Here is a 288,358-nt window from a genome sequence, read left to right on the forward strand (position 1 = left end):
GGTTTCTCAGTGGATAAACAAGATCACTCTCTCCCTCTGCTCCTCGTAAGAAAATGTCTCCCTCAATTTCAGCATAAATGACAAACACAGAATGAAGGCCAGCATTATAGCTATCAGACAGATAAAGCTAGTAAGGCCAGAAGAAGCTACTCTCCAGCAAGCGTGGCTGGAAGACTTGGAATCAGTCGAGATGAATGATCTTAGTCTGGCAGTGCAATTGACAAGAGAGGGCTCTTACAGAAGAGCAGAAAACCATTTACTCTGGATTTCAGCATGGCACAATGAAGATATGATGTTTAAAGGGCTGCCATCTTTGTAGAAATAGCCCACAGCAAGGAAAGGCCCATAGCATAGAAGAGAAGGGCCTAATCTTATATTTTCTCAGTGTAGAAAAATGTCTACTTCAAGAGCAGAGCTGGAGTTAGAGCGAGCTTTTGGCTAAGGAGCCGTGTAATGAATTGTGAGTTATTTTACCTTTTAACCTCAGTTTTCATATTGGCAAGTGGGAGAAAATGTCAACATTTTACAGACTTTCATGAACATTTAATGAAAATAAACAAATAACTGGAGTCAAATATAGTAAGTGGCAGATGGCAGGCACTCAGAAAACAGGAGCTATGATTGTCACTTCACATGGAATCTGATGGGGCCTGTTATCTCCAAGGAGCAAGCTATAACCTATGATCAAGGAAGTGTGGATTTATTCTAACCACATCTATTTTTCTTTGTTATCTCTCACTGTTGAGTAAGATGTGAAAGTTCAGGTTTTCTTTTATTTTTCATAATAAACTTTTATTAGGTTATATTCATTTTATGGGGGGGTTGTAGTGACAATTCCAGTTAGATTTACATTGTACCTGTCACCTTAATCTCCTTTACCCTCCCACCTCCCACTAGCAGCCCCACCCCCACCCCGCACATGCACACTGGAAATCAAGGTCAGGAATCAAGTCCTTGCAATGGGCAGAGCACTGAGGGAGGAGCAGAGGGCCCTGTGGTTGGCAAACCATGGTGGTTGTACTAGTCACAAAAGCACAGAATTATCAAAGAAAATGTTGGGCCTTGGACTCCACGTTCTTTTCTCAGGAAATTGTACTAGAGTTTGAAGGTTGACTCTACACCTTAATATATTACTACATTAAGGATGATGCTTTTTCTGCAATGCCTGTAAGTGTAACATATGAAGAGCACTTCTGAGCAAATAGAGAGTTAACATGACTAAATGCTTACAGGAGCTTGGCTGGTAACAAACATTAAGTGAAGCAGATCAAATATAAAACCAACCTAACAGATAGCAGGGAGTGTCCAGGGCTCTGATATTCAGCACAGGTAGAAAGTACATGCCCTATCCTAAGGGGACCCCCCACAACCACCTGGGAAAGTGACCACAGATTGCCAAAATGTTCAGGCTTTTTCAAGGGAAGACAGATATCAGGACTTGTATGTGAAGTTTGCCAGTTTTTCAATGTTGACCACTAATTAAAAAATTCCATTCAGTTTGTGCAAGCCCTAGGTCTTATATGGGAAGAAAGGTAAGCAGAAAATATCAACACTCTCATAATTTTAGCTATGACTTCTCTTTATTAATACTTCTTAATATTTGATGCACAGAGAATATTTCCATAGTAACCAAAAACTGTGATGTTATAAACAGGGCTCAAGAGAGGACCCTGGTCATGACATGACAATTTGGGACATTTAACAAGACTCGGGTGAATGAACATAAGAAACTCTCAGGCTTCACAGTTAATCATTCGTTTTTGAACTAAGTCACATGCATAATTATGAAAGTGATCATTTGAAATGAAACACTCCATACTGATGCTCTTTACTTCATAAAGACAAAATAAAATCCTTTTTCTTCACCACTTCCAAATCTTTATGGTAAGTCCATCCATCCTTCTACTGTGACTTCCCACTGTCACTATCTTCACATCATGAATGACATCTCTTCTAATTCTAAATCAGAACTTATGATCAAAGGGTGTGAAGAGTTTATTCAATCATTTGACCCAGCTAGGTACATGAACAGTACTCCACAGTACATAGTAGAATGCTGAACCTGGGCGCTACCTTCTTCCACTGAGGAAATAGTAGTGTTGAGAGTTATAAGTCAGTCTCAGGTAGTAAGATTAAAACCAGGAGGAATAGTGTCCAACACAAGATAATAGGCTTAGATGGGTATCCAAGGAAGAATCAAGGTACTTTGAACCTACTGCATCGCGAAGCTACCATCTTGTGAACGTTGGGCTAATTCCAGCTAGGACTAACCCACATCTGTGATTAAATACTGCCGTTGACAGTGAGTCCCTGTTTTTCTCAAGCAGTTTTCAAAATTCTGAAGATCACAGATAAGGCTTGATCTTTGAGAACCAGAGAGAAAGGGTTGTATGACAAAGATTTCTATCTGTTCAGAATGACTATTTGTGTAAAAGCATGAGGATAATCTCACAGGTAATAATGACACTGGTGGAAAATCCATCTACCAGGAGGAATACAGTGCTGAGATCTTCTGGAGGCATAGTGGTCTTGTCACCTTCTCTAAGGCAAATATTGAACCCAGAACAAATGGTTCTAAAGATGCCAAATGTCCTGCTGGTTAGCTAGGTGGAAATCATATAGTCTGTAAGCAAGGGGAAGATTTCCTGTGGAGGCTGGGGAAGCCATGAAAAGCTTTAGTACAACAATGCCAACATCAGTGAGAAGGTCATCGATGTTCTAATGTGGGCATCTGCCACACAAGCCTAGTACTTGTGGATTTGGGAAATTCATTCTCATAACCTACTAATTTATGCTCTCACAAGTTGCCTTTCTTGGGATCCATTTCTCACATCCTGAAAATTTAGCTGAGTTTTTGAATAATGCCATGGCCACAACATAAAAATTAACCTTAAAAGTTATTATGAGGCAGAATACAGTTCATGGGGAGCAAGGGTGTCTCAGAAATGCCACATATAGAAACTAGGAGTGAAGAGCATCAGAGAGCCACAAGCAGAACTCAGTGCCCAATATATAATATTATAGGAGTACAAAAAACACAAAGAAAATGATCAAGGTATCATTAAGATTACTAAGACAGAAATCACTTACTAAAACCAGAGTATTCATGGCACAGCTGTTCTTGGAAACAAGAAAAATGTCTTACACTGCAAACCTAGCAAAAAGGTTTAAGAGACCTTGACTAAGTGAACAATTTATTTTAGGACCTGTCAAAAGTGTAACCTCTGCCCTGGTTCTGGTTTGGGGGCATATGGACCATAAATGTGGGGATTTTCCAACTACTAAAAAAAGACAGGCGCCAGGCATGTTGGCTCATGCCTGTAATCCTAATTACTCAGGAGTGGAGGCAGGAGGATCTGAGCTTGAGGCTAGCCCAAGGATAGTTGGTGAGACCCTATTTCAAAAAGTCACTCAAGTGATAGAGTGCCTGCCTAGCAAGCCTGAGGCCCTGGGTTCAAACTCCAGGAATGCAAAAAAAGAACAAATAAAAAGGTTAGGGAGTTAGTTCAAGTGGTAGAGCACTTGCATGTGCAATGCCCTGGGTTTAATCCCTAGAAGAGAAAAAAGAAAGACAGAGAGAAGGAGAGAGAGAGAGAGAGAGAAATTAAAAAATATTCATTGCTAACCATTAGCTCAAACCTAAGCCACTGGTCATCTTGAAGCTGGAAGGTGAAGAACTCAGCTGCATAGACAACACATACAGCAGTAGAGATTAAAGGACATTGATACAACAACAAAAAATAAGTAAATTATTCAGAAACAGATTCACTTTTCTAATTGGAAGAATTGACTTTTTACATAGGAATAAGAGAAAAAACACTTCATTTTGTGGAAAAAATTCATTTTTTGTTCAATTTGTCAAGAAACTCTAAGAAAATCCTATTCTTTATGAATTCATTAAAAATATTTTTTTAAATATTATTTTTGGGTAAGGGTAGTTAAATAAAAGTAATGAGACATTTAATTTAAGGATAAATTGCTCTTGCTTCTCAGATTTATAAAAGAAGTCTCTATATCAAGTCAAAGATAATGTGAGATCTGAAATCTAACAGTCTGCCCATAGAATATGGCTGAAGAATTTCTTGGGAGCTATTCAAAGCCATTCTGGCCATAAACTGTTCTGAAACCAAAGAAAAATTTCATTGATATTTGTCATTCTTAATTTGTGCTTAAGACTGTCACTCTTTCTAACCAAACAGAAGAAAATGAACATGTTCCTTGGGCCTAGACAAGAAAGACTAATTGAGTTTTCTTTGAGAATAGCAGAAATATTCTGAGATTAAATTTTTTCTATGTTTTATAGTATTTCTACTTCCAATATGGCCTAAAATTTACACACCAAGGACAGAAATCTAAACAGAGTAGAGAATTTTCATAAGAACATCAACTGAGGACCAGAAAATATTTGTATATCAAATTGCAATGCATTTCTTACTTACTCAGAGCTCCTTCCCATATACTTCTATTTATTTATTTATAATTTTGGCAGCACTGGAGTTTTAACTCAGGTTCTCGCACTTGCTAAGCAGGCACTCTACCACTTCAGCCACCCGGCCAGCCTGTCATATATTTCTGTTAAAGCAAACTGAATTGTGAAGTTCAGAAACTGCCGAGGTTGGTTAACAGTACTGCGCAATACAAAAGAAACAATCCAGTCTACCTGAGGTGCCAAGGGACTTAGAGGACAAAAACCTCTGTTTTCACCTCCATTTTCTTGGAATGGGTTGGTCAAAATCATAAATAATATTGCAGATTGAATATGCTCTTATAAAAACCCAAATACTTTGTTTTCATTGGATAAATATATGCTATTATATTTTATAATATATTTAAATGTATCAAAGAAGAAATGGAGAATCAGCAACAGAAATGTAAAAGCAATAAACCAAGTTAAATCGACTATCTATTGAGTGCATGGTGTGTGAATAATAGTGGATACCAAGAGATATAAAACATGGTCCATTCCCTAAAGAAACTGATACCGCAGAGAAACAAAATAATGACATGAAATGTTAGTTTCCCAAGCTTAAAATATGAATACTTTGTAAGGGGAAGTATTGCATTTTAGTCTATGTTTTTAAAGAGAAAAGGAATCTGAGCTCAATTTTGGAGAATGGGTGAAATACATGTGGTTGTAGTGACATATGTTTTACACAGTAGGATGTGTAAAGATTGGGAAATTAATTTATTCAAATCAAATGTGGCCCAAGCCTGTGTGGTTTCTTAAAAGCAGGTGACTACTGCTTTTATGCCAATGTTTGAAAGGAGAATCTTGGTTTATTCCAAAGATCTAGCACCTAAATTCTCCTCTACTTACTGAAATTGGAATTTTTCCCTTTTCACATTTTACCACTCAGGTGTTTCCCAATATTTTTTTTACCAATCTCCTTCTATAACCAACCTTGGTATTAGTTTCCTTAGAAGGTTTAATAGTATCCATCCAAAATCCATTCCCACACAGAACCTCAGAATGCAATTTGGAAATAGGATCATGGCACATGTAATTTATCAAGGATCTCAAGATGAAATCATCCTGAGCCCTAGACTCACTACAATTGTCCTTATAAAAGAAGACACAGAGATATGCAGACAAGAACACCAAATGAAGAAGAAGGCAAAGACTGGAGTGATGTGTCTATTGTAGAGCCAAGGAATGCCTGGGCTATAGTTTTTTTTTATTTTTCTTTTATTATTCATATGTGCATACAAGGCTTGGATCATTTCTCCCCCCTGCCCCCACCCCCTCCCTTACCACCCATTCCGCCCCCTCCTTCTCCACCCCCAATACCCAGCAGAAACTATTTTGCCCTTATCTCTAATTTTGTTGTAGAGAGAGTATACGCAATAATAGGAAGGAACAAGGGGTTTTGCTGGTTGAGATAAGGATAGCTATACAGGGCATTGACTCACATTGATTTCCTGTGCGTGGGTGTTACCTTCTAGGTTAATTCTTTTTGATCTAACCTTTTCTCTAGTACCTGTTCCCCTTTTCCTATTGGCCTCAGTTGCTTTAAGGTATCTGCTTTAGTTTCTCTGCGTTAAGGGCAACAAATGCTAGCTAGTTTTTTAGGTGTCTTACCTATCCTCACCCCTCCCTTGTGTGCTCTCGCTTTTATCATGTGCTCATAGTCCAATCCCCTTGTTGTGTTTGCCCTTGATCTAATGTCCACATATGAGTGAGAACATACGATTTTTGGTCTTTTGGGCCAGGCTAACCTCACTCAGAATGATGTTCTCCAATTCCATCCATTTACCAGCTAATGATAACATTGCGTTCTTCTCATGGCATTCCATTGTGTATAGATACCACATTTTCTTAATCCATTCGTCAGTGGTGGGGCATCTTGGCTGTTTCCATAACTTGGCTATTGTGAATAGTGCCGCAATAAACATGGATGTGCAGGTGCCTCTGGAGTAACCTGTGTCACAGTCTTTTGGGTATATCCCCAAGAGTGGTATTGCTGGATCAAACGGTAGATCGATGTCCAGCTTTTTAAGTAGCCTCCAAATTTTTTTCCAGAGTGGTTGTACTAGTCTACATTCCCACCAACAGTGTAAGAGGGTTCCTTTTTCCCCGCATCCTCGCCAACACCTGTTGGTGGTGGTGTTGCTGATGATGGCTATTCTAACAGGGGTGAGGTGGAATCTTAGCGTGGTTTTAATTCGCATTTCCTTTATTGCTAGAGATGGTGAGCATTTTTTCATGTGTTTTCTGGCCATTTGAATTTCTTCTTTTAAGAAAGTTCTGTTTAGTTCACGTGCCCATTTCTTTATTGGTTCATTAGTTTTGGGAGAATTTAGTTTTTTAAGTTCCCTATAAATTCTGGTTATCAGTCCTTTGTCTGATATATAGTTGGCAAATATTTTCTCCCACTCTGTGGGTGTTCTCTTCAGTTTAGAGACCATTTCTTTTGATGAACAGAAGCTTTTTAGTTTTATGAGGTCCCATTTATTGATGCTATCTCTTAGTTGCTGTGCTGCTGGGGTTTCATTGAGAAAGTTCTTACCTATACCTACTAACTCCAGAGTATTTCCTACTCTTTCTTGTATCAACTTAAGAGTTTGTGGTCTGATATTAAGATCCTTGATCCATTTTGAGTTAATCTTGGTATAGGGTGATATACATGGATCTAGTTTCAGTTTTTTGCAGACTGCTAACCAGTTTTCCCAGCAGTTTTTGTTGAAGAGGCTGCTATTTCTCCATCGTATATTTTTAAATGTCTCTCAAGACCCATGTGTTAAAGTTTTAGTCCCCAACTGGGTGCTACTGGGAGGAGGCAGAACCTTTAAGAAGTGGGGCCTAGTGAGAGTTCTTACAGTCACTGGGGGCATGCCTTTAAAGCGAATGGTAGGAATCTGGCTCCTTCCTCTTTCCTTTTTGTTCCCAGACATGAGGTAAACAGCTTTGCCTCACCTTGTGCTCCCCCCATGATATGCTGCCACAGTTCCAAAGCAGCAGTGCCAAATGGTCACAGAACCTCCAAAACTAGAAGTCAAAATAAACCATTTCTCATTACAAGTTGATTATTTCAGGTATTGGTTATAATAGCTGAAAGCTGACTAATACAGCCTGAGAAACTATTTGGACAAGGGAGAAAAAAATAGACAACAAAATATAAAATTGTATATCAAAAAATTATACTGCCACATGTGGAAAGTATTTGGACAAATGTACAAATTGGAAAGTAAATACAGTAAGCTCACTTTTACTCTTGAATTTATTACATGCAGTTTTGGCCAAGCACAATAACAAAAATACATACATACATAGATAAATAAATGGAAATTTCAAAAAAAAATTTAATTCCCATGTGTGCATTACATAACTTAATTGAGGCAGAGAAGCTCTCAGTTTGTCCGGTACACTCATCAGTTGTTTTTAAATCATTGTGTGACCTGATGAGTGTTTCCCTTCCCTTAATTTTGTGAAAATCTGCTTCCCAAAAAGCATATGGTGCCCAAAATCCAAGGAAAGAATTATGGTAATCCCCCCAAGCCCAAAAGGGCATGTAATGTGTTAAGTGATAAAGGGAATTTTTAGATTTATTGAAAGGTTGGCATGTCTTTAGCAGCAGCTAGGTGTCTTTGGGGGAAAAATGAATGGAGCATCTGCAGCACAGCACTGAGCTCTAGGCATCTTAAGCATGCTTGTTTTTAACTCAACAGCAGACTCCTTGGAACAATATACCCGTGGATACCAAGAGTCTACTATAAACACTTGTATAGTCATATAAATTATTTTGTTGTAAGTAAACACAGATGTGTTTTATAAATATGATGAATGGCATATACATAAATAAATGCAGTATAGAGAACATATTTCTTGATATTGCAGACTTAAGTGATATGCACAATCACATGTATATCTTGACTACAGATTCACTGAAACCTTCCAATGCAGCATTTTTATATAGTCTCTGAGTTTGTATGTTAAATAGGAAATGCAGGGGCTTAATCTATGAACTATAAGAAGGAACTTTCTTTCCATGGATATTTCAATAAACCATCAATAGACTTTAGCTAATTAATCAGTAAAAGCAATACACACTTTAAACATTAAAACATTTCAAAAAAATCTGAAATTTACACGTTTAAAATCTATGAGTGATGCTTTTTTTTAGCTTTTCTTTCAGGATATGTCCATATGGACTTAGATTTATACATGTGATAATATTATGCACAAAATGTTGCATGTCACTTTTTATCTTTTAATCTGATATCACAAACAGTTGAATTATTTTTGTATTATTTACTTAATGACAGAGAAGTATATCAATTGACTATACCTTAATTTAGCTAATCATGATGTTTTAATATTAAATTTATTCTAAAAAAATTTATTCTTAATTTTTTTATTATACTCATTATGCAATAAGCCCTTTATACTCATACATTGTTTTTCAACAAACTTTTTGATAAATTTCCTTGAGGTAAATTCCCACAGGAGATACAGTACAGTGCCAAAGACCATAAACTTTTCTATGGTTTATGATACATAGTGTTAAACTGCTTTCCAAGAGATATATGACTTCATATTAAGTATACCATCCTTATTGGAAAATGGCCTACATTTAGCTGTTACATTTTTAATGTTTATGCAAATTTAAAATTTGTTAAAATTGCCTTGTTACTGTCTAAGTTTGCATAATTTTGAATATTAGTAAGGTCAAAATTTTAACATGGTATTTAATACACTGGCTCAAACAGTTAGATAATCAAATTTTCTTTCCCTAAATAAAAGGAGAAATAAGATATTCTCAGAATGCATCCTAATGCCACAAGAATGCTGAAAAAAAGATAAAGAATTTGATAAAAAATTTCATCAGAAATTCATCCCAACAATGCAATGATGCCAACAAAATCATTCATCCGGAAATCATCCGTTACATGGAATTATTTTCCTAGAGATGACTCCTATAATGAGACATTCTAATACTGTAAATATATATCCAATATATAAATAATATTTGCTGCACAGTATTTTCATTTAGTTCTGAAATAGTGCTGAGTACCTAAATCAAAGAAACCATGCGATTCATTTAAAGTTCCTTTGTATGGCTGTATTTATTCATAGTTATTATTACTTTATTGTTATTATTGGTTGGGTTTTAAATAACTAAGAAACAATGCAAAGAATTGTAATGCAGCTTTAACTTTAGAATTGCAACTAAACACTACAGTCTTAGAGGAGTTTACTAGAGATGAGGTATTTTCATTTGCCTTCAGCATCCCCATAATTTCCATTTTTTTCTTCATGTGCTATTGTGGTATATGGCTCCTAATCTATCTGGTTTATTACAGCTCTGTGTACTAGCTCCCCGATTTCAATATAACCTACTTCTCTAATCTTGACTGCCAGTAATTTAAGAGACATATCCAAAAGGGTGTCATATTAAAGACTATTTGCAGATGTCTCAAAATTATTGTTCTGTACAGTTTGCTCTTAGCAAAATTACTAATAATAGATATGATATGCTTAAGGTAGATGTCATGAAATTGAGTTCCAGAGCTGAAAAATAGTTATCCAAGTGTTAACTTTAGTCGTTTAAATTTATTTCCCTTTTTTTCTTTAAAATAGAGTTTCAACAGTGGATTGGTAATGAAAGGATCTTTATAATACTGAAAAAGGAGGTGAATTTCTGCACTAAGTATATAATTTGCAAAACCTGTTCTTTATTTTTGTTTTACTAGACTTCTATCTATTTTGTCAGATAAAGCTTAACTGTGTTGGAGAGAATTGTCAGGTACAACAAAGCTATGTCTTGCATTGCTGAATATGGTTTGTAGAAAAGTTATATACAGTAAATATTGCATACACATTTTAGAAGGATATTCCAAAAACAGTGTTCAATCAAGGTCCCATTTTATCAACTAATGTAATTTATAGTTAAAGATTGAAAATATTACAATAAAAGAATAATTCATGAAAGTACATAATGAATATTTACTGAAAGAGTAAGGAAAGCAAGAGAGTAGAACAGAAGGGAGGGAGAAGTAAAGGAAAGGGAAAAAAGAGAGAAGGAGGGCTAGATATTTCAATAAATAAGAATTTTTATATAACACAGTAAATTAACACATCAAAATTTAAGATGTAGTGCTACCTCAAATCCTGAGAGGGCTTTTCTGTTGATTAAATATCATAATACTTATAAGAGTGGTGTGGTTCAAGACTAGATATGTTTCAATGAAACAAAATAAATGTTCACACACTCCATTTAACAAATTAGTAGGAAATAAGTGAATTAACCAATAAATAGTATTATAATAATTAAGAATTCAGTATTAAAAATGTAAAGAATGTTTTACCTACACTTACTAATCAAAACTAATTCCAAAACTTAAAGATATAAACATTGAATTTGGAATTATAAAATTCTAGGAGAAAATGGAGGTAAATATCTTCTTTTAAACATAAAAATCAATGGATGCAACCTATAAAGGAAAAAGACATGTGCTTAACCACATAAAGCTTCTATATATCAAAAAAATCCAAAAAAACCTGAAAGACACAAAAACAAAAAGGGTCAGAATCACAGCTAATACCTATAATATGCAAAATTCTTCTGGAAATTGTTAAGAAACTCCTAAATACCAAGAAAAAAACAAAACAAAAGAAATATGAAGACAAGTCAGAATAAACAAATTCTTGTTAATGATAAGTTGTAAAAGTCTTTCTCCATTAATAATCAATAATCAAAGCAATGCAAGTTCAAATAATAGTGAAATTTCACGTTTTACCCATCAATTTTCTAAAGATTTGGTAGCTGTCAAGTAGAAAATAAGAGAAAATCTCAAATTGTTATAAAGAATATCAGCTGGCATGACCTGACTGGAAAGCAAGTTTTAACTATGCATTAACATCTTAAAAATACTCATATGATTTGATGAATTTTCACTTTTAGAAATGCAGCCAAAAGCAAAAATATCAAAGATACCAACAAAGTATGAAAATGCAATTTAATACATTACTTATTATAGTACAATACTGAAAATGCTCAAAATAGTACAGAAATAGTCTGACAGTCCCACTTATATTTGTATGTATGTGCATATTTATGTATATGTAGTTTTGTACATATGTGTGTACATACATAAATATATTCCTTTTCCTATTTCTTTGTATCATATACATACATAAATATATCGAGTAATGCTGATAAAATGTTGGTTAACTTTGATTTCTAATAATTTCTGTAATATATATTGCCTTAATAATTAGAAAATTAAAATGGTTTATTTAGAATGGAAATTTTAATTTGATGCTATTTATTCATCTTACAAGATACTCACTGTTGCATAATGGAACCATCTTTCACCTGTTCTGGACAGTCTAGAATTGATAATTTTCTGGAATATATGAAAATAGTAGATACATAAGCATAGAGACAAAGCCTGTATTGTTATTTTGGATTTGGGAATTTCTTAATTTCCTCTCATTTTTAGATTTTTCTTTTCAGATAAGGATACATAAATTTTTCTATCATGTACTTAAGTAAAATTCAGCAAGTTAATTTCTCTGTTCTTTGGTGTCATCATTAAAAATCAGATGGAATTTGGTTAACAAGCTTATAATCAATCTATCACCTCTTTTCTGCTGGACAAGGAAGTAGAACTGTTATAAAAAGAAAACTGAGTTGACTGATCTGCAAAAAAAATTAGAGATCTTTTTTCTTTTGGTCTTTCAATTACAGAATCAAATTAAAAGGTTTTAAAATGTACTTTAAAATTAAACTTTTAGATTCTAAATAGCCTGACAAATACACTGTTTTATCCCACAAGTGCAATTTTATGTAAAGGTTTCCTTTTTATACAAATATGAATAACTGTGCATTCTTCTAGCAAGGGAGCATATATGACTTAAGTTTTAGAACAAGGAAGGCTTTCAGTATCCAAATTACCTAATTGTCTTTCTCATTTGACCTTTCGGCACATCAGCAGAATCAAACAGGAAAAATCAAAGAACCTCCACAACCCTAAACTTAAAAGCATCCCAGAACAGATTTTATGCAAAATATTTCCCTGAGGCTGAGGGGTGAGATCACACAACCTTTCTTTGGCTTCTTAGAAACTTTTAATTCTTTGTCTTGGCACTTTCTGATAAAACAGAAGGCAGACTATGAATGATGATACCCTATAGAGTGATAGATTAAAGCTAGCTTGTCCATTAAACCACAAAATGGTGTGCATTTATGAAGTTATTGATAAATGTTCCTTCTCTATATTAATGCATTACTTTATTCACCATAATTATTGATCTCTAAAAGCCATTCTTTGTACTAAAGTGCTTTAACCAGAGTGCCTTAATAGAGAGTTCATTAATGACCTCATAAAATGATATACACAAGTGAAAGGAAAATAATTAGTGGAGTTAAGTCACATACAGCAAAAATTCAAATATGACATCCACCATTGGACACCTTTCAATAGAATTCACATATGAGAAAGTAATATAAAGAGGAATCTAAAGCTTGCAGACACTGGGTTGTGTCTAAAATGGAATACAATTAAGATTTCCTACAGGAATACTGCAAAAATCAGTCACATAACAGACGTAAGAAAGTGGAAAAACAGTACTAATTTGTTTAAACTCATTTTTGGTAGATCTTCGATCAAATCATGGAAATCTACACATAATGAATTCAAAGGGAAGAATGTGTCCCTGCAAAGTACAGTCATTCTTTTTACCCCATAAGATATTAGGACACATACAAGAGTACATAAATCATAAATCATTTTGTGTTTGATCCATTTACCACATGTGGCTTCATAAGAGTACTTTGGACATGGTTGATGTCAAGAGAAGAAATATTACAGCAGATACACAAGAAAAGGTTATATTCCTTTGCTAAAGGCACAAAATTCACTTCTACTAATCTATGATCAGGAAAAGTTCCTAATGGCTGTTGGAACTAGAAAAAGTAGACATGATATAAGTAGAAATTTAATACAAATTTATCTCATGCTAGCAAATAATATGGCTTAGTAATCATTGTGAAGCAAACATTTTTCAAATTCTATATGTTCAAAATTTTCCATAAGTAATATTTTCATTAGGTAATTTAGCAGTAGAAACAAATTCAATAATCACTTTCATCAGCAGGTTATGCATTATTTCAATAATTAATAATGTATATGATACTATAGCTTAAATGTCCTACTGCAGCCTCCCTGTGGTCCTTTGTTTTTGTTATTTTACTATACTATATCTTCTTGTCAGAGCATTCTTTGGACATCTATTTTAAACTATTATGAAAAAGATTAGAAGGAAATATATTATAGAATGTATTGCTGAACAATATCATATGTCTAATAAAGAGGACGAATAGATTGAGCCCATTAAAGAGGAGACTTGGAAATATTACCCAAATTGCTGATTTTTCCAATGTTGTCCACTGAAATTACTTGTTTATCAACTTCCAAAACAGGTGCTTAGAGGCAGACACAGGTGACTCACCCCTGTAATCCTAGCTGTTTGGGAGGCTGAGATCTGGAAAACTGAGATTCAAGGACAGTTCAGGCAAATAGTTCATGTGACCCCCATCTCCAAAATAACCAGAGAAAACGGTCTAGAGGCATGACTCAGGTGATGAATTACTTTGCAAGTGTGAAGCCCTGACTCCAAACTCCAGTCCCATCAAAAGAGAAAAGAGAGAGGGAGAGAGAGAGACAAGAAAGGAATATATAAAAGCCAGGCTTGGTGATTTATGCCTGTAATCCCAGCTACTTGGTAGGTGTAGGGAAGTGGACTGTGGTCCAAGAAGGGACAGAGACAGATCCTATCCAAAAAAATATAGCAAAAAGGACTGGGAGTGTTACTCAAGTAGTAGAGCACTTGCCTACCAAGCGTGAGACACTGAATTCAACCCTAGAATCACACACACACAAAAAAACTGCTTTCCATATAACACTATAACAACCCTGAAGCTGTGATTTTTTTAACATTTATTTTAAGTCAAGATTTAAGTAGTAAACACCCTGATATATTCCCAGATATACTTAATGTTCACATTTAAGTTCTTCATTATTTTAGCTACACATTTTAGGAGATGAGAAAAATCATTTCCTCCTGAACTGGAAGCAGTGACGAACACTAAAACCTCAAATCTAAACCAAGATTTGGTTTCCAGATTGAGAAAGTATCATAGTGATAGGTGGAAAGCAAGATTCATAGCCAATGCTTTTTACAAATGGCAGGTCTACATACATGACATTATTTTCAAGAAAAAAATCATTATAATCTTCCTTCCTGTTTTTGCATAAAGGCCTCAGGCTGAATGTTCTGCTTTTACATTTTTCCTATTAATATTATGTTTGATGAAAAACATTAATCTGATCTCTCCAGTGTAATACTCTGGGCATGTGAGATGAAAACCTATTTTGGCATAAGAAGAGAACTCAGTGTGTTTGGTCCCAGGCATCACACACTACCTCAGATAACCGTGCAAAGCACACTTGATTGCAATCAATGTCCTCTTTTCTTCCTCTGCATTAAATTTTTTTCTTACTATAGTTTCTTAATATTCATGCATGATTCATGCTTTTCTCCTACACTTCAGTCAATACCATGGGAGGAGAAAGAAAAGATGTTAGTAAGAAGTAACAATATATTATTTTTTAAATCAAGCTAAAATACTACTTGGTGCAATTTTATGAGAATTGGCTGCCCCTATGGAGCTTGCGGAACTTAGAGGGGAAGGAAGATTCATTCTCACCTCTAATTTTAGTACCTCACTCGATAATTTCACATTATTTTCTTCATCCTTCCTCAAGGCTCTTCAATCACTCTAGTTTTATTTTCAGTGTTTTTTTTCAGCACCAAATTCTTGCTGAAATAAAACCTGTCCATGGAATCATCATAAGATTTGTTGGCAGTGTGCTTGTCCAAACAGCGTGAGCTTTCTATCTCCCTCATCTCTATTATATCCCAGTTCTTTGAAGGGCGTAACACAACACTAATACTATACTTTTATGGGAAGACATGTTTTTCTTTATGTTCTAAAACCAGGAGCAAGGGAAATCACACAACATTAAATTTTTCTGAAATTTAAGATAAAATGTAGCACAGAAAAGTAAAGAAAAGATGGTGCAATATTTATAAAGTTAATCATTAACTGTACTTAAAGATTATAACTTTTCATCTGTAGAGGTAGTAATAATTTAAACAAAAAACTACTATGCCCCAAATTGTGGTACTTAAGAACTGATGAAATCAATAGACATACAGAATAAAAAGATACTTAATATTCTTAAATATTTCATGCTTTCACTTTACAGGTAAGGGGAATTAAGGAAGAATAGGAACGGGGGTTTTCTCCTTTGCAGTGCACAAGAATCACACAAGGTAGCTGGTAAATATGAAGGTTCCCAACATGTCTCCACCAGAGATTCTAATCAAATGTATCTGGGTAGATTTGGGAGGATCTGTATTTTCAAATATTCTCAATGGTTCTGATTCAGAGAGTCTGTTTGAGAAACAAATAAATGAGCAGAATTCCACCCTTGACTCTGAGTTCAATATTGTTTCTGCTACACTACAAGGTCCTTGAACTTTGTGGAATTTGTTAATTCAATTTTAAATGAGATGTCATTAGGTTTCCAACCTAAGTTGAACATATTAAAATTCCCAAGTGCCCACTGACTTTTACCATGACCTTCAGACATTAGTAACTAGACTGTTACCCTTTCTTGCAATACTTGAGTATTTAACTATTACAGAAGTCTCTTTTTCTGTTTCCATATTATTGTGGTTCTGACAACAGAGAGAATTAACTAGGATCTGATTGGTGGATTCTGATTTAAACTGGGCACTCAAAGCATGACCCATGAACTGGAATGAAACCAGTGACTGGTGGTGAGATTTATAAGGACAATGCTTCCTTGAACAAGAGCTGCCCTAGGAACAAATGAGCAGAACCTTTACTTTAAAATCTATTAAATGGCACTGGGATTTTTTTTAAAGTGCCGCATTTCTCTGCAATTGGAAATTATTCTTAAAATGTCAAATCATTGAAATATTTTACCTTGTATAGAAACTTAAATAATAGAATTGTGACAAAATTTAATCTGGAACCATACATAAAATGCATAAAGCAATTTACCTATGCAGAGGAAAGAGTAAATTTCTTTACCTCTCATCAGCTTTGTATTTTACCTCCTAGAGGTAGAGGGACACTACCTTAAAAATCAGAAAAACAGCTATATCTAGAACTGTGTGGAGTGTAAGGAAGTTTCTTTTTTTCAAAGTCAGAAAAAAACCCAGAGCTGTACAATATTAGATAATCAGCCATTTGCAATTTAAATAAACAAAAAGCTTTTGCTCTTTTATTTAATTACCTATCATGGCTTTTAAAATGCCATACTACCAGAAATAAAAGTTCATTTTCACTTATTATCAAAAAACATTGGGCTGGGTGTGGTTGTGCACCCAGGCAATCCCAGCTACTCAGAAGAGAGAGACAGGAGTATAGTCTGAGATCAGCCCACACTCGATTAGCAGGAGACCCTATGTGAAAAACAAACTAAAAGTAAAATGACAGAGGGCATGGCTCAACTGGTAGAGTTCTTGTCTAGCAAGCATGAGGCCTTGAGTTTACCCCCAGTACAATTTTTAAAAAAAGCAAAAACTAACAAATGCTGGTGATGATGCTGAGGAAAAGGACATCATAGAGTACTGATGGAAATGTAAATTAGTTAGTACATCATTATGGAAAACAGTATGAAGTTTCCTTTAAAAACTAAAATAGATCTACCATATAATCCAGCTATCCCACTTTGCAGTTTATATGCAGAGGAAATGAAATCAGCATATTGAAGAGATACCTACACTCCCATACTTACTGCAGCACTATTCACATTAGCTATGATATGGAATCATCCAAGGTGTCATCAGCAGATGGATGAATAAAGAAAATGTGGTATGCACACAATGGAATATTAGTTAAGCCATAAAAAGAATGAAATACTTTCATTTTGACAAAATGGATGGAAATGGAGGATGTTAAGTGAACTGAAATAAGCCAGACATTAAAAGACAAATATTGCATGTTCACACACATATACAGAAGCTAAAAAAAATTACCTCAAAGAAGAGGAGACTATACTAGTGATTGGTAGGATAGCAAGGGTAAAGGGTAGCATAGAGAGAGAGCTTGAATAATGGTTACCAAAATACAGTTATATAGGAGGAGTGGTCTCTCATGTTCTACAGCACAGCAAGGTGACTACAGTTTAGAACAACGTATTATATATGTTATGAAGAACTAGAAAAGAGAAGTCTGAATGGTTAAAGAAATGATAAGGAAGTAAAAATGCCACTCACTCAATTGTGAACATTACATCTTATATACATGAATTATCATACTGTGCCCTGTAAATATCTACAATTACTATCCATCAATTAAAAATGAAAGTTAAGTTAGAAAAGAATTCCTAACTTCAACTGAAAACTAGAACAAGTAGTCACTGGACTCACAGTGAAGACAGAAGACAGAAGGCAGTTCCTCCTCGCATCTCCCTCCAGGGTGGTGCTCTTGACCCCCTGTGCACAGCATGATGAAACTGTAGAACTGATCATCATAATCAAAGAGGATGGATTGATGCTTGGTATCTAAGCCATCCTAATAAACCTAGTGTATTCTTTGTAGGCTCTTTAGTAAGAATATGTCTACATTTTAAGAACATTTTTAAGTTTTAAGTTTCAAAAACAAAGTATTTTGTAAAGCATAGCCACCTTTTAAAACCTCACCTATATTGTAATTTTCTAATGAGAAAATATATTTCAGCTTTTTAAGGTTTCTACTATAATTATGAGAAGTTATCAGGTTTAAGAAAAAGTTATGGCTATTCCATTCAGTGCACTGAAATGTGCATTATAGGCTGCCATCAGCATTCTTTCCAACCTATAATATAAAAATACAGTTAAACATCCTAGGACCATTTCACAAGAGGAACACCTCGATATGATTATCTCTGTCTGTGAAGTACTCTTGAACATGACATCTCTGAGTGTTAATTGACTTTTTACCTTGAATTGGAGAGATTATAAATTATCAACTTTTTAAAAATGTCACATTGTACTCCTCACACCTTTTTATTCTGTTTTCCTCATTTCTACAGGAAAGGCAGCCTGATTACATGGACAGGCCTGCTTCCATCAATGGCAATGCACAGGACATGCAATGACCAGAGCTATCCCATGACATCAGTTCAGAAGATGAGGTTCTTATAGATTTCCAAAATTCAGGTTTATATATCTTCATTTATGTACCCCTTTTTCCCCACATGTGCCATAAACTCATAAAGCTTCACCGAAAACTACTTATTTTATGAAGTAGAAAATATGGTTGTTAATAGTCTTAACCTGTATTTATCAAGTAACTGTCCAACAAAAAATGCTAATAAATCTCTACTCTAGGCAGTCCACTAGAAGGGAGGTGAAAATAAGAAAGTTCCTTTCCTCAAGAAGAAGTAGCAGGTGCTAACACTGAGTAGTGTAAGAGAAATGATCCTTGCCAAGGTGATGGAGAACTCACAAAGGTCTGACTTGTTCTTAGAGAGATTTCACGGAGGCTAGAAATTCAACTGAACTTTCAAGGGAGGTACAGAGTAGGTGAGAGATTGTTGTAAGTAGAACATTGAGTAATGGTGTAAAAGAAGGAATGGACTTATTTGCGGGAGGTCAGTTTGCTTAGAACTAAGAAATGATTTAGGAGATAAGTTTATGAAGATAGATTGTACCATTACAGAAAGGATCATGACTACTAAGAACCTTAGACATGAGGGAAATTTTTTTTAATTTTCAAATTTTTTGAGTGTGCTTGTTGGGTGTACATTGTGGCATTTACAAAAATTCTTACAGTGTATTAAATATTTCTTTTTTGTTGTGCTTGGTGGGGGTACATCATAGCATTTACAAAGGTTCTTACAATGTATCAAATATATCATACTTGAATTCACCCCTTCCACTGCTCTCCTTCATCCATCCTCCCTTGATTCCTGGAACAGTTTCAATATGAATCATTTTTGAATTTACATACATGTGTACATATTATTTGTACCATATTCATCTTCCTACCCCTTTCCCTGCTACCGCCCCCCCAACTAGTGCCAAGCACCTCCCTCCACAGAACCTGTTCCACCCTCCTGTTCTCCAATTTTGTAAAAGAAAAATACATAAAAGATAAAAACAGAAATATGGCGTTTTTACTAGTTTGAGATAAAGATAGCTACACAGGGTGTTTCCTTGTGTTGTTTCCATGAATATGTGTATTACAACTCCAATTGGTTCATCTCTTCCAGTCCTCTTCACTCCTCCCTAGTCCTTGTCCATGGAGGCTTCAGCCAGTTTAACATTTCTATATTCATTCCTGTACAGGGTGCACATCAACCACATTCAAATTTTTGGTTTCCTTCCCTTGTCCTATCCCTCCTGTGCATGGCCTCCCCTTAGTGTGACCCATGTCTAACAATATTACTGCATTTGTTTTAGGTCTATAATCCACATATGAGGGAGAACATGTGACTTTTGGCCTTCTGCAGCTGGCTAACTTCACTTAAGATGTTGTTCTCCAGTTCCATCCATTTACCTGTGAATGACAAAATTTCATTCTTCTTTGTGGCTAAGTAAAATTCCATTGTGTATAAATACCACATTTTCTTAATCCATTTGTCAGTAGTAGGGCATCTTGGCTGTTTCCATAGCTTAGCTATTGTTGACAGTGCTGCAATAAAATGGGTATGCAGGTGCCTTTGTAGTAACCTCATTCACATTCCTTCAGGTATATCCCTAAGAGTGATATTGCCGAATAGTATGGCAGATCTATTTTTAGTTTTTCAAGGAGCATCCATGTTGTTTTCCATAGTGGTTGTACTAGCTTACATTCCCACCAGCAGTGTATGACGGTTCCTTTCTCCCCACATCCTCGCCAACATTTGTTGGTGCTCTTGATGGTAGCTATTCTACAAAAAGTGAGGTGGAATCTTAATGTGGTTTTGAGTTGCATTTCCTTTATGGCCAGGGATGATGAGCATTTTTTCATTTGTTTTTATAGCCATTTTGACTTCTTCCTTTGAAAAAATTCTATTTAATTCAGTTGCCCATTTTCTTTATTGGGTCATTGATTAGTTTTTTGAGCTACTTGTATATTCTGGTCATCAGTCCCATGTCTGATGTATAACTAGCAAAGATTTTCTCCCATTCTCTGGGTGGCCTCTTCAATTTAGAGACAATTTCTTTTGTTGTGTAGAGCTTTTTAATTTGATGTAGTCCCATTTGTCAATCCTATCTCTTAATTGCTGAGCTGCTTAAGTTCTATTGAGGAAGTCCTTGCCTGTGCCTATTGCTTCCAGTGTATTCCCTGCTCTTTCCTGTACTAGCTTCAAGGTTTCAGGTCTAATAATAAGGTCCTTAATCCACTTTGAGTTGACACTTATACATTTGTACTTAAATTCACCCTTCCACCATTCTCCTTCATTCCCCCACTCCCATTCTAGAAATAGTTTCAATAGACAACATTTTTCCATTTACATACATGTGTACACAGTATTTGTACTATATTCACCCTCATTCATCTTTTCTCCACCTCATTCTCCCTCCCACAGCTACCAATCCCCTCAGACAGAACCTGTTCTGCTCTCCTATTCTCCAGATTTTGTATAAGAAAAGAAAAAGAGGAAGAAAAAAATGACATTTTTGTTGTTTAAGATAGATATACAGGGAGTTTCTTTGTGGCACTTCCATGTTTATATGTATGATAGCCAGATTTGGTTCATTTCCTCTATTTTTTCTTTTTTCTACCTTAGTCCCTTTCTTATGGTAGTTTCAATGGATTTAAAAATTCTATATTCATTCTTGTATAGAAAGTACATCAACCATATTCACCTTCTTAATGTCCTTCTTTTACCCCCCCACCCTATATGTGACCTCCCTTAGTGTGATCTGTTTTTCATAATATTACTGCATTTATATTAGGTCTATATTCCACGTATGAGTGAAAACATGATTTTTGGCCTTCTGTAGTTGGCTAACTTCACTTAAGATGAAGTTCTCCAGTTTTATCCATTTGCCTGTGAATGACAAAATTTCATTCTTCCTTGTGGCTGAATAAAATTCTGTTGTATATAAATAACAAATTATCTTGATCCATTCATCAGTAGTGGGCATCTTGGCTGTTTTCATAGCTTAACTGTTGTGAATACATTGCAATAAATATGGGTGTGCAGGTGCCTTTGTTTTAACCTGACTTACATTGCTTTGGATAAGCCTCTAGGAGTGGAATTGCTGGGTCATATGGCAGTTCTATTTTTAGTTTTTTGAGGAGCCTCCATACTGTTTTTCCTAGGGGTTGTATTAATTTACATTTCCACCAGCGGTGTATGGGGGCTCCTTTCCCCCCACATCTTTGCCATCATTTGTTGTTGTGCTCTTGGTGGTAGCCATTCTAACAGGAGTGCACTGGTATCTTTGATTTGCAATTCCTTTATGGTCAGGGATGTTCAGCATTTCTTCATGTGTTTTTTAGCCATTTGGGCTTCTTCCTTTGAAAAAGCTCTGTTCAGTTCTTTTGCCCATTTCTCCACTGGATCATTGATATGAGGGAAATATTTTGAAAGAAACTCTCAGACTAAGATTTAGCAAATTTACAAGTTATAACCACCATAATTAAAACTATGACAAGTTTGAATTTGCACAAAATTTTGACTAGCATATGAAAATTTAGTCAAATTGTTGCTTTTATATGTGCAAATTTTGAAAAAGGTAATAATGATTTGAGATATGTCAGTGAATATGAAAAAATCTAGATAATCTGGGTAGCTAAAATAAATTTCTTCATCGTCAACAGTCAGGGTTTGGAAATCTAACATCTCTCTGTTTAGTTATTGAGGTAAATGGGTGGCCTAAATTGACTTTTTTTAATGCTTAAAGTTAATTTTTTAAAAGGATAGAACATATTTCCCTTTCATACTACATATTCATTTAATAGGATTTTTTCACATTGCAACCAGATATTTTAAGGTAATTTCAACAAACTTTATCATATGGACAGAGAAGCCATGGTATTTAAATGTCACAGATATTTGCTATAAGTCTTCATTTTTCAAAAAGTTAAATCAAAATACTAAAAGGAATATACCAAAATGTTAATAGGGGTGTCTGTAGGTGATATTTCTTCTTTGGTACACGTTATACTTTCCAAATTACTTATATAATTAACATGCATTCTTATTGTAGTAAACAGTAAGATGAAAGAAATTCTAGTCAAAAATACGTAGTGTATTATTTGGAATAATTCAGCCTCAAGTGGTAGAAAATGCAGAATAGCAATGGCTAAAATAAGATAAATGCTTATGCTCTCATCAGGAACCTAGAGTTCTTCCAGCTCAAGACTCCAATCTTTTGAAGGTGTAACCCTTAACTTCTTGGTCCAGTAAAGTTGTAGCTGAGTTCTAGGCCACAAGATGGAAAAAAGAAATGAAAGAAGGAAAAAGAGGGCAAACCATGTGCCAGCTGTCACTGAAAGAGTTATCTAACATGACATAACAAATGATCACAAATTTAGCAACTTAAGCAATGATAATTATTATCTCATGGTTTTAATGGGTCAGGTATATAGACATAGCTTAGTTAGTTCCTCTGCTTAAGACATCACATTAAGCTATTAAGATGTTACCTTGACTGCATTTCCATCTGGGTGCTCAACTGGGGGTAGATCTCTTTCCACACTGACTCAGATTGTTAGCAGAATTCATTTCCGGTGGTGGCAGGACTTGGGGCCCCAGTTTTTTGCTGGCTGTTGGCTGAAGGCTTCCCTGATAACCTAGAAGTCATAGTACCCAGAGGCTGTCCACAAATGTCATAAGGGCTTTTGCAATTGCTAGCCACATAAGCTTCTCCAATGTGGGCACTTACAACATCAAGCTAGAAAGGAGGACCTCACCTGTTAGTCAAGCAAGATGCAGTCTTATGTAGCATAGCACAAGCACATGAGGGACATCCCTTCATCTTTGCCACATTCTATTGGTTATAAATAAGTTACATATCCTACACGAACTCAAGGAGAGGGCATTTTACAAGGACCTGAACACAGGGGGCCAGGACCAAGGAAGTTTCTCTGGTGTGGTGGTGTTCCCCAGAAACAATCACAGTCTTCCCTCTAGTAGTCCAATGCTTAAAGCTGAGCCACCTTCTGTTTATGGATGTCCAGGGTCCTGGAAAAAAAAGGCTATTATTATGGGAAAATGAAAGACTAAATATTGAAACACAACTAAAGGACCATATTCCACTCAGAATTTTGAGCAATTAAATGAGATGAGAACAATGACATCATGTGACTTAGATTAGAAGACAATCAAGTGATTCTCCCTAATTACATTTACTAAGCTTACTACCAGTTGCAGTTTAATAGAATAGAGATAAATTCCCTTAAAATAAGAAAAGTGAATATAAGTCATGTTTGATTCACTTTCACACCAATATTTAAGTCTCAGGTAAATCAATTCTAATGTGATAATTATTTTTTGTTTATATAAACATGATCAATCTGATGACCTCATTTTTTAAAATGCTGTGTATCAAATAACCCTGTGCAAACTTCATAGCATTTTTACACATTTTATTCTCAAATCAACCCTCTGAAGGGATCATTGCTCTCATTTAGTAGGTGAGTGTGTGTGTGTGTGTGTGTGTGTGTGTGTGTGTTGTGTGTATACACATATCCAAGATTGACACCAAGGAGTATTAACACATCACTTACTATAAAAGGTAACACAAATTAAATTGACATGGATATCCTAGCTTCCGTTGGTTTAAGTCCTAGCCTATTATGAAAAGTAGTAGTTTTCTATATTGAGTTAACAGCTAAGATTTTTTTCCACAGGACCAAAAACTATTGCCTCCAAAGTAGTCAGGTTGAAATAAAAAATAATTATGTTACCACTCTGGGCCTTTTAACCTAGTTTAATTTTTTTCTGCTATAAATACAAAGATATCACAAGTTTTATAATTTTTAGTGGCTCTCTGTTAACCATATACCCCTATTTTAATCATCAAGAGACTTAAGTTCTGGATCTATAATTTATATATAATACCAGAGGCACAAACTACTAATAGAATCTTTCAAAGATTAATTCTTAAATATATTTTACCTAAGGACTTAAGGAAAAGAGGATTTTAAGAATTGAATTCATTTGTTCAATCAATATTGTTATGGTTTGAACACAAAATGACCCTCCACAGGCTCAAATGTTGAATATTTGGTCCCCAGCTACTGGTGCTGTTTTGAGAGATGGTAGAAACTTTAAGAAGTAGGGCCCAGATAGAGGTAGTAGGTCACTGGAGGGTGGGCATGCTAGTGAAGGTTCTACCTGTCCCTCTCTCTTACTGCTTCTTGCTTACCATGAAGCGAGCAGCCTCTGTCATACACTCTTGCTGCCATAATGTTCTGACTCACCATGGTCCCACAACCAACAAAGCTAAGGACTATGGATTGCAACCTCTGAAACCATGAACCAAAAAAATCCTTCTTCCTTTAAATTGTTTATGTCAAGTATTTTTTCACAATGACAGTAATATTTATTTCCTTTTTCCAGAAAACTGAGCTATATTCTGTGGAAGGAACATAAAACGATCATACATCCTAATGATTAAAATGAGAATCTGTGTTTGATCATTAGGTCACTTAGGTTTGTATTTGATATCAAGTGAGAGTTATAAGACAAATAAGAGAAGCTACTACCTTTTTTCTCAGAATGCCAGAGATGCTGAGCAATAGTAAAATTTAGAGCTGGATGAATAGGATTCCCATTGCCTATTTCCTCTATGACTATTGAAAGTGCTTGTTCATGTTTGATGGGGAAAAATGTCACATGCATAAATTGTCCCTCTTCCCAATCAAATTTTTATATATTCACTCACACTTCTCTAATGCAAATGTTTGGTGGAGAATTCAGTCAAAATAGCCTCAAGCTTTAGAATATTGGATTTGTCAATCTACAATGTACAGGGCATCTCAATTTTCTCTACTATTTCTCTTCTTTTTCTAACAACCTTTCATGTCACTTTCAAAAACATACTTTCAGAGGAGCAAAATGAAATTAATTCATGTAAATATTCATTGAATAGTTATTATTTTCTTCAACCTCTTGAAATCCAAGGATCAGATATAATGGAGAAACATCATAGTAAAGTGGAACCGAGTATATTCTGGGGTCTTTATGAAGCCTGTTTTCAGACAAATTGAGAGAGAAATCATCCATTTTACTCTCACAATGAATTTCTCTTGTACTGCATGGCAGGAGGCCAGGCTATAAAATGATGTTTTAATGTTGCAAGCTAGATCAAAGAAATACCTTAATGATGTTTGGTCCTGCCTGAATATTAAGAGACAGCTTTGAAGACTCACACATTATGTTCTACAATCTGATGATTGCTTATATTTCTCCTTTAAGATAGAACACAAATTATTTCCATGGTTTATACTAAACCTATAGATATAAGTAGGTTTTTACTACCAAACAGTCAGCAACCAAGGCTTACAATTAACTACACAGCTCATAACATTAAAGCTTAATCTAGTCTCACATAGGGAAAAAAGCTATTTTTGAGGAAATCAATTTAAAAATTGAGAATTATAAACAGTGTATAGATGGCTTTTTAACTACAAAACTTAAAAAAAAAAAGACAATACAATAAGATGATTTCCTTTGGCAGTTAGAATGTAAAAAAATACTAATCAAACCAAGAAAATAATTTCTTTCTCTTCTGCATTGCATATTAAGTGACTGTTAATATAAAAGATCTGTCCCTGGGCAGTGGACAACACAGAATGAACCAGCAATGGAGGAAGCTGTCAACTAGAGAGCAGATCTTTTCCAAATCTTGCTATCTTTTTTATTATGATAAAGGACCTGTATTTTTAAATAAATCATTTGCTTATTTTTGCTTACCCAACTGATGATACGGGAAACAAATTAAAATACTGAATTTGTTGTATATTTATTGTGATTAAGAAAAAATGGAGAATTAGCTTTGAAGACAAAATAGTTTATATAGTAATAAATGCTCATTTATAAACATATATAATGACCCCAATAAAGACGCACTCTGTGTTCTCGACAACTGTCTGATCCAGTGATTCTCAAAGACAAGCAGCTGTATAACCTGGGCACTTATAAAAATGCAAATTCCCATTATCCACTCTGATCTGAATCAGACATTCTGAAGGTGGAGCCCAGGGTGGTTGAATGAGCCCTGCAGGTGATACCGGTGCATTCTGAAGTTACTGTTGCAATCTAGTCTATTGAGCTTTAAATTGGCATTTCATGTAATGAGATGTTCATACCACTAAACTCAACCTTATGTATTTTTCACAGGCAATGTCTGTAAGGTGACTTAGAGTCAGGCAAAATTCATCTTTCTATGGCTTTCAAACAGCCTGATACCCCTTCTGTTTCTTTTCCTCACAGCCAATCATTTTGGTAAGATTTTTAGTTTTGATCTATTTTCACTTTAACATCTCTGGAGAAAATAAAGAAAACTGGGGTACATTTCCTTGGGTTGAGTTAGAAGTTGCTAACTAGAATACGATTTCAATTAAATCTTCACCCCATTACCTTTAGGCAATTGAACAAATGTCATTGATTGACATAAGTCCAAACTGAAGATCTGAACATAAACTGTAATACATATGTTGATCAGCTATTTCATATAAAAATACTCGGATGTCCTCTATAAATATTTGCATTTTTAAACTTGTCAGAATAATATGTGGATTTGATTTTTAGGCATTGAAAAATGGAAGGGAACTCTACAAATTGAAATGAGTTTTCTGAAATCCTTTTACAACCAACACCCTCCACATAGAAGCATTTAGATTAGTGACAAAATTTCATCCAAAGACACAAATAATTTTAACTTATATGAAGCATAAATTATTAAATCTTTATGTCATGATGAGTTGATATTCACTACCTTTATACAAGGATTATTTCAATATGTAAAAGTGCATAGTTTTTTTCTTTTTTCTTCATCTTAATGATTTCTCTAGGTTTGTGATTTACAGATGCTTCCTTTTGTATTTGAAACTGGGTCTCTCATAAAAATATATTTTCTATTGTCTCAAAGCTTCCCAGAGGATGACAGAAACCTGAGCCTCTTCTATTTTTTGAGGTCCTCAGTATTTTTGTAAATAGTAATAACAGAATGTCAAAGGCAGTTATAGAAACTGTGAAACTAAACTCAACTCATTATCACATCAAAAATATTGCACAAGCTCATTTGGAGTTGACTAAATTTGAGGAGTTTCACCAATGTGAGGCCCTTGACCAGATGGCCTTCACCTCCACTTGGGCCCTACCAGAGGTTCTTGGTTGTCTGTAACTAGTATTAGACAAAACTGGAATATCTCTCTAGAGGAAAAATTGTTCCCTGGTGTCGATGTCCCTGCACCAGGGAATGATGATAGAAAAGGAGAGCTAGTGGGGGTGAGGGCTGATGCTCACGTATATTCTCTCCTTGCCTTCCCGATGGGCAAGTAGCCCAGGAATGGGAGAAAATATAGGTAATATATTAAGCTGCTATTACACTCACTTGAATGTCACATGTGCACAGATGGAAACTTCTGTGGAATGGATCTGTAAGATTTCACTACACCATGGGGAAAGATAGCATAACACTAAGCTGCTGAACTTCCAAATGGATGGATGGAAGCAGTCACTCTCCCCAAAGCAATGAGAAAGTTGATTATGCCTCCAGTCCAGTTATGCCTTCAGTACAACCTAAGCAAAGAAAGCCCCAAATACAGTCCTAAATACACTACTTTATTCTGAAAAAGAGATTTTTCTGGGGTTTTGTTTTTGTACAGAGAAGCTAGAAAAAGAAAGAAAAGGAAGACCACTACTAAACCTGCCTATATACACTGGAACCTTCAGAAATGTATGGAGTTATGAATCTTGTCCATTCTCTGAAATCTTGTGGATCAACACATTATATGTGTATATCAATACATTATAAGCAACCGAAGTGAAAGAAATGTTTCTGCTTTTTTTTTTTTGCTTTTTTAATATTATTGTGATTCCATGGCCATCTAGGTCAATAAATTTTTAGATGACTAATATAGTGAATTGATGGCTGCTTGGATGACAGAACAGGCTGTCTGGAGTAAGGCATATAAAAATAATATAGGTTCTTAAAAATCTTTTTTTTTCTAAGGTGGTATTAGGGATTGAACTCAGGGCCTTGTATTTAAGTGCTCTACTACATGAGCCACAGCCCTAATCATTTTGCTTTAGTTTGTTTTTCAAATAGCATCTCTCAACGTTTGTTCTGTCTCCCAAGGACCAAGATCCTCCTACCTCTGCCTTTCCAGTAGCTGGAATTACAAGCCTGAGGCCACCACTACTAGCCCCTGACCCCAGGGTTCTTAAAATTCTTGACAGGCACAAAACTCCCAAGGGAAACTCCAAGTAAAAAAATAAAAGGACAAAAACCAATATAAAACATGTCAACTAAACAAAAAATTCTAGCGTCCTGACATTTTCCTGAAGGTGCAATTGCTTCAGTCACCTCTGTATCCTCTTCTACACCTGAAGCAAGAAAAATACTATATAACTTTTTGGCTTAAAAAAAAATCAGACTAGGACTATAGTTCAGCGGTAAAGCGCTTGCCTAGCTATGTGCAAGGCCCTAGGCTCAATTCCCAACACCTAAAAACAAAACAAGGCAAAGCAAAGCAAAACAAGATAAAACAAAAACCCCAAGGAACTCAAGGACTTTGGGATGTTAACTGAAGGTCTTGCTATATTATCCAAATGTCCTCACAAAGTTAATAAACAACCAAAATGTTCTATGTCTATATCATTTGGGTCTCTTCCAGTTCTAATGAATAGAAAACTTAACCCAGGCTACCTTAAGTAGAAAGTGATTTTATGGATTCACGTAAGAAAATATCCAGAACTGAAACTTGTTTCAGTAATAACTGGGTTCAGGGCGCAATAAATTCTGTGTGGGTTTAGCTCTTCAACAACTACCAGGTCTGCCTACCTAATCACGGGAGTCATTTTCAGACTTCACATGCTGACACCAAAGCGCTATGTTCCTATCTACACTGTGCAAAGTCCAGAAGAAAATAGTCCACTTGCTTCAGGAAGGCCCCGAAAAGGGCCCAGAATGGCGCATCTTTATCTCTGATTGATCAGATCTGGTCACATGCAATCCCAGCTTACAGGAAGACCTAGAGCTCCACAGGCCAGACCTGAGCCCCAGCGTTAGCGCATAGACCAACATCACGTAAGCAAAAGGGCAGCAGCATAGAATGGTGGTTGGATCCTCCAAAATAAAGAGGGGTGCTGTATCCAAAAAAAAAAGTAAGTACTGGAAAGCAAAACTGCAAATGTCCCTTAAAGTAGCCATTAGTAAGATCCCACTAAACCACACTCTCCGGTGTGGTGTCACTGGAGCCCGGTGAGATTTTTCAGTCTTTCCAATTCAGGATCCAAATCACACTAGAGTTTTGGAGCGCATAACCTCCCACCACGAGTGCAGAAGCTCCTTCCCATTGCTTGCCGGCCCTCCACTTGTCTTCAAGGGCCGGAACGCATAGCCTTTTAGAAACTGGCGAACAGAGGAGACACCTGCTCCTGGCCTGGCAGCAGCCCACCGGGCATTGCCCTGTCCAGTGCCAAGGAGCACGATCAGAGCTGACCACGCAGGTGCGCCTAACCTTCCCGGCGCCGCCCCGGGGACCCGCACACTCCACTCATTCTTGACTTCTACCGATCCACTCTGGGGTACGATAGGAACCGGCGCAGACTGGGGTGTGGGGAGACTTCCAAGGTCTCCTTCTCGAGGCTAGAGCCTCCTGATGCGCGGGGGCCGCCCAGGCGGGAGGCCGGCGGATGGAGGAGGCTGCGTCTCCGGCTCCCTCTCGCCTCCTCTTCTTCTTCCGGCGGGCGCGCGCCGGCTGGGAGCTGGGAGGTGGCGTGAGGGCGGCGGCGGCGCGGCCAGGCGGGTCCCGGGGCCGCGGGAGAGAGCGCAGGAGTCCCGGACGTGCCCGCCGCGCTCTGTCGCCAGGCAGCCGCTCCCCGCGCTGCGCCGCCCGCACCGCCTGCCCAGCCCGACCCGCCGCAGGCTCGGCCCCAGGACGCGGGAGGGGACGGTCCGCAGTCATCCCCGCCCCGCCGGAGCTCCGCGCAGCCGGGACCTCACAGTCGCCTCGAGGAACCGCGGAGGCCGAGGACCCGAGAGGAGCAGGATGTCCGCGCACCGCTGCCGCCCGAGGTAATCACCGCGGGTGACCCGGCGGATCCTCGCCGGGAAACCCAACCCGAGCTTGAAATGCTGATCCGACGTGAAATGCGGACTTTAGACGTGGCACCGCGATCAGGACAAGTTTCTTGCCTCTTGACCTGAAGGGGTGTTGAAATTAACACTCGCCTTGTTTATTCAGCCTTTTCTTTCCTATTTGAAATAAGTTTATTTAAACAATGGGAGCAAAAAAAAAAAAAAAAAAAACCGCCTCCAGAGTGACTTGTGGGTTTGTAAACATAATCCTGAAAGTTTTTGCATGGTGTGGTTATTTGCTTATGCATATTTATTAACCTGTTAGCTCTTTGGCTAGTCAGAAAATTGACATTTAAAATAGTCTTTGAGGAACAGTACGAGTTGGCTGTTGCGTTCAGGCATCCTGATATTTATCAGCTTAGTTAGCATCTGTGTTCCCGGAGTGGTACTAAAGCCTGTCCCTCGGTGAAGGTCTCGCATGTGACACTCTTGCCCTCTAGTGCCTCACCAGCTTGGTAGCAGTTTGATGGCTAATATTAATAAGATGTTACATAACACGAGGATACTGGGCCAGAACTGGCATTGTTACCACTTATAAAGCCAAATAGCCTGGGCTGATGGTTGCACATGCTACTGTTTCCATTTCTTTTGTAATTGAAACTTTCTCCGGCATTTTCAAATGTTTGAACTTTAATTCCAGGTAAGTGGATTTGTTTATTTATACTGTATAGTAAAGGTTTACTGGTCAATGTAAGGGGCTTTTAATAAGAGATAACTTTGTTTGCAGTTAATCAAGAATTCCAGTGTTGAAGAAATACCTCATTTCATTACTGATTAAGTGAAATGAAATAATGAACTATCTTATCCTTCTAGGATAATTTTAAACTTCACTTTCATCAGATTAAAGTATTCAAGAGATGAACCCTTGTAGTTGACTAAGATCTCCACTGAACGACTAAAATTATTTTGTCAAGGGGTTGTTAAATAGACTACATTGTCTGTTGCCTTGTTAGAATTTTGTAAGTAACATCTAAGATTTAAGCAATAACTACCTGCTAATCTAGACAGCAATGATTCCCAGTGAAGCTTTGTATTTGATGCAGTTTATTTTATCAATGTTATTTAAGATTGTATGATTAATAAAAATTAAATGTAGCTGGAAAAAAATCAGCCTAAGTATTGATTGACTATAGAAGTTTTAAATTAAATGAAATTAGATATATTTTTTCACTTAATGTAGTCACTTTTGGGGAGGGGTAGGGAAGAACCCAATTGCATTCTTTAAGGGATTTACTCAGATCATTTCAACTAGTTTTTGAATATTTGGGCACTGTTTAAGCCTCAAAGTCATTTAAAATTAAAAATTTATCTAAATTCTTTATAAATATAACAGGATATAGCAACCTATAATCTGGAAAAGTTTTGAGAAAAACACCTCTAAACAATGCAAACAGCTACATTCCCAATATGAAATTCAGATGCAAATAAAATATTGAGTCATGTGTTAAACTGATCCTGAAAACATTCTTTTTTTTCTCCATAGAAAAATATATTATTGTCAACTACTGAGCAATGCTGTTCACCACCAGAGAGCAGAATGATGAAAGGGAAAGTCTGATATTCAGCTGAAGGGAATCATTTTTCTTTTTCTTCAGCCATAGCTCCCTATCAATATTGTGTTTGAGAAGATTTCAAAACTAAATTTGAAAGACATTCTTTTTTAAATACTACTGAACATATCAAGAGGTTTCACTAATAGAAGTTCTTTTCTTTCCTTTCTTCCCAAGTTAACACAGGATCTTTCTTTCTGTGATATTGTTATTCTTGTCTTTATGGTCTTGATAGTAAAACAGAAGGCCTGTTTCTTTGTGTAACTGTTACAGTAAACTGGTTACTTCAGTTAATTTTCTTCATAGTCTTTAGAATGAGGGATTTTCAGGTACCAAAATATTTAGGATAAAATGAAACTTTTATCTCTTTTTGGAGAGATTTCTTGTAGTTTAGTTTGGTTGAGGTATGGAATACCTTGTCTTTCAATAAATTTCCTTCAGAAAAGTATTATTTCTGAAGGTTAAAGCTAATACTAGTTTTTGGTGTAACTGAAAGGTTTTTTGAAAAAAAATAGAGAAGAAAATGAGGCATTTGAGGGTTTTTTTCTGGACCACATCTTCTGCTAAAGAAGTTATTAGGAGTTACAACCTAAATATTTAATAGCTGACTTAGGATTTCAAAAATTAAAAAGTGGAAAGAGATTATACACATTTCTTTTAATTCAGAGAATTATTCAGATGACTCCTTTGAAACCTAGTTGAGTCTCAGCTGTATTTTAGTGATTAGAGTCAATTTCTAAACGTAAATGTTTATCTGTTGAGGTATAAATTATATTCAAAGAAAACTATATTTAAATACTTTGTGATTTATATACAAATAAAAACAGTAAAAGACAATTAAGAATAAACCCACTATTCTCAACTGTATGAGTACCTTATATGTCTAATTGTTCAATAATTTAGACAATGAGGAAAAGCAGCAGAAGTTTACTTTCCCCATGCTGTGGTTATTGGAGATAAGCATTCGCACTGAAAAATTCCTACCCAGGTTAAGGGATACTCCAGGCCACAAAAGTAATGGCATGCATTATAATGATAATTAGTCTGAACAACACTCAAAATTATTTTGTGATTGAAGTTTCTCTTAGATTTGTAACAAAGAATTGGTTTTAGAATTTGTTGGAATGCCTGATTTTAATAAAAGTTATATCCTTAAGCACCTGATATCACAATGAGTGATTCATCCCTTCATGTTATTGTTAACATTTTGCATCAATTTCACATAAGTCATGTAAGTTACATGACTAGGGAAAAAGTATCCCGGTCCTATTAGGATCAATGTGTATAACACATTTCAAAAAATCTTGTAAATTAATGAGGACTGTAACTCTTGAGTACCTCTACTAAATAAGAGCTTAAACATCAAATTTTATAACCCTATCCTAAGGCCTTTAACTAACTCAATGTGGGCATCCATTTTATACACACTTCAATTTTTAATCTTTTTTTGTTTGATTACAATACTTGAAAATATGAAAGTAGACTGGATTCTGAAAGTAGTCTGGATTCTAGACTTCACTTTGCCATGAGAGTCATGTCATTGGAACCCTTCATAGATCTGGGGCTTGGTTTCCTCACTGGGAGAATGGGAATCTCAGAGACTTTTATCCTGTCCTGTTTGTTGTCCAAAATTGTAGAAATTTCTCAGGAGGATAAGACAAATATATATGAAAAAACAGTAGAGAATAACATACAATTTAACTTGTTGATAAATGCTATTGTTTAGATGACTAGTAGAGATGTAAGCTGTCAGAATAATTTACACTCACAAAATGTTTACCTTGTACCAGGCACTGTTCCACAAACTTGACATAAATTTTTAGTGCATGTGGTCTTCACAGAGATTGTCTGAGGAGATACTATTCCTATTTCAAAAATCAGGAAATTGAGGCACTGAGATATTCCTTACTTGCCCAAGATTAATCTGTCAAGTGGTAAAAGTGGTCTTTATCACTACATCACACTCTCACTTAAATTTTTATGCTTGATACACCTCTTGATATGATTTGAACAATCCATGAATCACTCTAACCATTTCAACCACTTCTACCCCTGCATATGAAATAATTCAGGATGTAGTTACTAAACTTCTACTTTTTTTGTCAGGCATAGAGTACTGCCCAGGACAATTATATGTGGCACCTTTCCTAATAAAGCATATATAATCTAGTGTACGTGATTTCTTTCTCTGTACTACGTCAATGGGATTGAATGTCACTTATTCTAAAAGAGTACCAAAGAAACAGGAAATTTTTACTTAACTTCTTCATTGGTGCATCTATAGAACAGAGAATAATAGAACTACCACATCTATAGCCTCTTCAAGACGCCTGTCATATTTCCCCATTCTTTTCTTCTGCTCTTTTTACATCATCTTCTCACTGCAGATTGGTTGACTTTCCTTTTCTGGTTCATGTAATCTGCCCTAAAACATAGCCAAACTTGATTTGCAACTTTGCATCATATGGTCCACACAATATTGTGAGGTTGTTTAACACTCTCTTCCAATTTTCAGATAAAGACAAAGATGATAAGGGGTAGATTAGATCCTCAAAGCTGCATTGGCACTACCTGCTGTTACATGCACATTCTAGCTCAATCTAAGAGAAAATCAGAGGTCATTTTCCCCTTAAGCCATACAACCAGAACCAACAGCAAACAGCCATGGAATAGTTTTCTTTTCTCACATTGCTAGATGGCATAGCACTAAGGGAAGTGCTACAAAAACATGTTTTTTTACCTTCCTAATTTCCAAATGCAAAGAAGGAGAGAATATTACAATAGTCATTTTCCATTTCAATGTACCAAACAATGCTTTTCTATCATTTATCTTTTTTAAAAATCCCAGTTCTTCTGATGAAACCCATTAAAAATTATTTAAGGAGCAGGGAGGGGAGATAAGAACAAGTAATAGAGGGAGTGAATTTGATCAAAGCACATTATATGCATGTATAGAAACATCACAATAAACCCCTTTGTACAATTAATATGCACTAATAAAAAAGAGGTAAAATTTTTAAATTAAGAAAACAAAAATCCCAGCAGAGACAGAGTGTATTATTGGTCATGCTCCATGCATTACTTGTCTACTACAGCAGGGTTCAATTAATATGACACAATTTCATACATTCTTTCCCAAAGAAAAACATACTCTGTCAAATTTTAATACTACTAAATTACTTTGAGCAAATTCAAGATACGTATTTGAAGCCTCCAACTGCATTTTTCAACACTATAAAATATAGCTAAATTAGAGAAAGAAGAATGTTGTCAAAATCTTTTAAATATCTTTCATTTATGTTAGAACCTGAAGTTCTTTGGTTATTAATACTCATTTTCCAGATGGTAATCTTTTTTTCACATTTCTTGCACTGCCAACTTTAACATGATTCGGTTTCATTTAGAAATTGATTTTTACTTTGGAATGGTGGTAGGTGTTAGTGGAAGAGGAAAGATAGGTTACATTGACAAGTAGGTACTTCCTCTTGCAGATATTGCAATATTTTGTAAAATGTATGTTTGTATTCATTCAGTTTGTCACTATCCAAGTGGAATAGCCTGGGATTTCCAAAAGTAATTACACCCTCTGCCTTTTGTTAATGGTACATAATTAGATAATGGCTAATGTTTTCTTGGTGGAGTCTTTAAAAACAGATGCATTGCAAACTCTAGCCACATGAAGCTCTGAAAATTCTCACAATGAGAAAAAATAGATATTTGAGTAAGATTCAATAAAAGGCACATACTGTATGCACCTGATTTATGACTCTGGTCAAAATGGTCACTGCTATTTCTCAGTGTTTATATATAGCCCTGACTGTTTTGGGATTTTCTTTTCTTTTTTTTTTTGTTTGTTTTTTTTCAAGGCCTTCACTTTGAACCACTCCATTAGCCCAATTTTTTTGCAATAGGGTTTTTCAAGATAGGGTCTTACTGGCTTCACACTGCAGTCCTCCTGATCTCTGTCTCCTGAGTAGCTAGGATTATAGGCATAAGTCACCAGAGTCGGGCAGCCCTGACTGTTTGAGGCCAATGTGACTGATAGAAAAAAAATTCATGGAAGATGGTTTTGTTTGATAATTTCCCTAGTTTGTGAATGCAATTGCTATTTATAAATATTAATAGAGGCTTTTCTTCACCCATTCAACAAGTATTCAATGTGATGTTCTTACATTAAACATCCTTAGACATCAAGAACAAAGAAATGAGTAAAACAAGTACTTAATGAGGCTTCCAGTCTACAGAGAAAGATTACACAGAACATAGAATGACTAGTAACTGTAAAGTGAGCTATAGACTAAAGTAGAGAGTGTTTAATGTGAAGGCCTTACAGATTTAGGGGATCAGGAAAGACTTCTGTAAGGAAGGGACATTTATACTTAGAACCATAGGATTTGGGAGGATAAAGTCAGATGAAATGGAAGGAAAAACATTCCAGATGAAGGTAACAACATGTGAGAAGACCCTGAGACAGAACAAGGGTTGCCTCTGGGAGAACTAAAAGCTGACCTATTTCCCCAGAACTTAGATGGAAGTACACCATAAACTCAGGCATGAGAGGTCAGAGTGGGATGCATACCAAAAGGGGCATAATGGACGTGGATAGGAATATGGGTTTTAATCAGCAAGTGAAATAATCAGCCATTGATGAATTCTCAACTGGAAATAAATAAATCAGTTCCACTTTGATGCTGCATTGAGAAAAGTGTGGGGGGGAGCCAGGAACATTTGTGGTGAGATTAGTTGTTATAGCAGTTCAAGTGAGTAATACTACCTGGATAAAGAGAATGTGCACTGGATCCTGTGAGTTTGGAGCAACAGAAATGAGAGGACTTAGGTTTATTTAGATAAGCAGAGCTGAATTAAAAGAAGGTGTCAAGGATGAACCACTAGGTGGTTATGGGGAGATGAAGATAGCTTTAGGGGAAAAACCATAAATCCAGCTTTGGACAGGTTGAGTTTGCTTGTGACATGATTCCAGTGGAGCCAAACTGGCTGGTATATAATAAGAAAGGGCACAGTTAATGGTGACTTCTTGTTGCTCTTTTGTCAAGTTGATAGCTCAATTTGAAGTCCCAGAGCTTAGATGAAGGAAGTCTGAGTAATGAACATTTGGAATTTATTGGAGAGTAGAGGGCAATGAAAACCAGAGAATGTGTGACTCATCTAAGAAAAGGAGGAGGAAGGAGAAGAAACCCAAGGATGGGCTGCTGGTTAAGCTTTGACCTGAGCCTCTTCTTTTGCTTGGAGACCCCCTGATTTTAGATCCCTGAACCAAGAGTGACTTCTCTGCTTTCCACAACTCCACTTAAACTAAAATACTTGTGCCTGCCCTTTATAGATTCATAGTGAACTTTCCTTGACCTATTCATTCTATGTGTCAGTCACCATTCTAAGAGATTTTAATAGTTTATCTCATAATCTTCATTAAAAGTCTATGAAATAGCTATCACAGCATCGCTGCTTCCATCTGAGGAAAGTGCAGCATCTAAAGGCAATAGCTTCCCAATGCCCATTTCCAATCCTAGCGTGGAAGGAAAAGATATGCTGTAGCTGTCTTCCCAAGTGTGTGGGATATTTGATATAGGCTGTCAGAATTCAAATTTCAGTTCAGCCTCTACTAGCTGTGATATCTTGGCAAGTTGTTTACCTTGTAGAATGGCCAACACAGTGTTTGTACATGTTAAGTGTTCATTAATGATGTAGGATGCTACTGTTATTTTACCTTTCTGCATGGTGTTATTTCCTTCAGTGTGACTTACAGGAAACTCTGATAAAGTGATGACATTCATAACTAGTCCATCTCCCTGAACCTGTGCTTATTCAAAATACAAGTCTAAGTGGTTTGCTGGTTTTCTATATTTAATTTACAGTTTCTTGGTCATCCAGCATATTTTCCTCATCATAAGTTGAAGAGGGAGCAGAATTCAACCACAACCATCAGCACTATTCTCCTGATTGTGCAAAAGTCTATAATTTTCCATGTATTTTTGTGAGAGCACTTCAACAACACAGTAATCCTGTACTGAAGTGCTTATCTATTGATCTTGTTGGTTTATAAAAGTGTTTTTATCTTGTTTCGTATTTGAAAAATTATTGGAAACAACAGGAGCCCTGTAACCTTGGAAATTTTAGTCTAACGAGGAAGAGAAACATTAAGCAGATATTCTTGCTAACAATACTTAGCAAGATTTGTGGTAAAGGTTTCAAGGAGATGAGTCTGGCCCAAAGTGGGAAAACAGTGGAGTTGGTGAGGAAAGCTTTTCGGAGTATCCGGGTTTATGTAGCATGTTCAGATGGGTGTGTGACCCATTGATTTCAGAGATTTTCACAAAGCTATTTCACAGAGCATAAATGGTTTTGTTCTTTCACCACATATCACTTAGTTGTTCCATCTGCCTGCATTTGAAATATATGTCACTAGCTCAAACTAATTTCTACCCTAATTTTTATGTTCTTATTACTGGTGCCTTTATATTCTACTCCTCAAGCCTGCTTCCTCCCCCACCATAATTCCTGCTATCCTCCCAAGTGTTTCTTCATCTCCATTCTCCCTGATAATGACCTTATGTCTGGATTCATACCACCTCCCATGGGATCACACCAGCAACCCCTTAGCTGGGCCTTTCTGGATGCTTCCTACTTCTTTGCTATGTACTATGTAGTGTGGACTCTGTCCATTTTACCACTATTTGCTCATGCCAGATGACACTGCTCCACTAATCATCTGAAAATATTTTTATGGTCTCTTTTTGTTCAAATATATCCAATGATATTTCTGAGATAATAACCTTGAATTTCACAGTCACTTCCAAGGACATTCACTAATCCACAGGACTCTTTCAACCAAATATTATTTCCAATTTTATCCCAACACATTGTGTCTTAGAATTAGTTTATTCTCACTCTCAGGTACTCACATTGAAGCCATTTTATTTCTTTAGCCTAGCCAGGGCATTTTGCCTGCTTTACTCTCCCCGTCTTTATATCCAAGCCCTGCCCGTCATCTCACGTACTCTGTAGGTACCATGGATCTTAGGAACTGTCACTGACATTCCTAAGCTTTTTTTAATCTCTCTTTCTCTCTCTTTCTTCTATATCATAAAGTTTTACCACATGAATCATAACTTATTGTATGCAACAAATTGTTAGCTGTTGTTTCACAGTTTCATTCCCCTTGAGAGAGTCATCTTTATAGAGGAAGAATCATTTCTCTTTAAAAATGTTTTTATTAGTATATGATAATTATACAGGGGGTTTCGTTGTGACATTTCCATACATACTTATATTGTAACCTGGTTTGGTTCATCCCCTCCCCCCCATTATTCTTCCTCTTCCCCAACTCCCCTTCTTGAAATGACTTCGACAGGTTTCAATGTTCCATATTCACACATGTATAGGAAGTATCTCAACCATATTCATCCTCCTTTACCCTCCCCCTCCTACAATTACCCTCCCCTTAACATGACCTGTTTTACATTTCTGTCCTTGTCTGTTCATTGTTAGTGATGTTTTGCCTTGGTATTCTACCCATAAATATATTATATTTTAATCAGTCTAACCCCCTCTTTTCTCTTCCTTACCCTTTTCCCCCTACCTTGCATTGTCCAACAGTTTTCAGAGCATTTCATTGTGCCTGTTCCTACATAGCTGTAGTTCAATATTATCCACTGTCTATCATTCTTTTCTTCTTTCCCACCTGCCTTATTCTCCTCTAATCGTCCCATTTTTGGAAACATGTTATATGGAGATATGTGTGTGTGTGTTTAAGTATATATGATAATATTTGTATTTCGATCTGTCTTACACACATAAGAGAAAACATGTGACTTTTGTCTTTCTAAGCCTGGCTTAGAAGGAATCATTCCTAATGTGACCTCTCTGGTACCGTCAGCACTGAGTACAGTGGTACTACTCCCAAAGTAGCTGTTCAATAAATACCTGATGGCTGATTGCAGAATGATTAACTGGTAGGTAATTTTTGTGAGTAAAGATTTGTATCTATCACAAATATTAGATTCATCACATGTTGGGCTGCTGTGATTTTATTTACTTAGTAATCAATAAAATAGACACTAAATCCAGTAAATTTTTGAGTAACTACAACCATATTAATAGTCATGTGTAACCTGAAAAGGTAACTTTACAGCATTAGAATAAAGTAGAATTTTCAAATTAACCTATAAGCATAAATGTGCCAATGCATTCAATAAATTCCAATAGTCATTGATTGCTTACTCCATGCCTGGCACTAGGGGTGCAATGATAGACAAAAGGGCCATCCACTCTACCTTCTTAGCTTTCAGGCCAACAGGAAAGATGATTTTAAGAAAAATTTTAATTATAATTACAGTAATAAGTGCCAAAGAGAGGCACTTTTCACAATGATCATGTGTACCCACTGGTTCTTTCCAAGTTTGAAAAATTAAAGGAATTTTTACAGGGGAATTTGTGGATAAGCTTAATTTTCCACACCCATGTGTCCTACTGATAAACCCACTCAATAAGGGCTCAGAGGTCTGTACCTTTGCCTCTGTCTTCTGCTATAGTGCTATGCCCCCAAGGAAAAGAAGTGAAACATAGCAGAGAATGGGAAGAAGCTATTTATAGATAAGGTTGTGGTATTAACAGAAAATTCTAAGAGTCCACACCACAGATTTAAATTGGCCATGGCCAAGTGTGTTGTGTATTAAAAAGGTCTGCAGAGAAGTTGGTTGTGGTCATTCAAGCCTGTAATCCCAGCAATGGGAAGGCTGAGGCAGGAGAATCTTGAGATTGAGGTCAGCTTGGGCTATTTGGCAAGACCCTGTCTAGGTTTGCAGAGAACAAGAGAATCTTAATGTATCCATTTAAATACGATGTTAGGGCAAACCCTAACCTCAAAGACATTCAGTGGAATTACCTTTGGTATTAGAATAAAACTTGAGGCATCTAATATAAAAGAAATATCCTTTGGCATTTATACCTGCTAACAGAAAAGGTAAATTTGATGGATTCTAATATCTGCTATAAATAGTGAGAGCAAATACTCCTGACCTCTCAGTTCATCACTTCTGACAATTGGAACAAACTGAAATACTGCCAACAGAAATGCAAAGTGTGTTGCTATATTTTATATCCAGTCAAAAAAATTCACAGCTAAAATCAAAACACATACATGGAAAGATGTGATATTTTGTTTCCTGCCATTATCTTGCAGAAGATTATGTTCATAACCATGTATACAACTTTAAAACACAATTACTCACCAAAAGAAAATAACTACAGTTAACAACTCTAAGTTGTCTGTTTAGTTTTTTGTTGGCTTAAATTTCACCTAAACCTGTAACTAGCATGCTTTAATAGCAGAATGTTCTTCTTTATATTCCATTGATTATAGAGCACGTCAGATCACTTGATGGCATTTTCCCTGGCAGAGCGATGCTGTGTGTGCACCTCACATGGCATGTCAACCGAAACGTTCCTCAGACTTATCCCTTCCCTCTGTCCTCCCTTTTCTGTGATCATTAACATTTCAGCATTACATTGTGAGAAATGCATCAACATTGGCTTGCAAGACTCAGCTTTCTGAGACAGCTCTATGTTATCTTCCAGGTTATTCATTAATTCTAACTCTTTACCATACTTTCCGGTAAATCAGAAAGTTTAATGTTTCCCTATTAGCTTTCACAGTCATAAAGTTCTGTGCCATCAAATCTCCCTGTCATCTCTGTAAGCAGTTCCTAGTCAAATTGTTGTTTAATATTCTTCACCATTTCTTTCAGTTTTCATTCATGTCCCTTGCCCAATGTTGTACTCACTGCTATCTCTATAACCTTGTCTAAATCTCACATGTGTGTTTGAATTCCCATCATCCTTTAGGGAACTCCCCAGTCCTATCCTCCCAGAACATTTTACAGATTCCCCACTTGTTACAGTCTTTTTCTTTGTTCATCTCATTACAGTCACGTGTCCTTAATTTATAGCCATAAATGATCACCCTTGTCATTGTCTATGCTTTAAAATTCAAGACCTTTTAAAGAAATTCACCATGCTTAACATGTATATTTTAAACAGAAAAATAGCTACCCCATAAATATTTGAATGAACAACATAGATGCCCTAAAGATGTGAATGAATAAACTATAACATATAATTTACAAAATAAATATCACAAATATCCTGTAGTTATATTACAGAATATATTCTTCACAAAGATAAACATATATTATTCAAAGTATTAATCACTGCTTACTTCATAAGTGAATAGTACAGAATTTTAAATCTAGCATTCGTTAATAGTGGTAATTTATTCCAACATTTTATTTGGAAGGTATGAGTCTAAAATGCTACAATTAAGAAGCAGAGGTGCAACAAACCCTAAACTTATGGTAAACACCAAATACAGTGCTTCCTGCCACTTTTTATCTTGCCAGCTACTTAGCTTGTCCTATGAACAATGGCAAGACATTTCTTAATTTTTTTATGATCTGTGATATTTCTTTGCACAGTGCCAGGGACGTAAGACTCTACTAAACTTTTGTTCTAAGAAACAAATGCCTGTGCTTCTTTCTTACTATTTTTCAAAGTTACTAAATTTCCAATAGTTACTAAGACTTGAAAGGAATTTGGAATTATTACAAAACAAGGCATTTCTTGTGACTTCACAACTATTTTCATTATGCTTTTAAAATGCTTTATAGGATGTTTTCATATGATTACTGAGCTCTTTGTTCAATAGTAGAAATAGAATGTACAGAAAGTGAATCTGTCAGTAAACATTCTGCAATGCACGATGCCTGAATGCATCCATAATACAACAGAGCCAAAGGAGACTGGGGAGTGTTTTATTCCTCATATTCATCTCACCACATGACTGCTCCGAATTTTGAAAAACTTAACTAGGTAAATATTCACTCTAAAATGATCAGTTGGGTTGTGGAACCATATGTGCATTTAAAAGGGTTTTTTCTAATGAAAGTAACTATTATAGGTTGTTTCTCTAATGAATTTGAAATGTATATTGAGTAACAAAATTCCTTGTGTTAACAACTTTCTAGAAAAGAAAAGGACTATCATTTTAATTGTGGAACTTAGTGAAACATACCCAAACTTTTATAAACTTTCAGTACATGTAAGTGAACACACATGTTTGATCATACATTACATGATGCATATCTTGATGACAGAAAACAGCAGTATATGGCTCAGGCAAACTCTCTGTGGTGTCAGAGGTCTGTGATATTATCTACCAAGTTTGATGCAGAGCTCAAAGAGCAAAAGAAAATTCCTGATTAGCTCAATTATTTTTTTCTGTTCAGTGGAGTCACTTTCCTCATCTCATCCCTCTCATGTCCTCAACCACATCTGAAAGAGGTTTTCTAATTTCCTTCAAGCCAGTTCATCTGTCCACTAGTCTGCCACTTATCAGGGTCAATAAGATTTAAAAAAAAAAGCTTGCACATTCTAGTGCTAGGCACTGAATATTTCATATTCTATTCTATTTTTTTCTATTTTTCAGACTCTATTTCCTGTGAGTCCTGATCATGCAATACAGATGTGCTGCAATGGTGACATAAACTATTGCCTGAGGCTGAAAAAATAGCTGAAACACCATCGTTTGTTTTACATTTATGGTGCTTCTCTCAAAAATAGTCAAGGAAAGGATATACAACATGAGTTTTATCATGAAGCTTCACAGACACTTTCAAAGGACAGTTATTCTGCTTGCCACTTTTTGTATGGTGAGCATTGTTATTTCTGCTTACTACCTGTACAGTGGCTACAAACAGGAAAGTGAACTCTCTGAAATGACTTCAGAAGTGGATTGTGGTGACCTCCAACACTTGCCATATAGGCTGATGGACATGAAGTCAGCAAGGCTTTCTGATGCCTCAAGGACAGATCCCATAGTCTTAGTGTTTGTGGAGAGCCAGTACTCACCGCTTGGCCAAGACATCATTATGATTCTAGAGTCAAGTAGATTCCAATATTACATTGAAATTGCTCCTGGAAAAGGAGATCTTCCGGCACTTACAGACAAAACTAAAGGCAAATATATTCTCATTATTTATGAGAATATTTTAAAGTATATAAATATGGACTCCTGGAATCGAAGCCTTTTAGATAAATACTGTGTCGAATATGGTGTGGGTGTCATTGGAAGAAGCTACAGAACTTTCAGATAAAAGGTTTCTCTTTTTCCATATATGGAAACCTTGCAGTAAAAGATTGCTGTATTAATCCTCATTCTCCATTGCTTCGTGTGACCAAATCTTCCAAGCTTGAAAAAGGTTCTTTACCTGGAACTGACTGGACAGTTTTCCAGATTAATCACTCAGCCTACCAACCAGTGATATTTGCCAAAGTAAAGACCCCAGAAAACCTTTCTCCTCCCATATCTAAAGGTGCTTTTTATGCCACTATCATACACGACCTAGGGCTCCATGATGGAATTCAGCGAGTTCTTTTTGGAAGCAACTTGAACTTTTGGCTGCACAAGCTGATCTTCATTGATGCTATCTCCTTCTTGTCAGGAAAGAGGCTGACATTGTCCTTGGACAGGTACACCTTGTGGACATTGATGATATATTTGTGGGAAAGGAAGGAACGCAAATGAACACCAATGACGTTAAGGTAAGACTCTATTATCTCAAGGTTTCAAAGTTTAGTTCATCTTTCAGCAGGGTTAACACCTTCCTGTTTTATACTGGGACAAAGGTGTTTCCTAGAACATGTAACTTCTGTTTTATTGGGAATCTCTAGGACAAGCTGGGATAATTGGCTACCACATCTCTCATCCTAGTAGATAATATATTTCCCTCTGAATAAAGAAAACTGAAGCTTATATTAAGAGTATGGCAAGATCTTGAAATGGTTTCCTGTGTGTATTTATAGCAACAAAGTATAAATCATTTTGTTTAGTTCCTTCTTAGAAACTACCTACTGTAGAAAACTGTTGCTAACCTAAGAAAATCCATTTAAATATGAAATCAAGCGAATTTGTTTTACTGAAAATAAGTGCTCTCACAAATTTTCAGGAATTACAGATCTCATATCAAGTTAGATGTTTTTGAAAATCTAATATGCATCTCATTTTCTCTTATCATATATTTGAAACTCTGCAAAACAGGGAGAGCTGTGACTGTATAAGCATATTTATTCACACACAATGTAAGGGTTTAACTTGATTTCAGTGAACACTTCTGGTACATTCATGAAGCCCATTGTGCTGCATTTAAATTGTATTATATTTCTTAGTGTAAAATTGCTTCCCTTAACCAGGAAGCAATCATTTAAAGACAGCTTGGTATTATTATGAATTGGTTATATTATATAAACAACTAGTTGTTTAATATTAATGAAAGTCAAAATTAAAGTTATCTACATTTATCTGAGTTTCCTATTCAAAATGCTATAGGAATCTATCTCTGTTATACTTCATGTTGATTTCTCATAAAAGTGAGGGGCTTTTGATATACAACTTTTATTCCCTACAGCTTTGACCTTTTGGTGAGCATCTAGAACTAAATTAGATATTTAAAAAATCATCTTAAATACTGCGTCATTTTTCTAGTCACTAAGTATCTGGCAAATAATAGCAATTTTCACTACACTAGTTAAATAAGCTAAAAATATCAGAAGGACCACTTAGCATTACTTACTATGGAGAGTGTGAAGACTAACAAGAAAAAAGAGTTCCACATTCCTGACAAGATTTTAACTCAATAGAAATTAATTAATAAAGGAGCTGTATTTATAACATGTATATAAAATGATAAACCATGGTCTCCTCCCTTTAGAAAAGAGGACAGGAAAGAATACAAACATAGAAATACATATGATGCTTGCATCATATGCTCAGTTCTTGATGTTCATGCCATATGCTGGGCACAGAGGCAGGCACAAGGGAAACAAAGATAAAGTACAGCTCCCTTCATAATGAATTTACTCTTTTGTGACGGAGATAAACAGAAAGATGGCTTGCAACATGGTAAGGTAAAAGTATCTACGTGATCCTATATAAAAACTGCTGTGGGAAACACTGTTACATGGTGAGTACAGTGGCACCATGTAACAGACACTATAAGTAGGCAGGAAAGAGTTTGAAGGCAAGAGTACAGTGGGGTGATGGCTATAATTTAGACTAAACATGGCAAGCTCTGAAACTAGGAAATGTGAGTAAGGTTGGAGGAATAAAGACAATTTAAACATTATTTAGGAGTTAAAACTAAAATGATTTAGTAATTCAGTGGAGGTGAAAGAGAATGTAAGGTCAAAGATGACATTAGGATTTTTGGCAGAGGTGAACCATTAATGATAATACCAATAGCAAAGAGGAGGAGCATAATAGTGGAGATCATTACAGTTTATAATAAAAATTTTAGCTTTATTGAATTGCATATAAGGCACTATAAGAGCTGTTTCATAGGTTGTTGGCTCACAAGAAAAATTTGGGTAACGAGTACAGATTTGAAAGTCATCATCCTATAGGGAGTGGTTAACAACATGGAAGTGTGTGAAATCAGCCAGGAAAAGATTTGTAGAGTAATAAGAAGAAGAGGATCAAGTGTAGAATTTTTAGGGAAATCATCTTTTAGAAAATAAGTAAAGGGAGATAACCCATGTATAAGTGGTTAAAGGAACAGTCAGAAACCAGGAATCTGTGTTGCTGTAGAAGATGGGAATGAAGAGCTTCAGCTAAGTGGCTGGACCAGCAGTCCCAAATCCACCAGCAGAGTACTGGCCAGTCTCCTGAGGGAAATGTTGAAGGTCATTGACAACTCCTGCAAACCTCATGTGTGTGGAGTGATAGAGACAGAAGCCAGTTACAGTACGTTCAGGAATGAACTAAGAGGTCAAGATGAGAAAAAAGAGAGTATAGAGTACTCAGTGGAGAAATTTTGATATGAAAGAGGGAAGAGAAAGTTAGACAGCGCTGGCAGTGGACTAGTGATAAGCTGATTAACCATCCTGGTTTGCCCAGGACTGAGAGTACTTACTACTAAAACACAGAGAATCCCAAGTTAATTAGGAGTGGCCTAATTAAAACAGGGAAAGAAAGATCAAGGATTTGGTCATCAATAGTGCATAATTAATAGAAATATTTTAATCAAGTCCTTTCATTTAACTGTTACCTTTATGAGCAAATATTTTCTCTATTCGAAGTGTTAGGAAAATTGAAAAGAATTTGAGAAAATTGAAAAAAAAAATCTAAAGTGGTATTTTTATTAGTCTAGTCATAGGCAAGCTATAGGAACCAAAGAAGAAAATTGTTTGAACAATTAGAGTATTTTTCCCAAAAAGAGCAGGACTAACTAAATAAAATTAAATGGAAGTCAGAAAGAGTGTGTGTGCATGTATATGCACTTATGTGCTTTCTTGGACTACGGGACTGGTTTTGTGATGTTAAAAAATAAAATAAAATTCCCTGTCCTCTAGGATCTGTCCTCAGACTTTCAAGTCTAAATCTACGGAATGGGTTTTTGGAGAGAAAAAGTGGTACTCCTATCATTAAAACATTTTAGTTTTACAAGAAGGCACAGGATGGTCCAATGCATGCTAATAACCCATAGTCTCTTTCAGAAGTTTTCGCTCACTCTTGCGCTAAAATTCATATAGAACAAATTCATGTAACATTTGTGTCCCAAGACAAAAGAGAAGTGGAATGGGAACATTCTGGAAAAGCTGATCTTGTAGGGTTTTACTGAACTTTCTGCAGTTGAATACTCTCAAAAAATAAAAGAGCATATGTGTCTCCCTCTCTCCCTCCTGTAACTCTCCCTCCATCACTTTCTGTAATACGCACACATTCCCTTTCTAACTTTAACAGCATCAGAACACAAATAACCACAACCAGTCACACCTCACACCTGAGCACAATGAAGAATTATCTGTACCCCTTTCTGGAAGTACTCAGCAGCCCTCCCCCACACTACCCTAAACCTTTCCCACTGTTTACTTACATATCAGCATTCCTTAATGTGCAAGTTTGTGATTAACCCTTTAAAGAAAAAAATATCACATTTTAAAAACAGCTTCATAAGAGAGAGCAAGCAGTTCTTAAATCTTTAATATAATGTCATGAGCAAATTTATCATTATTTTCCTCTCTAACTGAAGATCCCAAAGAGCCTAGGGAAAAGAAAGTGCTAAAAATAGTAGGAAGCCAGAAAGCTGTGAGAAATAGTGGTATCAAGCTCAGAAGATAAACTTGGCTGATTTCTCAGTTTTGGCTTGGGGCTGACCCAGCAGGCTGTAACTGGAGTGTAAAGGTGAGCTCTGTGCTGCTTGACTTCACTTCTCATATGAATATTCACCACCCTAGCTAAGGCAAAGCCAGAGGCTTCATAAAATCAGTGAAAAGGGAACTTAGCATACCAAATGTTTAGGGAAGTGGGGAGTTGCAATCAATTATTCTGTCATAAGTAAAAATAGAAAAGGAAACAAAAATTTCTTCAAATAGCTAATTACGTATATGCTCTGTGTGAATGAATGTCAAGAATTATACACTGTATATAATACCAATCCTTTTCTTTTGTCCTTAATCCATATTTTTCTAATTCCTTCCTATTATCTCTGTGGTTTCTTATCTTTTATTTGTTGGTATCCATTTTAACTGTATAATATTGTGAAACATGTACATGTTTGATATCAATACTTTAAATTATCTACAATGAATTCATAGCTATTTATAACATTACTCATGTACTTGACAAGAGCATATAGTCTCCAGCCAGGATATATCTATCAGCTCAGCTTTTTAAATGTATTTTCAAAGGTTCTACATTCTTTCTGGGTTTTCTTGTGGGGGGGGGTAAGACAGGTAATGAAAAAGAGGTATGTTTAATTCTCCAACTCTGATGATGGATTGTAAATATTTCCTTGTTATTCTATCAGTTATTGCAGTATTTGGAAGCTATTTTTAGCGCATATGCTTTAAATTATATTTCATGTTTTATCATTCTGTGATTATCTTCTTTGTGCATGTGAAGGTAAATCCTCCTGAACAGAACTACATAAATAAGCAAGAAGCTTTGAAGAATTGGCTTTGGCTTCTCAAAGCCAATTGCTGTTGAAATGAACCCTTTGTTCTGCCTTTATTATATTTGCCTTTACATCTGTTTTGACTAATATTTATTTGCTGTATGATCTTCCTTTTGGCTACTATTTGAAAAGCATGACTTAATCTATTTTTATATATTTTCAGCCTCATTCAATCCTGTGTTTTTGCACTATAAATTAGTTTTGAAAACAACCTCTAGATAAGTTTTGCTTTTTGTTTGTTTTGGGGAGGGATTTTTTTGTTTTGTTCCTTTTTTGTGTGTATGGGGGGTTGTTTTTGGTGGTGGTGGTAGATTTTATTTTGGCAGTACTGGGATTTGAACTCAGAGCCTCATACTTGTTTGCTGGGTAGGCAGTCGACCACTTGAGCTACACTCCCAGCCATTTTTTAAAGTTTTGTTTTTTTGTTTTTTTCCAGACATGGTCTTACTTTTTGCCCTTGTCAGCCTTAGACTGTGATCCTTCTACCTATCACTCCTTGATATCTGGGATTACAGGCATGAATCATCACACCCTGCAGAAATTTTGCTTTTTATCTACCATATCAATATGTGTCTTTAATTAGCAAGATAAGTCTACACACAGTTAATTAGACCATCAATGTATAAGGAATTTTTTCAGCTCTCTTATTTGTGCTGTATATTTGTCTTACTGATTCTGTTTCTTCTTGATTCTTTCTCCTACTCCTTCTTTACTTTTATTTGAGTCAGTTTGCTTTTTCTACCCACTACTGGTTTGAAATGCATATGCCTACTTCTATCCTTTTAGTAGTTTGTCCAGAAACTTAAACAAGTATGGTAAGGAAGTGCTAATATTATTCAATGTCTCCAAACAGCAGGCAAAAAGTAAAAGCCCTTTATTTCCAATCATGCCTGCTTTCCTTTGGCTGATGAGCTAGCTGCTCTCATTCGGGACTATCCTCTTGTTGTTTAAACCCAGATATTACCCGTTATTTTTTTTATTAAGACCAAAGTTAGCCAGGTGTCTACTGCTTTCTTTGCTATCCACTCACCCTTGCATGTCAGTTAGGACTTCCTACTTCCATATTCAGCCCCTGTTTTAACAGAGCAGACAAAATGATTCTCTTATCATATAACTGATATCATGCCCATCTTCTGCTCAGAACCCTGTAGTGACTTCCAGTCTCACCCAGACTAACAATCAAAGTTCCTACAATCTGTTTCCCTTTATCTCCCAGATCACACATCCTCCTCCTCCTTTCCCTCATTCTCTCTGCTCTCTGGTGAGAGAGCAATATTTTCTCATGTTTTGTTTACTCTTAAGTGTTTCCAGCTCCTAGAAATGTTCCTGGCTCAGTGCTTATCTGTTAAATGAATGAATCTCATTCTTTATATCCTTTAGAAGTTTCTTTCAAGAGAATCTATTCATGGTAAAGCAGCTCACATTTTATGGATCATAAAGTCTTTATTTACTCTCATCCTTAAGAGATAGCTTTGTTGAGTTTAAATGCTTACTTAATGGTTCCTTCCTGTGGGAACACTGTATGCAGCTCACCTTGGGAGGACTTAGACTCCTTGAGAATCACCTAAGCATTTGTGGTAGTAAAATATGTCCAGTTCCACTGGTCCTAATTGATTTATAATTGTCAAATAGTTAGGCAACTTGTGACTGTTCTTACGAACATAAATGAAATGTTTGCATCTCTCTTCCTCACTCTGTTTGGTGGTATTCTAAACCACTATTCTATACTTGTAAATTTGATATAATGTGATCAGAATAAACAGGAAAATAAATCACTTTCAATGTTATCATCACACTCAAATATCCTCAGTGTTCTAGCTGCTATACAGTTATTGTAAGGGAATACTTTTCAGGAAATCACTTTATAATTTAACAAGGAAAGTAAGAAAATAGTTTTGCAAAGAAAAAAATGACTTCATATCCATACTCTATTTATGTTTAATACATCTTATTAAATTCGTTATTGCATTGTGAGATGGAATGTATCCTCATTACTATTACTATTAAGGAGTCATTTGTTACACAATGGGACATTCTAAAAGAATGAGTTCTAAATCATTTTACAAAGATAAAATGTTGTTGCTGTATGAACACATAGTGTATAAAATATATTTGGTGACTAATTACTTTTTTTTAAGGGTCCCATGCACTGTATTCTGCCCAAACGTGATCAAGACCAGGGCACCAAAGCTCAACTAGGCAATGCTTCACAGTCTGGACTAGCAGATTTCAGGGGGAAAATTCTAAATCAGGATTTAAGGTAGAAAGATATTCAGTTTGCCCACAAACTTACACACATTTACTCTCAAAGTGTGTTAGGGACTTCAAAGTATACACTAATGGATAATGAAGAACATATTTTGATAAAAGGAAGTCAAGAAACAAGGAGAAAATTTTACTCTATGCCCATTGTTGAATTATGTGCATCTCTTGGTTAAGAGTTCTTTCTTCTGGCATTACATGATTGCAAAAAATAAAATATAAAAGAATCTTCTATATTTCTGTGCTGATGTCTTATACTATTAGATCCATAAATTATACAATTGACTCCTCACAAAATAAATAACACGTATTGAATATATATTGTTTTACTTTTATCACAATTTAATTGTTGCAGAAATCCTATAAAACAAAGACTATAACTAGGAAGTGGTACTACCAGGATTCAAAATACAGGTCCGCCTGACGCTAGAATCTGAGCTTTTCCACTTCATAGTTTCACAGTTGTGGACGTAACACAGTACTATACCATACCAATTCTTTCCCACCAAACTCTACTTTATAGAAAATTATATCCTTAAAATTTCTATTATGGTTTCATGATTCATATCTGAGTCTTTACCAAGAATTTACTTGCAAATTCGGAACAAAACATCAGTTATCAATCACATCTTGAAATGCCTTGGACTCAAGGTAAGGTTTATTTTAAGATTTGACTTTGCAAAAGTTGTGCTTCCTAGACATGAATTTTCTTTTTAGACATTTTGCCTGCAATTCTGGTAACTGTTACAGTTGGGGCAAATTAAGGTGATACAGTAGCATACAGTAGGTGCTAGCTCAGTTAAAGAACAGAAATGCTCAGAATTCAGTCAACTTTTTCTTTCTTCATATACTCAAATTTTAAAGTCTATGATGTTTTAAGGTGCCTTAGACAGGCATTCCTAAATTTTTTCAAAAGCACACAAACAAAATAGGAAAAGTCAGAGAAAATTCTGAAGTGTTGTCACTTGGTGAAATACGAATTAATAGCTGAAGCATTTTTTTGTTCTTAACTTTTATAGACAATCATGTATAATGAAACTATAGACTTAAATACAAAGTAGATATTGACTCATAGCAATAATACAAACTCACTATGAAGTCTATCATTTTACAGCTCTAGAGGTCAGAGCTCCAACACTGGTCTCACTGAGCTGAGGACTTTGCTCCTTTGTGAAGGTTCCAGTGAGAATCTATTGCCTCATCTTTTCTTCTACAGTGTGCCCACATTCCCAAACTCACATGCTCGTTCTTCACCTTCAAAGGCAGCAGTGTTTCATCCCTCTATGCCTTCTTTCTTAACTACATCTCTCTCATGTAGTTGTTCTCTCACTAAAATTGGGAAAGTTCCTCTGCTTTTAAGGACACATAATCTAGAATATATCAAGGTCCTTAACTTAGTTTTATTTGCAAAATCTTTTTTGCCACATAAGGTGCATATCCCAGGTACCAGGAATTAAGTGTGGTTGTCTTGGCAGGGATGGTAGGAGAGACACTCTGTGTGCCACATGTCATGCTTTTCAAATAATCATGCTAGCAATTCCTATCGTGGCTCAAACCATCCTCTGCCCCAAAAGACTTCCACTACTTTGCTATTATTCTTCTCACCAGGAAATGCAGTTTTAATAGCATACATATGATCGAATCATTAATTTAGCTGACTCAAGAGTCAGTTGGGGAATTAGGCCAATTAACATACACCTTAACTCTGTAAAGGCCAACATGGGCAAGCAAGTAACCCTCTCTTCACTTAGGTGGTTTAGGGAATTTAGCTCTCCAAAGTCCACTCAGTTGGAACAGGTATGTGATTATCATCAGTTCACTACTTTAGCAGTTTCTACTGTCATTTCTCTAGGAGTGCATCCATTGTGAGAACAATAATGTAATTTTAAACGACAGTTGATTGAGACTAACACAGTTACTTAAACTCTGGTGATCATTTTCATCACACCTCTTCCATTTTATTCTCTTTGACTTTATCTATGTTCCTGCATCCACCTTAGCTTCAGTGAGCTTATTTTATTTATTTCTTTGAAATCTGTATTCTAATTGACCCAATCTAAAAACAACAATAAATTCTCTTCCATCTGCTTATCCCTCCTCCCTTTAGCTCCTTGCTTTGGTTTCCTGGTGTCTGGATTAGTACAATAGTGTTTCTTTTCTTATCCTTCATACTTACATCATTATTTTTAGGTAATTATATGTCTCTGTTTCTTTCTCTGAACTATATATATATATATATATATATATATATAGTTATATATATATACTGAACTATATATATATATAACTATATATATATAGAATCAGCTTTCCGAAGAAAGAAAGGAAAAAAATGTTGCACACAGAAATTAAACCAGCTGCTGGTTAAGACAGTGAACAGTGATCTACCCAAGCTAATAAGAAATATAAATTCTTTGCTATTCTTTATCTTGGATTCAATACTCTGTATACCACCATTACAAGAAATAACTAAGCCATTCCTCCTCTGAGAATAATAAGAAATGAGTATTTGAGTTCAAATAGAAAGAAAGACAACTTATTCTTGCTTGATATGCTGAGGAAATGAACTGAGTGGTTTTGACAGTAAACTGCTCAAAAGTTAAAGTTGCTGGTATCAGAATAAGTAACACCTATATCCTGCAAGTCTTAGATTTCTGATATACTGAAAAATACCTTTAGGAAATTTTCACAAAATTATTTGACAATATTTTCAGGAGCAAAAAGGCATAATGAAAGCCCATTTTAACTTTAGTGTAATTGCTTTGACAAAATAGTTTAATAGTCAAAGGATTTTTGCATAATTTTCTAATCTATTCTAGAAATGCAGTAAAAAGCATTAAAAGAAGTAAAGAGAGAGGAGAAAAAGATGTTCCCAATCTTTGTTATTTCTTTCCTAAAGCAGGATATGTCACTGTTTTAAATGAAGGGTGAATGAACAATGGAAGTGAAAAATTTATTTTTTATTCTAGCTAGAACTAGATCTCCAATGGTACTGTAACTTGTAACTTCACAAGAACTGATCAGTGTTCAATCATCATTCTCAGAGAAGACACAGCTGCTCATTCCACTTGAAAAAGCCACTTTCCCTAAATGGGTTTTGTCTCTAATGGAGGCAGTGACAGGAGGTACATCCTTGGCAGAGGCATGGGAGGACCTGTGTTCAATGCTCTGTACTTAACAATTGACACAATATCAATGCCACATCCTCAAGAGCAAGGAGAGCCTCAGAGAGCAAGCAATTTACCACACATCTTTGTTTTCAGGCCATCAACACATCTCAATCTGGCTCTCTATTATGACTGAAAGCTTTTCAAGAGCAAAATCATTACCGAATTTAAACCAACCTTTCAAGTCACTCACAGATGACATAGTCAACTGTTCATAACTGTATTTTTATTGTTGACAAGCCAAAAACACAGACAAGTGTTAAAATCACCAAGGATGAATCAACTTGTAATTTGTAAATGAACAAAAAGCAGGGTGCTACAGTATATTTAAAGAAACAGTACAAGAATCTGCCACTAGTTTCATCTTAAGCATTCTTTCACTCAGATATTTAGATGTACTTGATCACTTATCAATGTGAGTCTTAGTCAATCTGGAGAGAACCCAGTTTACCTAGATGATTCCAACACAGATGGTAGAAACACACATCTGAAGAAACAGTGGTTTAGATAGACTGAATTTGATATTATTTCAAAATATGAAGACATGGGTCCTACTGTCTTTCTCTGTAGAAAGTATGCTAAAATCATGTTGTATAAAAATATTTAATTACAAATATATATAAATAAGTAAGCAATCACAATAGAATTACTGATTTCAACCTGCTGCTGGAAGACGTGTTGTTTTTACTAATTTTTAATGTTTTAAAAAAACTATAGCATAATTTGGCAAATGCATATTCACGTAAAACTGACTGTGGAGATGGACAAGGTAGATTTTACATAAGAAGCAGAGGATTCGAGACAGTGATTCCATAAATGGGTGGCTTAATATTGCCTAATGAAAGTACATTGGATAATTTTAAAGTAAAGTAGTAAAAAATACATTGCCTCTGTGATCTTGGAGGAACCTATAAATCAGATCAGTTAGAAAAGAAGAGACTCTAGAAGCAGAGAGAGTTATAATAAGAGGTTTAAGAATCAGCATAGAGAAATTTGATTTTTTTAGAGGAAGGAGTGGTGTGTGTGTGTGTGATAGAGAAATTTGATTTTTTTTTAGCAGAAGGACCAATGTGTGTGTGTGTGTGTGTGTGTGTGTGTGCATGTGTATGAGATGGGGGGTTTAATTATTTTTAGTTTTCTTGTCTAATTGAATGTGCTTTGGTATAACGAAATATCAAGGAAATCATGAACTCAAATTGGAGTAAATTATAGGTGAGATATTACTTGGTCACCCCCGTGATGTTTCTTGTCTTGGTTTGTGCACAAAACTTACATGGTCACTGCAGACCTTGTCTTCAGAGCTCTTTTACCCACATTGTCAAGAAATTCTGTCTGATTCTAAACAATAATCTTACTGAAGGAGATGTAGGAATCATAAAAAAGAAGAAAGCAGAGCTTCCACAATTTGATCACCTAGCATCAACCACCATTTATATTTTATTTACTTATTTTGGTTTTTACTGTAATCATTCAAATATAATTGTGAAATCTTAGCTTGGTAGTTTGAAGATTAGGCTTTGAGTCAAGTCAACTGGGATTCTCTCTGAAACACAAAATCTTACTTTTGTTATCTATAAAATGGATATAAAAATAGCATCTCCAATTTATAAATCATGGAGATGAAATTTATAAAGTACTCAGTACAGTTTATGGCACATATAATCCTCAGTAGAAATATGGAACACAATTTCTGTATCTGTAAAAATTGTTTGTAAATAAAATTTTATACAAGATTCCAAGATATGAAAATAAAAAAATAAAAAATTATAGGTGAGATAGAGGTATCATACTGGAGGATTCTTTTTTAAAAAATGTTGGGAGGGTAGTATTTTTTAATGTAAAAAAGAAAATTTACCTTAGGAAACTATAAACAGAGATTCAAACATTTGTCTTAAGTGAAGCTACAGTTAGGATTGTTTGGGTTAGTTGGTTTTTATGTTATTGTCAAAATGCCCAAAATGGAAATGAATTTTGTTTTCAAATATATACTGATACTTAAATTTGCAGTGACAATAATAAATCAATATAGAAAACAAGGAAAAAAGCAAAATAAAAAAATCTCTTAGTTCTACTACACACTAACGTTTCAAACATTAAATTTAGTCAACATTTAATGTTCGAAAATCTGACATGTAAAACTTTTTATTTCATTATTTTTAATTCATTCTATTTAACTGTGACAGGGTTAATACCACATTTATTGTTCATTTATATTTCTCTTTTGAAAATTGTCCTTTGTCCATTATTCCATTAGGGTGTTTATTTTTTGTTACTAGTATGCACGATATTATCTCTTCACAAAGAAAAAGACATGAACCACTTAGAGAAACAACGTTTTGGCCTTTCCCCCCACAACTTTAATTATTTTCACTCATGTGTGTAATTAAAGGGAGAAATTAGTTTCCTTATGTTTTCAGGTCTCTCAGCCAATCATTTTTCCTCTTATTTCATATTTTGTAAATATAGCAGTATATTTCTTAGTTGATTTATACTTTTTTGCATTCATATTCCCTGAAAGCTACATGATGGTTCTTACAAATTAAATAAAAAGGACTTCATGAACATCACAGAAAGTGAAAGCTTATGTAACCACCAGGTCATACAACTAACCAGAAGACACCAGGTCTCAGTGCCTGGCACTCTGCTCCTGCAGCAACCAGCTTAGTGACAGGCAAGCCTGCAGAGCTCATCCCTCCCCCTGCAAATATGGCAGTGAGCATAACCACACCACTTTCTCCATGGGTACATTGCAAGATTGGAGTGAACCTACAGATAATGAGGTTCCAGTCATTATCTCCAGTCATTATCTCTGGATTTGTTCCTTTTTCTGAGATTAGAACATTGAATTTACCAACTCTGAGATCTTTTAGAACATTTGCAAGGAAAGCCCGCACCAAGTGACTTGAATGGAGTAATTAGGTGGGGTGATAGAGTGAGTAGAATACACTCTCTTTTTTTTAAAATCCTGAACAATGATAACATTTTTATTGTACTAAGCACTTCAATATAAGCATGAATTTTACAGCTACAGTAAATGTATAACACACAAAGGAATTAGATATAAAAACAGTGACAATAAAAGTCAAAAACATGATAGAAAGTGGGATAGAACAAGCAAAAGAGAAAACAAACAACTATTCACTGGAAAGGATGGGTGGAAGATGCTTTCTAAAGCTATAACTTAGAATTTTGTATACTGCATTTTTCATGACCATCAGATCTGTCAAATCTGAAACAACATTGAACACATAAAAGCAAGCAAGCATTTCTTGCCTTGTTAGTTGATATGTTGATGTCTTCCCCTATCAAATAATTCTTTCAATTATTTTTATTAATTATTAAAGAAGTAAATAGTTATATCAGGTAGCTTGTTTATCAATTTAAACATGTAGTTCCTTCTCTAGTATTCAGGTAAACAGCTTATTTCAAAATAACACATAAACATTAGGGGAAATGTTACTACAAATATTTGAGTTTCTATTGAATTTTCAATTACAGAATAAAATAAGACTTGAAGCATGTTTCATAGAGGATATGTATCATTTTGTTATAAATAGATACGAATTCAAAATTCAATTTTGAATAAAATGAACGTGATCTGTGGTTGTTTATATTTGATTGGTATTAATACTTGTGAATCATTTTTTTCTTTTTGGACTGTGTGTGGGTACATTTTAGCATTTATAAATGTTCTTACAATGTATCAAATATATCATACCTGAATTCCCCATCTCCTCTGTTCTCCCCCATGCCCCCTCCCCTAATTCCTGGAACAGTTTCAACAGGTATCATTTTTGCATTTACATGCATGTAGAACATGCTCTTCTGAGAATTAGTGGTGTGCAGGCATATCTGACCACTCCAATGAAGGGCATTTTGAGGTATACTCAGCTTCCCCGGCCTCAGCCTCTTCAGGTGAGGCATCTCATCTCAAAACACTCTCCTTTCCCTGAATAACTTATTATTCTTCTATTATATAATGCAGTTAAGATATTTTAACAATATTTGCATAATCACCCTCTACCATTTGTTATTTTAATATGTTTAATAAGCTTGTCTTTATTCTAAAACAAATTTCCCAGCCCCTTGCTCTTACTAAATCTATGATCATTTTGTTCTACCTCCCCAAATTTTCAGGCTACTTAACCATTCTCCTCTTGACTTTCACATTTTGTAAACTGAAAAGCTCTTTGTCATTTCATCTTTCTGTTTATTTATTTTTCGTTACTGGTTACATAGCTGAACATAATATTCCTGCTGAAAAGGAACTTGGGAGTGAAAGTCAGACAGATCACTGTGGGTCCAAACTGCAAGCTGGCCCCTTTTTAGCTGACGTTCCTGGGCAGGTTTCTTACTGCCTTTCATTATCAGTTCACATCTTTAAAGTAAGGACCACTTTGCAGCATGTGTGTCATCTGTGAGAATGACAAGCTAAGTTAAATGCTTAATACCAGTAGGCTGGCTTTCTCTCTCTTTCTCTCTTCTTTCCTTTTTTTTCTATTTTTAGCAGTTGCTGGGGCTTGAACTCTGCTCTTGTGAAGCAAGCATTCTACCACTTGAGTCATGCTTCATGCCTCCAGCCCTTTTTACTCTGTTTATTTTGGTGACTCATGCTTTTTGCCCAGGCCAGCCTGGACCATCAACCCTATATGTTAAGCTTCCTGCTGTTGCTGGAATGAAAGCTATGTGCCACCATGCATTGCTTTTTCCCATTGAGATAGGGTCTTCCAAACTTTTTTTGCCCAGGCTGGCCTGGAACCTTGATCTTCCAGATTGCAGCCTCCTGCATAACTTGGGGTGACAGGCACACTGCACCCGGCTACTGGTTGAAATGGGGTCTCATGAACTGTTTTGCTTGGGCTGGGTTAGAACCATGATCCTCTATCTCAGTTTCCCAATCAGGCAGGATTACAAGCATGAGCCACCAGTGCCCAGATTATCATTTGTTTTCTTTAATGAGCAAATCATTCACTGATAGGGAATATTTGAGCAGCACCTTGGAAGGAATTCTAAAATGAGTAAATGCTTTCTAAATATTTGATAGTTATAAAATCATAATTCTGAAGAAAATGAGATTATTTTTGGTCAATCACTCAAGAAGTATTAATTGGTGTCTACAATACAGAGTAATCTTCTAGAAGCTGGTGATACAGTGACAGCACAAAAACCAAGTTTTATGTTAACATACATATTACCTCTAATGAGAGAAGACAGACAAATGAACATGTGAACAAATTAAATAATCTTAGACAGAGATAAGAGAGCTATGAAGAACATAAAACAGGGTCAGTGAAACAAGAAGATTGGATTGCTGGGGATGGGAGTGGCTGCAAGAATGCTGATTGAAGAAGCTGGGTATGGAAATCTGTTCTGATGTGACATGGAACTGAGACCTGAAAGAGAAAAGACTACAGTAAACACAAACATCTAAAACAAAAGAGATCTATGCAAAGGAAGCAGTCCCTCCTATGGAGCAAGCTTGTAGTGGCCAGAGAGAATGGAAGCGTGACGGATGTGAGAGAGCCTGAGATGAGACACATTCAGAAAGGCAAGCAGGGAACAGATTATGTGGGATCTGGTAAGCCATAGAGAGAGTTCATTGGAGTTCTTTGGAAAGGTAGTGATATGTTCCCATACATATCACTGTACAAGCTGTACTGTACTGGCTGTCAAGTAGAGAATAGACTACAAGTAAAACCCACTCAGGTGGCCATTGCAGTAGACCAGACAAGTGATAATGATAAGAAAAATAGTGAGAAGTTAGTGGGACAGGTTGACATATATTGGAGATGGAGCTGAAAGAACTTGCTAATTCATAGTGTGTGGGGAACATTAAGAAAGAGTGGAATCAAGGGTAATATCTTGGTCAGCCTGACAAAAATGTGTTTCCTGTGCTGGAGAGCACTGAGAGAAGGAGTGTGCTGTGGTGGTTTTGAGACATGCCCTGTGGAATAGACTAAATTTGCACCTCATTTTCATGTCTTAGGAACTTGGCCAAGTTAATTACCCTCTTTACTTTCTGGGTAAAATCAAAATCATAACAGCATCTATTTTAAGTGTGCCTCAAGGTTTAAATGGTTAAATACATGTAAAGTGCTTAGAATAATGCCTGTCTCATAGTGCTAGTTATTAATAAGGGGACAAAGAGTTCTTTTCTATACTTGCTATGGTTGTGACACCTTTTAGACACTTGGGTATTCAAGTCTTGAGTTGAAGAATTCAGGTGGAAATACAGAACTCATTAGCACGTTAGTAGCATTTAAAGTCCTGGCACTGGATGAAATCATCTAGGAAAAGACAAGAGAATAGGGAATAAAGAAGTCCAGTAGGCACCTCATTATTAAGGACATGCCTCAGATATGCCTAGATGTCACAGAAAAGATCTGAGAGTTTGAATGAATTCATTATTTTTAGGAAATGTCGTATTCCTAAATTAATTCATGAACGTCTCACTTGAAGTTCTGGATCACAAGCTGTTCCCCATTTTGCATTTCACATGCATGCTTTCGCATCAAGTGATTGGCCCCTCATGATAAGATTATGTGGCATACTGTTCCTATCACAGAGTGACATGCACAGGCTCGTTCAATAAATGCCTGTTGGGATATTTATTTAAAGAAATCATGATAAATAATCTGTCTTTGCATGGTATCATATGAAGATTTAGCAACTGAGGATATAAATTATTGTGTTCTAGGAAAGAAGATTAACTGAACTTATTTTAATGGGGGAAATATGACTCCTTTGGGAAAACAAAGGTGAATGTAGGCTTATAAATAAACTTATCTTCCTAGAAGTTGTCTTTCTCTACTGCATAGGGAATAAATGAAAAGTGAAAAGATAGGCTTTAAACTTGGGCAAATTTGTGCTCAAAGCTCAGATCCATACAAGTTGTGAGACATGAACAAGTTACTTAACTCATTTCAACTCATCTTCCCATCTTTAAAACCGGGCTGAAAACAATACCTTCTTCATGAAGTTTGAAGAGGTTTTCAGATTTTCCAGTTTGTTCTGTCATAAATGGAGCACTCATATGTTGTTTTCCTTATTTCTCTTATAAAATATACTACATCTTGGCCAGGCTTAGTGGTTCATATGTATAATCCCAGCATTCAGGTGACAGAGGTAAGAGAATAGTAAGTTCAAGGCCAGCCTAAGCTATACAGTGAGTTCCAGGCCAGCCTGGACTACATAACAAGACTCTCTCTAAACAAACAAACATACAAACTTTATCTTTACATAAATTTTTTTGCACTAATTTATGTTATTATCAGTACAAAGACTGTAGTTATGTATAGTCATATGTCAGTTAATGACAGGTATATATTCTAAGAAATGTATTATCATACATACAATTTCATCATTGTGTAGACATCATACAGCACACTTACCTAACATAGGTGGTATAAGTCAATCACTTGAACTGGCTTTTTGATGCAATCAAGAAATGCAGTAAGATGAGGTATACGAGGCTGCTGCATACAGGGCATACATTTTTACAGTAAACATTTTTATAAGTAGAACGAGTATACTCTGTAATAATGACACACAGTAATAGTATAGCAAATACATAAACTAACAACAGTCATGTATTACCATTATCAGTCATTAGGTAACATACATAATTGTATGTACTGTACCTTTATGTGACTGGCAGTGCAGTAAGTTTATTTACACCAGGATCACCATAAACCTATTGGTAGTACATTTTGCTGCAATGTTGTGATAGCTACCACTTCACTAGGCAATTGAGGAATTTTTCAGTTCTAATGTGATATGTAACTGCCATCATATATACAGTCTGTTGTTGACCAAAATGTCATTATTTGGTTCATGTTTGGACATACAAAACTCTGTGATACAAACAGTGTAAGTGGTAGATTGTGTGTGTCTGAGAGAGATTTGTGGATACAAACATACATTTTACTATAAAAATGTACTATTGAATTTTACATAAATTTTTGCTTATTTCTAAATGAAAATGTATATGTGACAAATCTTTCACATGTAATTGTAAGTATTTGTTACAAGGAGGTTATTTGTTGCTTTTGAACAAACAGCAACATCCAGAGTCAAAGACTGTTGTGGGTCTCATTATTTCCTGTCTCCCAAAGTATGAATTGTATTAATTAAGTACATTTAGAGGGGAAAAGTGGCTCTTTGCTATATCCCCATCAAGCTACTGTCTCTTTACTTACTGATGCTTGTTACAATTTATTAACTGTAAATTATGCCTCATAATAAATTAACCCTTCTTTCAATTTTCCAGATGTGAAAGTTGCATAATTCCAAATCAGCCAGTTGGTTTCCTGAAAATATAGATATGTAATAATTTCCTGCAACATTGAGCCTCAGAAGAATTTAACAGCTTTTGTGATCTAGTGCCAATGTTCATTTTTAAGCCAGGAGCAAACATATAAATCATGTTCAGCACAGGGTACCTGTCTTTAGAAAGCTGTTTACAACCGTGTATATTTATTAGGTTTTCATGGTTTCAAGCAATATGTGCTTGTTTGCCCTCTCTTTTTCTTGGCAGACACGTACACATACACATCCCTATCAAAAAGCTTTTCTGATACATCATAAAATACAGCCTTTGGGGAAGATTATTTTTCCCACTTACACTCCTGTGTTGTTGTTTCAGATAATGTCTTAAATAAACTGTTTTTTTTTTTGCTGTCCAACTGTGTTTACAAGTGTCCTTTCCCCACCTGTCAAGAAGTGTAAAGTATCTGAGGTTTCATCTAATAGCTGACAAGCCAGCCTGCCAGGGTTTCATGAATACTGGCAGAAGGCACAACATTCCCAGGTCAGAGAGAAAGGACTGCCTTAGTTGGAGCAATAGCCACAGTACCAGCTTTTGAGCTGATTCTCCAAGTTCCTTTTCCAATATGGTGGCGTGAAAAGGGCTAGGTGATACCTATACATACAGTGAGTTTCATTATAGGAGGAAAATCCTGAGCTTGGGAAGCCCAAATCTTTTTGCTATAAGCTTGAATGGCCTTTGCCTCAGAAGAAAATACTGTCTTTTTTAATACTAGAAAGTAAGCATACTTGCCCTTTGTTCCAAAGGAAGATACTCTTTCTATTTTCCAAGTCTGTTTACAAATATCCTTGGAAAGAGTGCAGAGCAGAAGGGGCCAATGCATCAGCTCACAAGACAGACAGAAATGCAGGAGCCCCAGGAACAGTCTTCCAGCACCACTGAAGCTTTTTTCCATGGATGTGTGTTAAAATTTAATAATGTTTTCTGTCTATGAGCTTTACAGTCAATATGGATTTGGGTGCTATGAAGATATGATCTCATAATCATAGACCGCTTGCAAAAAAAAAAAATCCCAAATTCCTTTTCTTTCGCTAACTGAAACTTCAGTTTTTAGTGTGTGCTCAATTCACTTAACCTCTCTGTATCTCAGTTGCATCTGTGAAGTGAATTAAATAATAATACCTAATTTGATGAGTGTTGAAGAGATTAAATGAGATAGTTCATGTCCACCACTCAATAAATATTAGTTTTAATTAAAATTGGATCAGAGGTATTTAAACACCTCCTTAATTAAACCACCACCACTGGACCCATTTTCAGATGAAGCTTGGGAACCTGTTTGGCTTTTTGTTGGTGCAGAAGCGTTTATCAAGAAGGAAATAAAAAGCATATGATACTTTTAAAGACCTATTATGTATTTTAAGTCAATTATTTGACCTAGTATTTCCATACATAATTTTTCATTATTAACAGCATTTTCATAAAGAATTATTTTAGAGATAAGTAGACTGAGATTCAGACATTACTAAAAGTCACACAGTTTGTAAGTAGAAGAATAAGTGTCAAATTGTCTGATTAAATGTTTTTCTCACTCTTTTTGAAAATATGATTCCTAGTTTAACACTTTTCAAATCCCTCTTAGGAACCTCAATTACAGTGTGTGTGTGGCACCTTTGAGAAATATGAATTTGACTGCTATTCTGTGGTATATTGTCTTTTTACAAGAGGTGTTCCATTAAGCAGAAAATATCAAGTGATAATAAGGCTATAATCATAAGAAAATTCTCATTTGGATAAATTGTAAGAACTCACTATCTTTACTTTGAGAGGCAGACTCTGCTGTTAAACTAAAACAAAAGTAAAAACATTATTTTTTAATTTAGCCCCACAGAAATTTTCTTTCATATCAGCTTCATCTAGAATATTGATTATATATTCTTTAAAGCACTTTTATATGAAAATCAAGCTGGGGAAATAATGATTGCTTCTTAACACTAGAATCATATATGCTATAGATTTGCAGCCAAATTAAAATTCTGTACCTCCTGAAGTCCTCATTAACAGCAGCAGATCATATTAAAAATCTTTTGAAATAATGCTTCTAGCTCTGTCAAAAATTCGCTACATCAAGAAAATTCCAATTAAAAAATAAGTCCAAGAATGAAAAACAGGTTAAAAGACTTTCTTAAACCTATCCAGGAAATAAGAGCCTGAAAAGGTGATTTAAAGTTGTATTGCCATGTGGTCTAAGTTGTGTTATCAGAAATAGGAAAAGTAAAAATATCTTGACAAACACACTTTTTAGGTATGATAATTTATTTAGATGAGTCTTTCACATTTTTTTAAAGAGCACAAAACAACATTTGTCCTAAGTCCTGTTTTTTAAGTATCTTTCCACACAATGTTTTTGTGTTAGCATGGAAAAATGAGGTGTTTTGCCCATATTATATTTACTTCTTAATGCACATTCTCCCTCCAATATACATATAATCGCCCTTAAAATGAACTAAACTTTCATTTTCTACCACAAACAAAAGCATTTAAGATGGAGTTAGTAATACTAGGACAAGAAGCTTATCCAAACTGATGAACGTGTAACATTTATGCGTTCACTCATGTACAGTATAAAATGTAGATTAAGGCATGATGTCCTGAGAGTTAAGGTCCTGAAGTGCTCCATTGTGCATCTCTACAAACCAGAATGACTATTACTTTTGACATTAACAGTTATTTTCTGTCCTTAGGCCAAGCTAGTTGGCAGATTGCTTTTATGTAATTCCTGTAAAGCTGGCAGGAGGTGACTCATCTATAAAAATGCTTCTTTCAATCAAGAAGAGGGTGTCAGAGGGCGAGTGGGTGGTGTCTGAGTGACTAAGTTTTAAGATCTTAGGGGTACTGAAAAAATCTAAGATGAAGGTTTCTCAGGAGATGTACACATGAAAATCTGGATTGTATCAATGAATCAAAGGTAAACTTTGAAGAGATTACTACACTGTTTGTGCTTAGCATTTCTTTCATAGCTCAATAAAAAGGGCAATCTTCAAAACTCATAAAAAATGCTTAGAGTTTCAAAAAAGATGTAGGATGAGACAGCGTTACAAGATATTAAAATTGAAACATTAAGAACATGATATGAAAGGGATAGATACTTCATGAATATGAAACTTATGAGTTTTTCAGAAACAGCCACAAGAAGTAGTATGTCTCTAGAATAAATAAAGAGCCTACTCAGTTTCACATTCAAGTAAAACAACAGAGCTTTCCTACAAATGACAGTAGCATGGAAGAGAATAAAAAAATCTCTATTGAAATCCCTGAGGAGGATTTCAGGTAAATGCAAAGTATCAATATGTCCATGCAGCTAGATAATGATAACTGGTGTTCTCAGTAAATGCACAGTGGAACAGATAAAAGCCACTACAGTAATTGAACTCCTAGAGAGAGCTCACCAGGTTGACAGGGTGAAATTCTTTGCTTAATGGCTTCGTGTTCTGATTTTTCATGAGACCATGATATTATGTCTGTTTTTTTCTTTCTCCTACAAAATTTAAGGGGACAAAGCAAAAACCATAACAAAAGAAAACAATGCAAGGGTCACTAAGATCCAAAAATATATGCATTCCCCTTTCTCTACATATGCAAAACAAAACAACAACAACAATAATAAGTTATAATAATGAAAAGATAATCCAGAATGATTGAGCAACTTGAGCAAGAATAGGTACCTGGATTCAAGAATGTTATCAACGAAGCATTGCAACATCCCCCACATTTTACTGCTCTGTATATTATGTTCATTGGTGGCTTGTCCTATATTTTATAACATTTATTTATTATTTTCAGGAACTGTGTACTCATGAATGAAAATGGAAAAATGAGACCTGTTGAAACTATTCTAAGAATGGGGAGAGGGGGATAAAAGAGAGTGATGGAGAGGTGAATTTAACTAAAATATATTATAAGCACTTTTGTCAATGTAACAATGTACCCCAGTACAACAAAAATATGATAATAAAAAAAAAGTCCAGTGGAAGCATTCAGACAATAGTCTTAGAACAGTCTGAAGATGTTTAGAATTTAAATAGTAATGTTTACATAGGTATGAAGAGAAAAAGGTACTAATAGAAGTTGTTCTGGTTCTGTAATTAATCACACAGTTCCTGAAAATAATAAATAAATGTTTTATTTGAAGTTATCTTTACAAAGAAAAACAATAATTTTCTCAATCAGGAACTGAATTGGTGTCATTCCAGACCCCTCTGGAGCGCTGATCTGGGTCACTGAGAGCAAGTGACTATTTCTTTTGTGGCCTAACAGAAAAAAATAATGAAATCTTTCCCAGTTTTAGAGTCACCTTGCCAAATAGAACTCAAAATGTAAATCAAGCCTACAAACTATTATTAGAAGAAATACTGAGACTAGTCTAAGATTACTAAGTAAATGAATGTGGTCTTAGATATTCTTTTCAATTATTTCAAACATTAAAATACTGAAGTTTATGCTTTAAGTCTCATTTGTGTTTATATGAAACCCCTGCACTAATTACACATCAACTTCTGGTATGCATTTATATTTTTATGTATCAACTCCTCAAATGAGAAACTTATGACAAAACATCTTATACATGGGAACATATTAAGAATGAGAAGTAAAAGACAAACTTTGAGAACAAGGTGGAAGATGAAGTGATAACTAATAAGATACAGTCAAAAAAGAAGCACATGTCATGCTTACTCCATCATGAAGAAAACATGTCACCCCTGATGTTAGGTGACATCTAAGAAGAAAAAAGCCCACCTAAGAAGAAAAGCCACAAAATGTTAGGGTACCCATGGGGAAGGACCACCACCATCTACCACAAATGAAGAAAGCAATTATATATTCACAGCCCACTGAACAGCCTGGCAGAGGACTATCTGATCCTTTGTCTTACATCACCTCTTAGTTCTCCCTTAGGAATGACAAGGCTACACTTATAGTGATACCTATATCTACACCTACATACCTAGTGTAACCCTGCTGATAGGGCTTGAAGGGCATTGAGCAATTCTACATTTGATCTTATTTTTCAAAAGAGGTGATTGTCACATATTTATTTTTAAATAATTATAATTTTTATTAGGATATAGTCATGATATGGGAGGGTTCATAGTGACAATTCCGATTAGACTTATATTGTACATTATTTACATGGCCCCCATCGTCTCTCCCCCTCTCCCCTTCCCCACCCCACTTAAAGCAATTGCAAGAGGTTTTCTAGTTCTGTTTCATATAGGTATATGAAGTCCACCTACCCTATACCATCACCTTAATCTCCTTAGTTCACCCTCCCTCCTCTCCATTTACCCCCCATCTCCTGAGGGGACACACTGTGCCTATTTTATAGTCCTAGTTTTCATAATAAATATGTGAATTGACGTTCAGAGCAGTGTCTCAATGTATGCCCTCTGTGGATGTGCTTTACTTTGGTCTGTTCAATCTCTTAGACTACTCTCCCTTATCTCTTTACTCCCACCCCCCATTTTTCAACAGCTTTCAGTACACATCCATATATCCTCTACCTTCACATCTGTGGTAGACAATACTACTGTTGCTCTACCATTCTCCTTTCCTTTCTCTCTTACCCCAGTTCTATATAGTAGTTACACTGTTACAAATATGTTCTACAACTGAGTTTGTATATGATCATGTTTGTTTTTGTGTATATGTTTATCTTTGAATCTGTCATCCACGAATGAGAAAAAATATGTGTCTTTTGTGTTTTTGATCCTGGCTGACTTCACTTAACATGATGTCCTCCAGTTGCATCCATTTACTGTCAAACTCCATGTCATTATTCCTTGTAGCTGAGTAATAATCCATTGTGTATACATACCACAATTTCATGATCCATTCATCAGTTGTAGGGCATCTGGGTTGTTTCCAGAGTTTATCTATTGTGAATAGTGCTGTGATGAACATCGGTGTACAGGTGTCTCTACTGTATCCTGTTTTGAATTCTTTTGGGTGGATACCCAGAAGTGGTATCACTAGATCATATGGCAGTTCTATCTCTAGTTTTTTGAGGAATCTCCATACTGTTTTCCATAATGGTTATACTAATTTGCATTCCCACCAGCAGTGTATAAGGGTTCCTGTTTTGTCACATCCTTGCCAGCATTTGTTGTTGTTATTACCATTGATTCTGGCCTTTCTAACTGGGGTGTTGTTTTGATCTACATCTCTTTTATAACTAGGGAATCTGAACACTTCTTCATGTATCTACTGGACATTTATACCTCTTCCTTTGAGAATTCCCTGTTTAATTCATGTGCCTATTTCTTCATTGAGATGTTGATTCTTTGGGGCTGAGTTTTTGAGTTCCCTGTAGATTCTGGATAGTAGACCCTTGTTGGATGAGTAGCTGGCAAAGATTTTCTCCCATACTGTGGGCTGTCTCTTGAGTCTGGTGATTCAAAGTTTCAGGACTTTGGTTTCAAAGTGTAAGGTCTTTGATACACTTTGAATTGATTTTGGTACAGGATGAAAGACAGGGATGTAGTTTGCATGTGGATATCTGTTTTTCCCACCTGCATTTATTGAAGAGGCTGTCTTTTCTCCATCGTGTATTTTTGGCTCATTTGTCAAAGATCAGCTGGCTAGATGCATGGGATAATGTATGGATCTTCTATTCCAATCCATTTGTCTTCCTATTTTTTTTGTGACCATAGCATGCTGTTTTTATTGTTATAACTCTGCAGTATAGTTTGAGGTCAGGTATTGTGATGCCTCCAGTATTGGACTTTTTGCTCAGAATTGCTTTGGTTATTTGAGGTCTTTTGTGTTCCCATATGTACTGCATGATTGCTTTTTCTACTTCTGTGAAGAACATTTGATAGGAATTTTGATAGGGATTTGATAGGGATTGCATTGAACATGTAGATTGCTTTTGGTTGTATAGCCATTTTCACAATGTTAATTCTACCAATCCATGAGCATGGAAGGTCTTTCCATCTTCTGAAGTCTTCTTCGATTTCTCTCTTCAGTGGTTTATAGTTTTCATTAAAAAGGTCTTTGGGTTTTTTTAATTAAACTTATTCTGAGGTACTTTATTGTTTTTAAGGCTATTGTAAATGGGATTGTTTCCCTGATTTTTTTCTCAGTCTCTGTGTTGTTGTTATATAGAAAAGCTACTGAATTCTGTATGTTAATTTTGTGTCCTACTACTGTGCCAAAAGAGTTTATAATTTCTAATCATTTTTTGGTGGAGTTTTGGGGGTCTGTAAGGTATAGGATCATGTCATCTGCAAATAGGGATCGTTTGACTTCTTTCGTCCCTATTTGTATGAATCCATTTTATTTCTTGCTCTTGTCTTATTGCTCTGGCTAGGAATTCCAAAACTATATTGAATAGGAGTGGAGAAAGCAGACAGCACTGTCTCGTTCCTGGCTTTAAGGGGAATGGTTTCAGTTCTCCATTTAGTATGACACTGGCTCTAGTTTTGTCATATATAACCTTTATTGTGTTGACAAATGTTCCTCCTATTCCTTCTTTCTTCAGAGCTTTTATCATGAAAGGTTGTTGAAATTTGTCAGAGGATTTTTCTGCATCTATTGAGAGGATCATGTGGGTTTTTTGTCCTTGCATCTGTTTATGTACTATATTACATTTATGGGTTTATGTATGTTGAACCATCCTTGCATCCCTGGAATGAAAGCAACTTGGTCATTGTGTATGATCTTTTGATGTGTTTTTGAATTCTGTTTGCCAGTATTTTGAGAATCTTTACATCTGTATTCATTAAAGATATTGGTCTACAATTCTCTTTTCTGGTTACATCTTTATTTGGTTTCAGAATGAGTGTAATGCTGGCTTCACAGAATCTGTTTGTAGTGTTTCTTCCCTTTCTATTTCCTGGAAAAGTTTGAGGAGTATTGGTATTAGTTCTTCTTTAAAAGTTTGGTAAAATTTGCTGTGAACCCATCAGGTCCTGGGCTCTTCTTTGTAAGGAGACTATCACTGTTTCAATTTCATTGCATGTAATAGGACTATTTAGGTGGTTAATATCTTCTTGGTTCAATTGTGGTTGATTGCATGCATCTAGGAATTTACCATTTTGTCTACATTTCCCAGTTTACTTGAATATAAGTTTTCAAAGTACTCTCTAAGTATTTTCTGGTTATTGATGTCATCATCTATTTGGAACCTGGAACTTTTCAGAATTTTCTTCACTTGAAATGAAAAATTTGGAATCATAGGAGTTACTTTTCCTTAGATAAATTGGTCAGACATAAGTAATTTTCAAGTGTCTCATGAGCTAGTCCAAGTATTTAAAGATATTTCTTTAATTGAGGAAAGATATTTCCAAAAGCACAATCCCAGGCCAAATGCAAGAGATTTTATGATGTGGAAGCATTTTCATGACAGGGTCTGATTTGACCAGTTTTAAAAAGATTAAATTAATTAATATATGTGATTAAAATTATATTTTGCAAATTTAATTAAAATGAGTTTTTTCACTTTGTTTTGCTTTTTTTTGGTTTTATAGCTTAACTGCTGAAGGGCAAAATATGTATTAACATCAAAGTAGATTTTTACAGGATCTGCTAAGATTGTGCATAGAAATCATAAGACCCTATAGACATCCTTTTTTTTTCAGGAATCATGTTAGTCCATAGAGCAAGGTCCCACAAGTATGATGTATAGATAGTAATATGTTCATCCTCTGTTTGCTGCAGCAGTGAGAAAAATACTGAGCTTGGCAATCTGTAAGGTATCTTCCATCTCTAACATTCAGCTCTGCAGTTATCATGTTTAAGATGAATCCTTTGTGAAACCTTAAACAGAGGACTCTCTAGTCAGGTTCTGGTCATCAAACGTTGCCTGCAAACACCTACTAAGGAAACAGAAGACCATCTCTGTGGAAAAACTCCTGGGATCTTTCCCCTCTCCACGGTAGTAATACACAACCCCCACCAGGTGTACTGAAGTACAAACATACAGAGCTAGTGTGAAAGCCCAAAGTATTATTTGGTATTTTTGCATCTGTATTATAATTGACTATTTGTATATCTTTATTGCTTCTCTCCTTTTTTGTAATCAAGTATATGAAATGTCACATTTCTTGTATGAATACCTGTGAAAACATCAAATCTTTTTTTAGAGTTGAGATAAGGGAATAAAATTTTACTGTTACAACTATGTTTCAGCTACTAGACTTTACATAGACTTTACATTATTCAAAACTTAAAAACCAAAGAAATAGATATTGTTACCATTTTTTTCAGAACAAGGAAACTGAGACTCAGAAAAGACATTTGCTAAAGTGAAAAGTTGCTTAGTGTCCTCTGAGCTGGGATGGGAGCCCAGGATTCTCCCTCCAGGAACCATGCTATTAATCATCTTTCAGGAATAGTGTCTCAGTTAGAATTTTGTCAGAAAGTCACAGAAAGTTATTCTGGTAGCTTGGCTTGTCTTGGAGTTTCTGTCAGATGTTACACCATGTCTATTTCTGGTCCTTTCAAATCAGCTGGCCTTTTCTCTTTTCATCTTTAGAGTCACCATCCTTTTTGTTTTTTCCACTATCACTCTAAATGTTCAGTCCAGAGAAGCTGGACTGATCTAAAGAAATATTTTTCCTCAATTTTAGTTCCTTTTTTTGACCCAGAACTGTACTTTAGCTTCAGACGTAACTGCTCTCAATTCCATGTCAGAAGCATTCATCTATTTATTCAACAAATAGTTGTGTCTACTACATGCCCTGGACAGTGTGCAGTGAATGAAACAGGCAAACTCCCTGCTATCTTGTCCCTTACATTCAGTGGGAGCAGGCAATAATGGGCAAGTAAATGTACAGCATAAGACTTGTTAGCAAGTGTGGAGAAAATAATGTAAGGCAGAGAAGATAGGGAAGCATAAGGTGGGGGCATGACTCAAGTGGTAGAGTGCCTGCCTAGCAAGCACAAGGTCCTGAATTCAAACTCCAGTACCACCTTAACTAATTAATTACAGAAGTCTGGGCCTCAGAGGCTAGAGAAATATTGGTGCCAAGTTTTAAAAGAGCATTTTAAATTTTTCAGGAAAAGCCTCCCTGACATAATACTATTTGAGTTTTCTCATAAAAGAAATGTGATTAAAATGTGATAATATGAGGAAGGGATTTAAAGGCAGAGAGAAAGAATAGGAAGAACAGAGGCCTAGAAGCAGGAATGACCTTGCTGTGTTTCTCTAACAAAAAGAAGGCCTGTGGACTGGAGCTAAGTGAAAAGAATGAATTGGTACCAAGAATTACTTCAGTTGTCTATAATTCATTCAAGACTGGCATTTGACTTTAGCAATTTGAACCATTTTCCTGAAAACTTATTTTAAGACTAGACATTTGCTTAGTGCTTTAAAATGTAGAAAGACTTTTCCCAGATATTATCTCATTTTCTCTCAAAATAGCCCATCACTGAGCAATGTGTCTAATCTGATTATTTCAGCAACAAAACACAAGATATGACATATAGAATACACTCAATAAATGTAAGTTGAACTATTAATAAATTGATTTGTTAATTCTGTAGCACAACTTACCTCATCAGCTTTAACATGTTCATTTTTATTGAACAGCAATGATTAAAGTATGATGCAGAGATACTTCAGAGGCTGTAGAGTTGAGGGAGACAGTTGCCACCACTCTAATTTGCATATGTATTTAATTTTGTGGCAATTCACACTTTTTCTGCCTAACTCTTCCATTAGGTTCTTTAGTACCTCTCCTCTCAGTCAGTTTCTACGGACTCCTAATCAATACTTGTTAACTTGATATATTCTTACAAACCAGATCACAAAGCTGTATTAAAACTATATGAAAAATCCTGGCCCTCTCATATTGTTCCATGCCAGAGCAAGCTATGGTTCCAAACCATTGCCTGGCCTCTGCCTGTAGTCTGTTGGCACTGAAGAGGGTTGCACAGTGGGAAAGAAAAGAAAAAAACTATATGAAAAATAAAGTGACTCCAAGTGAGAGCATGAAATCTTTCTTAAAGAATAAATTTGTCTTAGTTCATTTGTGCTACTATAACAAAATATCACACACTGGGCAACTTATAAATAAGAGAATTTTTTTTCCTCCCAGTTTTAGAACCTGGAAAGTCCAAGATCAAGGTCTCTACACATTTGGTGTCAAGTGAGGGCCAATCTCTCTGCTCAAAAATGGAACTTTTATAAGGACCCTAATTCTATCCATGAGATCTCTGCTCTCATGGCTTACTCACCTCCTAAACACCTCACCCCTAGATGTTATGTGCTGAACACTACTCTAGGCAATGCAAATCCAGACAGAAGCCATTGAATTGTGCCATGGGAAGCCAACTGAATTGTGCTAATGAGGAGTGCTAAATGAACAGTATGAACACAGATAATCTCTAACTTATGATGATTTGACTGATGGCTTTGACTTAAAAATGGTGGGAAAGTATACACATGCAACCATTCTTTTTTCACTTTCAGTATAATATTAATAAATTAGATGAGGAATTCAATACTTTATCTCAAGATAGACTTTGTGGTAGATGGTTTTTTCCTAATTGTAAGCTAACATAAATGTTCTTTTTTTTAATGTGAAAAAAATGTAGTGTTGAGAGTATTTCAAGTAACAGGACATGATGTGGGAGATCTATTTTTGATAAATTGATTAAGGGATGCTAATTTGATAAGATGACTCATGAACACTATGTTAGTTTTCTAAGGCTGCCATAACAAAATGCTGCAAACTGGGAGGCATATAATAAACAGAAATTCATTGTCTTGTGGATCTGAAGTATGGAAGTCCAAAGTCACGATTTCAGCCCTGACTTACTTCCTCTGAGACTCTAGGTAGGACCCTTCCCTGACCATCCCAGTCTTCTCAATATAGCTGTCAATCTTTGTCTTGAAGCTGCCTCACTGAATCTCTAATGATGTTATCACATGACTTGTCTTCACGTAAAACCCCATCATAAGTCAAGGAGTACATGTATGTCAATAGTAACAGTAAGAGTAATAAACTAAGAAGAATTAAATAAAGCAGGGAAAAAGATAAAGAGTGATAGGCTGGGCATCTATTTAAAAGAAGATGTTCACAAAAAAAATCAATATCTGAAGTGATAGATATGTTAATTGGCTTGATTCATCTATTTCACAGCATATACATCTTTCAAAACATGACCTTGTACTCTGTGAATATATATAATTTTATTTGCCAATTTATAAAGTTGAGGAAATGTTTCTTTAAAAATGAAAAATAAAAGGAAAAGAATGTGGTCAAGGTAAGCCTTACTGAGATTATGTTTAAGCAAAGACCTAAAAGAGTAAGTGAGTAAACCACATGCATAGCCTTTAAAACTCAGGAAAAAGCAAGGATAGCAATACTCACATTTGTACACTATATTTTTTTTGTTTATTGAGGTGAAATTCATTTACATTAAAAAGAAATCAGTGTCATTTGGCACGTGCATGCAGTGTACAACCACCACCTCTGTCTAGTCCAGACATTCTCATCCCCCCATAAGGAACCCCATATCCATTAAGTATCTGTACCTAATTTTCCCCTGCCTAGGAAAACACCAGTCTATTGTCTGTTTCTATGAATTTACATATTCTGTATATTTCATATAAATGATTCATATAACATGTGACCTCTTATGTGTGGTTTCTTTCACTGAGCATAATGTTTTTGAGATTCATCCATTTGTAACATGTTACGTGTAACGTGTAACCATTTCTTTTTATGGTTGAATACTATCTATTGTATGCATACACCACAATTTGTCTACCTGTTTATCCATCACGTAGACATTTTGATTATTTCCACCTTTGAGTATCATAAATTGTGCTACAATGAACATGTTTGTAGGTATATGTCTGAACCCTCTTTTCAATTCTTTTGGGTATATTCCATAGGATAACTGCTGAGTCATGTGGTAATTCTGATTAACTTTCTGAGGAACCACAGTATTTCTACAGTGGCTAGATCATTTTACAGTCCTATAACATGTGATTCTTAAAGTACCTTTATACTCTATAAGTACTTGCTTCCTCACACCTTATCTTCCCTAGGTTGAAGCTGTTGACTCTAAGTTACCATACTTAACCCAAAGTGATAAACTGATTAGCAGATTGCTGCTACCCATCTACAAGGGACATTCATATTTTCTAAATTAAACTAAAAAATAAACAGAGAAAAAAATAAAGTGAACAAAGATATAAAGTGAAACTTTAGAGGCTAGAATGCTATACTGTATAATTTCTAACTCAAACTACTCCAGCAGTGATAGACACAGGGTTTGGAAAGAGATAGAAGTAGATAACTTCCTATTGGTTCAGTTTTACTGGAAAAGCCCTATTAATACATTCTCCATCACAGTTATGATTGATTGAACAGTCAATAGTATAGATAGATAGATAGATTTAAGGAATTGGCTTATGCGATTATAGAAGCTGAGAAGGCTCAAGATATGCAATCACAAGTTATACACCCAGGAAAACCAACTTTGAAAGCCTGAGAACCAGGCCTACTAGTGTATGTTTCAGTCTAAAGGCCAGAAGGCTTGGTGTACGTTTCAGAGCTGGGCACCTGTGTCTCACAACTGTAAGCCTCACTAATTGGGAAACTGACATTGGGAGGATCATGCTTCTAGGCCAGCCCAGGCAAATAGTTAATGAGAACCAGTCTCCAAAATAACCAGAGCAAAATGGACTGGAGGTGCAGCTCAAGCAGTAGGAGTGACTACTTTGCAAGTGTGAAGCCCTGAGTTCAAGCCCCAGTTCCATCAAAGGAAAAAAAAAGAATTTATGTTTCAGTTTGAATTCAAAGGTAGAAAAATACTGGTGTCCCAACTCAAGGTAGAAGGGGAGGAAGAATTCCTCTTACCTGTGTTTTACTCTGTGCAGTCCTTCAACTGATGCACAAGGCCCACTCACATTATAGAGGGCAACAGGCATTACTCAGTTTATCAGTTCTAATATTACTACTGTTCTATACAAACCCCCCTCAGACACCATGCCTCATCCAAATTAACACATAAAATTAAAAATCACAGAGTACTTTTGAGCAAACACAGTTTCTAGGAGCCCAAATAAAGTCTGATTGATCCTCATGTATTCATTCTTCTATGTGATTTCCAATTTGAGAATTCACAGTACCAACTTCTTATACAGCTCATGAAATCATCTCATGCATGCTGTACAGTAAGAATTATGATAAAAGATTTACTCTAAAGTAAACGGCAAGACTATAAGTAAATTATAAACTATCTTGAATTATTGAATTCAAGGAATAGAATTCTGATTCTTAGAGCATGGCATGAGGTCACTGATATTGATATCTCCCATGATGCTTTGGTCTTGCTTCAGCAACAATGCTCAATATCCTGGGTTGGAATCCAGGGATTTGTATTTTATTTACATAGAAGTTTGAGAGGCACTGAAATAGGTTATGTCTTCACAGAATAATTTGAAATTAAATGTTTTGTGATTTTTTTAATTTCAAATGTTCAAATTTTATCAAGACTCAAAGCATTTTATGAAAATGAAATAGTAAAATAATATTCAAAATAAATAATGTAATCATTTTCAATATTTATGATTTCATCACATGATCAATCAATCAGAAATTCTTTCATGTCCCTATTCAGCAAATACTCACCCTGGTTTGCTCATGACATCAGGCTGGACGGTGGGAACGCAGCAGTGAACAGGATAGACAATTGCGACCTCTTGGAGTTCACAGTGAGGCTCCAAACTCACTTTTCTTTTCACATATCACACAACTCTTTTGGAGGGGATATCTAGGGGTCATTGTCAATGTGTGTGTGCTCACAGGTATTTAGCATTTTATCTTCTTGAGCAGAATAAATATGCTGCTAAAGGGATTTCCAAAATACCTGTGCAAGTACTAAAAGAAATTTGCCCTAGAATAGTAAGTGGATTGAGGTGCCTCTGTCCTGTCTTGTGAAATCCTACACTTCACTTCTTTTTTTGCTTTGCTGCCAAAAAGCAAGTATTTTAAAGTATTAAGATACTAAAATTATTTAAATGATAACATACAAAATCCCTTTTCTGTATAACTAAATGAACGAGACATAGATAATGGTTTCCCAAAGATACTATATTGTAAGGAATTGTGACCTACTTTTTACACTTACTTCTTCTTTTAAAAGTATGTTAGTATTTGGACTATGTAAGCATATCAACCATAATCTAAATAAAATATGCATAACCATTCTCACTTAGTGAGACTAGCACTTAATAATTTTCTGTTTCCTTCTCACATATCATTATCTGCCAATTTTGCTTCAACAAATGTTTTAGGAGAATCATCCCTTACTATGTAATTTAAAGTTTATGCATAATTTATACTGTGGAACATTTAAAGTATGCAATAAAAATAATTTGAGAGTACTATGTAAATCTTTTCTCCTTAGCTTTCACACAAACATTTGTCCTTATTCTGCTGATACAGTTCAAACAGAAATGAATGAACACTGGGTGCAATTTGAATTCCCTACTATCATGTAGAAAGAAATACAAAGCCCATGAAGGTTATATAGATAGCTGATAGATAACATTCCTCTGTAGTGCTGATTAAACAATCCTAAAAGTACTAAGGATCAGTCTGAAATATATAATTTAAAATTTTAGACCTTTGTCTTATTTTTCACATGGGTAACAAATAGGAAGAAATAGGAAATGGAATTTTGTGACAGGATAAAAATTTTTAAGGTTGGTAGAAGAAAGTGAAAAAGGTTTCACTCATAGAGCTACAACTCAGTTTCTACATGTTAGGAAGGGTTTGGGGGCGATAACTGCTTTGTCAGTTGATCATCACACCAGACCTGCTATTCAGAAGGGAACCGTGATCTGGAAAGAGCCAGTAGCTCATCCAAGCTTACACAGCTGTCAAATGGCAAAGTCAGAATCCTAAGCCACTCTTATTCTAAATCTGCTACTCATTCATCGTGCCATGTTGGTGAGGTCATGTTCAAGGACTTGGCCTTCAGCAGATGGTGGCCTTGGCCAGTAGCAACTTGATAGGAAAGACAATCCCTAAAACATCTCTTACAATTAGCAAATTCTGAGGAGAAAGCCCATGGAAGACATAGACAGCATATTCTCACATTTGGTTCTTATATTTTAAGCAGATTTCCCCTTTCAGTGTGTAGGCATTACATAAGAATATGGATAGTTTGGAGCTGAGGGATTGTTTTAACATTAGGAATGTCGTAAGTTAGGTAGAGCAGTGCTGTGTATAGGTTTCCTGACAAGAGTCTAAACGTTATTGCGGAAAGTGACTATTACGTTTCCCAGTAATTATCTTCCCTGCATTTCTTACTGATGTCCATGCTGATGTTATTTGTGTGTGGAGAGGGGAATAGTAGTTGATCCTGGCCTTATTGCTTATGATTTTCCATTTTTCTCTAAAGGTATCATTCCTCCGGCTGTGTGTGATACTCTCTTCTAACATTAAGCCTAGTTAACTGTTTTCAGTGTATTTCAATGTTTTCCTTGCCTAGGAATAAGTCTTTAATATACAGTGTTTTCCCAGTTCTTATGTGATTAGAAAGAGACCAAATGTAGGACCATTAGAGCACTTCATAGTTCTTCAGCATCCTGTGCCCCAACTATACAAATGGTTCACTGAATGAGTGTTCTTTAATCTAGAGGGGTAAACATTTCTAATTTGGTTGATGTGATGGTTAATTTTATGTGTGGACTTGACTGGGCTAAGGGATAGCCACACATATGGTAAACATGACTTCTAGGTATGACTGTGAGGGTGTTTCTGGAAGAAACAAGCTTTTGAAATGGTGAACTGAATAAATTATATGGGCCTCCCCAGTGTGAGGGATACTGCCCAATGCATTGAAGGCCTGAATAGGACAAAAAAATTAGAAAAACAAATTCATTCTCTGCTTGAGCTGAGACATTCATCCTTTCCTATCCTTAGACACAGCACTCCTTATTCTCAAGCTTTTAGCATCAGATCCCAATTCTCAGATCTTCAAACTAGAGGCAAATTATACCACCAGCCTTCATGGTTCTCTAGCATGCCTACATAACCACATTTGCTAATAAAATCTCTTACTGGTCCTGGTTCTCTTGAGAATCTTAAAACCCAGGTATTGTATGACCAACCGATTCCTCCTGTACTTTTAGGTTTTGGAAACTAAAAGTGATAACCAGTTATTGAAAATGAAACTCACAATACAATCCTATGCCCTTCTAAAGGATTATATTACCTTATATTACTGTATATCAGTGGTAACAACACTCAGTGTTAGCATTCTTGTTTTTATGGACAACAGAAGCAGTGACTTTTGAAATCCAAAATCCTTATGTAAATCAGTTCTTCACTATTTAACCAGCTTTGCAACGAAGGAGAAGTCACTTAAATTATTTGAGTCATGTCTGCCATGTCTGAAATGGGAATAATATCAGTTACACTGAATATTGAGTATTCTTGATGCCTGCATGTACACAAGTGTGTGTGTGTATGTGTGTGTAAGAGAGAGAGAAAGGTAGAAAGGTATAGGGGTGTGCTAGTACTTTGCATTGCTGAAATACCTGACAAACGATTGAAGGGAGTTAAGAATTATTGTGGCTGAAGGTTTCAGAGGGTTCAGTCCAGCATGGTGGGGAAAGCCTGGCAAAGCAGAGCAACTCACATCATCGTGGCCAGGAAGCAGAGAAAAGGCAATGCTAGCACTGGACTGGCTTTCTCCATTTTCCTCCTTTAGTCCCAGACCCTGTGATACTACCATTCACATTCAGGGTGGTTTTTTCCTACCTCAGTTAATCCTTTTTGGAAATGTCCTCACAGACACACCCAGAGGTATGCCTGACCCACATCCTAGGTATTTCTAAATCCAATAAAGTTGACAATTAAAACCAACCATTACAATGAGTTTATAATTAACTTCCTGATTGCTTTCATTTACTCTGACAGATATAGATACATATAGTTAGGATATACTAGTAGTATATGATTGATTGGAAAATCTTAACTCTAAAAACTCTGTGCTTAAATATAGTGTTTTTTCTGTTGCTAAAAATCTACACCCAACACTAAAACTTCTCCATCCTTAATTTGATTCACTAACCTAGTTTGTTCATTTACAAATGATAAAAAAGGTCAAAATGCAATCTAGAAAGCATAAATGAGAAACAAAAATTAGCAGATATTCCCCCAAAGAATGTCACACATGTAATGAATACTAACATAGCCATATAAAATTTTTATAATTATGTTTAATTTTACTTTTTGTCTCTAATTTACTCTGTTTGATGTATTCAGTCTATAAAGGAAGTTGGATAACATCCAAAGTTATATAAAAGCTACCATTTTGCTCAATTCATGGAGCTTGATTTCTTTAAATTAGATTTTTGCTTTTAACTAGATTTTTTAATGCTTGCAAATATTCTCGGCTTTTCAGTCTGAGGACTTGAAAACTAAGGTAATAGCTTAGATTCAAATTTGAAAAAAATAATTTTGAAGGTTTTTGTGCTGAGTTACACTCAAAATGCAATTCTCATCTATTTTTATTGGACATTATGCTCCTTATTAATTCCTTGATAAGCATTTTCAGACTTGCAGAAGGTGGTTTTGTTTGTTGAAGAATAAACAAAATTATTTTGTGCCATGTACATGGCTGCCTTATTACTATATATACACTGACACACAAAGCAGTAGGAATATATGCCAAAAAATGTAAACAACTTAAATGTACAACAATAAAATAAAATGGTTAAGTGAGTTATAGTACACCCATCTGAGTAACTGATATTCTGCATCCATTAGAAAATTTAGTTTGGAAGATTAGTATGATAGGCGAAAGGTCATAATATACTGTGAAATGAAAAATTTAAACCTACTTTTAATCCTAATTGGTATACTCTAATTTTTATTTTATGGCTCTAATTTACCTATACCTATGTACATATGCACGCACGTAAGTTTACTTAATTACTGGAAAAATAAGAATGACACTCATAATATTAATATTCTTATGTATATCAACTTAATTATCTTACTTAGAAAATTGTGTTATTTTTAAAATAATCACTGGCACATGAAATTGTAAATATACACTACCATCCTGAATATATACTATATATTGGAACACTTAAAAATAAAATCACCATTTTTCAATAGTTAAATCACTTTTGAAAGTGAGCATCTGTGTCAGGGTTCCTGGGCTGGTGTGTGAGGACACTGCTAACTGGTGACTGTTTAGTGAGACAACGGCTCACTTCCTCCTTGGCCCACAAGTCAGAGGGTTTGGTGGCCCAAAACAATGTTTGAATGAGGTATTACAGGATTGATTTAGTTTACTGTGATTAAAGTTTTAAATATTATCACTTCATTTTAGACATATTGCATATAGAGAATAAAGAATCATTTTATATCATTTTACACTATTTTGGGAACATTATAATGAGTACATTATTTCAACTTAAAATAGAATAAAGCTGAGTGAAATTATTCTGGTAATGAAGAGTTTGGTGGAAAGGATATAAGATGAGACTAATGCTGGATGCTTATGTTTCTTGCAAGGATAGGTCAGTAATAAGCACACTATGTTTTGTCATAGACACTCCCAAAACCTGGCTTATAAAAACAATTTAAATATGAGAAGTATAGCCAGGAGCAGCGTCTCATGCCTGTAATCTTCCAGATATAGGTAAACTGATTCTCAAATTAATAAGAAAATGCAAATGGCCAAGAACAGTCAAACCAATCTTGAAGAAGATAAACAAAATCGGGGGAGTAATTATTGAAGACATGATATTATTAATTGCAAATTACAGCAAAGAAGACATTGTGGTAGACACAAATAAATCCAACAAACAGGAAAGAGAATGCAGCAAGAGTCCACATGGATATGTTCATCTAATTTGTGATGACACCACAGTGCAATGGGAAAGGACAGCCTTTCTAATGCTTGGTGCTAACTGGATATCTTTATGTTAAGGAGAAGATATCTGATACAGACACAAAAAATATTCCAGATGGAACACATACTTATAAATTTTAAGAGAGTAGAAAAATATTTTCATGATCTGTGATATGCAAAGATTTCTTAAGCAAGACACAAAAAGTTGACCATAAGAAAAGAAACAATAAAGTGGGCCACAATCTGAATCTTCCTATCTTCCCTTCCCCTTAGAGCTTATATTTCTTTTTTTCCCATTGTACAAATGAAGGAAAAAGTTCAGATAGGTAACATGTACTGCCCCACATCACTTAAAATAGTAACAGCCACATAGCAGTAGTAGTAGAAGAAGAGCAGCATTTAATAATTGTTGAACACATACTATAACTCGGCGTAAATTCATTATCTCACTGATCCTCACAAGAGAGCTTTGAGGTAATAATTACTATTCTTACTTTACAAATGATAAGGCTGAGGCTTGGAAAGTTTAACAATATGCTCAAAGCTGAATATGGTTAGATCCAGAATTCCAGTTGAGAAATCTGACTCCCACGCCTATCCTGTACTCTAAGTCCAAGAGACCTTACCTGATACACCTTCTACAAGGACATAAAGGGAAATTCTCACACCTTAACACACAGCTAGCACCCCTTCCTGCACTCTGCAAGTTCTATCTTACCACGTAGAAGTCCCCTTCTTCACTTCATTGTGCTCAGCTGGTCAATTCTCCTTTACCTGCCCAATCAATGCCTGAAGGACAAGACCTAACCTGTCTCCACTGGCACTGCCATCCCATCAGTTAATCCTTTTGGTCCTGTAGTTAAGTGTGAAGAACCCAGCAAAAGGCCTGCCTTCCATTTTTTAAGGCCTTCAGGACCCACATATTACATGGGTCAATCATATACACCAAAGAGTTTGCTTATGTAAACAAAAAAGTACTAGAAAAAAAGAAATATATGCCTAAATTTCAAAAATTGACAAATGGTCAGGGGAATTTAAATTTGAGATTCAGGAGTCCTCTTCCTCTGCTTATGCACAAAAGGGAGAATCACTTGCATTCTGATAAGGCAAACAGCCATCAAATGGACACCGAATACAATGCTGTTTATCTCCCCAAAATTTGAGAATGTGAACATGATAACACAAGGGCTCCCAGGTGTCAGTTCTACTATCAAGAGAACAAGATTTAGTTGTGGCTGAGATGTACTAATGAAAAAGGGCAGTGATCTAGGATGGGACCCAATTCAGCTTTATACCTTTAATCTAGTATGTATCGCTAATTTTATCTATGAAAATGAGCAAGTTATTTCATCTCAGTTTCCTCCTGTGTAAACCAAGATTCTTTACAAAACTAGCAGTGCTACTTTTTCTTACTGTATGTGTGAGTGTGTGTGTGTGAGTGTGTGTGTGTGTGTGTGTGTGTGTGTGTGTGTGAGAGAGAGAGAGAGAGAGAGAGAGAGAAATGGAGGGAGGGAGGGAGGAAGAGAGAACATAAGAATTGGAATTTAAATGAGAAGAAGAAAAGGAGAGAAATAAAAAATAGTCCATTGAATACTCATAGCCCAGTAAATATTTTATAGGATATAACAAAACCTTGCTTCAAAATAGTTTTACTTGAAAAAAGTAGGGTATTGTTTGGTTTTGGTCACTGTGACAAAACATCTGACATAAACAACTTAAAGGGAGGAATTATTTATTTTGGTTCACAGTTTCAAAGGTTTCAGTCCATCATGTTAGGGGGGGAATGATAGAGCTGAGCATCTCACATCATGGCATCCAGAAGGGAGAGGAGGAAGAGAGAGACAAACTACTTGTGCTAGCTGCCTTTCTCCTTTTTTTATTGCATCCCAGCTTCCAGCCTATTGAGTGATACTGTCCACAATCTGGGGAGTGTCTTCTCCTCTTTGTTAATTCTCTCTGGAAACACCCCACAGACAAACCCAAGGGTATGCTTTATAATCAGTTAGGGGATTCTCAATGCAGTAAGGTTAACAAGATTAACCATTAGACAGGCATGGTGTCAAAGGCCTGTAATCTAGAACCGTTAAAGTTATCACAAGACCCTATTTGAAAAACAAACTAAAACATAATGATTGGGTGCGTGTCTCAGGTAGTAGCATGCTTGCCTAATTAGCGTGAGATCCTGAGTCAAACCACAGTACCACAAAATGGAAGGAAGGAAGGGAGGGAGGAAAAGAGGGAGGGATGGAGGAAAGGGATAATATCTTAGGTACTAGATACAAATTCCTTTGATATACACAGATTAAACGTTTCATTTAACTTCCCTTTTCCAGCTGATGATACTTTTTACTGATTTATTGCAAGCTAAAAGACAAATATATGTATGAGTTTTATGTAATCTCAGAATTATGCCTCAATCTTAAAGTGATAAACAATTTTCCATCATTTAATTCTCTCATGTATAGAACTGTTCTATTCTCTGAATGAAAAAAGGAAGATGTCTTTAAAACTACCTGATACCATTCTCAGTCTGATAAATATTTTTTTTTAATTCTGTATTTCAGGCCCTGCTTGATACTCAGAATCTTCTGCGTGCACAAATCACAAATTTTACATTCAACCTGGGATTTTCAGGGAAATTTTACCATACAGGTAAGAAAAGAAGATTAACTGTACTCATAAGGGTCCTCTGGTCACTCTATTTAAAATTGTACAACCCTCTTACTCACACTTTCTTACATTCTTTACATCCTTCCCTGGTTTTTCTTCATGTCATTTAACTCCATTGAACTTAGTATTTTTAACCTTTAGAAAATGTTAATGGTTTGAAAGTTTATGGTACTATCTAATGCCTTTTTAATTGAACTATAATCTACATATATAAAATATGTAAGTAACAAATGTGATCTTCAGTGAATTTTCAGAAACTACATAGCTGTGCAACTCATAACAGATCAAGAAAGAGAACAGTTCCTGAATCCCTCCGCCTTGCACCTATTAACACTTGCTGGCTTCTGTTAAAGAATACCACTATCCTGACTTCTAACATCTTGTTAGTTTTGCCTGACTTGAGACAGGTGCTAAAGGATCCACCTGCACTCATATTTTTTGTTCATTATTTTGGTTTAATAAATACTGTTATGTATATGTTGTCATTCTTTCATTTTTCACTTCTGTGTATTATTTCATTGTTTGAATATACTAACATTTCTTTGTCCATTACACTCCAGTGTGGTTTGTTGGATTTCCAATGGCTTTTTGAATAGCCATTGTAAACATTTTTCTACTACCTTTCAGAGGACTTAAGTTTTCTTTTTTCTATTGGTTATCAGCCAGGAGTGGAATTGCTAGCATGGCATACATATGATAAACTTTAATAGAAAATGTCAACTAGCTTTCCAAACTGGTTTAACCAACTTATATCGCAATAGTCTGAGTGATACTCCTGTGGCTCTACAACCTGGCACTATTTCATCCTGTTTTTCTTTTTAATTTTAGTCTTTGTGGAAGGCATATAGAAATATCATTTGATGGTTTTAATGTGTATTTCTCTGAAAAATAGCAAATGAGTTTCTCTCAGAGGTTTCTTAGTTATTCTGGAGATTCTCTTTTGAAAAGCACTTTTTTTCTATTTTCTGGTTTTTATTTTTTATTTTATTTTATTTTATTGTTTTTACATTTACTTACCTGTATACGTTGTTTTGACCACCTCTTCTCTTCCCCAGCCTCCAAGCTGGTTTTTATTATTGATTTGTAGAAAGTCTTTATATATTCTTAATGAATGCTTTCTCAATTATATGTGTTGCAAATAGGTTCTCTCACTGCCTAGCTTTTCTTTTCTTTTTCCTATTGGTATTTTTGAACAAAATATTTCATTTTAATGTTGCCCAATTTATTATTTCTTTTCTTTATGGTCAACTTTTTGTGTCTTGCTTAAGAAATCTTTGCATATCATAGATCATGAAAATATTTTTCTACCCTCTTAAAATTTATAAATATGTGTTCCATCTGGAATATTTTTTGTGTATGTATCAGATACCTTCTCCTTAACGTAAAGTTATCCAGTTAGCACCAAGCATTAGAAAGGCTGTCCTTTCCCACTGCACTGTGGTGTCATCACAAATTAGATGAACATATCCATGTGGACTCTTGCTGGATTTCCTTTCCTGTTTGTTGGGTCTATTTGTGTCCATCACAATGTCTTATTTGCTGTAACTTCATAATTAATAATAATATCATGTCTTCAATAATAATTCCAATTTCGTTCATCTTCTTCAAGATTGACTTGACTATTCTTGGCCATTTCATTTTCATATAAATTTTAAGAATCAGCTTGCCAATATCTGAGAACAATTTTTGCAAGAATGTTGATTTAGATTGAATTAAACCTATAGATTAATTTGTAGAAATTGGCATTTTAAATGTTACATCTTCAAGTACTTGGATATATTTAGGTCTTCTTTAGTTACACTTATTAATTTGTTAGTATAATAGTGGTGTATTGTTTTTATTTAATTTTCCACTCTTTTGTTGATGGCATTTAAAAATACACTGATTTTGTGCATTGATGCTGTATCTAGTAACTTTGCTACATTTAGTTACTAATTATATAGTTTATCTATTCATTCTTTTACATGTTCTACCTATGCTATCATGTAATTTGTGAATACTGGCATTTTTATTTTTCCTTTGCTGACCTTATGAATTTTGTTTCTTTTTGTGGCTGATTGCACTGACTCTGGCTCAGATCTTGAGAAGTTTATTTTATTTTATTTTTGAAACATGTCTGGTTATATAGCCCAGGTTGGCCTGAAGTCATGAGTCTCCTGTCTCAGCTTCCCAAGTAATGGGATTAGAGGCTTATGCCACCATGCCTAGCCTCAGGTCAATTTTAAATAAAAGTGATGATGGTAATATCACTTATTCTTCACTTAGTGGGAAATCTTTCAATAGATTTCTTCTTGTTCTCAAGAGGAATCTTGCAATAAAATATTTTGTAACTACTCTATTATCTTAAGGACCCTCCCTTCCTTCCCTAGGCTACTCAGAGTTTCATTATGAGTGAGTGTTGAAGGGAGTTTGTTTTATAATTATTTCATTATCTCTTCTTATACTAAAATGGATTTCCCATGAAACCTTTATTATTGTAATAGCAGAAATTATAACAGTGTCTATTAAAAATGAATTAATGAACAAATGAGCTAGTGGTAGTAAGATCACCTTGAACTGTAAGTAGCTACATGGAACAAGACCACCATATGAAATTTGACCCTGCTGTGTTGCAAAAGAAAAAAATCACTCTAAAATATTAAGAATAATTTTCAAAACATAATCTGTTCAAATATATTTTATCTTATCTGAGGATAGCTGAATACAATAGTATTGAATGAATCAGGCAATATTTCAGAAGTTAAAAGAAAGATTACATATAGTTATATATCCTGTAATGACATAGTCTTCAGTCATTAAAAAGCAAATATTATCTTAAATGTAACTGATAAAGAAGGAGCTCTTGAGATTAGAACATGCTACAACTTGCATGAAAATAAAAGGGGATGGAATCTACGTAACTATGGGAAACTTATTTTAAAGTTTATAAAACTAAGAGTGGTTAAGTAATGTGGTCACTGTCACACAGCTATTAATACAGACACTGGATATCTATGCAAGGATTCATAATGAACTAGTTTTAGCGGGTATCGATGAAGAAGATAATTTGGGGATTGAGTATCAGAGATGAAAAGGAGTTACTTTCATGTATTACTTTTGTACTTCTTGTATTTTATGTCATCTGTACATGTGTAATCTAAACAAGTATGCAAATAATTTTTAAAACTGATATACTCAAACAAGTTTATCAAATAGTTTTCTATAACTTCAAATGCTTTTCAATTTTTAATTTTGTAATATGGACATGAATTATTTCATATTTATTTAATGGTCTTCTTCAAGGGTTTAATAAGTTTCCCTGGTGAGAATTCTACCTATATACAAAATCAATATAATTTTCATATGCACATTAGTAACTAATAGTAATTTCACTTTTAGATAGAAGTAATATTGCATTTCTGTAGTAAGTGAATTTCTGTTTGTTTCCATGGCAGTTAGAGAGTCATGAGACTTGGCTCAGGTATATTCATGTCACTTGATGTATAATACATACAATGTATATAGTCATACAACTACATGTCTTTGGTTATTGATTTGTTTTTGTTTTAAGAGTAACTTAATGTAAGAAATTCTAAAAGACTTAGTCCCCTGAATTACTTAGATTACTATATAAAATACATTTTTTCTATTTTTAAGGATTAACAATTGGGAATCTCATAATCATAATTTAACTTTTTCTAATGATCAAATAAGCTGCTGTTCTTATGGTAATCTCAATTATGAAAGCACAATTTGATAGCTATTGTAAAGTAATTCTAACTTTACTTAGAGTAAAGTTCTACTACCTTGGCATAGATACATGAAATGAGAACTTCCTCTTTATGTGTAGAAGTTCCATCATCTTTCTAGCAAAGTTAAACCCATCATACTACTAAATTTTATGATAGGGAGCCCCAAGAACTTAATAAAATAAAAGAGTGCCCTAAACATATACTATTTTCAATTGATTATTTTAATAATTATTTATTGATTATTTTATATTCTTTGACATTCTTTGAAGAAAAGAAAACTAACATGCAGATGAGGAATCATCAGGGCAAGATCAAGAACAAACAGAATATTTAGACTGTTTGAGAGATGGTGTGTTAGACTTTTCATCACTGTGACAAATACAAACACATGACACTGGCATGCTCCCAGTGACTTTCTTACTCCAAAACCTCCCAAAATCATGCCACAACTGGGGATCAAGCCTTTAACACATGAGTCTATGGGGACATTTCATATCAAACCATAACAGAGAGTCATTATAGGAAGAACCATAGGAACAAAATCAAGACAACCCAAACTCACCCAAGAAATACAAGGAAAAACTCCTGGCACCTGAGTTATCTTCCTGCCAAACACTGAATGCTAGAAAATGACTCCAGCTGTCCCTCTCCTTCATGTTTATCTCTTAAAGACTTGACCTTTTTTTTTTTTACTTAAGTATGTCCCACAGCCTTACAATAAAAGTGCTCTCTCTGTATAAGCCAGAGAAAATGGAACACAGGGAGAAGCTAAGGTTAAGTTTGAAGGTTCTTGGTATCTGTATACTATGAAAGCTTCTAGAAAGCTGTAGCTGGTGTTGTCTGGGACTAGAAAAAAATAATTTTTGAGTGGGAAGAGATAAAAAATTTAATTGTCAGTCTTTCCAAATTAGTTATTATAAAATTTAATTGAAGTACATGGTCTTCCATTCTAAATGAATAATTCTTTTTACTATTAAAAAAATACCTTTTTAAAAATTAATTCTTAAGGACAGAGAAAAGCAGTAGTGTCACAATAGTTAAGACTTTATTCCAGGAGAAACCTTTATCTTCTTTGATTAATTTTAACTTTTGAAGAGTTAATGCATTTTTGTGAGAAGTACATGAAAATAAAAATCAGACTTCCCTACTAATGAGCAATAACCATATTCATATACATTTCCTATACCTTTCCATTGACTACTAGGAATATTCCCTTGTTTTCTATATAAAAACAAACTTAGAAGGGCCCCAGGTCAGAGAGTTAGTTAGGTACCAAAAATAAGACTATTTTAACACTAAACTAATCAGAACCCATTTTTTGATATTTTTTATTGTTGCGATGGGTTGGGGGTACATTGTGGCATTTACAAAAGTTCTTACAATAGAACCCAATTCTTATGCACAAGAGAAATTGAACTTTTGCAATTTAATTGGCAGTCCTCTAGTAGGGAAGCCAAACGGCAAAAGATTCTAGTTAGTAAGGCTGGTGTATTTCACTAAATTACTAAGAAATAAGAGTTGTCTGGAAGGTTTAATGACATCACGGATTAACTAACAACATGAAAGAGCAGTGTGATAATGAATTAGTAAATATCAAACTTATATCTAGACTACATTTGGTCAGCAAATGATAGCTAAAGACACTGAATTTAAAGTTGCTAATCTAAACGAAATTCAGGTCTTTCAGCTCTTATGAAATAACTTAGGATAAGTTATTTCATCTCTCTAAAGACCAATTTCCTTAACCTATACAAGGAAGTTAGTAGTGGCCTTTACTTCTTAAGGTGTTGCAATAATTAAATGAAAGATGAAAAACTCTTGACCAAGGTAAAATCTCAGTAATGGTTTTAAAGATAATAATACCACAGAAGGAAATAATGCAGGTAAAATACCACTGTTGTTTAAACATACATATAATAAAATAAATTAAACATTGCAATAAATTTATGAGGTTTAAGTATATTTTTTACAACTTAAGGAATTTGATCTCTGGTTTTTCTGTCTTCCCCCAGTTCTGACAAAGGAGGCAAGGACAATCCAACCATGAGCATTTCAACTTTTTTTATCATAGTGTTTAAAGTAATAAGCAACAGACATTTGTTCACAAGATAATAATTCTGATTTCAAACATCCCTGAAGTAGAATTAAAGAAAATAAGATTAATTAGAGCTATTAAGAAAAAAGGAAAGACATAAATTATGCCTACCATGAATTAAGATAAATCTGACAGAAGGCAGACATCATTTTCCTACCTCCCGGATGATTCCAATGCATAAATGTTTTTATTGCAGATTTCATTGTGATAGTCAAAAAAGGGTAACACATACTTGAGCTATCTTCCTAAAGAACCCTGAGATCAGTTGTTCTGTCATGATAAACTCTGAACAAAGTCTATTTAGAAAATGAATGAAGGAGAAATTAGTGGATAGATGCAGGGAAGGATAGGAGTTATATATGACAAGGAATCAAGCTTAGGAGCAGAAGCATGGGAGACTTTTCATAAACTAGTGAATTTCAGATCACTTTATCACAATCTCATTGCTGGGGAGGTGGAAGTCAGGAATGAATTGACTACTGGGAAATGCCAAGAGACTTCTGCCTATTTTCAGTGTGAAAACTGCAACAAATAACTGACTTAAATGATATCGTGTGCTGAGGGACACAAATGAATCATGAAATTATTTTGTTGTGACTGCACATACAACCATGTCAAAATGATTTACTACTGAGACTCTCACACTCCTTTTGGCAGGCATATTCTCATGATTACATTTGCTACTTGCCCCCATTCTCTCCAAACTACAAATTGTACAAAGATGCTAAAAGTTAAGAGTGCTGATGTTCCTGGGAATGGTTACATATTTCCATCTCCACAATGATGTTTATATCCATGTTGAACATTTTTAGAATGTTTGTCCTTTCTCTGGTTGCTCCCTAACAGATTTTCCTTTGCTTCATTTTATGTTCAAAAGCTCAACTATATGTAAGATAATATAAATGGTGTCTTATAAATACCACATATGATATCATAGCATGTATGATATGTACATATTTCAATATAGACAGATAGATGATGATGATAATAGACAGATAGATAGATAGACAGATGTAATCTCAATTAACTGAATAATAATTTTCCCCTGCAGGAACTCAAGAGGAAGATGAAGGAGATGACTGTCTGTTGGGGTCTGTGGATGAATTCTGGTGGTTTCCGCACATGTGGAGTCACATGCAGCCCCACCTCTTCCATAATGAGTCATCTTTGGTGGAGCAGATGTTTCTCAACAAAAAGTTTGCCTTAGTAAGTACCTTACTTTGACTACTGCATTGAAGTAGCCTATATTGACTAGAGAAATAACAAGGTTTTCATATTAAAAACTTCCTTGAGACTTTGGCATATTGGCCCTCTCTAAGCAGCTTTTCTCTCTGATCATTAAGAAGATCTTGGGATTGCAGTCTTTCAGTTTGAGGCTCGTGAGCATGTATTGGGTGCTTATCACCATGTTAATGCTTTAAGGGGTCTAATTTTAAGAGACACTTCACAAGATGCAAAACTGTTACTGTAACACTATGGACAGAGCTCATAAGACTTATCTACTGTCCAGAAAGAGCTTCCTACTGCACTAGGAAGGCAGAATATACACATTGATCAAATCTCCAACAAAATGAGATAGTCCATGATTTAGTGTCAAACTGTAAATACAAAACTCTTAGTTCAGAGAAAGAAGTGTCATTGGGAGTGGTAAGGGATGAGTTCTTGTGGAAATGCCATTGGGTACATCCTGAAATACCAGTAAAATTTATGTGTTGGGATAAACTGGAGTGAAATAAGACTAAAGTAAAATACCAGGAAAGAGACCATAAAGTGGTCACAAGACAATGAAGACTCCATCTAGGAAATGAAAAGATATTCCAAACATACATGTTATATGGATAGAACATTTGGTTGGCTTAAGTAAGGCATATTGTTTATACTGAAGGGTTTATGATTTGGACCAGGGGAATTCACAGTAAAAGTTTTAAGTTTGAGTAGTTCACCTTTGTGGTACTATAATCAAAGTTATACAAGAAGGTATTAGAATTCATAAACTCTATTGTTCTTTCTTAAAGACATAAAAAATCAGGAGTTCATGCTTGTTTTTTAACTTTAATCTACTCCCCAAAATAAACATTTTAGAGGGCATCCTTGTTATGGATTGATATCTTGTACAAAAAGTAAGAATAGGGTTTGTCTAAACTTATATCATGAAACAAATTACAAGCTCCTATAAGATGAAGAGTCACCTTTTTTCCAAAAAACTAAAGATAGTAAATAGCATATAAAATTGGGCAATTTGCAATAGGACTAAAAATTCTATCTCAGTACAGCAAGCATTGATTCTGTTATCTGCAGAAGTTTAACACTGCTGATTTTAAAAATATTAATCACCAAGTGATGATGTGGAGATTACTTGTGAAGTTGCTAAGTAAATCCGTAACGAAAAAGAGAAAGGAATTTGTGAGGGAAGAAAATATGTAAATATAGTGAGAGAAGGCAGGAAGGTTTGTTATTTTTGTTGCTGTTTTGGTAGCCTTCAAAAATAGTTTATCAGAGCAAGTTTGATAAAAAGACAAGTCATTCACTGTTTTATCCCTTACAACTCAAACAGTATTTAGAAAAATAGATGTTCTATTATCATGTGAGTGAGTCAATGGATGCCAATATTGTGTTCATATTTAAAATTTTTAATACTTGAGAGCAAATATGGTAAGAATATGAGTTACATGTTTTTTTTACAATTTCATCATAAACTGAAAGAATAATTCTAAATCAAAATCTGAATTGATTTGATCTGATAATCTTATAATCTGATAATTCTTATCCTCCTAATTCAAGTGCAAGCAGAGATTGCTTAGGAATGTCATTTCTAACTATATGATGACAAACCAGATTATGGTGCTTGAGGCAGCAGAGAACAGTCATGGAGGATGAAGATCCTCATCTTCAGAAATAAGACTAAATGTATCTTTAATGTTTAATCAAATATAAATCAATGGATTTTTTATTGGTCAAGGGAAGATAGATAAGGAAGAAAGACTGAGTCCTGGATTAGCTAGTCCCCAGCCATTACAACATAAAAGAGAATGTATACGTAAAGCATTTAGAGCAGCAGTTAGCACATAACTTTCAGTAGATGGCAGCTGTTATTTTTATTATCGTTATATTTAATATCATAAAACTATCATCTTCAATTTTTGCCTGGGCTCTTGAGTTGTTTAAAGTAACTGGTAATAGGGACAGAATCTGTACGTTTAAAAGTTTGTTTTGTATTGATATGATTTCCTTAATGTGAATTTTATACAATTTATAAACATGCATTAGCTAAGACTTACTTACCATTAAGGCATTAGAGCTCCAAATTGCATTGCAGCTAAATTTAAAGGTCTAATAAGAAAAGACCAATTGTTTAAGTTTCTCTATATTTTGTGTTAGTTCCTTCATTTCTCACAATATTTCTGTATTATTTCCTATATTTCTTTATAGGTATAATTATTTTTCCTTTATGTATGAGAATCACAGAAATATAGTAACTACTTTGTGACAGAATTAAAACCAGAAATTCAAGTCTTGTGATTCTACATAAACTGTGCCACTTGGGTTTCCCCACTAGCCTCTTGGACCCAATTCACAGGTTTAAGTGTAGATTTCCCTACTTATTGGTAATCCTGGCAATATAAGAGAAATGGAGAATTTGAGGTAGAAGTTACAGAGCAACTTTTCCCTTGGATTTCTAGAGTAACTTTCCACATGATTGAATATTATTTACCAGTTGATATAGAAACTACTCCAATTCAGCTGAAACTATTCTGGAGGAAACCCTTCGCTGTTACATTCCTAAATTAGTTTATATCCTGCTTTTCTCCATCAGATTGGAGGCTCTCGATTTTTAAATGAACATAAATGTTTCCCAATGAAAGAACATTCAAAGAAGCATTGGGCTGCCCTCAGAACAAATAGGTGTTCAAACCAAGGATGAAGGTCATGGATGCAATATTCAAATGGGTGATTGAGTTAAAGAATGTTTAAAGTCTCCTTCCAACTAAGAATCTGAGACTATGATCTGAAACTCTAGGCCCTACTTTCACTATCTATAGCCAAACACCTGTCATTTTCATTGAGTATTGAAAATTACTTCTGACCTATTATCCTCTTGCACAATGTGGTCACATGCAACTCACAGAGGAATTTGATGCCCATTTAATTTAGCTTTCAAAGCTCTGTCTAATAACTTAGTATGGAACATTAAACAAATTGCTTAAGCAAACTTGCATTTGATGATTGCAACTATCAAAGGGAATGCAGCTTTAGAGTTTGATTTTTTCTAAAAAAAACTTAGTTATCAAATAAGTACTAGCTCCAGAATTGAACTGAAATTTTAAATGGAGACTTTTTTTGAAAGGTACCATCTCTGAAGTAAAGATTAATTTTACATTGATAACTGAACTACCACACTGTCTGAAGTATCTACTGCACAGCTTCAAAAATAAGAGAAGGTAGCCCTAGAAAAGTAAAATTATCAATAAAAAATACTCTCAGTTGAAGAATTGTACCTAAATTTTGGCAAATCTAGTAGTTTAATTTTTAATGATAAAATAATTAATAGAGTTTTTTTTAGAATTCTTTGTCAGTATCAGATAATATTTAACATTCTTTCAGATAATATTATAAAAATTTTTAATAGTGTAACAAGTTCCTGAAAACATGAAGTCATACTGTGGATTGTAGTTTTGATTGCATTATCATCATTTTTCAAATAATGGCTCTTTTTCTCCTTCTTTTCCAAGTTTAGCAGATGTCTATGGCCAATTATATAACATTTTAGATTGGTAAGCACATTAACTTTTCCAATATGGAAATAAAGATTATAGTACCAAAATATAATTTAAAATATATTGAAAGACTTGATGATTTAAGAAATATGTGATAATCTTTCAATTAGTTTGCTTGCTAGTAGAGAAGCAATAAATCCTATCATTTTTATTTCAGTGGAGCATTTTATTAAAAGGCACACTATACTTTCATTTTATTAATATTGAATACAGAGTGTAATTTTAGTGGTCTTAATAGAAGTGGAGAGTACCAACCAGGATGCAGAGTCCACTCAGAGCTGGTAGACACTTCCAGAGTAATCTAGGCAGCACAATTTAAGAAAGACACTGGCCATTACACAGTGCAGGATGGCCAAAGTCTATATAAAATTTACTTCATAAAATGAATGGCTTCACAAAATGAAGGGCAAGAGATAAGATAGGAGACTAAAGGATATATTATCAAGTTTAATATTCAACTTAAGAGGGCTGGTATGTTCATGCTAGCTATTTACAATGTAAAATGTGACAATACTATCTCTAATGCCACTATCACTGTATACCCTCCCCCAAGATGTCCCAAACTTTTCAGCTACTCAGCAACGAAATGAACCTGGCCCACAAACTGTCTCCAGTCTTCAACCCTCATCTGCCAGCAGTTGTGACTAGTCAATAGTATAACATGCTGATTGGTAACTATTTTGAGTATGGCTAATATAATCAGCAATCTTAGGATTTAGAAAGAACTAGAATCAGTGTAATCATGAAGGAAATCACAAAAGAGCAGCAAATTAAATTTAAATAAGCTTCTAGGAAGAATGATACTTGACATCTAGTAGGTATTCAATAAATGATTATTAGATGAAAATAAATAAATATTTCTTCAAGCTCTTAAAATTCTATTCATTATGATCTTAAAATGCACTTTTTTGTTATCATTTGGATGATCCAACAGGCAGGAAATGACTAACATTGAAAAGATGGTTTGCTATTGGCAGTTCCCCAGAGAAAGAGGCATGTAGTATTATGTAGGGCTACCTGGAGAGGCACTGGAGTTGGTCAGGAGGCAGAGGAAACAAGGCAAAAATGTGGTTTCTGGAGGGAAGGGAAGGCAAATGCAGGGAAAGCAGCTTAAGGTCAGCTACTTTGAATGCTTTCAATGGGCTCTGAGGTGTCTTAGTTGCCTGGTCCATGACCCTGGGGTGATTAGAGCAGGGAAATAATTGGTGGCTGAGGTAGAAGCTCTGGATTGGTTGATTTGCATTTGAAGAGTGTGCAGTCAGGCAAGAAGACTATGTTATCTCCAAGAAGTAGCTAGAGCAAGAATCTCTCCAGGATCAGTAGGTCCCGGATATCAAATCAGCAGAAAATAAAAAGACATGATTGATACATTTAAAGATGCTTCACTCCAGGTTTTGTATCTTGAAGCAACTGATTTTCAAACTTCTCATCATCCCAGTTGCCATACTTGTACCATTTGTAACTTGTCCTTCTTCCCAATATATGTTGCGCCAATGAAGTCTGATGGTCTTAGGAGAGCAGAAAACAGCAAAATACTTTTTATTTTCATTTGTACTTTACTTCCACTAATGTAGCCAAATATCACATTAAATTTTTAAGCCATTGCATCATAACTGTGCCTGCCAGATCTCTGACAATGAGCTCTTTATTAAGCCTTCTGGTATTAATTTTTTTGTTCAATTGATTTTGCTAACTAAATGCAAGTCTTGAGATTACAACTGTCACTTTATTGTTTCATATTTGTTCTATATTCAGTGTTACAGTATGTAAATATCCCAATAAAGATTGTTATATAACAGTCTTTATATATTTGCTAGCTCTGTGTCCTTCCTATTTTTTATGATTTTTGCATTTTTATCATTATTGGTAAAACTGAGCATATCATGGTTAGAGATTTGTAGAGGGCAACAGTCTTTATTCCAAATTAATATAGATCCAGTAATCACCATTATTTCAAAATAGTTGCTATATCAACTGCAAATTTGTTTAATTCAACTAATATCCATAAGGATAACACAAAATGTCACAGGGAGCCTTTATAAAATCAGGAATGAAGATGTGCATGACATTTTTCTGATACCACTTTAGAACTATTTTAAAAGGAATGTTTAGGGGCTGGGCATGATGACTCACACCTGCAATCTCAGCTACTTAGGAAGCAAAGATCAAGAACATCATGATTGAGGCCAACCTGGGCAAAAAGTTAGCAAGACCTCCCCACAACCACTAATCACCTGGGCCAGGTGTGGTGCCCAGTTTATGTAATCCCAGGCACCTGGAGACATAGATAGGAGGATCATGGTCCAGGCTGGCCTGGGCAAAAGGTGAAAGGCCCTATGTAAAAAGTAACTTAAGCAAAAAAGAAAAAAAAGAGGGCTGGGGTATGACTCAAGTGGTAGAGCACCTGCCAAGCAAGCACAAGGCTCTGAGTTCAAACCCCACTACTGCCCCCCAAATAAAGGAAGAAAATGATAAGGTAATAAATATAATAGTTCCTCAAAGTTATTGCTGTCTTCTTTATTACTTCTCAATCAGTTCTTTAGCAATCTTAAGTTTTATGGGTTTGACTTTAGGCTCATTGATTTACAGACTCCAGAATCCTATCATTCTTCTCTTTTTATGTTGTTTTTTTTTTTAAAGTTTGGCATATTTTCAACTCATGAATCTTCTTATTTGCTTTCTTTACGATTAATGAAAGTATTTTCATATCAAACCTACATGCTTAGCAGGGCATGGTCACTCAGACTTGTAAACCCAGTCACTTGGGAGGTGGAGAGGAACACAATTTGAGGCCAGCCTAGGCAAAAAGTTAGCTAGACCCCATCTCAAACAATAAGACAGCATAGTGGCCACACCTGTCATTCCAGCCATGCATGGAACAATCGTGATCCAGGCCAGCCCAAGCAAAAGCCTGGAAATTTTAAAATAATTTGTAATTACTTTGGTTTATATCATTACCTCTTCATCTAATTTTATGCTTAACTCATCATAAATATCTTGTTTTTCTTTGATAAAGTAGAAGTAGAATAGGTAAGCAGATATTCTACTGTTTTACTCTATCATCAAAGTATTTCAAATCTCCCCCTTCACTTGTGTGAATATGGCAAATTTATTTCCAGCTGATCAGAGATATTTTCAGTTAGCAATTTCTGGAAAATTAATTTGTTCTGGTATTTATTCTCCTAAGCATTCCCTTATATTATCAGTTACTTGTTTTCTCCTTTTTTCAAATAATTGTAATCTTTAGAAGAAATTACTTCTTTTAGCTGCATTCCACTTATTAGTAGCAATTGTTTTACAACTATTTGTTTGCCAAAATATTTTAAAATCTATGTTCCTAAATTGAAAGATCATGTCTAATTGTTTTCAGAATTAGATTTTTGTTGTTGTTGTTGGCACTGGGGTTTGAATTTAGGCTCTCATGCTTACTAGGTAGGTGCTCTACCACATCAGCCACTCTGCCAATCCCAGAATTAAGTATTTTTTAAGTATTTTGAACTCTAAGGTGACACTGTCGTCTCCTCCCCAGAGTGCTAATGCTTCCACATAGATGATAAAATTCCACAACGTTAGAATGGAGTGATAAGGATGGAGACAAGCAAGGAACAATAGGGAAAAGCAGACAAACTGTATTACTCAAAAGTAATCAGTGGATGTGGGTTTGAAGTAGATTCGGTGGGGCTTTTTATTTGACAGAGAATGAGGAAGCAAAAGGGAACAGGTCAAAAGTAACATTGAGAAGGCAGGCAGAATGCCTCAACTGGTAGAGCACCTGCCTAGCATGAGGCCCTAAGTTCAAACCTCAATACTGCCCCCAAAAATTAATTAGTTAATAACACTGAGGCCTGAGTCTAACTTGTTCTATCTGTGCATACTTATTTCAAACTTTGGAAACATGAACTGCTGCTTTTTCTTTAAAATCTCTGCATTTCACCTATGTAAAAACACCCTTCCCCCACCTTTATCTACAGTGGCACAGAATTTCTTCTCATCTTGATACATTACTAGATTTTTGAAAGTGCTTTTAATTATCACCAAGGACTTAGAATCCTTTTCTTTATAAATTTTTCTTCATATTGCCCTGTTATTTATTCTATGGGAAGATTTCATAGAAATTCCTAACAAGATACTGTAGAAAAGTATTCCTCAATTCCTTTCCCTTTTTCCTCAAACAGAAATGCTACATTTCATCTCGAGCCTCATGTTTCTGGTGACTTAAACTGGTTTTGTAAAAAGAGAGATAAATTTAACAAATGTGCTATATGAAAATAGTCCCTTGCTGCCCAAATTTATGTGGACATGAAGTGAATTAAAAGCCTTCATGAATCCTCCTATAAATTCTTACTTGTGGGCTGGAGTCAGTGCGGGGCTGGGGGAAGGTCTATTTCCAGAGCCATGTGTGCTGCTCCTGAATTTTGATTGTTCTTTCCATCTTTACATTTACCTAAAATGGAGGGGCCATTTGTTTTCTGAGAAGTGGTTATGAACACAGCAGAGATGTAAGTTGTGGCACAGGAGAAATAAGAGTAGATCCTGTACAGGTGCTAATCTTGGGTCAACTTCGAATTTTCATGTCACCCATTCCATGTTCCCAGTCATTCCATGATTTCTATCACTTCTTTCTTTTTATCATTTTATATTCCTTATTAAAAATCTTCACCCCCACTTCACTTGCAAATGTTTCATCCCACACCTGGATCACAATAGCAGCCTCCAGACTCATCTCCCTAGTTCCCCATTCTTTCCCTTGAATTTATGATCAGATCGGGGAATGTTGTAAAGCTCAAAATTCTATAATTCTGTCTTCCTTACTTGCAATAGAAACTTGCATTTCAATAAGCAAGATTCTTGCCTCTCCTACGAAAGTATAGAAAGAGAAATTGTGGAATTCTAAGTATTAGACATTGTGTTTACTTCTTTCCACACATCCTTAGAGTACTTATGTAATTTTCCTAAGATTGAATAGCCAGTGGAGGCTGGACAAGGGATTTATTCCTGTAAGTCAAGCTCCATCACCCATATCACCACCATAGTTGGTCTATTTGAAAGCCTCTATCCTATTGCTACCAATTGCTGTTAAACAAACCTCATAAGAATGATATTACTTCTCTAACATGGTACACTTTAAGACAAATTCAGGGTATTATAGTACGACATTTTATAATGTTTTTATCTTAAATAACTATGTGTGATTTATATAATTTCTTGTGTTTGTACAAGCACCACCTCAAGCATTACTATCCTGGTGATTATTACACATACTGGAGGGTAAGCAATGGTTATAACAAACAAACGTCATCACCAATATTTCCATTCTCTCAGGAATATCAAACTTCAATTCACATTAGTGCTATGCAGACTTACAGATTCCTTGTTTAATCAACCTTGTATATTTTCAGAAAGATGAAATGTGTATCAAAGTACTCTGAGAATTTGAGGCTGCCACTAGATTGTTTACAGCTTTATTAACTCTGAGAGACCCCAAAGGCCCAAATAAAATTCATTGCTTCAAATTCTAAGAAAGCTACACAAGTAAACCCGCTAATTCCCCCACTGTGTCTCCAGATAGTTTTCAGTTATGTCACCATGCTATAAAAAGTAAATCTTCATAAATTTCTTTTTTGCTTTTCTCTTCTTGTGTTTACTTGAATAAATCCTAGCAATTCAAAACACAATCAACTTAGCCTGTGCAAAGTACAAGTGTTTACATCATTCTTTTGAGTATTCTCAAAAAGTGCATCCGTTAGTGGTGTGTTTACTTATGAGGCACTTGACAAATATATGATGGCTCTTCAAAATTTCTGAAGCGAACTCTCAGAGAAGAAAACACCATGCCCTGTTAAATGGAAACGGACCTAACATAAATTACATAGTTATTAGGGAAGAGTGGGAGCAAATCTGTCACTTCACCCCAAATAACTTTTATCTGACAAGTGAAAATGAAGGTCAAAGCAGAGTGTATGCACATTTTGTGACTCTTTTCAGTATTACTACTGAATTCTTAGCTTAACTCTTGTTTCTGGAATGTGCTCATGCATTTGCTTATTAAATACCATTCAAACTCATTCAAGAATTCAACCACTCACTTGCAGGAGTATTTGAAAGGGAATATCAGGTCTCAAGGAAGGGTTTTTGCAGATATCATTTCTATAGCTTTATCAAATGTATGGTATACTAGGGATGTTCATTACCTCCCATTTTATACATAATGTTTATTACTTTTGCCAGAAGAATTTTGTACTGTGAATAAAAGCTTTTTTAGATAAATTTAATCATAATAGTATATCTTTTAGGAACATTCACCCTTAAATAAGAATTATGAGTTGTTTGATCCAAAAGTATGGTGGAAGTATTCTAGGTTTACTTTTATTTACATATTTTATTTGTTGTTTCAAAGGGAGAGACAATAATGGTAACTGAGTGAAAGAACATTCAATGACACAACTACTATCTTGTTTTTGGTATATCTTTCTTTGTCTACAATATTTGAAATAATTATTTACATTACCCCTGCTTGGTAAGTGAGAAACTAGAAACTTGATGAAGTTACACAACCTGTCCAAGATCCTATGATCTGTGAAGTGCAGCACTTTGATTGAGTCCAACACTCCTGAACTCTGCTTTCTTCCTGCTGCTGAGCTATTCTCTAACTCTAGGACACCTGATGCACTGATTATTTAGTTGTCATGGACTTGGCTATCTTTGAATATAGAAAGAATGAGATTCTTTTTTCATTATATAATTAATTGAAGATTATACACTCAGAAATAAGTAACTTCAGAAGATAAGGTCTCAGTTCTGTTTTACAAGTTACCATAATGCTATTCTATTTCACAAGAGCACATTATTAATACCTTTGTCCAAAGACTTTGTTACTGTAAGCATGCTTCATATTAACCAAACTGTAAGACAAAGAGCATTTCCTTACTGAGGCTTCTGGAACCATATGAATATATCACCAACCAGGGAAGTTCAAAGCTCAGTTAAGCCTCAAATTCAGGAGGGTTTTGTTTTGGTTTTGCAAATTTGAACTCGGAGCTTTGCACTTGCTAAGAAGGTGCTCTACTGCTTGAGCTGTATGCCCATCCTTTTTTGCTCTGGTTATTTTGGAGATAGTGTCTTGATTTTTGTGAGGTATATGTTACTACACTCAACTTTTTTTCCATCACGATGGGCCCTTCAGACTTTGTTCCCTGGGCTACCCTGGAACCATGACCTCAGCCTCCAACATAGCTTAGGATGACAGGTGCACACCACTGCTTCCAGCTGCTGATTGTGATAGTATCTTGCTAACTTTTTGCCGGGGCTGGCCTCAAACTATGATCCTCCTGATCTCAGCCCCCCAAGCAGCCAGGATTATATATACAAGCCACTGAGTTCATAACAAAGGTGTGACTGATTGACTCATTGGCTATGTGATTGAAATCATTCTCTAGCTCTTCTTTCCTCAGAGGTCAGACTGATATCACTTCCTCGATACCCCAACTGTCTAATTACACGGTTGGTCTTTCTGATGTGACCAAATCTCATCCTAAGTCCTCTTGTTAGTATAAAAACACATATGGTCGCACAGGCTTATCACTAATAACAAAGACGTTCCTGTTACTTGGGAAATTCCAAGGATTTAAGGTTTCTTTCTAGGACCAGGAATGAGGAAGAGCAACTGAATTCTTTATTACACAATAACTGCCAAGAGAAGATGATTTTAAACCCTTAAACTAAATGTATTAAAAATAACATGACCGTTACAGAAGGCTTTTTCACATACCAACCAAAAGACAGAAATTTACAGTATGAATTTAAAAGCGTCACATAAGAAAACTGAGAGATATTCGGTAACCAAATCTACAAATATTAGCCAATTTTTTTATCAAGTCACTATCACATTTTAGGAGGTTATTACTTCCTTAAATATGTAGAAAGAAAACTGCACCTATTAGTTTCAGATTAAGTCATAGATTATAAATAGTATATTCAGATTTGGCAGCTGAATATGAGATTATTTCCAAAACTACAAAGATAATATCAAAGAAACATAGAACCTTATCTTTTAATTTATTTTTGACATAGGATCTCACTATGTATCAGACTGTCCTTGATCTCAGGATCCTTCTACCTCAGGGTCCAGAGTACTAGATTACAGGCATCTACCTCTATTCCTGGCTTAAAACAGAATTTTAAATCTGAACCTTAGTGATTACTTCTATAATTCCTTTATTTCACAATTGAAAGAAAAAAATCCAATTCTTTTGCTACTTATATCTTTCAGGATTTTAAATTTCATACTATACCAGACATCCCATTATTTGTCACAAGAATTATTCTATTTTTTTTTCATTTTTCTTTTATTATTCATATGTGCATACAAGGCTTGGTTCATTTCTCCCCCCTGCCCCCACCCCCTCCCTTACCACCCATTCCGCCCCCTCCCTCTCCCCCCCCAATACCCAGCAGAAACTATTTTGCCCTTATTTCTAATTTTGTTGTAGAGAGAGTAGAAGCAATAATAGGAAGGAACAAGGGTTTTTGCTGGTTGAGATAAGGATAGCTATACAGGGCATTGACTCACATTGATTTCCTGTGCATGGGTGTTACCTTCTAGGTTAATTCCTTTTGATCTAACCTTTTCTCTAGTACCTGTTCCCCTTTTTCTATTGGCCTCAGTTGCTTTAAGGTATCTGCTTTAGTTTTTCTGCGTTAAGGGCAACAAATGCTAGCTAGTTTTTTAGGTGTCTTACCTATCCTCACCCCTTCCTTGTGTTCTCTCGCTTTTATCATGTGCTCATAGTCCAATCCCCTTGTTGTGTTTGCCCTTGATCTAATGTCCACATATGAGGGAGAAAATATGATTTTTGGTCTTTTGAGCCAGGCTAACCTCACTCAGAATGATGTTCTCCAATTCCATCCATTTACCAGCGAATGATAACATTTCGTTCTTCATGGCTGCATAGAATTCCATTGTGTATAGATACCACATTTTCTTAATCCATTCGTCAGTGGTGGGGCATCTTGGCTGTTTCCATAACTTGGCTATTGTGAATAGTGTCGCAATAAACATGGGTGTGCAGGAGCCTCTGGAGTAACCTGTGTCACAGTCTTTTGGGTATATCCCCAAGAGTGGTATTACTGGATCAAATGGTAGATCCATGTCTAGCTTTTTAAGTAGCCTCCAAATTTTTTTCCAGAGTGGTTGTACTAGTCTACATTCCCACCAACAGTGTAAGAGGGTTCCTTTTTCCCCGTATCCTCGCCAACACCTGTTGTTGTTGGTGTTGCTGATGATGGCTATTCTAACAGGGGTGAGGTGGAATCTTAGCGTGGTTTTAATTTGCATTTCCTTTATTGCTAGAGATGGTGAGCATTTTTTCATGTGTTTTCTGGCCATTTGAATTTCTTCTTTTGAGAAAGTTCTGTTTAGTTCACGTGCCCATTTCTTTATTGGTTCATTAGTTTTGGGAGAATTTAGTTTTTTAAGTTCCCTATATATTCTGGTTATCAGTCCTTTGTCTGATGTATAGTTGGCAAATATTTTCTCCCACTCTGTGGGTGTTCTCTTCAGTTTAGAGACCATTTCTTTTGATGAACAGAAGCTTTTTAGTTTTATGAGGTCCCATTTATCTATGCTATCTCTTAGTTGCTGTGCTGCTGGGGTTTCATTGAGAAAGTTCTTACCTATACCTACTAACTCCACAGTATTTCCTACTCTTTCCTGTATCAATTTAAGAGTTTGTGGTCTGATATTAAGATCCTTGATCCATTTTGAGTTAATCTTGGTATAGGGTGATATACATGGATCTAGTTTCAGTTTTTTGCAGACTGCTAACCAGTTTTCCCAGTAGTTTTTGTTGAAGAGGCTGCTATTTCTCCATCATATATTTTTAGCTCCTTTGTCAAAGATAAGTTGGTTATAGTTGTGTGGCTTCATATCTGGGTCCTCTATTCGGTTCCACTGGTCTTCATGTATGTTTTTGTGCCAGTACCATGCTGTTTTTATTGTTATTGCTTTGTAACTATCTCCACTCCTATTCAACATAGTACTGGAATTCCTAGCCAGAGCAATTAGGCAAGAAGAAGGAATAAAAGGAATACAAATAGGTAAAGAAACTGTCAAAATATCCCTATTTGCAGATGACATGATCCTATACCTTAAAGACCCAAAAAACTCTACTCAGAAGCTTCTAGACATCATCAATAGCTATAGCAAAGTAGCAGGATATAAAATCAACATAGAAAAATCATTAGCATTTCTATACACTAACAATGAGCAAACGGAAAAAGAATGTATAAAAACAATTCCATTTACAATAGCCTCAAAAAAAATCAAATACCTAGGTGTAAACCTAACAAAAGATGTGAAAGAACTCTACAAGGAAAACTATACACTTCTGAAGAAAGAGATTGAGGAAGACTATAGAAAGTGGAGAGATCTCCCATGCTCATGGATTCGTAGAATCAACATAGTAAAAATGTCTATACTCCCAAAAGTAATCTACATTTTTAATGCAATTCCCATCAAAATTCCAATGACATTCATTAAAGAGATTGAAAAATCTACTGTGAAATTTATATGGAAACACAAGAGGCCACGAATAGCCAAGGCAATACTCAGTCAAAAGAAGAATGCAGGAGTTATCACAATACCTGACTTCAAACTATATTACAAAGCAATAACAACAAGAATTATTCTAATATTTAACAGTCTTAGCATGTAAACTGTTAGCAAACCTTAATTCTCTAGCCTGGAGATAAATCCTGGCTTTCCTGGTTTTATGCTAGGTTTTGTTGAGTTTACTTTCCATGATCCACCTGGCCAGCAGTCACTGCCTTTCCTCACTTCTCCTCAGTCATAGTTGCTACTCCAGGACTCCACCCCCAGGTGCCAGAGGCCCCACAGGTTCTCATGAGCTGAAATTTTTGTATGGGCCATCAGTTTTATATTAGGAAAACAAATTGCCTTTACAAGTTTTAAAATGCTTCTCATATTCAAGGAAATAGTTTCATAAACTTGTTTTCTTTGTATATATTATATATGTATTGTGTGTATATATATATATACACAACATATATTCATTTATAAATATGTGACAAATATGTGTATGTGTGTGAATACACCTTTTTTGTTAAAAGGTTCTAATCTCATTTTTCTGAATATGCTCTTATCATCTGGAAAAAATGTCTTAAATAGCCTCAGTTCTTAAAGAAGCCACTTAAAAAGTCAAAGCAAACAAGTTTCCTTTTTCTAGCAACAACTTCAAAATACCAAACGTAAATAGAGAAAAGCTTTATCTTAAACTCATATAAATTGTAAATGTAATTTCCGAATACTGTGGAATAGTTAACCAAAGCATGAACTTTCATATACTGAGAAAATGGGACATTCCAACCAAAATGAAATACACAAAAGCATTTAGAAGTATTGCTAAATTATGTTGTAATGAAGCTTTACATTTTTTTCTCTGTAGATTGCAGAATATCCGTTTAACTTGGTATCATTGTGGGGGTTTTAATTACATTAGTTTTCATACTTGCCAATCTGTGAAATATGGAAAGAAGCAATGGGTCTTCTAGTCATTAATGAGAATTAAAAAGTTTCTTCTGTTTGAAAAGATTGAGCTAGAGATAAACATTAAAAGTAAAATACCATTCTTAATTACTAGCAAGAGTTTAGGTAAATAAATACAATTAAAGATAGTAATAAACAATGATTTCCTCAGTGATGGCATTAATTGTGTTGCTCAAATACCTGAATGCTAATTTTTTTCTTTTCTCTTTGAGTTTTTAGGGGAATTTTTCTAAGGGCTACAGCATTGCTTTTTGCTTATTCAATTGTATTGTCTCCACAGTGTCTACTTGGAAATGATAATTTAGTAAAATCTCATAATTTCATATTTTATACAGTGCAATTAAGTATAAAATTTCAAGATAATAGATATGTCTGTGTGGCACTGAAATAATAATTTTAACTGAAGCCTCAAACATTTTCTTGAGTATTACTTATATAGGTATTAAAACTTCCCTGTGAGTTGCCACACATCTGCTAACTGGTAACTTCCCTGAGAAAATTGAGAAAGTAAGAATTTAAGTGAGAGGAAAGTGGTCAGAATTGGTCTGCACACTTGGTCACCAGTACCTGTCACATGCTTGCTGTAGACTGGGCACTGAGCAGAGAACAGGGAATAAATCAGAACCCAGACTCCATGGGACTTGTTTAAAGTGGAAGAGAGGAAGTAGATAACTAATTATAAAACTATGCCATGTGCCATGAAAAACAAGTGGAGACAAATGGAGACAAGTCTTAACCTGCACTTCATTGATTTGGGGACTTGTCAGTAAAGACTTCTCTGAATATATGACAGGATAAATTACCTAAAACAGACTGCAGCCTTATTCAGGTAAAGAGATGCAGTAGGAACTCCCTAGGCTGAGAAAGCCCCACATGGGAAGATACTGAGGTAGAAATGAATGTGATGAGTTTCGGGAATAGGTCAAGGTGACTAAGCGCAGTGAAAGGAAGAGGGTGACTCAAAATGAGGCTAGATTTAAGAACCAAGGGTCATATCCTGCATAGCTTGTGACCATGCTAGGAATTTTTCATTTTAAATACAAGGGTAAATCATGAAAATATTTTTTGAGGCGGTTTTTCACTATGTAGCCCAAGCTGGCCTCAAACTCAAAATTCTCTTGCCTCTGCTTTCTGGTGCTGGGATTGTAGGTGTGCACCACCATGTCCAGCTCCTTGGAAGGATTTTGATCACATGGCCATATTTGTGTCTTTAAAATATTTCTTTGGCTACTAGGTAGGGAATGAATTGGAAACAGGCAAGGAAAGAAATTGGTAGGATATTAGAATCCCATGTCAAAAGGCTATGAGATAAGATAGATGGGACTAAGGTGATGAAGGTGGTAGAATTAGAGAAAAGTGGATAAATTTAAGATATGTACTGAAGGTGGTACTGATAGGATGTGATAATGGACTGGACTGGATTTAAGAGAGAATGAGGACACAGGAAATGTCAAAAATAACATCTATATTTTGGAGGTGGTATTGGGGTTTGAACTCTGGACCTTGCTTGTTAGGTGGGTACCAAACCACTTTTGCTTTATTTATTTTTTTAAGAGAGTCTTGCACTTTTTGTCCAGGGTTGGCCTCAGACCACAGTCCCCGTACCTATGCCTCCCTCATAGCTGGGATTACACATATGTGCTACCACACCTGGCACATTTTTCAAATGGGAGTCTCACTAGCTTTTTGCTCAGGCTGGCATCAAACTGCAATCCTCCAAATCTCTGCCTCCCAAGTAGCTGAAATTATAGGCATGTGCCACCACATCCAGCTCATGCTATCTTTTTTGACATAGAATCTGGTTGGTTAGTAGTTGATAGTGTCATTTAATGGCATGGCAGAACCATGAAGAAAGAGCAGGGGTGAGGGGCAGGGGCCAGGGCTAAGACATGGAGATCAAGAATCCAGTTTTGAGACTAGTAAATCTCACTTGTGTTCTAAGTGTTTAACTTACATTTTATGGTAGCATAGCCATTTTCCCAATCTTTTTGGTCCATGTTTTCTTTCACTAGGAAACTCTTGACATAGATCACAGAGCTTGTTGATCTAAGATGCTATTTTCAATCTAGAGTCAATGAAAAACATAATGAAAATTAAATTTTAAGTTAAGATGCCTAAGAAAGTATTTTAGACTTTCTGCCACAGATTGCTGAACATTATGTACTTAGTCAGCTATTATTAACATTATGTACTTAGCTATTATTATTACCCAGCATTATGGCTAACCTTCCAGAACATGGGAATCTGCCTTCCCAGAACATACTACCCACAATGTTAGCCTAAACTTTTCTATATAATAAGATTTCAGATGTTCTCTCTAGTATGCAAATTTAGGGGATCAGATGCATGTATCCTTTATCCAAAACTCATTAAAAAGAGTAACTCTCAGTGATTCACATGCTGGAACTACATGTTGAGAGTATCTGAATGGCTCAAGAGGGAAACATGCCCAGGAAAAGGTAGTGGGGTAGGAGTCATTATTTACCCCAGAAGCCCATGAGAGAAAATTTCAAAATCTAGTGAATATATAAAAAATAGCCTATCTCTTTTGACAAAGGAAAAGGGTGTCCCAGAAGTTTCATAATATCTGTGTTATGGTTGAGTAATGGATCACAGCACATAAAAACAATGGAGTTGCTAGAAACAGTGGCTCACATCTGTGATCCCAGCTATTCAGGAGGTGGAGATCAAGAGGATTATGGTTCAAGGCCAGCCCAGGCAAAAACATTAGACCTTATCTGAAAAATAACTTAAGCAAAAAAAGGCTGGAGATATTGCTCAAGTATTAAAACCCCTGCCAACCAAGCACAAAGTCCTGAGCTCACTCCAGTACTGCCAGAAAAATAAAAATAAAGAGCAATGGAGGGAAGATAGTAATGATGACAATAATAAAGAGCATTTGTTGATTGTGTGTCACATTTCAGGAACCCCACTAAATGTGTTCCCTGTCTTATTTAATTACCTCTGAACCCTCTGGGGTAAGTACTCTTCTATCTAGCATTTTAGAAACTAAAGCATGAGGTCATACTTAGGTCAGAGGTCATACTTAGGTCAAAGGTCATTTGCCAAATGCCACATAGATAGTAAATGAGAGTGAAATAGCCAGATATGTCTGAGTCCAGGGGTGGAGTTTTCCACCACTCACCACACTGTACCAGCACACCAATAAAGGATGAGACTTTACTGCCAACAGCTAGAAGGAAAACCAAAAACAGTATGTATATTAGTTGGGGAATATTGTTTAGCACTTCAAAACAAGGGAAATGTTGCTGCTAAAGTATCTTTTTATTATATCGGGTTCCTGAAGATACTGACTACTTATAGGCATTTATAACTACCTTGAGCTCTTCATCAATATAGGTTTTTACAAATTTGCAGGCATTTGAATTGTATGATGTAGCTCTAGTCATTGAGAATTTTATCCTTGCTTTTTCCCATACTCCTCAAAAAATTCTTGTGATTGTTCATTTTTTCTTTTAAAACCTTTTTTTATTGGTGTGCTGGATGGGGGTACATTGTGACATTTACAAAAGTTCTTACAATATATCAAATACCATACTTGAATTCACCCCCTTCACCATTCTCCTTTATTTCCCTTCCCCCCATTCCTGGAACAGTTTCAGCAGGTCTCATTTTTGCATTTCATACATATGTACCAAGTATTTGCACCATATTCACCCTCACACACCCTTTCCCTACATCCCTCCTTCCCACTGGTGCCAACCGCCCAGACAGGACCTGTTTTGCCCTCCTGTTCTCCAGTTTTGGAAAAAAAAATGAAATCTTTGTTGAAGATAGCTCTGTGTTCCAGTGCATCACATCCTTCCTTTCCCTTTTTGTTATTATTTTGGTTGTAAAACAAAGCTAGCCACACCTCTTTAACTTTTTCAATATATATTTGTAACACATTGCTGTAGCTCAATCCACTTAACAGCCTGATGTTATGGTTCTCTGTATGTGAAATTGCTCTGTGGCATGAAGAAAGCTTCAAGGGAAGCTTATTAAAGTGGAACCTTTGAAAACTATCAAACAATTGAAAAATACAAACAGAAAAATTAAAAACCCATTCAGGAAAGACAAATATGTCAACACTGAAACTGTAGGAGTTCTTTTTCTAAAAAACATGTTTCATTGTTTATGCTTGAGTTATTTTCCTCTATGCCAAAGAGCAATGAATAAGGACTAATGGCCACTTCAAGCAGAGAAGAAAAATTACAACTATACTAAGTTGTCCCAAGCCCCTTCCAAAATAATCCAGAGTTCATGTAGATTTATTTTGGGAATGGACAGAACTTGAGCAGGACCAATTGAAAAAAGAAGCATTGTGATGCATGATGGGTTACTTCATGATTGCAGTGTTTCTATATTTGTAAATTTGAAACTTTTTTAAATGAACTTATTTTATACACTAAAGTTTGATTTCAAGTATACTAATTTCCCAGGTTATTTGGCTCTTTTGGTACCCTCTATTTTCACTATGAAGACTTTTATTTCAAAACAAATTGCTCTATAGAATTTTCTACATTACTTAACTAAAAGTGTCTTCTCTTGAGACAACATTGTCTGTTATAGGCTCACAGGCTGAGGGACCAATAGGAATGTGACAAACTTGGTAGAAACTGCAGCATACAAAATAAAACCCTGTGTCTGGTGAACGTGGAAGGTTCACTATTACTCTAATAAATAGTTTTATTCTTAGGAAAATGATGAATATGTTTGTAGCAAGTGTTTATTATTCAATTTGTTGAAATTGTGAGCAATAGAATAAAAACAAGTGGCTCTGACAAGGATGTGTTGAGTGGCGTTCACATCACCTCTCAAACACATATATCAAGATCAAGACTGGTGAAATGGTTACCAAGCTTCTTGAAGTCTAGAGGTCTTCATTTATCACTCTAGTTTTACAAACTAATTAGTAATGATGGATTTAAACAATTGTATTTATAACACATTTCAAAATTCTGGGGTGAAAATATGATCAAGACAAATCTTCGCACATTCTAATGAGTTTGTTTGGTCTTAGGAGCACGGCATTCCTACTGACATGGGCTATGCAGTGGCCCCTCACCATTCTGGTGTCTACCCTGTCCACGTTCAGCTTTACGAGGCCTGGAAGAAGGTTTGGAATATTAAAATCACCAGCACTGAAGAATATCCACATCTGAAACCAGCTAGGTATCGGAGAGGCTTCATTCACAAAAACATCATGGTGAGCTCCCTCCAGGATTCATAGAGTTGAAGTAATTCTTCCAGATTTCCCACATTTGTAGGAAGAAGAAAAAAAGAACAAAAAGTTACAGACAGAGCTATAGGAAAAGCTCCATTTTGTAGGAAGCGTATTGGTCACATCTAAGGAAAGGATCTTCCTATTACAATCACTTCAGTTCTTCAAATATAACTTCAAAAATAGGGTTTTTTTTCTGACTCTACTACTGATTAGCAGGCACTGATATGAAAACATTAAGAAAACATTACATCAAATTTGTAGATAATTTTGGAAGTCATCATTTCTTCAAAAAATAATTTTGCAGATAAAACTAATACCAACTCTATATTAACCATGCTGGCCTTTTATAAGCCAAACTGTGTTTTTCTTCTTACCATGCCAGGCTGAAAAAAACAAAACAAAACAAAACTCAACTATTTGCAGCAAGAAGCCACATTCGAAGTCCTGCTTAATCATTAACAGATGATAACACAGAGAATAAATGACAGATGATGTTAATTAGATCATTACTCTCCATTGCCTAATTCCCTCCAGATCCTCTCTGTTTTATTTTGCTTCTTCTACACTGGCAAAGGATATTGTTAAAATATGTTACTATCTAATATTTTGTGAGACCTTCCAAGTAAGTCATTAAATTTTAGTTTTTCCCTGAGTCAGGAAATCCAAGGAAAGCACTGTGAAGCTTGGAATGGTCTCCTAATTTAGACTCAAATAACAGAAAGAAACAGCCCAAGAACACTATGTGAACAACCGTGACAGTCAAACTGATACGCTTGAACAAATGTCAGCCTTCCAGAATTAGGTGTAACTGGCTTCTTTGTAGACAATTTTCTAATGTCTGCAGAAATTAGAGTGGATAATGACATTTAACTTGTATCAACTCACATCTTGACTTGTCCTTCAATTAAAAAAAATGTTATAAATGCTACTTGGGGATATTATGGCCACATTTTATCCCACCCTGCCCTTCCTCTGTACTGAAAATGAATTTACTGTGTCTCATGTTGCCAGGCTTCTGACCAGAGAGAATTTAAAAGACCTGTCTTATATCATGATTTAAAAGCATTCCAATGTGCTTTTGTCATTTTAGAATCATAGGTAGCCTTACGATATGGGTGTTACTCTAAAGATTTTATTCAGTGTTTTTGCTTTGTTTCTGTTTCTGTACTGTTAGAAAACTTGCTAGGATATGACCATGAGATGTGTTTTTTTTTCTCCTGAAAAATATATTTTACCTGTATTTTAAATGCAAGAATCTTACAGACAATAAAGACTTCTACAGGTTTCCTGCTTTGATGGAATTGTCCCTGTGGTTATACTTTTGCATGGAAAAGTTTGATTTGTGGGCTCTTGGGTGAGAATTTCCAAGTGAGAAATGTTCTATAGGCAGCTGATTATGCAATAAGAAAGAGAGAACAAGGCCATCCAAATAGAGATATGAATGAGACCACAGGAGCCAAAGTGCCCTCCTACTGAGAGACAGAAAAGAAAAAAGGGGCAAGAAATTGAGGAATGAACCTTCTGTCAGACCCATATTTGGCTATATGAGGTGAGGGAAACTTTATGTTATGACACATTCACAAATCAAACTCAAAAGACTTACAAGAAAATTCATTATCTTCCCTACTGACCAGCTATTGATTCTGTTATCCTTGATTCAGTTCTGTAATTCAAACATCACACTGAGACCCCACTTCCAGTCAGTCTCTGAATCCTAGCAATAAGTCTTTTATAATATCTTCATTGGTACTACCACAGCCACCATCTTGAAACACTGCCGGGATTTCCATTTCTTAACTTTGGTGCTTGTCTACTTATAGTTTGACCCACCCCCACTGCAGTCTATCTCAGAAGCAGTGCCAACTTAATCTTTCTAAAATTCTGCCTCCATCCTACTTTTCTTACCTTTATGAGTTCCAGTTGTTTCCATGCCCTTTAATTTGATATTCAGGGACCTGAAAACAATCTTCTCTATGTCTACCTTTCTGTCTTCCATTTCCCTGCCACTTACACACTTGCTCTAGCCAAACAGGCCAAAAACATGTTGCTGTTTTTCTGCCTTTGCTGTTTTTTCCACCTTGAGCAACTTACTGGCCACACTCTACCTATTTCTATTCCCTATATTCTTTGGTATCAAGTCCTATATCTTATATAATTTACAGTAAAGCACCTTGGTATATATCAGTTCAATACTAAACTCAGGCCTGCCACTAATAGAAATGCACATTGGTGAAGCCTCCCATTAATCCTGCTGACAGCAGCCCCCTCGCCCCCAGTGTTTACTGAGTATTGTTGGCAGTTTTGTCTCTTTGAAGCCTTAGTTATAGGACATTGGCTTCCTGTTGACTGAGGCTTTCATAAGGTTTTCATGGGTTCATTAGAGTCTCAGAGTTCAAATTTGATAGTGTTATACTCTGACAACCAGATCTAGAGGGTAGTCCATAGCAAAATACCTAAAAAATAGTTTAGCTAAAATCATATACTTTTAAAATAATACTAACCTGGCAATCGCATGTGAGCATTTTCTTGTTTAGCTTTTGGATACTTTTCCTTAGCCTTATATATATTAAAACCTGCAAGAGTGGAAGGGATGAATATGATCAAAGTCCATTATATGCATATATGTAAATATCACAGTGAAACTCCTTTGTATAATTAATATATACTAACAGAATTTTTAAAAACATGTACCTTTTTATTCCTCCACATGATCCAGTATAAAGATTAGAATAAGTATTTGGTAAATAAATGAAGAAATATTATATAAAGCTTTGCTTTCCAGGAAATGACATTTCCAAGACTTGTTAGGAACTATATTTTCAGTTAGAATATCTTTCTCTCACTTCCTTTCTTGTTGTTGACTTTGTGCTAGTATTATGACAATGTAGCATGCTTTCAAACATACACATCACCAGAGCTAATACTCTGTGATTTAAGCTAATGTCCTTTCAACTGTTTCAAGATGAATTTGCTTCTAAGGGTATAAGCTTTACCAGTTTACAAAAATAAAAAGGACATACAGAGACTTGACTTATTCAGCAATATAGGATACATTGATCAAGCTGAGAATTAGCTTCCTAAGAAAATGTTCCAAGAACTAGACTAAAATTTATTTACAATAGATATTCAAACTAAAAAAAAAAAAAAGAACTAGTATACTTGTGATGGGCTGCAAAACATGGGACTTCCTGAACAGGCAATATTTTGAAAGTACTTATTGAACTAAATATGCTTTAAGAGTTAAGACAATAAAAATGAAGATCTATTTGCTTAGGGCAAAAAAGCAAAGCTCCCGCCTGTGTAAAATTTGTCACTTTCCAAAATGTATTCATTAATTTTCTGCCACTTCAAGTGTATACTGCAAACTCAGCTTATCATGGGATCATTATATTTAGCTTAAAAGTAAAGCCTTTTATAATTACACTGTTATTTTATCTGTAAAATTTTAAAAAAACGTACTGATAACAAATGTGTATAATAGAAGCAGAAGGATTTAAAGGATGAAAAGAGACCTTCTACTAAGTGACCATTTATCATTCTGTTTATGACATGTTCTAAAAGTTACTATGCAAGTCAAGTGGATAATCTCTTACTTTTGAAACTGGCAGATTCACACCTAGAATTTTGGGCAGTTGCAATAGCCTGCAGTGGTCTTTGCAGACTCTAGCAAATACTGTGATTTGTGTTTTAATATCTGTTATAATTTAGAATGTCATTTCCTAAGAAGCACAATGGGTTAATAATTGACTTCATTTTCTAATGCATGTGTAGAATTTGTCAGAAAGTAATATTCTTTACATTTTTGCCTACTAGGATTACAATTTAATGCAGATAATTCTAATATTTTAAATTCTTTTTACTGCTCTTTATTTCTTATGATGCTAAAATATATTAGACTTCATAATAAAAGTACTTTTTTTCAAATAAAAAACATGTTTTATTTTGCTTTTATGAATTGTATCTTTTTTAATTTTTTTTTTATTATTCATATGTGCATACAATGTTTGGGTCATTTCTCCCCCCTGCCCCCATCCCTTCCCTTACCACCCACTCCACCCCCTCCCTCTTCCCCCCACCCCCTCAATACCCGGCAGAAACTATTATTTTTTTAATTTTTATTTTTTTATTATTCATATGTGCATACAATGTTTGGGTTATTTCTCCCCCCTGCTCCTACCCCCTCCCTTACCACCCACTCCACCCCCTCCCTCTCTTTCTGGCAGAAACTATTTTGCCCTTATCTCTAATTTTGTTGAAGAGAGAGTATAAGCAATAATAGAAAGGAACAAGGGATTTTGCTAGTTGAGATAAGGATAGCTATACAGGGAGTTGACTCACATTAATTTCTTGTGCATGTGTATTACCTTCTAGGTTAATTCTTTTTGATCTAACCTTTTCTCTAGTTCCTGGTCCCCTTCTCCTATTGGCCTCAGTTGCTTTTAAGGTATCTGCTTATGATATGAGGATAGGTAAGACACCTAAAAAATTAGCTAGCATTTGTTGCCCTCAACACAGAAAAACAAAAGTACTAACTTTTAAGATTTAAAGAGAAAAGTGAATAAAATAACTCAAAGTCTATTTTAGTTTTAAATATCTCTTTAAGTTCCCTCACTGACCATTCTTTACTTACATCCTCCTCTCTTTCCCAGGGTGTGAAGGATTTTTCCAGGGCCTAGTTTAGAGTTCAATAATGATGCCAGTTTGTACATCACCTTTCATAAGAAAAAAGTTAGGTTTCAATAAAGTAATTGGTTGAAATTAGCTTTTTCCTTACTTAGTCATTTTTCTTTTAGGTTCTTCCAAGACAGACCTGTGGGCTTTTCACTCACACAATTTTCTACAAAGACTATCCAGGGGGTCCTAAGGAGCTGGATAAGAGTATTCAAGGAGGTGAACTTTTCTTCACTGTGGTCCTCAACCCAGTAAGTACTTGGAGTGATTCTCCAAGTAATGATGAAAAATGACAGTGTGGGTAAAAATTATCCTGACAAAGAGGCCAGTGATTGGGTAGTTATCATCAAATCACCATGAAGTCCCAGCTCTAAAACAGTCATAAAAACTGAATTGAACCACATCTACAAATGGGAACACAGTAATTCCACAGTGACATTAGGAATTTGTGGCAGAATTGGTAGCGCACTGCAGCGGACCCTCCTCCATGTTGAAAAGTGATCATATCTTGCTTTTCTGGAAAATAAGATTTTCACCAACAAACTCTCCTACTTCCTTTAGGTACCAGTTTTCTTCAGTTAGGCAACTATTATCTCTATTGCTCTGTCTTTTTGCTTTTTTCTATTTAAGGTATAAAAAATGTTCTCATATTATATAAGTATAAAGGAAAGAAATCAGATGAGCAAATATGACATTGTTCTGCACCATGTAAATCTTACCATGCTAGAACACAAGGCACCCCTGTTTAATTGACTGCTCTTCCTTCTTCATTTCTTGTGTATCAGCAATGCAGTGAACCAACTGCATGTATTTTTGTACAAAGCAAGTATTTTTAAAGTAGTGTAGTGAAAGAAGAACTAATTGAAGTAAGTTGTATAAGGAAAAACTGTTAGTGATTTTCCCTTGTGCAGGAACATAAAAAGTAAAGCTAAAATTTATTTACTATATATGTGGGTTTGTCCCTGGCATTAGCAATATTCAAGATGAAAAACTATAATTACCTCCAATATGAAAAAAATTCTAACAGGATAAAAATTGCATAGCATTAGAAATAAACAGAATAAAATTTAAAACTCTTCTTGACCTTAATTTTTCAGGTCCTGCAAATAAAAATGCAGGTGCTTTTCCTCAGCTACTCCAATAACTAGTTATCTTTTTTAGCTTCTAGAAAATGAGGTAAAAGTAAGGGTAACTTGTCTCTGGGAAAATCTACAAGTGTGTTCAAAAATCGGGATAGTTTGGAATACTGTAGCATTTAGCCTTTGGAAGTTTATTGAATTTCAGACCCCTAAAATGTAAGTAATTTTGATTTATATGTCAGAACTAACCTGATTCTCCTAGATAACCTGTCTTTTACAAATGGTATCTTTTGAGTTACATCATATGGCTGTCTTCTCTTTTCTTCCCAATTCTGCCAAAAATACACAGGAAAAATAGTTAAACTAATGCATGATTATGAACTGCAGACTCAGTTACAATATTCTTAAAATTCTAACATTTTCACTAATAACTTTAAGACTCTTTAATCTATATTCAACAAAATTCTGATATTTTATATTTCCTGTCATCATAAAAAAAATAGTACTATGAACTACTGTATTTAATTCTTTAAGCCAATAGATTCTTTGGCGCTTAAAAAGGTCCTGGTAGTATGGTTATTTCATAACTTTATAAACCAAGTGATTTTCATCATATGGAAAAAGTTCAAAATTCATTCATTTATGTACAATGGATTTATATTAAAAATTTCATCCATTTTGTGATAAGAAATGTCTTCCTTTATTAAGAAATCAAATTATTATCTTAATTTTAAAATTCCCATAGTAAAGCCTGTATTAATCTTAATACTAATCTAGACTGAGCAGCCTCTTTAACAAAACAAATGATTCCCAGAACTTTATCAATAATAATTGGCAATTTTATTTACCTTGATGAAGAGATGCATATGGAATAAACTTCACAAACTTCAGAAAAGTTACAGAATGCAATTACTGTCAGATGAATATTTAGACTCAAACTAAGTTACAAATTTTGTCAGAAACCATAAAAACATACAAGGAATCCAGAACTCTTCATGTGGTACACCAGGTCCAGCTTGGGGGAGCAATTCTACTTACCTGGAAATGTGATTGGGAAGTCTACATTTAGACTCAGTGGAGTCTAGCCAAAAGGAAATCAACTGTCAATAGTCAGTGGCATCTGCCTTGCAGAATGGAGTGAGGAAAAAGGGCCTGTTTTTCATGAGTTCTCATACTAAAATTAAATGTTTGGATAAAGTTTGTGTTAAGGTTTTAAGACCTCCAGCTCTAGTAAAACATGCTATTAATTTAGCAATGACAGTCCTTTTTATTAGGCCAGAATGAGAATTAGAAAATCTTGATGATCTCAAGATATGTATTAGCTGCAAGAAAGAGGAATTTTAATTGTGGTGGATTTGAAAAGCAGCCATTGGAAGATCATGTAATAACACAGGACTCCATTAGAAGTACTATTTTCTGTGAATGCTAAATGACACTGTTTACTGCAAAAAGTTAGATGGATGCTGGAGACATGGAACTTAAAAACACTCAGATGCCTTTGAGTTGAAAATAAAAATATAACCATGGCTTTAATTAATGAAGTTTTTTTCCATGCAAAAATATAATATCAAGGTGTTAGAATAACTCAGTGTTAAATGAGTGGTGGCTTCGGTGAAGTATGCTTCAGAGTTAAACTGGAATAGATCACAGCAAAGACAAACTCCTTGAGTGGAATAACTTTCTGAAATGTTCCACGGTTATCAATGTATTTTTCTTGTCTAGAGAAGTGTCAATCAGGTGAATTTAATTTAAAAAAAGAGTTGCAAAGACAAATGTTAGCACTATCTAGGGAAGAGAAAACGGCCATCTCTAAATGAGTATGTCTGATGTGGATTTTGATTCATAGACTTTGAGGTTTGGACCCAGTAGCAAGGTGAACCCATCAAGGCTATCTAAGCCTGGAACTGAAGAATTTAATTCTTCTTTTTCTGATTATAAATTCAACTGTCAACTTTTGACTTGCAATTTGCTTTCCTATATAGATACTACTGTAGGAAAAAATGTGTGATCACAGAAACTTGTGCTTACTGGGGCAGTAATTTGTACAATTTCAAACTTTTTCTTTTAATTGGTGAATACTTCCAACACAGCCTGACTACCAGGAAAGGACCCTCTAATTTACAGACTTCAAAGTATTCAGTTCCCCCTAATTTATAATTCCCCATTGTAAACTAATAGGTGACATCCTTTTTATTCATTGGATTCATAGGCTTTACTACATTGATTTCTGCCCCAGAGATATGCACTGTCTATGTCAGTATGCATATGCTAAATCAGGTTTTGAAACTTACCAAGCTGAGAGATAGTCCCTGAAGTGCTTTTGTTTACTTCAAGGTGGTAATGGGAGTTATGCTAAAAATATCATGAGAGGGAGCCACAGAAATACACCAGGGTCACTGCATATGAACAAGCACAAATTTCTATGCAAACGTGTAATACACTCAGACACAAATGTTCTTCACCGATTCACAGTTCCACAGAGAAACCTCATAGATGTACATTTTCAAATGATGAAAAGTGGCAACTTACTTTAAAGTACCTATATAAATAATATGTAAATGAGTTCTAAGGATTAAAACTCATGCAGATGACATAAAGGACTCATTGGCAGTGACTGTACATACCCTCGATAAATGATTATTTATATAATTTATGATATATATGCTTATAGAAAAGTAGGAAGTAAGAGTAAACCATACATTTGAATACATCTCCCATTTCACCTGTCTTAGGAAGAAGTAGTAACTCTAAGTGAGATGAATGAAATTGTTTCTGGGTTAGGATCGTACCTCTAGTGGGAACCATATTATCACAGATTATCTGAACAAGGATATCACCTTCCTACTTTGGTGCTCTTTTTCCTAATCAGAAGATGTCTGAGTCTTTGCTAATGCTTCTGGTCAGTAAACATGCCCTATGTGTTCACTCATTAAATTCACTATCTGTGGAACACTCTGTGTCGTCCCAGCATGCTTCATAATGAAGTCAGCACTTGCTTTCTTTATTAATTCAAAAAAGGCTGTGGATTGCCAGAAGATTCACTCTCTTACCACTCAACTTGGCATTCAAGGGGAGCAAACCCCTGAAAGAACAGAAATATTATAATTCCTCTACACATATATCACAGTACAAATAGCTAACACCTTTATGCCCACATTTTACTAGATTTTTTGTTCCCATGTTCTCAATTTGATATTGCACTCTTTTAACACATCCATGATACCCATCTACCCAAACCCCTGAAAGCAAAATCTAAGTTTATTTCTCTTATTAAAGAAGAAACATAAGCATGTGAATAGAATGAATATCTAAAACTGGGAGTAACATATAGATAAATAACAATTAAAACAAAATTCACAAAAGAAAATAACCTACATAAGTAGAAATTAATCCACATAAAATTTTAAAAATTATAATTTGCATGTATAATATTTGGTTGTCTATAAAATTCGTATGAAAGAAAACAAATTTTTATTCCTTTTTGGCTTCTTTGGTTTTTTATTAGTGTATATTGTACAAAATGAAGGGTAACATTGTGATATTTTAGATATGAATTTAATGTACTTTTATCATGTTCATCCCCTCTACTACTCTTTCTTATCCCTCCTACTCTGAACTCTCCCCACTATTTCTAACTCTATTGCAAAAATTTATAATGGGTTTCCTTATGAACTTTCCATACATGCATTCAATGTACTTTTTTTTCTTTCTTTTATTGTTTTTACAATTACTTTCATGTGTATACATCGTTTGGGCCAGTGCCACCTTCTTAGTACCCCCGCCCCCACCCCCGCTTCTGGCAGAACCTGTTCTGCCCTCTTGTTCTCCAATTTTGTTGAAGAGAAAATGTAAGAGATAATAAGAAAGACATAGCGTTTTTGCTAGCTTGAGATAAAATAGCTATACAGAGAGATTCCTAACATTGCATCCATGCACTTGTGTATTGCAACCCACATTAGTTCATCTCTGCCAGACCTCTGTGCTACTTTTTGGTCCCCTTCCCACAGTAATCTGCCAGTTTAACATTACTATAGTCACTCCTCTACAGTGAGCACATCAACCACATTCAAGTTTTAGGTTTCTTTCCCTTTCCATGTTCCTCCTGTGCACATTCTCCCCTTAGTGTGTGACCCATGCATTTGTTTTAGGTCTATAATCTTCCTGTGAGGGAGAACATGCGATTTTTGACCTTCTGAGCCAGGCTAACTTCACTTAAGATGATGTTCTTCAGTTCCATCCATTTACTTGCAAATGACAAAATTTCATTCTTCTCTGTAGCTGAGTAAAATTCCATTGTGTATAAATACCACATTTTCTCAATCCATTTGTCAGTAGTGGGGAATCTTGGCTGTTTCCATAACATGGCTATTGTAAATAGTGCTGCAATGAACATGGTGTGCAGAGGCCTTGTAATAACCTGAGTCACATTCCTTCGGGTTTATCCCTAGGAGTGGTATTGCTGGATCATATGGCAGATCAAGGTATAGTTTTTTGAGAAGCCTCCATATTGTTTTCCAAAGTGGTTTGTACTAGCTTACATTCCTACCAGCAGTGTATGAGGGTTCCTTTTTCCCTGCATCCTTACCAACATTTGTTGTTGGCGATGTTCTTGATAGTAGCTATTCTAACAGGAGTGAGGGGAATCTTAGCGTGGTTTTGATTTGCATCTCATTTATGGCCAGGGATGGTAAGCATTTTTTCATGTGTTTTTTGGCCATTTGGACTTCTTCCTTTAAAAAGTTCTGTTTAGTTCAGTTGCCCACTTCTTTATTGGTTCATTAACTTTGGGGGAGCTTAGTTTTTTGAGCTCCCTGTATATTCTGATTGTCAGTCCTTTGTCTGGTGTATAGCTAGCAAATATTTTCCCACTTCAATGTAGAGACCACTTCCTTTGTTGTACAGAAGCTTTTAGAATCCACGTAGTCCCATTTGTCCATCTTTTCTCTTAGTTGCTGGGCTGCTGTAGTTCTACTGAGGAAGTCCTTGCCTATATCTATTGCTTCCAGAGTATTCCCTGCTCTTTCAAGTACTAACTGCAAGGTTTTGGGTCTGATATTTAAGTCCTTAATCCACTTTGAGTTGATACTAGTACAGGGTAACAGGCAGGTATCTAGTTTCAGTATTCTGCAGGCATATAACCACTTTTCTCAGCAACATTTGTTGAAAAGGATGTCTTTCCTCCATCATATGTTTTTGGTGCCTTTGTAAAAAATAAGGTAGGCATACCTGTGTGGACTCATATTCATGTCCTCTTTTCTGTTCCACTGGTCTTCATATCTGTTTTTGTGCCAGTACCATACTGTTTTTATTGCTATGGCTCTGTAGTATAGTTTCAAGTCAGGTATTGTGATACCTCCAGCATGGCTCTTTTTGTTCAGTATTCCTTAGCTATTTGTGGTCTATTGTGTTCCAAATGAACTTTTAGAGTAATTTTTCAATCTCTGTGGTGAACATCATTGGGATTTTGATGGGAATTGTGTTGAACATGTAGATTGCTTTTGGTAGTATACCAATTTTTGCTATGTTGATTCTGCCAATTCATGAGTATGGGAGATCTTTTCAACTTCCACAGTCTTCCTCGATTTCTTTCTTCAGTAGTTTATAGTTCTCCTTGTAGAGGTTATTTACATCATTTATTAATTTTATTCCTAGGTATTTGAATTTTTTTGAGGGTATTGTAAATGTAATTGTTTTCCTTCATTCTTTCTCAATTTACTCATTGTTAGTGTATAGCAAGCCTACTGATTTTTGTAAGTTGATTTTGTATCCTGCTACATTGCTGAAGCTGTTTATGGTGTCTACAAGTTTTGGGTGGAGCTTTTTGGGTCTTTGAGGTATAGGATCAAGTCGTCTGCAAATAGAGATACTTTGATTATTTCTTTACCTATTTTCCTTTTATTTCTTCTTCTTCCTTATAGCTCTGGGTAGGAATTCTAGGACTGTGTTAAATAGGAGGGAAGAGAGTGGGCATCCTTGTCTCATTCCTGACATTAGAGAAAATTGTTTCAGTTTTTCCCCATTAAGTATGATGTTTGCTATAGGTTTTCATATATAGCCTTTATAATGTTAAGGTACATTCTTTCTATTCCTAGTTTTCTTAAAGCTTTTATCATGAAGTGGTGTTGAAGGCTTTTTCTGCATCTGTTGAGATGATCAAGTGGTTTTTGTCTTTGCTTCTATTAATGTGATGCATTACATTTATTGATTTGCATATATTGAACCATCCCTGCATCCCTGGCATGAAGCTGACTTGGTCATGATGAGTGATCTTTTTGATATGTTGTAGGATTTGGTTCACAATAATTTTATTGAGGACTTTTCCATCAATGTTCATTAAGGAGATTGGCCTGTAGTTCTCCTTTTTGGAGGTGTCTTTGTCTGGTTTTGGGATGAGAGTCATATTGGCTTCATAAAACGAGTTAGGCAGTGTTCTTTCCCTTTCTATTTTGTAGAAAAGTTTAAGGAGTGTTGTTATTAGTTCTTTGAAGGTCTGGTAGAATTCAGCTGACAATCCATCAGGTCCTGGACTTTTCTTTTTTGGGAGACTCTTGATTGCTGCTTCAATTTCATTCCATGTTATAGGTTGGTTTAGGTGGTTAATGTCCGCTTGGTTCAATATTGGATGGTCATAAGTATCTAGAAATTTGTCCATTTCTTTAAGATTTTCCAATTATTGGAATATAGGTTCTCAAAGTAGTCTCTGATGAGTCCCTGGATTCCCTTGCTGTTTGTTGTTATTGTCCTATTTTCATTTCTGATTTTGCTAATTTTGCTCTTTTCCCTCCTCATTTTAGTCAGATTTGCCAGGGACTTGTCAATCTTGTTTATTTTTTCAGAGAACCAGCTTTTTGTTTCATTCATTTCTTTGTATGGGTGTTTTTTTTTTGTCTCTATTTCATTAATTTCAGCCCTATTTTTATTACTTGTCTTTTCTTCTCCTGTGATTTGATACTTCCTGTCCTCTCATGGCTTTGTTTGCTTTCATATTCTGTGTGCAGAATTCCTTGTACAGTTATCTGTAGTGGTGGCTAGGTTGTCATATATTGTCTTAGTTTCTGTTTATCGTGGAAGATTTTTATTGCTCTGTCAATTCTGAATGATGGTTTTGCTGGGTAGAGTATCTTAGAGCTGAAATTATTTTCATTCAGTGCCTGAAATATCTCACTCTATGTCCTTCTTGCTTTTAAAGTTTCTGTTGAGAAATCTGCTGTGTTTTTGATGGGTTTACCTTTATATGTTTTTTTTTTCTCTCTTACAACCTTCAATATTCTTTGTCTGTGCTTGTTGTTTTAATGATAATATGCTGTGGGGAGATTCTATTTTGGGCAAGTCTGTTTGGTGTCCTGGAGGCTTTCTGTAACTGAATGGGCAAACTTTCTCGAAATTTGGGGAATTTTCTGCTATTATTTCATTGAATATATTATGTATCCCTTTGGCTTGCACCTCTTCTCCTTCTTCAGTGCCCATGATTCTCAGGTTTAGCCCTTGAAAGAGTCACTGAGTTCTTGCATATTCTTTTCACTGCTCTTTGGTTGTTTGACTAAGATTTCTTCTGTTTTTTTCTTTAATTTCTATTTTACCTTCGAGCTTTGAGATTCTGTCTTCTACTTGTTCTAGTCTGCTGGAGCGGCCTTCCACTGTGTTTTTTGTTTGACTAAAGAGAATTTTATTTCCAGGATTTCTGTTTGATTCTTTTTTCTGAGGTTTTCCATATTTTTGTTCAACTCCTCTTTTATATTTTGTGTTGTCACCTGTAACTCATAAATCTCTTTTTATGGTGTCCTTTGTTTCAGTTTGGTGTTCGCTGAAGTCCTCTCTGAGTCCGTTTATTTGGTTCTGTGTCTTCTCATGTCCTTTATTTTTGGTGTCTTGAAATTTCTTGAGTGCATCTTGTACATTCAGATTAACCATGTCTAGTATCTTCTCCATGAATTTCTCAGTGATATCTTCCAAGATTTCTTCTTTGGGGTCCTTAGTGACATTTTATCCTTGTTTTGTCAAGGGCAGAAACTGGGTATCCATTTTCTTCATTTCCCACTGAATCCTGTATTAAATTATCTTTTTTCTTTTTCAAGGAGAATCCTCTTTTTTCAACATGTGCATACATTGTTTGGGTCATTTCTCCACCCTGCCCCCCTCCCCCACCCTTTTCCCCTCCCCCACTCAGTTTCAGGCAGAACCTGTTCTGCCCTTATCACTAATTTTGTTGAAGAAAATACACAAGCATAATAAGGAAGACAAAGCATTTTTGCTAGCTGAGTTAAGGATAGCTATACAGAGAGATTCCTACTATTGCTTTCTTGTACCCCTGTGTTACGACCCATATTGATTCAACTCTAACTGATCTTTGCATTGGTTCCTGATCCCCTGTTTATGATAAACTCTGTCATTTTAAGGTTTCTGTATTAGTTCCTCTGAAGTGGGGACATCAAATGCTTTCATGTTTTGGGTTTTCTACCTATTCCTATATCTCCCATATTGTTCTCCCCTTGTCATGTGATCCAAGTCCAACCACATTACTGCATTTACCCTAGATTTAAAGTCCACATATGAGGGAGAACATATGATTTTTGGTCTTCTGAGCCTGGCTGACCTTGCTCAGAATGATGTTCTCCAGTTCCATCCATTTACCTGCAAATGGTAAGATTTCATTCTTCTTCATGACGGAGTAAAATTCCATTGTGTACAAGTAACACATTTTCTTGATCCACTCATCAGTAGTGGGGCATCTTGGTTATTTCCATAACTTGGCTATTGTGAATAGCACTGCAATAAACATGGGTGTGCAGGTGCCTCTGGAGTAACCTGTGTTGCATTTCTTTGGGTATATCTCCAGGAGTGGGATTGCTGGATCATATGACAGGTCTATGTTTAGATTTTTAAGCATACCTCAAGCCCTTAAATTATCGTTTTGAGAGAATAGTTTCCATCCCTTTTCTTCTTCCCATCAATCCACTTGTTGCTGTGCAACTATGTTCTTGATAGGCTAGTTGGTGGTTTTGATTGCCTGTTTTCTTTCCCTGATTTAGCTTTTGTTTTGTGACTCACTTGGTTGTTAGCTAGGTTGATGTGGTTTTTCTGTCACTGACCTGGAGGTGTAATTTAGAAATAATAAATTCACAGGTCAATGCCAAACAAGTTGTTTACCTATTATATAGAAAACCCCTTGATGATAAAATCTGTAAACAGTAGGAGTTGGGGGGTAATGGTTATTAGGCTAGTTATAGATGTTGGAGAATTGGTAAAGGTGACACTCAAAAGGGGGGGCAGGAAAGGGGAGGGGGAAGAGGTATGGGGACTCCTGGGTTTTGTAGCCCTTGTGTGTGTTTGGGTGTATTTCTGTTGTAGTTGAGAGTGCTTGTGTCAGGGATTGCGGAGGGCTGGGGTTGTATACAGTTGGTACAGTAAGCTAATCAGCAGGTGATGACTGTGTAGGAGGGAGGGATAGTGTGTTGGCAGGTTGGGGGAAGATAAGAGGCAGAGGTGAAGACGGGGGAAATAGTGGATGAGAAGGGACAGAAAGAGTAGTTTGGAGGGAGGACAATGGATTGTAGCACAGGGGAAGCAGGGAAGGTGAAGAGGGTAAGAATAAGGATAAGAGAATAGTGATAGTGAAGTTAATAATACAGGGGAAAAAATAAACACAATAAAAAACACCAGGTTTAGGAACCACAAAAACTTCAGTATTTGGGTAAAAGTTCTAGAGTTATTCCTTAGGTATCTAATCCTGGTATTCTGGTGTTAGCATATAAACAGAAGCTCTGATGTAGTCTCACTAGGCATTGGCTAGTGAGTAGTATTGGGTCCTTCTGTCCACAAAATTAATTAGAATTGTGACGTGATGTAAGACTGCCAGTTCCTGCAGGGTGGTCAGAGCTGTTGTTTCACCAGCCAGCAGCTGCACTGCCCTTCAGCTGCAACTCTGTTTGGTCAGCTGCTCCCCCAGCAAGGTGGGGCAATTCAGTTTCAAATGCTGGCCTTTATCCCAGAGATTAGCTCCAGGATCTACCACCTGCCCTGCTTTGCAACCTTTGGGGGAGGTTGGCCTGTCACTTGTTCTCCCCTTCCCATGTTCTCAGCCTTTGTGCTTCTTCCGACCTCTGCTGGGTGCTACTGGTTCTTCTGGGAGGTTGGCTTGTCACCCCACTCCCACTCTCAGCCTTTGTGCCTTTCTCAGCCTCTGCTGGATGCTAGCAGCTCCTTTGGGAGGTTGGTTTGTCACTCCACTCCTGCTCTCAGCCTTTATACCTCTCCCAATCTCTGCTGGGTGCTAGCAGCTCCTCTGGGAGATTGACTTATTGCCCTGCCCCACTCTCAGCCTTTGCTGCTTTTCCCACATTTCACTGAGAGTTCAGCTTCTTGTGCCACCCCCATTCTCTGGGACAGGTTCAGTGTTCCACCCCACCTGCACTGTCAGTGTTAGATTATAGTTTGCTGCTTATGTTTTTTCAGTTTTGTTGGAGGGGGTTCAGTCTGCCCAGGGGATGCACTGGATTATTTTCCTGGGGGTGGGGAGGGAGTCACACATGGTGCATGATGCTTACCTGTTTTTTCTGCAGTTTCACACAAGCAGCTTTGGAGCCAGCTGGTGGGGAGAAATGGCACTGTTGTTTTCAGTGTGGCACAGAGTAGAGAGGCTTTCCATAGGCTAGGGGTCCAGGATGTCACAGAGTTTAATTCTGATTGATGTTCTGTCTTCTGCTTGTTGGGAGAAAAAAAGAGAAACAGCTGGGTGATTTTTTTTCCCAGGGCTAAACACATCTTGCTGGCTGTGCTGCATGGGATTTTCATGGCTGCTAGGTGCAATTAAAGGCTGATTTAAGGGTCAGTTATTGATTTTTTATCTGCACTTAATGTGATGGCAGTTATTATTTTGGCTAGAAGCAATCAGAATTACCCAAGTGTAGGTCTGACGTCTCAAGGAAGTTTCTGGTGTCACAGAGCTTAGGATTTCTGATTCCCTACCCTAGCCACCATCTTGGATCTTCCACATACAATATACTTTGATCATATTCTCCCCCCACATCCTGTCTTTATCCCCTCCCACCTCCCACTGCTCCTCCCCACATAGTCCTCCTTTTATGCTCATATGTGCTTTTTTGTGTCTCCATTCTGCATATAAGAGAGAAAGTGTCCATATTTAATCTTTCTTTATCTGACTTATTTTGCTTAACATGATCTTAAATTCTATCCATTTTCCTAAAAATGAAATAATTTCTTTTGTGCATAATACTCCATACTGTATATATGCCATGTTTTCTTCAATCATCTGTTCATGGACACCTACACTGATTGTATAACTAGGCTATTGTGAATACTGCTGCAACAAACATAGGTGTGCAAGTGTCTCTACTGTATGCTGCATTGCATTCCTTCTGGTATATGCCTAGGAGTGGTGTAGCAGGATTATATGATAGTTTACTCTTAGTTTTTTTGAGAAACATCCATAGTGATTTGCATAGTGTCAGCACTCTCATCAACCGTGTATGAGGAATCCTTTTACTCTGCATTTTCTCCAGCATTTTTTTTATGATAGCCAAGTGATATGGAATCTCAATGATGTTTTATTTTTTCATTTATGGCTAAGAATGTCAAACATTTTTTATATTTTTATTGGACATTTGTATTTCTTTTGAAAACTGTTCAGTTCATTTACCCATTTTTAATTGGATTGTTTGGGATTTTTGGTATTTAGTTTTTGAGCACTTCATAAATTCAGAATACTAAAAACCTTGTAAGATGAACAGCTGGAAAACATGTTTCCCCTTTCTGTAGGTTTTCTTTGCTGTGCAGAAACCTTTAATCTGATGCAATTCCATTTTTCAGTTCTTCCTCTTATTCCCTGAGGTATTGAGGGAGTCATATTCAGAAAGTCATTTTCTATACTTACATCCTCAAGTGTTTCCCCTATGTTTTCTCTAGTGCAACTTTTTATTCCCTAATGGGAATGTTATATTTCTTTTTTTTCTTATTTACTATTCCTGTAAAATATTCTGGCAATAGAAATCTCTGTTGAAAAGTTAAAAAAAATGATAAGAAAAAAAACTTCAGACAATAGTAGTAATTTCTGAGACACTTGATTTTAAGAAATCATATGTCATTTGTCAGAATTTCCAGGGGAGAGTATGGGGACTCTGCATATTTCCATGGACTTAAGGTGAGTAAGTCAAAAATAAAACAAAGAAAACTGATGTTTTGCCAAGTGATCAGAGCACTTTAACATAAACTGCAGCTTAAACTAAACGTAACTCCAATTCATTCTTTAAAACTTAGCTTAAGGGTCACTCTACTGTGTTTTAGAGGCTCCTTGTTTTGTTTCCATGGAGTTTCTGCAGACTCACTGAAAGTCCTTCTTATCTGTATTGTCATTGTAGGTGCTATTAAGCTCTATATGCTCCTGGTAACAGAGAAAGTGTTTTTTATTTCCAAAACCATCCCAGTGCCTAACCATGATACCTTGTACAAAATTTTAAAGTGATATACCCTGCATTTGTTAAGGAAGAAAATCTGACTTTTCTAAAGAGCTGGTATCAAAGAACAATGAAAAGCCAGTATCATATCTGTAATCCCAGGTACTTTGAAGACAGAGATCAGGAAGACTGTGGTTCAAGGCCAGCCAGGAAAAAGTTATTGAGACCCCTTCCACCATCTGTAGAACAAGCCAGGCATGGTGATTCTTGGCTGAAATTCTAGCTATATGAGGTAGGTAGAAGGACTGTGGTCTGATGCCAGCCCAGGAAAAAAAGCACAATACCCTATCCGAAAAATAACCTAAAAGCCAAAAAGGCTATTATGTGGGTGAAGTAGCAGAGTGCTTGCCTAGCAAATGTGAGGCTCTGAATTCAAACCCCAGTGCCACCCAAAAAATAGTAATAAAAAAGACAATGACTCTTAAAGGAAAGGAAATCTAGGTCCTAGTAAGATAGTTTTCAAGTCTAAATTATAACTAAACTTGAATGGAGCTGAATTATCTACTATTGAGTAGTGATCTTCACACATCTATTTGTCTTCCTATTTAGAGATTTGTTTTTGTTAAGTTTCTCTGGTTGAAGGACAAAAGGCTCACATAAGCTATCTCAGGCAATGATGTGTGGGACTCCAGAAAGCTGAATATTTTGGAATCACAGGTCCTATAAGGTGTTCTTAGTCTAAGGCATCTCTGAAGTCAATAACAATGAGAGTTATGAATCGTGGTCTTGCCTCAGTACATTAACATGAACACAATAGATGGTTTTCATGTGTCTGAGTGTCCCTTTTCTCTCTTGCTGCTGTATTTGGTTTCTGTACCCTCATTAGTTAATCTTACATGTGGCCCAGTGTGATTACATCAGATGTTCTCCGTATCAGGATACAACATTAATTCCAATGCTGACTGTTTATCCTCTTGTGGTTTCTGTTTGGCCCAGCTCATCATTTTGAGTCAGTCCATGTCAGTCTTGGCCTACTATGAAATGGTTGCCCTTGCTTCAAACTGTGACTGAGCCAGGCTCCTAAGGACCGTCCTTTCAGAAAAGACTTGGGAGAGACTGGCATTATGGCTGCTGCCTAGCCTGGATCTAAAGCCTGTGGGGATGGTCTTCAACAAATGCTAGAGATTTGGGACAAACTGTGCCTCTTTAGAGAAGATCTAATAATTTTTGCATCTTATAAATTCTAAGTAAAAATCATTTTTAGATGGGATTAATTATTTTTATCATTTTATGATCTGTCTTGCTTTATGTCCTCTTGGAATGCAAGTTCCAAAAAGGCAGTACATCTGTGTGTTGTTTGCGCCATAGTGCTATATCCTCAGCCCTATAAAAGTTCCTGACATATAGCAGATACTTATAAAAATATTTTGTAAATGAATACATCAACATTAAATATGAAAAATGGGGGGTATAAACAAACCAAATTATGTTCCCCCCTCATAATGCAGTACAGTCAGCCATTTAAAAATTATGTTGTATACTAATTTTTGAGTACATGACAAATTGTCATGTTATGTTCTGTAAAAAAAGTAACTTACAAAAAAATTAGATATGACATGGAAATAAACTAGATGGAATTCATCAGAATATTAGCAGTGACTATCTTAGATCAGATGATTGAAAATGATTTTTATTTTCTCCTTTTAATCCTTATATTTCTACATATATACATGTATATATTCATCTACATAATTATGTGCACATGTGCATATGTAATGTACTTGGATCCTCTTCATAGTTCAGTATCCTTTCCTTTCCCCCTCCCCCTACTGCTGATCTCCCAAACTTAGACAAGTCCCCCTTCTACATTCATGTCCCATTATTGTTATTCTCATCATCATCATTTTAGGTCTAGATTCTGAAAATAATCAAAAACATGCAATATTTGGCTTTTGAGCTTGGCTTAGCTCTCTCAACATGATGACACCTATCACTCTTATAACCAGAAACCTAATAAGCACACACACACACACACACACACACTATAAATGCTACATTAAAAACAATGATAAAGAATTATCTAATAGTGAAGGATACAAGATGGAATTTTTTTAGGTTATCAGTGTATCAGGGATAGAATTAACATTTTCCTAGTTCAAAATGTTCTCTATTTTTAAGTCTCATATTTTGCCTAATGCTTGCCTCACAGTGTGATCATTTGTGTGTGCATCTTTTCTTCATATAAGAAAGATTTGTATATGCCTCATCTTTGTGTTTCCAGTTGCCTCTAGATCAGTGTTTTGAATGCTGTAAGAGACCACTAAAAGTCTTTTAAATGACTGGCTGCATGAAGAATTAAGTTTCAGGGCATGACTTGATTTGTGGCATATCCAAGTGTGAATAATAACAAGGCTGGTGATTTTAATAAAACTGCATTTTAGCAATCTTTCCTCACAAGTAAATGAAATTTGAGATTCAGAATTTTTTTAAGTGGCCCTAAATCTTTAATGGGTTTTCACAGGTGATAGTGAATTTGCTTGAATGGGACAATTTGCTGCTAAAGCAGGAAGAGACCAGAAAGGTTATCTATTCCATCTCCTAATTTTAAGTGAGGATCTGGAGTCTCAGTGAGATGAGCAAGCTTGCTCAAGGTCACATCTGTATTATTCTGATGAGAACCTTAACTTTCTTTACTCTTAGTTTAGTGCTTCTACCACTGTACTACACCACTTCTATACTTCTGGTGAAATTGCCCTTAATGTGATGCACGTTAGCACTTAATGTGACTAAGTTACCTGGCACTGGGAAAATGTGTAAAGTGTTTGAAATTTTGGGCCATTATCTAGGAAAAGGCAGCTCATCTCTATGTTGGATGAAAAAACATAATAACAAGTGCTTTAGAGAAAGGCTGTAATAAGCAGTTATATCTAAAGAAAACTGTTTTGTGTACTTTTAAAAAGCTATAAATAACTATGTTCTTTTTTCTTAAAACAATAAGTCATATTTACATTGCTAATAAATTGATAAGATGCTTCAACTTGCAAAGCCAAAACTTTTTATCTCAGTCATTTGCTATCCTCTGTATCAACTACATTTTTTTATCATGAATGTTCTTCCCTGCTACCATGGTTTTATATAATTACTTGCCAATGCAAGACTAAGAAAATTACAAAAAAGCAGGATTAGTATTTTTGACCTCCACACCTAAGAAAAACAGGAGTCATTGAACTGTAGAGTACTAAGAAATTTAAGAATATAGATAAATAAGAAATGGAATTAAATAGACAAACTATCTCTCATATAAGTTCAATTAAGAATTTGCCCCTGAATATTTGTACTTAAATGTACCAAGACCAAAAGGTAAAACATCATATTAGTTAACAGGAAATTCTTCTGATACACACAATAAAGGGAAAATGAAAGTAGTTTTTCCAAGTCAATCATGCCACATAGATTCAGCTAAATATGAGTCCAACATATCACAATACAGTCTTACACTTTGCTTTACATCTGTCCTGACAAGACTAATGTTTGGATCTATAGGACAAGAGGTGACACGAAATGGAATTTGGGATCATTATAGCTAGCCTAAGCTTGCTGGAAACTACAGACAAGCTAAATGTTATCATGCACAGCCCACAAATCAGAGTGAATGGTAAATCTAGGCCAAACACATGTTTCAAAATAGGCAGTAGTGTTGAGGTTGTTGCCAGCAGTTTCCAAATAACCAATAGCTGTTTGATGGACAGAATCTAGGATACCAAAAGCCCATATTTCCCTTTCTGATAATTTGACTTGCAAGGACAAATTGTTCAAGTGATCTAAGCAATAAATATCGTTATTCCTTGTTTAATCTTTTGGAAGTTTCCCATAAGCCTTCAGCATAAACAGAAAAATCCTTCAGATGGAAAAAAGTAAACAAATCTCCTTCAAACTTTTCTGGACTTATCTTTCAGTAACTTCTTGTATGTTCTTTTTACTTCCTGAGCTCAGTTTACTATCTCATTCTTTGTCTTTAAGTGCTATCACCTCAAGTCAGGATGCTTTTGTGAAAATCTGAACTTCTATGTCACATTTTCATAGACTTTCCCCAGTCTTCCAGTGTTTGATTGCTTGTTTCTCCTGTATGTTCTCAAAGCACCTGGGCATAACCCTAATATAACTTTCTCACCTTACTGTAACTAAGTATTTTCCAATAGTTGTGAGTTTCTTGATTTAAAAATAAAGTCTTGCTCTAGCTTATATTCACAAAAGGTAAAAATTTTGTCATATGAAAAGTTCTGAATGAATAATAATTCATTAATTTCCCATTCCTGCATGTATACTATCTTTTGAATTTAAAAGAAAATCTGGTTGCCTTCAAGTACTTACCCACAGAATGCACTTAACTCAAGGGAGTTTGCATAACTGGGCTTTTATTCTCTCTCAGTAAAGCATCTAGAGAGACCTTTGGAAAATCAGTACATTTACAGAAAGATGCTCAAGTTCTCTCATAATAACAAAAATGTAAAGTTAAATTATACTGAAGTATCATTTCTGTTCCACCAGATTGTCAAAAACTAAAATAAAAAAAAGATAATATATTCTGCTATCAAGACTATAGAAAAACAGGTACTCATTCAGCCTAGTAGATGTGCAAAATGATGCAGTCCCTTATGTAAGAAATTCAGCAATAGCTAATAAACCTATACATGCATTTAACCTTTGATGCAACAGTTATACTTTCAGAGTCCTACTTAGAAGAAGGAATTAGCAAAAGACTTATCTTATACATATAACTTGAATGCAAATCAGTTTTTAAGTCATTCAATACAGAATTATTTGTAGTTCAAGTAGTGGGAACAACCTGAATATCTATCCATAAGAGACTGGTTAAACAATGTGTAGTATAGCCACGTAAGACAGTACTATGCACCTACAAATAGAGTAAAGATTAGGTTTCATTCTCAGCAAATAGAATGAAGAAGAGTTTAGTGTGTTAGATTTCCACAGTATTTTGCAGTTTAATTTGGGATGTATTAGTACTTGGATAGGTTATACAAAAATTAAATACAAGAAGGATACACAAAAAATAAAATGGTTACCTACAGGGAATGAGACCATTGGAGGCGGGGGGGGAGGTGAGCAGTAGGAACAGTTTATGAAATAAAGCTTGATTTTGAAACATGCAATATTTTACTTGGTGAAAATAATAAATGACCAAGGATGAAGGGGGGAGAGAGCAAATGTGAAAATTGAAGACAATGAACAAGTAACCTAACTATTTGATATATTACATCCACTTGACACTAATTGAATAAAATAATTTTGAGTGTGGTATTCTGACTGCATATATTTAGTAAAACATAAGGGTAAGAATCCAAATAGAAATTGTAAACTTTTAAAATAAATTTTGTGGTATTTTAGCTGTAATTATGAAACATTTTTCATGTGTTATCAGAGAAAATAAATGAGTACACCAGTGCTATTTGGAACTAAGTTTTCACTCTAATTCAAGAGATACAGATATGAAAAGGAGAATGATAAGGGATAATCATAGCATTTTGATTTGAATGAGATTAGTAGGAACAAAGCTTCCAAATTCTTTCTGATAAAAAAGCCTAAAATAAATGATACACAATAGCCACAAGCTCAGCTAGTCTTCAGATTTTAATTCCTAAATATTATTTCTCCCCCAAACTAACTAGGCTTTTGGAAAAAAAGACTGATTCCAGCTCAGATACATATAAAATACAGTTGGGTCTGGAACATGTTGTACCAGAAAGAAAAGGAACACGTACAAACTAACAGGGTTTTATTAGGACAAAAATCAGCTCTAAAGGCTCTTGATAACCAAATTGGACATAATATCAACATCAGCAAGTCACATCGTAAATACTCATGAAAAAAGGAGGGAAGTTCTTTTATAGAGAAGAATGCCAGTTAGCAAGTACAGAGGAATTACAAAATTATAAAATCACTATTTTGCAAAAAACCAAAGAACAGTTGATGCAGATGGAAATTTTCAATTATTGCTTAAAACTATTGAAAGAAAGGTTGTCGGGAAACAATATATGTATTGTCTTAAATTTCATTCCATAGATTGCTTATTAATTATAAGAAGTGACCCTTTATAATGGAGAAATCTGGCAGCTTCTATATTAACCAATTGACCAAACTTAGAATAACAAGTAGTTAAATAATTCAACAAGGTAGCCTTATATTATTCACTTCCTAATGTGATTCAATATAAAATTAAAAATCAGATGATATCAAGAAGATGCTGGAATAGGGAGTCTCAGGCCCAATTCCCTTTCTCACAAAGAAAGTTAAAAGACTGCTGGGGCCCAGGTTGAACATGGAGCAAACCTCATGAAAGCCAGTAGGAAAATCTATGTCACTCCCTTGCCCTCCACCTGACTCAGCACAGAGTACATAGGAGAAAACACCCATCTCCCAGCTTCTCCTTGGAGAAGGAAAGAGAAGACTGAGATGTGCATTCAACCTGCAGACTTTCAAGAAGTTTGCCTTAAGGACTGATTTATGTTTGCCTGAATGTAAGAATTGACAAGAAAGGGTATAAGTTGTGGGAAGAGAAAGAGTTGGCATGTGCATTCAATATTTAGAATTTGAGGGGAGCTATCAAAAATTTGGTTTTGCCTATTTCAGAGCTCTGTGGGCTGCTGAGAGCAAAGGGGAGTCTGGGTAGCTTGCAGCAGCTCAAGAAAACTTGCAGCAATACAGATGGATACTAGAGCTAGCAAGAGATTATAGCCCTGAACCTTCTAATTTACACTCACAAGTTCAGAAAAGATAAATCTATAAAATAGTTTGAGAAGCCTTTGAATCTCTAGCCCAGTTGCTGAAGAAAGAAGTAGCTATTTTTTCAAAGGCTTGTAAATCTCACCACAAAATAAGGCATGAGAAGAAACAGGAAAACATGGCCAATCAAAGTATCAGAATAAATTTCCATAATCCAATCCTAATAAAATTGTAGATAGATGAATCACCTGCAGAAATTCAAAATACCCATCATATAGATGCTCAAAAATCTCAGGAGGAAAATACATGAACAAAGTACAAATTTCAATAAAATGAATTGAAGAAAAATTTTGGAACTGAAGAATACAATAACTGAACTGAAAAATTCTCTATAGCAATTCAAAAGCAAATATAATCAAGTAGATGAAAGAACCAGATAACTCTAAGATAGGTTGTTTTAAATTATAATATCTCTCTTGTTATCAATGAGGGATACATTCTAAGACTTTCTTAAGGAACTGCACGTAGTACATATTACCTGTACATATCATGTTTTTTCTTATTCATGTCATACAAATTTAATGGCTTTTTCATCTTCACTAAGAGTTTATCATGCACTGTGCCTATAACTTTTGCAGTATAAGGTACAACAGTAAAACTGGCATGAATTTCTTCTTACTTCCTCACAATTTCATGAAGAAGACTCATTCTAATCATAGATCTTTGCAAACTCAGCATGATTTTTTTTCTTTCCTTACTAAGCTGAGAGTTTTCTCCTTTTACTTCAGAGAAACACTTTATGCTTTCTCTTTGGCATATCAAAAATGGCACCATCATTATTCTTGTGCTTTGGAGCCATTACTTAGGAAAATAAAGGTTACTTGAATACAAGTATGCAATACCATGACACTAAGTCTGATAATCAAGATGGCTACTTAAGTGACAGATGGACAGGTAACACATACAGCATAGGTACCCTAGAAAAGGAATAATTCATATCCCAGATGGGAGTGGGACAGGATGAGGTTTCATCATGCAACTCATGCTACAATTTAAAGCTTATAAACACTCAGCTACACACAAACCCTTAATCAACAAAGACAACTACATGATAGGGATCACCACGTACTTATCAATAATAACACTGAATGTTAACAAAAGACACCAATTGGCAAACTGGATTAAAAAGGAAGATCCAACAATCTGCTGCCTACAGGAGACCCACCTCAAAGACAGAAATAAGCACTGGCTGACAGTGAAAGGCTGGAAGAAGAACTACCAAGCCAATGGCCCCCCAAAACAGGCAAGAGTAGCAATACTTATCTTGGACCAAGTAGACTTCAAACTTACATTGATCAAACAAGATAAAGAAGGATACTCCATACTAATAAAAGGGGAAATACACCAAAAGGAAATAACAATTATCAACCTATATGCACCCAACCTCAATGCACCCAATTTCATCAAACATACTCTGAAGTACCTAAAAACATATATAAACTCTAACACAGTGGTAGTGGGAGACCTTAATACCCCCCTATCACCAATAGATAGGTTATCCAAACAAAAACTCAATAAAGAAATCCTACAACTAAATCACACCATAGATCAAATGGATCTAGCTGATGTCTACAGAATATTTCATACAACTTCTGCACAATATACATTCTTCTCAGCAGCTCATGGAACTTTCTCCAAAATTGACCATATCTTAGGGCACAAAGCAAGCTTCAGCAAATATAAGAAAATAGAAATAATCCCATGCATTCTATCTGACCACAATGCATTAAAACTAATGCAACAAACAACTAAACAACAAAAACAACAGTAAAAAACATGCAAACAATTGGAAGCTGAACAACACATTGCTTATTGATCAATGTGTCATTGATGAAATAAAAGAGGATATTAAAAGGTTCCTGGAAGTTAATGAAAATGAAAACATGACCTACCAGAACCTATGGGACACAGCAAAGACAGTCCTAAGAGGAAAATTTATAGCCATGAGTGCATATATTAAAAGGACAGAAAGATCTCAAATCAATGACCTAATGCTACATCTCAAACTCCTAGAAAAACAAGAACCAGGAAACCCCAAAACAAGCAGAAGAAAAGAAATAATCAAAATAAAGCCTGAAATTAATGAAATAGAAACAACAACAACAAAAATATACAAAGAATCAATGAAACAAAAAGCTGGTTCTTTGAAAAAATAAATAAGATTGACAGACCCCTGGCAAACCTGACTAAAATGAGGAGAAAAAAACCCAAACCAATGAAATTAGAAATGCAAAAGGGGAATAACAACAAACACCATGGAAATCTAGGAAATCATCAGAGATTACTTTGAGAACCTGTATTCTAATAAATTTGAAAATCTTGAGGAAATGGACAGATTTCTAGATATTTACAAACATCCAAAACTGAACCAAGAGGATATCAATCACCTGAATAGATCTATAACACAAAATTAAATTGAAGTAGATATCAAGAGCCTTCCAAAAAAGAAATGTCCAGGACCTGATGGATTCTCTGCTGAATTCTATCAGATGTTTACAGAACTAATACCAACCCTCCTTAAACTTTTCATGAAATAGAAAGGAAAGGAACACTGCCTAACTTGTTTTATGAAGCCAATATTACTCTCATCCCAAAACCAGACAAAAACACCTCCAAAAAAGGAGAGCTACAGAACAGTTTTCTTAATGAATATCGATGCAAAAATCCTTAATAAAATAATGGCAAACCAAATCCAACAACACATCAGAAAGATCATATACCATGACAAAGTCAGCTTCATCCCAGGGATACAGGGGTGGTACAACATACATAAATCTATAAATGTAATACAGCACATCAATAGAAGCAAAGACAAAAACCACTTGATCATCTCAATAGATGCAGAAAAAGCCTTTGATAAGATCCAACACCACTTCATGATAAAAACTCTAAGAAAACTAGGAATAGAAGGAATGTACCTCAAATTGTAAAGGCTTATATATGACAAACTTACAGCCAACATCATACTTAATGGTGAAAAACTGAAATCTTTTCCCCTAAAATTAAGAAGGAGACAAGGGTGCCCACTATCCCCACTCCTATTCAACATAGTACTGGAATTTCTAGTCATAGCAATTAGGCAAGAAGAAGAAGTAAAAGGAATACAAATAGGTAAAGAAATTGTCAAAATATCCCTCTATGCAGACGACATGATCCCATACCGCAAAGACCCAAAAAACTCTACCCAAAAACTTCTAGACACCATAAACAGTTTCAGCAAGGTGGCAGGATACAAAATCAACTTACAAAAATCATTAGCTTTCTATACACCGACAATGAACAAATTGAGAAAATGCATATAGAAACAATTCTATTCACAATAGCCTCAAAAAAAAAATCAAATACCTAAGAGTAAATTTAACAAAGGGTGTGAATGACATCTACAAAGAGAATTACAAACTCCTGAGGAAAGAGATCGAGAATGACTATAGAGGATGGAAAGATCTCCCGTGCTCACGGATTGGGAGAATCAGCATAGTAAAAATGGCCATACTACCAAAAGCCATCTACATGTTTAATGCAACTCCCATAAAAATCCCAATCACATTCATCATAGAGATTGAAAAATCTACCCTGAAGTTCATTTGGAAACACAAGAGACCACGAATAGCCAAGGCGATACTCAGCAAAAAGAGCAATGCTGGAGATATCACAATACCTGACTTCAAACAATATTACAAAGCAATAGCAATAAAAACAGCATGGTATTGGCACAAAAACAGACATGAAGAACAGTGGAACAGAATAGAGGACCCAGATATGAATCCACACAACTATACCAACCTCATTTTTGACAAAGGTGCCAAAAATATACAATGGAGAAAAGACAGCCTCTTCAACAAATGTTGCTGGAAAGAGTGGTTACCCGTCTGCAAGAAACTGAAACTAAATCCATGTCTACCACTTGTACTAGTCTCAACTCAAAATGCATCAAAGACCTTAATATCAGACCTGAAACTACAGGAAGGAGCAGAAAGCCCTCTAGATCTAATAGGTACAGGCAAGGACTTCCTCACTAGAACCCCAGCAGCCCAACAACTAAGAGAAAGGATGGACAAATGGGACTTCACAAAATTAAAAAGCTTCTGCACAACAAAAGAAATGGTCTCTAAACTGAAGAGACCACCCACAGAGTGGGAGAAAATATTTGCCAGCTGTACATCAGACAAGGGACTGATAACCAGAATATACAGGGAAATTAAGAAACTAAACTGTTCTAAAATCAATGAACCTATTAAGAAATTGGCAACTGAACTAAACAGAACTTTCTTAAAAGAAGACATTCGAATGGCAAAAAAGCACATGAAAAAATGCTCACCATCTCCATCCATAAATGAAATACAAATCAAAACCACACTAAGATTCCATCTCACCCATTAGAATAGCCATCATCAAAAACACCACCAACAACATGTGTTGGTGAGGATGTGGGGAAAAAGGTACCCTCGAACACTGCTGGTAAGAATGCAAGCTGGTGCAACCACTCTGGAAAAAAATTTGCAGGCTTCTTAAAAATCTAAGCATACACCTTCCATATGATCCAGCAATCCCACTCCTGGGGATATACCCAAAGGAATGCAACACAGGTTACTCCAGAGGCACCTGCACACCCATGTTTATTGCAGCACTATTCACAATAGTCAAGTTATGGAAACAACCAAGATGCCCCACTACTGATGAATGGATCAAGAAAATGTGGTACTTGTACAGAATTTTACTCAGCCTTGAAGAAGAATGAAATCTTATCATGTGCAAGTAAATGGATGGAACTGGAGAACATCATTCTGAGCGAGGTTAGCCAGGCTCAGAAGACCAAAAATCTTATGTTCTTCCTCATATGTGGACTTTAGATCTAGGGTAAATGCAGCAATGTGGTTGGACTTGGATCACATGACAAGGGGAGAACACATATGAGAGGTATGGGGATAGGTAGAAAACCCAAAACGTGAAAGCATTTGATGTCCCCACTCCAGAAGAACTAATACAGAAACCTTAAAGCGACAGAGGTTAACATGAGAAGGGGATCAGGAACCAGTGTAAAGATCAGTTAGAGTTGAATCAACATGGGTTGTAACACATTTGTACATGGAAGCAATGCTAGGAATCTCTTTGTATAGCTATTCTCAACTAGCAAAAATGCTTTGTCTTCCTTATTATGCTTATGTCTTTTTTTCAACAAAATTAGAGATAAGGGCAGAACAGGTTCTGCCTGGAAGTGGTGTGGGGGAGGAAGGGGGGTGAGCAGGGGGAGAAATGACCCAACAATGTATGCAGATATGAATAAATGAATAATAAAAAACTAAATAAATAAAAAAATAAAGCTTATGAATCCTTTTATGAATTGTTTGCTTCTGGAATTTTTCCATTTGATAATTTCAGACTTTTGCTGACTGTAGATAACAAAAACCAGGGGCAATAAAACCATATATAAAGGGGGACTACTGTATCCATCCAAAAAGAAAAGATAACAACAGAAGAGTGGAGAAAGCCTGAGAGACTTAGGAAACATCATCAATTTGACCAATGAATTAATTGTGGAAGTCTCAAAAGGAAAAGAGTGAAGGGAAAGAGGAAGAAATTTTATTTGAAGAAATAATCACTGGAAACTTGCCAAAATCAGAAATGAAATGGATATCCAAATTGAACAAAGTCAACAAACTAATTAGGAAGGACTGATGACATTCACATCAACACACATAATAATAATAAATAAAAATAATTATAAAATATCAAAAGTGAAAATAGATGGTTTTTAATAGCAGCAAGGGGAAAGTAACTCATTACATATAAGAGAGCCTCCATAAAATTATCAGCATATTTCTCCACAGAAACCTTAGGGTAGAAGGAAGAGGAAAATTACACTAAAAGTGATAAACGCAAAAAAAAAGAAAAAAACTATCAATAAAGAATACTATATCCAGCAATGCCATCCTTTAAAAATGAAAGAAATAAGGATACTCCCAAATAAACAAACAAAAACTAAGGGAGTTCATGACCAACATTCTTGTCTTACAAGAAATGGTAAAGGCAGTTCTTCAGGTTCATATGAAATATACTTGACAGTAATATGAAACCATAAGCTCAAATATAATATACAGACAAGAAGACAATATTGCAGTGTATAAATCACTTTTAGTTATGATATAGAAGATAAAAGACAAAAGTATAAAAATAAGTATAGCTATAAGATATTCTAGTGAACATACAATGTAAAAATGTGATTCGTGACATACAATATAAAAAATGGAATGGATGGGGAAAGTAAAAGGGTAGAATTTTAATGCAATTGAAGTTAAATTGTTACCAACTTAAAACATCAGCTTATTCTTGTTGACTAGTAGAGGTTTTAGGTAAACTCCATGGTAATCATGAAGAAAATACATAAGATTCATAAAAGAAAATAAGAAAGAATTCAAAGCATATCAGCACACAACTCAATGAAATACAAAGGAAGACAGAGAGGAAAAAGGGGACAAAAACACTATAAGACAGTTGTAATTCCTTTCCTATTATGATTATATGAAATGAAAATGAATTAAACTCCTCAAGCAAAAAAAGAAACAAGATTCTTCTACATGCTGCCTTCAGTAGACTGCTTTACATTTAATGACAGATATAGGTTGAAAGTGAAAAGAACAGGAAAAATATTTCATGCAAATGGTGACTAAAGAGAGAAAGGGTTGCCATATTTTTAACAGAAAAAAACTAACTTTAATTCAAAATTTCTCACAGAGAAGGACATAATGTAATGATCAAAAATTCAGTTAGCCAGAAAGATGTATCAGTTTTAAATGTATATGCAAGGAACATTAGCGCTTCCAAATATATGAATGAACTATTAACAAAATGAAGGAACAAATAGATAGCAACACAATTATAGTAGAAGCTGATAACCTATTTTCAACAATGGATGGAACATCCAGACTGAAGATCAATAAGGAAACAGAACTTGAACAACACTAAGCCAAGTGAACCTAACAGACTTAAACAGAATATTCTACTAAACAGCAGCAAAATAGATTTTTCTCAAATGAAGACATATGACACTAAGGATCTGCTGTATAGCATCATACTTACAGTTAACATTACTGTAGTACACACTTAAAATTTTAAGGGGATAAATGTCCTGTTAAGTGTTTTTAACACACTTTTTAAAAATATCTTTCTGTACTCTTGATAGTACATTTTTCACATTAATCTAATCATGAGGAAGCAACTAAACAAATCCAAGCACTGACATATTCTATAAAACAAATATTCTAGAATTTTCAAAAATTATATTTCATATTTTAAAAGTATTATTATAGTTTTAAAGAAACTATTAAACATAATAACCTAATGTAGTTTATAAACCTAAGACTTCCTTGAAAACAGAATTTTTAAAAATATACATCTATAAAATTATTTTTATACTTATTATTTCTGAGTAACAAAATATACCAAACGCACAGTGGTTTAAAAATATTTATCATTTTATGATCACTTATGGTTTCTGTAGGTCAAAATTCAAGAATGGTGTTTCTATGGGTGCAAGTTTCTCATGAGGCTGCAGTCCAGGTGGCTGAAGCAGCTATAAGCTGGGGGGATATTTGCTCCTCACATTTCAGTTTTGGCTCTCAGCAGAACTGTATGTTTCTCTGAAGGTCATATGGTACTGCTTTCAAGGACGGTGTTAGTCCAGTTACACAGATAGTTGGATAATTGGGATTGGGCCTTCTGTTTTCAAAGATGAGTGAGTTTGTCAAAGCTTTTCTTTCTAAACCAGTGCAACTTGTGTTAAATAGTGCTTATTGGTCAGCAGTCACAGCCAGCTATGGAGCCAGTGAGCAGTGTGAGTCCTGGAACAACGGACGAAGGACATGCTCCTGCTGAGGTTCCTCTGTGCCGCCATGCCATTCTCTATATATAAAATGTCAATAATCATGTAATAATAATAATAATAGAGGTCTCTTTTATGAGAAATTAGATACTTAGTCAACATTTGAAATCAAGGTTTCAAAAAGTATTATCAGCACACAGCAATGCTCATTGCAGCTGGCATCAATAAAAGGAACATCCTTCATGTAAGGTTCTCTATCCATAGCAAAACTGAGGCTGTGGCCTTTGTCTGGAGTAAACAGGACAGATGCCAGGCAGGCCTCGCTAGGTATCTTTTGTAGCCAAGTCATGATTCTGGGATCACTGTTTTCCCACATGGCAAAGCTTTAAAAATCTTCATAGTCTATAACACTATGATCCCACTTCTATAGGAAGTAACTCTTTCACAGGAAAGAGCATTAAATACAGAAAAAGTATTAACTGTAATAGAAATAAGCTGAATGTCCAACCAAAGACAAATTTTGAAATAAATTATATCTACTTAGTGGTTATTATGCATATTTTTAAATTTATGCCTATGAATAGTTTGGTAATAAGTTATGAAATATGTATTATGTGTAAAAAGAATATGAAATTGTACATAAAGTGCCAAAATTTTGTGCAAAGAACTATACAAAAATAATGAAAAGATACTCATCTTTAGATGTTGACAGTTGGGTTTTTTTTCATCTTGCTTTTCTATATTTTATAATTTTCCTTTAATGAGATTCCATCACTTTTCCTAACAAGAAAGGTAAAGCACTGATTTTAAAAGTGCTAACATAAGGGCTGGAGGCATGGCTCAAAGGCTAGCAAGCATGAGGCCTGAGTTCAAACCCCAATACTGGGGGGAAAAAAGTGCTAACATAAGAGTTCTTGGTATACAAAGAATGATTAACCTTGTCTAATAATGAATTAAAATTTATGTAAATTATTTTAAGACAAAATATCAAGGGATACAGTTAAGCAGTACTTTTGAGAATTTAAAGGATCTTTTTACTTAACTTTCAAAACATTAATACCTTCTAAAAGCTCATGGAAGAAGAGATAAATATTAACAGTAACATTTCAGCTATCTCTAATTCTATTTTCTCCTTCTAATAACTAAATCAGCTGCAGCTGAGAACAAGGAATTAACAAGAAAGGATCTGCAAAAGGGAGAGGAAACCAAAGGGACCACTTTGTGCCATGCTGTTTTACACGACCATATTTATTTTTGAAACAACCTTATTAGGTTATTTTACATATATGTTATCTTATTTAACCTTAACAGCAATCCTGTGAGGTATTTTATAGATGAGGAAACTGGGGTTTGAAAACAGTACATAACCTAGCCTGGCCCGGGAGTGGGTGTGAGGGGGACCACTCATACCTGCAATCCTAGCTGATCAGGAGGCAGAGATCAGGGGATTGTGGTTTGAGATCAGCCATGGCAAACAGTTAGCAAGACCCCACTCTCAGCCAATAAAAAACTGGGCATGATGGTGCATGCGTGTCATTCCAGCTATGTGGGAAGCATGAATTAGGGGAACAGAGGCACAGGAAAGCCTGGGCATAAATGTGAGGTCCTATCTCAAAAATAACAACAACAAAAAGGACTGGGGACATAGCTCAAGTGGTAGATCGCCTGCCTAGCAAGTCCAAACTCCAGATTACATAATTTGACTAGTGGGAAACAAACAGAAAAAGTTCTGACTTACAATCCTTTGGGTATATCTCTAGGAGTGGAATTGCTGGATCATATGGCAGTTCTATTTTTAGTTTTTTAAGAAGCCTCCATACTGTTTTCCATAGTGGTTGTACTAATTTACATTCCTAACAACAGTATGTAAGGGTTCCTTTTTCCTCCACATCCTCACCAACATGTTGTTTATATATATTTTTTTATTGTTGTTGTGCTGGGTGGGTGTACATTGGAGTATTTACAAAGGTTCCTAAAATACATCAAATAGATCATATTGAATTCACCCCCTCCACTGCTCTCTTTCATCCCCCCTTCTGATTTATGTTCTTAATGATAACCATTCTAACCAGAGTGAGGTAGAATCTTGACATGGTTTTGATTTGCATTTCTTTTATGGTCAGGGATGTTGAGCATTTCTTCAGGTGCTTTTTGGCCGTTTGGACTTCTTCCTTTGAAAAAGCTCTGTTCAGTTCATTTGCCCATTTCATCATTGGGTCACTGATTTTTGGGGAGTTTAGTTTTTTGGGCTCCCCGTATATTCTGGTTATTAAATCCTCATCAGATATATAGCTGGCAAAGATTTTCTCCCACTCCATGGGCAGCCTCTTCAATTTGGTGACCATTTCTTTTGTAATGCAGAAGCTTTTTAGTTTCATGTAGTCCCATTTGTCAATCCTGTCAAGAGAAAGTTGCTGAGCCATTTGAGTTCTATGTAGGAAGTCTGTTGCCTAGGCCTATGAATTCCCATTGTGTCCCCTACTCTTTCCTGCACTAGCTTCAAAGTTTCAGGTTTTATATTAAGGTCCTTAAGCCACTTTGAGATGAAACCATATAGGATGAAAGACATGAATCTAGATTCAGTTTTCTGCATGGAGATACCCAGTATTCCCAGCAACATTTGTTTAGAAAGCTGTCTTTTCTTCATGGTAAGTTTTTGGGACCTTTGTTAAAAATCAGGTGGGTATAGCACTGTGGATTCATATCTGGGCCTTCTATTCTGTTCCACTGGTCTTCATGTCTGTTTTTAGGCCAGTACCATGCTGTTTTTACTGCTATGGCTCTGTAGTGTAGTTTGAAATTGAGTACTGTGATACCTCCAGAGGTGCTCTTTTGCTCCATATTGCCTTGGCTATTCACAGTCGTTTGTGCTTCCAAATGAAGGAATGTTAAGTCAGGTTACAATAAAGGTACCTGCACATCCATGTCTATTGCAGCATTTTTCACAGTAGCTAATCTATGGAAACAGCCAAGATGCCCCACTACTGATGAATGAATTAAGAAAATGTGGTATTTTTCACAATGGAATTTTATTCAACCATTAAAAAAAACTGACTTTTTTTTTTTTTTTTTTTTTTTACAAAATCAGAAAACAGGAGGGCACAACAGTTCCTGTCTGGTGGGTTGGTAACAATGGGATGAGGAAGGATGTGAGTAAAAGGTTTAGTAGGGTGAATATAGTGCAAATACTGTGTGCACATGTATGTAAATGGAAAAATGATACCTGTTGAAACTATTCCAGGAATGGGGGTAAAGGAGGGGATAAAGGAGAGTGGTGGAGGGGGTGGAATTTAACTATGATACATTTGGTATATCGTAAGAACTTTTGTTAAATGCCATAATGTATTCCCAGAACAACAATAAAAAAAATTTTTTTAAAGAAAGAAGAAATTCTGCATTCTTTACACGGACACTGGGCTCCACTGAGAGCTTTGTATGGCATCATTTTTAAACAGAATTTATCCGCACTTCTTAGTTGGTTTTCTCATTCTAAAGAACATATGTAAAAACATCAGCATATGAGAGAAAGGAAAAGAAGAATGCTAAAACAACAGCAGTAGGAAATGAAAGCTGACAAAAGAAAAAAGTAGTGAAAAGCAGCCAAAGAATTCAAAAAGCATAGCTGTATGGCGCCATGGAACTATTTCATGACGACATACAGCCATCCATAACGCTGAGGGAATCATGCTCAATACTTCACTTTCCATATCCTCAGAAGTATAGGTGGAATATAACAATTATTTTCCAAAGAAAACACTCTAGCTCTCTACCTCAAGTGTTCTCAACAGATGAGGTGTTTCTTTTGTTTTATTTTTTTAGTATTTGAAAATCCAGTAGAAGATTTACAAACACAAGACGATTTCTAAAACTGAGGCCCCTCAGAAGAGGCAATATCCAGATTCAGAACTTGCTTGTTGCTTATCTTCCAAAAAACTGAAGGATAGACTTAACAGCTATTTGGTTTTATTGATAGGCTTTGAAATATTTTGCTAGCACAACTTAAAAGTGGAGTTGAAGCATCAACTGAAGCTTTCTATGCTACTGTGGTTTAAATTGAATGCTGCGCTTTGTATAAACATAATTTTTGTGGTTTAACTTAGGCTGTTCTCTGTGGTCTTCCCATATAATGGGAATGCGTCAGAAGCACAGCTTCGTTTCCTGTGTAGGCTGGAAACTGTTAACAGCAAAGTTTGGAGACCGTCTGAGTGAGCTCTTTGCCATATGTTAAACTAAACTTGATATGAAAAATCATTTCGGTTTCCCGTTTCCCAGAGCATTAAAAAGAAAAAAGCAGCTCAGTCTTTATAAATATAAAAAGCATCTGTCTGCACAGGAAATTCTACTCTGTTATTTTGCAAATGATCCCTACTTATATTTACAAGAGAAATCAGATCCAATGAACTATATAGGAAGTAATGCACCATTTTGTTTAAAATTTTGAAATACATATTCATAATTCTGTACAGCTAGCTGGACTGTGAACAATCTTTGTACAGAGATCTCAACAGTGCTGCCCAGCATGGTCCTAACGCATTTATGTTTCCAAGTGAAAGGAGATGGAATATTTTGATAGCATACTGCTAACTTAAACATTTCTAGCAGATGTAATTTTTGTGTTTATATGCTCCCACCACCATTTTCAACTCAGGAAGACTCATGAGCATTCACAAAAATGCTTGGCACAGTCTCATTATAATTTTGCACTTCTTTACTCTATGAACCTCAAAAATATTCTCCTTGAGGTCTCTTACCCAGGTATAAATGTCTTTCAGTTACTCTTCAGTAGACCTTTAAGAATCTCTTTCTGTGACTGCCTTTTGGCCCACCTCCCTGTTGTTACCTATAATTTTGTCATTTCTTTTGCTCTAAACCAGCTTATTCTAAAAGCCATCCCTTAGTTTCACACCATTCCATAGCGCTCAGAAGAAATGCATGACCAGAACTCTGATCAAACATTGTAGTTTACAAAGGTCTTCATGCTACTTTTGTAACAGCCCATATTTTACCAGCAGTCCTCTCTCAGACCTGACTATATACTCTTTCTTACTTTACCAACTCAGTACTCCAGTGTTTATCCTCAATTTCATTGATTGTTTTCTTACTCCCTGACATATCAAAGACTTTTAAGAATCTCAGTCTTTTCATCTAACAGCATCTTCATGGCATTTCCAGCTAAATAAATTAACTGTGAAACCATTCATTTTTCTCTAGATTTCTTTTCTTTTTCTCTCCTTTATCTTGCTTTTCATTCATTTTCATTCTTTTAGTAACTTAAGTCACTTCTTGCTCTCAATTCACTTATTTTCGTTTCTTTATCCAAAATCATATTAAAATCATATATTAATAGCTACAAGTCATCCATCATCAAGAAGTGCCTACATTTAATAATTTCTCCGGTTTAAAAGTTGCCATCTCTTTTTCTCCAGTGCGTGCACGAATCTGTTACCACAATTTACAATTGCTGGTGATCTCTGGCAAGAAAGCCTGATATATTTTTTAGTATGACAACTGAAAAAGAAATTCTAATCAAAATAAAAGAATAATATAAGAGTGAAAAGAAAATTTACATGCAGAAACAACACTTTTGGTTAACTGTATATGAAAATAATGACTTTTGATATGAAAGGAAAAACTAGGTAAACTTATAATCTTGATCTAATCTGTAGTTATGGGGCATTTACAGAAATCTTCAGAGTAAATGGAAAAGTTAACATTTGTTCATATACAAGCTGTTTGAAAACAGTTTAAAAATCTAAATAAATGTACAAAAATCTTGTCTAAAGAAAAAACTACATATCAAAAGTAAAAACTAAAAAGAAACAAAAAAGTGAAAAGTATAGAACCATCATAAAAAGCGTCTCTCATGCGCAGAGAGACTCGGTCCTCTAACTACTTGGGAGACTGAGATGGGAACGATCGCCCTTGGCAAAAAGTTTGGGAGACCCCATCTCAAAAAAAAAAAAAGTGGGCATAGTGTTTCACAAATGTTATTTCACCTTCCGTTTGGCAGGAAGCATAAAATAAAAAGATCATGATTCAGTCCTGCTGAGGCATCAATGTGAAACCCTATCTCTAAAATAACCGGAGCAGAAAGAACTGGAGGCATGGTTCAAGTGGTAGAGCACTTACCTAGCAAGCGCAAAGCTCTGAGTTCAAACACCAGTACTGCCAAAAAAAAAAAAATGTCTGTTGTGAGCTGGCGATGTAGCTCAATACTAGAGCACCTTGAAGCTCAGTGCTAGATCACTTTGCCTAACAGGTGCAATACCTGGTTTAATGTCCAGAACCAAAAGAAAAAATGAAATATCTTCTGCCATGAATAAATATACATGAAATATAAAAAACCTGCCACTGTAATGCCAATATTTGGCTGTCCACTTTATGCTCCTTCCTTTACAACACAAATCTTTGAGATAGTATCTTTTCAGCAAAAGGATTAAAATGGTTCTCTCAGATAAAAATTTTACTCTTACCTAACAGACTAGGAAACTGCAGCTATAAGCCCTCCTTAATAAATGGTGAAGGTAAACTATATTTCTGTGACAACTGATAACAACCCCAGCTGAATGGTTTTCTTCTGTCTGTTCCTGAGGATGTGGCGATATCAAAATTCTCTCAGCCTGGATCTGTGTAGGAAAAGAGCTTGACACCCATTGAAACCAGAAATCCCACTGTGAATTGGAAAGCCTCTGAGAAAAGACTCAATATAAATGCATATTCTTTGTGTGGAATTGTTTTCCCATGTTTACAGGTATCTATCAGTCTTTTTGTCTGTAGTTCAGTCTCAGGTGGCTAGAGACTGAGTAGCTGGCGTGTGCTTCCCTACACTCTGTTTGGTCAAAGCACTGCACATCCTTACACACTTGTGCATCATTATGTTCTATTAGCTCTAGAAAAATGTTCATCATTTAAAAGCCCAAAGCTTTTAGCAATTTTTATGGTATACTCTTGAAATATTTAATTTAATATTTAGCTTAATTTAATGTTTAATTTAAAATAATTAATTAGCCTATTCCCTACACACTTTGTAATACAAAGCATTTAACAAGATAAATTCTTTTAAGTGTTTCTTCTTAAATTACTTCCGTTTTTCCTTAAAAAAAAATAAACTCAAGTCAGCTTCAAAACTTTGGGGGTCATACTCAGGTAATAAAAGAACTCTAGTCACTTTGGTAATACAATAGTTTCAATAAAGTAAGTATAAATCCTGTCTCATGTAATAATCACAATACTGGACTTCATTCAAGATTAAAATTTCTCCTCATCCTGCAGGAAAGAAGCCTTCAGTGGGAATTGAGGCTTTGTCTCTACCTACAGCCTTGTATCTCTGATTAACAGTGGTTTCTAAACTGTCAAAGGTCAAAGTGAGGGAAAGTAGAGAAGAATAGTAAAGGCCAACTTCTGTTTTAACCAATTCTTGCATGAGAAGGAAGGAAGGAGAAAGGGAGGGAGGGAAGGAGGGAGGGAGGGAAGAAGAAAGGAAGGAAGGAAGGAGAAAAGAAGAAATCTTTCTGGAGCAGATATTTAGAAAAGTAGAAACTTTATCACTAGATGAAGGAGACTTTTTCTCTTCTTAACCTTCTTCCTCCATCCCCAGTTACCCACTTATCCTCCCTAATAAGGCAAATTTTCTTATTCAACAGGCAGTATTCTCTAGACATTGGTACTTAATGAAACCATTTATAAAAAACCCTTGGAATTGTTTCAAAATTCCAATGTATCTTAGGCTTACCTGATGTGATAATAATATATAAGCAAAGGTTTTTTTAATTTTTTCTATAAGTCATGATGCATTTTTGTTTAGTCAATACTGAATGAGCATTTCAATTTCATAACCACAAGTCCCTGTATCTCTTCTGTGCAGTTCTAAGTTGTTGCTATGTGGTAAGCTTGACTTTCTAGAAAGGAAACAATGATAAATTCTAGTTCTTTTTTTTGCTGGTTCACCTAGTTTCTAAAATAATTTACTTTGATAATGTATAACTCCTCATTAAAGACATATATTACTGATGGACTGGCTTATCTTTAAATAAGTTATTTAAAAGAATTTATAGTTTAAAGTAACAACAAATTATAAACCATATGTAGAACACTATCTACAAATTACTTTTTAAAATATCTACTCTAGTTAGAATCTTTTGCAAACTTGCTAAGTTTTATACCCAGAGTTAGGTACCTCTATGATGGTATTTTCTCACTATCCTGGGGAAAGTCCCTCCACCCACAAGCACCTTTGGCAGTAGGTGGTCTCTAGCTTTGCTGACTCCTAAAGGTTTAATTTTTAAATATATATTTCTGGTCTTTGCACATTTCTGCAGAAATGCCTTGCTAGGTATCTTGCTTTTAATTAAGTCTTCCTTAGCTAACTCCTGCATCTGGGTTGGTCTTTTCAACTGCATAACCATGGAAAATCTACCTCACTATGGTACCTTTATGCCAAACTTCATTTCTTAAGATGTCTTGTTTTAATCAAAACAGTTATGTGCAGCTTTTTTAGGCATAGTTAAGCACTGGTATTTTCTCTCTCATAAAGGGATAGTCACCTGGATTGCTCTGTTAATATCTAGCAAGTGTTCATTCTTCAGTATTATTCTTTCTTATCCTTTGAGTGTTAACTGTACTAAATTGACAGTCCCAAGTCATGCAGTATTTTATGAAACACTTGATTAGAGGGGCTACCTTAAAATAAATAAAAGCAAATTTTTAAATGGTTTTGAACATTTAGAAATTTAGCAAGCTGATCTTTGTGATTACTTAAATTCAGTTCATTTATATATAAGCCAAAGTCAGATTTTCATGTTGGTCTATTTTCTTGAAGCATTCTTTAAAAATTTTGACAAGTCTTTGAAGTAAAATTCAACAGCTTTAAGGACACTTAATTTAATTTTCTTTTTATATCTTCATCATGCTATGGTGAAAATAAGAATATTTTCATTGCAAAGTTTAATATAACCTTTGTGCTATATTTCTGCTTTTAAAAAGGATTTCTCTTAATCATTTTTAAATCCATCTTAAGCTATAAATGTATTCATTATTCTGTCACTCTATGAGTCTAATGGAAGAATAACAGCTGTTGTCTGGTCTCTAAATAACTGCAATAGGGGTTTTCAGAGTAATGTAGAGACAGTATCAGAATAGCACAAGCCACAGACACAATGCAAAATTAATTGAAAATTGGTGATCTGAGAGTTGGAGACACTTTTATGGCATGTAGACACTTTTATGGCATGTAAACACTTGTTCAGAAGCTAAAATAACAGTGATTCATTAATCCAATAGAATTTCCTCTTCTGGCATCTAACAGAAATGTTAATTGATTATCAATCATTACCTTATAATAAAAGGGCTGAAGTTTGCAATTCTGAATGTATAGCCAGAAAAATTATGTGAGAGATATAAATGTTATTAAAAAAAGACAAACCACTTCAAGCTAAATTGTTTTAAATTACATTGACCTCATCCCTGTACCTTTGAAACCTGTCCCTAATTAAAAGCAATTGATTCACTCTTCCATCTTTCTCCTAAAGGCTATCAGATCTCAAATTCGAAAGGTTAAGAGCTCCTTGCCAAATTATTCTGCAGTTGGGCTTCCCTTTGAGATTCTTAAATGATGACTAAGGCACAAAACAGATAAATAAAATAGTATTCAATGAATCTAACCTTAAAAATTAAAACGACATCTTGTTCCCATTGGAGAAGGTGGTAAAATTGAAGTACTTTTTGCCATAAAACCATTATAGCACAAAAACTTGGAAAAGCTGAGACATCAAAGTGAGATCTGAGAGGGGCCACCTTGCCAAAATTCAAGTTTCTCATCCACATCCAGAATAAAAAGGTCAAGTTTCTGGAAATTAAGACTGTGAAGAAGACTTCTTGGAAAGATTGTGCTGCATGGTAAGCATGATGCCCATGGGAGGGCAGGGGCATGAGTATCTACTGCACTGCTCAGCTCAGCTCTGGCTTCAGGATTACTGGAACCCTCAGAGGACTTGACAGGTGTTCACTGGAGCAGGGGGACATAACAGGTTGGTGTAAGCCTCACAACTGACAAAATGAAAACATGAGAGATGAGTCAAGTGGTCCGTGTTAGAAAAGGGAGACACATCTAGGAATTATATGCTCTCTTTTTCAAAGGCAAATCAAAGGTCCCTAAATCTCAGAGCCCAGATGGAGCCCTACTCAGAAGAGAGCCTAAAAGACACTGGGGAATATGCTGGCCTCATAATGCGAAATTGCATTGGTGAGGTCCAACTGCAAATTACAAATATCTTAGGTGGAGATAACACAAGCAACCTTACGGCAGTATCAATCAAGCAGTAATTCCCTGCATCCCTTTTCCTCCTGTACCTTCATGCCCCAAATAGTAAGAGATCATAAACTTCAGTAAGCAAGAATAAAAGAATAATAAAATCACTCACTGGAGAAGAGTGAATCTCTTCCCACTGTCTTGCAGATTCTCTCCTGCACCAGGCCCTAGTTGGGTGAGAAGAAAAGATTTAATACTTCAACAAGCTTGGAGTTGTGATTATTTCCCGGACCAGAAAATTTATACTACTAAATCAAGGCTGTGTTAACAACTTAAAGCTACATAAGAACTTTGGTCACCTAAGAAACTAGGAGCTGGGCTCACGCCCAGCAGAGATCAGAAAGATCAAAGTTCAAGGCCAGCCTGGGAAAATAGTTCACATTACCCTATCTTGAAAATTCCCAACACAAAAAAGGGCTGATAGTAGAGTAGAGCACCTGCCTAGCAAGTGTGAGGCCCTAAGTTCAAACCGCAGTACCACTAAAAATAAAAAGAAATGAAACTAGGGAGGCCCTTTTGCCTGTCCTGTCCTTCATCCCAGTTGATAAATGGGAAACCAACACACCAAACAAATTTTAAAGGAAGAGTAGCGAAAGCAGTAAGTTTGGTTTAATTATTATATCCCTGAATTCTGGTTTTTTAATATCTAAGTACACAATGATTTTTAATTTAAATATTGTTTTATTAAGATATTTTATATTAACATTTTACACTATGAATTCCCTTACAAAATATAAGATTTTAAAAGATGAAATAAATTATATTTCTAAATGTCTTGGTAATGACAATGACCTCTTATTAAAATTAATATGTATAAATTCATGTTTAAATATTTTTCTTGAAAATTCTGAAATCAGGGTGTCTACTCTCTTCCAGTCTGATTACACCAATGCTGTTTTCATCTCATTACATGGCTGATAATAGCTCCTGCTAGAAATAGGACAAGTATTGGCTCTGTCCCTTTCTTGTCTTTTACTTGCACTTTGTTTATTAGTATTACCTATGAATCATCATTTCTTAAGAATTTAGTTAAGATACTTGGACATTTTGTACTACGATGCTAAAACTAGAAAATGTAACTTATAATCTGTGTAACTGGGCTTTCATAAACTGCCATGTATCATAATGCACTGCAAGGTAAGTGTATTACACAGCTTTGCTGGCAATCACCTTAGAATCCTCTGCATTATGGAACTCTCTCTCTTTCTTCAGGGTTGCCTAATACCAGAAGAGAGATTACTGGAAAACCAAAGAAGTTAATGATTCAAAGACCCTCAGTTTCTTTCTTTTTTTTTTTCATTTATTCACATATATTACATTGTTTGGGTCATTTCTTCCCCCTGTCCCCCTCCCCCACCGTCTCCCCTCCCTCCCCACATAGTTTCTAGGCAGAACCTGTTCTGCCCTTATCTCTGATTTTGTTGAAGAGAAGACATAAGCATAATAAGGAAGACATAGCATTTTTGCTAGTTGAGTTAAGGATAGCTATATAAAGAGATTCCTAGCATTGCTTTCATGTACAAATGTGTTACAACCCAGGTTGATTCATCTCTAACTGATCTTTACACTGGTTTCTGATCCCCTTCTCATGTTGACCTCTGTCTCTTTAAGGTTTCTGTGTTAGTTCCTCTGGAGTGGGGACATCAAATGCTTTCATGTTTTGGGTGTTCTCCCCTTGTCATGTGATCCAAGTCCAACAACATTGCTGCATTTGCCCTAGATCTAAAGACCGCATATGAGGGAGAAAATACAATTTTTGGACTTCTGATGTTCTCAGAATGATGTTCTGCAGTTCCATCCATTTACTTGCAAATGATAAGATTTCATTCTTCTTCATGGCTGAGTAAAATTCCATTGTGTATAAATACCACATTTTCTTGATCCATTCATCAGTAGTTGGGCATCTTGGTTGTTTCCATAACTTGGCTATTGTGAATAGTGCAAAGACATTCACTTTCAAGGGCCCCTGCCACAATTTATTTGAAACTCCTATTTCTTCCCACTACCATTTTCCCATTTATCAAACATGGCTTCATATCAGACGGACATGCTGACAGTTCAACAGCAGGCATTTTTGTGAGTCTAAGTGGAAGTAGAATGGGATGTATTTAGTTTAGGCTCACAATGTTTTTTTTTTATCAGTTTTTTTAGTATTGGAGATAGAATCCAAGGCCTCACACTTGCTAGGCAAATACTCTACCACTTGAGGTATGCCTCCAGCTCTTTAGTTTTAATTAATTTTTAAGATGGTATATCACTGACTTTGCCTAGGCTGCCTTCTAACTCATGATCCTCCTGCCTCTACCTCCCAAGTAGCTAAGATTACAAGAATGTGCCACTACAACTTTTTTTTCAATTTTTTTTATTGTCTACTAACTGTACAAACAGATGGATTTCATTATGACACTTCCATATATGTATATAATGCACTTTGATCATATTCACCCCTTTATTACCCCTTCTTATCTCCCTCTCCTATCTTCTTTTCCCTTTCCAGATCCCTAAAATCCCTGTTTTACTATCATGTCCTTTTTTCCCCCCTAAATCCCACATATGAATAGAAAACATTCAATCCTTATCTTTGTGAGAATGGCTTATTTCACTTAACATGATGATCTTGAGTTTCATCCATTTTCCCACAAATGGCATAATTTTTCTTTATGGCTGAATAAAACTCCATTGTTTGTATGTATCACATTTTCTTTACCCATTCATTCATAGACAGGCATCTAGGTTGATTCCATAATGTAACTATTGTGAATAGTACCAACATAAACATGTGTGTGCAGATATCTCCACAGTAAACTCACTTTGATTCATTTAGGCGTATAATCAGAAGTAGTGGACTGGCTTACATGGTAGTTCTATTTTTAATTTTTTGAGGAACCTCCATACTGATTTCCACAGTGGCTATACTTGTTTATATTGCCACCAGCAGTGTATCAAGGTTCTTTTTCCCCAATGTCTTCACCAACATTTGTTATTTTTTGAATTCTTGATGATAGCCATTCTGACTTGGGTAACATGAACTCTCACTGTAGTTTTGATATGTGTCCCTGCTGGATAAAGATGTTGAATATGTTTTCATGTATTTATTGGACATTTGTATTTCTTGTTCGAAAAGTGTCTGCTGGATGACATGATCTTATACCTAAGAGACCCAAAAAAAACTCCACCCAAAAACTCTTACTAGATACCATAAACAGCTTCTGCAAAGTAGAAGGATACTAAATCAACTTACAAAAATTAGTAGCCTTTCTATACATCAACAATGAGCAGATTGAGAAAGAATAGAGGAAAACAATTCCATTTACAATAGCTTCCAAAAAGAAAAAAATCAAATACCTAGGAGTAAACTTAGCAAAGAATGTAAATGACCTCTACAAGGAAAACTACAAACTACTGAAGAAAGAAATCAGAGAAGACTACAGAAGGTGGAAAGAGCTCCCATGCTCATGGATTGGCAGAATCAACATAGTAAAAATGGTTATGCTAACAAAAGCAGTCTACGTGTTCAGCACAATTCCCATCAAAATCCCAATGACATTCTTCACAGAGATTGAAAAATCTACCCTAAAGTTCGTTTGGAAACACAAAAGACTGCAAATAGCCAAGGCAATACTGAGCAAAACGAAAACACTGGAGGTATCACAATACCCAACTTCAAACTATACTATAGAGCCATAGCAATAAAAACAGCATGGTACTGGCACGAAGACCAGTGGAACAGAATAGATGACCTGGATATGAATCCACTCAGCTTTGCCCACCTAATTTTTGACAAAGGTACCAAAAACATACAATGAGAATAGACAGCCTTTTCCACAAATGTTGCTGGGAAAACTAATATCTCCATGCAGAAAACTGAAACTAGATCCATGCTGTCACCTTGTACAAGTATTAACTCAAATTGCATTAAGGACCTTAATATCAGACCTGACACCTTAAATCTAGTATAGGAAAGAGCAGGGAATACACTTGAAGCAATAGGCATAGACAAGGACTTCCTCAGTAGAAATCAAGCAGCTCAACAACTAAGAAAGAATTGACAAATAAGACTACATCAAATTAAAAAGCTTCTGCACAACAAAAGAAATTGTCTCTAAATTGAAGAAGCCACCCACAAAATGGAATAAAATCTTTGCTAGCTATACATCAGACAAGGAACTGATAGCCAGAATATACAGGGAGCTCAAAAAACTAAACTTCCCCAAAATCAATGACCCAATAAAGAAATCGGCAACTGAACTAAGCAGAACTTTTTCAAAGGAAGAAGTCCAAATAACTAAAATACACATGAAAAAATGCTCACCATTCCTGGCCATAAAGGAAATGCAAATCAAAACCATGCTACGATTCCACCTCACTCCTGTTAGAATAGCTACCATCAAGAACACCACCAACAGCAAATGTTGGCGAGGATGCAGGGGAAAAGGAACCCTTATACACTGCTGGTGGGAATGTAAGCTAGGACAACCACTACGGAAAACAATATGCGGTCTCCTCAAAAAACTAAAAATAGATCTGCCATACTATCTAGCAATACCACTCCTAAGGATAAATCCAAAAGAATATGAGTCAGGTTACCACAAAGGCACTTGCACACCCATGTTTATTGCAGCACTATTCACAATAGCCAAACTATGGAAAAAAGATGCCCCACTACTGATGAATGAATTAAGAAAATGTGATATTTATACACAATGGAATTTTACTCAGCCACAAAGAAGAATGAAACTTTGTCATTTGCAGGTAAATGGATGGAACATCATCTTAAGTGAAGTTAGTCAGGCTTAGAAGGCCAAAAGTCACATGTTCTTCCTCATATGCAGATTATAGACCTAAAACAAATGAAGCAATATTACTGGCCACAGGTCACTTTAAGGGGAGGCCATGCACGTTAGGAATAGGGAAAGGGAAGGAAACCAAAAACTTGAATGTGGTTGATGTGCTCACTGTGTAGGAATGAATAAAGTAATCTTAAACTGACTGAGGCCACTATGGGAAGGAGACTAGGGAGTAGTGAAGAGGACTGGTAGAGATGAACCAATTTGGGTTGTAATACATGTATGCATGGAAATAACAGAAGGAATCTCCCCGTGTAGCTATCTTTATCTCAAACTAGCAAAAAAGCCATGTTTCTCTTCTTATCTTTTATGTTTTTTTCTTCTAAAAAATCAGAGAACAGGAAGGTGGAACAGGTTCTACTCAGAGGGGAACGGGGGTTGGCACCAGTGGGAGGGGGAGGTGGTGGAGAAAGGGGTAGGAGGATGAATATGGCCCAAATAATGTGTATACATGTACATATGCAAAAATGATACCTGCTGAAAGGGTTCCAGAAATCGGGGGAGGGGAGGTTAAAGAGAGTAGTGGAGGGGGTGATTCAAGTAGGATATATTTATACATTGTAAGAACCTTTGTAAATGCTACAATGTACCCTTTGCCCATAATTGATTAGATTATTTCCTCTTTTGATATTTAATTTCTTAAATTCTTTGTATATACTGGATATTAATGTCTTGTCAGAATGTATAGCTAGAAAAGATTTTCTCCCATTCTATAGACTACTCTTCATTCTAGCAACTGTTTCTTTTTCTATACAGAAACTTTTTAACTTTATGCAATCCCATTTCTCAATTCTTGCTATTATTTCTTGAGCTATTAGAGTGCTATTCAGAAAGTCTGCCTGTGCCTAAATCCTGAAGTGTTTACCCTATGACTTACTCAAATAGTTTCAAAGTCTCAGGTCTTATGTTAAGGTCTTTGATTACTTAAAGTTATTTTGTTTTTTCCCAGGGTGAAATATAGCAATTTAGTTTAGTGAGTATCTAGTTTTCCCAGTAACACTTGCTAAAGAGATGTTTTTCCAATGTATGTTTTTGGCACCTTTGCCAAGAATCAGATGGCTATAGCTAAATGGGTTTGTTTCTGGTGTTCTATTTCATTGGTCTACACATCTATTTTTGTGCCCGTACCATGCTATCTTTCTCACTATAGTTCTGTAGTATAGTTTGAAGTTGATATTGTGAGTGCTCTTTTTGTTAGGATTGCTTTGGATATTTGGAGTCTTTTGTGTTTCCTTATGAATTTTAGGATTTTTTTTTTATTTCTGTGAAGAATGCCATTGCAATTTTGGTGAGGATTGCATTGCATCTGTAGATGCTTCTGGTGACATTTTAAACAATTCTTTAAGAATTTTAACAATATTAACAATTCTACAATTTAATTTTGCTGATCTATGAACATAAGAGATATTTCCATGTTCTAGTCTCCTACAATGTCCTTCTTCAGTGCTTTATATCTTTCAATGTAGAGTTTTTTAACATCTTTGGTTAAGTTTATGCCTAGGCATTTTATTTTATTTTTTGGGTCTGTTATAAATGGGATTGTTTTTCCTGACTTCTTTTTCAGAGTTATAATTGGTGTATCAAAAAGCTACTAATTTAGTATGTTGATTTTGTATCCTGCTTCTTTGCAGAAGATATGTATTAGATCTAAGACTCTTGTGGTAGTTTTTAGGATCAAACATTTCAAAAGGTACAGAAAAGGCCTTTGATGAAGTTCCACAAATCTTCATGATAAAAGCCCTAAAGAAACTAGAAATAAAAGGATCACACATCATCATAATAGAGGCTGTATCTTCTGCAATGCTGACTTGATGGACATAAATTGATTTATTTTGTGTTTATCTTAGAAGGTCTTTATTTTTCCATCAATTTTAAAGGATAGATTTGCTAGGTATAGTAATCCTGTTTGGCAATTGTTTACTTTCGACTCATGAAGTAAATTATTCCATGACTTCCTGGCTTTAAGGTTTCCTGCTGAGAGGTCTTAATGTAATTCTGGTGACTTTGCCTTTGTAAGTAACTTGGCACTTCTCTCTTTCAATTTTTAATGTTCTTTCTTTGTTCTTTGTGTTCCTGGCATTTTAACTAAAATGTGATGCAGAAGGTTGCTTTTCTGGTTATACCTATTTGCAGTTCTAAATTACCTCATGCACTTTCCCCATACTTGGGGAATTTTCTGCCATAATTTCATTAAATAGGTTTTGTATGACTTTAGTTTGTGTCTCAGCTCATTCTTCTACCAAAGGATTCCTAGGTTGCCCCTTGATTGCAGTGTTCTTGAAAGTCGTGGTTATGATTATTTGTTTTCTTTATCACACTACCTGAATGTAATATTCCTTAATCAGTCTTGTCTTCAATCCATGATATTCTTTCTTCTACTCAACCTAGTCTAAGACATTTCCTTCTTCTGCAAGACATACTCTATTAAAATGATGCTTCCCACTGCATTTTTTTTATTTCATTTATTCAACTTTTAATTTTCTAAGATTTTTTTAGGATCTCTTTCATTTTGCTGAATTTCTCATCCAAGTTGATGAATGTCTCACCCAAGTCTTGAATAGAATATGACCCATATACTATTTGATAATATCATGTAGCATAGCATTGAGAGTATAAAATGACCATTTGTAGCAGGATAATACTACTATTTCAAAATTCATCTGATTGAAATTAAAAACAAAAAGCTAAAATGTTCTCTGCAAGAACCAGATGAACGCCAAAGCATGCTCACATGCCTTCTTCAGAATAGATTAGATAATTATAATAGGTTAGCATTTGTGGGAGAATTTTAAGATAAGTCTCAATGTCATATTTTACCCAATAAAATCAATTCTTCATCTTTCTTAGGTAACATATATTTCTTTGAGCTCCAAAACCTTATTGAGCTCTTAACATGTGTTCTCTCATTAAATCCTCACAAGTAATTCAAATGGAATTGTTATATCTACCATTTTCTTCTCTACAGTCTAATAAAAGAGCCTTTTTTTTAACTCCTTTGTTAACTCTCATTCACATTTGGTTTATCTTTCAACTGTGACTCATCAATTTAAAGCCAAATAGTCAAAGATAATGCAGTTTCCAAATAATTCATTCTTGTCAGCATTATTTGGTAGTAATAAGGCAGCTTTCCTCCACTGTCACCACTCACAGTAGACTGAAGACTCCTGCTTCCTTCCTGTTTTCTTCCTATTCATCCCTTGAAGAATAGAAAGAAAGCCCAGGGAGCTGGGCTGATGTGCTGAATCTAAGGCAGGTGACCCACAAGATACTAGTCTTTAAAATACATATTCTCTTTGACCCAATAATTTCACCTACTTTGAAAAAAAATTCCTAGAAAGGTAGTAAAACATAAAAACCAAGTTGTTTCCAGATGTTTATAACAATAAAAGGTTATAAATACACTAAATTTAGCTGGGAGTGTAGCTCAGTGGTAGAAAGCACATGCTTAGCATGCACCTGAGTTTGATCTTCAAGCCCTCCAATAATACAATATAAATAAATAAATACATACATATATAAAAATACTAAAGGACTAACAGAAAAAAGTTCAGTAAGTTTTGATGATTAATAAGATAGCTATTTAGTCATTCAAATATATACATGTATGTTTTTAAAGCATCTTGAGTGATGTACTAAAATGCTAAAAATGTACTGCAATATATACTATGTACTATATGCAATAAATACTATGTACCAAAATATATCATACTTTAAAATACACATAAAAATTTATTTTAAAATAACTCATTTATAACAATTTATAAAACTTATATCATATATAAACAGTTTTGAACAATTCTTAGTGTTTCTCCCTTTTTAAAAATGTTCTGTTTTTCTACCTTGAATGTGTATGATTTTGTTTGTTTGTTTGTTTTGTTTTGTTGGTGGCTCAAACTCAAGGTCTCACACTTGCTGGGCAAGCACTCAACCATTTGAATTATGCCTCCAGGCCTTTGTGCTTTAGGTTATTGTTTTAGATAGGATCTTGTGTGTTTGCCCAAACTGCCATCAAACTTGAGTCCTCTTACCTATGCCTCTCACCTAGCTAGGAATACAGATGTGCACCACCACACACAGCTATTTGTTGAAGTGGGGTCTCACTAACTTTTTACCAGGCTGGTCTCAAATGGCAATCCTCCCAATCTCCATCTCCTAAGTAGCTAAGGTTACAGGCATGAGCCACCACACTTGACTTGAATGTGTAATTTTTAAAAGCAGAACTACTACATATAATGAGATAGACTTGAATTCTGTTCAACAGATATTTACCAGTAATGTATTACGCAATTAAGTTTATTGAACATTCCTGTAGTCAACTATGTACATAACTGTAGATGCAATGAAGATTATAATATGGTCACTACTCTTGATTAGCTCACAGTTTAGCAAGAGGAACAAATAACTATTCAAGGCTACATATTACAGCAGTTGCTAAAAGAGAGCATAAGGGTACAGTGGCAATACAAAGAGGGCGTGGTCATCTCAAATTAGGCAAATCATAGGTAAATAAAAATAAGAGAGGGCATTCCAGATAGAATAAATAACATCTACATATGCTAGGCTGATTTACTACAATGAAAAGTCAAAGAAGGTAAATGGAAACATGAAGACAGAAAGAAGGTAAGCACCAGGTCATGATGGACTCTTGAGTGCTAGGTCACTATGCCCTCTAGCATTGAGGCATAGAATCTAGAGCTACACTTTCTAATATGGTAGCCACTAGCCACATACAGCTACTCCATGTTTAAACATACTGTAAATATAAAATATGACATCAAATTGTAAGATAGTATTAAAATGTAAGGCATTTCAATAATTTTAATATCGATTATGTGCTGAAATGGTATTATATTTTACATATTGTATTAAATTAAATATAGAATTAAAACTACTATTACTTTTTTATTTTTATAATGTGGCTTTTAGACATTCTAAACTACCTATGGGACTTTTATATCATGTGATCAGCCCTGTTTTAGAAAATCTGTTCTAAAAAACAGATTACAAGGCACAATCCTGGAAGGAAAAAGAGTAGTTAGAAGGTTTTTAAAGAATCCAGGGAAGAGGCAGTGAGGGACTAAATCATGTAAGTACAAGGGATAGAAAGCAGGAGATTAAGTTATAAGAATGAGACTATACTAACAAAACCACATCAGCTGTGTAAGAAACAAGGAGTTGGTAAAGTGTCTGGAATGCCTCAGTTTTTTGGTTTGATAACCTGACAAATAGTAGTAACCTTACACAAAATAAGGAACATCATATCTGAGTATGAAAGTTCATTTATTCAGATATTTATTTTCTCCATGCTAGTTATTATCTAGTTGGATAGGTGGTAGAGATCTACTAGTGATAAAACAAATGAGACACCTGCTTTTCTAGAGCCTACTTAACTCTATTGGGAATAAAAACTGAGCTCAACCTGGCTATGTTTAAAGTGAGATAACTCTGGAACATTCAGGTAGAAATGTCAATCAGACACTTAGGTGTTTATGTATAAAATTTAGTGGAAGGATACAGATAGCAGTAGCTTGAGCTTTATGAATCAATATGATAATTCCATCTAAAGACAGCATGTAAAGAACAAAACCCTTAGGAACACCAGCTATTTAAAAGTAACACAGATAAGGAGGGATCAGTAAAGGAGAAAGTTCAAAGAGAAGTAGCAGAAAACAGTTTCACAAAAGCTAAGAAAGGAGAAAGTTTTAACAGTGGGCAACAGTGTCAAAATGAGCAGTTTGGCTAATATAAAGACTATCAAGTATCCATGGGGTTATGTAGCTAAGAGGCTGTATTACTCACCTTTGAAAAGGCATTTTTAAGTGCAATGGTTGGGGTTCTGAATAGAGGTGAGGAATGCACTGCTCCTCTGAAGAACTTGCTTGTGAAGAATTGTGGCTGGAAAAGATATAAGCTCAAGAGGGAGCCTAAAATGAGATTCGAACATGTTTTCTGAAGTGTGAGGTCCTGAGTTCAAACCCCAGTACCACTTAAAAAAAAAAGTCAAACATGTTTTCTGGAATTACGGAATGACCATAGGAAGGAATGAAAACAGAGGAACAAGTGATGAATAAGATATCATGGGAATTTAAAGCAGATGGGATGAAAAGCACTGAGCAATAGGCTAGTCTTGAACACAAAATGGAACACCTCTGCCTGACACTGTAGGTGTCAGGAAAAAATTTAAAAGGCAAATGTAGAGCAGGCACTGCTGGCTCATGCCTGTAATCCTAACTACTCAGGAGGTAGAGATCAGGAGGATTGAGATTTGAGGACTGCCTAGGCAAACAGCAAGACCCTATCTCAAAAATACCCAACACAAAAAGGGCCTGGCAGAATGGCTGAAGTGGCAGAGCACCTGCCTAACAAGTGTGAGGCTCTAAGTTCAAGCCCCAGTATTGACAAAAATAAAAGGCAAATGTATAGGGAGTTGAGTAGGGACTTGAAAGAGTTCCTGCCTCATGAGATGTACTCCATTTACTTTTAGGATGATTAACTTGGGAGAGTAGAGGTTGAGTCAAAGACCACAAGATAGGAATGAAAGTTTGAAACCACTGTAAAAGGGTTCAACTGAAGAGTAAGGTAACAAAAATGAATAAAAAGAATATCCAGTAGTCCTGAGTGTTCAGATTGTGAACCATATGCTTACATGATATGAATAGCTCCCATTGTGTGTTTTCTCTGTAGCTGTGCCAAACAGTCAATATGTGGTAATGAAATAATTCAATGCAAAGGTTCATTCAAACTCTCAGATTTGCAGAGCGCTAAAAGCAGAAAAATGATTTAGGAATCTCAGGGTGAAAGTAGGAGAGAAGTTCAAATCATTGATTATAGAATAGTGCCTGATAAAGGAAGTGAAGATAGATGCAGAAAAATAAATGAGAGTCAAGAGATTGGAGGATAAGGATGATGAGCTGCTGGAAGGAAGCTATAAATAAAAAATGATGTTTCTACAAAATAGCAATAACTTGTCAGTAAAAATAATAGCTATTATCTATTAAGCAATTACTATGTAACAGACAGTGCTTTGATTTATAAATATAATTGTGATGACAACTCAATAAGGAAGGTATTGTTAGCTTCTGTTTTCTTTTAGATAAGAACATGAAAGTACTATAAGTTGAAATAACTTGCAAAGATCACAGAGCCAGTAGGTAGCAGGGGCCACTTTCTTATCTACTGGGCAGGACAAAGTCAAAGACATAAAGATATTGTTTATTTACAAAAGAACAAGATTACATAGAAAACAGAAGGAAGTGGGCAGGGAGAGTAGTAGGGTGAATGAGGTAAACTTAGAGGAGATAAGAATAAATACTTGAGGAGAACTACAATTTTAATGGTGGTATAGGTTTACCAGAATGAATAGCAATGAAAAAATAACTGACCCTAGATTTCCTACCTTTACAAATAAAATTATTGGTGCCAGGCTCATACTTGTATCATACACAGTTCAGACAATAAAGTTGAAAGGCCCCATGCCAGCCCCCGTGGAGTTTATACATACTAGAGACAAATTAAACAAGCATTTTTAAAAGCATAATATAACTCAGAATAAGAAAATGTCAGAAAGGTGAAACTAATATGTTCTAGTGTCCAAATTTTTTAAATAATGCATTTGCCAAGACATATATATATATATATATATATATATATATATATATATATATATATTAAAAAAAGATGTGATGCTCTTGGAAACACAGGACTGAACTAAGTGTAGAAAGGTGAGGCAGTGTATTCTAGGGAGCAGAAACTGCATAAACAAAACCATGGAGGTATGCAGGCCCAGGAAACCTGGAGTACAGCCGATCACAGAAGGGTTACAGAAGATAAAACTGGAAAGGTAAACTGGGACCATATTGTAACTTAGGGGGACCCACTAATTTTATTTAATACAAAAGGTGAAGAAGCACTCTGAGAGGGCTTAAACCAAGAAATTATAGAATAAGAAATCTGGCCCAGTACATCATTAGAATTGCTTTTCTGCTCAGAATTTTTCATTTATTTCCCAAAAAAAGGGATGTGTTCATATGATTGGGTATAATCATGACAGTGATGAAACCCATATATTTTTCATTATGATAAAAATGAAACTTCCAGTTTGATCACTGCCTCATAAAAATAAACTGGTTTCCTTATTTTTCCCCCTAAAGAGCTCTGGTCTGGAGAAAAAAAAATAGGAGAAAAAGAACAGAAAGTAAATTGCATCATATTTGTCCTCTGCCATACAACATTTAAAATGCCATAAATTAAAGTAAAAATGAGCATGAAAGGCAGAAGTTATATACAGTAATAAATATCTGAGAACTACAAAGGAAATGGAGAAGAATTTTGCTTTAGGAAAAAAAAAACAAAGGATTAAAGAAAATTAGGAATCAATTGCACATATCTATTTGAACCAGTTTTTAAGCAGTATTTGTGCATCTTCACACATCTGTCAGTAGAGCAGAAGGCCTGGAAAGGGATGGACAAGGGCACACAACAAGGTACTCTTTGTGCAAGCACAACTGTAAGTCTAGGGCATCAAAATATATTTTTGAACTTTATAAGACATGGTTGTTTTTAAAATGTATTCAAAAGGACCATTACAGAGCAACCAATAATCTGAATCTTTTCTGTGAGAATAAACATATTCATTTCCACAAGAAATAAACATTTCTATGGGAAAACTGGGTATCTCAAATTGTGTTCTTATAAGAATACACCTGCATCAGGACTAGATCTCTAAAATGCAGGTGCCAGGGCCCCCTCCTAACAGAAAATCAGAGTCTCTGAATGTAAGGCCTAGTGACAGAACATTTAAAAATTTTGTATGCTTTGTATACATCTAAAGCTTTTGAATCTTTGGTCATCTGGACAGATACTGAAACAAAACTGAGAGAATGTAGGGGATTTTTTTTCTTCCTTTTGAATTTCGAATCTTTTCACAAACAAAAGTTAAAAGATTGGGCACCATATTAATATTTGCATCCCCAGAACCAGGCAGAAGCATCTAGAAAATAGCAGAATGATCAAATTTGTGGATTTGAACTGCGCAACATGGTCATGAACGGCATAATTTATAACCAATAACATACCTTCTCCTATATCCAGTTTCCTCTGCTCTCCCCTGATCTTCTCAAAAGGAACTGCAGTTCCTTTTGCACAGACTCATGTCCTCCTTATTCTTCTTGGAAGTAATTATACATCTCCCATACTAGGACCATGATAAAGTCATTGGGGTTTATCTTGAAGATTTTGCAAATAGTATCTTTTTCTTTTTTCATAAATACAAGTGTACATGGCATTTGCCTTTTGTCTTCTACAGAAAAAAAATCACAGATAAGTATCTTGTTATGCAAGATCTTTTTTCAACTATTAATCAAATAAACTTTATACCTCTAGCACAGTTTGCAGTGACTTGAATTTGAAGCAGCTAATATTTTTAGTAACAACTAATTAATAATAGTGTGCTCATAGCAAAAATTATTGTAGAAATGCACTTGTAACTTCTTTTGGCATTTTCCTTCTCATTGGAATCTCCAAGAATAATAAAAATAATTTTTGACCTATTGTCATAAAAAAATAATGTCTGGGACAGGGATGTAGCTCCATAGTAGAATGCTTGGCTAGCATCCACAAGGCCCTGGGTTTGGTTGGCAACACTAGAAAAAAATAAATAAATAAAAATAAAACCTCAGTTCTGAAGCACTCAAGATTATTAAGGATATCTTTTTTAGTAAAATACTAGTATCTCCTTTCCTTAAATTGGTAACCTTTTCAAGCTTTTCTTTGTTTCTTTCTGTGCCATGCAGAAATTGTTGTCAGGTGAGGAATTACCAAGAAATGAACTTTGTAAATGTCACAGGTCAGAATGGGTAAGGAAGATATGCTGCCTGGAAAGCAAGCTGACCTAGTGACCAAACATTCATATCTGTTCTCACCATCCAGTGGCTTGTTGTATATACCCTGATAACTAAAAAGTAATACAAAAAAAAACTTGGAAAAGTTACATGTTCAGCTAAAGATATGCAATAGTCTATGTCAGAGTGAATAGTGATTCATTAAAAAATACTTTAAAAAGAAATTGAAATGTTTTATATCCTGAAGAACCATACTCCCTTAATTACCTTCTATTTCTTTAGGAATGCAAAAACAAATCCCAGGCTGGAGTCCAAAGTCTAAAAGGGTCAAGAGATGGCACACATTATAAAAAATCTCACTTCAAAACAGTCCTTTTGTTTATGGTACAATTTGCATTACGTTAAAGTTGCTATATAAAGATAGGAATGTAGCTTTTCTTTTACAGGACTAAGTTCAATACCTTTTAAGTACTGCTTTAATTCTTGCAAATCAGGTTCAATTTCATTAAAATCAACATAACTAACTAGCTCATAACTCATTTGGGGTAGCCTGTCCATCAGAGAGACTACTGTTTTTTACTTTCCATAGTCATGGACAAAGAAAAGTGATAATCTGCTTTTCTTATCACAGCACAAAATGTTTTGTGTGGTTGAATACTGAATTCAACAGGAGCTCAAATACATTAGAGTCATGAAGTCATATAGTAACTCTAAGTTTCTCATTTTCTGTCCAATGAACATATTGTTCAAGTGAAATGTGACACATATAGATTTACTGCTAGATCTTTAATAAAAATAAAGAAGTTTTTAAAAGTAGCTAACTGGGTTAATATGTATTTTAAACGTATTCAAAATTTCCTCTTAAGAGAAATGTAATTTGAAGTAACATTTTACTAGTGTTACTAAGCTGCATTCAAAAATGTGCTATGTAAAACAAAGACTGCCTCTTACAGGCATTAGAAAAGAACTTCCAAATTTGAGAACAATTTTCATAAGTTTCTACTGTTTTGATAAACTTTTGAAATTAAAAAGAGAGAATAATAAAAGTTATAACATCCAGATGTGGTCGTCCACACCTACAATCCTAGCACGTGGGGGGATTGAAGCAAAAAGATTATGAGTTCAAAGCCAGCCTAGGTTACACAAGAAAACCTTGTCTCTCTCTCTCTCTCTCTCTCTCTCTCTCTCTCTCTCTCTCTCTCTCTCTCACACACACACACACACACACACACACACACACACACACACACAAGTCAGAATGGCAGGTGCTGTAAAAACTAACTAGAAGAATAAATTTAAAGGTCTCATTTTTCACAAAGATCCAAAATGATAAAAAAAAATCTACCTTATCAATTCCATGACTGCATCAGTACACTGATAGCTATTGAAAATTATCCTTCAAGTAAAATTTTTGTTTGTGAAAGTTCTGAGATTTAATATATGCTTTGGCAGAATGAATAGAAATACAATTAATTTTTTTTCTTTTTTTCTTTTTTTTTTTGGTGCTGGGGTTTAACTCAGGGCTTTGCACTTGCTAGGCAGGCACTATACAACTTGAACCACTCCACCAGTCTTTTTTTATGTTGGGTATTTTCAAGATAGGGTCTCATGGCTTTGAACTGCTATTCTCCAGATCTCTGCTTCCTGAGTGGATAGGATTACAGGCATGAGCCACGACTAAATGTTCTTGATCACAATTGACTTCAACAGGAAAAGTTTATAGAATTTGTTCCATAGAATATAGGATATTACTAGTTTCTATTATTTAGAGTTGTAACTAATTACTTTTTCTGTACATTATCTTTCAAATCTTAATATTATCTTTCTCTGATCTCTCTTTATCTCAATGAATTTTCTTTCAACATCTTAATGAATGACCTGTTATATTCATTATTATGATGAGTATAATAGCCATTACTACTATTCATTCAAATGACTTCAGATATTTTAGGAGAATACTATTATCATTTATAGCAGCATAATGTCACAGTGGTTTGCTTTGCTATTGAAAAATCTCGTACAGAAAAATTCTTTCCATTTGTCAACAACTAATCAACAAAAATTATTTGCATTCACTTAAGGCAGTGACTTTTAAAATGCCCATTCTACATTCTAGGCCAATTGAATCAAATCCTACAGAATTCAAATTTATTTTATTATGAAATTTCCCCATATTTTCAATGCATGGCTCCAATCTCGGTCAGATGCTTACATAGCAAGAGTTGATTTTACATAACAAGAGTTGATTTTTTTAGCATTGAAAACTTTTCTTAAAGGAGATATTTTATATTGCGAATAATAATAAACCCAATGACTAGGAAATAGGGTTTGAAAATATTACTGATAGAAAATAACACTCAGGCATCATGTGTTTAGCTCCTAAGAAATGCAGAGGGCATTAACTTAATGCTAATAGTAACTATTCATTTATACCTCTTAACTGGAAATAATACAGTATAAACCAAATTAAATAGATTAAGATTATAAAATCCCAACCTAATGCAATCCTGGTGCTCCAAATGACTCAGAGTTCACACATCCTGAGGCATTATGTGTCAATGTCTAGGACTTTATTCAATATTAGTTTTATTGCACCAGTATGGGTAGATAGCAGCTATTAGATTTTGAACTTATTTTGTGTTATTAAATGTTAAAATTTCAGAAAAAAATGCTCATCAATGTTTGCTAATAACACATCCCATGTTATGCATTAATGTTAAGATATCTCCAAAGTCCTTATATAGACTAGTTGAGAAACAATCTAGCTGGGTGGGGTGGCTTATATCTGTAATCCTAGCTACTTGAGAGGCAGAGATCAGGAGGATCACAATTTGAGGACAGTCCAGGTATAAAGTTTACAAGACCTCATCTCAACCAATAAATACTGGGCTTGGTGTGTGCCTGTCATCCCAGCTAAGGCAGGAAAGGTAAGTAGGAGGATCGTGGTCCAGGCCTGCGAAGCATAAAGTGAGAATCTATCTCAGAACAACCCAAGCAAAAAGGGCTGGTGGTATGGCCGAAGAGGTAGAGCACCCACCCAGCAAGTACAAGACCCTAAATTCAAACCCCAGTACTAGAGGAGAGGAATATACGTATGTATATAGAATATGTGTAATATGTATATATACGTATATGTATATAGAATATATGTAATATATATAATTGTTATGATTGTTATGATTATACTGCCCTCTAGTGTCAACTGGTGTTTACACAGACGTTCATTTGCCTTTTTCAGATCAGTATTTTCATGACCCATTTGTCCAACTATGGAAACGACCGGCTGGGATTATATACATTTGTTAATCTGGCTAACTTCGTGCAGACTTGGACCAACCTGCGTCTTCAAACTCTGCCTTCAGTGCAGCTGGCTCACAAGTATTTTGAGCTCTTCCCTGATCAGAAAGACCCTCTCTGGCAGGTAAAATTGATTCAATAAATAATATGAGAAATATCTTGTAGTTCTGTGAGATAATCCAGGTATGAAGAGTGAAACCATCTGAAAGCAGCTGCATATTTGGGAAATGTTAAGTATATTCAAGAAACTACTTTTTCCTGAACTGTAGTCTCATTGATACACATTAGAAATTACGGAATTTTCAGTGATGTATTCTGTTGGTGGGAATACTCTTCAATCAAGAGTAAGAGATCAATTTTCAGACTGCAATTGGTTAAAAGAGTTCATGATACTCAGGTTGCATGTTAGGCAGGAGCCAAGTGATCAGCCCTGAACACATTCCCCTTTCCCTAATGACTGAACCACATGGGAAGGTCTCTGAGAGGGCTGCTTTCGGTATTATGTTTCAGTTGTTATAACAAGCATCTTTTCATCTTAACCACTACAAATCACCAAATGCTAGCCACTGAAAAGACATGCATTTTCCTGCTCATTTAAAACCTTCTTATTAAACTGAAATAGTTATTATTTCAGATGACAAGTTTAAAACAAAATTTTTTCTAAAACAGCAGTCAAAAGAGTACCCTCACTTTAGTCTTAATTAAAAATAGAGAGATGTATTTAACTTCACATATCTTCAGTACTAATTGGATAGAAATAAGAAGTGACCCTGTTTGCTCATTCTTGAAAGAGTATTAAATTACTATAATTCTTCACCTTTTCTAGATAAGTATAGTTTGTAGTTAAAATGAAGGATGTTCTAGATACATCTTGCACAGTGAGTGTTGGTTTTAAGTATTATAGACCAAAAGCAGAATCCCTAAAATAGTAATTCACCTTCATTTCACTCTTTTGTCAAAACTAAGTACTCTTTAGCATCATAGTCTGTAAAGTTACATTTTTAGATATGCATTTACCAACCTTTGAAGGCAGCTGAAAGGAATGGGTATCTCTTTAAATAGTATAATTATGGCTAGATCCATATCCTTCAGAAGCATAGCAGGAAAACTCAAAGTTACTTAGAATGAAAGTCTGACACCTTATATTTTAGTTATTTGTTGAATATTAAAAGTGGATCTTCTTTTAGGATAACGAGCTGCTCAGAAAGCTCATTATCTTTTTTTTAAATCAAAAAATTAAAATATAAAACTTCCAGTAACAGAAAAACATTAAACTGGCAGTGCTATGAGTCTGCTTACCCAAAGTGGAAATATCTCCCCTTTCTCACATCCTCACTCTCAACCTCAGGACAGAAAAGAATTATTCTAAAGCCTCCATGATACCACATCAATATTTTCAATTTTTAAAAAGGAGCCTCCTTGTTTGTCCCACTGTTTCCTGGAATATCTTATAAGGATAAAAATTGGAAATGCTGATGTGATTGGACTTTGGTCACATGATAAGGTGAGAGCACACACGGGAGGTATGGGGATAGGTAAGAAACCCAAAAAACATGATAGTATTTGATGTCCTCACTGCATAGGAACTAATGCAGAAACTTTAAAGTGACAGAGGTCAATAGGAAAAGGGGATCAGGAACTAGAGAAAAGATTAGTTCGAGAAGAATCAACTTAGAATGTAACACATTTATACATGGAAGCAATGCTAGGAATCTCCCTGTGTAGCTCTCCTTATCTCAGCTAGCAAAAATGCTTTGTCTTTATTATTGTTTACACTCTCTCTTCAACAAAATTAGAGATAAGAGCAGAACAGATTCTGCCTGAAAGCAAAGGGAGGGGGGAGGGCGAAGGGGCAGAGAGGGGAAAAGGAGGGGGCAGGGGGATAGCAGGGAGAAATGGCCCAAACAATATATGCACATATGAATAAATGAGAAAAAAATTGGAAATGCTGGCATTCAATGGACACACACAAAAAAATGCATCTCTATATTCTTCTCCAACTTAGAATCCTTGTGATGACAAACGTCACAGAGACACCTGGTCTAAAGAAAAAACCTGTGATCGCTTACCAAAATTCTTGGTGATAGGACCCCAGAAAACTGGTGAGAACTTTTAATGTTGTGATTAATCAAATGATCAATAAAAATACAAAAGATTAGACAATGATTTCTTGTCATAATGAGATCTTAAACTTCCTATAAAACTGATAAATGAACAACATATTATTCTCGGACATAATTGTTGTTTAGCTCAATGATGTACTTAAATGCTTTGTCAATGTGTTTTTTAAAGTGAAAAGGACAAAATAGATGTCACACAGTTTGAATATACAGCAGTCAATTTGGTGACACATCTTTTTTGTTTCCCAAAGATCTTCAATGAGAAGTGTTGCTAACCATATCTGAAATTACAACTAATCACATGTTTGAAAGTGACTGGCAGGATTTGGTCAAAAGTCATGAGAGACACACATAAGCACCTAGAACTCTTTATAATAAATTCCTTCCAGAAAAAGAATTTGCCATCTTCCCAATATGATCTATTTGTAAACTGTTTCTTGCAGAGATGACAACTTTTTAAATGTCTAAAAGATGTTTGAAAAGCAAAATTCCTAGACATAAACAAAATTTTGTGCTAGGAAAGGTATTTATTCATACCCAGGAGAAATTTTTTGCACCTTGTCTTAAATTGGTGTGCAAATTTTTTCTCATAAATTCCTTGTTTCTTTGAGAATCAAGATTAAAGTGAATCCCAGTGGAAGTGTTAAAATGCCAGATATTCAAGCTGTATCCGGGGTGATAAATTATTTGGGGTCCTTGGATTCTGGCTTCACAGAAAACAGACATTTCAACTGCATTTCTTGCTAGGGAGAATACATTCCCTCTTCTTGTCTCTCAGGAAATAACTGAGAGTTCTAAGCAAGGTACACAGAGAGCTTAGCCTATTCATTTTTTTCTTAGCTCCATTGCAAATAACATTCTGAAAAAAAAAAAACAGGTATGGCAGACACATTTCTTGTCCTTATTTACTTAATTTGTCCTTACCTATCTAAAATCAAAAGGCAACTAGAAGAACATTGAAACTAAGTCTCTTCAGTGAACTCCCCCGTCATCACATAACCTTGTCATTACTGATCACATCTCTCCAAAGCTTGACACACCAAGTTTGTTTCCAAATCCCGTGAGGGATGTACTTTGCCTCATGCTATGTTGGAAACACAGACATTTTAACATTGTCCTTAGATGGCAGAATTATTAGTTGTCATCCTCAACCCACTTGGGTTTCCAAGTGTTATGTTACTATTTGGATATGACATTTGCCTTTGGAATAAAAAAATTTACAGAAAATGATGGTTTTATGTAGAAATTTTATTTTTCCCAGTTTTATTGACATCCATTAAATTCACTCATTTTAAATGTACAATTAGGTAATTTTGAAAATTGTATGCTTTGTAACCACCACCAAATACAGAACACCTCTATCAAAAAAGTTTCTCTAGGTCCCTTTGCAGTCAGTTCCCCCAAACCCTCCTCATACCAGCCACAAGCAACTACTTTTTTCCTTTTCTAGAATTTCATGTAGATAGAAGCACATACTTTTGTGTTTAACTTCTTTCATTTGGCCTGATACTTTTGACATTCATTCATTTTGTATCTATCAATAGTTTATGAAATTAATTTTTCAATTAGTCAAAATTATCTTCTCATATCAGCTCCATGAGAATTAAATAGCCTTACTTCTGACTTTAGTTTTGTCAAAAGTATCCTTCTGGACAATTCTGCATAGGTTTCTAGTTATCTGGATATTCAAATATTTTTCAGTTTTGAAAATGACAAAGAATATATAAACTAAAGCTTTCAGATAGTTATTTAATTATGTGTCTCTGTAAAGATGTGGTTGGCTTACCGCAGACAAAATATATATACAGGACAGTTTATTCAGACCAAAGAATATGTCTAGGCAAGACAGAATTCAGAAACCACAATCTTATTTTTTGACCACTGACAAATAATATTATGCCTTTTATTGACTATATAAAATAATTAGATTATATACATTTTTTTCTGTTTCTCTAGTGCTGGTCATGAAAGGTTATTAAAAGCAAACAACATGATATAATACAATTCTTAAAAATAAAATTCAAAAAAGAATGTTTTCTGAAATATTTCAGAATGTTTGTATTCTGAAAAAATTTAGAAAAGAACTACTTTTTCCACATTATTATAATCATACTCTTCACAGAGATTAATCCTTTCCAGTTTTTAAAAAGACCTTATTTTTTCTGAATTGTGTCTCAATTATGTAACTGAGATATAAACATACTTAATATATTTATAATTCTAAATTATATCTCAATAAAGTTTTTTAAAAACATGTTGCAGATATTCAGATATGGTACTACTTGTGTAGCAGTTCCACACAGATTATCTCCAGGGCCCTTATAAAACTCTGATAGCTAAGCATTTCCTTCCCCAATACACAGATGAGAAAAGTAAGACAGAGAAGTTAAATAATTTTTGTTCAAGTTCACACACCTGGTAAGTACTGGAAATAAAACTCTTAACCCTAGGATTTACCTGACTCCAAATTGAGAACATGTTCTTTCTACTTTACTGTTGTGAATTTGAAGTAATACAAGATCTTTTCCCAATAAATTTTATATGTTGATGCACATTTCTTCTAATTCTTTGATTTTTTTAAAAGATGGTCACCAGGCCAGCAGCATTAGTTAGCATCACCAGAGAACTTGTTAGAAGTGTGAATTCTTTGGCCACTCTATAGACCTGCTCAGTCAGAAACTCTGGGACAGGACCTAGTTATGTGTGTTTTAACAAACTGTCCAGGTGACTCTGATGCATGCTGAAGTTTGAGGATCACAGTTTTAAGTACAGCTTGTGAAGACTATTTTTACTTATAGATTCCTGTGTTTCATTCCCTATAATTATCTATGATTATAGATAAATGCTTATTGTTGGCTCAGATGTAATCTACAAACACTATCTCTTTTAATTCATTTTTTAGACAGTATCATTATTGACAGAAAGTCATTTTAACAAAGTTTCTATTGTAGAGATGTGGTAGAGTTAAGTATAATAGTAAAGAAGGTTTAGCAGAATGATAAGAATATTCAAAATTCTTTGCAAATGGCAACATAACATTACTAAGCAAAATTAGAATGATAATTTCTCCAAGTGAGAAAAATACTACAAGGTCCCGTCTGATTGTTATTGCTATCTATTAACTTGAAATACAATTACAGAGCCTGTTCCATCGCAGTGTATATATTGTAAATCACATCAGAGAAGTAGAAATTATAGGATATATTTCTCTCATGACTACTGAATATACAGATCAGAAATATTTTGAAATTATGATTTTATAAACACAGTCACAGTTGCAAATGTGGGGCTAAATCTTTGACAACTGATCCCAAACTGCCTTTCTTTCTTCTGTAGTAGTCTGACAAAGCTGTACACTTTATCTCCTAATTTGGGCTAATAAAACATTAATTTTACTTCTTATCATATTGCTCACTTTAAAAGAACTCACATCCTTGTTCCACAATAGTCACAAATCTACATGGGCACCTGTGATATGCCACTCTCTTTCTAATAAATGCTAATATTATGTTATGCCACTAAAAAAAGATGCTAATTTTCTTCATAGAAAATTAAACAATTTTTCACACTACTTTTTTTTCAAATTTGTGAAAACTTGTTAAGTTATTAAATTCTGTCTTGGGCTTAGCTTTCATAGTCTTCAGAAAGAACTTTATAGAACACAAATCTCAATTTTGATAGTAATATGTTAACTAATGGTATGTTTTAGTTATATAATGCTTTATTAATATCAAAATATCTTCAGGTACATTATGTCATTTCATCATCAGAGAAAAAATGTATGAAATAAATAAGGCAGGTGATTATCCATTAAAAAAAAACCTGAAACAAAGAAAAGCTAAAAGCCAAAGTCATATCAGATTGGTGACTGAGCTAGGATCAATAGCTAGTTCTCTCAATCCCTGCAACAGGCCCTGTCTCACACCCCTCCATCTCCATTTTTTAGAACCTACTTCTTTTTAAACTCTGTGTGATCAGTTTAAGTCTGCAGTATATGTAAAGAATCTGCTTAGATCATTATACTATTTACATTATTAATGACTTTGAAATGTTAATACTAGGAAACCGTCTATTTCATTAATTTCTAAACCTCTGTTGTCTTTTCAGGTACCACTGCTTTGTATTTGTTCCTGGTTATGCATCCTTCCATCCTTAGTAACTCCCCCAGCCCAAAAACCTTTGAGGAGGTACAGTTCTTTAATAGAAATAACTACCACAGGGGGATTGATTGGTAAGATGGGTTATTAATATAAATCTAAAAGTATATATACTGTGCACAGTATAAACTTAGTGTTGATATTTAGAAACATATAAGTTTTTAACCCCAAAAAAGTTTACCCTCCATGCCTTGGAAATTCATTGAAATAACATAAAGGAACATGAAAATTTTTCATAGCAAACCCTTCTCAGTTAATGAAAGGACTTGTTGCCTCAAGAGGCCTGCATGTAATTTCAATTGGCATTAATTATTTTTTATGGTAATTACAGATGTGAAGTCTCAAATAGCATAATACCCAAGAACTTCATTGTTCCCTGGTTATAAGAAACCTTTCAGATCTTTTCCTTGTACACGCTTCATTAGGTGATACTATGGTCCACTTGTATAATTTTCTATTGTATAAAAGGCAAAAAAATGTAAATAAAAATCTATAGATATAGATATAGATATATTTCATAAGTAATGATAATACATAAAATTTCATTTTCACCTTTGAATTAAAATTAGAAATAAATTAAGCATCTGAAGAAAATAATATAAAAAGTAAAAACATAGATATAGACAAATCACTGTAATGTAGTAGAAGTGGATAACACAAGGAAACATGTTAACCATAAACTATATCTTCAGGTCTTTCTATTAAGTTTGAATGCTGGACAAAGAGTGGTAGAAAAAAGCAGAATTTTAATAACTCCATAGAATAAATATAGCATTTTGCATTTGCATAATGAGCCATGTACATTAACCTTGTCAAATTGCATGCTCTCAGTTAAAAGTATCAATAACTTCAGTAGTTGGCTTGTGGGTAGTCTGAATGGAAAGATAAATAAGTGGATTGAGCACAGTTTGAAGACCTACTAGGGTTTACATGTGTTTTAATTGTTATATAGTTCACTGCCAAGTCTTCCAAACAGTGGTTGATACTAATGTGGTGTCAAATAACAGCAGGGAGAATCAAGAATCCTTCAGTTACTTCAGCTTCCACTTGACCACTGATTCAGATTAATATACATGCATTTATAGGTAATAGAATAAAATGTTGATGTCATGACTAAAAGGAATGATTAAAGACTTCTTTGGGGAGGAGGGGAAGAGGCAAGTACAATACTTAGAGTCCCTGGAACGTAAGAATAACTGTGGGAAGAGTCCATTTTTTTGTTGTTGTCATAAATTGTAACAAACAAAGCCTTTTGTGATCATAAGCCAATAATTGCATAGGCACTATAATCAAAACAAAAAGTCCCTTTAGCAACTTACAAGGAGATGGCATAAATAAGTAGGAAGCTAAAGTGCAATGAAAGATTTTAAATATAACTGGACAAAGTTACCCAAATACAAACACTTTTGATTGACAAATTACACATTTATAAAAGGCAATTAATGCAAATAACAAATAATGGTAACTGCAAATGTCAACTTATAACAGTAATTACAGCTTTGCTCTCAACAACATCAAATGTATTCACAGTCAGACTGGCCTGGCCTCTCTCTGAAGCATGAACCCCTTTGCTGTCTTTTGGGGGTCATGATTCCACAAGGTTGAAGATTATGTCCCTCAGAGTTCCAGGGACATTTACAAAATTAACTTAGATACAGTTAGTTAATCTGAATGCAAGGATCTGCTTTTTTTCCTTTTTCTCTTTTTGAAGAACTGGATGAAACTGTGGCTACCTTAACTGACAGTCAGCCTAAGCATGGGCTGAGGGTACAAGCAAATTAGGCCAAATGAACATCAGAAAACTTCATCTTGACAAAATAGCCAATATTTGCAATCAGAGGGTCTCAAAAACAATGTTTGATTTATGCATGCATGTAGGTTTTATGCTTTGTGATTTGGTAATATTATTTTTAATTGCATGGGAATGTAGTGGAGGGTTAGAGTAATGTTTAGAAAGTCATAAAATCCGTTAGCATTTAGGACTTCTGCTATGCTTGCTAATTCTTTGGATACTTGAATACTTTTTTTCCAAAAGTGAGCTTATCTGGGGAACCTCCAGATCCCATCCTGGAAATATGAACCTGAATTCCTTTCATTTACTTGTTTAATAATCAAACATTTTTCAAGTATCTGTAAGTCCCAACCCCTACACTAGAAAAATGTGAACACATAGGCAACAAGAACTGGACCCTGCCTTCTCTATAAGCCCCTGAGCCCGGCAAAATCAACATGATATAGTTTCAACATACAGAACTACTTCAGGGGTCTTAAAAGCCTAAATTATTCCAGGTATAAAAGACTGCTGGGAAGACAAGATCATTTTTAGAAGCTAAAAGCTGTCTAACTTTCAGCACCTCCACCCTCTTTTTTTGTGATCTTTGGAGCCTCTCTCAGAACAAACATGCTTGAGATAAGCTTGGTGAATCAAATAGGATACCACTAGACACTCAAGACAGCCTTAGCATCCGTGGCACCAGAATGAGCTTCTAAACAAGAAGGACCCTGAAATGTGGCGCTCCCTGTAGATAGAATGTGCAACAGAAGAGATAGCAGATCAAACTCTTCCAAAATTTTTGTACATCTCTTTCTCTCTGAAAGGATGGCAGAATGACCTATCACCAGCAATGCCCTTCTCAGAAAACATGAAAGGATTTTGTTACTGCTCTGAGTCTCAAGACATCACCTTGTTGCAACAGTTTACACTTTGCAGTTCAGTGACACAGGAATCCTACCGGGAGTTTAATAATCTGAAATGGCAAGGTCTCACAGTTAGAGTCTGTGCAAGTAACACAAGATCTTTTGGTCCAAAGAAATAGCACACTATCAAAAGAAGTGATCATGTAAATGCATGATTCTTTTGTTCAGTAATTATTTAACTATCTTCTCTTGCTGCCCAAAGTTATGTTGGCTTATAAATTGAAGTGGATGGTGATGGCAAATGAGGCCATTTTTATAAAATTTTACAGTTCCTTTAAAAAAGCATTTTTCCTCTAAAAGGTATCACTCAGGGCTTCAGAAATAACATATTGTCATATGCCAATTTAGTTGTACTTGACAACTTTTACACAGGCAGAACATTAAACAGATCCTGAATTTCAGTGCTTGAGTCTACACTGTGTTTACACTGCTGGTGATTTGAATTACCACTACCCTTAAGGATACGAGACCCAGCCTTGGGAATTTTGACAAGAGTTTATATTTGGAAATACGTACATACTTTTAAAACTTTTCTTATAATTATTCTAATATATATTAGAATACGTAGAGAGATATAAATGGCTCTATATGAATAAAAGTTAAGCCAACAGACAATATTCACAACAGACACATTATATGTATTTTGACACTACATGACTAAGTACAACAGCACAACACACTAGTAGGAATGAAATTATTTTACTTTGAGAAAGTATTTTTACCTAAATCTTTTTTAAATGTCTTTGAACTAAACATATCTTCTTTTTTTTAAATCAGATTCTCTTTTTGAGTGCTTACACTATTGTCTGTAGGGTATTTCTACATTTAGATACATTTTATAGTTAATCTGGTTATTATTGCGGTTTGATCACTCCGTGTATACATTTTTGTTATTGCATAACTTTCTTCTGCTATTAAGCAAACAATAAAATGTATCTAGAAAAATTTTTCCAAAATGTTTTTGTTAGGGTTCTGGACATATTTCCCCTGCTAACTATGAAGGACAAATCCCTTAAAGAAAAAGGTTTTTATTTAGGAAACAGATGAATTTGTGGGACACCTCTAATGTCTTCAGTCACCAGGATATAAGTATAAACCAGAGTCTTATTTTGAGAAAAATATTCCTTTTCTAGGTATATGGATTTCTTCCCTGTTCCATCTAATGTCACCACTGACTTTCTGTTTGAGAAGAGTGCCAATTATTTCTACTCAGAGGAAGCTCCTAAAAGAGTTGCTTCCTTGGTCCCCAAAGCCAAGATCATCACCATTCTCATTGACCCATCAGACCGAGCATATTCCTGGTACCAGGTAAGGAAGACAGAATCCCACAGGGAGAAGGCTTGTACAAACCCATCATGGGTTTTAATAAAAGAGATCTTCTAGTTGTTTGACACCTACAACACACACATGTATATGTGCTTCCATACATCTGCATCTTACAAGCAAATGTTATAACAATTTTAAATGATTAGATTTCTCCAAGACATATGTTCTGAAGGGTTAGATAGCAAAAACTTCAAGTTTTACAGGTTATAAAGTCTGCCACTTACAGGTTACAAGTCTGCCATTGTATTTCAAAAGTAGCTGTGGATATGTAAATGCGTGAACATGGCTGTCTCAGTAAAACTTTACAAAACAAGCAAATGCCAGCTCCAAAAGAGCTGAAATAACCTCTTGTACTGAAGAAGCAATCTGTGGAAAAGCATAGACAAGGATTTGTCATCCCTGCTCTAAGCCTCTTTATGCTCATTATCATTGTTTCTGATGTTTGTTAGAACCTATCACTTTGAAATAATAATAGACTTTAGTAATATGTATATACAAATACACTTTTACTTTAGAAAATCATTAGAAATAATAGCAAGTAAAACAATCCTGTGCCAGTGATATTTTAAACACCAAAGGTTCAATAAGAAGTTGTAAAATTAAACTAAGGAACATAACAAAATTCAGCATCAGTGTCTTTAATCTGTAGGATCTTCAGTTTCCTTGTGCAGTTTTATGATTTAAAAAATGCTCTCCAAATATTCATGATGTCCATCTAGTCATCAAATAATTTTAGTGACTACCATTTGCAAAGTATTATTTTAAAAGTGATTTTAATTAATAAATGTGGACACTATACTTGACACTGTCTTTGGTCTAATAATTGGAGGTATACCATAAGTATAAATAATCATATAAATTAGACAGTAGTAAGGAATGGACTAAAAGAGTCATTTGAGGTAAAGCCCAGCTTACATACAAGTTATATTTACTAACTTGGCTGCAAGTTAGAAGCCTAACAGAAGAAACATGCACATTCCATAAAGAAGGGAAGGATCTGAAAGGGGAATGACTGAGGTAGAATTAAAATGAAGCATTTTGATTGGTACAAAGCAGAACAATGTGTAAAAGGGTTATCAGCAGATAAGGGCTAAAATGCAAACTAAGATCCGATTTCCTTGGAACTATGAGGTTTAGATGAATGTGGAATAACATTTACACAAAAACTCCTTATCTGTACCTCTGTGAGTGGGCTGGATATGAAATCAGAGTTTTGAACTACATGTCAGGTCATCCCTATATATCAAAGAGACACTGGTGAAGGGCAGAGAAAGATTTATAATAGGGCCTGGGACATGCTGTGGGAAGAGGCAAAGTAAACACTTCAGCCCATTTATAACCACCTTCAGGCTACAGATATGACCTTTAGCTTTAAACAGATAAGGAAGTAGGGCAGAGAGCAAAAGTTATGCTTTGTTAAATAGTCCCAGTTACAGGTATGGGCTGGTTGGTCATTGTCTCAGCTCTGGTTCTCAGGGATTCCAGAGAAGTTTGTTACTGCTGTCCTCACTTGAGGGTGATACACAAGAGAGCTCAGGTTGTGGGTGTCCTTGGTCTGCTCTTAGATAAAAATCAAAGGTGGACTCAAGAAGCAAAAGTCGGAGAAGTTTTATTGGTAGAGAAGAGAAAGGAAAGGCTGCAGCAGGATCCGAAACCAGTGGTCCCGAGTCATGATGGAAATCAGGTTTTGTAGCTTTTTTTATTGGCTGAGAGCAGAAGTGTCTCTCTGGTGCAAATGGATGTTTCTTGGGAAGGAGAAGTGTCTTCCTGGCTAATTGACACTTTTTCGGAATGTGGACCTCCCGCAGTCCACCCTTCAAGGGGAGCAATCTGGGTCCTATGAGATGATTACTCCTGTTCCCTGGTCAGCCTCATCATTACAGGTAATTGGCCTCATTTGGCAGGGGGAAAGTGAGGTCTGTCCTACAAGGTTCTGCTGTTCCTTAGGGGTAGTTTCAGTTCTTTGTCATAAAGATATTGTCAATCAGCCCTGTCCTTCAGGAAAGAGTGACTCAGAACAAAAGACAACAGGAACAAAATAGAGACAGAGATGCCAAGCTTTTCTCCTATTTAGAGATTCAGTGCTTTTCAACAAAAGTGATTTAAGTACCTCTCACAGATACAAGGCTCTACAAGGCTAATTCTATGCATTCCAAGTACCCATACAGCTCATCTTCTCCAGGCACAAATGGGATCTCCCACTCTCACTGATAGTCACACAGCTAACTTCTTAATAATTATGATACTAGAGAATAAAGTTCCTCTGGACTGAATCCTTTGTTATTTAACAAAAGCAGACTTCCAGTTGTCAGAAAAGGTTTTGTGACAAGGACAGGGTGGGAAAGGGTCAAAGCAGATGGAATCCTATTAATAGGCATACTGATGATAATTTGCACAGCAGAGACTGGAGACACTCTAGAAAGTTAAGATCCATAGAAATCCACAATTCCACACTTATCATTCATCCCAAACCTAGAGCCATCTTTTAAATAAATATATACATCAAACTGCATAAAGACAGATTTTTATTTTGTACCTCTTACCTTTTCCACCAGGCATCTAGAGAAAAGAGAAGTAAGTCTAATTGACCCAAAAAGAAAGAAGAAAATTGGAGCTTGGCAGCCACTTAGCCCCTGAAAATTGGGAATTTACAGAAAAAGGAGGTTTCAAGGCTGCAAGCTAACAAAACATCCTAAATATTGCAAATAAATTACTCTACAGTGGCAAAATGCAGCCTTAACAAAGTCTAGTAGCATCTGTAGTACAGTAATTTGAATCCCAGTTGCAGCAAATTTGCTATTCAACTAGATGTGGTAAACATCCACAAACTCACCACTAAGCCTGAATATTTATTGGTCAATTTAAGGAAAAGGTGATTTTCTCAAACCCATGGGCTTGAGCCTCAGCCATTATAAAAACACTTTCATATTTGGATTGCTGCTTTCTGTGATTTCTGCACAAAAAATGATTCTGATTCACTGCAAAGGTTACCATTAGATAAAATAGTCTTGGCTTTTAGATGCTAGGTAATATATGATAAAAGCTGTGGGTTTTGGATAATGTACATGTCAGAGTTCTCAGTAGTTTTTCCATTTAAAATAGCTGATAGGACTTTTCTAATCTAAAACTACATTACTAGGTAGAGCAAAACTATTTGGCAGAACTAGTAGAGTGCTTGTGTATTGTGGCTATTCACTGAGAATGATAAATGGTTTGCTTATGGGCTAAAAAGGAGATATTAATGCAGATTTCAAAAGTTTACATTCAGAATTAAACATACACACCAAGAACACTCAGGAAAGTTACTTAAGGAATCCTATCAACAAGAATTCAGCTTCTACCAAATAAGTTCTCAAAAAATACACTCTCATCAGTATCATAACTTTAAATTTTGATGCTTCAAGCAAACAGTTTCATCCTTTATTAATTTCAAAACAAATAACTCTCCAACAGTGGCACTCTCCCTTAGCTTTGAGACTTGTCACAAGGATTGGTTTTTAATTATTTATGCCTATGGTTCAAGTTAGTTTAATTATCCACCTTTTCATCATAGCACCAGCGATCACATGAAGACCCCACAGCTCCGAAGTTTAGCTTCTACGAAGTAATCTCGGCTGGGCCCTGGGCACCCTCAGAACTTAGAACCTTGCAGAAGAGATGTTTGGTCCCCGGGTGGTATGCCAGCCACATCGAAAGATGGCTTGTTTATTTCCCCCCCTTCCAGGTATGAAGCAATAAGAATTTACATCATGTAATAATCTCATTAAGTTGATGACTTTGCCTCAAGGATACAGAAAGTTTTTACTCATTGAAACATTACTAGCTTTTTTACTCTTTACTTGTAAATAAGGAGACTGTGGCAAAGAAAAATAGATACACAGAGGTAGAAAAACAGTTTAATTTTCTAAGAATAATTCTCTCTGCTCGATTTTCTAGTGTATGCTTTTCCTGATTTTATAGAGTTTCCAAAGCTTTGTAGCTCTGATTTGTATTCTGATGTGAGTAAAGCTTGAAAGGGAGCCTCTTTGCCAAGCAAGACAATACTGTGTGTTTAGTTAAGGGCCATCATTTTCCTTCTGAACTGCCTTACTGAATTTTTCATAAGTCCTATGGGTTTTTTTAGCTTCCTTCCTTACTTCTCTTTTGCCTGACATCAACTTGAATTATAAAATCAACCGCTAAAATGGATTAGATAAGCAACACAGTGACATCTAGATACTTATGTATCTAAAGCCATTCTGTTATGATATGATAGCTGCTGCCACATATTGCTAATTAAACTTGTATTAGAATTAAGTAAGATTAAATTTCAGTTCATTTGTCTTAGCCATATTTCATATGCTCAGTAGCTACAGGTTAGCCAGCAGATGTAGAACATCACAAAAAGTTCTATCGAACCTCTTGGAAAAGAGGTATGGACAAGCCTTGCACTATAGACTTTGTGGACTTCCATCATGGCCTCCTGTCATTTGGTCTTGCTGGGTTCACCCTCACTAGAGTAACAAATTCTTCCCCTTAGTTTCTTGAGGAACTTTCTGTCCATGTTAAGGTTCTCTGAGAATCTTACCTTCTTCTCCATATGGATTGTTAATATATTTGTTTAAACTTTATAATGCTACTCTAACCAAGAGTTCTAGTCCAAAGGTCCAACTCCTCCTGGAGTCAGGCCATATGTCAGGTCTGGCAACTCACCCCAATACACTGCATAAAGAGATGAACAGTGGTGAAGGACAAAGAAAGATTTTTATTACATGGCACGGACACACCATGGGAAGAGGCAAAATAAGCAATTCACCTTATCTTCAGGGTACAGACATTAACTTTAGGGTTAAATACAAGAAGAATTGGGGCAGAGGAAGAGAGGAATGCAGAATGATTAAACAGTCCAAGTCACGGGAGTCACAGTTGCTCATCATCTCACGATGGTCAGGTGGTGCCTGGTCAAGATAAGAAAGGCATTTTGTCTGGAGGTATCAACTTTTGTCACAAGATGTTACTGATCAGTCCTGTTCTTCCTAGATTCCACAGTGGCTGCAAGGTGACTGCCAAGAGAATGGCTCAGAGCAAAGACAGATACAAAGTGGAGGCAGGGATGCCAAGCTTTTATCCTGCTTTTAGTTACCCTTTGGACATTTACAGGCACAAGTGAGGCATCAGTGCTTTTCAGGATAAATGGTTTCTCAGTACCTGTTACACTACTCCTGATTGGAACTGTGAAGAATGACAGTTCCTCTGTCTCATTACTACTAAGCTTATTATAACCTTTCTTTCTACAGTCTTCCTCCACAACCTTAGTAATCATTGTTTTGTTTGTATTTAAACTTGGTTTACATTTGCGATTTCTAGTCACATTTCTAAGCTGTCTTTATCTTCAGAAGGGGTGTTTTTGTTTTCAGAGTGTTTGCTAACTTCTCAAATAACAAAACATGAATGTGCTTACTTAGCATGATTTATTTCTTATTCCAGATCATTAATAAGAATGACCTGGCTGCATCTAACAATGCATGTAAAGCCCCTCAAGACAGTGTCACAGAATAAGTACAGGGCCAAAAAATTTTTCATTATACAGTTGACACTTATGTTTTCAACATGAACCGTCTTTTCTTTATTGTTACTTCTTTGGTAATTTAGTTGCTAATTATTGATGGGCAGTAGCTAAGAACAGATCCTGCAACAGTGATGGATGAAGTACAGAAGTTTCTAGGAGTCTCTCCTCATTATAATTATTCAGAAGCTTTAACGTAAGTTTATGTTCTAATTTGTTTATTCAAGGTCCAGCAGAGAACTTATTTTAAAGAAATTTGGTTTGGCAATACCTGGTCAGCTGTTTCTTATGTACTGATTGTTTTCTAGTTTAACATTAACCATTTGGAAAAAAAACATTTAAACAGTATGACAAAGAAATATCCTAAATCTTGTGTTGATTCCTACCTATGCAAAGATTTCCCCTGGAAGGAAAGTATAAAAACAAAATAGTTGTGAATCTTAAAACCAACAACTTACCTAAAAAGAAGCTATGTGAAATAAATTGGTAAGCTGAGCCTACTCAACCAACAATATTGGGACCTCTTGGAAGAATGAAGAAGCAATTGACTAACCTGTATGTAATTTTCAGAAACAATGTCAAACAGCAAGAAATAGCCCCATAGGTGACTGAATAGGCACAGAGAGAGGTATGACTATGGCCTTCAATGTACTTCCAGTGTTTACTTCTTGTCTTTACTCACTGTAAATGCCCTTGTTCCCACTTCAAAAGACAGCTTTCACAGCACTGGTTTGGTTTGTTGTTTGGGTTCTGTTGTGGTCTGTTGTGTTTTGTTTTGTTTTGTTTTCTTGCTGGTTTCCTGTTTTTCGTAGATTGTTGACTCCAGGGCTAAAACTAGGGAGAAGCAAGAGAGCCACTAGAATTTAAGGAACAAACACTCACTCTTGGGATTGTGCCTGTGCCTAAGAGTGAGTGCCTCCTTAAATTTTGTACCCTAGGTGCCTGTCTTCCCTCACCCTACTCCTGCCTCTATATTTTTATATAAGACCTTCATTTACTATTTTTAAATACAAACACCATCTTACACTGTTCATTTATAATGGATGACAATCAGATTTATGAGATTTATGACAATCAGATTTATGCCTCAAGCACATGAAAGATACTGAGCTGGATGAGCTGTGGACCTGACTCTTGTTATAATTTTTTTTAATTTTAAAGGTCATGGAACAAGCTTTAAAGAAACAGAAAAAGACAGTACTGTGAAGTTATTCCATTTTCCTTTTCTGTATAAAAATCATTTCCATAGATAACTGGTTTTCCTTCTTTTATTATACTTTATCCTCTGTCAATTTAGAAAGTGAGAGGAAGATTTCTTTTACCTTCCAGCATCCCTTACACTAAAGGATTGACAGAAAAACATCAAACACAGCTTGTATCTTGTAAAAATCATACCCAGAGACCTTAAGTGACACATTTTGGTTTAGAGGACAACAGACTAGGTAGAACTCTGGAGTTTTGAGCTTCCTTCCTGAGAGTCATTTACTTTGTTGTTACTATTAACCTCCTGACTTTTTTCTATACTTCTAGTACTGCCAGAGTTTTGCAGAGCTTAGTTCAAGTATTAACAGACACCAGCCTTAAGTATTTAGCATTCAACTTAATCTTAAAGGAAGCTGAGTGATTTTCGTTTGCAGTTAGAAATTCAAGTCCACTTTCTGTCTTCTATCTTTTTAAGTATCTCTTAGAAAAGAAATCTTTTATTTTCTAAAAAGTTTTCTATTTCAACTTGGCTTATCTTTAGGTCTTTTTTATAGAGTATATGGCAAGGCTCTGTATTTCAGAAAAAAAAGAAGTAGAGTATTCTATAAAGACATAATCTTTTTTCCTTGAGGAACGTCCTTGACCTGCATGCTGTGTATTTGTCTCCTTTGTATCCAGCTTGGCAGCAAGCTTTTTATTCATCTCCACTACTGAGAAAAGGCTATGTAAACTTAAGAGAATTAATATCAAAGCAATGTGTTATATACAAAGAACTGTGTTTCACTTTGCACCTGGGATGTATCTAGCTAAAATCACCCATTACATGATCCTCTTGGGGGCTCAGGGGGTAAAGTAGTAAAATAAGATATATAGTCCAAGAAACCACAGTTTCTGGTCCAGCAAGCTGCCCAAGCTCTTACCCTGCTGATAGAGATGATGCACTTCCATTTAGTTTTCTTTATGTTTTCTTGCCAATCATCAGTTAACCTGACATACCTTGTAGTTGAGATAAGGATAGCTGTACAGGGAGTTGAAAGTGCACTTGAATATTTGGAAATTTCATGTCTTTGTCTTAGCTCTAAAATGATCTTCCTTTACCCTGTATCTTTTTTTTTAAACCAGAGTCCTGTATTCACAATTTAGTTACTCTCATTAGAGTAACCCTATAGTGACGGCTATTTTATGGTGCTTTGGAAATGTTGGGAATGACTATGAGTACAATATGTAGATTCTCAGAAATGTCATTTATACAGTTGCCAGGAGATCCTTTATATACTTTCATATTGCTTCTTATTTTCCTGATAATGATAGTGAAGATTAGAAATTTCCTTCAGTGAAAGTCTTCTATGAATATACTAAACTACAAACCAACATAAATTCTAATATAATCACATAAATTCAGTGCTTTACACACAGTACAATAAATGAGTGAAAGGTGGACTATACAAAATATTACTATGCAATCTTGGCATGCAAAAATGCTCTAATTTAAGAGGTCTTTATGCTGACTATCTCCAATATAGAAATTGTAGTGTCAAAACTCTTTTCAAGAAGAATAGCAAAGAAATCCACTATTGTAAAAGTGTGTTTTATTCCTTCCCACAATTTCTAAAGAAAGTGTTCAAGAATCCCAAATGCAAAGTCACTAGTCTATGATGATTTAAAATTACTTAGTACTGTCATCATGGGGTTCAAATGACATACTGAATTTGTTTTAAAAATCTGATTTTCTCAGTGAGTATATCATTTGAAATCAGCAATACAGGCTTAAAGCAATATAAATGGGACCTTTCTCATCCAATTAAAGTAAATTACAATCTTACAACTCTTATTCAACATAACTTTAATCTCTAAATTGTGTATAAGATTGATATAATGATGCTCCTTTAGTTTTTAGGTTATGTATAATAGTATTTTAAAGCTGACTTATTGTTTGGGAGAAAGTAGGGAAAGCATTACCTGACATGGATTGCACTAATTTGTATAAACTAAAATGAAAAATATACATAAACTGTTAATTTTGCCATGAATAGATCCATTCATAATTATCACCTGCCCATCAGTGACCATGACAGAAGTCTTCACATTCTAAAATATCAGTTAAATACCTGAACCTGACATCTCACTTGCCAATTAATTAATTTGTTGAGATTAATGAAACCAAATTGTGTTAAACAAATTTTTAAGACTAATTTACTTTGAAAACTTCAATAATGGGCAATGAGAATTTGAAGAGCAGGGATTGATCATAGTTGTGTGTGTGTGTGTGTGTGTGTGTGTGTGTGTGTGTGTGTGTGTTGTGTTGTTTTATTTTGTCTCATGGATGAGGCTTAGCTCAATCATAAAGGACTAAAGCTGCTTCAAAGTTCAGAAAGACTTCAGTTGTTTCTAATATCACTTCCTTTGTCCAGGAATTCTTTTCCAACCCAGTGCTGATGAGTTTTAGTAAAAATCTGCCATATTAAAACATTTTAGTAGCAAAAAATAGTAGCCATAATAAATAAAGTCTGTTGTTTCTCTGGATGACCTACAGAGAGCACCTAAAAATGCATTGAAAAGAAAAAAGATCTATTCCAATTTCTTAATAAATTTTTAACGTGGCTGTACCATTTCAAAATAAATATATATTTATATGTATTAAATTTTTATAGGTACACATATACATCCCCATGAAAACATTGTATGGTAGGCATTAGTAACTTCCTTTTCAGATAGAAAAACCAGAAAACTCAAGCCAAAAGTCACTCAACAAATAAGTTGAGGAGGCAGAATTGAATATCAATCAGTTATTTCTGGAACCTGCACTGCCAATCTGTGAAGCAATTCCCATTGGCATAAGATGTTAGAACCACAGAAAATCAATATTGTTTTTCCTAATGAATACTATATCAACAAGAAATGCTTCCTTTTAAAAGCTGGAATGTTAAAATGAGTTTTTAAAGTAGTATCAGACTTTATTAAAGACATAATCCATCTCTAGACACACTGACACACTAAATATCACTTTGCAAATAAATGTGTAATCATAGAGATATGCAAATTAAAACCATTTTCAGATACCACTATGTACCCATTGGAATGGCTATTATCCAAAAGAAAATCCAAATGGCCATAAACCCAAAAGATAATACCAAATATTGACAAGAATAGGGAGAAATTGCAGTCTCATATACTGGCCACTTTAGAAAGCACTTTTTTAGTTTCTTAAAAATTAAACTCCACTCCTAGGAATCAATCCCAAGATAAATACAAACCTAAGTACATAAAAAAACTAGTAAGTGAATGTTCATAGCAGCATTATTCATGATAGCTAAATATAAGAAACAATCCAAATTCCATCAACTGGCAAATGGATTAATTTGGCATATCCATACCAGAAAATAAAAAGAAAATGCCTATAAGTGACAAATTTACAGTCAAAAAGGTAAGTGTTTACCTAGCATGGGGCAGGGGTGACAGCAAAGATTGACTACAGTAGGCTTTAGTAATTATTTTTAGGTGATGGAAATGTTCTATAAATGGATTGTGGTGATAAATTTGCTAAGTATCATAATTGTACAATTACAATAAGTGAAAATTAGGATATGTAAATTGTACTGCAAAAAAATGCTAAGAATAAAATCTGGGGCTAGGGGCACAGCTCAAGTAGATGACTACCTGCCTAGCATCCTCAAGGCCCTGAATTCAGTCCCCAGTATTGAAAAAAAAAGAATAAAATGTGCATTGCTAAAATGATTCATTAAATCATAAAAGTATAGGTGCTGGGAGAGAACTGAAAAAGTTCTTATTTTGTCCTATATTAATAACAAAAAGGATGTATTTTGATTTTAAAATTTATCTGCACTATTTTGGCATGGAAATATTATTTCAATTTAAAGGCATCGCAGACCTTTTAAGTATTATCTGAATGTTCTTTAGTATTCATCTGCTTGAGGTCAATCACATTTTCATTAATACAGAAATATCACTGGTTAAAGGTTGCCATTCTCCTTGGAGAATCTAGGTGCCCCTGCCCACACGTCTCTTCTAGTTACTTCTAGATGACCCCAGGTTATATTCCATAAAGTTTAATACCATTTAATAAAATTCTATTAATAACTATTATATGCATGACTCTGGAGACATAATGAAAATATCATTACCACCAAGACAGGGAAGTCATAAAGAGAAATACTACACAGCACATAATACTTCTTTCAAAGTATTTACTTCCTAAAAACCTTGAAAGGAGGGGCCCAGCTAGGACCATGACTGCCAGTGTCTACATAAAAAGGCTGTTTCTTTGCTGTTCCACCAGACTTCAGTGGCATTATGGCTATTTTATTGGTCCTAAGGTCATTCTTCAGAGGGACATTGCTGATGTTCTGAACAGATGTGAAGTGTGAAGTGATCTTTCTCCATCATTTGTCAGATTTTTTTCACCTGGATTCTTAATTAATATTATTCATGTCTTCAAACTCACAAGTCCCCTCATCAGCCACAGTCCTTCACCTTGTATCTGTGACTGTTCTCTATGAGGAACTAGACTCAGTGCCTTAGGGCACCTGGAAAATAGGTGCAATAATTTCTCTTCTCACTTTTCTACTCTGACACACTCACACCACTGCTTGTGAACTTATGCGTGCAGACACTTGAACTAAGTGCCACACACTCATACACAGGCACTGTATAATAATATCTAATCAATTAGCAGAGATGAAAAAGAGCCTATTTTTCTTTTTATTCTTAATTTTAGTGTGTGAAATTCAATGTTTCTTAGAAAAACCTTCTCTCATAAGATTGCTCATTTTAACACATGGGACATGTGTTATGTATCTACAGCAGGTATATTTTAACAAAACAATAATAGCTGGTCCGAATTCTGAATTTTGATCACATGAATACCTAAAACGTGCCAGAATTCACATGTGGAAAGTGCAGATAGCAAACTGTTAATAAAAATATTGCATCAACACAGACTTCCAGAAATGTTATTACATTGGAATTTTCTAAAGGCTTTCATACATAATTCAAATAATAATGCCCTCAGGAGTGCCCTCTTTGTACCTTCACTACAAAACTAATTCATGCAGCTGTTTTATTGATTCAAACAAGAACATAAACTGCATGAAAAAATATGTTGTGTCATGGTGTTACACAGTTGCTTTAATAATGATAAGGAAAATGCTTTGCACACATCCTATTGTGTCTAGTAACTGAAGCAAGACAGAGGCAGTTATAAATTTACATTCTTTCCAAAGGCTATAGTCATAAACACCACAACATTAGCTACATATAGGCTCCATACACACACATTATAAATCACACTATAACTTTAAATGTTTTATTGACATATAATTTTACATTTAATAAAATTCACCAATTACAGTTACTCAGTTCAATGAATTTTAACTAATGTATATAGCTATATCCACTGCAATCAAGTTTTAGAACATTTGTATTAGTCCAAAGAGGTTCCTCATGCTGTTGTGCAGTCAAACCTTTTCCCTTACTCCCAGCATCTGATATCAACTATCTCCTTTCTTTCACTTAGCACAATATTTTTGAGATTCCTCCAAGTTTTTATACCTATAAACAGCTGGTCCTCCTTTAATGTTGAGTAGTATTCTTTTCACCAAGAGATGGACAGAAGAGAATGTTTCCATTTGGGACTATTATGAAAAAAGCTACTATGAACATTTGTGTAAAGATCTTTATGTGGGCATGTATTTCTTATTGTCCTTGGGTTAATACCTAGAAATGGGTCCAATGGGTCATAATCTAATTATGTTTTTAAATTTAAAAGAAATTTGACAAAATGGCTGTAATATTTTTAATTTCTACAAACAAGATTTGACAATTCTGCTTGTTCCATTCCTTTGCCAATACTCGATATTAGTCTTTAAATTCAGTCATTCTAGTGAGTGCTATTTCATTTTCATTTTCATTTGTATTTCACTGATACTCATGATGTGAAGTAAATTTTATTGGTTTATTGATCATTTTCATTCTTTGCTGAAGTGTCTGTTTCAATATTTTACTCAATTTTATTAGTATTATCATCTTTTAGATTGAATTATATTTTCTTAGTACAAGTCCCTTATGAGATATATGTTTTGCATATATTTTCCTCCAGTCTGTGGTTTCTTAAGTATCTTTAGAAGAAATCTTTTAAGAAATCTTTGCCTAATCCAAGGGCATGAAAATTTTCTATGTGGTTTTTCTCTGTTTTCTTTCAAAATTTTTACAGTTTTAGCACTTAGGTTTAGGTCAATAATCCCTTTCATGTTAATATTTATATATAGCATGATGTAAGGGTAAATGTTCTGTTTTTCCATGTAAATATTCAATTTTTCTAGTGCAATTTTTCTAAAAAATTAATCATCTCCCATTGAATTAGCTTGGCACCTGTTTTTTTAACCAGTTGACCAATCGTTATATAAGTCTATTTCTGGATTCTTTTGTTCCATTGATCAATTGGTTTTCTGATACCAATACAATACAGACTTGAATACTGTATCATGATAGTAAATCTTGAAAGTATGTAATATAGGATTTCGAACTTCACCATTTTCAAATCATTTCAAATTGTCTTAGCTTTTCTAGGTTCTTTATATTTTCCTGTATATATTTAAATCATTTTTAGTTTCTACAAAAGAAAAAAAGAGCCAACTGGAGTTTTGGTTGAAATCACATTAAACTATAGACAAATTTGGAAAGAGTTGATACTTTAGATAAATTTAGAGAAAGTTGATACTTTTAAAGTATTTAGTCTTCAGATCTATGAACATAACACAGCTCCTTCTATTTTCTTTGCTCTTAGGAATGTTTTGTAGTTTTCAGTGCACTAATCTTGCAGATATTTTTTGTTAACTTTCTCCTCAGGTATTTGAGGGTCTTATGCTAATTTAAATGTGTTTTTATTTACATTTCCAAAATTATTCATGTAATTTTTCAAAACATTGAAAGTAGCATACAGAGTAGTACAAACTAAAAACCAAATAAAAAAAATTCGAAATGATAATTCTTTAATTGAATAACAAAGGCAATATGAAAGAATTGTCATTGCTGTTGCTTTCACTTTTATATTTAAACATGGAAATTACTGCTTTGCTTACAATGAATAATAATACAAAACATACCCAGAGACCAATAAAGAAGAAAAGGCCCTGAATCTAGAGCCAGGAGGCCTAACTTGAATCATGACCAGAATAGTGGGGAAGTATATAGTCCAAGAAAAGTAAAACTTAACAAGCATTTTCTTCCCTTTTATTTTTTATTGAACATATGTTTAGTGAAAATTCACAAGAGCCAAACACTGTACTAAGTGCTATAAAATGAAAGGAATTCTACACACCATTTCCTTAAGGGTAATCTCTAAATGAAGACCCAAATGAGAGTTACATGAAATACTTTGGTAAACTGAAAGGCAAATTTGACATGCTACCATTGACTATGCTGGAGAATCCTAAAAGTAATCACTGCATGGCACACCAGAATGTTTTTTTTTAAATCACCCTGTGGTCAAGTAGTACAAGTATAATCTAAATCCACAGACATGAATGAAGATTGATACATCATTTTTAAGTACTATAAATGAAAAGAATGAATGTAAAACTCAATTTTTCCTTCCAGATGAAAGAGATAGTCTTATTAATTTCTATTAATAGGGTATCTTCTGCTGAAATTTTTTCTATTAAGAATCTGGCAAACTCACAAATATGACAGATGGACTGAGATTTCAGAGATATGCCAAAAGACTTTCTGCAAAGGGATATAGTAAAAAAAATTCCAGTTCCCCTAGCTGTAGATTAATATCCGAATTCATATATTTATGTTGTTGGTCAATAAATCTTAAAAACTGCTTGAAAAATACTCTTTGGGTTTGGGAGGGTTTCTTTTTTTTTTTTAGATTTGATTCTCATAAAGCCTTCTGGTGTCAGTTATTGGAAGAAGGTAAAACAAAATGCCTTGGAAAGAGTAAAGGAAGAAAATATCCTCCAATGGATTCTAATGTAAGTATAGAGCTTAAAAAATACAAACTAAATGTACAAAATGATAAAATCACATATATTTTCTTAGAAAAGTGATTAAAGTCAAAATTCGGCCCTTCTAAAAATTAAGTGACATTTGAATTCAATAATCTAAGTTGCTTTTCTTGATTTTTCCAATTACATATTATTACATATTGCAAGAATAAAATAAAGTAAAAGAACTTGCAATTGTGAATCAAAACCAAAAGGTAACATATCACTACAAAAAGAATGACACCTGCACAGAATACTTTTTTTGGATACTGGGGTTTGAAATCAGGACACTTACCAGGCAGGCGCTCTATCACTTGAGCCACTAACCCTTTTTATTGGGGAGGACTATGTGCTTTTTTGAGATATGGTTTTATGAACTATTTGCCTAAGCTGGCTTTGAACCACAATCCTCCTGATCTCTACTTTCTAAGTAGCTAGGATTATAGAAGTGAGCTACCAACACCCAGCTTGCACAGAAATTTTGTCACTAAAAATGTTCATTGAAAACAAGACAGGAAATATGTCAACTAAAAACTGCAAATAAGACCAAAAGATTTCTCTCTTTTTTTTTTCACTGCTAAATCACTCTGTAGTATAAGTATAGCATGGATAATAATGTTAATTGCTGACATAATACACTAAGCTTTGAACTGTTACTATGCTATTAAGATGAAGGAGTTAATGTATTTCTCTAACATCCTAGCAGATGATTGAGGCTTTAAGGAATGGAGATATGTATACTGCAGTATCAGCACTCTGTGTTTATTCTGTTTAGAATGGTGATATTGCAAGCACTTAACACTATAGTTTTCTCAGTTTGAACAACCTGTATTTTGACTTTAATGCTTATTTCACATACAGTAAGATTTATTCATATTTTATTTCATAATCAGTCTATTTAGTATATAATTTTGAATGTAAGAATCCAAGATTATTATTATTATTATTCTACTATATATATTATACTATATATTATTATTATTATTATTATTATTATTATACTACCTTTAGAACTCAGAAATTTAAAATATTTGGGATTTTTTCCGCAATGTTTAATATTTCATGTTAACTGACAATCTTGAGGTGGTCTTAGAATCCTCAGGTAACCTGAATTTATTTGAAAACTCTTATCTAACAACACCTTCAGGATCATTTGTTGTGCCAAGCCAGGCCTGAGAGACAAGGGTCTAAATTCAATAAGTTCACAATTAAATTCTGCATAGAAGGTATGGTGAAGGGGAGATTCTGTTGTATTGATAAAGAAACTATATCATCAACACTCTAATTTTATTTGGTTTTGGTTAATTGTCAAATACACCTTCAGAATACAATGAAAACAATCCTAATACATTAAAGAGAAATCAAAAGATTATTTCTAGAGTATTTCAAGAAAGCAATATAAAATGTATAATTTTATATCAAAGATCTGCCTATATATTTATTAAAGCTAAAATGCTTAGAAGACTCTAAAGAATGTCTTTCTTAGCATTTTATTTTACTCTTGTCTAACAAACATACTGAGATATTACACAAAATTTGTTGGTAGAGATAGATGAGAAAAATACAACGTTTCAGGATATAGATTCTAGATCTCTCAACAAGGTACTATGTATACATACTTTAGTAAAAGGAGCAGGAAGATGGAAAGTGGTTAAGAAAGACTAATACAGATGGAGTAAACTTGATCAAAGAAGATTATATGTATTTCGTAAATATCACAATGAAACCCCTTTGTACAATTAATTTATGCTAACAAAAAATTTTTTAAAGAGGTGTGAAGTGGCTGATTTTGTGCAGATAGCATCAAGAGAGAGGGCAAAAATAAAAGAACCTCCACAGAGGCTCCTTTTTCCATTTGTGATGGAACTACAAATGTGTAGGATGGATTAGAGTAGGTGACAGCACTCTGCTCATCTCACCTCCTAGTACAGAGAAATGCCAGTACCCCACCTCAAGACTATCAACAAGACATTGTATGATGTGCTGAATCAGTAATCCACATGCTTAATATAAATTTTAATCTAGACCTGGTGTACCTGATACTTATTTAAGCATGATCAAAGGATATGGACTATACTTCAATAAACAAAGTTAAATGTTCTTTTATCTCTTCCTCCCCACTCAGAGCAGAGCCTTTTTGTCAAGCTACTACCAAGATCACAACGTGGAGCTCTCAAAGCTGCTGCACAAACTGGGACAGCCTCTGCCATCCTGGCTAAGACAAGAGCTGCAGAAAGTGAGATAGCACTGAGAAAAAAGCTTCCCAAGAATCCACCTTCCATATACTAACAGTCACCTTTCCAAAGCTTCCAGAAGCTATGAAAAGGCTGTCAAAAAAATATACCTCTTCATACAAGAAAAAAAGAACAAAGTTCTTTCCATGTGCTGGCATGTGACTGCTTAGGAACAATGGTGTCTGTTACAAGCCTTGAGGCCTATGGCCTTCCTCTTAACCCATATCTGCGCCTGTGGGATTATTGTAGACTACTGTGCATTCATGTGGAAGTCATAGCAATCGACATAAATAATAAACAAAATGCAGAACTGTTTCATTTCACAGTGATATTTACACTTTTATGTATCAACTAAGATTGTGTCTCTGTAGATTTTTAGACCACTGTTTGCCTGTACAATGTTTTCTTATTCTTTGATGCTATAAAGTATCCTACAAAAACAAGAACCAAAATAAACATCACAATGTAACATAAAATTCCAAAAACATACAACTCATGAAAAAAATGTCTGCCAAAATTTAAATCCACTGAAGCATTTAGAAAGAATTATAAATCATAATTTTTGCTAGATCAGAGAGTGGAAAAGTTATATATATATGAGTTTTACCTGCATCAAAAAGATAAGTACTACAGCAAGAAAAAGTATCCTTTCATATATATAGTCTAGTGCATTTATGTAAAAATTTCTAACTGTTTCATCATAATGTAACTGTCATATTGAAATATATATGGTAAACCTATTGGTTAGTAAATAGAAACACACAGAGTACACCAAAACAGTAAATAATAATGTAAGTGTGCTCGGTAAATTCTCTAAGAGGGAGACATGATAGGAGTTTAAAGGTATGTCGTTCAGAACGTCATGTCCACTTGCTGTAAACTGTAAATCTATTCTAGTAGTCCTCTCTGGTTCTGCAGAAATGCATAAATAAAGTTGGAGATATGTGTCATCTCCAGAAACAGGTTGACTTTTAAACATGAATAGCTTCCTTTTTGATGTCCCCAGAACAAAACATACTAAATGAAAACTAGAGGCAGTCTCCCTAGATGCTGTGTTTAGGCTATGTACATTTAAATTGTTGAAAAACTTCATTTTCTGGGTAATTCAACAAATTAATATCTTGGATTTGTAACTTGATATTTGAAATTATACTTTTGATACAAGACAGAAAAAATAGGCATGCTAGAGATCCATTTTTGAGAATATTTCATACATCACTCTCATGGAAGATAACAGAACATTGTTAAATTGATGGATTACCTACTAAATTAAATGCAGAAAGGTCAAAGATGAGCAAGGCATAGTTCTTAAAATATATTTACACTTATATTTTTAATGAAAAAATATGATTGATAAACTTTTGAAAAAAGAATACAATAAATCATACTTATTTTCTTGTATTAGTATTTACTTCACTTTTAATGTACTTACACATACAAAAATTTAAGTAGTGAATACATTTCTTGCTATAATTATATAAGCATTTATAAAATATTCTCAAAGTTATGATTTGAAAAAAATATATGAGCCAGGTGCTAGTGGCTTGTGCCTACTATAATCCTAGCTACTTGGGAGGCTGAGATCTGGAGGATCACAGTTCAAAGCCAGCCTGGGCAAATAGTTCATGAGACCCTGCCCCCCATCTCAAAAATAACCACAGCAAAATGGACTGGAGGTACTGCTCAAGAGATAGAGCGCCTGCTTTGCAAAATCTGAATTTAAAAGTGAACTCTATCAATTATTTACTAATTAGAAAACAAACTGTGAAATTCTTCCACTTACTACAAATTTTTTAATGTGTATTATAATTGTCAATTAAATTTTTAAGCACTTAATGTACTCAATGATCACACAAATTTTAAACAGTTATCAGACAGAATTTGGAAAAGAACCAATTTTTAAATCCCTGACTAAAAACAGCAAAATCATTTGGGAAAATATGGCAGCCTCCATGCTAACTGCCACCTCTTTTGAAGGAGCACATTCCAAACATGCTAGGAAAGTTACCAGAGTCATTCAACTCCATTAATTTAAGAAAACTACTGTAAGAAGATCAAACATTGTGAAAACAGGCCCCAATAGTTACACACAGTGTCATTTCATTTGGCAACAATGTTTGTGCTGATAAAAGAAAACTGACACCTAATATATGTAAAGATGAGATGTACAAATGAAGTTCTAAATAAAGTAACTAATAGCATCCTTTTGTCCAAGTAAAAGGAGTTAAGTAAGCAGCTCATCCTTAAAGTAAATGTTAAACCATGTTCAATTCTTGTAGAATGAAAGGAGAAAAGGAGAGAGATGGTACCAAAATCTACTAATTCACCAATAAATGTTTAAAACCTTTGAAAGAATTTTTGACCACTCAATATGTTTTGGAAAGAGTAGCAAATTCTAGAGGACATGCATACTTTCCACACTATATTTCCAACTAATTATTATGTTATTCTGAAAGTAATATAAATACACATGAGAAAAGAATGAGAGATAACATGACTAAAAATTAGCTCTGTATAAAATTCCCTTTTTCAATACTTAAAATATGGAACTTCCTCAGGAAGAAGTGAAATGGTTATTTCAATGTTTATAGCTATAATATTCTTGTCATTCACATTGAATGAAAATTACTGGAAACATTTTTTTTCTCTGAGTTTTTTAAAAGAAAAAAAACTGAATACAATTCTGATAGTTGCATGGTACCTCATATGTATAACAATAAACTGATAAGAAAATGAAAATTTTGTGTATGGTGATTTTTAGACAATTAATAGGTGTATGATTGTTTTGCCTGGGAGGTAGTGGGGGGGTACTTATATAACATAGGTATGACTAATATAATTAAAACGCAGAGATGGATGGAAAGCTTCCAAGTAGGAAGAAAGAAATTTTTTAACTATAATAGCTTTTCAACAACCTTTCTCCTCCTAAATTTTGGTGTTGTGATTTTTAAATTTTTATTTCATTTTATTTAGTTCTAACAGATGTAAAGCAGTTCCTACATCACTCATGGGCCCCTTTCTTTCTTTAAGAGTTTTAAAAGGTGTTAGGTCTATAAAAGAATCTCTACAAGGGGTGGGCACTTAGACATTCATCTTTATTGTCCACAAAGTTTCTTTTCTTTACTCCAATCCCTTTCTCTTCTAGATATCAGATTTTCTCATGTTGCAACCATCTTGTCTAGATGCTCCAAATGAATTCTCCGTAGGTCTGCCTCCTCCCCACATACACAAATTGCTCCTATCTGGAATACATCTAATTCCCAATTTTCTTTCCAAATGTTCCAGAGCCAATCAGATCCTCCAAGACAAATCAGTGACTAGTTAATAAACCAACCCATCAGTATTAATGGCTTATAATGATATCATATTATGCTTTCCAGTTAAACCCAAACTTCCCAGTAGAAACTCATCAGTGGGGATTCTCCATTAGAGAGGCACTGAACCTAGCAAGTATTTTGATGTAAATATGTTTCTTTTCTTTCTTTTTTTTTGTGGTCCTAGGTTTTGAAATCAGAGACTTGTGCTTGGCTAGGCAGGTGCTCTATTACTTGCACCACAGCCTAGCCCAAAATATTTCTTTAATTCCAAATTACACTATATAACTTGAGTTCTATTCTGCTAAAGCTAGCTTTGTTTAATTACTATCTGCAATATAGTTGCTTCCTTTTTACTTGCTACAACCCACTCTCAACCCTCAATACACACACACACACACACACACACACACACACACACACACCCCTATACCCAGACAGTTGATTTCTTGGCTGGCTTGGAATGTCTATCATCTCTTCACATACTTTACACAAGGGCTGACTACATGTCATAAAGTCAGCCGTGAATTTGAGCATGAAAGTCAAAGAATGTGATGGTTAATTTTATGTCATCTTGACTAGGCCAGATCAAATATCATTTCTGGGTTGTGTCTGAGAGGATATTTCTGAATGGCATTACATATGAATTGGTGTATTCAGTGAAGTAGATTGTGCTCCCCATCATGGATGATTATCATCCAACTCACTGAGATGGGTCATCCCATCTCATCTCGTCTTTTCTCTCAGACTGCAATTTACAACAATGGCTCCCTGGTTCCTAGGCCTTCTGTCTCAGAATGAATTAACCAGACTTCATCTAGTCTCCAGCTTTCAGGCAGCAAATCATGGGACTTTTCAGCATCTATTAGTATGTGACTGAGGCAATATGTATTCACACAGTGTGAGATTGATTCCATCCCCAAGAAAATCATACTTTGTGTGTGACTCTCACCTGTAGTTAAGGGTACCAAATTGGGGCCACTTGCTTCCATCCAGTACTATTACTAGTTCTTGCCATTTATTGACCTCAATTTTTCTCCATAAAAGTTCTCTATATATTCAGTTACATTAACTGCTACAGAATTAAATTTATTCATTTATTTGTTAGCACATTAAATTTATTTTTAAATGAATCCTACATATATGAAATAATATATAAAACCCTAGGAATATATAGCATTTTGAGCTTTCATTTCCTCTATAAATCTGTATAGATATCTATATCCTTTACATATCTATTTCTACTGGTGCAATTAATAAAGCTAATTCAACCTTCCTCTACCTTTGTGCTCTTTTCAGGCCCACAATAGATTGGGTGTTTACCACATAACAATTCAAATACTAACTTTATCCAGAAACACCCTCACGGTAACACCTGGAAATAATGTTTCACCAGCTATGTGTGCATCCTGTGGCCCAATCAATCTGACATATCAAATTAGCCATCACATTTACTTATCAATCCCGTTCAAAAAAGTCAAAGCAAATTTTACAGATTAAATGATCCACAGCACAGTCTCCAAGTTACTGTTGGGAAGAATGTATTTCCCACATTTTACAATATAGAAAAATGAATTAAACTGAGTGAAATGTAAGACATTTCCAAAGCACAGAGAATATGTGACAAATTTTACATAAAACTGTCTACATCAAGCTGCTTCTTGGTTATGAGAGAATAAATTAAGTGTAGGAAATGCCTGCTGTCTATATTTCCACTGCCAAAAATGCTCTATTCAAATTGATAACTGAAATAGAAACAGGACCTTGCTCTTAAACATTATGCATAATTTATACAGTTGGACCAGAGAAGATGGGTTTTCTTTCCTCTATTTGGTATACAGCATTCTGAACCTGAATTTTTTTTAAAAAAACTTCAACAGAAATGTAAGCTCAAAATGCGATATATTCCTAGGACTTTACTTAATTTACATCTGTCAACAAACAAAACTCTTTAAAGCCCACAAGGCAAATACAATATCAAAAATAAACTTTATTTCACATACAAATGAATAAATAGACAAATTTATAAGAATGTAAAGATTATGGGCCGGGGGTGTGGCTCAAGTGTTAGAGCACCTGTCTAGCAAGTACAATGCCCTGAGTTCAAACTCCAGTACTAAGAAAAAAATTAAAGATTACAATTTTAAAAACAATAAAAAGGTATGAAAATGCAGTATTGATAAATTTTTGCTCCCACCTATGATTAAGTTGATAAAACCTATTGTTTCAATCCCCAATTGCCTTCAGGACAATCAAAATAATAAAGAGGATAAACTGGACTGTAGCCCGGTATCTGTGCTTAACTAAACATTGGGTATGTGACTTTTGGGGCCTCAATTTTCCCATCTGTCACTGTTAGTAAAAATATGATCATGGCTAAGAAGATGGTATTTTTCCCCCTGCTTTATTTTACCATGTGGAGGTCCACCAATTTTGTAATATTGGCTCTCCCTGTCTCTTAGCTACTCTTCAATAGAGGAAGAGCCCTGAATTACCTAAGTGATAATTGGAAGCAGAAATTGTACTTGAATAACTAAACCTTCCTCCTTCAATTATCTTAAGGATCTACCATTAAAAAACAGTCACTCTGATCTACTCTGACTTACATTGGGTTTAGCAGAAATTGACTATAGGTACATTTTCATTAGTGATTATTAAGTTGGACATTGTAAAGGGTTTCATCATGATATTTCCACACATGCACTTTGTGTGATGCATTTTGATCATATTCACTCCCTCTCTTGCTTTATTACTCCTCCTTCCCTCTTTTCCCTCCCCCTTCCACCTCCCAAGTTCTTTCATGACCTTGGTTTTTTTGATTCATATTGTTTTATCTTCTGCTTGTTTCCAAAAAATGAGAGAAAAATGCAGTATTTGTCTGGTGGGGTTGATTTTCATTTAACATGATAATCTCTAGTTCCATCCATTTTCTAGCAAACAACATAATTTCATTTTTCATAATAGCTGAGTAAATCCTTTGTCTTTATCCATTCATCTGTTGGTGGGCACCTAGGCTGATTCTATAGTTTGACTACCACAAATAGTGCAGCTATAAACATGGGTAGGAAGGTATCTCCATTGTATGTCAATTTTGATTCTTTTGGGTATATATCCAGCAGTGGTAGGGCTGGATCATGTGGTACTTCTAGTTTTAATTTTTTGAGGAACCTCCATACTTATTTCCATAGTGGCTGCACTAATTTATACCCCACCATCAGTGAATAAGAGTACCTCCCCTCCCACCCCCATCTTCACCAGCATTTGTTGTTTTACATTTTCTTAATGAAACCTATTCTAACTAAAGTGAGGTGGTTTCACTTACCCCAATCAGATGCTGTTTCAATTTGTATCTCCTTGATGACTACAGATGTTGAACATTTTTTTCATTGATTTATTTAAAGCCACAAACACAATCAAAAGAAGAGCTAGAAACAAAACCAAAAATGTAAATATATTTTCAAAAACTAGGAAGATGAACAAGAGTATAAGTGAGGAATTAATATAGATAAGCTAAACATGTCTCATTCTTCATGTGGGGAGCCAAAACATACTAATTTTAACTAGTTACCTTTTTTTAAGTAGTTAAATTTGTTACCTTTAGGTAACAAATTAAGAAATTAAGGTAAACTCCTGGCCATATATCCAAAGGAATATGCTCTAGGATATGATAGAGCCACTCGCATACCCATGTTTATTGCAGCACTATTTACAACAGCCATGCCTTGGAAGCAGCCTTGATGCTCCATGACTAATGAATGGATTAAGAAAAAGTGGTATATATACATAATGGAGTTTTATTCAGCCTTAAAGAAGAATGAAATTATGTTGTTTGAAGGTAAATGGATGGAACTGGAAAACATTATGCTAACCAATGTAAGCCAGGCTCCAAAAATCAAAGGTCACATGTTTTCCCACACATGTGGAAGCTAGACTTATAAATTAAATGTATATATAGATAGATAGATAATCACATATACATACATAAATACATACATATATGGTGAGAAACAGAATAAAATTTTAGTCTGAGGAGACTATGGGAGGTGGGAGAGCAAAAGAAAATGTTAGAGCATGAAAACTATTGAAACAGCCCACCTACATAAGAATATAATATAATGCACTGTACTCTAAGCTACTGTATATAAGGGGATCATGGTGATAGAGAAGGAAGGAAGGAACGAACGAACGAAAGAAGGAATGAAAGAAGGAAGACTTGTAGAGCTTTTACGTAGTACTAAACAACGAAAAAAAAACTACAGTTAATATGGAAAGGCTAGGCTACAAATATACACTTCCTTTTCCCAAATATGTATGCATACAGATGTATGCAGCCAGATCTTCTTCATATACTTCAACGAAAACAATTATCAAAATAAACCTAGTACAGAAATTGATATGAGAATCCATCCGTCTTTTATTAAGCCAAACTTAAGGAGATTTGCAAAAATGTAGCACAATGCCACTCTGAATTTTCTTTTGATTTTGGCAATGATGTTATTCTTGGCTTTCTCTTATTTTAAAATTAATTCATTTAAAAATTTTTAAGTTTCATGTCTAATACAGTAAATATTGATAGATACAACTCTTTTAAAGTCCTTTGGCAGATATTGGGAGTTGGAAGTAATTTAAGTATCTACAGCTAAGACACCATAGAAAGAAAGTAAATAGAAAACCAGACTATACCTCCCCTCCACCACCTTCAAATTCTACTCTCAAATGGAAGCTGCCTGGATGAGATAAGGATGATTCAAAACAAAGAAGCAAGGCAAACACAGATTTGGGTTTCTTTTCTGCTGGCCTTTCTCACTGCCACTGACCTGAGCCCTAAAAGTGAAAAGATGAAAGATCTTAAGTGAGGATCAAACGTAGAGAAAAGTGTGTCCAACTTCCCATTTAAAACTCTTCAAAGCAGGCCCAGTAGGATGGTACATGCCCATAGTCCCATCTCATAGAAAGCAGAAGCAGGAGGATCTCAAGTTTGAGATAAGCCTAGGCCACACAGTGAGACCATATTTCAAAAAAGGAAAAGCCCACATTCTTCAGGGAAGCTGCAGAAATCACTAAAAACAGGATTTTAGATCCAAAGAGACATAGCACCCAGGACCAGAAGGACACATAATGCACAGACTGATGATGACCACAAGTTACAGGAGGAGCCCAGACCAGAAAGCAGAAGCCACTTACCAAAGATTGAGCCTGATGAGATTCACCCAATGCCAGCAGAAGACAGAGGACGGCTGAGGCCCAGATGTTTCCCTCTCACCTCATGTCCATTGTCACGGCTACCTTGGGAAGAAAGGATGAGAAAAACACTGAATTTGGCTGGATTTTCCTGAAAGAGACAAAAATTCCAAAAGTGATGAAACATATATATATATATATATATATATTTTTTTTTTTTGTGGTACCTGAACTCAGGGCCTTATTCCTGGCTAGGCAGGAGCTCTACTACTTGAGCCATACTCCCATTCCTGAAACATATCTTGAATGTGGACATTTATTGAAAACTAATGACAGCTATATTTCTAATTATGGAATTAACACCCCCTACCTAAGCATTATGTCCCTGGTCCAATTAGCAATAATGGTGACTCAGGGAAAAAGAACAAATAGCCAGGATTTAGGCTATTTAAAATTATGCCTTAAGTAAAATAGGCCAGGAGTAAGCCTAGTGGTGCAGAAAGACTTAGGTCTGCAGGTGAAGCACATATGTAGATTGCAATCTTTCTCCAAAATAATCAGTTTCATCCTGAGTGACACCTGGTATAACCCTGGAATATAGACATGACCTGCAAATAATAGTATACCCAGTGATTTGATTAGTACATTCAATTTGTCAAGTAATCCTATTGTGTCTATCTTCAATTATATCCAAAAGCAACCACTTCTGACCAACTGTGCTGCTGCCATCCCATTCTAAGATGCCATCATTGCTTTCCTGAATCTCTCCCCTGCTTCAATGCTCGTCTACTATAATCTACTGTCAACCCAACATGTGGTATATTCCTTAGACAAATTTGGTCAGCGCACTACTTTGTTAACACTCCTTCAATACCTCTCCTTTTTATTCAGAATACTAATGATAGTTCATACATAGCCTCTGAGACCTTACATGATCTAGCATCCACTGCCTTTGTAACCACAGTTCCTCTTCTCCCTCTCTCATCCTACAGCAATTCTACACCCAAAAATTTTTATTTTCAGGATGTCTTTTTTTGTACATTCATCTTATACAATTTCCATTCTTAATCCTTCTCAATTAGTTCTGTCCAATAACTTTAAAATGATAAATATTCAAAAATTCTTATTGCTTTCAGCAAATTTGAGTCCTGAATTCCAAGGATTTTTTTTCAGGACCCTTCTGAGTTCTAGGGAATACTATTCATTTACATAAATTATCATATAGATAAAAAGAGTTTTAAACTAGAGAAATACAAAAGTTATTTCTTTGGTTCTAATTCTACTTAGTTTTCTATAATTTTACTTAGATTAAAAAATAACTACTAAAACATATATTAAATTAGAGTACTCTCATACACCATCTGATGTTTTAATTTTACTATTTTTACCTTGAGCCACTCCAGCAGCCCTATTTTTGTGAAGGGTTTTTCAAGATAGGGTCTCATGGAACTATTTGCCCAGCTGGCTTTGAACTGTGATCCTCCCAATCTCTGCCTCCTGAGTAGCTAGAATTATAGGTGTGAGCCTCCAGCACCCAACTTTATTTAAAAAAAAAAGTATGCAAAAATTGCTCTAAATTCAACTCAAGCTAAAATTTTTCAGAGTATTATATATGTCTTATCTCTTACTTGTGACCTCACAGCCTCCATCTGCCCACCACTAGCATTGCCCTCAGCCCCTGCTATGCCCTTACCCTTCTCCTCCCCACCCGCATCCCATACCTGCTCCCATACCTCCTCCCAAGCATGCTCAGCTCACCTGTACCCACTCCAGGAGGTGGCAGGAGCTGACAATATTATCTGAGCCCATGTGCCTTTTTCCATGACTAATCTCTCTCAAATTTAAAAGAGATGTAACTCCTTCTCCAATGACTCAGCCTCCTATATTAAAGAATTTAAATACCTAACCCAAGCATATGATATGACTTGGCATGAGACCCATCTTCCAAGGATGGAACAATTATTCTCACCTCTCATTTTATTTCCCAATCCTTCACTGATATTCAAAGAAAACTTAAACAGGCAGAGTGTGGCCCTCAAACCCCCCAGGGAGATCTTATGAAAATGGCATTTAAGGTATTTATAACTGAGCTGAGGCTTGAGACCACCAAAAGGCCCAGCTTTTTGCTGCCCTGAGGCTACCTCTTCCAACTTCGAGACTGGCTGAACAACAACACATGCCTCCAGGGGCCTGCTTCAAAGGCAACCAGACAAGACATTGGGCAAAAACACTGCCCTTCACCTCGCCCGCCTCCAGGACTCTGTCCACAATGTGGCCAGAATGGACACTGGAAAGACGACTGCCCCCTTTGTCTCTGCAAGGTAGGTCAGTCTCCCACTTCCACTCTCAACAGAGTTAAGGTCTCACAGACGTCTTGGGCTTGGCGGCAGAGACTGACACAGCCCTGGGACCTTGGCCCCCTTCAAGATCACCTCAGAGGAGCCCAGGGTAAGCATCCATGTAGCCCGTAGGCCTCAATCACCTACTTGGTACTACCTGACATCTCAGGTAAGCTTTATCCTTCACAGATCTCCGTGGTGGGGGTGGACAGTCTGCTCCACCAGCCAAAAAGAAAAGACAGTTTTATTTAAATTTAAATTCTTACAAAAGTTAATTTTAAAATACAGGTTACAAAGTAAACAACTGGAAAGGATACAGATAGGTAAACTTCACTGTGTGACAAAGTTAAAGTTGACTATAGTCTAAGAGCTGCCTAAAAGATTTTTAAGGTCATGCCAAACTAAAATCAAATTCTCTAAGGCTATAAAATAACAAGGTTATCTTAATATTGTTCTTCTCTGAGTAACATCTACAAAAAACTGTTAGATTTTATCAAAGAAATTATTTGTGTTTTCTGCTGACCTTGTCAAGCTTTAAGTACTACTAAATCAGAGTTCATTTACATATTTGCTCATGTGTCTTAAATGACCATCTTGTAACAATGTTGTGTGTATACTTTTTCTAAATATGGTACAAACATTTACAAAGTTAAAAATGTAAATTTATATCCAAAAGTGTTCCATTTAACACTTGACAGTGTGACCTGTTTGCCTTTAAAGATTACACAAACCCTTCGCAGCAACTAATCTGGACAGTTTTGCCACAAGAGTTTAAAGACAGTCTTCATCTCTTTGGACAGATCCTAACCAGAGACTTATTAGATGGGCACTACTCAGAGGCCACCCTTCTTCAATATGTTGATGATATACTTCAGTGCAGAGCCACAGAGCCCCTCATCTACAAGGCAACAGAGTCCTTTTAAAAAACTTTCTGGCCTCTGGGGATACAGAGTCTTTAAGGAGAAGGCTCAATTATGTCTCCTTCAGGTCACCTACCTAGGTGTGGTCTTAAAGGGACAGACTCACTCCCTGAGTCATGAGTGAATCAACCCAATCCTGCATTTCCCACTACCCTATATCATAAAAGCAGCTTAAAGCTTTCTTGGGAGTTACAGGATTTTGCAGAAACTGGATCCCTAGATATGCAGCCTTTAGCAGACACCTTTTTATGCTCCTTGTAATATTCCTATTTGGGTCTTAAATAATGTATGGCCACCCATTTCTCTTAGGAAACTTTCCTCCAACAGACTCTGCTTCTCTGGCTGACTATCTACTTTATCTTAACCTCCTCCAGGAACCTCTCAGAGAGCATGCAGACCCACCCCTCAGAGGGCCCCATAACAATTTCTATTAAAACCAGAGGATCTCATTCTCCTAAAGGATCTTTGACTCTCTCCATTGGGACTTCAGTAGACGGACCCCCCATCTGGTCATCCTCACAACGCCCACCACTGTCAAACTCAACAGGATTCCCCAGTGGCAGCACATTTCAAGGATAAAACATTGCCCACTGACTTCAGACTCTTCCACTGCAACAAAGGATGAGTACTGCTGGGCCCCACATGGCTAAGCCTCTCCCACAAACTCTCTCCCTCTTCCTCTCCTGCATAAGCTCTTAGTCCTCATCTGGCTCTCAATTTTCTGCCATAGGTGAATTTAAAACACAGGTAGGGGCAGTGGGCCTAATTCTGAGAGCATGCATACTACTTCCCTGCTTCCTTCCCTTGGTTATACGATCCATTATAGAGGCTACTACAGAAAAAAAAAAAAACAGCTGCACATGTGCTATGGAAATGATGCTATGGAAATACAAACCCTTAAACCAGGAAAATGCTCTTTAACCCTAGATGCCTCCAGGATTCCCTAGAGGAACTCAGCAGACAGACTTTCCCACCAGATGCTACTACAACTTTCTCTGGCCTACCAACAATTGGCCTTGTCTGCAGATGAAGCCTGGGAAAAACTATCAGCCTCCACTCCTGGGGACCTCACAAATTTCCAAATTCCAGCCAAATCCCCTTAACAATGCCCCCACTCAGCACTCAGCACCAAGCAGCTAGATCGATCAGCACCCATAATACCAACAAAAGGCTAGAATGTTAGGCCCCTGGCATTCCTGGGGCGGGTGGAAGATCCCAAGGCTAGCACCAAAACCAGACCCCCTGATTTATGATTGCTTGCCCAACTCCCCTGTTTGTTTCTCTGCTTGAAAAACACCTCAGGAACTTCCAGTTACTCAACTAGCCAGGCATGTCGACCTGTTCTATCTAGCGATCGCAGATAATCAGAGACCAGACTCTCTCTCCCTCCCCCATGGCTTGGCCCCTCCTATAAAGCCCACTAACCAATTTAGTCAAGCCGCTTCACTCTGAACCCAAGAGTGACAGCCCTTTGGTCTGGTTCCAATAAATCTTTCTTTTCCACATGTGGCATGGTCTTTATTTGGCAGTTCCTTACAAATATGAATTCATAAAATTTTATTATAAAATTGGAAATATATTTCCATGGTGGGGAAAACTCTCAGTTTAAAACTTTTGGCAAAGATAGAGCTAAGATGTAGGCAAGGTAAAAAAGCATTTGTCAATTTTGCTAAATATATCACCCTGCAATTCATTTTCCTTTTGAATATTACATGTGATTCCCAGAATTCTCTTTCATTTTTATCATCCTAGTTTTCTCACTCAATAAGCATTTAATTCAGCATATATCATACAAAAAAACACTACTATTGGTAAGATGAATATGACCACATCCTGCTGTGGGCAAAAATATTCCACTTCTCCAACAGTATCACTGTCTATTTTGATATACTCCAAATTAACTTAATATTTAATTTTTAAGTACAGTATTAATTTGTTATGGCAAAAACCTATTCATCAAGTTCAAATATAAAAAAGATCTGGTGAATTTCAATTGTGTTCTTAAAATACGCATCTGGAGAATGTTGTTCATTTCTATATAATCTAAGGTTTCCAAAATTTGCAATCTAAGACCTACAAAATAATTTTGTAGACATTTATTATATAAAACTGGAGTCTATATGATAGGCTGATAGAGCTATTAGGCACACCAACATTTTCATGTTACTATTCACATACACAGCAATACAGTCACGCACAATAATAAGTAGTTGTATTTAATTCAAAACCCCTAGGTGGTTAAACATATACTTAAATAACAGGACAACAGAGCCATCTAGTGGCCTCATAAAATTGATGTTTCATGTAATTTTGTTACATTACATCAAGTTTTACATAAACTAAGCTTGTCTTCTCACTGTTAACAGATATCTATAATCCTTATGGATAATAGGTCAAAGGTATTATTAGGGTAAATACAATGCATATCATGAGGAAAAAAACAGTAAAAAAAGAAAAAGAAAAATGAGAATTTTAACAAGTGATCATTACACTTCCAAATTATTTTAATATATCTGCTTTAAAAGCAGTAAATATTTTACAAATATTAGATTACAAATACTCCCATGGTAGTAAGATTTTCCATTTTAATATGCCATATTAAATGTTACATAAATAATAATCATCTTTTGCATAAATGCATGTAAGCACAAAAAAGCTTCATTGGTAAATATAGCATCACAAATCATCTGGAAATGGCAGAGAAAAAAACTCAAGCTTGTAAGATGTTAAATATTTAGCCAAATATGAGTGCAGAATCTCACCTCACTGACATGCAAATTTCTACAAGCAAGTTAGCATTCACTGTTAAAGTGGAGGTCAGTTTGAGATCACAGAGCACCTAACCAATTCCAGTTTTTCAAGGTATACTGTAGAAGATCCTGCATGTTATTTCCTTAACATCTCAACAAATATGTACATGATAGAGGTTTCATGATATCAAACATTTACTTGAGAACCCCAGTCCAAAATTCTTTTGACACACTATCACCTCAAAATTCACTGATTGTATTTATCGCATTTCAATGTCCCTCATTCCTTACATGTATTATCTTTCTTGTCAAACTTAAATTCCATGGCAGATCAGTATAAACCATCCCCTTGCATTCCCTTTCTTTTTCATCATCTCACTCTGCTTACTCTCTTGGCAAATTCCAACCTTAGTTAATTTCAACTCTGTCAGCTCCACACTTGCACCTATGCAGCTGAACTTGATATGTAGAAAATACAATCATGCTAAATATTTGAATTTAAATTTACTACAGGAACTTAAATGAACTCCTAATGTAACCCAAGAATCCTGTTACATTTTCACATCTATTGACACTATCTCCTAATTATACCTTTTGCTCTCTTCTCAAATTTCCAACACTCTCTCTTAGTAGATGGCTTTGCTTTCTATTACACTGAAAAATAAAAAGCATTAAATTGGTAGAAAGGAACATTCAAAAGTTTGCACCACCATATTAACTCACCTACCAACATCTATACCTGTATACAGTTCTACAGATGAACTACCTAAACAATGATCTTAGGCTAACTTCTACCTTCGTGCACTAGATGTTATCCTTTCCCAAGCAATTCACCAAATCTTTCTTGCAACATCAAGTTTTCCATTTTTGCTGGATCTTCCCCATCAGAAAGCTTTAAGGTCTCTCAGACTTAAAAAAGAACCCACTCTTGATCTCTTGATGCTTTACAGATATTGCTCTATTTCTCTTCTACTGTGTAGTTTAATGTCTCAAAAGATTTGTCCTAGTTTGAGTTTCTAATTCTTCTCCCATTTTTCCTGTAACTGTTATTAACAAGGTCTCAAATTACCTCTGTATTGCTAAATCCAAGACACTTCTCAATAGCCATTTTACTTATACCATGAATAGCTGATTCTTTTTTTTTTTGGCTTTTTGAGACAGGATCATGTCATACAGCCCAGGCTGGCCTTGAACTCATGATTTCATGATTCTCCTGCCTCTGCCTCCCAAGAACTTGGGATTATAGGCATGAGTCACCACACACCTCTTGAATACTTCCTCTTATTAAAAAAATTTTTGAATTTCAAAATACCACTCTACTGCCTTTTCTCCTTCCTCACTCAAAGAGGAAGAGACTTTTCAGGTCTCTGCTATTTTTCCTATTAATGTTGACATGCCCAAGGCTCAGTTTTCCGTCCAATCTGCTATTTATACTTACACCCTTTGTATTAGCATCCAGTCTCATGGCTTCATATCTCTATAGTTTGACAGCTTCCATATTTGTTTCTTCAGCCCAGACCCCTCCCTGGAATTCATACTCACATATTGAACTCTCTATTCAACGATTCCACATGGATGTCTAAAAGGCACTTCAAGCAGAACCTGTACAGAACTGCTGAGTACTCCTTCCTCCAAATCTGCTCTTCCTGTAGTCCCCACATCAGCAAATTACCACCCAAAATCTTTAGAGTCATTTTAATATCATATATTCTTTTCTCTTATATCCTATACACAATCTGTCAGCAAATGCTGCTAGCTATACTATAAAAGTATATCCAGAACTGAATCACTTATTTGTGTACTACTAGTAGTAAGTCAATACCATTCTCTCACCTTTACTATTATAATACTACCCTAACTGGTATCCATGCCCCAACCCTAAGGTCTTTCCTAAACACAGCTTTGAGAGAGAATATGCAAAAACCTAAGTTAGATCATGTCACTCCTCTACCCAAAACTCTCCAATGACTATCAACTTATTCAAAAAAAATTGTATAATGACTGGTCAGGCTATAAGGAACCTGTCATTACTTTTCTAATCTTGCTTCTACTTGCCTATCATACTCTATCCAAACTGGTCCCATTTTTTTCCTAGCGCATGTCTATTTATGAATTATATGTTGTTAAATAACAAATCATTCCAAAATTTAATGGCTTAGAACAGTATCTATTCTCTTACACACTTTGCTTTTTGTTGTTTGGTTTTTACTACTTCATTTATTTTAACTGATACAAAATAATTATACAACTTATGGGGTACCACGTGATCTTTCAATCCATGTACTGTTTGATGATCAAATCAGTAATCAGCATATCTATCACCTCAATCATTTCTTTGTGTTGGAAAAATTAAAAATTCTTTCTTCTTGCTATTCCAAAATACACAGCAAATTACTATTACTTATAATACCCCACCATGCTGTAAAACACTAGAACTTACTCCTATTTAACTGCAATTCTGTACCCATGAACCAACCTTTTCCTATACCCCATTTTCCCCTACTCTTCTCAGCCTCTGGTAACCACAATTCTACTCTTTACCAAATGTCTTCCTCTACCTGGCTTATTTCACTTAAAATGTAAATCTTTAACCCACTTCCAGTTTGTTTTTACATGGTGAAAGATAGGGTCTAATTTCATTTTTCTGCATATGGATCTCCAGTTTTTCCAGTACTACTTATTGAAGAGACTGTCATTTTTCCTATGTATGTTCTTGGTGCCTTTGTCAAAAATCGGTTGGTTGTAAATACATGGATTTAGTTTTGGATTCTCTATTCTTTTCCATTGGCCTATGTGTCTTTTTATCCCAGTACCATGCTATTTTGGTTACTATAGTTTTGAAGCATAATTTGAAATCAGGTACTGTGATGACCCCAGTTTTGGCCTTCTTGCTCAGAATTGCTTTGGCTGTTTGATCCATATGAATTTTAGAAATATTTTCTCCAACTCTATGAAGAATGTCATTGGATATTTTGATAGTCATTTCAGAGAATCTGTATATCACTTTGGGTTATATGGACATTTTAACAATATTTATTCTTCCAATCCATGAAATGGGCTATATTTCAGTGTGTGTTTTCTCTTCAATTTTTTTCATCAGTATTTAAATTTTTCACTATAGAGATCTTCAGCTCCTTGGTTAAATTTATTTTTAGGGGTTTTTTCATAGTTATTGTAAATGCAACAGTTGTCTTAATTTGTTTTCAGATCATTAACCACTGGCATTTAGAAAGTACTAATTCTTTTTTCTGATTTTCAATCCTACAACTTTATAGAATTCAATTATCAGTTCTCATAGAATTTTTGTGGAATCTTTAGGGTTTTCTGTAAGATTATGTAATCTACAATCACACTTTCTGTAGGTCAGTAATTAAAGTATGGCTGTACCTCACAGGTACAACCAACTGTAGTCAACGGTTGGTGCTGCAGTCATCTCAAGTCTGAAATAGTTAAGGATCAGTTTCCAATTTTGTTTATGTGGTTGTTGACAGGATTCAGTTCCTCATGGGCTACTGATCTGACAGCTGCAATTCCTTGCTGAATGTTGGCCAGAGGTCACCCTCTGTTCCTTGACACATGGGCCTTTCCAATATAACAGCTTGTTTCATCAAAATAAGCAATTCAAAAGATGCAAAAGCACAAGACAGTCTTTTAGACTAATCTCAAAGGTAACATTTTGTCCCTATGCCACTTGAGAGTTACACAAGGGAGTAACAAGAGGTGAGGATCATTGGGAATTTTTAGCCTACCATACCAAGCATGGTCCCACTAAGGAACTACTAGGTGCTTAGAATATGTGCTGACAATATCTTAGCTAATTTCACTCCATCATTCTCCTTTCCTCATTCTTAGAGTAGTTTCAACAGATCTCATTTTTCCATTTTCATAGATGAGTACATAATATTTCCACCATATTCACCCTCTTACATTGTTTCCTTGTATCTTCCCCCTCTCACTGATACCAATCCCTAGACAGGACCTGGTTTATCTTCCTATTAATACCCCGTTTTGGGAAAAAGAAGGCATTTTTAAGGTATCTGTAGGGAGAGTTTCATTATGACATTTCCACATATATACATATTGTATTCCAAATTGGTTCATCCCCTCCATTTTTCTCCTTTCTACCTTAGTCCTCTTCTTATGGTGATTTCAACAGGCTTTAAAAGTCTATATTCATTCTTGTATAGAAAGTACATCAACCATATTCACCTTCTTTACTTCCTTCTTTTTCCCTCCCTCTCTTGGTAGTGACCTCCCCTTAGCATCTGTTTATCATTGTTATCTTTCATTGTTGAGGTTCATTGGTCAGTGGGATTTTTGGCCTGGTATTATACCCATACATGCATTGTGCTTAAGTCAATGTAACCCTCCTCCACTGCACTTCCTCACCTTTTTTCCTCTATCATGAGTTGTTTTAGCAGTTTTCTTTGTGTTTCCTTGTGTCTTGTTCCTACACAGATGTGATGTATTTCATTATTATTAGCTATTCTTCTTTCCCTCTTTTCCTCCTCCCTTGTTCTCTCTACCAGTCCCACTTTTGGATATGTGCTCTGTATTTCTATGTATATTTAATATCACTTATATTTGTATTGTGCCTATATTCCACATATGAGAGAAAATATGCAGCCTTTGGCTGTCTAAACCTGGCTAACTTCACCAAGGATGATATTCTCAGTTCCACTTACCTGCGAATAGCAAAATTTCATTCTTCTCTATGACTGAATAAAATTCCATTGTAACTAAATACCCTATTTTCTTAATCCATTTATCAGTTACGGGGCATCTTGGCTGTTTTCACAGCTTGGCTATTGTGAATAATGCTGCAATAAATATGGGTGTGCAGGTACCTTTATGGTATCTGACTTACATTACTTCCAGTATAGCCCTAGGAGGTGAATTGCTGGATCATATGGTAGTTTATTTTTAGTTTTCTGAGGAGGCCCCATACTGCTTTCCATAGTGGTTGTACTAATTAACATTCCCACCAACTGTGAATGAAGGTTCCTTTTTCCCCACATCCTCGAGGTTTTGTTGTTGTCTTCCATTCTAACAGGAGTGAGGTGAATCTTAATGTGGTTTTGATTTGCATTTCCATTATGGTCAGGGATATTAAGCATTTCTTCATATTTTTTTGGTCAGGGGGACTTCTTCCTGTGAAAAAGCTCTTTTCAGTTCATTTGCCCATTTCTTCATTGGGTCATTGATTTTGGGAGAGTTTAGTTTTTTGAGCGCCCTGCATATTCTAGTTACTAATCTCTTGTCAGATGTATAGCTGGCAAAGATTTTCTCCCATTCTGTAGGCTACCTCTTCATTCTGGAGAACATTTCTTTTGTTGTGCTGAAGCATTTTAGTTTCGTGTAGTCCCATTTGTCAACCCTTTCTCTTAGTTGCTGAGTCATTGGAATAATATTTAGGAAGTTATTGCCTATGCCTATGTGTTCCAGTGTATCACCTAGTCTTTTCTGCACTAGTTTCAAAGTTTCAGCTGTTGTATTAAGGTCCTTAATCCACTTTTGAGTTGATATTTGGACAAGGTGAAAGACATGGATCTAGTTTCAGTTTTCTGCATGCAGACAGATATCTGCATGTTTTTGCTCCCTCACTTTCTTCAAGTCTTTGACCTAATGTCACGTTCTTAATGAGACTTTTTAAAAACTTTTAAACCTGAGCATCCTTTTTAAAATTATAACTCGTACCCCTCCCCCAACACTTCTTATTTCCTTTCTTACTTCTTCTCCATACCATTGACTCATTGTAATATCCCATATAATTAGCATATTGTGGTTGATTTCTACTTTTACTTAGCTAAACTAGCACATTTCCCTTTCCTTCCCTGAATAGTTCCAGATTAGGTTGAGCCACAAGAGACATTTTGTATGAGAGTTGGTAGATGCAGTAACACAATCATCATATACTGTAGTTTTATACTTGGAAGACCTGTGTGGGACAGGAGGCAATGTTGCAAAGTTGTAAGTTGTTACGTATCTAGTAGCTCATCTTCTGGCAGTACTCAGTTCTGCAGCTTTTTCTTTTTTTTATTTATTTATTTTATTATTCATATGTGCATACAAGGCTTGGGTCATTTCTCCCCCCTGATCACACGCCCTCCCTTACCACCCACTCTGCCCCCTCCCTCTCCCTCCCACCCCCTCAATACCCAGCAGAAACTATTTTGCCCTTCTTTCTAATTTTGTTGTGGAGAGAGTACAAGCAATAATAGGAAGGAACAAGGGTTTTTGCTGGTTGAGATAAGGATAGCTATACAGGGCATTGACTCACATTGATTTCCTGTGTATGTGTGTTACCTTCTAGGTTAATTCTTTTTGATCTCACCTTTTTTCTAGTTCCTGGTCTCCTTTTCCTATTGGCCTCAGTTGCTTTAAGGTATCTGCTTTAGTTTCTCTGTGTTAAGGGCAACAAATGCTAGCTAAGTTTTTAGGTATCTTACCTATCCTCGGCCCTCCCTTGTATTCTCTCGCTTTTATCATGTGCTCAAAGTCCAATCCCATTGTTGTGTTTGCCCTTGATCTAATGTCCACATATGAGGGAGAACATACGAGTTTTGGTCTTTTGGGCCAGGCTAACCTCACTCAGAATGATGTTCTCCAATTCCATCCATTTACCAGCGAATGATAACATTTCGTTCTTCTCATGGCTGCATAAAATTCCATTGTGTATAGATACCACATTTTCTTGATCCATTTGTCAGTGGTGGGGCATCTTGGCTGTTTCCACAACTTGGCTATTGTGAATAGTGCCGCAATAAACATGGGTGGGCAGGTGCCTCTGGAGTAACCTGAGTCACAGTCTTTTGGGTATATCCCCAAGAATGGTATTGCTGGATCAAATGGTAGATCAATCTCTAGCTTTTTAAGTAGCCTCCAAATTTTTTTCCAGAGTGGTTGTACTAATCTACATTCCCACCAACAGTGTAAGAGGGTTCCTTTTTCCCCGCATCCTCGCCAACACCTGTTGTTGTTGGTGTTGCTGATGATGGCTATTCTAACAGGGGTGAGGTAGAATCTTAGTGTGGTTTTAATTTGCATTTCCTTTATTGCTAGAGATGGTGAGCATTTTTTCATGTGTTTTCTGGCCATTTGAATTTCTTCTTTTGAGAAAGTTCTGTTTAGTTCACCTGCCCATTTCTTTATTGGTTCATTAGTTTTGGGAGAATTTAGTTTTTTAAGTTCCCTGTATATTCTGGTTATCAGTCCTTTGTCTGATGTATAGTTGGCAAATATTTTCTCCCACTCTGTGGGTGTTCTCTTCAGTTTAGAGACCATTTCTTTTGATGAACAGAAGCTTTTTAGTTTTATGAGGTCCCATTTATTGATGCTATCTCTTAGTTGCTGTGCTGCTGGGGTTTCATTGAGAAAGTTCTTACCTATACCTACTAACTCCAGAGTATTTCCTACTCTTTCTTGTATCAACTTAAGAGTTTGGGGTCTGATATTAAGATCCTTGATCCATTTTGAGTTAATCTTGGTATAGGGTGATATACATGGATCTAGTTTCAGTTTTTTGAGACTGCTAACCAGTTTTCCCAGCAGTTTTTGTTGAAGAGGCTGCTATTTCTCTATCATATATTTTTAGCTCCTTTGTCAAAGACAAGTTGGTTATAGTTGTGTGGGTTCATATCTGGGTCCTCTATTCTGTTCCACTGGTCTTCATGTCTGTTTTTGTGCCAGTACCATGCTGTTTTTATTGTTATTGCTTTATAATATAGTTTGAAGTCAGGTATTGTGATAACTCCTGCATTGTTCTTTTGACTGAGTATTGCCTTGGCTATTCGTGGCCTCTTGTGTTTCCATATAAATTTCACAGTAGATTTTTCAATCTCTTTAATGAATGTCATTGGAATTTTGATGGGAATTGCATTAAATATGTAGATTACTTTTGGGAGTATCGACATTTTTACTATGTTGATTCTACCAATCCATGAGCATGGGAGATCTCTCCACTTTCTATAGTCTTCCTCAATCTCTTTCTTCAGAAGTGTATAGTTTTCCTTGTAGAGGTCTTTCACATCTTTTGTTAGGTTTACACCTAGGTATTTGATTTTTTTTGAGGCTATTGTAAATGGAATTGTTTTCATACATTCTTTTTCAGTTTGCTCATTGTTAGTGTGTAGAAATGCTAATGATTTTTCTATGTTGATTTTATATCCTGCTACTTTGCTATAGCTTTTGATGATGTCTAGAAGCTTCTGAGTAGAGTTTTTTGGGTCTTGAAGGTATAGGATCATGTCGTCTGCAAATAGGGATATTTTGACAGTTTCTTTACCTATTTGTATTCCTTTTATTCCTTCTTCTTGCCTAATTGCTCTGGCTAGGAATTCCAGTACTATGTTGACTAGGAGTGGAGATAGTGGGCATCCTTGTCTGGTTCCTGATTTTAGAGGGAATGGTTTCAGTTTTACTCTATTAAGTATAATGCTGGCTGTAGGTTTGTCATATATAGCTTTTATAATGTTGAGGAACTTTCCTTCTATTCCTAGTTTTCTTAGAGCTTTTATCATGAAATAATGTTGGATCTTATCAAAGGCTTTTTCTGCATCTGTTGAGATGATCAAGTGGTTTTTGTCTTTGCTTCTGTTAATGTGGTTTATTACATTTATTGATTTTCACATGTTGAACCACCCCTGCATACCTGGGATGAAGCCTACTTGGTCATGGTGAATAATCTTTTTGATGTGTTGCTGAATTCGGTTTGCCATTATTTTATTGAGGATTTTTGCAACAATGTTCATTAAGGAGATTGGCCTATAGTTTTCCTTTTTGGAGGTGTCTTTGCCTAGTTTTGGGATAAGTGTAATACTGGCTTCATAAAATGTGTTTGGCAGTTTTCCTTCCCTTTCTATTTCATGGAACAGTTTAAGGAGGGTTGGTATCAGTTCTTCTTTAAAGGTCTGATAGAATTCAGCAGAGAATCCATCAGGTCCTGGACTTTTCTTTTTGGGAAGACTCTTGATTGCTGCTTCAATTTCATTTTGTGTTATAGGTCTATTCAGGTGATTAATTTCCTCTTGGTTCAGTTTTGGATGATCATATGTATCTAGAAATCTGTCCATTTCTTTTAGATTTTCAAATTTATTTGAATACAGGTTCTCAAAGTAGTCTCTGATGATTTCCTTGACTTCCATGGTGTTTGTTGTTTTCTCCGCTTTTGCATTCCTAATTCTACTAATTTGGGTTTTTTCTCTCCTCATTTTAGTCAGGTTTGCCAGGGGTCTACGATCTTGTTTATTTTTACAACAAACCAACTTTTTGTTTCATTAATTCTTTCTATGGTTTTTTTGGTTTCTATTTCATTGATTTCAGCTCTTATTTTTATTATTTCTCTCCTTCTATTTGTTTTAGGATTTGCTTCTTCTTGTTTTTCTAGGAGTTTGAGATGTATCATTAGGTCATTGATTTGGGATCTTTCAATCTTTTTAATATATGCACTCATGGCTATAAACTTTCCTCTCAGGACTGCCTTAGCTGTGTCCCATAGGTTCCGGTAGGTTGTGTTTTCATTTTCATTGAGTTCCAGGAACTTTTTAAGTTCCTCTTTTATTTCATCTATGCTCCATTCTTCATTAAGTAATGAGTTTTTTAGTTTCCAGCTGTTTGCATGTTTTTTGTCTTTACTTTTGCTGTTGAGTTCTACTTTTACTGCATTGTGATCGGATAGCATGCATGGTATTATTTCTATTTTCTTATATTTGCTGAGGCTTGCTTTGTGCCCTAGGATATGATCTATTTTGGAGAAGGTTCCATGGGCTGCTGAGAAGAATGTATATTGTGTAGAGGTTGGATGAAATGTTCTGTAGACATCTACTAGGTCCACTTGATCTATTGCATATTTTAGATCTTGGATTTCTTTATTGAGTTTTTGTTTGGGTGACCTATCTATTGATGATAATGGAGTGTTAAAGTCTCCCACAACCACTGTGTTGGCGTTTATATATGCTTTTCGGTCTTTCAGGGTATGTTTGATGAAATTGGGTGCGTTGACATTGGGTGCGTTGACATTGGGTGCGTACAGATTGATGATTATTATTTCCTTTTTGTCTATTTCCCCTTTTATTAGTATGGAATGTCCTTCTTTATCACGTTTGATCAATGTAGGTTTGAAGTCTACTTTGTCAGAGATAAGTATTGCTACTCCTGCTTGTTTTCGGGGGCCATTGGCTTGGTAAATCTTCTTCCAGCCTTTCATCCTAAGCATATGCTTATTTCTGTCGGTGAGATGAGTCTCCTGTAAGCAACAAATTGTTGGATCTTCTTTTTTAATCCATTTTGTCAAACGGTGTCTTTTGATGGGTGAATTAAGTCCATTAACATTAAGAGTTAGTACTGATAGGTATGTGGTGATTCCTGCCATTTAGTTGTCTTAGTTATTTGAAGGTTTGATTGTGTGTACCTAACTTGATGTTACTCTCTACTGTCTTGCTTTTTCTTATCCTGTGGTTTGGTGCTGCCTGCCTTTTCATGGTTAAGTTGGGTGTCACTTTCTGTGTGCAGGATCCCTTGCAGAATCTTTTGTAATGGTGGCTTTGTGGTCACATATTGTTTTAGTTTCTGCTTATCATGGAAGACTTTTATTGCTCCATCTATTTTGAATGATAGCTTTGCTGGCTAGAGTATCCTGGGGTTGAAGTTATTTTCATTCAGTGCCCGGAAGATCTCACCCCACGCTCTTCTTGCTTTTAATGTTTCTGTTGAGAAGTCTGCTGTGATTTTGATGGGTTTACCTTTGTATGTTACTTGTTTTTTCTCTCTTACAGCCTTCAATATTCTTTCCTTAGTTTCTGAACTTGTTGTTTTAATGATGATATGTCATGGAGTAGTTCTATTTTGATCTGGTCTGTTTGGTGTCCTGGAAGCCTCTTGCATTTGTATGGGAATATCTTTCTCTAGATTTGGGAAATTTTCCGTTATTATTTTGTTGAATATATTACGCATTCCCTTCGCTTGCACCTCTTCTCCTTCTTCGATGCCCATGATTCTCAAGTTTGGTCTTTTGATGGAGTCAGTGAGTTCTTGCATTTTCTTTTCACATGTCTTGAGTTCTTTAATTAATAGTTCTTCGGTTTTTCCTTTAATTACCATTTCATCTTCAAGTTCTGAGATTCTGTCTTCTGTTTGTTCTATTCTGCTGGATTGGCCTTCCATTTTGTTTTGCAGTTCTGTTTCGTTCTTTTTTCTGAGGTTTTCCATATCCTGGCAGTTTTCTTCTTTATTGTTGTCTATTTTTGTCCTGAGTTCATTTATCCATTTATTCATTGTGTTCTCTCTTTCACTTTGGTGTTTATACAGTGCTTCTATGGTTTCCTTTATTTCTTCTTTTGCTTTTTCAAATTCTCTATTTTTATTGTCTTCGAATTTCTTGAGTGTCTCCTGTACATTTTGGTTGACCCTATCCAGTATCATCTCTATAAAATTCTCATTGAGTACTTGTAGTATGTCTTCTTTTAAATTATTCTTGTGGGCTTCATTGGGTCCTTTGGCATAGTTTATCTTCATTTTGTTGGAGTCTGGATCTGAGTTTCTATTCTCTTCATTCCCCTCTGGTTCCTGTACTAATTTTTTGCTGTGGGGAAACTGGTTTCCCTGTTTTTTCTGTCTTCCTGTCATTGTCCTTGGTGTTGTTACTGTCCCTGTACTGTGTGCAATTAAGTATTTTCTAGCTTGTAATAATAACAATGGTAATATTTAGAATGGAAGGGTGAGCTGAGATGGAAAGCAAGAAGTTAAAGAAAAGGGGAAAACAAATATACAGACAAGAGGGAGAAAGCAGAACAAGGTATCAGACAAGAGAGTTTCAAAGGTATAAACAGGGAGTGTTAGTGTACTTATCGACAGTAAGCTGAACAGACATTAGAGAGACAGAGAGAGGATTGAAAATCAAAGATAAAAAAAATAAAAAATAAGTAAATGAAAGTAATACCTATATATAAAAATGAATTAAAATTAAATGGAAAATAGGCAATTAAAAATAAAACCAAAGAACTTCCAAGTTTATATGCAATGCAGTTTCAGTCTTAATAATTTGGGTGTCTGTCTCAATCTCCAGTCCTGAAGTTGGTGCCTCAGATGTTGTTCTGTAGTTGTCTCATCAAAGGGTATGCATAAAGTAGAACAAAACTACACACTCACACACACACACACACACACACACACAGAGAAAAAGCCACACCAAGTGTCCCCAGTTCAAATGCAATACAGTTTCACTAAGTTTTTCGGCTTGCAGGTGTAATTCGGTTGTTCTCTCATCAAAGGTAGGGAGAAAAAGAAAAAAAAGCGTCTGGAGACAGTTCTGAGAGTGGTACCTGCAACTGTGGCTTGCCTGCCTGCTGCTCTCAGCCTGTAGCTGGCTGCGTTATTTATGCAGATCTCTGGCGTGAGCTAGCACTCACCTGGTCCCACAGGCTTTGTTTGCTCAGAGTTCTCCTGTGCGGGAGCCTCTGCTACAGGCTTTCCCCTTTCCAAGTACTGGGAAAGGTGACACTGCCCCCGCGTTGTCAGGCCTACATGTTTATTTACAGTTCATGTGGGAGCCCCTCTCCTCTGAAGTTTTCCTCCCACTGCCACTTTCAGCAGCTTTCCTGCTCCTGCTTACTGGGCGGTGCTGCTGCTCCTGCTGGCCGCCATGTTTGTTTACAGTTCATGTGGGAAGTGGGTCTTCCCTCCTCTCACAAGCTTCCCTGCTCCTGGTTGCTGGGCGCGCGCCCCGCTCCCGCCAGCGCCTCTCCGGCCTGCCCGGCTTGTTTATTTACAGTCCCGGGAAGGATTCCCTTCCCCCAATCTTCAGTGCTCAGGGCGCCCCACCCTCTTTCCAGCGTGTCTTAACTGTTCTTATTGCTTATTACTCAGTTTCTCTTTTTTTTTTTCCCGGGTGGAGGTCAGTCTGTCCAGGGGGCTATCCTGCTCTGGCCCAGGCTTGTCTGTGGGGCTACTGTGGTACCGTGAAGCTCACCTGGTCCGCGTCTTCCCAAGCCGTATGGGCGCCAGCCACTGGCGGCCCCGGGGGCCCTCCTCGTTTCTCTGTTTAACGTGAAGTGGAGATTCTCTGCACTGGCTGGAGATGTGGAGGGGTCAAAGTTATGCCTTTTCTCGGTGATTATGCCTGCAAAGTGTGTCTCCAGCGTCTCTCCAAGATTTCACTATAGGAGGGTCGCTTTCTGCTTCCTACCTCTAGCCGCCATCTTGGAATCTCAATGGAAACCTTAAAAGCAAGAAGAGCATGGAGTGAGGTCTTCTGGGCACTGAATGAAAATAACTTCAACCCTAGGATACTTTACCCAGCAAAAGTATCATTCAAAATAGATGGAGCAATATAAGTCTTCCATGATAAGCAGAAACTAAAACAATATATGACCACCAAGCCACCACTACAAAAGATTCTCCAAGGAATTCTGCACACAGAAAGTGAAAGCAAACAAAACCATGAAAGGGCAGGCAGTACCAAACCACAGGAGAAGAAAAGGCAAGAAAGTAGAGAGTAACAATGATTCAGCTGCACACAATCAAACCCTTAAACAACAAAGACAACTAAATGACAGGAATCACCACGTACCTATCAATAGAAACACTGAATGTTAATGGACTTAACTCTGCCATCAAAAGACACCATTTGACAAGCTGGATTAAAAAGGAAGATGTAACAACTTGCTGCCAACAGGAGACCCATCTCATTGACAGAAATAAGCACTGGCTGACAGTGAAAGGCTGGAAGAAGATTTACCAAGCCAATGGCCCCTGAAAACAGGCAGGAGTAGCAATACTTACCTCAGACAAAGTAGACTTGAAACTTATATTGATCAAACGAGATAAAGAAGGACACTCCATACTAATAAAAGGAAAAATACACCAAAAGGAAATAACAATTATCAACTTATATGCACCCAATGTCAATGCACCTAATTTCATCAAACATACTCTGAAGGACCTGAAAACATATATAGACTCCAACACAGTGGTAGTGAGAGACTTTAATACCCCCCTGTCACCACCAGATAGGTCATCCAAACAAAAAATCAATAAAGAAATTCTAGAACTACATCACACCATAGATCAAACAGACCTTGCTGATGTCTACAGAATATTTCATCCAACTTCTACACAATATACATTCTTCTCAGCAGCTCATGGAACCTTCTCCAAAATAGATCATATCTTAGGTCACAAAGCAAGCCTCAGCAAGTATAAGAAAATAGAAATAATACCATGCATTCTATCTGATCACAATGCATTAAACTAGAAATCAACAACAAAAACAACAGTAAAAACATGCAAGCAATTGGAAGCTGAATGACACATTGATGAAATAAAAGAGGATATTAAAAGGTTCCTGGAAGTTAATGAAAATGAAAACACTACCTACCAGAACCTATTGGACACAGCAAAGGCAGTCCTAAGAGGAAAGTTAATAGCCATGAGTGCATATATTAAAAGGTCAGAAAGATCTCACATCAGTGACCTAATGCTACATCTCAAACTCCTAGAAAAACAAGAACAAGCAAATCCCAAAACAAGCAGAAGTAGAGGAATAATAAAAATAAGGACTGAAATCAATAAAATAGAAACAAAAAAATATAAAGAATCAATGAAACAAAAAGCTGGTTCTTTGAAAAAATAAGATCTACAAACCCCTGGCAAACCTGACTAAAATGAGGAGAGAAAAAATCCAAATCAGTAACATCAGAAATGCAAAAGGGGAGGTAACAACAAACACCATGGAAGTCCAAGAAATCATCAGAGACCTCTTTGAGAACCTATATTCTAATAAATATGAAACTCTTAAAGAAATGGACAGATTTCTAGATGCTTACAACCATCCAAAACTGAACCAAGGGGATATTAATCACCTGAATAGATATATAACACAAAATGAAATCGAAGCAGCAATAAAGAGTCTCCCAAAAAAGAAAAGTCCAAGACCTGTTGGATTCTCTGCTGACTTCTATCAGACGTTAAAAGAAGAACTAATACCAACCCTCCTTAAACTGTTCCATGAAATAGAAAGGGATGGAACACTACTTAACTCATTTTATGAAGCCAATATTACTCTCATCCCCAAACCAGACAAAGACACCTCCAAAAAGGAGAACTACAGGCCAATTCCCTTAATGAACATAGTTGCAGAAATCCTGAATAAAATAATAGCAAACCGAATCCAACAACACATCAGAAAGATCATACACCATGACCAACTCGGCTTCATCCCAGGGATGCAAGGATAGTTCAACATATGCAAATCTGTGAATGTAATACAGCACATTAATAAAAGCAAAGACAAAAACCACTTGATCATCTCAACAGATGCAGAAAAGCCTTTGACAAGATCCAATACCACTTCATGATAAAAGCTCTAAGAAAACTAGGAATAGAAGGAATGTTACTCAACATTGTAAAGGCTAAATATGACAAACCTACAGCCAACATCATGCTTAATGGTGAAAAACTAAAACCATTTCCCCTAAAATCAGGAATAAGACAAGGGTGCCCACTATCCCCACTCCTATTCAACATAGTCCTGGAATTCCTAGCCAGAGCAATTAGGCAAGAAGAAGAAATAAAAGGAATACAAATAAGTAAAGAAACTGTGAAAATATCCCTACTTTCAGATGATATGATCCTATACCAAAAAGACCCAAAAAATTCCTAGACACCATAAACAGCTATAGCAAGGTGGCAGGATACAAAATCAAATTACAAAAATTATGAGCTTTTCTATACACCAACAACAAACAAACTGAGAAGGAATATATGGAAACAATTCCATTTACAGTAGCCTCAAAAAAAATCAAATACCTAGGAGTAAACTTAACAAAGGATGCAAATGACCTCTGCAAGGAGAACGACAAACCCCTGAAGAAAGAGATCGAGGAAGACTACAGAAGATAGAAAGATCTCCCATGCTCATGGATTGGTAGAATCAACATAGTAAAAATGGCTATAATATCAAAAGCAATCTACATGTTTAATGCAATTCTCATCAAAATCCCAATGACTTTCATTACAGAGATAGAAAAATCTACCCTAAAGTTCATTTGGAATGCGAGAGACCAAGAATAGCCAAGGCAATAAAAACTCAGCAAAAAGAACAATGCTGGAGGTCTTACAATACCCGACTTCAAACTACATTACAAAGCAATAGCAATAAAAACAGTATAGTACTTATAAAAAAACAGACAGAGTAGAGGACCTGGATATGAATCCACACAACTATATCCACCTTATTTTTGATAAAGGTGCCAAAAATATACAATGGAGAAAAGACAGCCTTTTCAACAAATGTTGCTGGGAAAAGTGGTTACCCGTCTACAAGAAACTGAAACTAGATCCATGTTTATCACTCTGTACTACTATCAACTCAAAATGGATCAAGGACCTTAATATCAGACCCCAAACTCTGAAGTTAGTACTGGAAGGAGCAGGAAACACTCTGGAAATAACAGGTATAGGCAAGGACTTCCTCAATAGAACCCCAGCAGCTTAGTAACGAAGAGAAAGAATGGACAAATGGGATTACATAAAATTAAAAAACTTCTGCACAACAAAAGAAATGGTCTCTAAACTGAAGAGACCACCCACAGAGTAGGAGAAAATATTTGCCAGCTATACATCAAAGGACTGAAAACCAGAATATACAGGGAACTTAAGAAACTAAACTCTCCCAAAATCAATGAACCAATAAAGAAATGGGCAACTGAACTAAACAGAACTTTCTCAAAAGAAGAAATTCAAATGGCCAAAAACCACAGGAAAAAATGCTCACCATCTCTAGCCATAAAGGAAATGCAGATCAAAACCACAATAAGATTCCACCTCACCCCTGTTAAAATAGCCATCATCAAAACACCACCTAACACAGGTGTTGGTGAGGATGTGGGGAAAAAGGAACCCTCATACTGCTGGTGGGAATGCAAGCTGGTGCAATCACTCTGGAAAAAAATTTGAAGGCTTTTTAAAAATCTAAACATAGATCTGCCATATGATCCAGCAATCCCACTCCTGGAAATATACCCAAAAGTATGCTACACAGGCTACTCCAAAGGCACCTGCACACCCATATTTATTGCAGCACTATTCACAATAGCCAAGTTATGGAAACAACGAAGATGCCCCACTATTGATGAATGGATTAAGAAAATGTGGTATTTATACACAATGGAATTCTACTCAGTCATGAAGAAGAATGAAGTCTTATCATTCGCAAGCAAATGGAAGGAACTGAAGAACATCATTCTGAGCAAGGTTAGCCAGGCTCAGAAGACCAAAAATCGTATGTTCTCCCTCATATGCGGACTTTAGATCTAGGGCAACTACACCAATGTTGTTGGGCTTGGGTCACATGACAAGGGGAGAACACATACTGGAGGTATGGGAATAGGTAGAAAACCCAAAACATGAAAGCATTTGATGTCCCCACTCCAGAGGAACTAATACAGACACCTTAAAGTGACAGAGGTCAATACGAGAAGGGGATCAGGAACCAGTGTAAAGATCAGTTAGAGATGAATCAACTTGGGTTGTAACATATTTGTACATGGAAGCAATTCTAGGAATCTCTCTGTATAGCTATCCTTAACTCAACTAGCAAAAACGCTTTGTCTTTCTTATTATTCTTATGTCTTCTCTTCAACAAAATTAGAGATAAGAGCAGAACAGGTTCTGCCTGGAAGCAAGGGGGTTGGGTGGCAGGGGGAAGAAATGACCCAAACAATGTATGCACATGTGAATAAATGAATAAAAAAAATCCTGAACGCCGCTTATTTAAATATTACATGTGAACTAAGAATGACTTTTACATTTTAGAAATGGTTGAGGGAAAATTAAAATGAGAACACAATTTGTGACATGTAAAAATCCAACCTAACTCAAATTTCAGTGTCTGAAGATAGAATTATATTGGAACATTCATTCCTAAGTTATTGTCTAAGGCTACTTTTGTGCTAAAATAGCACAGCTGAGTAGTTGCAAAGCTTAAAATACTATCATCTGGCCCTTTAAAGAAAGAGTTTAAAAAAAAAAAGAAAGAGTTTGCAAACCACTACTCTAGAGGAAAAAGATTAATGAAGGCAAAAATGGAAACTGACTTAGAATCACAGGGGGGTTGGAGAACACAAGAGGAGGAGGACTGGAGGTGACAGGATGACTGATGCAGGTCATGGGGAAGCCAGACAGGAAAACTTAGAAAAAGGCAGATCAACAGTCTCCTTGGATCTTGGCCCTGAGATAAATAACAGGAAAGGAAAATGTCTATGAAGGAAAATTTCAGTGGGGGCAATTCATTGAGTCACGATTGGGTCTTATAAGAAAACCTGGGACCAATATGAGATAATATAAAACTTGATCCCAAAGTCACAAAAGAAATAAAAATGAAATCCAGATTTTTTTTAATGAAAAAGGAAAAAAAGACCCACACAGATAGAGAAAGAGACAGACAGAAAGATAGAAGGGAGGAAAGAAAGAAAGAAAAAAGAATGCTAAAAAGTCACTAAACTAAAACAATAGAAACACACTTCCTACAATATTGGATGCAGGAGAGGATTTCCTGAGCAAGACCAGAAGCCTAGATAGAAGTCAGGAAACAAAAGACTAACAAATTAAAAAGTTAAATTTAACCACATACAAATTGATAGCCATCACACAGCAAAAGCACATCATGATCAGAGATAAACCAACAGAAAAAATATCTGCAACATATAACAACTACCAAACAAAAATCCTCCATTAATTATTAATTAATTAAAAGCAATCAATTTGGAAGAAACAGGGCTATGAAAAGGAATAAAGTATTCAAAAAAATAATTATATGTGGCCACTGACCTTATAATAAGATTCTCAGCTTACTAGTAGTCAAATTAAAACAAAGATAAGGTATTCTTACCTAGGACATATTTTGGAGATTTATACAATTAATTTCATTTTCATACAATATGAAGGATAAAAAGTAACAAAGTAAAGGCTTTTTGTTCCCTAGAAAAAAAAATAGCAACCCTTAAAATCGCCCGTAGGCTAGACATGACTCCAGATGGGACAAGACAGCTGAACTACATGGTGTTTCAGATGCTTTAGTGACTGTGTGGCACAGCTTCTAAGAAAAAGCAAAAGGTCTGGTTAATTGCTTCTGAACAGGGTTCCTTCCTTGAGGAAGAGCACAGGATAGAAGAGTAGAAACCCTAAATAGTGACTCTGAGGAAAGTTAGCCCTGGTAAAATCTGCTCATAAAACTCACTCTTGTGTTTAATTTTCTTCGTTATACATTTCTATGTTTTCATTGAAACAATATCACTTTAATGATCACAAAAAATGTTTAATTAAAATGAATCAGGGTTAAATTAATAGAATAAACTTGAGGAAAAAAAATTAACCAGGAAACTATGATGTAACATATAAACTAAGTTTCCTAGCTAATTTTTCAATGTATTAAAATTAACAAGATAATATTTGCATAAACACAAATTCATTCAGTCAGTCAAGTAGGATTTCCTGGTACACTGTTGCTGGCTTTCAAGAGAAAACAAAGAAATTGCTGACTCTGCTTTTAAAGAAATCTTACAGTACTGGCGAAAGCATCATAAAACTGGAGAGCTGAGGACGTCAAACTAAGTGCTCTGGGAATTCAATAAAGCTATGTTCTCTTTCCTTCCTTTATGAAAATTATTTCCATACCAGCTTGCCAGTTCATCTGTGATAAAAGTTCCTACTCTCCTACTCCCTGACCACAGAATAAATTTATACAGCAGAGGTGCTCTGACATAATACATTGAGTTTTTCTTTTTTTTTTTTCTGTGTAAAGCTATTTGACCTACATGACAATTTCCAAAACAACAGTTACTGGATTAATTCTATGTCTAATTTCTATTCAAAACATTCTTAAGCCTATTTACCTAATCAGACTGTACTGATAGAAAATTTTTCCTTTTGTTCCTTCCCCTCCATAGAAAAAGGCCAAATAAATAACGCCATCAGAACAACTCAATCCTACTACTTTGAGGTGTTCAGAATAGAATTAGTCCAGATAATTGTGTAAGAACATTATTCCTGGGCTTGGACTGTTTTTCCTCCAGCCCCTCCCACATGGGTGTTCTCTGCTCTTTCTTCTACTTTCCTTTTCTTTCTTAATAAAGCTGTTGCTAAAAAAAACAAAAAAAAAGAAGAAGAACATTATTCTTCAGGTTATAAAAGACTGGCTTTTTAACTACAAATATCTGCTTGTGACTCCTGTGACCGATGGATAGGAAAACTCATTTTTAATGATAAATGTACCAGATTTTCCTCTGGACAATAAATCCTTCCATCTCCAATAATGATACTTCGTGTATATCTAATGCTTACTGCATGCCAGGCACTGGCCTTTTAGATTTCTTTGTATTAGCTCATTTAATTTTCTTTACACCTTCAAGGTGTATTTTCCCCAGTTTACAGATAAGAAAACTGAGGTCACAAGTCAAATAATTTGCCCAACTTTACACACTTCTAGATGGTATAGTTTGACTACAGAATGGACATTCTGCTGTACTAAAGCCTCTTGGGACATTTTCAGTTAACGGCAGAAGGTATGTCTAACAGGGACTATCTACACATGTTCATTATCATTTTCCTCTTAAAATTAACTTTCTCTTCTGACTTTTCTGTTTCTGTTAGCCCTATAGTTGCATTTATTACTAACACTTAGCCATCTTATAAACAATGCAACATAAAAGAAAAAGTCCTAAATTAAGAGAGACTTAAGATTTGTCTCTGCTTCCCACTAACAGTTTGGCTTCAGGGGCTAATCTATGACTCCCACATCTGTAAATAAAATATAATTCCTGTTCAATTATCCCACAGTCATCTGTTTTTTCCTGTAAAGTTTATAAAAGAAACAATGAAATAAAGGAGCATAGAAAAAAATTTTAAGTAGGTTATACCAGAATAATTTTTATTCTGATCACTTACTATTGTTCTATATATAACTTTAGCAGAAAAAAGGAAGGGAAGGAGGGAGAGAGGGAGGAAGAAAGGAAAGAAGAATGGAGGGAAGGAAGGAAGGAGGAAATAAATGAAAAACAGTTAAGGGGGAAAGAAGTATCTAATATTTTTTTAAAACCCTATGTAAATCATGGCACATCAACACAATGAAATGTGATGTCACAGTTTCAGGCTATGCTTTTAAGAGTTCTGAAAGGGGAAATGCTTTAATGGTAAGTATGCACAAGGAACTTTAAAATGTCTCCACCTGAATCTTCACTGGCTGCATATGCATTTTCTAGTTATCTAATTTTCTAACATCTGGCTGCCTCCTTTACTTCTCCTCATCTTTCTTCAAGTTCTGGGTTAATCAAATGTAAGAATCTTAAGTACAATAACTTCTTTTGCACTTAGAAAGCTTGTCCTACCACAATATACAGACACCATTAAAAGATGAGGGTCAACAAAGAGAGCATCTCACAAAGAAATTTTAACCACCACTCCAGGAAGGCATGATGTAGTTTTCCTCAGGGAATTCAACACAGTAAGAAACATGCTTAAGAATAAATCATAAATTGAGACAAGCAGCAATTATGCTGACTGCTATCAGCCATGTTCCATTAAAAAACTATTTCATCTGAAGTTACTTAGCCTATAAATAAGCAAAGCAAATTATATACGAAGAGATATTGTAGAACATTGCTTTAGTGCAAATTTATGAAAGAACTATAAATCAAGTTAAAGAAAGATAAATGAATAATGTCACCTCAGAGCATCAGAATGCTTATATTGAGAACAAACCTCTGGATTATTAGCTGATACAAAGGCTTGTAAAGAATATATGCTTCTTTGTTGTTATGGTTTGGAAAAGAGTCCCCCAACTACTTGTGTTAAATGCTTGGTCCCCAGCCTGTGACACTATTAGGAGGTGGTGAAACAATTAAAAAGTATGTCCTAGGGCTGAGTGTGTGACTAAAGTGGTAGAGTGCCTGTCTGGCAAACGCAAAGCCTTGAGTTCACATCCCAATACTGCCAAGAAAATTTAAATACATAAACAATAAAAGAGATAGGTCCGAGTGGGAGGTCTTAGGTCATTGGAACCTCTCAAAGGGGACTGAGGAAACTGCTATCTTCCTCTTCTTTTTTCTCTTCATGTCCCAGCCATGAGGCAGGCCGGTTGCTCCACCATGCTCTCCCTGCCATGATGCTTTGCCTCACCACAGGCCTAAAAGCAAAGAGGCCAACTGATCATGGACTGAAACCTCTAAAGCTGTAAGCCAAAATAAATCTTTCCTCTTTAAGTTGACTATCTCAGGTATCTTGCTACAGAAAGCTGACTAGTACATTTTATGTGGTCTTACTTGCTTTGTTGAATTCCTAGAGGAAAACTACATCATGATTAATGATTCCTTATAATCAGTTTTCCAAACATAAATCCCCTTACAGAAAGATAGCAATGAACTAATACTTTAAAAAGACACTAACACCTCATTTAACCCAGCTGTATGTTCAACATTAATAGTCTTTCTTATGATTCATCTCTATCTGCTCTCTGTGCAATGGAGTATTGTCAACATAGTCTTTAAGAGTCACCTATACAAGTGAAAAAATCTTCATCTCTCATGAAAGAACTTTATATTGCAACATGAATTTTTAGAATCACTTGGGTAACTGCAAATGTAATTAATACTCAATGTATCATTTAAATTTTATATATAATCTTCTAAACAACAAAAGCTTTCTTTTTCTCCACAGAAATATATTAATAAAAAATGGCTTACAGTTTAAACTTAGAATAATCCTTCCTGAAACTGGTAATATTAACAAGCTATTACTGTATTCTTGAAATTCTTAATATTTTTGGCAAAGACATAGGTTTCTTAGTAACTAACATGAAAATCAATTAGCAACCACTGAAGACACATAATTGATAACTCAGTGAATATAGACATACACATTAGAGTGTTTTTAAAATATAAAAATCTGCAGCTAACTAATAAAAGTGCTGAATAGAGGAGTGGTGTTTGATGATCTCAACACCAAATGTTCAGTATACTTTGAATGTTTAATAACATCTTTTAAATAAACTGTTCCTAATTAGACTAACTGAACTTGACAGCCAACATATATTGTATACATACTGTGTGTGCTAACTAAACCCTATAAATTAGGAAATATGCTATAGATGAGAAAGCTGTTAATAGAGATGTCTTTATTATTTTTATTATTTTTTTAACTCCAAAACAAGGACTGGATCGAGGTCGTTGTAAGTTCAACCCATGTCCACAACCTTATGCCATGCTGACTCCAATACCAGTACATGAAAACTTTGATAAAAGCATTCTTGAAAGAATGAAGACCAAGAAGAGGCCAAGATGGCAAATTGCTGAGAGACCCCAGAACACCACACTCTCATAAGCCTGAAAGATAATGTTAGGCTCATGGCAGCAAGAGGAGGTGGTCTGAGTAGCTTGCTAAATAAGAGGTTGCCAATATATAGGCAGACCACATCTACAATGACCATCCTTTGAATAAGCCTTTTAAAGTGCAAATCTACCCTAGGTGAACAGGAGCCACCAGTAACTTGCTGTGCCTCCAAGAAAACTACTGGAAAGAGCAGTTGTTCCTTTTTTCTTACCAGAGTAACCTCCAGTTCAGAAACCATGAAAGATCCTAAAAATCAACACACAGAGTTGTGAGCCCTATAAGAGCCTGGGAAATCCCAGACTGCAGAGAAAGTGAACAATTGCTGCCTGCCACCCTCAGCACCAGCCAGATTCCCACTGATCTGAGTCCCTTCCATACCAGAGAGTGGTGCCTACAACCATTCAGGTCAGTGAACAAAAACCATACAAAACATAGCAAACAACCAATCCAGCCAGAACATAGAAATAAAGTCAAGGGAAAGATATCAGGCAACTAAAACTCTCAACTGACTAATCGACAACACATGAGCAAATCTGAAAATATCAGAATGAGAAATTTAAAAAGGCAGGGGAATATGACTCTTCAAAAGGTCAACAACCACCCAATAGAGAATCTGGTGGATAGTGAAGGAGATGAAAACTCAGATTCAGAGTTCAAAAGAATGATGATAAGAATGTTTAATGAGTTTAAAGACAACACGAAAACAAGGCAATAAATTCCAAGAGAATATGGATAAAAAGCTCAAAAGGCATAGAAACAGCTAAATGACCTCAAAGAGGACATAAACAAACATAAATCCATGTAGCAACAGCCACCTGATTTTTGACAAAAGTGCACAAAATGTTCAATAGAGAAAAAACAACCTCTTTAATGAATATTGCTGAGAAAACTGGATATTGGCACGTGGAAGACTAAAACTAGATTCATATCTTTCATCCTGTATAAATATCAAACCAAAGTGGATCAAGGACCTTAATTTAAGGCCTAAAATTTTGAACCTAGTCCAGGAAAGAGTAGGAACACACTGGGATATATAGGCATAGGCAATAACTTCCTAAATGGAACACCAAATGGCTCAGCAACTAAAAGAAAGAATGACAAATGGACTACCTGAAACTAAAAGCCTTCTGTCCTGCAAAGAAAACAGGCACAGACTGAAGAGACAGCCCACAGAATGAGAGAAAGTCTTTGCCAGCTATATGTCTGACAAGTGATTAATAACCAAGCATTTATGAAGAGCTCAAAAAACTAAACTCCTAATGAATCAATGAATCAATGAAGAAGTGGGCAAATGAACCGAACAGAAATTTTTCAAAGAAAGTACAAATGGCCAAAAAACACATGAGGAACTGCTCAACATCCCTGGCCATAAAGGAGATGCAAATAAAACCACATTAAGATTCCCCCTCACTCCTGTTGGAACAGCAACCACCAAGAACACAAACAACAATAAATGCTGGTGAGGGTAAAAAGGAATCCTTATGCACTGTTGTTAGAATGTAAATTAGTACAACCACTATAGAAAACAGTATGAGGTTCCTCAAAAAACTAAAATTAGAACTACCACATGATTCAGCAATACCACTCCTAAGCATATATCTGAAAGAATGCAAGTCAGGATACAATAAAGACACTTGCACACCCATGTTTACTGCAGCATTATTCAAACTATGAAACAGCCTAGGTGCCCTACCTACAACTGATGAATGGATCAACACTCAGGGGTCAGGAAAAAGGTTATTTGGACAAAATGATATGTGCATAGGGAAGCTCTCATTGCAAGGGGCCTCCCACAAAGGACTAAATGAAGTATTTTTTAAATTTGACGTTAAAATAGTAGCTTTTAAAAGACCCTTAATATAATTTTAGATTAACTTTTAGTCTTGCTATGCCAGTGTTCAGCATCACAAAAGGAAGGGATTAGGAAATATGAAGTTATAACAGCAGTCCAATAGTCACTACTGAGACCACATGGGATGCTGATTTTCACACTGCTCTCTTTGTTGCATAGCTTTCATTTCCACTCCCTACATGGAAATTACTTGCTGCATACATTAGTAAAACATCCTCTGTTTTAAGCATGCACCTAACAAATAAGGAAGCGAGTTCAAAAGTTGAGGCATTATTTGGGGAACAGGAGTTAAGCTTCAGTTATAAGCTAACAGATTAAGTTGATGTGATTCACAGTGCTGATCATTACCTGGGAACAATATAAAAAGTAGTAAAAGCTTCTTAGTGACATAAAATCACTCTTCTTCAGACACAGGTGGGGTAAACTTACATAGTTCTCTTCTGGTAGCCTGCAGCCTACAGTACAAAGATCAAAAGGTAGTTTTTTTCTACATGTTCAAGGAAATGTGCAACTTAAACAAACAGCACCTGCCTTTGGGTATGGAAAAAAATAGATTCAAAACTTAAACAAAATAAGAGCAGTAAAAACAAACCGCGGCCCAGCTGCCTTCAGATCACTTCTGCATCTGCATCATCCCATTGGTCATCACAGATGGTCCCCCACTGGCCAGCATGGTACAGCTCCACTCGACCTTCACACCAGCTGCTCCCATCAGCAAGGCGAATGACAGGCAATGCTGGACCTGTGCGGTGGGAAATTTAAAACAGGTTAAACCTGGTTTTGCATCAACCCCTAATATTTATTAAGCCAAACAAGTGGTATGAACATACACATGTATATCTAATATATATTACGGTACTGCAAATCAAATTATTTTCATACAAAAAGCCCTTCAGAGGAAATAGGCTAAATTCACTTTTCTACAACAACCTCAGAAACTAGAAAAGATTCACAAAAAACTGCAGATTACTGGAAACATGATTAATGTTTTACAGTGGTGTAGTACAGGCATTGATTTTTTATTTTATTTAAAGCAACTTGGGCATTACCAACATATTATTTATTTATATACCTATTTGGTAGGACTGGGTTTTAAATTCAAGGCTTTGCACGTATAACACAGGTGCTCTACCACTTAAGCCACACCTCCAGTCCATTTTTCTCTGGTTATTTTGGAAATGGGGTCTCAAGAACTATTTGTCCAAGTTGGCCTCCACCCAAGATCCTTCCAATCTAGTCTCCCAAGTTGCTAGGATTATAGGCATGAGCCATCAGTGCCCAGGAACCAAATATGTAATTATTAAGAATGGTACTTGTGTCTATAACCTAGCTATTTACAGTACAGAAGTACAGAATTATTTTTATATTTGTAGAAACCAAGTCAAAATTACCATTGAAGTCATTACAGCAAGTTGGTGGATATTATGGCCTGGATTTCCAAAATACAATATTGAAAATTCTTTTGGGCATGAATCAGTTCAAATTCATTTCCTCTGTTAAAGAACCACCAGTGATGGCTACACTCCCATAGTCTGCAGTAGCCTGATTCAGCCCTTGTCAGTCCCCAAACTTCTCTGTCTCCATGCTGGACTACAACATCCTCAGCCTTCTGTCCCCACAATTCTTCACATTGGTTCTCACCTCAGAGTCCTGTTCTTGCTGTGCTTCTGCTTGAAATAAAGTCCCACAGATGCTGACACAGTTGCCTTCTCCGCATGTGGTGCTTAACTCTGAAAGGTCTCTTAGTAGGCCTGACCTGATTGCCTTAGCTAAATCTGAACTTCCTAAGGCACTTCCCACCATATTGCCTAATTCTGTCTTCCTCACAGTATTTACTTTATCTAAAACTGTCACTCATTATTTGCATGAAATTATCCCTCTTGGCTAGAATAGACAAAAATACTGCCTATCCTTCTTACTTTTGTATTTCAGGCACCTAGTATACAGAAGGCATGTAATAAGTATTTGTTGACTAGCTGATTTAGCAAGTGATGCTAAAAACCTACAAGGATACCTCAAACAAGGAAAAATAATACACAAGGTCTATGCATTCAGGTTAACAAACAGATGTTAACCATCTTCAGATATAAGGTGTTGCAATGAACACCCCTAGGTCACTCTAGGTGTACTAAACAGAGCCTGTCCTCAAGAATTTTATTGCCTAAGGATGTGGATTAAATGAGTAAAGATAGGAGACTATCAAAACAAAACAAAACAAAAAAAAACTGCTGTAGTTTAGAAACAAAGGAGCTTATATTAGTTGGAGGTCATTAGGGAATCCCTTGGAAAAAGATGGACAGAGGGATTTTGGAAGTCAGAGAGGAGGAAGTGTGTTCCAGCAAAATGAATAGTTTGAACAAAAGAATAGAAGCAATCTGGGTACTGGTGTCCCACGCCTATAATCCTAGCTATTTGGGAGGCAGAGATCAGAAGGATCTCTGCCCAGACAAATAGTTCGCAAGACCCTATCTCAAAAATACCCAACACAAAAAAGGGTCGGTGGAGTGGTTCAAACAGTAGAAAGCCTGCATAGAAAACATGAGCCCCTGAGCTCAAACCCCAGTGCTGCCAAAAAAAAAAAAAAAAAGAAGCAAAAGTTGAACATGTTTGGGAAACAATAAGGTAGCCTGATTTTGCTGGACTAAAGGATGTAATATGGTAAAAATGAACAGGTTGGGTCGTGCATATTTTGCTAATCATTTACCCATATGAAATATGCTTCTAATTCTCCACAGTGTGAGTGGTTGTCAGTAAGTGACATCTGGATATTCATAGTTAAATTTAAATATCATATTTAAGTATGACAGCAGAAATTCAAATGGATAAATATTTGCATATACTTACATACTGATATTTATACTATAGTTTACTTATATAACTCATGCTTACAATTTGTAAAAGGATAAAAACGGACTTGATATATATGACTGAATGATGACACACAATTCTCGTTATGATGTTTATGTATGATGTGTATTTTTCCTTTAAAATTTGGAATATACAGAAAAATGATAGAAAATGTATTTTTTCTTAATCAATATACTCTCTTTGCCATGGTAATCTTGGAGATAATAAAAAAAATTTTTTGAGAGGAAATTTCAAATCACCTAGAACTTAAAGCCTTTTTGACATATTACCTTTCATTTTACAATTATGTCATACTTTATTTTAAAACATGTTTTTTTTTCCTGGTTGTTAAAATGTAGAAAACATAGAAAACCACAAGGATAAAACTGAGATAGTATCCTCATTTTCTTAACAAACACACAAAAAACGTTTGAAAGGAAATTTAGTAAAGGAATTGACTCATATTTTACTTTATAGATAAATAAAACTCTCCACGTTTTCATTTACATTGCTGCTAGTTCCTATGTCCAACCCTTGTACACGATCTACCTCCTAAGTACTGGGAAAGCTACAATTACCAGATGACAAGACACTAAATGTAATTCCCAAATTAAAAAAATGTATTAAAGATCTGTCACTGTGCCCTAAGACAAATTCTTACTTGGTCTCTGTTTGTCTTGTGGTGGGAGCTTTTCTTATGCCACCCCACTCCCACCTTCCAGATAACTGTGCTCAAACAAAAACCACTTCCCGAGCTGCCCACTAGCATGTCAAGTCCTGGGACATCTGGTCATGCTGCTGTCTCCATGGAAAATACAAAATGCAGCACTGTAAGATGTGATAACCTCAGACTGTGGTCTATAACAATAACTGTGCTCCCCAGAAAAACCCATGTACCAACTTAAAGAATAGCTGTTCATTCCTCTGAATATGTTTATATGAACATATAAATAAATATTTTGTACTTAAACCATACTGTTAATTACCACACACCTAGTAAGGAGTCTATAAGAAGCTAACAATCCATTTTTAGGGAATGTTACAATCAAAGAACACTGATACATGATCATACTTTTACATAAAGTTGTATTTTGTATTTGGCTTCAAGATAATGATTTCCCATTTTGTTTCCATCATGATTTCCCATTTCCAAAACAAGTGTTACTTATCCAGTATGAAATATTTCTGTAACAAAACTTACTATTTGAAAACCAAATAAAATTCAAAGAGTTAGATGCACTCATGTTGAAGACTGTCTTTCTTCTTTTTTTCCATACTGGTTATTGAACCCAGGGTCTCACACATGATAGGCAAGTGCACTACCACTGAACTGCACCTCCTGTCCTGAAGATTATGTCATTGAATGATGAAATATGATGATTTAAATTTATTTCTGCACTTAAACTCATTAAGGGAATGATTTAACTAGAGCACTTTTATCATTTGGAATCATGAAACTAAAACAAAAGAATTTTTTGATCCATGGAAAAAGCTACACATAACAGCAGCTGCCATCTCCTGAGGACACACCTGCCCTGCCAGATGTCTTTTTCACAAAGCAATATATTTTCTTCATCTCCTTGGCAACAGATATTGCTCCAATAAATGGGAATAAGGGCCCATCCAGAAAACAGGGCTTATTTTACTATTCCTTTTCTTCTGGAAATACAGATTTATCAAGTGTAAGCAAAATTTTTTGACCAGAGTATTTGGATTTTTAAAGATGGGAGAAATCAATAAAGATGGATGGGAAGGAAGGAATGGAAAAAGCACTAGATTATATAAATTTCAAGGGAATAAAAACATGAGATTAGAATTGGATTGATTAAATAGTAACTTTGTGATCAATCTTGAATAGATATTTGTATGAGCTTTCACTATATAAGACTGATCTGGAAGAAAATGATGAAGTTATTGGTGTAAAAGGGGAGTCTGTGTGGTTTTGTGCAAGAAGTGTGTCACCAGGACCAGTGAGGCTTGAATGCTGGTCTGGACTCAGCTAACAATCACACTGAGCTGTAAGTCCCTCTAAGGCTGTGTCTTCTAACGTGTAAAAAGAGAAGTCAGCATGGTTGAAGACTTTTTCCTACTCCAATATTTTGGATTACCCTTTTCAAATGGATTATTATTACATCCAAGAACAGTAATATATAGAGAAGACCCATTAGCATTTAAAAATATCTTTTATATAGAATTGTGCTGGCAAGACTGCGACACTGATTAATAAAATAATAACATGCAGATGGGATCCTCTTTTGGCTCTTCTATTCCACATATTTTTATAGATAAACTCTGATGTGTACAAATTGATATTAAATGTTAAAAAGATTCCAAAATTGTATGATTAATATGGTAATCTCTATAATTGTCTCCCTCTACAGCTTTCATCAAGCAAACAGTGAACATTTGGGAGCTATCCAAAATAAGAATGTATCTTCACAGCACCGTAGCTGTGCAATTATTGTGCAATTCTTGTATATAAAAACAATAGTCACCAGAAGATGATATAAGCAATCAGATGGACTTACTTGAAGTTTATGTTTGCTGGATGATAGTTCAGAGCCTGTGGTCAGTCAAAAGACTAATAACTACAACTATGCTATCGTTCTCGTTCTCTTTGTGTCTCATAGGATATTGTATTCTTTTCTGATTTTCAGGGTAGAGAAAGCACATGTGGGTATGTACACTGACACCCAACATACAAATTTATTACATTGGCTGGCCCTCAAAGGAGAATGCCTCAAATAAGCATTCTTTAAGGCTTGCCCACCCACCATTGACTGTTTGTAGGATGAAATATTCATTGATGAAATCAGCAATGAACATTTACAAGCACCATACACTTCATAGGCCCTGACCTCCCTTAATCTTTCACTACTTTTTACCAACTCCCATTAAAGAAAAATAATTAATTTTAATATAGTAAATTAACCTTATTTGCTGCTCTAATAGAACCTAAAGTCTGAACAAATCTTAGGCCTTCAGATTTGTCTTTATTAAGAACTCAATCTCCATCTTCCCAGTGGGGAGACAGAAGGAATTTGGCAAATTGAAGTTCAACCTCTTCACTTGAATCATCATTCTACCTATTAACACTCATTGATTATTAATCCAAAATATTTGCAAGCTGCAAAGCCTTTTCCAGCTTTTAGACCTGTACTTTTCATAATAAGATAGCTTCCATGCTTTCTAAAAACAAAGGCCAAGAAAAACACATATGTGTACTTAAGAAAAACATAAGATGCAAAAAAGGAACAATAAGAAGAACAAGAATAAAACCTTTTATTCCAAAATGGAGCCTTCTCCTCCTGGAAAAATCCTATGGTGAAAAACATAAAGATGTTGGAACTGGTGGGAGTAAGTAAACAGTGGTCCATTTTACAGTACTAGGATTTGAACTCAGGGCCTCATGCTTGCTAGGCAGGAGCTCTTGAGCCACTCCACTAGCCAATTCTTTTGTGTGTGTGTATGTGTGTGTGTGTGTTTGTGTGTGTGTGTGTGTGTGTGTGCGCGTGTGCACGCGTGTGTGTTGGGTATTTTCAAGATAGGGTCTGGAAAACTATTTGCCCAGGGCTGGCTTCGAACCACAATATTCCTGATCTTTGCCTCCTGAGAAGCTAGCATCACGGATGTGAGCCTCCAGCTACCAGCTACACTGGTTCATTTTAAAGACAGTGCATATAACCCAGGCACCATGGCTCAAACCTACAATCCTAGCTACTGGGGAGGCTGACAGAAGGAGTCACCTCCCACAGGACCTTCTCACTGCAGGAACCTAAGTCCTGGACATAACTCTTTACTCATCAGGTGATGACAGCACAGGAAGCATTGTCTCTTTCACATACCAAGAAATGGGATTTGTGGGAGGCTGAAAGTAGAAAGCTAAAAGCAAATGATAGCAACTAAGAACTGCACAGATATCATAATTCACAGAGTAAATGACTTGCTTCCTAGGCCTAAACAATTATTTTGTTAAAAACAATGATCAAAAGATTCTTTAAGGTTTTGCCCATGACAATCAGCCCATTTCCTAGTTCACCAGAGGTGGTAATGTGTGAAGTACATTTGTGTGTGGGGAAAAATTGGTTTCTTCCATTTGGGGACCTCTCTTTCCAGCTCTTTTGTGAAAAGAGAGAATGAGCAAAGTGACAATAAGGAAGGAAGAATGGCTGCCTAGAACACACCTAATATTTATGGTACGGCCTATTGCTCTATAAACCTACACAGCATGTTACTGTTCTGAATACTGTAAGCAACTGTAACATGATAGTATTTGTGCATCTCAGCAGATTAACATGAGAAAGGCAAAATGAAATTACTAGGTGAGAGGGATTTTTCAGTTCCATTATAATCTTAAGGGACCACCATCTCTTATGTGGACAAAAATGTCATCAAGCAGTACACAACTGTCTTAGCAAACTGATTGGGTCAGATGTGGGTGAACTCACGCCAACTGCAGCTATTGACAAGTAACTGATACATCAGGATCATCCTGGGGGCTGTTATAGACTGTGCCCCAACCTTCATCTCCCCTGTGCCTTCAAACTCACTTTATTTTATTTTATTATTTTGATGTGTGGGGGTACACTATGGCATTTGCACAAGTTCTTAACAATGTACCAAATATATCATACATGAATTCACCTCCTCTACCATTCTCCTTCAGCCCCAACCCCCCACTCCCCATTCCTGGAGTAGTTTCAGCAGGTATCATTTTTGCATTTACATACTTATCTACATATTTTTTGCACCATATTCACCCTCCTACCCCCGTTTCCAAACACCTCCCCACTTCCACTGGTGCCAGCCCCTCCTTCCCCCCAGCAGGACTTGTTCCACCCTCCTGTTTTCTGATTTTATAGAAGAAAAAAGATAAAACAAAAAACATGACATTTTAGCTTATTTGAGATAAAGGTAGCTACACAGGGAGTTTCCTTGTGATATTTTCACATATATATGTATTATAACCCCAAATGGTTTATCTCCTTTTATTTTCTTCATTCTACCTTAATCCCTTTCTCATGGTAGTTTCAGTCAGATTATTTTTATAGTCATTCTTGTATAGTATCCTTGAACCCTGTTCAAGTTCTTAGTTTCCATACCTTCCCATGCATGATCTCCCCTTAGTGTGGCCAGTGTTTCACAATATTGCTGCATTTGTGTTAGGTCTATATTACACATATTAGAGAGAACCTGCAGCTTTTGGCCTTCTGAGTCTCGCTAACTTCATGTTAGATGATGTTTTCCAGTTCCATCCATTTACCTGCAAATAACAAAATTTCATTCTTCTTTATGGCTGAGTAAAATTCCATTGCACATAAACACCACATTTTCTTAATCATTCTTCAGTAGTGGGGCATCTTGGCTGTTTCCATAGCTTAGCTATTGTGAATAGCGCTGCACTAAACACGGGTGTACAGTGCTTTTGTTGTAAACTGACTCACAATCCTTCAGGTGTATCCCTAGAAATGGTGCTGCTGGATCTTATGGCAGGTCTTTTTTTAGATTTTTAAGAAGCATCCATATTGTGTTCCATAGTGGTTGTACTAGCTTACACGCCCACCAGCAGCATAAGAGGGTTCCTTTCTCCCCACACCCCGCATCCTCGCCAACATTTGTTGTCGTTTGTGTTCTTGATAGTAGCTATTCTAACAGGAATAAGGTGGAATCTTAGTGTGGTTTTGATCTGCATTGCCTTTATGGCCAGGGATGTTGAGCATATCTTCATGTGTTTTTTAGCCATTTGGTCTTCCTTTGAAAAGACTCTGTCCAATTCATTTGCCCATTACTTCATTGGGTCATTGATTTTTTGGGGAGTATAGTTTTTTTGAGCTCCCTGTATATTCTGGTTATCAATCCCTTGGTAGATGTATAGATAGCAAAGATTTTTCTCCCATTCTGTGGATGGCCTCTTCAATTTAGAAACCATTTATGTTGTGCAGAAGCTTTGTAATTTCATGTAGTACCATTTGTCCATCCTTTCTCTTAGTTGCTGAGCCACTTGAGTTCTATTGAGGAAGTCCTTGCTTGTATCTACTGCTTCCAATGTATTCCCTGCTCTTTCCTGTACTAGCTTCAAGGTTGCAGGTCTTATATTAAGGTCTTTAATCCACTTTGAGTTGATACTTGTACAAGATGATAAACATGGATCTAGTTTCAGTTTTCTGCAAGCAGATATCCAGTTTTCCCAGCAACATTTGTTGGAGGCTGTATTTTCTCTATCCTTTGTTTTTGGCAACTTTGTCAAAAATTAGGTGGGTGTAGTTGCATGGATTTATATTCTGTCCCACTGGTCTTCATATCTGTTTTTGTGCCAGTACCATGGTTTTTTTTTTATTGCTATGGCTCTGTGGTATAGTTTGAAGATGGGTATTGTGTGATACCTCCAGCATTACTCTTTTTGCTCAGTATTGCCTTAGCTATTTGATGTCTTTGGTGCTTCCAGAAACCTATGGGGTTGATTTTTCTATCTTTGTGATGAGTGTCATTGGGATTTTGATGGGAATTGCATTAAACGTGTAGACTGCTTTTGGTAAAATAGCCATTTTTACTATGTTGACTTCACCAATCCATGAGCATGGGAGATCTTTTCATATTCTGAAGTTTTCTTCAATTTCTTTCTTCAGTGGTTTGTAGTTCTTATAGACATCATTCACATCTTTTGTTAAGTTTATTCCTAGGTATTTGATTTTTTGGAAGCAATTGTAAATGGAATTGTTTTCCTATATTCTTTCTCAAACTGTTCTTTGTTGGTGTATAGAAAGGCTACTGATTTTTGTAAGTTGACTTTGTATCCTGCTACTTTGCTGAAGCTGTTTATGGTGTCTAGGAGTTTTTTGGTGGAGTTTTTCAGGTCTTTTAGGTAGAAGATCATGTCATCTGCAAAGAGGGATAGTTTGAGTTCTTCCTTTCCTATTTGCATTCTTTTTATTTCTTCTTCCTGTCTTATTGTTCTGGCTAGGAATTCTAAACTATGTTGAATAGGAGTAGAGAGAGTGGGCACATTTGTCTCGTTCCTGACTTTAGGGAAGATGGTTTCAGTTTTTCCCCACTAAGTATGATGTTGGCTATAGGTTTGTCATATATAGCCTTTATTATGTTTCATTCCTAGTTTCATCGGAACTTTTATCATGAAATGGTATTGATTTTTACCAAAGGCTTTCTCTACATCTATTGAGATGATCAAATGGTTTTTGTCTTTGCTTCTGTTAATATGATGTATTACATTTATCAAACTCACTTTTCCCACCACAAAGTCATAATACCCCTAAAGTAGAAAAGAATCCCAAGCCTTATAACAGCACATAGTTAAGTGAACATTCTAAGCCAGTCCTGGGTTCACCTGATTTTTACCCTAAGTGGAAAGGCATTCAGTAGGGCTGATTCAGCCTCCAGTGTGTGCACAGTATGCTTCTTTCTTCAAATGAGGATTGAGCACACTGTATTTTTTTAAATTAACAACCTGAGATCAGTGCTAATTATATTTTCTCTCTCCCTCTCTCTTTTCTTCTTTTTGATGGTTCTGGGATTGAACTTAGGGCCTTGTGCATATTAGGCAAACACTTACCACTGAGCTACATCCCTAACCCTTATACTTTCTCTTTTTATCTAGGCACAAAGAGAGTCCAATTATAATTTTTAAAGAGAGACAGCAGAAGAGAATGACTAGTATCAGATCTTGCAGTCAAATATTAGATTACATCACATATGAAGTTCTTATTATATATTACCTTCCATCTTCACATGAGGTCATCCATAAGAAACAGAAACAAAGTTAGATGCTCTTGCTTATAAATCAGCTGTAAATAGCTACATTATATCTTCCTTCTATTTGATTTGTTCATCCACTAGAGAACAATAAGTACATTTTCCAATTTTAACCTCAAACAATAATCATAAAAACTCTAAAGTATATGTTCAGAATTTCAAAAAGATGCTAGTTTTGAAAACATTGCCTAGTATTAGTCTTAAGATAATAGCCACTCAGCAGTGTGGTTTGTTATAATTGAATAACCCTGGAAATTCAAGTCCTCTTACATAGGACTCCCACTGAGCTGTCCCACAGCCCACAATCTGAGTCATTCTTTTTAGTCTTTAAAAAGTCAAAATTTGAATTCAAGCACCCCTAGCAAAGAAAACACTAAGTTTTCTTCTGACTTTAAGTGTTAATTAAGACCCTGCATTCCTCTTCTCACTCTTCTCCATGAGACTGGTTGCACAGCTAGCATTGGAACATAGCAATTGAGTATTTAATCAGAGATTGACTCTATCTCAAACTTAAAATTTCATAAAATTCTGCTGAAAAACATCCATGGTGTCCTTTATGTCATAGGTAAAGAATTTAAGAAATCAAGAAGAAAAAAATAAGTCTTGCAAAAAATTCTGATGTAATTTGCACGTTTCAAAATTATTATGTAAGGCTTTATGATAATTTTCCAAAAGTATTCTGTTCATATATTACCCATTCATTTCATTTGTACTGGCTTACCCACCCACCATATTATTTTCCATATCATCATCCTTAAAAAATTTAAGCATTTAAAAAAAAATCACATTTCTCATGACAAAGTCCAACTGAATTCCAACAAAAGGCAATAATAAATGGAGGTAAACACTGCACTGCCAATTCCTGATTATTCAGGAGAGAACATGGGCCTGGATCATTCATAGGACAGAACATCTCAAAAGCACACATTCTAAACTTTGTAAAGTCTGACTAAGCCACAGCAGACCCTGCCTAGCACAGTCAAACGTGTCAAGTGCAGAATGTGTTTAAAATGCAGAATGTCTGAAGAGTTCAAATGAACTTTACAGATTTTTAAATCACACAACCTCTTTTGCAGAGACCACAAAATATTATGGCTATCAAAAACACCAGTTTATTTTTTTAATCGACAGTTCATTTGTTCACCTCAGACTTTACTGAAAATGATATTTAAATTAATCTCTTATCCTCTTTATTCATTCCCCACCACTACCAAATTACATGTCAAAGGATTGGAAGAAAGTTCTAGCAGCAAAAACAAACTAGAATTCTACTTATGCATGTCAAGACACTTAAGTGCTTAGGCATTTAAAATAGTGCTAAAACCAAAAACCTATCAAGAAGAAATGATGTGCACATATCATTCAAATGAGTGAGGCACCTAGAGATGAGGAGAAAACACCAGTACAATGATGACCGTGACATTCTATGGCAATGATAGAGCTGGAAATGTTTCCAAGACAACTATCAGCTGCACCATCTTTTTGCAAATGCTCCAAACTTACTGTGAAAGCCTGGATTCATTTAGCTGCATCTGCTGTGTGGCAAGAACTGTGGGGTATCAGCCAATTTTCTTTAAAAAAATGAATACAAATATTTGTGATTCTGAAAAGGTAATTTGCATGTCAATGACTAGTGAATTCTCTGTCAGATTACACTCCCAGCACAGGACCAGCCAACTCCCCCACTACACACACACACACACACACACACACACACACACACACACACACCTTCCTAGCAGTGCCCCTCTACAGATGGCTTTTTCCCTTGAGAGCCACAAAAATTTCTAGTGTTCCAAGCAAACCATCTACATAGATAAGTCTTTCCTTCCTTCCTCTTTCCCTCCCTCCCTCCCTCTGTCCCCCCTCCCTTTCCTCCTTCCTTCCTTCCTCCTTTCTTTTTCTTTCTTTCTCTCTTTTTTTTTTGAGAAGGATTTTCACTGTGTAGCCTACTCTGAATTAGAACACTGATCCTTCTGCTTCAGCCTCTTGAGTGCTGGGATTATAGTACTGCACCACCATGCCTACTCACTGTATTTCTTTCATGGCATATAATTTTATGAAATTCTCAATTCTTCTAAGAATTAGTTGAAACACCTTTTTAAAAATATATGAAAGTGGCATGCAATGTATATCTGTTATCCCTGCACTTGGGAGACAGAGGCAGAAGCACTGCAAGTTCCAGGCCAATCCCCAGACAAAGTTAGCCAGACCCTACCTCAAAAGCAGAAAAACAGAAGGTCTGAGAGTGTGGCTCAGATGACAGAGCACTTAGTAGCAAGCATGAGGCTCTGGGTTCAATCCCAGGTACTGCCAAGGGGAAAAAAATAAAAAAATTTTTAAAAAACCCTCACAATGACAATTTAAAATTTACAATCTCAAACAGAGGTTTTAGGTCAACTGTATTAGTCATTATGAATGTATAGAGCCAATCAGTAATGGACAAAAGTCTGGAACTGTGAAGGTTGTGTGTGATGGCATATCAAAGAAAAGAGCCCCCAGAGTTCATGAAAGGAATTGCTAAAAAAACAAACAGACAAACCACAGTCACTCACTGCTGGTATCACAACTATTTACTTCATGGCAGAAAAGTACCAACGTGCAACAGTGCTTAGAATTCTGTTTCTTAATTCCTTGGCAAAAACGTTTAACTTATTGTCATTTTACTTTATATTTTTATTCTATGTTAACATATCTACAGCTTCATAAAAGAACATAAATATAACAGATTCATGGATGTATGTTATAAAAATTTGCTTCACTGACAACTTTGCTAGGAAATAGAAATTTGAAAACTGACATTCAAGGGTTGTCTTTAACCATCTTACCAGTCTCAATTAATGCAAGGTAAACTAGAAAAGAACAGCTAAGGGGATTAAAATTCCCTTCACAAATCTCATTAGTTTTTCTTCTTTAAGGCTGCTGTTTCTGAATTGTGCATGCCTAAGAGATGTCACAGTACTGATCGCCAATACCTATGAATTTGATCTTACTTGGAAATAAGGCCTTTGTAGATGATCAAGTCAAGATGAGGTCATTGGGGTGAGCCATAATCCATTATGTCTGTGTTCTTATACCAAGGGAAAATCTGGACAGAGAGACACGCACAGGGAGTATGCCATGTAAGTACTGGAGTTATTCTCCCATAATCCAAGGAACTAGGAGAGCACCTTGGAACAAATCCTTCCCCAGTGCCTTCAGAGGGAATTTATTCAGCCAACACCTTGATCTTGAAGTTTTTTTTTCTATAAGCCATTCATTCTGTGGTACTTACTGTAGCCCTAATAAAGTAATGGGACCATTATGGTATTAACCCTCCTTGGCCAGGTAGACAAGCTTCTTTTCCTATACTCCTTAAGTCAAGGAGGCCCAAAGGAAATATTAGGAACAGAATCAAATAGGTCAACTACCTTTATTCTGTACATTCAGATCTTTCCAAAAGAGAGCAACTGAAAAGATAAGCCAATTCAATTAACTAATTAAAATGTACTAATAAACTAACATACACTCATTTAAAGGAAGAAAAAGCAGCAAAGACAAAGACCTATTCCAGTAGTTTTCTGAAGAAAATTAGTAATAAATATTTTTTAAATCTTTTAAAATAACAGTTTGGTAAAGAGGGGAAAAAATTCATGTTTTTTTCTACACACTCTCTGATAGTACTATACTATTCTTATCTATAATTATATTGACAATTGATCTATAATTTAAATCTGTTTTAGCACAGAGAAATAGTAAATTTTATTCAAATAGCCCCTGGTCAAATCATCTTTTAACATACAAGGCATTTCCCTGAACCAATATCCAACCAAACTATACTTGCCTCCATTAGTTCACATCTATAATTCATATTAACTGTTCATTTATTATTCATGTACCTACCTTTAATGCCCAAAAAAGTCTGAATTGGTCTAATTCAAAATGAGAGAATATCCTCTTGATAACCAGTTCTATCCATTACATTGTGCTTATTAGAAATTTATATATCTTATGAATTATTCCTTAGTTTAAAATATTCTATGATGTCCATTAAAGAAGACTTTATCCATGGTTAAGTTCTGGCATACTAACAACGTATGCAGGAAACTCACAAATTGTGTGTCCCAGAAACATTTACACATGCACAAGCGATGCTGTGTAAACAGTTCACTGCACAACACTGAGTGATGAAATTAACCGAATAGTAATCCCCTTATCTGTCTTACAGAGCATGGACCACAGAGAAGGGAATAAAAACATTTATTATTCTTGAGACAGCTCAACTAGAAAACACAGGTCAGGTGATCCTTTATTTATCTTGGGATATACTGCATCTACTGTAAACTCAGTGAGTGTTCAGTAATCTATCCTTGCCCCAATACAGAAATCAGTATTTTCCACCACCTTTGGTGTCCCCTTTTATGATCCTAATAGAAAGTATTCTGGATGAATATGCCTGTATGGTTTGTATGGTTTTAGTGCTTTGAATACAATGAAGTTTTATTAATATTGTTGTATCAATTTGCAGGAAGGAGGAGGAGGGGAGACAGGAGGATCTGCCCTTGAACACTAGGTGCTAAAGATGCAAAAATAAGCATTTCCTGATGTTCTAACATCATTGTATCAACCATGTAAAAGGCAGTCTACATCAGTTGTTCATATAGTAAACATCTGAATATTTGTTTACTATTCAGAGTAGCAAGAAAAGTTTTTAAAAACTGCTTCCCTGCACTTAGAACAAAAATGTTTAAAAAATATTAATAAATCATTTTAACCTAACAATTGAACTAACTTTGGTATTCTCAACTGTTATGGAATTATTTATTATAGAAATAAATCTGTCAGTAATATTTGCTGCAGATAGCATATTAAAACAAGACAATATGTTTTCTCCACCAAATCAGGGTCTAAATATTATTCATTTAGATACGGATAAAAAGAAAAGGATGTAGAATTTCACAGCATGGTATTTTAGATTACTTACTTTTTAATTGCACTGTTTCCCAAATATAAGAATAAATCCTAAACATGTTCCTTAGCAAAACCTGTTGGCTCTCCTTAAGAACTACCTTGCTTCCTATTAACCTAGGTATGGCTCATTGGCTATTCCTTTCTAGAGAGAATCATAAAGTAACATGTGATCTAGTGTTGGTCAATGAAATAGTAGAGGGGTCTGCGAAGAAATTCTAGAAAGTTTTCTTTGCTCTTTCACAGGGAGAGGGGCCTTTTCTTTCTCCTGTAGGTTGCCTTATCTCTAAGTGGAGCCTAAGGATAAAACCCCACATAGAAAGTAGAGAAGCCAAGAGAACAGTGTGGAACAGAACTGCCTCTGATGGAGGCAGCCAATCAGATGGACCTCTTGTAATATAAACAATAAATTTAAGGATGAGGATGTAGCTGTATGGTAGAGTGTTAGCCTAGCATGTGTGTGACTTTTGGTTCAAACCCCAATGCAATAAAATTTAAAAATTAATTAATTAAATTAAAATAGAAATTAATCTCTGACTGTTTCACTCATTTTGAATTGGGTTGTCTATTTTTTGCCACTGAAATCAATGTAATTAAGTCAAACCACATTCATATTCAAACTCATAATTATCATTTGTTTTCTTTCCCAAATTATTAACAAGTCTCATTATTATCACAATCATGTTTATAATGTATGCCCATATTTTGCTTTTAATATTATTATAATTATTTTTCCATTTTATGTATGTAATCTTTACAGTTATTACTTTAGTGTAGGCATTATATCCATCAAAAGAAGGTACCTATAAATAGTCCTCACAGTTGTATTTCCTTTTGTCCTCACAGTTGTAAACCAAACTACATTTGCAAAATTACCATAAACACACACACACACAGGTCAGTGACCACATAAGTAAACATACTCCTGGCCAGGCAATATCTCATAAAAAGTAATAGAAACTGGATAACTTATTTTCTTCTTAAAACAAAAGATGTTCACACTACTTCAGAGTCAAATAATGCCCTAAATCTAAATGTTTTACAGAAGCCTTAGCCAGACTGAGCTCCATATTTAAAATCCAGCCAGGAAATATATCAAATCTGGTATTGCCAATAAATGTTTTTCAACACCTACTACATAAAATCAAGATGCAGAATTAAAAGGCGGAGAGGTGGGGGAAGCTTTCAGCTAACTTCTTAATTAACATTCTTTTCAAACAGCAGAAGAACTTCAAAGAGGACAGTTTATAAACAGTATTTGGCCGACAAGCCACCATCTCTGTTGGAAGGAAGAGATCTGCGGTGAGTAGGTGCATATGAGCAGATTAGCATGATTTAACAACCACAAAATCAGAACTGGAAATCATTTTGTTATGGTTTGGATTTTAGATGTTCCCCAATGGCCACATATTAAAGGCTTGGTTGCCAGCTTATGGCACTATTGGAAAGGTGGTAGAACCTTTAGAAGTTGGGGCCTAGTCAGAGGAAACAAGGTAATTGGGGGAATGCCATTGAAGGGATATTGAGACTCCCTCAAACTCTTTCTCTTTGCTTCCTGGCTGAAGTTGAAGTTAGGTGAGCAGCTTTGCTCAGAACCAAGTGGTTCTGCCTCATCACAAACCTACAGAGCCAAGTGACCATGGGCTGAAACTCTGAAACCGTGAGCCAAAATAAGTCTTTCCTCCATAGTGGATCACCCTTCTAATCCCAGCTACTCAGGAGGCAGAGATCAGGAGGATCAGTGCTCGAAGCCATTCCAGGCAAAAACTTAGCTAGACCCCCATTTCAACAAAAAAACCGGTGTGGTGGTAGGCTCTTATCATCCCAACTAAGGGAGGCAAAGGAGGAGGATCACAGTTCAGCCACCATGAGCAAAAAATGAGAAACCCAATCTAAAAATTAGCTAAAACCAAAAGTGCTGATGGTATAGTTCAAGTGGTAGAGCACTTGCCTAGCAAGCAAGAGGCCCTGAGTTCAAACCCCAATACCACCATATATAAAGAAATCTTTCCTCCTTTCAACTTTATTATCTTAGGTATTTTGTCACAGTGACAGGGAGCTGACTGACACAGATTGTCTCTGGTAAAATTTCAATTATTAGAAGGTTATCATTTATTCTGTCTGTTTTATCTATCAGTTGTCAACCTCCAAAGGTTTAATCCACTTGGTTGCTTGTGAAAAAGGAGTGTTTCTAGCACAGTGCCATGCAAGTTGCCCCAGCCACTGTGCCAGCCTGAGCCTGGAGAAGTGATTACCCTTCCTACTCAAGAAGCACTAACTTATCACAAGGACTTGTGGGAAATCAGTCAGTTGCCTGTTAAATCTCCCTGTAGAAATGTGCCGGCACCCTGGCTCACATTCAGTTAGTGATCTAGGTTGTTGTTATCTCACATTGGTCAAATTCCAATGGTGCCATTTTCTAAAATCACACAGAAAGTTACCATTGGGGTCCCTTGTGCATGCTACTAAGACTAGCAGGATGAAGTCATGGAATGATGATGTTAGCCCACATCATCACCACCACTACACATTCCAGGGGATTCTGAATGACCTCCCGTCGATTGTCACTGACCATGAAAGAGTGTCCAGTAGGCAAGGTAATTGAATGTACATTCCATTCCTGATCCACATGTGAAAATTACTCAGGACCCTGATGCTAGAGCCCAGACATCTGCATTTTAACAAATCCCTAGGTAATTCTAATGCTCATTACAAGAACCAACTCCCTGGGCTACCTAGGTATTCCAATCCCCAGAAACTTTTCTTTTTTTTTTTCACTAATACGCAAATTTCATAAGGCCAGAGTCTGGGCATCACCTTTCTTGTTCTCTGACATTTGAGCCACTGGAATGCCCTTGCCCTGCCCTGACTCACCTGAGATCCCCACCCTGCCCCTTCAACTTGGCTTCAACAAACTCTCCACCCAGAACACACCAACTTCCTCATTTCTCTGGATGCAACTAGAAACTGGCCACCAGTTTATTTTCTAAAGGAGGGACAGCATTACTATATATTGTTCTTTTCTTTGCCTTGGTTTTCTGTAAAGACAAAATATTTTTAAGGCATAAGAGACTGGAATTAATGTGCATTGTACTATAAACATAATTCCCCTTCTTCCTTTCTTTCTTCCTCTGAGACCAGTCCATAAGCTATCAAATGAGTATTACTATACTGCACAGCTATTTCTACATGGTATATAAGTAAAGAAACAGCACAAAATGAGCTGAGAAGTAAAAATGAACATATTCAACCTTATTTTCTCCTTCATTCCTGGTAATTTGCCTTTGGTATCTTCAACAGTAAAATGTTGGCACTCCTTTATAAGGTTGCTATGAAAATTAAAACAGAAAACAAACAAAATGCTTAGTCCAGCATCCTGTGCAGAGTGTGTGTTCAGTAAGTCCTAGCTGTTATTAAGCAAGGTCATTTTGTGTACATGCGCAGAGCAGGAAAAGTCCTTTGAATTAATTTGTTCATAACCTGCTTTTCTCCAGAGGAGAATACCAAAGTTAAGCGTCTTACCCAGCATTGCAGACTAAAAGCACGACTCAATCAATATTCTTTTACCACTCCATAATATTTTTGTTCGAACCCCCTTATTGAAATGCCAGAATAGTAAAGTTCTAAGGGTTGGAATCTGCAAGTCATTTCAAAGGTATGGGTTTTGCCCAATCAGATCTGCAGGAGTAAATGACAGAATGGGAGGCCTTGGTTATCAAGTCTGAGTCTGTAAAAGTAATTTGATTATTACATAGACAATTGCTTTCCTGATTTTGTTTTTGTTTTGTTCTTGGTGGGGGAGGGCATTTATGTCTCTCCCTGGGTGTTTTCTTTTGTTTCTCTTGTGTTCAATTATCTTACACACAGCTACTATGTAATGTTTGGGGTTTTGTCTGTTGACAGCTATGAATCTAAAAGCATTGAGAAAATTTAAATTTCTATCCAATTACAGGGAGTGGGGTGGTGGGGAATACTAGAACAAGTTATTCTCCTCATTAAGAAAATAAAACTGAAAGTTAATTATGTCTGAAAAAAAGCAATAAATCACTATAATTTTTTAAACTTAATTTCAATTTTAGTATGTCTTTACATAATTTAAGGAGAAATCGTGTATTCTTTCCTACACATTTATTCCCTAATAACTCTTCACCTTTATCTATTTATAAAACTAAGAATAATTAGAAGGTAAGATATCTGTCAATACAGCTCAATAGACTTGAGATTTTACTACAAATAATCTCTTACAGTAAATGAGATAATACTAGGGCTCTCTGTTTGATATCACTTCACCTCAATTTTTTATAGCTCATTGGCATTCCATCCACGAATCATGAGTATAGCAATGACTTCATTCTCTAGGATGAAGGGTAATTGATCTCAACCTTCCTATCGCTTTCCTTTAACTCAAAGCATTAATGCAATTGAAGGCACAGATAAATAAAATTCCTGAAGGAAAAGAAGGACATTGTGGAAAGTACCTCCAAATTACCTTCAAAAGGCACAAAGTACGTGTTTCAGGATCCCAATTCAGCTTGGATGAAAAACTGCCAGTTTTTTAATCTTTTAGGAAAAATTCAAACTTCAAAGGACACAAGATTTTTCTCCCCCAATTGTTATACAAGAAAGTATTAAAACCCCAACAATTTCAAAATAAAGAACTGTTTAAAGGCAAAATATTCACTTACATTAAATTTATTAATGTGATGCTTTTATTATCACACACCTAACAGATCTTACCAACTTTCTTTCCTGATGTTACCAACTAAGCCCAATTTCCCACGAATGACATTTAATGGCAAGTGATGTCATTGTTGAAAACTGCATTTAACCATGGTGAGCTGTTTCCTTATAGTCCTACCTCTTGGCCTTTTCTTTTTTCTTCACTCACTGATGACATTTACCATTCTGTGCCCCAGAATGTGACCAGTTTTGTATTTTGGCCTGGGAATTTTATCACACTTTTTCAAATACAGTGGTGGGAGCAAGGCAAAAATTTCACCGGTTTTCCAAATCGGAGTCCACAGAGGGGAGGGAAGTTTGCTGAAGGTCATATTACATTTACTACTTTCCTTTCCAAAATAAGTAATTAGCAACTTCATCTCTTCCTTAGCTTTTCCTCTTTTATGTTAATAACGCCCTCCAGGCAAGCTGATCCGGAATACAGCAGACAACCAACATGCACACATCCAGCCAAGGCTGGACACACATACACACAGTAACCAAAGACAGTGTCTAGGAACCCAGAACTCAAACCTTGCACAGAAACTGCCCATCTGACAACCTTCACACAAAGCACGCACGGCTAATTTAAACTTACTATACCAATATACCTCACTAGTATCAGCGGCAGCCAACCATCACACCGTGCCCCGAAATGCAATCCCATAAACTCCATACCATCCCTCTGTCTCCCAGAAACATCTCTGCTCTCCCCAAACCAGGTTGGCCCCGTGCAAGTCCCAAGTTGCCACCACTGCCCCGATGCCACTCATCGTGTGTGCAGTCGCAGTAACCCCAGTCCACCTTGCCGTGGGCATTTACATAGAAGCACCAGGGTCTGCCCGCGCCGTCGGGGCTCCTGCAAAAGTTGTGGCGCTGCGCTCGCAGCTGAGCCCAGCTGGCCGGGGGTGAGCGCTGCAGGAAGGGTGGCACCTCTGCCCAGCGCAGACACGGGGCGCCAAAGTCTGTCACGTTGACAAACAGGCCTCCTGTGGGGCAGCCTCCTGGGTGCGGCCGGGGAGTGTGACCAGCCTGGAGCGCAGGGATCGCCCGCGGGGGGCGCGGGAGCGGAGGCGGCGGAGGCGTCCTCTGTGGCCGCTGCCGGGTGGGAAGGGAATAAAGGTACTGAGCACTTGAAGGGGACGAGTGGAGGTGGCGGTGGCGCTGATGAGGTGGATAAGTGAGGACCGGATCGACGCTGACCACTTCGGGGAGCGCCCCTAGAATGAGAGCCAGCACAAAACGCTCGGGCGTCATGGTGCCACCGCTGGGGTTTGGTCCATGCTCCCGGCTCCTCGGGTTCTGAAGGGGAGGAGAAGGGGCGGGGCTGCTGCGTCCCTGGACACCCCCTCCTTCCAGATCCCCCTCCCACACACTGGTGAGCCGACCGCCTTCTGCCGCCCACCCTTCCTCCCTAGCCTGGGGTGCCTCTGCTCCGGCCTGCGTTTCTGGCGGTGGGATCCCCGGCTCCGCCGAGACCTGGCCGGTGCAAAGGACCAGGAAAGCCAAAGCCGGGACCGGCCGGAGGTGCTGGGGCTGGAGTGCCAGGTAGCGGGCAGAGGCGCTAGCCCGCCGGAGACAGACTCTGCCCCCTGGCTGCGGCGCGGGGCGCGCAGTGTCTCCGCCAGCGAAAACCAGCTGATCCCCAAAACCTCTTAGAAGGTCTGTAGTCCAATTATTCATAGAAGGTACAGGTAGTGAATTTAGGGTACTAAGTCAGAGAATGAGGAGAATGATTTGGTGCTAAATCAACGATTTAAATGAAGAATCAAGGCAATATGGCAAGTTTCATTTCTTTTAGAGACCTGTTTTTTCACTTTCCTGTATTTTCTACTTCCTTTGACTATTTGCAGTCCTCTTTGACCTAAGACAGAATCAGAAACTAAAAGTAAAAGTAAAATCTAACTGTGATTTTTAAAAAATTGATTGGACTTATAACCAGGCTGTCAGCAGGCAGTACTCAGACCCTGAATGTGTAGCTCAATGTCCTAGGTAACCAATACATTGAGCCGCCCATGGAATGATCCTTCTTTCTTCAGTTTGACCCTTATTTCTACCCTCACTCCTACTCTTAACTCTATTTTAAAGATGTGGGTTATCAGATCTGTAGATATTTTCATATGTAGTGGTGATAATCAGTAGATAACAATTGATAACCATCTTCCATTGTCTGGTCCAGTGCTTTTCAACATTAATAGGCATAAGTTACTCCTGGGGATTTTGCTAAAAGTGGGTTCTGACTTGCATTTCTGAACTCATTGCCTATGGTTCTGAAATCATTCTTAATAAGAAATTGCCTTATCTCCTTCCCACAAGGAACAACTGCAGGTTTTGTATTGCTTATTGTTTTAAAAATGCCGCTCCATTTCTCTTTCTTATCCTTGAAGAATAAAGCTGTTGATACTGTAATAATAGCTCCCAACATAGTTTATAAGGCATATTGTCTCCAAACCCAAGGAATCCAGACCTAAGTAATATTCTCGGACTACTTTATATTACATTTCTTTTCTCATTTTAATGTGATTTCCTAATTTTGTAGCTTTTGTCTGGGTAATTGTCTAGAACTGATATTTTTCAAAACAGACAAAAGAAAATCCTACCATATGCAGAAATCACTTTGAAGTGGAGTTGACATCTAAATGTGACAGTTAAAGCAGTAACATTTACAGAGGTAACTCAGGAAAATATCTTTACTAACCTTGAGAGGGAGAAAGCCTTCTCAAGCAGGGTACAGAAGATACTATTCATAAAAGAAAATATTGGTAAATTTTACTTATCAAAACTTCTGGTGATAAAAACATAATATTAAGAAAGTAAGAAGACAAGCTAGAAAAAGACAGAAGATATTTGCAAAACATGAACTGAAAGAGGATTCATAGCACACCAGAAAAAGAAGATTGAAAAAATTCTAATAAACAAGGAAAGGATAAAAAAGAAAACGTAATAGAAAATGTTGCAAAAGACTTGGGCACTTCACAAAAAAAGCATATCCATAGTACTCGAAAATTTATGAAAATTTATGAACATTTTCTCTGCCTTTTCTGTCATCATTCTGAATGTGAAGCATAATGAAGATAATTGTAAAGTTCTTTGATGGAAATGAAGATACATGATCTATGATCTCAAAGGAGATCTTATTTTGTATTTATTCCTACTTCTAATGTGAAATAAATCTTTGGCTACTTTTGGTTATAATAAGTTGAATCTGTTTAAAAAAAGATAGTACCTTGTAAATGAAATAGCAGAATAAGGGTTTAGTTGTGATCAGTTTCCTGATTTTATATCAGAAAAAATTTAGTGAAGTGAAAGAAGTGCCTGAGATGGCCACGGAAAGATAGGAGACAATGAATCCTCCTTCTTTTCTCTGAGTTCTAAGTGGCACAAAGTAGAAAAGTTCTAAAAACAAAGATACAAATGGCTTGTGGGTAAATATATCAATGGCTAGTAAAGCTGATCTGGAAGATGCAGCTGAGCCCAAGTTTGAGGAGTCAGTGTTCTGAAACTGGGCCTCCAAATCTAGACTTTAGTGCCCTGTGTGGGGAGAGGTGGCTCTGTAAGATGACTGCATGTCTGTTTGCCCTGCCTGTCCACTAAAGACACCAGGCCTGCTTGTCAAACTCAGAACAACAAGGTGTAACTCAGGAAAAAGGAAGTCTCACTTTTGTACAATTTCTTCCCTGACCAACCCCAAGAGTAAACTCTGTAGGTTAACAGATGCTTTTAAATGCCAGAGAGGGATCCAAGATGGCTACTAGAGTGCAGAAGCAGACAGTGTGAACTCTGTAAATAAAAAATCTTGCTGAGATGCTGGAGCCACATTTGGCAGAAAAAAAGAACCAAGAAGAATCTAAACTTCAACACCCTGAACCCCCAGCCCATACAAAGCTTCTCCATGCCACGTTACACTGAAAAAACAGGAGGGCTCCAGCATCTCCATATGCCAGCTCCAAACCTGCTTGGGAGACATCCAGCAGACCAACAGGTGAGCAAATAAGCATCACATGGTATTCCCACAGACACCACTGGGATAAACCAGCATAGTCCCATGGACAGACTCACCCCCCCAAAAAAAAAACCTGAATAATAAACAAGGAACTGAAAAGGAACATGCAGCAGAGGAGGCAGGGTGCTGTAAGTGCACTGGAGAAGGGGGGAGAAGCAAGGAGCTGATCTCCACCAGAACTTTCAGTAAACAAAGACTGGAAAGGCAGAAGGCTAACAGTGGGCGGGCAATAGGCTGCTGCCTGAAATAGGGCAGGTAGCGGTCCACAAAGTTCATCTCCTAGCCATTGAGCAACATCCAAACAATGCTGAAAAATTGAAAAACAATCAACAAACCATCATAATATGCTGACAGCAGGGAGTCAGCTGACAGACCTCTGACCTTGCCCCAGAGAAAGAGGCGAGGCAAAGAAACAATCCCCCAATAAACAAACACAGCAAAAACCCAACTACAAAGCAGAACAGCAGATGGGCCACAGAGCTGATCTGTGGAACCTGAGGACAAGCCACACCTCACTGAGGGAGGAGCTAAAAAGCAGCTGCAGCTGAAAGACAGGAAAAAAAACTGGCAAGTCTCTCCAACCACCTGGTGAGACTAAGACAGAGCTTTTGCTTAAATACCAACACCAGGACAAGATGCTGAAGGAGTAACACCAGAACTACTAAGACTGAAAATCTATTGTTCCTGAACCTGAAATTTTTTAAAGTGTTTTGTTCCCTGTTTGTTTGTCCACCACTTCTTCCTGTTGATTTCTTTGGTTTTATTTTTTTTCCTTCTTTCTTTGTATTGTTAGTTTTACTATTGTGAGTTAGCTAATACTAAATTACATATAGACCAGGGACAAAAACAGCACACATACACTAACCTAAAACCCACACACTCACAAAACAAAATTAAACCAAGGGAAAGAAAACAGGTGACTGAAACCTCCAATAGCTTATCAAGAGCACAGTTACACAGTACCAAGTGAAGTGATGAGAAGACAAAAAAGGGATGGAAACCATTCTCCCCAAAAATGAATTAATACAGGATTCAGAGGGAAATGAAGTAAACTGATACCCAGTTCCAGACTCAAACAAAACAAAGATAAACTAAGCCTAGGAACACAATGAAGCCCACAAGAATAAACTGAAAGAAGAAATCCAGCAAGTAATCACTGAGAATTTTGTGGAGGTGTTACTAGACATACAAGAGGCACTCAAGAAATTCCAAGACAACAAAAATAAAGAATATGAGAAGACACAAAAATAAATAAAGGAACTCATAGGAACCCTAAATAAACACCAAAGTGAAACAGAGAACACTATAAATGGAGAGATAAATGAATTAAAGGCAAACATTGACAATATTAAAAAGGAAGTGACCCATGATATGGAAAACCTCAGAAAAAAAGAATGAAACAGAAGTAGAAAACAAAATGGAAGGCAACTCCAGAAGACTAGAACAAGCAGAAGACAGAATCTCAGAACTTGAAGATGAATGGAAATTTAAGGAAAAATTGAAGAACTCAAACAACTCAAGACCCATGAAAGGAATATGGGTCAAAAGACCAAACCTGACAATCATGGGTATTGAAGAAGGAGAAAAGGTGCAAGCAAAAGGAATTCGTAATATATTCAACAAAATAATAACAGAAAATGTCCCAAATCTAGAGGAAACAATGCAAATTCAGGTACAGGAAACCTCCAGGACACCAAACAGACTTGACTAAAATAGAACTACCCCACAACATATTATCATTAAAACAACAAGCACACAGAACAGAGAAAGAATATTGAATGCTGTGAAAGAGAAAAAACAAATCACGTACAAAGGTAAATCCATCAATATCACAGCAGATTTCTCAATGGAAACCTTAAAAACAAGAGGGCATGGAGTGAGGCTTTCTGAGAACTGAATGAAAATAACATCAACCCTAGGATACTCTACCCAGCAAAACTAGCATTCAAAATAGATGGAGCAATAAAAGTCTTCCATGATAAGCAGAAACTAAAACAATATATGACCACCAAGCCATCACTACAAAAGATTCTTCAAGGAATTCTGCAAACAGAAAAAGAAAGCAAACAAAACCATGAAAGGACAGGCAGTACCAAACCACACGAGAAAAAAAGACAAGAATGTAGAGAGTAACATTGATTCATCTTCACACAATCAAACCCTTAAATAACAAAAACAACTAAATGACAGGAATCACTGCATACCTATCAATTCTAACATTGAATGTTAATGGACTTAATTCCCCCATCAATAGACACCATTTGGCAAACTGGGTTAAAAATGAAGATGCAACAATCTGTTGCTTACAGGAGACCCATCTCATCCACAGAAACAAGCACTGGCTGAGGGTGAAAGGCTGGAAGAAGATTTGCCAAGCCAATGGCCCACAAAAACAGGCAGGAGTAGAAATACTTATCTCGAACAAAGTAGACTTCAAAGTTACATTGATCAAACAAGATAAAGAAGAACACTCCATACTAATAAACGGTGAAATACACTAAAAGGAAATAACAATTATCAACCTATCTCCACCCAACGTCAGTGCACACAATTTCATCAAACATACTGTGAAAGAAGTAAAAACATATATAGACTCCAACACAGTGGTAGTAGGAGACTTTAATACCCTCCTATCACCAATAGATAGGTCATCCAAACAAAAAATCAGTAAAGAAATCCTTGATCTAAATCATACCATAGATCAAATGGACCTAGCCAATGTCTACAGAATATTTTATCCAACTTCTGCACAATATAAATTATTCTCAGCAGCCCATAGAACCTTCTCCAAAATTGATCATAACTTAGGGCACAAAGTAAGCCTCAGCAAATATAAGAAAACAGAAATAATACCATGCATTCTATCAGATCACAATGCATTAAAACTAGAATTCAATAACAAAAACAACAGTAGAAAAGATGCAAATAATTGGAAGCTGAACAACACATTGCTCAATGATCAGTGGGTCATTGATGAAATAAAAGTGGAAATTAAAAGGTTCCTGGGAGTTAATGATAATGAAAACATGACCTACCAGAATCTATGGGACACAGCAAAGGCAGTCCAAAAAGGAAACTTTATAGCCATGAGTGCATGTATTAAAAGGACAGAAAGATTTCAAATCAGTGATTTAATGCTACATCTCAAACTCCTAGAAAAAGAAGAAAAAGTAAATCCCAAAACAAGCAGGAGAGAAATAATAAAAATAAAGGCTGAAATTAATAAAAACAAACAAAAAACAAAAACCATGCAATGAATCAATGAAACAAAAATCTGGTTCTTTGAAAAAATAAATAAGATTGACAGACTCCTAGCAAATCTGAAAAATGAGGAGAGAAAAAACCCCCAAATCAGTAAAATCAGAAGTGCAAAAGGAGAGATTACAACAAATACCACAGAAATCCAGAAGTCATCAAAGACTACTTTGAGAACCTGTATTCTAATAAATTTGAAAATCTTGAAGAAATGGACAGATTTCTAGATACTTATGACCATCCAAAATTGAACCAAGAGTATATGAATCACCTGAATAGATCTATAACACAAAATGAAATTGAAGCAGCAATAAAGAGTCTCCCAAAAAAGAAAAGTGCAGGACCTGATGGATTCTGTGCTGAATTTTATCAGACCTTTTAAGAAGAACTAACACCAACCCTTTTTAAACTGTTCCATGAAATAGAAAGGGAATGAACACTGCCTAACTCATTTTATGAAGCCAGTTTTACACTCATCCCAAAACCAGACAAAGACACCAACAAGAGACCTATATGCCAATCTCCTTAATGAACATCAATGCAAAAATCCTCAATAAAATAATGGCAAACCGAATCCAACAACACATCAGAAAGATTATTTACCCCAACCAAGTTGGCTTCATCCCAGGGATGCAGGGGTGGTTCAACATATGCAAATCTATAAATGTAATATAGCACAGCAATAGAAGCAAAGATAAAAACCACATGATCATCTCAATAGATGCAGAAAAAGTCTTTGATAAGATCCAAGACCACTTCATAATAAAAGCTCTAAGAAAACTAGGAATAGAAGGAATGTACCTCAATATTGAAAAGGCTATATACAACAAACCTACAGCCAACATCATACTTAATGGAGAAAAACTGAAACCATTTCTCCTAAAATCAAGAATGAGACAAGGGTGCCCACTATCCCCACTCCTATTCAACATAGTACTGTAATTCCTAGCCAGAGCAATTAGGCAAGAAGAAGAAATAAAAAGAATACAAATAGGTAAAGAAACTGTCAAAATATTCCTATTTGCAGATGACATGATCTTATAACTTAAAGACCCAAAAAACTCTACCCAAACCATAGACACCATAAACAGCTACAGTAAGGTGGGAGGATACAAAATCAGCTTACAAAAATCATTAGCTTTTCTATACACCAACAATGAACAAACTGAGAAGAAATTTATGAAAACAATTCCATTTACAATAGCCCCCCAAAACCCAAATACCTAGGAGTAAACATAACAAAGGATGTGAATGACCTCTACAAGGACAACTACAAACCCATGAAGAAAGAGATTGAGGAAGACTCAGAAGGTGGAAAGATCTCCTGTGCTCATGGATTGGTAGAATCAACATAGTAAAATGTCTATACTACCAAAAGCAATCTACATGTTTAATGCAATTCCCATCAAAATCCCAATGACATTCATCACAGAGGTTGAAAAATCTACTCTAAAGTTCATTTGGAAACACAATAGACCATGAATAGCCAAGGCAATACTCAGCAAAAAGAGCAGTGCTGGAGGTATCACAATGCCCAACTTCAAACTACATTACCAAGCAACAGCAATAAAATCAGCATGGTACTGGCACAGAAATAGACATGAAGACCAGTGGACCCGGATATGGATCTACACAGCTATGCACACCTTATTTTTGACAAAGGCACCAAAAACATATGATGGACAAAAGACAACCTCTTCAACAAATGTTACTGGGGAAAGTGGTTATCTGTCTGCAAAAAACTGAAACTAGATCCATGTTTATCATCCTATGCTAGTAACAACTCAAAATAGATCAAGGACCTTAATATCAGACCCAAAACTCTGAAGTTAGTACAACAAAGAGCAGGGGATACTATGGAAGTAATTGATGTACAAGGACTTAGAACTCCAGCAGCTCAGCAGCTAAGAGAAATGATGGACAAATGGGACTTCATAAAATTCAAAATCTTCTGCACAACAAAAGAAATGGTCTCTAAACTGAAGAGAACACCCACAGAGTGGGAGAAAATATTTGCCAGCTATACATGAGACAAAGGACTGATAACCAGAATATATAGGGAACTCAAAAAACTAAAGTCTCCCCAAATTAATGACCCAATAAAGAAATGGGCAACTGAACTAAACAGAACTTTCTCAAAAGAAGAAATTCAAATGGCCAAAAACCACATGAAAAAATGCTCACCATCTCTAGCCATAAGGGAAATGCAAATCAAAACTACACTAAGATTCCACCTCACCCCTGTTAGAATAGCTATCATCAAAAACACCACCAAAACCAACTGTGGGTGAGGATGTGGGGAAAAGGAACCCTCATACACTGCTGGTGGGAATGCAAGTTAGTACAACCACTCTGGAAAAAAATACGGAGGCTTCTTAAAAATCTAAGTATAGATCTGCCATATGATCCAGCAATCCCAATCCTGGGGATATACCCAAAGGAATGTGACACAAGTTACTCCAGAGGCACCTGCACACCCATGTTTATTGAAGTGCTATTCACAACAGCCAAGTTATGGAAACAGCCAAGATGCCCCACTACTGATGAATGGATCAAGAAAATGCAACTGAGGCCAATAGGAAAAGGGGAACAGGTACTAGAGAAAAGGTTAGATCAAAAAGAATTAACCTAGAAGGTAACACCCACGCACAGGAAATCAATGTGAGTCAATGCCCTGTATAGCTATCCTTATCTCAACCAGCAAAAACCCTTGTTCCTTCCTATTATTGCTTATACTCTCTCCACAACAAAATTAGAAAGAAGGGCAAAATAGTTTCTGCTGGGTATTGAGGGGGTGGGAGGGAGAGGGAAGGGGTGGAGTGGGTGGTAAGGGAGGGGGTGGGGGCAGGGGGGAAAAATGAACCAAGCCTTGTATACACATATGAATAATAAAAGAAAAAGAAAAAAAAAAGAAAATGTGGTATTTATACACAATGGAGTCTTACTCAGCCTTGAAGAAGAATGAAGTCTTATCATTCTTAAGTAAATGGATGGAACTGGAGAACATCATTCTGAGCAGTTAGCCAGGTTCAGAAGATCAAAAATCGTTATGCTTTCCCTCATATGCGGACTTTAGGTCTAGGGCAAATACAGCAATGTTGTTTGACTTGGGTCACATGCTAAGGGGACTACACATATGGCAGGAATGGGAAAACCCAAAACATGAAAGTGTTTGATGTCCCCACTGTGGAGGAGCTAATACAGAAAACTTAAAGCAACAGAGGTCAATATGGGAAGGCGACCAGGAAGTAGTGAAGAGGTCAGGTAGAGATGAATCAATTTGGGTTGTAACACACCCAAATTGCATGGAAGCAATGCTAGGATTCTCTCTGTATAGCTATCCTTACCTCAACTGGCAAAAACACTATGTCTTTCTTATTATTGCTTATTTCTACTCTTCAACAAAATTGGAGAAAAGGGCAGAAGAGGTTTTGCTTGGAAGTGAGGGGGGCCAGGGGCGAGGGGAGAGGCAGGGGTCATGGGGCAGGGGGGAGAAATGGCCCATGGCCTAATGTATGCACATATGAATAAATTAATAATAAATAAATAAATAAATAAATATGCCAGAAAATACATTTTAAACACTATTTACTCTGTAATCTTGCCTCCAGTATTTGTTTAGCCTGTGTCTACCAATATTTATGTCCTATCAGGGAAAGTGATAACTTACTTCTTTCCCAATTTATCATAACTCCTTATTTATTTTGGCTATCATTTTTCCTCTTGTTTGTTATATTTCTCCTTAACTTCAAATTGCTTAGTTCAGCATCTCACAAATGAAAGTCCTTGGTGGATTCCACAGTGTTGTTACTTTTTCTTATTGAAATGTTTATGGCGTTAGTTCCCTGAAGTTTTGAGGAGCTATAGATCCAAATTATAAAACTGCTGTGTAACACAGTACAGCCCAAAGAGAAAGAACAAAAAAGACACATAAGGACTAAGGATGGCTTATCAAATGACACTCAAGGTAAAATTAGGTGAAAGGAGAGATTCTGGATCGAAATATCAGATTACCCCCTAAAGCTATAAACCTAGTGATGAAATAAAAGGAACTACCCCTTTATTAAATCACCCCATTAAGCAAATCACTTTGATGTTTGGGCATAGGCAGGTCTAAGGACAGATGTTTTTGATGTAGTTCCTTATACCCTCATCAGGTCACAAAGGATTAGAAACATTTAAACCCTTACTGAAGAAAGAATAATTATTTTTTAGGAATTTGACACCTAATAATTTGCATCCTGAAGTGTGGATAGGAGTGAAAAGCACAACTATGAGTCCATTGAATAATTCACATATGTGTTCCCTGTACACTGTGGGATCCTTTGTGCATTTGGAAAACTCTAGGAACTGAAGTAGTTGAAAAGGAGCAGAGGGCTGACATTAAAGGCACTGCTTTATAGGCCTTTTGCAGAAGCAATGACACTCAGGAGAAATAGAAGACTAGTTTTGGTTTATTACTTGGTAATACTTTTTCCAGCCACTTTCACTTCATCCTTTTCTTGCTTCTTTACTCTCCTGTTCTCTCATTTCTCAATAAAGTCTTTTTTTGAGCATAAGTGAGTACCTTCAACCTCTGTGAAGGTATTTCTCAATAAAGTCTTTTTTTGAGCATAAGTGAGTACCTTCAACCTCTGTGACCTCATATTATAAATTAAACTCATTAAAGATATTTAGCAAAGTTTTCATCTTAAAAGGACTTTCTTTGTCCATAGTAAAAACACAAGCTTTGCAGCTGCACCTTGGCTGACAACGTGGCTGACTTACAATGACTCTTCTTCCATTTCTACTTTTGGAAGAACAAACTACAGATTCTAGAAGACAGTCATTGCTCAGTCTGTCTGTGTTTACCTATGGATTATGTCTACAGTCCCTTGAGAAAGGTGATAAGTCCCACTTGTGGCAAATGGAGTGTCATGTATTGTCAGGGAGTGGCCTCTCTGGGCCCATAGATGGCTTGATTTTTGTGAATTGTGGTTTATTATTCTCTTCACCATTTTATCTCTGACTCTGTCTTCATATTAATTATTTTTGTGTTCATAGGGTTTTTAAAAGGTTGCTGAAAATATAGACTCTCTCTTCATAGTCTTTGTTACTCTAGTTTATGCATGGAAGTCAATGCTTAACCTGCTTGCCAGTGGTTCCAAACAGTTTGCAATGTGTTAAGAGAGCCCATCACCAGAAGCTTGGCTTCATAACCTGTCTACCACTTTCCCATCAACTCTCTCATCCTCAATCTTCTCATTTGTAAATTAGAGATAGTGGTGATAATAGACACATGTCAGAAAATTGCTTAAAGGATGACATGAATTGATGTATTTAAAGCAGCTAGGACAGTGTTCAGTACATGGCATTTACAAATACTTTATCACTTCCAGTATTTCAAAGTTTTCCATCTCTCCCAGTAGTTGAGTTGAGCCTTATTATTTATTATTTCTGCATTTTAAAGTTAACAAGTTGGTGCTCCTAAACAATGTATGAGACTGTGCTACTCTTAACAGGGAAGAGTCACCCAGCATGTAATCAAGAAAACTCAACTATTGGTTCACTAAAGTTTGATTATGCATAGCTTCATTTTATTCCAAAAGAACTTAGGGCAGGTTATATATATATATATATATATACACATATATATATATATATATATATATATATAAATATATAACTGTAAATACTTTTAAAAATCATAAAATTGGAGCAAGGAGAGACAAGAGTAGGAAGACTGATTAGCTTTCTTTTTTTATGGTGATACTGGAGGTTGAACTCAGGGCCTCATGCTAGTAGGCAGATGTTCTACCACTTGAGCCACTCTGCCAACCCTTTTTGTGTTGGTTACTTTTGTGATAGGGTCTTGATTTATGCCCAGGAGGGCTTAGTCTGTGATCTTCCTATTTGTGCTTTCCAGTGTAGCTAGGATGACACATGTGTACCATGACATCCAGCCATTGGTTGAGATAGAGTCTTGGGAACTTTTTGCTTGGGCTGGCCTCAAACCATGATTCTCTAGATCTCCCCCTTCCATGTAGGTAGGATTGTAGGCTTGAACCATGCCACCCATCTAGATTTTCCTTTAAGTTGCCCAGTATACACTGTACTTTTGTTTTTAGCCCAGGCTGACATTATTAATGCCTACATTCATTACAAAAGCAGTAGTCTACATTACATGCACAATAGCTCTCTTCTTAGCACAAAAAGTGAAAAATTACTTTATTATTGCTGTTTCTATAAAAAGAAAAATTTAGGTTTTAGAAAATGAAAGCACGTTTTTCCAGCTTAGTTTATAGATCAGTGATAATATCAACTTTCACATGCTGTTTTCTTTACCTGAAAATGACATAATGTATGTCATTTATTAGCTAAAACATAATTTTTTTAAATACCTGCTAGCCATTACTACCCTACCAAATACAACTATTTACATTCAATGTCCATAGAATGAACTTTAAATATGTGCCAGATATTGCATTTAGTTCCATTTCTGTGCTTCAGTTTTATCAAAGCATGCAACTGCTGGTGGTAAAGCACTTAAGGCTATAAAAGGAGACTAATGAGAAGTTGAGAAGTTTGGCCTAGCACTTACCCACAATCTTCTTTGGACACCCTTCCCCTGTCTTGTCAAACAACTGTCATGGGTAGAACACAACTGGATAAGAAACTCCCTCTCTGGATAGCTGCCTAGGAGGCAGATAGGTTGGCTTGTGTTCCCTAAGCAGCCAGAGAAATGCAGTGTTCTTGTGGGCTAATCCATTAAAATAAGAGAAACACAAAATAACAGTCAAGTCTAAATTTGTTAGAAAGCCATTTAATGTTCCAGCACTGTTACCTTCAGGGTTGTTTGTAGAAACATTTCATTTTCTGTGTCAAAGGGGACAGATTTGTAATGTTGCATACAAGTCACTGATAACTTTGAACTCTTTTGGATTGTCTTGTATGTGAATCTCTTTCAAGACTAAAAATTATCAAGGACCTTCAAAGTTGTATTGCCCTTTAAGACATTTTGAGGAAATTCTTGTGCATGAGTCTGTATATATGTAAAAATTTCCTTCCCTTATAGTTGACTCTTGTCTTAATCTCACTGAGAGTGATATGTTGTCAGGGAAAGTGAAGCATAAAATTTCATAGTCCATTCTCTTCTTCTATAGGGTAATTCATAAAGGACAGAAGTTTATTTGGCTCACAGTTCTGGAGGCTGTCTGAGAACGTGGCATATAATCTGGTGAGGGCTTTATTACTGCAACATAACATGATGGCAGATCAAGTAAGCATGTGCAAAACAGAAGAAAATGAGCCCAAACGCTGCCTTTTTGTTAGTAACCCTTTGTATGAATTCTGTGAAAACAGCATTAATCCATTCATGGAGCCTAAATATTGTTTAAAAGTCTTATCTGTTAATATTGTTACAATGGGAACTAAATTTTAACTTGAGTTTTAAAGGGGAGATTCAAACTCCTGGCTAGTGTAATTTTGGTTTTTCCTTTTTTTTTTTGGTGGGATTGGAATTTGAACTCAGGGCTTCATGCTTGCAAAACAGGTGTTCACAAAGCTGGTGCTCCACTGCTTGAGCTACAGCTCCAGTTCATTTTGCTGTCATTATTTTGAAGATGGGGTCTCATAAAATATTTGCCTGGGATAGCCTCCAACCATGATTCTTCTGATTTTAGCCTCCAAAGTAGCTAGGATTATAGGTATGAGCTACTAGTGCCTGGTCTAATTTTTAGTTTTGAATCTTAATTTTGAAGTGTCTGTATTTCTGTCTAATAGTTTTTCAACTCTCATATTCTTACTAGTCTATTCCCAAGGGTGAATGATACAGAAATTCCATTTGTCTTTTTTATTCAGCAAGTAGGTACTTACAGCTCTTAATTCTTTCCTTTGTCTTCAGGGTGTCTGATAGGTTGTACTTAAAAATAAAATGTTCCTACTTTACATATTGCTTATTCCCTTACAGGATATCTGTTATTACCAGAGCATTGTTCACTCATTGATTAGTACCTGGACGTAGGCTAGGAGCTGTGCAGAGTGAAGAGAACTACCACAGCCAAGAAAGATTCACATGGTAGTCGGACCTCCACTCTGTTATTAATTTGCTGTGAAAATTCTAAAATTATCTTTCTTTATATGTATGACTACCTTGTGCTAGTTCTACAGTATCTTGATTTCTGTAGTTTTGTAGCAAATTTTGAAATCAGAAATTATGAGTTGTCTCTGTTCTTTTCCAAGATTGTTTTTGCTGTATTGTATCCCATGAATAACCACACAAATCATATGACCATCTTACCAAGTTGTATAAAATAATGTCAGCATGTATTTTAGTAGTGATTGTATTGAATCTGTAGAATTATTTAGGGAATATTATTATCAAAACATCAAGTCTTTCAAGCCATGAACATGGGATATCTTTCCACTCACATTATTCTTCATTGACTTGATGATGTTTTGTAGTTTTCAGTAACTATTGCAGTTGTTTTGTTAGATTTATTCCTAAATATTTTGTTCTCTTTGGTACTGTGATCAATTGTATTGTTTTCTCAACTTCTCTGCTAGGGGATAGCAATGCAACTGATTTTTATATGTTGATCCTATATTCTGCAATCATGCTGAACTCATTTATTAACTGTAATAGGTAAGATGTGTGTGTGTGTGTGTGTGTGTGTGTGTGTGTGTGTGTTCCTGAATGTTTCCTAAACATTTCTTTAATGTTACACAAAAATAATGAACCCTGGAAATAGAGGTGTTTTTGGTTTTCCCCTTACAATCTGATACTTTTGAATAGAAGAGATGAGATGGACATTCTTTTTTGTTACTGATCATAGAGGACAAGTTTTCAGTCTCTTATACAGGGTATGATGCAAGCATGTAAGCTCTGTATGTGTATGTGTGTTTGTAGATGTTCTTTACTCAAATACAAGAGGATTATTTTAGAGTTTATGAAACAGTGTGTCAATACTTATTGAGAAGATCATGTTGATTTAAATTCTTTTCACAGTTACTAAAGTTTATTTTCATATGTTGAACCAACTTTGCATTCCTAGGCTAAATCTCACTTGGAGTATAATTATTTCCAAACCACTGACCTAGAGAAGTGATTTCCAAGTGCAAGCTTCCGATCAATAATTCCATGTGATGTTAATATTTTCTCTATAAATAAAAGTCTGGGGAATGATGGGTTATATTCAAGCAGGTCTCTCAACAGCAGAATAACTTAGCAAATATATCATGCTCATATGTTTGTGACTCCCTAAGAGTAGGGTATAGTATGCTATGTATCAAAAACCTTTCTGGTAAGGACATTTTGTGAGATTAACTTTCTAACAAGCATACCTGAAGATATTTTGATCCCAAGAATTTGAATTAAGTTTCTGTAGCAGGTAAGGGTGGTTTAGAAAAAGCTTAGAAGTGATAGGGTCATCAATTTAAAACTACATACTGTTATATAGAAAATTTCATTCAATTTTCAACAAATATTTATAGTGTGTCTGTTATGTGCTAGGTCCTCTTCTATGCACTGGAAAACCAGCAGTGCAAAAAAAAATGACAAAAGTAATCTCTGTTCTTGTGGAGCTTACATTTTGGAAGGGAGGCAAATAATAAACATAAAAATAATGTAGATTATAAAGTATTTTAAAAGTATTATACATTATATAAAAAGGAAAACAAGCTTAAGAAGTTTTAGAAACTGGGTAAAAGGAAGGATAGCCCAATATAATATTTAATAGGACACTCAGCATAAGCCTTGTTGAGACAATGTCATGGTGAGGGAGAAAAGGGGAAGAGGAAGAAAGGGAGGGACAGAGAGAGAGAGAGAGAGAGAGAGAGAGAGAGAGAGAAAGAGAAAGATTGAGAGAGAATCTAATTTGTTCAAAGCTAGCGAATAGGTAAATGTGCCTGAAGCAGACTGTAGGATGGGGAGAATGGTAGAAGTGTTTGTGAGTTCATTCTTGGGTTAGTGCAATAATCCCTGGACTAATTTCCCTGCTTCTACTTTTGGTCCTAGATTGAGAGTTGACTGTGTGCATATGTGTATGTGTGGCAGGTATTGGAGTGAGGAGTAGGTAAAAGTAGTCAAGAGGCTATTTTAGCAATCCAGGCAAGAGAGGACAGGAACCCAAAATACACATTGGAGAAAAGACAGCCTCTTTAACAAATGTTTGTGGGAAAACTGAATTTCTACCTGCAGGACTTTGAAATTAGGTCCCAGTCTCTCATCTTGTACTAGTATCAGTTCAAAATGGATTAATAATCTTAGTGTAAGATCTGAAACAGTGAAATTAATCCAGGAAAAAATAAGGAACGCATTGAACCACATAGGCATAGAGATAACTTTATGAATGTAACTCCAATATCACACCAATTAAGACAAAGTGTTGACAAATGGAATTAATGAAACTAAAAAGCTCCTGCACAACAAATGAAACAGTAACCAGACTAAAGAGACAGCCTACAAAATAGGAGAAAATCTTTGCCAGCTATATATATGACAAGAGATTAATAACCAGAATATACAAGGAGCTCAAAAACTAACTTCTTAAAGAATCAACAACCCACTGAGTAAATAGGCAAATGAACTGAACATGTAATTCTTGAAAGAAGACATACATATTGCTGATAAACATATGAAGAAATGCTCAATATCCTTGAACATAAAGGAAAAGGAAATGGAAATCAAAACTACATTGAGATTCCACCTCACCCCAGTCAAAATGGCTGTCATCAGTAATACAAACAACAACAAATGCTGGTGAGGATGTGGGGAAATAGGAACACTTCTACACTGTTGGTGGGAATGTAAATTAGTGCAACCCCCATGGAAAGCAATATGGAGGCCTCTCAACAACCTAAAAATAGGACACCAGTGATACCACTCCTAGGTTTATATCCAAAAGAATGTACCCCAGAATATGATAGAGCCACTTGCACACTCATATTTATTGCAGCCCTATTTGGAAACAGCCCAGATGGCCCCTGACCAATGAATGGTTTAGTAAAATATATATACACACAATGGAGTTTTATTCAGCCATAAAGAAAAATGAAATTATGTTGTTTGCAGGTAAATGGATGGAACTAGAGAACTTCATGTTAAGCAAAGTAAGTCAGGCTCAGAAAATCAAAGGTCACATGCTTTCTCTCATATGCAGAAACTAGATCTATAAGTTAAATGTATATAAACATATGTGATCATACACACATACATATCTGGTGAGAGAGAGAACAAAATTATATTAATGAGTTCATCTGAGGGGGATATGGGAGGTGTAAGAGATAAAGAAAATGTTTGAGAATGAAAAATATTGAAACCTATCAATTTTTGATTATAATGCACTATACAGTAAGCTGTTAAATATTAGGGGAGCATGGTGATAAAGGTAAGTAATGGGGGGAGAGGGTTACTTTGATTAAAGCATGATATATATAAACCTGAGGTACCAAGGTGAAACCTCTGTGAACTATCAATACATACTTAATTTAAAAAAATAAAAAGCAGGAAGGAAAAATAAATCTTTTCCATGGATGGTTATCTCTGGGAGGGGGTTGGGCACAAGGAAAGGGGGAATGAGGGTGTATATGGCAGGTGTATTTTGTATCCATATATGAAAATAGAAAAATGAATCCTACTGAAATTGTTCTAAAGAGGGATAAGGGGAAAGAGGGAGAACAATGGAGGGAGCAAATCCAACTAAGATATATTTTAAACACATATGCAAATATCACAATATATCCCCCTATACAACTACTATGCACTTATAAAATCATAAAAAAGAGGACAGGAACTAGAAGCAGCAGTTGAGTTGGGGAGAAGTGCTCATATTTTGGGTATTTTGAGTGTGAGGTCAATAGGATTTCCTGAAAGCTTGGAGAAGAACTGTGAGAGAAGAAAGAATGACTCTAAAGTTTTCGTCTTCTGCAACTGTTAGGATAAACAGAGAATGGAAAAGATGTTGAAATTTGTGAAGGAGATGAAATAGTCTAATATTGGAGCATAGTATATTTTATATCTATTAAACATTTTATATACAATAACTCAGCACAGGAATTAAAACACAGAAGACCTGTTATTGGCTGGATAAAGTACATCATTCAATCTGTACCAATAGAGACACCAACCTGCTATTCCTCTACATTGTGCATATATAAAAAGACCAGGGAAAATCAGAATTGAATAGACAAATGCTAGTTATAATACGTATTATTTAATTTTTAAGTACATTCTTTAATTCTAAAAATTGATTGTTATTTATTTCTTTTTTGTTTTTGAAACAGGGTCTCACTATGTAGCTTAGGCTGGCCTCAAACATGAGATCCTCCTGCCTCAACCTCCTGAGTGCTGGAATTACAGGTGTAGGCCACCACTCTTTGCTTAACCAATTCTTAGAACACTTTTTACTCCTACTGGAGACAACAAAACATAAAAAAAAACCCAAAAGCCCAAACCCTTCCATTGGTTGAGTGAGTGAGTAATCTGCTTTCAGAATGCATGTTCATTGCTGGCACATAACTGTGAATCAATTAAGAAGACTGCTTTCTGCCAGCAAAAGAGGAGATGGGGCAGCTGGGAGACCACTAGTGACTGAAGAGAGGAAATGGTACGTTAGGTGTTAGGCTATTAAGAAAGGTGCAGCACCCTTGCCATCATTCTAGGCAGATCTCAAGCTACATTTCTCAGCTTCCCTTGCAGTGAGATGTGACTGAAATCCAGGCAATGGAATGGGAAGGGAGGTAGCTTGTGTCTCTCCCAAGTCTGGTCCAGGAAACTTTTACACTTGTTGTTTCCTCTTTTGATTTGTGAGGACTGGCATGGCCATACTGTAAGTGATATGTTGAAGATTCTGGAGGCAATGCTGGAAGAAGCCTGGGTTTCTGAATTTCTGCTCAGAGGGGATCATCTATTTATTAGTTGGTGTCTCCTATCTGGGGTCTTCCATGAATGAGAAGTAAGTTTTACTGTATTTGAGCTTTCATATATTTATTTATATTTCTTTGTAGTTTATGTCTTGTAGCAGCATCTCCTGGGTCACTGGGACTACAGACATGAGCCACCATGGCTGGTACTATCTTAGACTACCATGTCCAGTTACCTCGGATCCTTACCTGGCATAAGGCATATGTGAGCCATTATGAGCACAATGTAAGGAGGTTTGAGCTTTCCTAGAATTATTTAATTTGTGGCACAGAAATAGGAGAGGCAAAATATTTTCTACAGGCAAAACATTTCCTATAATGTAAAGGTTGGGAGCATGATACTTTTTTCTAGAAAGTCTATAAGTTATAGACTTTAACATATCCAGGAAAGGAGGAGGAATAGTTAAGGAATAAAAGAATGAATAAAGTGTAGTGAAAATCTGTACTTGAGGCTAAGCTATGTCTAGTGCTAGAGCTCAGAAATTTGCTGGACATGTCTACAGACTTTATGAAGTCTGTTTGAATAAAGAATTTAGTATCCTCCCTGGAGAATCATCATCTTAAAGGCAAGAGAGATTTAGGTGCAGCAAATTTATCCTTGAAACATAAGAGTTGAGATTCAGTTTTGAGTACAGTCACCTCAAATTTGATTCCTGTGGGGAAGAGAAATTTGTTCTACACCTTTGGTTTGCTGGCTTTTCATTATAACAATAAAGTTTTTGTGAGGTACTTTGGATCTAGGTTAAGATGCTTTCCTGCTCCTGCAGTTTAGGCCAGTGGGTCAGTGATGTATGTGTTCAGTGGAGCAGACAGTCTGATGTTTACAAGTAGCCAATCTTCGGATCTCTTTTTGTTTTTAAATGACATCTTTCAATGAATTGAGACAACATTAGAAGTCCTAGATCTGTGCCAAGCTTTAGGGACATAGTGAAGAGCTGGAAGGATAGTCTCTTTCTTGAGAGCAGTTATAGTTTAGTGGTAGAAGGCAGACCTCAAAAATAAGTGCTACACAAATGATAAAATGACAAGAGTGTTTATAAGAGCATATGGCAGAGAATATCTAATCTAATAGGTGTTCCATTAAGGAACACCTCTTAGAGTGTGATTTAAATTGACGGGGAGGGGGGAGGAATCTGTCAAGATACTCAGGTAAATGACATGTAGTGAAACCATTGCAGGAACAAAGAGTGTTGCTAAGACACAAGGGGGTGAACATGAACCTACTATGTTTGAAGAGTAGAAAGAAGCTAGTGTGGTGGTTGCAAATACATCAAAGAAGAGAACCAAGTGAGGGGAGGTGGCAGTGGCTGGCATAGCCAAAGTGAGGGTTTTAATTTTGTCCTAAGAATAATGAGAAGTCATAAAACAGTTTTGCATAAGGAGCAAAATGATTAGAATTGCCTTACTAACAATTCCTGTTGGCTGTTTGTTGATGTGTGGGTTACAGTGTGGCCAGAATGAAAGAGGCAAGGCTATTACCATAAAATGTCTCCAGATAAAGAGACATTTGTGACTTTGAACTGGGAAGGTTGTTCTCCAAGTCTTTTCTGTTAACTCCTTGAGGTCCTGGAGATCCTTTCATGAGGTCTGGAAGGTAAAAATCATTTTCACAATAACACTGAGATATTATTTGCCCTAAAAATTGTTCTCGTATTTGCACTGATGGCACAAAACTTACAGTTTTGGAGATTAGCTTTAATCAAGACAATAAATTGGGCTTCTAGTCATTTAATTCTTTATCCCAACATATTCTCTGTGAAAACCTGCAAGCTTTCCTTAAAGATAATTCTTGATAAAGCAGAAACTCATTAATTTTGTTAAATCTCATCACTGAACACACATCTTTTTAATATTCTGGGTGCCAAAATGGGGAAACCTTTTGCTGAAGTAGCTCAAAGTTACTGCCAACCTCCTGAAGCAGATGGTAATTTTCTCTTTGTGATAGCAGAGGTCAGGTGCTTAATACAGCAGAGAGCTAAAGAAAGAACTGTCTGAGAGAGATGCTGTCAAATCCAGAGAAGCAAGGAGATAGAGAAATTGGGAGTATGCATCAATTTATCTATAGGCAACTGTAAATCACCCTTCAAAGACATTTAGCCTCCTACTTCTGCTTGTTATAAAGTTATAAATGGGCTGTTAAGGTGGCCCTGGGAAGGCATTGTCTGGTGGGTACTAAAAGTGATGTGCTAGAGCACAGTGGATAGGAGAATGGGTGTGTGCATCGCTTTCCAACTCAGAATCTGACAATGTCAAATTGCTAGCTTGAAATCACACATCCTACTCATATTTACACCATGGTAATTGTCAAACACCATGCATTAGGCCTTTTAAAAAATAATAGCTGTCAGCATTAAAATGTAAATATCTGGTATATAATATGTGCTCAATAAATATTTTTTGAACATGGAATATTAATGGAATAAAATATAGGTCAAAAGAAAGCTAAAATGTATTTTTAGTTGTCACTGGTAGAATTAGTTATCTGTCTTCGCATTAGGCATATTTTGAATATAGCACATAGCACTTATTATAGTTATTTATGCTTAAGTGACAAAATTAAGGCACTGAGACAAGCAATAAAGTCACTGAGCCCTTCATTTTCTACTTACTTTCATGAAAATATACTTAGAGAAGAAAATAAGCTTGTACTAATTTTTTCTATGTTATTTAAACCGTTGCCTATTGATATCCACTTAGGGAAAAACACAAAGGGGGCTGGAGAATATTGAGATAGCCTCCATTCAATCATGCCTTATAATACTTTGTACCTCCTCTACCTAATAATTGGAACAAAAATGTGTTCACTAATAATCAATTTTCAGTCATTCATGGATTAATGAGAGTTTGTGGAGTTGTTTGTTATCTCATCTTTGATTTTCATTATTCTCTTTTTGGCTTCCAACCATGGAATTCTCATGTTATTCGTTAGAATCCACATTACTGAATGACCTGGCAAATAATGGGCTCTGAAACACAAGCCTGTCTTTTACTATTTCTTAGCAGTTCTCCAAAAAGTGATGTTGCATCAGGAAGAGGTCAAAACAATTAACTTAATGAAATTTATTAATATTTATAGGTTTCAATGGTCCATTACCATTCTTAATGGATCTGTTAAACTTTATAAAGAATGGGTAAGAAACTATTTCAATAATGCAGTTCACTTAAGAACCTCTAAGAATCTTATATTTTGTCCACTTCTCTGAAGGATCACATTTTGACTATTCAATAATAACTCCTCTTTCCCCCTAAAGTCTTTAGATCTTACAATACTAAAACGTATTTTCATAGCAGGTACTTTGTCATGATGAGTGAATTTGAATGTGTTTCTTAGAAGACGAACAGTGGAAATAAACAGAGTGTTGGGCTTCAGTTGTAGCCAAGCCTTCCAAAAGAAATAAAGTGACTTGTTAATCCTTAGAGTACTGGAATTTGCTGGATTGTTAGCCAAATGAATATTTGGGAGATTGCCTGGGGTCTCTTGTGTGTGAACTCAAAATCTTGACTCTTTACTCTGAGGTAAGAGCAGAAGGAAGACGAAGGTAGGAACACTGATCCCAACTAAGAAGGAGTTAAAGACTGGAGAGACATAGTTCCTATTCACGAGTATGTGTGTGTGTGTGTGTTGAGAAATGGGCATGAAGTAAAGATGAGGTCAGCTGACTGTTAGTGAGTGTCTTTTTTTTTTTAAATTTTATTATTCATATGTGCATACAAGGGTGAGTGTCTTTTTTGGCACTCAGAACTAAGCAGCCAGTCTCTGTGAGACTGTTCCTGATCATTTCTGAGACTGTCTTAATGAAAGTCAATTTGGACATCTCTAGCCTGAGTAAATTTCATGCAGTTTGATTTGGAAGATGTTTTTGTTGTTGATGGTAATGTCAGTTTTCTAGTTTAAAGATTCAACTAGGTTTTATTTCAACCTAGTTGGTCTTTTTGTCTCATCATTAAGTGTGTGTGAGTGCATGTGTGTGGGTGTTTGTATTTTTCAGCAGTCTCTCGGGGATATTAGAAAACACCTAGCCACACACTAAAAAGCAAACAACATCACCTATCCATTACATTTACAATGCAGCAATCCAAGAAGGTACTGAAAATACTATTTAAGGCACAGAAGAGAAATCTAGTTCCTTAAACCCATTATTGATTGACTTTAATCAAATCACGAATCTCCCAATATCATGAAGTCTTCCAAGCTCTCATGTCCATAGTACCACTTTTCAGGCTGCACTAGAATTAGGAGGAAAGCCCCCTCTGCACTGGTTTACATAAAAAAAATAGAAAGAAGGAGTCCCAGAAACTGTAGGTGCAATTTTTAAGGAACCCACCAATACTTTATGGTCACAGAAAATCTTTTTCTTGTTCTGTCTAGGTCAACCATTGGAACAGTTTCAGACCACATGAATTCCCAGGACTTTCTCTGTGTTCTACTCCATCCATTTGTACCTATTTGCCTGTTGGATCAGCCCCTCATTGTCAGCTTGGCTCCAGGCTAGGGTTCTGCTATCCATACGTGGTTTCTCCAACTATGGCTCTGCATACCTTTTAAGACCAATGGTTTGGATCCTTCCTTTCCTTTCTGGAGTTTGGCTCCTTTTGAAATTCCTAACCTAGTTTTAAGGCTTCAGGCCCTTGTCCCCAGACTTTTTGATATCTGGCCAGTGCTCTGGCTGACCCCACTCATGCAGTCATATATTTAAAAGTATAAAACTGAGTAAGATTAAAAGTAGCTTTGGAACATATGTTTTTTGAAGCTTTAGCAAGGATATATTTTAATATAATAGGATAAAGTAGGAAGAAATTTAAAGAGAAGGGGGAAAAGATACCTCTTGCTAGAAGTGCAGAGACAAGCTTGGTTACATATGTTTTTATCTTCAAATGAAAACCAATTTTCTGATGTATGTTTTTCTAAACCTACATTTCTCTGGTGAAATGTCCTATTTTCTTATCAGCAAAATGTTATATGAAAGCTAATTGAGAAGAAAACACAGGATTTTTTCTGCATTTTGAGCAACTGTAAGGAATTTACTTGTTTGCAATTATTTGTGATTAAATGATTAAATGCAAAGGCATTTTAAAGAGTGTAAGTGTTCTACACATGTTTGGCACTATTATTTTTAAGCAAAGCTGAAAGTCTCAAGGTAAACCAATGTCTTGACTTTTTTCTAAATTTATTGTTGATTCAGATTTCTACAGGAAGTAGCTATTTCCTTTTACAAAGTTTCATGTATTAATGGCTCAATTTAGGGAAATAATTTTATATGTGTGCTACAAATAATAGTATTAAGAAAAATCATTTGAATGAAAGTTACTTCCAAATATGCTTATGTCATTTTTCAATTTTGCCAATTTAGTGAAAATATTTGATAATACTGAGGATTTGGATGATGAATCCTCTTCCCTACACTTCATATAAAAACAATTTCCTCTCAACTAGTAATATCCATTGATGAGAATGCAAGGTTAGATAGTCATCTACACCAGTTACATGGCAATTATCTTGGAGAATGGCGTGTTAATTTACTTAGCAAAAAGAACTTGAAATTTTCTACATTTTTAAAAAGAGGAAAGTTAGGTAAATGTGTACATGTGAGTTTGTGTGTGATTCATGTTATTCCATAGGGACAAATTTGAACGTTCTTTAAACCTGGGTCATTTGAGCTCAGTAGTCATCTTGAAACCCATATGATATTCTGACTTGTGTAGGATGTAGGAATCATGTCATTGATGTCATTCAATTTATCATACAAATGGGAATGTAGTCAATACATAGTTTTAGTTCTTAATAGTGTACTCTTAAATGAAAATAGCTGTCACTATTAAAGGAGACTAAGGGAGGAGGAAAAGAAGAAAATGCTAGAGAGTGAAAAGTACTGAAATACATCACATCTGTGTAGGAACAAGACATAGTGAAATACACTGAAACTGTTGAACAATAACAAGGTAGGAGAAAAAGCACAAGGAAAATAAAAAATATATTTACAGGTAAAATATCAAGGTAAAATCCCAGTGAACAATGAGCAGACACAAAAACAATGAAGGGCAGGAATAGAAAACAGGTCCTGTTAAGGGGAGAGTAATAGTGGGAGAGGGAGGGTAAATGAAGAGAGCAAAGGAGGGCGAATATACATCTATGGATACGGAACATTGAACTTGTTAAAGTCATTTTAAGAAGGTACATGAGAGAAGAAGGATAATAATGGAGAGGCTCAACCAAACCTGGGTACAAAATATATATGAAATGTCACAACAAAACCCCCTAGGTATTTACCAATCAAATGTTTTTAAAAAGGAAATAATTGCCACTGGAAAAAATTGCTTGCAACTATGCATTTTCTAAACATAAGTAGACAAGCATGCTGAAATCAAAGTTACATCAGAAAAACTGACCCAAAACAGTTTCCTGTAGGGAATTTCATGAATACTCAGAAGTCATGGAACTCTAGCTTTGGCTGAAGACTTTGTAAATAAATCTTGTACAGCATAGTGAACTGGAGGTTGGAGGCTATTTAGTATAAATAAGCAAAACCAGAGCTTGTGCTTGACATACTATATTACAGAAGACTGTCCCCCAAGATTTTCAAGAATTGGAATTCATAATAAAGCCAAATGTATCCTGGAAGTCTAATGAGCAGATGAAAATGACCATCAATTATATGACATTTTTAAACAAGCACATTGAACCATGAGCTACTGACTATTTGAAATATCTTTGTGATACTAGTCTGGGGTTATGCTTGCAATTTTAATTGCTAAATTTGGGATACCATTGA

General features: G+C 35.7%; 1 long non-coding RNA gene and 2 pseudogenes across 2 annotated transcripts; 2 read left to right on the forward strand and 1 right to left on the reverse strand.

The window, feature by feature from the left end:
- The first annotated feature begins 30,663 nt into the window (after positions 1-30,663).
- On the forward strand, positions 30,664-204,148 carry LOC141410907 (bifunctional heparan sulfate N-deacetylase/N-sulfotransferase 3-like; annotated as a pseudogene).
- Positions 73,921-74,044, forward strand: LOC141411243 (small nucleolar RNA SNORA42/SNORA80 family; annotated as a pseudogene).
- LOC141410908 (uncharacterized) lies at positions 118,927-210,020 on the reverse strand. 2 transcript variants are annotated; one of them, XR_012435713.1, is made up of 4 exons: positions 209,917-210,020; positions 156,260-156,314; positions 129,356-129,509; positions 118,927-119,143 (listed from the first exon to the last, which is right to left on the reverse strand). It is a non-coding gene; the product is annotated as an uncharacterized lncRNA (long non-coding RNA). The 2 variants fall into 2 exon arrangements; XR_012435712.1 differs by lacking the exon at positions 209,917-210,020 and adding an exon at positions 208,055-208,125.
- Positions 210,021-288,358: the final 78,338 nt, after the last annotated feature.

The sequence above is a fragment of the Castor canadensis genome, chromosome 9, assembly GCF_047511655.1.
Source record: "Castor canadensis chromosome 9, mCasCan1.hap1v2, whole genome shotgun sequence".
NCBI lineage: Eukaryota > Metazoa > Chordata > Mammalia > Rodentia > Castoridae > Castor > Castor canadensis.